Raw genomic sequence first — 279155 nt, forward strand, 5'->3', positions numbered from 1 at the left:
ATATATACATATATAAAAGTTTTCGACTTCTCTTTGCCCCCCTCTCCATTGCTTTAAATATATTTAAATTCTGAGGGGGGCGCTCAGAAATATTTCTCAGAGCTGAGGCACTAAGATGGCCGCCTTGAAATTATTTTTAAAACAACCCCCCCTTCAGCAACGCCACCCCCTCCATAAGAAAGGGGGAAAATCCCCTTTTAAAACAAAATGGCTGGCTTAATATTTCATTTTTCACCCCCTCATTCTCTTCCCTGTTACACCCCATCAACAAGCCTCTACCCAGAAACCCACAAATTTCTCCCTTTTTTCATAACTGATTAGTGTACAGATTAATAGAGATATTTTCCTTGTGTACTGAAGTGTGTGTGTGTGTGTGTGTGTGTGTGTGTGAGTATGTGTGTGTGTGTTGGGGGGGGATGAAGGATTTCTGCATAAAACAAAAATGGCTGCTGTGACTAACTCCCCCCCCTTATAAAAAATATCTGGGGGGGTATTAATCAGTACTCATGCTCAGTCTGACATCAGCATAAATTGTTAAAGGTTAACTAGTTAGATACTAGTCCAACTAGATTGGATTTTTTTTTCTTTTCTTTACTAGTCTCTTCCTCCCCCCTCCCTCCTCTAAAGAAAAGCTTTTTTTTTTTTTTCTGAATACTTCAGAAGGGAGTGGTTTGATGTGAAGGGTTTTTTTTTTTTTCCCCTTCAGGCATTGAAAAGAAAAAAGATGAAATATATGTTTATATATAACTGTGTTTCTACATATCTCATTGAAGTCAAAATGCATTTAATTGTGTACATATCTTTTAAATGAGAAGTGTACAAGGTTTTTTTTTTCTTTCTTTTAAAAAAGTGACAAATGCTACTGACTTTGGGGGGAAAGATATGAATAGATATGATGATTGAGGGTTTTTTTTTTTCCAAAGGAGTCCATGTTTGATTCTCCCCTTTGCCCAGCCTCCTCAGTGATTTATAATTGTACATTTTATTTTCATTCTTTTTGGCTTCCTCTCCCTCCCCTCCCCCCAATTGCTTGCATGTAAAATGTATCAGACATGAGAAATTAATTTGGAGGTAAACAGAACAAATTTTTAGGATATTTTCTCTTTTCTCCTGTTTCAGTGTTTTTCCCTTCTTCCATGATCTTCAACACTGGGAAAGTAGAAGAAACTACAGTAACCGGAAAGAGAAAAGTTAACTGGAACTGAGAAAAGGAAAGAGGTAGGGATTACACTCAGGTGTTTTTATCTAACTGGCTGGCCCATGGTTTCCATCTGTAGTCCAGTGTTTATCTTAACGTGGTACCCGGGATCAGATGAACAGTTGAAAAGGAGTCTCTAAGTATCTTTCTCATGCAGAGACTTGATCAGAGAGATCTACACATAAAATAAAACTTGCCAAGAGAGCAAAGAAAAGGAGGGTGAATAGCTCAGTTCTACCCTTTTTTGCACCTCACCCTTTTCTTATTCTAGTTTCCTCCCATTCTTTTGATCTCTCTTTGCCCTTTCCTTTGCTTCAAAGTATGTGGAGCCATCTCTCTCTTGGGCCATTTCTTTCTTAACTGCTGGCCTTCCTGCTTCTACAGTGCTCAGGATCACCCTAACAGGGAGAGGCCGGTAGGCTGCAGCCAGAAAGTATTAGTGATAAAGGAACACTATACAAATTTTTGTTTATAAAGCCATAACATGCTTTATTGAGGCTCTCCCCCTCAAGCACACACAAATGCACAGTATCCACATGGTTTCCTTGTGTATATGCATGTGTGGGAACATGCATTGATACTGGGGCTTGAACTCAGAGCCTGCGCTCTCACTTAGCTTTTTCTCTCAAGGCTTGTGCTCTTATCAGTTAAATCACACCTCCACTTCTGGCTTTTTTCTGGTTAATTAGAGATACCGTAGTCTTCAGATCTCAGCCTCCAGAGTAGATAGGATTATAGACCTAAACTGCCTGTATCCGTTTTTTTTTGTTTTTGTTTTTTAAACGTGGCTTCTAGAGTTCTCTTTGCCTCTCCCTATCATTCCTATACTGAGTTGAACTTCCTCTCCCATTAAATGTAGTTCCTGCCCTCTCAATCTCGGCTGTAGACTGTCTTTTTTCTGTATTTGGCGCTTTCTTTCTTTCTGTGTTTTTCACGGATTCAGTCTTACTCATCTCTTTTGACTCTCAGGTCCCATCACATCCAAGTTCCATCACTGTTTCTGTTTACTTCTAGTCTGTGAGTGTAACTTTCTCATGTGTGTCTGACTTCCCCTCTTCCTGGCCCTGAGTGAGTGAGTGAGTGAGTGAGTGTGTGTGTGTGTGTGTGTGTGTGTGTGTGTGTGTGTGTGTGTGTGTGTGTGTGTGTGTGTGCCTGGCCCTGAGTGAGTGAGTGTGTGTGTGTGTGTGTGTGTGTGTGTGTGTGTGTATCTTACTGAGTCTGGGAAGAGTATCTCCACATATGTGAAGGCCACACTGCACATCATATGCATGATGTCTCTGCCTTGTGCCTTCTCCCTCTGCGTCACTGAGCACTTCTGCTTGCCTGCCTGCCTGCCTGCCTGCCTGCCACATGTGTCATGATCTGCAGGTGTGGGTTGCTAAAGGTAACCCTGTGCAGACTCATTATCCTCTCCCTCTCTCAAGTGCATTTGACATATGGATTTGTTAATTTTCCTGATTCTGTCCTGTCCATCTCCCCCTCTGCTTGTCTGCACTCGCTCCTACCCTGATTTTTCCTTACTGACCTCTTGATTTGTCTTCTATCCTTGTTTCTGCTTGCCTCTGTACCTGCTTGCTCCTGTTATGGTGTCTGCCTGCCTGCATGTCTACTCCCTAACTGGCTGGCAGCCTCTTTTTCTCTGGTTGTCTGTCTGCTTCTCTGGCTGTTTGCCCACCACTTTCTCTAGCCATCTGTCTCCCCGCCTGCCTGTCTCTATCACTTTTTTAGCTTGCATCTCTTGGTTTGTCTACCTTCCAGGCCCTGCCATAGATCCCATAATTGTTCGCCTGTTATCTTGCCCTTCTCCTTGTTCTTCCTACTTGCCTTGGTTAAGTTCATCAGTTTTCCTTGTCTCCCTTTGGGTCTGCCCATCATTGCTTAATGTTTCAAGCCACTATCCCTACTCTTCCTATGAATCAACTTTCTCTTTTTTGGCTTCCTTTCCATCAACATCCATCAATGGTCTCTCTCCCTAGAGCTGTCAGTAACCCCTTGTCTTAAAGTCTCATTTGCCTTCATAGCATGTCCCCTACCCTGCCTTCTCTTACATTTATCTCCATTTCAGTTCTTCCTGTTATCCTGCTTCCTTAGTCTGCCTTCCCCCAGTCTTTTTGCCATCTTCCCAGTCTCTCACTGTTTTCCTGCCTTTTTGCTGTCTGCTTGGCAGTGTCTTGCTGTCCACATCTCTGCTTGTTTTTCTTCCTTCTTGTTTTGTTTTAGCTTTTTTACCAGTCAACTTTGGAGTAGACATATACATAGTATACATTTTTTATGTGTAAAACCTATATTCTGTGAAAAGTAAGCCTCCCACCTATCCTTCTCCCTCAAGTCTAGGAAATTCCTCTCCCTAGAGACAGCCACTATTTCATATTTCTTGGATACTTCTCCAGAGAATAATACACATACACACACACACACACACACACGTGTGTGTGTGTGTGTGTGTGTGTGTGTGTGTGTGTGTGTGTTTGCTGTACTCCTTAATACTTCTCTCTCAGGTTTGTTAGACATTCCTTCTGCCATCTGTCAAGTTTTCCCTCCTAATGTTGCTAGGCTTGCCACCTCTTACCTCTGGTCTTTCTGATTCTACTTTTTTTTTGGTGCCAGTTCTAAGTAACTCAAGACCTGGGTACTGCCCTGAACATTTTTTTCCTGAAGACTATTGCTCTACCGTTTGAGCCACACCTTCAGCCATTACTTCCAGCTTTTTAGTAGTTAATTGGAGATAAGAGTCTTATAGTCATTTCTGCCCAGGCTAGCTCTCAGCCTTCTCAATACAGGATTACAGTTGTGAGCCCCCATTGCCCAGCCTGCATTCGTGTTTTTTTGTTGTTGCTGTTGTTACTGGTCATGGGGCTTGAACTCGGCCTGGGCACTGTCCCTGAGTTTTTTTGCACAAGGCTAGCACTTTACTACTTTGAACCACAGCACCACTTCCAGTTTTCTGGTGGTTAATTAGAGATAAGAGTCTCACAGACTTTCATGCCTGGGCTGGCTTTGAACAGTGATCCTCAGATCTCAGCCTCCTGAGTAGCTAGGATTACAGGTGTGAGTCACCAACACTGGGCTTGCACTTCTCTTTTCTGATTGACTGATTAGTGGTTACATGTTTTTACTATCAGTACTAAAAGAATACTAAAGCAGGGCTTGTACTTCTCTTACTCTACATGGCAAGTTATCCTGATGATGGCAGAATCTTATTGTTCTCTTCATCAGTGAAATATGTGAATTGAGAAAAGACATGAAAGCATTGGAAGTACTGAAAATTACCATATAGATGGAGACATATAGTCAATAAGTATACATAGTACTTAATAAATACATAGGCATATAAGCAGATTCGCATGAAAACTGTGTTTACATGCACAGGGAATAGTACACAGGCTTCTCTGCCTTTACACTTAGTCTGTGTAATTTTTTTTTTTAAACAGTATTACTATGTAGCCCAGGCTGGCCTCAAATCCACAATCCTCCTGTCACAATCTCCCAAGTGCTAGGATTAGAAACATGAGCCCTGGAGCTTGGCTCTACATAAATTCTATAAAGGCATGTGAATCCAGATCCTTTTAGGTTTTTGACTTAGACCTGTCCAAAAAATTTGGCTGCCTCCTAATCTAAAAAGCTTTGTTCCTTATTAAAACTTTTCCCTTTCATCCTTTTCGTTCTTCTATGCCATCTTAGAGACATAATGCTTTGGGGGAGACAAAGACTCAGCCTCCGATCAGGTCTCTTTGAGAAAGATGATAAAACTCTTCCACACACTGCATTGTTCTTTTATTTCTGTTTTATACTGCTTGTCTTCCTGAGCCTCTGTCTCTGTGTTTCTCCCCTTTGCCTCTCTCACTTCTTTTTTCTTGATTCTGTCTTTCCTCTTATCTGTCTTGGTCTACATTCTAGCCTCTCTTTCTGATTGGCCACCTCCTCTTTCTTCTGTCTGATTGGCCTGTATCTCTTCATCACCCCATCTGTCTGCTGGATTCTCCCTGTTTGCCTGCAATAATGTATGTGATAGCACTTTACATATTATAAGGCACTAGTTATATAAAACATTATTATCATTTTGTCTTCTTTACCTTATTGTTTCTTCCTTTATCTGCCTTCTCTCTTCTATCTTCTCCTGTCTGTTTACTCCTCTGCATGTTTCTTGATTATCCTGCCAGCCTGTCAGTTATTCTTTTTCTCTCTGCCAGTCTTTCTATTTTTCTGACATCCTTTTTTTCTGTCTGCTCAGTTCTTGTGTCTTTTCATTTGTGTTTCCAGGTTTCTGTATATCTTTTGCCTGTCTATTCTGTCTGTCCTTGGGACTTTTATCGGTGTCTGTGTGTCTCACTGTCTCTAGCTCCCTGTCTTCCTGCCTGTTAGTTTCAGTGTAGCAGCACTCTACTTTTTGCTTTCCTTCCTTCCTTCCTTCCTTCCTTCCTTCCTTCCTTCCTTCCTTCCTTCCTTCCTTCCTTCCTTCCTTCTTTCCTTCCTTCCTTCCTTCCTTCCTTCCTTCCTTCCTTCCTTCCTTCCTTCCTTCCTTCCTTCTTTCCTTCCTTCCTTCCTTCCTTCCTTCCCCTCTCTCTCTCTCTCTTTTTCTTTCTTTCGTAAGTCGTGGGGCCTGAACTCTGGGCCTGGGTGCTGTCCCTCAGCGTTTCAGCTCAAGGCTAGTGCTCTACCACTTGAGCCACAGTGCTACTTCCGGCTTTTTCTACTCATGTGGTACTGAGGAATCGAACCCAGGGCCTCATGCATACAAGGCAAGCACTCTACCACTGAGCCTCCTTTCAGCTTCTTTTCTTTCTGTACTTCCAAAAATAAAAAAAAGATAAAAAAATCTCCTATAAAAACTAGTTGGCAGGGCCATGAGTTCAGGCTCTAGTACTGGCATTAAATAAATAAATAAATAAATAAATGCTGATAAACAAATCCAGGCATTAACATACATATAACACACATTAGGCATACCAACCCCCCCCCCAAAATTAATTGACACAGCAGAGTATTTTAATTATAAGACTGCTAAAGTGAAAACAAGGAAACTCATGTATGTAGTTATCAAATGCAAATCAGATATTAGACACACATACACACACAAAAGAAAAATCTAGGAGGGGCTGGGAAGGTGGCTCAGTGGTAGAGCGCTTGCCTTACATGCATAAGGCCCTGGGTTCAATTCCTCAGCACCACATAAGCAAAAAGAAAAAAGCTGGGAGTAGTGCTGTGGCTCAAGTGGTAGAGTGCTAGCCTTGAGCTGAAGAGCTGAGGGACAGCGCCCAGGCCCAGAGTTCAGGCCCCACGATGGGACCCAAAAAAAAAAAGAAAAAGAAAAAGAAAAATCTAGGGAAAGCATTGTAAGGACTTACAAACTAATAATGAGATTATTGATTAAAGCAAAGTTAAGAAATTTGTCTTAACTATCTTTTTGTTACTGTTGTTATTAGTCCTGGTGCTTGAACTCAGGGCCTGGGCACTGTTTCCAAGCCCTTTTGCTTAAGGCTAGTGCTCTACCACTTTCAGCCATAGTACTACTTCCAGTTTTCTAGTAGTTAATTGGAGATGAGCATCATGTATTTTCCTGCCAAGCTGGCTTTGAATTGCAATCCTCAGATCTCAGCCTCCTGAGTAGCTAGAATTACAGGTGTGGCCACAAGTGCCCCACTTTAACTATCTTTTAACCATTTTGTATTATGGAAAGTTATAAACCCTTTCCCAGGGAAAAAACAGCATATACATAAATTATCATGTTTATGTTTATGATATTAAGATTATTTCAAGTCTGTGTTCTAAAGAATAAGTCGCTGTTATAGGGAACAAGTGAAAGAGAGTATAGATATATGCTCATGTAACATGTAGATTCTATCTGACTTTTCACCTAAGGTATATTAAGGACATTTCTAAGTATTTTTTGAAACATGTAAGAGATAGTAATGAAAGGTATATGTGCAGGTGCTCAGGATACTCTAGACTTTCCCATGAAATCTTAGTAATGAGAGGTCATCTAAATCATAGGTTCCCACATGGCTAATAAAAGTTACTATTCGCCTTTTCCTGGAAAGGTTATATATTTCTTATGTATGTTTTATATAGGATAAACATATATACTATATTATAAGTAATAAATACATGTATACATGCTATATTGTTATGTAGTATACATTACATGGATACTGTTAAATATACAAACATGCATATTTATAGATATATATTTATATTAAAATATAACACCTTTATATTAAAAATATATATTACCGTTGGCTCACACCTATAATCTTAGCTACTTGGGAGGCTGAGCTCTGTAGTTCAAAGCTGGCCTGCACAGGGAAGTCTGTGAGACTCTTATCCTTTTTTTTAGCCACTAAAAAGCTGGAAGTAGAACTGTTGCTCAAGTGTTAAGAGTACCAGCCTTGATCAAGAAAGCTCAGAGACAGCATCCAGGCCCTGAGTTTAAGCCTCAGAACAGGCCTCCTACCCCACCCCCACCCTCACCCCTACACCACCCATTCTTTGTAAAAGTGAGTTAGATTTGTATGGAAGAATGTCCATGAATAGATTTTATACAGAAAGAGTGAGACAATTACATATTATCCTTACTGTATAATCTGATGTATTTTCAAACTACATATATTTATTTATTTGTTTATGCCAGTCCTGGGGCTTGAACTCATGGCTTCGGCACTGTCCCTGAGCTTCTTTTGCTCAAGACAAGCACTCTACCACTTGAGCCACAGCACAACTTCCAACTTTTTCTGTTTATGTGGTATTGAGGAATTGAACCCAGGGCTTCAAGCATGTTAGGCAGTCTACCACTAAGCCACATTCTCAGCCCCACATATATAATTCTAAAATATTTTTAGCATCTCTTTTTTATTTCCTTTTGTGCTTTACCTGGGGTTTGAACTCAGGGCTTAGGCACTATCTCTGAGCTTTTTTCTTAAGACTAGTACTCTGCCACTTTAGCCACATCTCTACTTCCAGTTTGCTGGTGGTTAACTGGAGTCCCATAGACTTCCTCTGGGCTGGCTTCAAACCAGGATCCTCAGATCTCAGCTTCCTGAGTAGCTAGGAGTACAGGCATGATCCACCAGCACCTGGCTTTTAGTATCTTTTTATGAAATAATAGTAATGATTTTATTGTTGTCTATTGCCCTTGTTGTTTTTGCTGGTACTAGAATTTTTTATTTTATTTATTTATTTATTTTTGTCGGTCATGAGTCTTGAACTCTGGGCCTGGGGACTGTCCCTCAGCTCTTCAGCTCAAGGCTAGCACTCTACCACTTGAGCTACAGCGCTACTTCCTGTTTTCTAGTGGTTTATTAGAGATAGGAGTCTCAAGGACATTCTTGCCTCGGCTGGCTTTGAACCTTGATCCTCAGATCTCAGCCTCCTGAGTAGCTAGGGTTACAGGCATGAGCCACTGGAGCCCGGCTGGTACTGGAATTTGAAGTTAGAGTCTTACTTCATATTTGCTTGGCTGACACCCTTCTCACTTGAGCAATGCCTCTAGCTCTGCTTTTTCCTGATTATTTTGGAGATGGAGTCTCACAGACTTTTCTGAACTGGCTAGCTGTGAACCCTCATCATCAGACCTCATCCTCCTGAGCAGCTAGGATTATAGGTTTGAGCCAGCCACTGGCACCTTGCTTGGCTTTTTCATTCACAGTTGGGGCTCTACCACTTCAGCCATGCCCCCAGCTCTAACTTTTTGCTGATTAGTTGGAGATAAGAGTTTCTCAGGTTTGCCTGCCCAGCTGGTTTTGATCCACAATCCTCAGATCTCAGCTCCGAGAGGCTAGTTTTATAGGCGTGAGCCATCAGCACCCTTCTTTCTCTTTACTATTTTACTGGTGATTGAATTTAAAATTCTAGTTTATACCATTTTTAGTTTCATTTTGCTTTGTTTTTGTGCTAGTACTGGAGCTTGAACCTCATGTTCTCATTTGTCTTTTTTGCTCATGGCTGGCTCTCTGAGCCATGCCACCAATCTAGCTTTTTTCTGGTTAATCGGATATAGACTGTATCTCTGAGCTTTTTTCTTTTTAATCTCTGTGAGCCCAGAACTGGCTTTGATCTTCAATCTTTAGATCTCAGCTTCCTAGGTAGCTAAGATTGTAAGTGTGAGTCACTAGCACCCAGCATAAATGAATTTTTTTTTTTGGGGGGGTCAGTCATGGGGCTTGAACTCTGAGCCTGGGCCCTGTCCCTCAGCTCCTCCTCAGCTCAAAGCGAACACTCTTCCATTTGAGCCAAAGTGCCACTTCCAGTTTTCTGGCCATTTATTGGAGATAAGGGTCTCACAGACTTTACTGCCTGGGCTGGCTTTGAACTATGATCCTCAGATCTCAGCTTCCTCAATAGCTAAGATTACAGACATGAGCCACTAGTGCCTGGCATGAATGTTCTTTAAAAGTAAATTTTAGCTGGGTGCTGGTGGCTCATGCCTATAATCCTAGCTATTGAGGAGACTGACATTTGAGGATCACAGTTCAAAGCCAGCCGGGGCAGGAAAGTCCATGAGACTCTTATCTCCAATTAACCACCAGAAAACTGAAGTGGCTCTGTGGCTCAACTGATAGAGTGCTTGTCTTGAGCTGAAAGAGCTGAGGGACAGTGCCCAGGCCCAGAGTTCAAGCTCCATGACAGACAAAAAAAAACCCCTCTGGGCCTGGGCATTGTCCTTCAGCTCTTCAGTTCAAGGCTAGTGCTCTACCACTTGAGCCACAGAGCTATTTCTGGTTTTCTGAGTGGTTTATTGGAGATAAGAGCCTCAGGGACTTTCCTGTCTGGGCTGGCTTTGAAGCAAGATCCTTAGATCTTAGCCTCCTGAGTAGCTAGTATTACAGGCATGAGCCACTGGCACCCAGCTAAGCAATATTTTTTTTGGTCAGTCATGGGGCTTGAACTCTGGGCCTGAGCACTGTCCCTCAGTTCTTCAGCTCAAGGCTAGTGCTCTACTACTTGTGCTACAGGGCCACTCCGGATCTTCTGGTGGTTTATTGGAGATAAGAATTTCATGGATTTTCTGCCCGAGCTGGCTTTGAACCTTCATCCTCAGATATCTGCCTTCTGAGCAGCTAGGATTACAGACGTGAGTCACCGGCACCTGGCTAAACAATACATTTTTACACACACATTTATTTTATATAATTGCCTTGTAAAATTCTGGAGATACGCTACCAAAGATTTTTCACTTCCTTATTCTGATTTCTTTTTTGTGCCAATCCAGGGGCTTTAATTCAGAGCCTGGACACTGTTCCTGGGCTTTTTTGCTCAAAACTAGTGCTCTAGCTTGAGCCACAACTCCATTACTAGCTTTTTTGTTGGTTATCAGGAGATAACAGTCTCATGGCCTTTTCTTGCCTGGGCTGGCTTTGAAACTTGATCCTCAGATTTCAGTCTCCTGAGTAGCTAGGATTACAGGTATAAGCCATCAGTATCTGCTTATTATTCTGAATTTTTATGAGAAAGTATTTTCAAGTTGGATGATGACATTTCAAACTAGTGTCCCTGCTCAGAAAGCCCTTTTTGCATTCATCTACTTTTGTGAGCCAAGGTTCTCTACAGTATCTTTTTCAAATCTCCCTCAAATTCCTCAAACCTTCCTTTTCCCTAAATTCAAATAAGGTTTGCTGGGCGCTGGTGACTCACACCTGTAATCCTAGCTACTCAGGAGGCTGAGATCTGAGAATCAAGGTTCAAAGTCTGAGGAAAGAAAGTCCATAGACTCATATCCAATTAACCATCTAAAAACCAGAAGTAAAGCTGTGCCTCAGAGTGAGCCACAAAAAGTGAACAAAAAAGCTCATGGACAGCACCTAGCCCCTGAGTTCAAGCCCTGTGACTAAGAAAAAAAAAATGTTTTGTTGTTATTGTTGAGGTGGTTTTTTGTTTTTGTTTTTTGTTTTGTTTTGTTTTATTCCAGAAGATAGGAAGCAGGAATGAGAGCAAGATCCCAAGTGAAGGGCTTAACTTCTGAGGACAGGAAGGAAGAAGGAAAGTATACACACTGACAATTAAATGTGTAGGTTTAAACTGACCTTTTCTACTTTTACTTTATGTCTAGGAACTATCCTAAATAAGTACTCACTTAACTCATTCCTTTTACTAATTTCATAAAGTAGTAGCCGTCATAACCTTCATTTTATAGATAATGAAGCAGAGTTAAAAGGAGGTTACATATCTTAGCTAAGGACAACAAAGAGAGCTTTTCTAGTTTATACAAGGTCCTGGATTTCATCCCCAATACCTCAAAAAAAAAAATAGTCTCCAAGGTCAGAGCTATGGGGAAATAAAGCAAGGATATATATTCAAGCTCATGGACTTGAAGGAAAGAAGAAAAACCGATGATATGGTAACTGTAAAATTAAGGTGCCATGTGCTGGGGGCATGGTTCAAGTGGTAGAGTTCTAGCTGAGTAAGCAAGTCAAGTGAAAATATAAAGCCCTAAGTTTAAGCCCCAGTACCATAAAACAAGAAGACACAATTTATTTTTAAATGTGCTTAGTTAGATACAATGGTGTGACATCTTTTTAGAAATACTTTGATTTCTAACCTAATGAAGAAATTTCTCTGCACTTGCATTATCCTCCTCCTTTCACCTCCTGAGTGGCTGGGATTACATAGTTTTACACTATCATGCCTGGCTGGTTCCCCTCCCCCCCCCCCCCCCCCACTCCACCTGGTTTTTGTCTTGTTTTGTTTTCATTTCTAGATCTGCATTGATTGACTAGTGTGATAGAAACTCAGTAGCCCTCCACAAAATGACAAATCCAGTTCTCACTTTTTTTTTTTTTTTGGGGGGGGGTCCAGTTGTGGGTCTGAACTCTGGGCCTGGGCACTCCCTCAGCTTTTCACCTCAAGGCTAGAGCTGTACCACTTGAGCCACAGCGCCACTTCTGGCTTTTTCTTTTTCCCTGCTTATGTGGTGCTGAGGAATCGAACCTAGGGCCTCATGCATGCAAGGCAAGCACTCTACCACTGAGCCACCTTCCCAGCCCTCCAGTTCTCACTTCTGCCAGTGGCTTATACCTGTAATTCTAGCTACTCAGGAGGTTGAGATCTGAGGACTCAGCCCTCAGTACTGGCACGCACAAAAAATGTTTTCCTCTTCTAGCATTGCCTTTTAACAATTTAATACAAGCTGTATGCTAGTCATTCACACCTGTAATCCTAACTGTGTAGGAGGCTGAGATTCAAGGTTCTTGGTTCAAAGCCAACTCAGGCAGACAAATCCTAAAGACTTTTTTTTTTTTTTCCTACCAGTCCTGGAGCTTGAACTCAGGGCCTGGGCACTGTCCCTGAGCTTCTTTGCTCAAGGCTAGCACTCTACCACCTGAGCCACAGCACCACTTCTCGCTTTTTCTATTTATGTGGTACTGAGGAATTGAATCCAGGGCTTCATGCATGCCAGGCAAGCACTCTACCAGTAAGCCACATTCCCAGCCCTCCTAACGACTTTTCTCTACAACTAATCAGTGAAAAGCTGGAAGTAGGCATATGGCTCAAGTAAAGTACCAGCCTTGAGTAGAAAAAGCCAAGCAAGAGCACAAGCCCCTGAGTTCAAGCACCAGTACTGCCCCCTCCCAAAAAAGCAATTAAAACAGATTGAGCATCCCTAATCTGATCATCCAAATTGGCTTTTTGAATCTTGATATGATACCACAAATGGAAATTCTATGACTGACCTCATATGTTACAAGCCACAGCCAAAATGTAGGTACTCTAAAAATGTTGTATAAAATTACCTTCAGACTATGTATAAAGCATATATATGAAACATAAATTTCATATTTAGACTCTGATCATGTTATATGCAGATATGCCAAAAATCCAAAAACATCTAAAATTTCAAATACTTGTCCCAAACATTTAAAACAGTTTTCTGTTTTTTGGTTAGCTAGAAATGCCTTGCTTCACATCCTTGGAGGCCCTAAAGAATTGCCCTGACATCTTTCCCAGTGATCGGCTATGCTTCCTGTTACAGATGTGTCACAGTAAGTGCTAGCCCCAGCTGACTTTCTCCTGTTCCTCCACATGTTTATGCACAGGAGAATTGTTTATTTCATTTGAAGTCAGATGCAATTTGTATTTTCAATTTAACTAATTTTAAAGATTTCATATTCCAAAACTATGTAACTTTCTAAATGTATCCCAGAGCTAATAATCAAATTACCTACTCTGTACATTAACAGAAGAGTTGGAGTTTGCTTTCTTTTCTCTTTTCTTTTCTTTCCATATTTTATGCTTTACTTACTTTGTTTTAGTCAGGGTCTTGCTGGATAGCCAGAAGTTGAGCCTTAGAGTCAGAAAGGTAGCCAAGCTTTACCAGTTACTAACTTTGAAGTGGGCAAGCTGCTTCTATCTCATGTTCAGTTCCCTCATCCATAAACCAGCCTATCTGATGGGGCTGTAGCAAGGATTAAATGAACTCACTTACAAAAAGCACTGGCTATAATAAGACATTGGATAATTGCTAGCAGCAAAATTTCTATTTAGCCATGTCTTACTTCAAAGAGATTCACTTAAGATGATAGGAAACTAAGGATTCATGACCTGGGTTCTGAATAGCACTTTAAACTGAAGGAGCAGGGGGCTAACTTCAGTTATTCTTCTTTCTAATAGTTCTCCTTTGGCTCCATTTCTTTTTTTCTATTTCTTTCTTTCTTTTTTCTCTTTTTAAAATGTTTGTGCTAGTTCTGGGACTTGAACTCTGAGCCTGGGCACTGTCCCAGAGCTTCTTTTGCTCAAGGGTAGTGGTCTACCACTTGAACCACAGCAGCACTCCCAGCTTTTTCTGAGTAGTTTATTGGTTACGAGAGTTTCATGGACTTTCCTGCCTAGGCTGGCTTCAAACCGTGATCCTCAGATCTCAGCCTCCTGCCTGAGCAGCTAGGATTACAGGTATGAGCCTCCTGCACTGAGCTCTGAGCTGCTTTTGCTGAAGACTGGTATTCTACCACAAGCTACAGCTCCACTTCAGCTTTTTTTGGTGATTATTTGGAGATAAGTCTCACAGACTTTCCTGCCTGGGCTGGCTTCGAACCATAATCCTCAAATCTCAGCCTCCTGAGTAGCTAGCCAACAGCACCCAGGTAGCTCCATTGCTTGCTTTCCCTCTGAGCATAACTCTGTCATGACAAGAAACAAACTGCATTTCACTCAGTTATTCTTGAGAAGGCACAGGTAATAACTGGCCAGAAACCAAATGTTAGTCTCAGATATTTTCTACTAATTTTCTAGTCATGACAGAGTAAGCTAGATGCCAAATATCACCAAATTTCAGGAATTTCTAAGGGAACCTTCTTTTTTTTGCGGGGGGGGGGGGGGGCGGGTCTGGTCATGGGGCCTGAATTCTGGGCCTGGGCGCTGTCCCTCAGCTCTTCAGCTCAAGGCTAGCACTCTACCACTTGAGCCACAGCGCCACTACCAGCTTTTTTCTTTTTGCTTATGTGGGGCTGAGTAATCGAACCCAGGGCCTCAGGCATGCAAGGCAAGCGCTCTACCACTGAGCCAACTTCCCAGTCCAAGGGAACCTTCTTTTTATATGTGTACAGGCACTGGGGTTTGAACTCAGGGGCTTGTACTTACTACATAGACTGCTATTCCACCAAGCTGATCCAAGTGAAACATTTATTAGTAAAGAGTGACTAGCAGCTGGGCACTGGTGGCTCACGCCTGTAATCCTAGATACTCAGGAGACTGAGATTTGAAGATCACAGTTCAAAGCCAGCCCAGTCAAGAAAGTCTGTGAGACTCTTCTCTCCAATAAACTACTCAGAAAAAGCTAGAAGTGGCACTGGGGCGCAAGTGGTAGAATGCTAGCCTTGAGCACAAAGAGGCTGAGGGACAGTGCCCAGGCCCTGAGTTTAAGCCCCAAGTCTGGTTGAGAGAGAGAGAGAGAGAGAGAGAGAGAGAGAGAGAGAGAAAGAGAGAGAAAGAGAGGGAGAGAGAGAGACTAGCTCTAAGAAATGGGAAGGAAAACTAAAATTTTTGATTGCCTTTTTGAAGGACCCTTTATAATGCTGGGCATTTTTTAAAATATAATCTTATTTAATCTTCCCAACAACATTATAAGAAATTTCTAGTTAGGGTGACCATGTCCTAGGTTATGCCCATTGTCTTCACTATTCTATTATCCCTAATTTATGGCTGGAGGATCAAAAGGAAGATAAATTCTATATATTGGGTTTTTTTTATTTTAATTTTTATTTATTTATTTTTTTTTGGGTCCGGACGTGGGGCCTGAACTCTGGGCCTGGGCACTGTCCCTCAGCTCTTCAGCTCAAGGCTAGCGCCACTCCGGCTTTTTTCTTTTTGCTTATGTGGTCTTCCCAGCCCCTCTATATATTGTTATAAAGCCAGAACACTACTCTCTTCTGGATTTTTCCCCCTAGCATCCCATGCATCCCTTATCTGGATTCTCTAACAGAGCCATCAATGACAAGTTGTTTGCTAAATCTACTGATACTCATATTCCTTTAGTAATTGGTCTCTGTACAACATTTCACACTACTACTCCTTTTTCTCAAGGACTTTCTCGTTGGTGTCCATGGCACCATTTTCCTCTCCTCTAGCCTTTCCTGGTGAGTCTCCTTTTCTTCTTCCCCTCAGTTATTATTCCTCTTCACTTTGACAACATTTACTGTCTGCCAGTAATCCTCACAGATCAAACTTGAATCCAGAGCTCTCTAATTCCATACACCAAATAAGATCTATACATGCATACCTGAAGGCTCCAAATTATCTCACACAGCTAACTAAAAATTACCTTTCTACCGGGCACCGGTGGCTCATGCCTGTAATCCTAGCTACTTAGGAGGCTGAGATCTGAGGATCACGGTTCAAAGCCAGCCCAGGCAGGAAACTCCATGAGATTCTTTTCCTCTCCATTTTTTTGTCGGTCGTGGGGCTTGAACTCTGGGCCTGAGCGCTGTCCCTCAGCTCTTCAGCTCAAGGCGAGTGCTCTACCACTTGAGCTACAGCGCCACTTCCGGTTTTCTGGTGGTTTATTGGAGATAGGAGTCTCACGGTCTCTCCTGCCCGGGCTGGCTTTGAACCGCGATCCTCAGATCTCAGCCTCCTGAGTAGCTAGGATTACAGGCGTGAGCCACCAGCGCCCGGCTCCATGAGATTCTTATCTCCAATAAACCACTAGAAAACCAGAAGTGGTGCTATGGCTCAAGCTGTAGAGGGCTTGCCTTGAGCTGAAGAGCTCAGGGAAAGTGCCCAGGTCCAGAGTTCAAGCCCCAGGACGGACAAAAAAATATTACCTTTCTTTTCCAGCATTCCACTTTTCTCTCACTAAACATACCATATTTCTAGCCACAAAAGCAGACACTTGAGTGTCATCCTGGTACTACCCTCCCCTCTAACTTCTGCCCAGTAAATTATTGTGTCATTATTTCACTTTCTGTGATCCCACTACTACCCTTGTCCCAGTTACCTTTGTTTGTTTCTTTTTTTGTTTTTTTTGTCGGTTGTGGGGCTTGAACTCTGGGCTTGGGTGCTGTCCCTCAGCTCTTCAGCTCAAGGTGAGCACTCTACCACTTGAGCCACAGAGCCACTTCCAGTTTTCTGGTGGTTAATTTGAGATAAAAGTCTCACAGACTTTCCTGCCCAGCTGGCTTTGAACCATGATCCTCAGATCTCAGCCTCCTGAATATCTAGGATTACAGGCGTGAGCCACCAGCCCGGCACCTTTGTTTCTTTATTGCTGTGCCATCAGACTCCCTTCCTTCCATTCTTTCTTAACACTGTAATCATCTTTTAAAAATGCAGATTTTTTTTTTTTTTTAGTCGGTCGTGGCGCCTAAACTGTAGGCCTGGGCACTTTCCCCAAGCTCTTCAGCTCAAGGCTAGTGCTCTACCACTTGAGCCACAGCACCACTTCTGGCCTTTTCTGCTTATGTGATCCTGAGGAATTGAACCCAGGGCCTCATACATGCAAGGCAAGCACTCTACCACTGAGCCACCTTCCCAGACCTAAAAATGCAGATTTGACCAGGCCCTTCCCCCCATAAAACCACTAACCCTGAATTTGCAGTTTAAAATTGTGATTTTATATGTGAATATATCAATTTAAAATAACAGCAGGAAGCAGAGTTAGGAGAATTGGGGTTCGAGACCCCAATGATCACTTTATCTCAAAAAACAAGCTGGATATGGTGGTTAATACCAGTAGCCCTAGCTGTGAGGGAGACAGAGGTAAGAGGATTGGGTCTGAAGCCAGCCCTTGGTATAAAGCAAGAGACTGTCTGACTCTGGAAGCCTAGCTCTAGGCTCTGAGTTCAATCCCCAGTACCATCATCTCCATTAAAAAATATTTTTTAAAAAGCAAAATAGAAACAACCTGGGGCTGGGAATGTGGCTGAGTGATAGAGTGCTTGCCTAGCATGCATGAAGCTCTGGGTTCAATTCCTCAGTACCACATAAACAGAAAAGGCTGGAAGTGGTGCTGTGGCTCAAGTGGTAGAGTAGCTTTTAGCTTGAGCAAGAGAAGCTCAGAGGGTTTGGGAAGTTGGCTCAGTAGTAGAGTGCTTGCCCCTCATGCATGAGGCCCTGGGTTCGATTCCTCAGCACTGCATAAGCAGAAAAAAGCTGGAAGTGACACTGTGGCTCAAGTGGTAGAACACTAGCCTTGAGCTGAAGAGCTCAGGGACAGCAGCCAGGCCCTGAGTTCAACCCCCAGACTGGCAGAAAAAAAATAAAAGACCTCCCATATTGTACTTCCTTCTGCTTTTGTATTCCTGACATTCTTCTTAATGTGTGTGCATACATGTGTGTGTGGTGTGTGCTGTTTGTTCTATACAGGAAGCATTCTCTCTTCCACCAGTTCCTTACCCTCTCCCACATTTTTTTTTCCTGCCAGTCCTGGGGCTTGAGCTGGGCCTGGGCACTGTCCCTGAGCTTCTTTTGCTCAAGGAAGCCTTCCTGATCCTCCCCTCCCAGGGAAGGTGGGGTGCTCCTGCTGTGTGTTCCTGAGTCATTTCATAGTTGGCTCTTTTGTAGCACTTAATACTTATTTGCTCATTTTGTGGGTATTTATTGACTAGCTCTGGCTTAGGTGCTATTTAGTGGCAAGTAAGAGATAAGATCTCCACTCTCAGGATCTAAGTAGAGAGGAAGATGGACTTTAAACTTTTACTCTAAATAATTATAGTTACGATGTGCCAGATCATCCTGAAAGGGGGTGACAAAAGACTTGATAAAATCAGAGGGATCAGGGAAGACTTTGAGAAAGTGTCATATAGTTAAGTAACTTTAACAGGAGCTGGATAGGTGAAGAAGGTAGAGAATTTCCCCTCAGAGGAATAGCATGTGAAGAAGCCTCTGACAGGAAGGAGCTTGGAGGAGTTTCAGAAACTGAGAGGCCCGTGTGGAGACAAAGCAGAGCCTAGAGAGACAAATCATGCCATGGACTACTTAATCTTGAGAGAAATAGGAAGCCTTTAAAGCCTTTAAACAGAGAATCTGGAAAACTACCCTTGGAAATGGAAGTAGGATGACAAATTAAGAGGCTTTCCCAACTTCTCTGAATCCCTTATAAAACTCTTAGGCTCCTTGAGGGCAGAATTTATATCTTATTTATTGTATCCACAAAGTCTGACTGTGCCTGATGGAGCAGAGTATCATTTTTTTTTCTTTGGGTCCGGTTGTGGGGCCTGAATTCTGGGCCTGGGCGCTGTCCCTCAGCTCTTCAGCTCAAGGCTAGCGCTCTACCACTTGAGCCACAGTGCCACTTCCGGCTTTTTTCTTTTTGCTTATGTGGTGCTGAGGAATCGAACCCAGGGCCTCAGGCATGCAAGGCAAGCACTCTACCACTGAGCCACCTTCCCAGCCCCAGAGTATCATTTTAGTGAGCTTAGGATGAATAAATGAACCATGGGACAAAGATTCCAGTTAGGTTTTCAAGAAAGGCCTAGCATAAATATCAAAACCTTAACTCCTCTAAAAGACCTTCAAACCCACCCTTCCATCCTTTCCTAGATGGGGTTAGATAGTCCTCCTCTATTAACTTCTAATGCATCTGTAATTATTGTAGTTTTCCAAAAATTGGCCATACTTGTTTTTTACAGTATAACTTTGACACTTTCCTCACTAAGTGAGGTCTTGTCCCTTGCCTTTGAAATTGAGGCTAGGTAATAGGATTTATCTTTCTACTGGTTGTTTTTATTTTTTTACTTTTCTACTGGTCATTTTTAGATGCCCTCTTTAGGAACCGAGTTATCCTGTAGTGAGGAAGTTCAAGTTGTCCTGTGGAGAGGCCCACATGAGAACTGATAGCCAGCATCAAGTTTCTAGCCTTATGACTGCACCATCTAGAGAGTGGATCCTTTGTGGGAGGAATTATAGCTCAGTGATACAGCACTCACCTGTCATGCACAGGCCCTCAGTTCAATTCCCCAGCACTCCCTCCCCCCGCCAAAAAAAAAGTGGACTCCCCAGGTCTTAGCAATCCATTCAGCCCAGCTCACAATTTTCAGAACAGAAATTAGCTTTCCCCATTGAACCCTGCCCAGATTTCAGATTAGCAAAATATGTGATAGTGGTTGTTATCTCAAGCCACTTAAGTTTCTGAGTTTGGGTTTCTGAGCACACATGCACACACACACATGCACACACACACATGCACACACACACATGCACATGGGTCTTGGGACTTGAACTCAGAGGCCTAGGTGCCATCTTTGAGCTTCTTTTTGCTCAAGGCTGTGTTCTACCACTGAACCACAGTTCCACTTTCAGCTTTTTTTGAGTTTATTAGAAATTAAGTGTTTCATGGACTTTCCTGCCTGGGCTGGCTTTGAATCAGGATCCTCAGATCTCAGCCTCCTATGTAGCAAGATTACAGGCAAGAGCCATTTTGAAATGGTTTGTTAAGCTGCAGTATTATCTGGAATAGTATGCCATGTTTGCCATCAAGTGAGATGGTGGGGTCATGGCTATGACTGCCTTGATTCAGAGCCCAGCTGTGCTACTTAGAAATATGACTATGCCAGTTAACATTTCTACAGTTCAGTGTTCTTCTGTTAGCATAAATAAAAATTGTACATACTTTTTACTTTCATTGAGGATTAATTTAAGAAAAGTGAATATTAATATGTGTATGCATTTAGTGTATAAAATACATATGAAGGCTGGGTACTAGTGGTTCACGCCTGTAATCCTAGCTTCTCAGGAGGCTGAGATCTGAGGATCTCGGTTCAAAGTGAGCCTGGGCAGAAAAATCCGTGAGACTCTGATCTCCAATATGACCACCAGAAAACCGGAGGTGGTGCTGTGGCTCAAGTGGTAGAGCGCTTGCCTTGAGCTGAAAGAGCTGAGGGACAGCATCCGGGCCTAGAGTTCAAGCCCCATGACGGACAAAAAAAAAAACCCTAAACCAAAAACATATGAAGTATGATTTTAGTCAGATCTCAATATCTATTTTATTGTATCATATCAGAGTATAAGCTACAATAAAACAGGAACCCTTAGCCAGATGCCGGTGGCTCATACCTGTAATCCTGGCTACTCAGGAGGCTGAGATCTGAGGATCACAATTCAAAGTGAGCCCAGGCAGGAAAGTCCATGAGACTCATCTCCAATAAACCACTAGAAAACTGAAGTGGCCCTGTGGCTCAAATAGTAGAGTGTTTGCATTGAGCTGAAGAGTGCAGGGACAGCGCCCAAGCTCAGAGTTCAAGCACCACGACTGACTGGAAAAAAACAAACAAACAAACAAGCAAAAAACCAGTCCTGACACAAAGTGCATACTAACTTTTTTTTTTTTTTTTTGGTCGGTCATAGGTCTTGAATTCTGGGCTTGGGCTCTATCCCTGCACTCTTCAGCCCAAGGCAAGTGCTCTACCACTTGAGCCACAGCGCCGCTTCCAGTTTTCTGGTGGTTTATTGGACATAAAAGCCTCACGGACTTTCCTGCACAGGCTCCTGAATAGCTAGGATTTTTTTTTTTTTAATCCAAGTATAGCACTTTGACACTAATTGTGGAAGATGTTACTGACTCTTTACCCAGTATCCATTCTCTTTCCTGATCAATAGTCCCTGCCTTTGTTTGGGGTGTCATATAAAATACTCATTATTCCAGACCCCTTTGTAGTGAGGGAGTATCACATAATTAATTTCCTATTAATGAGACTAAGTCAGAGATCTGCTAGTTATGTCTGGGAAATAGTCTTGCTGGATATTACAGTCCAGATCTTTTCAAATAGGAGCAGCAGTCAGGTAGCAAGGGACATTATATTTTCCGAATCTCTGACTCTTGAGTTCTAGAGACTTTATAATGAAAATTTATGTGTCCCATCCATTCTTGAAACAAGCATTTATTGATTGCCACTCTATGCCAGGCACTATATAGGAATGATGTAGTCAGATGATTGATACTGGGTAGTTGAGTCCTCACTAAATAAGTTCCCAAAAAGCAATAGCAGCTGGGTCCTGGTGGCTCACGCCTATAATCCTGGCTATTCAGGAGGCTGAGATCTAAGGATCAAGGTTCAAAGCCAGCCCAGGCAAGAAAGTCTTTGACTCTTTCCTCCAATGAATCACTAGAAAGCTGGAAGTAGAGCTGTGCTCAAAATGGTAGAGCACTAGCCTTGAGTGAAAAAGCTCAGGCCCCTGAGTTCAAGCCCTATAACAACAACAACAGGCAGTAGCAGAGCTATTCCCAGTAAACTTAAATCCAAGTCTTTATCACTTTGTTCCTCATCTCTTTCTTCTTCACTCCCATCCCAACTTTAATGTTCTCACTGCATTTATCCAAGCATCAGCTTTTTTTTTTTTTTTTTTTTTTGTCGGTCATGGGGCTTGAACTCTGGGCCTGGGCACTGTCCCTCAGCTCTTCAGCTCAAGGCTAGCACTCTACCACTTGAGCCACAACACCACTTCTGGCTTTTTCTGCTTATGTGGTGCTGAGGAATTAAACCCAAGGCCTTATGCATGCGTGGCAAGCACTGTACCACTGAGCCACCTACCCAGCCCCAAGCATCAGCTTTTCTAAGTGTTTCTCATGTGCCTAGAATACCCTGTACTTTGGCTGCATATTTGTTTGTATTTTGTAAATATAATTTTTTACTTATTAAGGTTTCAAACTGTTTTTTTACAATTAAACCATGTGATGTTACTGATGTATCATAAACTGTTCTCCAGTATCAACTCATCATGTGCTCGCTCCAAAATCAGCTGTCATTGAGTGTTATAACTAGATGGGTGGTCTATAGTCCCAAGCTTAAACGAGCCAGGCATTTCCTGACTTAGCCCCAAGGCACAACAGACAGATAAAAATTGAGACAGTAGTAAAACACTTCAGACTCATTAATTTAGTCCCAAGGATTAAAGCTTTAGGATTTTCTGCCATGAGAACCCAGCAGGCTGGACAGTGGTTGAAGAGACCATTGAGTTAGGTATTGGGCATCCTAGGATTGTCACTTTTCTTTTGAAATTTTTGAATTATTGTTATTTGTATATAAGTGTGAGTACTATTATAAAGGAAGGTGTTTGGGCTATTTTGAGAATCTGATGAAAACTAGTATTTTCCTCCAAAATAATATACACAACTGGGTGCTGGTGGCTCACATCTGTAACCCTAGCAAGAGGCTGAGATCTGCCAGCCCAGGCAGGAAAGTCCTCGAGACTCATCTCTATGAACCACCAGAAAACCTGAAGTGGCTCTGTGGCTCAAGTAGTAGAACGCTTGCCTTGAGCTGAAGAGCTCAGGGACAGAGCCCAGGCCCAGAGTTCAAGCCCCATGACCAACAAAAAAACAAACACACATTAGAGAGAATACAGAGAAACTTTCAGGATGTCCAAGTGACTTACCCTGATGTTGAAAGCTTTTTCTGTCCTATAATTTGGTCCTTTATTATGCCATTTTCATTTTCTTTCATGTGTGTATGTTCTGTCCCAATGAATGGACAGGCTTCTCACAAGGAACATATACTTCTGTATTACCCCCCAGTGATACATACATACATACATACATACATACATACATACATACATACATACGTGTGTGTGTGTGTGTGTGTGTGTGTGTGTGTGTGTGTGTGTGTAGGAACCACAGCTTATAGGAAACATTTGCCATTTGAGTCCTTTGAAGCTGCTGTGGCTTGCTGAGGACAGGCAGTTTTCAGCACTCCATCCTCTATCCTACCTCCTTCCAATACAAAAGAGATCAGTCACCACAAAAATAAATAACTTGGATCCTACATTCATGGTCTATTTTCTTTCTTAACATACAGCTGCAAATATCCACTTCTGGATATTTCGGAAACAAGGCAGTGACTAAACGAAAGCTTTCTACCAAAAAAAAAAGCATTAACAAATAAATGCACTCTATTATCTTAAGATTTTATGATGTAGTCAGCCCTTCAGCACTGTACTTCACCCCCATACACACCTATTCATTTAGTTTATTATTATTATTATTATTTAAAGTGCTGGGGATTTAAGCACTCTATCAACTGAACCATATCACATCCCCAGCTCTACGTGGCAGCTGTAATCAGGACCCCTATCGAACCTATGTTTAGTTACTTTTCAAACTGCAAGCACAGGGAATTTAAAAGATGAATAAATCTAATACTAAGGGCCAGCCACTTTGGATCCTAACTTCTTCGAACTTGCAGGCTGTTCCTCCTCCAGTCCCTATCTCTTGACTATAGGCCATTACAGCCATCTTGTGGCCATACAGGGAAAGGACGGATGGATTGTCTCCAGCCTTCTCTGGTGAGAGGAAGAATTTAATTTATTGGTTGGATCTATGGGAAACAGGAGAAAGCTGTGGGTAAAGATTATGGCACAGGAGCCATATATCCTATCTCTTGACTCCACTTTACCTTCCTGTACACAACAACAACCCACCCACTAATTAGTACAGACAGATGAAATCGTTGATATCTGAGTTCATTCAATCAAATTTTATTGAGCTGCAACTATGTGCCAAGCAGAGGGAATATAGCAGTGAACAAGGTATCTATCTTCACAAGCTTACAATCTAGCATCCATCTGGACAATAAAATCTGTAAGTTTACAATGGTAATTAGAATACTGAAAAATTCATAGTGCTGAGATGTAACAAAGTCTTGGCCTATACTAAGAAATCAGAAAAGGTGGGCAGGGATGTAGCTCAGTGGCAAAGCGCTTGCCTAGCAAAGTGCAACGTCCTGGGTTCGATCCCCAGTACCAAAAAAGAAAAGACAAAAAAAATACAGTTAAAAAAAAAAAGATCAGAAAAGGTCTGAGGAACAAAGAAACATCTAGGATCAGGAAGGTGGAAAGTGGGAGGAAGAATATGGTGATCAGAGAGTATTTGTGAAGATTCTGAGGAGAGAAAAGAACTCATGATTTGAAAGCCAGCCAGAGTGACTAGGGCAGAAGAAAAGAGAAATATTATAGAATGACATATGCAAGGTCTTTGAATTTAGAGTTTTATTCCAAAAACAAATAGAAGCTACTGAAGGATTTGAAACAGAAAAGGAAGAGTTTTATATTTGTTTCCTAGAAGTCATGCTGATAATAGTGTTTGGAGGAAGAAGCAGAAATGGGAGGCCAAGATAGAGTTTCCTTTGCAGTCTAGACAAGTGATAGTTACTTGAAGAAAACAGAACCTACTTGTAAGCGTCTGGGTATGAAAGGAAATAGATATGATTTTGGCAAGAGGTTCTAAAGTAGAAGATTCTGGAAAAGGGACAAGTTTGGACAGATAGGCACAATGAGCACAACCCAAAGGTACAGGCTCTAAGGCTGGTGGGAGAAGAACAATATAGTTTTGTGGATTTCTTTTTTTTTTGTCAGTTCTGGGGCTTGAACTCAGGGCCCAGACACTGTCCCTGAGCTTCTTTTGCTCAAGGCTAGCACTCTACCACCTGAGCCATAGCGCCACTTCCAGCCTTTTCTGTTTATGTGGTACTGAGGAATCAAACCCAGGGCTTCAAACATGCTAGGCATGCACTCTACCACTAAGCCACATTCCCAGCCCAAACAATTTAGTTTTGGTTCTCAAATTGTACAGGGTTTAGTTGGACAAACTAGGTACACAGAAAAGTGCAGAGCTTACTAAATATCACATTGTTTCATCCATATAATTAATGAATCCCTGAATTCCATGAGACAAGATAGAAAGCCACAGTGAATTCAGAAACTGCTAAAGCCAATAGGGATATCCCCACCCTTGTCCATACTTCCAATAGTTAAGCCCTCAGAAAACTCCTATGCAGGGCTGGGAAGGTAGCTCAGTGGTAGAGCGCTTGCCTTGCATGCATGAGGCCCTGGGTTCAATTCCTCAGCACCACATAAGCAGAAAAAAAAAGCTGGAAGTAGTACTATGGCTCAAGTGGTAGTGTGCTAGCCTTGAGCTGAAGAGCTGAGGGCCCAGAGTTCAGCCCCCATGACAGACAAAAAGGAAAAAAAAAGGTACATGCTAAATCACAGGCCTTTTTTCCCATTCTAGTTTTTCTTCGAGTCAGTAAATATTCAATTCTGTCTCAAAAAAGTCAGCAGAGAAATCTTGCTATGGGATTACCAAGCTTGGCTGCTATTCAGCCTTTCCTTGCTTCCACTTTGACCCTGAAGTACACTGTTAATTAACTCTTTTCTAACACAATAACTATTGACTACACAATGAGTCTACCGTTTCTCATCTTGCAACAAGCCTATGACAAACCTGCATTCCAAATATTTAGTTTGAGAACAACAGTTAGGCAGGCTAAAATGCCTCACATTAGATCCAGTCTGTTTACACTGAAATGAACATGGCCTTTGGCATTAGAAGGACTTGGATTTTCATCCTGGTTCCTATGATTACTAACTGACGTGCCTTTGTCCTACTGTACCAAGGTTTCAAAAGACCCGAGAAATACTGTTGGTAGTATTTGCCTTAAGGAGTAGTTGTAATAGAGAGTACGTAAAACTCCCAGCATATTTAGCCTGAATTATCTGATAACTATTCACTTCCTTTCTTTCCCCTGAACCTTAGCTGCTAAATTCTCTGCAAGAAGGAAGATAACCATTTTTTTTTTTTTTTGTGGGTCGTGGGGGCTTGAACTCTGGGCCTGGGCGCTGTCCCTCAGCTCTTCAGCTCAAGGCGAGCGCTCTACCACTTGAGCTACAGTGCCACTTCCAGTTTTCTGGTGGTTTATTGGAGATAGGAGTCTCACGGTCTCTCCTGCCCTGGCTGGCTTTGAACCGCGATCCTCAGATCTCAGCCTCCTGAGTAGCTAGGATTACAGGCGTGAGCCACCAGCGCCCGGCAGATAACCATTTTGTATGGCCAATAACAATCATTTCCTACTTCTGTCTTTTGAAATCCTACACTCCTACAGCCATCCCATTTCCTACATTGCCAAAGATGTTCTTCTAGTCCCCATCCTTGTGTATCTCTTTGTTTTTCCATCAAAAATATTTTGCCTGAACTCCTTCTAACTCCTCCTCCACATATCCCCAATCCAAGATGCTGTCTTCTCATATCATTCCTAAATATGAACTACTTCACTTCTAGGTTCTCCCTAATTTTCACAGAGTGAATCATAAAGGAGCTAGAAAGTACAATCCTTAACACTTCAGAAGGATATGGGGAACCAAAAGCCAGTTCCCAGAGGAGAATGGAGGTCTAGGTCCAGGCACCATACCCCCCCCACCCCCACTTCTTTTCCTCCCAGGCATAAAAAAACGCAAACTCAAAATACATCTTGAGTCTACATGAGCATACATCTGCTTTCCTATAGCTGTGTGAGATCGTCATTGAAGTAGAGCAGTATTGCAGGTGTATGGAGTGTACCATCCATATTAAGGAGATCAAATTCTTCCTCCTCATCCTGGATCCCATTCTCTTCCAGGGTCTGGTCCATGATCAGGGGCTTTCCTTCATATTTCCACGTATAGCTGGCAGCATGTGCATTGTAGGGGAGATAGCGGTGTAGTATTTCCCACAGTGACTCCAGAGCCCCCACCTGAAGAACACAGAAGTACCTCACCTCTAGATGGAACACACACACACACACACACACACACACACACACACACACACACACACACACACACACACACACACACACACACACACCAGTAGCTTAAGACATGAGAGCTGGGACCAGAGTGTTTCCTTCTACCTATATAGCAGCTTCACACACTCTACAGTCACTGAGGTATTGAAGGGTACAATGAAGACAGCCAGGAGCTGTCTCCTCACTTCAGTCTTGTAATGACTTAAGGAGTCCAACTGCTCTCCAAAACAGCACGTAGAAGCTCCCAAGGATCTGACCTGGGTTTATGAAGGGCTCTCTGGCTCTACTAGAATTTCCAACCCTAAGGACCTGGAGTCACTGCTTTCCTCAGTCACTTCACTGTAAAATGGGAGAAAATACAGCTCCCAGTTGTAGAGAAAAGTTTGTTGATTTGCTGTGATTTCAAGTTTCCCCCGTCTAACCCTGCTCCACAGGCACTAGATCTCACCTCCAGTGTGTGCTCCTGCGACGTGAGCGTGTTAATGATGCGGATGTTTCGGGTCTTAGGGGACAGCTGTCCCACCCGGTAATCAATCCTCTTCCACCAGGGTTTCCCGAAATCATTGGCCCAGTCGGAACGAGGCAACTGCGGCGGGATGTGCAGGAAGCGGCCCCGTGGGGTGCGGTACTTCAGGCAACCCGTCATCGGATCTATGTGCTTTCGGATCTTTAAGGCAGGGTTTGGGAGAAGGGTGTCGGAGCAGTCACAGAGGAAACGCGTTCTGGCTACTGCCCGCATTTCCTACCCATATTTGCTCTCCGGCGCCCCTTCCCCTAGCCCCGGGTCTAACCAACTTACGTCTTTGGTCTTTGGATCAAACCAGTGGCTGATGTCCTGGCCTGCAACTTCCACGATGGGCTTCAGCAGCAGGTTCCCTGGCAAGGAGCAGCAGCGATCAGTGCCAAGCACCCCCAAACCAGGACACACATAAACACCAGCCGGGGCCCTTACCCTTGTACAGCTCTGCCAGCGGCGTTAGGTTGTACACATAACCCAGGTAAGATACCCAAAGGTCTTCGCACTGGTTATGTTCGGCTACCTCCGCCGGCGTGAAAAAACGACGTTGGAAAGATTCAAAGTTCGGTCCAGCCACTAGGCCCCGGCGCCACATGGCTCCTCCCGTGCCGATCCTGGCTGCCGCCTCGCTTCCCGACACTCGGCACACTCATTACTACATACTCCCTGCTTGCCAGGACCTGAGCGTTTGCCCGGTGACATGGAAACGATTGTCCCTCTCCGGCCACCGTCCACTCAGATTAAATTTGCCCAGGAGAGGCGGGGCCTGGGCTGCGTGTAATAACGGGAAATGTAGTCCGATTCCGACCTGGGGCGCCTAAGTATCGAGTGATGGCGTTCATTCTGGGGGAAAGCGAACACGCTCCGATATAACTCAGGGGCCCAGGCTACGCCGGGTATTTAAAGGCAACTTAACTCCCAAGGCAGAAAAAGTGAGGAAGAGAGTTCCGCTGAGTATGTAGGTTCCTAAAAGGCGAGTAAGCAATTTTAGGTAAACTCGCGATAACTTAAGACATCCGGCGTAATAGGCCTCGGCCGCAACGCTGAAGTAGGAGCTCGCGAGATCTCTGCAGTTGCCGAGGCCACTCGGAGGAGGAGTGATCTCGCGAAAGGAAAGAGAGAGCGCTCGCGAGAACTCAGGCCGCCGGTCCCGAAAGGTTCTTAGTAAGTTTAAGGGCCTCGAGGAGCCCCGAGGGGCCCATGGCTGGAGCTGGCCCGACCATGCTGCTACGAGAGGAGAACGGCTGCTGCAGTCGGCGTCAGAGCAACTCCAGCGCTGGGGTTAGCGCGGGCTGGGGTTCCGGGATCCGGGGGAAGTCGGGCAGCAAGATGGGAGGGCGCAAGGGGCAACTGCAGCTCCCGGCAGCCCTTGGGCTTCGCGTGAGCGCCCCGCGGGCTGTCGGGAGCTGTGGTTCCGCGGGAGGGCGGCCGCCGGTCCGAAGCAACCTGAGAACGTGTCCCGCCCCCCGGCAGGATTCGGACGGGGAGCGTGAGGACTCGCCGGCCGCGCGTGCCCGGCAGCAACTCGAGGCGCTGCTCAACAAGACTATGCGCATTCGCATGACGGATGGGCGGACACTGGTCGGCTGCTTCCTCTGCACGGACCGCGACTGCAATGTCATCCTGGGCTCTGCACAAGAGTTCCTCAAGCCGTCGGGTCAGTGCCCGAGGAATGCACACCCATCTGGGAATGTGCACGCAAGGCATTTACCCTTCTGGGCCTGACTGCACTGCACCCCGGTGCTGCACCCCGGTGTTTTCTGGGGCTTGTTTTGGTGGGTCAGAAAGGGAGGGGACCGACGCTGACCTGTCTCCCTCATGCTCTGACCCTTCTTTCCAGATTCATTCTCTGCGGGGGAACCCCGTGTGCTAGGCCTGGCCATGGTCCCAGGACACCACATCGTTTCTATTGAGGTGCAAAGGGAAAGCCTGGCGGGGCCTCCATATCTGTGACCCTGATCGTGCATGTCTTTCAGATTTCATTAAATATGTAACTGAAGCAGCCTATCTCTGTGTAGATCTCATGCCAGGGCACGGACAACATCTACATCCAAAGCGAAGACTCTCAACCCTCTTCCCCCGGATAGTGCCCAGAAGTGCCAAAGGTGGGGAATGGGGAACAGACTGAGTTCTAGACTGGTTTGCCCTAGGGTGGACCCCTGCATCTTCCCTCCCACGCAGCAGCCAGCAGCTCCTTCAGAGTTGTGGCGGGAGGGGGTGTCATCCTGCTCAGGAAGGCCCATTGTTTCCCACCCCGGCCTGGCAATGCCGAGTTCCTCTAGGTTGAGGTCAGAGAACGGACTTCTGTCCCCTAGGGGAGCTGGGGTGAGCCGAAAAGATTCCTTCCCCGCTATTGATGGGGAGGTGACTTAAGGGTCAGGGGCAGAACTCGGGTCCGACCAGGAAGAACAGACTAATGCGATAAGGGAAGGCCTGGAGGCTGCAGGATGCTCTGGTCTGTGCATTTGCAGTCTTCGGAACTCATTTCCTGCTCCTACACCGGTGGGGGTGATGGTATTTGTGCCATCCTTCTGTTCACAGAATGCATTCAGCTTATAAATTCTTTATTAATGTGTGATCTGTCTGCTCAGCCCCGTAAATACTAGAGCTGCACCAGAAAAGGAGGACACAGGTTCAGTTGTATTCACATTAAGAGAGGAGGAGGAGGAAGGGTGTGCAGGGGCCAGCCCAGATGGTCCAGATTCACTGAGACAAAAGTAGGTTTTTCTGAGGTGTGGGATTTTTCACCAGTACTGGGTCCACAGATGCTGTTGCTTGCCAAAGGGATTCTGAGGACCTGGCTTGGGCAAGGGCGGTGGCAAAAGCAGAACATCTCTGGGTTTCAAGTCCTCAGGCCAACCAGGACCCAGCCGACGGTTCATCCCTCCTCAGACCCAGACCTTTCCTGGTATGGGAAGGACCTGGGACCCTGGTAAGGCCCGGCTCTGCCGCGGCTGTGGGGCGCGCCGGCGCCTATAGAGGGCTCGGCTGTAGGGTACAAGGCAGTCGGCCAGGCGGAGGCGCAGGCAGAGGCGGCGGTAGCTGGCCAAGGCAAGCACGAGGAGCGGCACGAGGAGCAGGAATCCAGTGACCAGCAGGGCCGTGAAGCCCGGGTCTCGGAGGTGCGCGGTGCAAGGGGGTGCCTGGGAGCGCAGGAACTGTGGGAGAAGAGACATCAGGCTCAGACCCAGCGGGACCACACAGCAGAGGGCATGGGAACAGCCCAGATGGGGAGCAGTTGTGGCCCACAGATCCTATAGCCCCGCGCGCGTATCTTGGGGCGCATGCTCACCTGAGAGTGGCAGAGGAAGCCGAAGCCCAGCATGGTGACAGCGGGTAGCAAGATGGTCCCCAGCACTATTACCAGCAGGAGAAGATTGAAGGCAGCCACAAGCAGGTTCTGAGCTGTTACTAGGACGGCGCAAGCCCAGCAGTCTAGGGGATCTCGTGGCTCTGGGCCACCCCCGAGACCAGGTCTCTGCGTTGAGGCGGCGTCCGCCATGGCCCGGCTGACTGTGGGCCGCCCGGGCCACAGCCCTTATAGCCCTCTTTCCTGCCCCTCCCCCCGGCCCAGCCTCTCCTCCCACCCCCCCTACCCCCCTTATCCTGGAATGCAGCTCCAGGATTAGGCACCCCCACCCTAAGGAACAGCTAGGAGCCCGGTGCATTCCACAGGCGCCTCCCCGAGGGGCTCTGGTTGGGGTCTGTGTGTAGTCCGTCCCCGTCAGTCCCGCCCAGAGGCCCTCCCCCCGGTACTCGGCCCTGCCATCACCAGCACGTTATCAAAACAGGATTTTTCTTTTATTTTTTAATATTAATATTCTCACACAAAAAAATCACCGGAAATTGGGGTAGGGTTGGGAAGACCCCCCTGCCCCTGGGGCAGAGAGACAGTGCAGCGCGAAGGGGCGGGACCGCAAACCCGCACCCCTCCGCAACCCCAGCGGGGAGAAAACAAACGAAGAAAATGAACAGAAAGCCCCCGAGAAACTCGCCCCGGGGTTCCCTGCCCCAGGGAGGCCGAGGCCCGGGGATGGTTTTACGTTTTGGATATTTTTTTTTCCCCTTAGAGCCGGGCAGGAGCCGGGGGAGGGAGGAAATGGGAATGAAAGTCCAAGTTTTTAATATTGGCCGGGGCTGGGGAGGAGGGGGTTTCTTTTTCCTCATAGTTCTTTGTTTTAAACTTTTAATTTTTTAATTTTATTTATTTTGTACAAAATACCATTTCAGTTCCCACTTCTTCCCCTACAGTACAGGAGTCGCTCACCCTCAGGAGGGGTCGGGTCGGGTCGGGAGTCGGGGGACTGGTCTGAGAAAAGTGCAGGACGTGTGGGAGGGGAGCAGGTTTGAGCACCATGAGAGCCTGGCAGGAGCCGCAGGCCGGGGGCGGAGGGGGGGCAGGCGGAGACTGACGGATGGGGGCAGAGCCCAGACACATTGGGGCACTCGAGTCCCCGAGGGGCGGGCGGGATGGCTTGGGAGCGGGAGGTCAGGTTTTCCCAAAAAAAAAAAAAAAAAAAGAATAAATAGAGGTGAGTGGGACTGTTATAAATTAAAAACCAAAAACAAAAAAGGAACAAAAAATACAAATCATAACCAAGTGAATAAACAGACATGTACAGGGATCACAGCTAGCATTGGAAATTAAAAAAAAAAAAGGAGGTTCTGGGGAGGGGTAAAGCCCATAGAAAGAATCTCATTAAAAACCTCGGCTGCCAGTAAGTCTATGTACACGCGAGCGGGCGGGGGGCGCGGGGGGCAGGCGAGGGAACCCGTATCGACCCCGCGCCGCCGGAGCCTGGTCCTTGTGTCTCTTGCTAGAAAGGCCAAAGTCGGTGAGGGGAGGCGCTGGTGGGCGAGGGGCTGCCAGCCCCCTCCCCCGTCTCCCTTTTTTTTTTCTTTTTTTTTTTCCTCATATTTGTTTAAAAAAATTCTTAATAAATTAAGTGAGGGGAGCTGCCAATAAGGTAGAAGGGCCGGGCCCGACCCCCTTCCCTTCCCAGCCAGAGGCGGGACCCAGGTCCAGCCTAGGCGTGTGCTGGTGGCCCCGCGGCGCCCTGTGGGCCGGGCGGGCGGGGCGTCCGGTCTCATCGCGACGTGCTGGCCGGGGCCTGCGGGAGAAAGCGGGCTAGGGTCAGTGGCCCCTGGCAAAGGCCCGACGTCTCAGGCAGTGCCACTCCTCTCCCTCCAACCCCCCACCCCCCACCCCCCACCCCCCAGCGGGGCCCTCACCAACGTGAAGGCGTCATAAGCCTGGGCCAGCTCCTCGGTCCGGTACTGCTCCAGCACGACCACGCCCTGCAGGCCCGCGCTGCGCCGCCGCGCGCAGCCCTCGCAGTGCACCAGGTACGTGTTGCGGCTGCCATTCTCACTGGTCACAAACAGGATGTTGAACACCTCCACCTGGTGGGAAGGGAGATGAGGTCACTGAAAGGCTGCGTCGCAGTGGGCACCTCTGGGCAGGGGAGACAGAGCTGGAACTAGAGAACACTCACGTCGCACTCGTTGCAGTAGTAGGCAGGCTCATCCTTGACCCGGCCCTGGTAAGCGATTTTCTTCCCTGCCCGAACGAGGCTCTCTCGCTGCACCTGGCAATGCTTCATGGATTGCAGGAGACAGAACCTGGGAGGGAGGACAGCGTTTTGAGAAAAGCTACCAGCAGGGGCTGGGTGGCAGTGGGGCAGAACCTCTTTTCCAGGTAACATTCCCTGTGTCGACCCCCTTCAATCCCCCCATCGCTCCCTTTTCTTGCTTGGGTTACATTTCCTGTCCTGGGTATCTGTTAGGTTGACATTTCAAGTGTTTTGTTTTTCTCCTATTTAGATCACTGGAAAATAAAAGGCCCCGAGAGAACAAGGATAGTCAGGAAGGACAAGCTAGCGAACACATTAGAGAAGGTGGGCTTCCACCAAACAGAGTCCTCACTTGATCATCTTGAACAAGTCAGGGTCACTGATTTTGACTGTGCGAGCCACGTTCCAGGACACGTGAATCATGGGCACGATGGATTTGACGTTCTTCACCTCGTTCCACTCGTATCGTTCCAGGGCCAGCTGGTACTGATAGGCTGCAGGCCAGAAGGAGTCACTAGAGGAACCTCAAACAGCCCCGGCCCTTTTCCTCATACCTTACTATTCTCCCAACCCACCTCATCCCTGCCCCTAGGGATCAACCCCACCACTCACTGCACAGGGACCTAGCCCCACCCTCTCACCGGTGAGAGGCCCGACGTTCCAAGCAATGTTGTTGCACCAGCCAGTGGCCTGCACCCAATGTACAGTCCCCGCATTAATCCACACCAGATCTCCAGGGCGCTGCACAAAGCGGTACACAGGAATATTGGAAGCATAGAGGTCATCCAGTATTGGCCACCAGGAACCAGTCAAGTAGTCCACGCCATGCCTGTAGGGGGGGGGGCAGTCATAGTAGGGTCAGGTAGGAACCTTGGGAACCAGGAACATGACACAGTGAGGTGGCTAGTGAGAGGGCTATGTGTACCGATCGCAGAAGGCGCTGATGGTCTCCCAATAGTGCTCGTGCACAGCAAACCATTCGCAGTCACCAGGACCAATATTGATGTTGACAGAGCAGAAGTTGTTGTTCTCTTGGTGGCCTGCAGAGGGAGACAGATAACCTCATGGCAGGCCTGATAGGAATTTTTGCTCTATGACAACGCTGTCCTTTGCCCCTCCTCTCACACCCACCCATCCCCACAGGGTGTGCAGGCTCAAGAGCATACCTGGTGTTCTGCTGCCAGGGACCTTCATGTACAGCTGGACAGTGTTCATGCCCAGAATAGTGTGGCCCACATGGCTGAGCATGTTGCCAGTGGACGTTACCCGCATGAAGGCAGGCAGTTTTAGCAGCTCCTGTAGTTGGGGCTTCCATCTGGAGAACAGACAACCGAAGTTAGAGGTTACCCTGACTGAATGTCCAGCTAAGTTCCTGTCCTCACTCTGTTGACCCAGCCCCACTGACCGCTTGGCATCAGACAGGTCGATGTTGGTGCCAAACTTGATGATGTGATGATTCTTTGGGTCTGGCGCACTGCTGCTAAAGTAAAAGCGGACAGGTGGGTAGAGCGCACAGGGAAGAAAGGAGCAAGAAGGGATACAATTGTATTGTACAGTACCTAGGAGGAGTTCCTGTGGTGCTGTCTGGCTCCTCTGACTCCTCATCTTCACTCTCCTTCTCCTCCTGCTCAGAGGGGTTAGGCAGGCCTAAGTCAGTGACTTCCAGGAGCCTTTCCTGCAACTGGATCCTAACAACCACCTCCACCCACAGTTGCCCCTCACCTGCAGTGACTCCTGGAAGGATGAAGCCTGGTACTGTGCATACTTGGCAATGGTGGTATGGGAACGGGAGCTCTCACAGGGCCAGATCTGTCGTGTGCCAGTCAAGTCCCAGTTCTCATCCGAGGGCTGTTGCACCTGGGTGCGCACCTCCACAGTGTGCTCCCCACTCGCCTCCACCAGCGTCTTGGTGGAGAAGAGGCCCAGGTCTGCAATGGAGGACCAGAAAGAGGGTTGGGGAAAAGGCCAGGGATGTGGAGCCAAACTGACCATTTCCCTTGGCTTGGCAGAACTCCTCCCAGGCAAATGGGCAAGAACCACAGCCCCATGTGAGGAGGGAGGGCAGATGCTCTCTAGGTTCTCCCCAGCCCCATTCCTCCCCAGCCACTCTAGGCCCCAGCCCTTCCATCAGGCCTCAGGGGTGTATATGGCCATAGACACACAGCAGGAGGAACTCAGTGAATATTGACACCTTTAAATTACCGTTGGATCCAATTAAAGATACAGTCAAACCAAGACTGGAATGTGCTTCAAGTCACTCGGGAAAGAAGGAAGCATAGATGGGTATAAAGGGAACAAGACTGATTTTCATATTTTTACATAGTTTCCTACAGATTTGGACTGTTTGAAGTTTTACAAAATGCAAGGTTGAAAAAGAGAAAGGCCCAACCTGTGGGCCTTGGAGACGATCCACAAATTGTATTATTTTCATCCTTAATCACCAAACAAGAAATGACTCTAGGGCTGGGAAGGTGGTTTAGTGGTAGAGTGCTTGCCTTGCATGCATGAGGTGCTGGGTTCGATTCCTCAGCACCACATAAACAGAAAAAGCTAGAAGTGGTGCTGTGGCTCAAGTGGTAGAGTTCTAGCCTTGAGCTGAAGAGCTGAGGGACAGTGCCCAGGCCCAGAGTTCAAGCTCCACAACCGACCAAAAAAAAAGAAAGAAAAGAAATGACTCAGCTGGGCACCGGTGGCTCACGCCTGTAATCCTAGCTACTCAGGAGGCTGAGATCTGAGGATCGAGGTTCAAAGCCAACCCCGGCAGGAAAGTCCATGAAACTTTTTTTTTTTTGGGTCCAGTCGTGGGGCCTGAACTCTGGGCCTGAGCGCTGTCCCTCAGCTCTTCAGCTCAAGGCTAACGCTCTACCACTTGAGCCACAGCGCCACTTCCGGCTTTTTTCTTTTTGCTTATGTGGTACTGAGGAATCGAACCCAGGGCCTCTGGCATGCAAGGCAAGCGCTCTACCACTGAGCCAACTTCCCAGCCCGAAAGTCCATGAAACTTTTATCTCCAATAAACCACTAGAAAAACCAGAAGTGGCTATAGCTCAAATGGTAGAGCACTCGCCTTGAGCTGAAGAGCTGAGGGACAGTGCTCAGGCCCAGAGTTCAAACCCCATAACCAAAAAAAAAAAAAAAAGACTCTAACCAGGCCCTGAAATACATCTCTTTCCCATTTGCCCACTGCCAGGGACAGACAGACAAGATAGATGAGAGAAAAGCCCTAGGCCAGGAATGTTCCAACACTTGGAACATTCCTCAAACATGGTCTACACGTGACCATGTGAGCCTGTTATAGCCACCATCCCAGGTCTTCAAGTGCAGGGTTTCTCAGAGGGTCCCCTACCCCAGATCTTTAAAGACCTCCCATACTTTCTGCCCTCAATACTCACTGAGCCGCAGGGAGCCGGCCAGGCCCCGGATGACGGTGATAGGATTTCGAGGGTCTGTGCAGAACTGCAGCAGCACTGGCGAGAAGGCATCTCGCTTACTCTCCAGCTGAGAGATGACCAGCAGAGGCTGTGATCAGAGCCTGGTTCTAGGCATGACCACCCCAACCACCCCAATACTGTCCAAGACCCTCTTGGAGGGGTAGTTTTTGAGGATATAAGGCACACATACATAGATGCTGGGTGTTGGAGGGTTGAGTTTCTCCCGGGGCAGCTTCTCCTCAGTGTTGATCTTCGGTTTCACAGACTGAGCAGGGGAAAGGTAGGACTCTCGAAACTTTCCTTTCACCTTGGCATTCCTGTGGGAGGGCAGTGGGATGAGAACAAACCCTGAAGTCCTGGGGGAGGAGCCTACGCTTGGGCCAAGTAGGATAGCCTTGGGTGTGACGGCCCCCACTCACTTGCTGGCGCGCACGACATCGGCGGCGCAGTGGCTAATGGTGAGGTCTGCCATGCGCAGCCGCCGCTCCTCCACCTCAGAGGCGATGAAGGTCTCCTTGTCACCACTCTCTACCTTAATGAGGCGTATCTTCAGCTCCTTCGGGGGCCCCTCACTCAGTGAGCGCAGCTTCAGCATGTCGGCCCGGCTGACGCCTGGGGGGCCTGGAGCCTCTTCTCGAGCCTTCTTCCCGGGAACAGGGACTGATGGGGGAATGGGCTGGGCAGAAGGTACAGGAGCTGATGTGGGGGCTGGGGCTGTGGGTTGCTTGACTTTGGAGGTCCCACCTAGATCAGGCCGGGCCTTCTCCCGCCCCTGGATCTCCTCACTCTGCAGGTCTAAGTTCCCCAGCACGCGGCGGCTCTTTTCTTTGGGGGCCTTGGTCTTGGTCTTGGCCCGCCCCTCGCGGGGCCTGCGGCCCACACTGTCTTTGCAGGCGCGCCTGTGCCTCCGATGTTCCTTGTGTTCCTTCTGTTGTTCCTTCTGCCGCCGCTTGCTGCTGCCCGGCCCTGCTGCCACCCCGCCACTCTCCTCCTTGGCCAGTACAGGGGGTAGCAGGCGTTCAGTCCCACTGTCCACCGGGTCGGCTGGATCCACTGGGTCGACTGGATCCATGGTACTGCGGCCCACCCGCTCTACAAGGGTCTCACAAGCCCGACTGATCTCTTCTAGCACCTCAGACTCAGAGCGAGCAGGGGGTGGTGGCAGGGGTGGGGACAGCTGGGCGGGGGTAGAGGGGCCTGGGGCTGGCTCTTCACCGGCCCTGAGCTGCTGGGCCCAGGGCCCGCCTGAGGTAGAGAACTGAGATGACGAGGAAGCAGAGGGCTGTGGGGAGCCCTGGGCGCTAGGGGCAACTGAAGTGAGTGGTGGGGTGGTAGCACCTGATGGGGGACCAGGGGAATACTGAGTGGTGGGCAAGGGCCCAGGGCGGGTGGAAACGGCTGCTCCAGTCCCCCGGTAACAGTACTTTTGTCCCTCCAGCACGGAGGCCAAGGATTTGAGCAGGCTGGCCGAACTGGCTGGTGGTGGAGGTGGGGGTGGGGGTGGCTGTGGCTGCAGGGGAGGGGGGAACTTGGCTAGAGGCGGTGGTGGCGGCAGGGCTGGTGGTGGCTTCTTCTCCTCTTCCTGGGTGGTGGTGGTGATCGTGGTGGTGGTCGTGGCAGCAGCAGCGGCGGTGGTGGTGGTGGTGGTGGGTGGGGTGGTGTCACTGGGGAATGGAGGCTGCAGAGATGCAAAGGGCTCCTTCAGCGGGGGTGGGGGTGGGGGCGGGGGGACCACGCTGGCCTCCTGTTGCTGCTGCTCCTCCTCCTTTCGAATGGACTCATCCAGCATCTTCATGATGTTTGCCAGCCCATCAGGTAGGATCTTAAACTCGGCTGGCTCCTCAAACTGGTCCTCCAGTGGGGTTGGGGGAAAATCAAAGAGTCGAGAGCCTCGGGCAGGCAGCTCCCCAACCCCAGGCGGCACAGGTTGGGGGGCTTTACTCAGGGAGCCTGGGGGTGGCCCTGGCCCCACCTCGGGGGTCTTTGGGAAGGAGACCCTGGGCTGGGGGCTCTCCGAGCGCCTGAAACTTCCTGAGGTATTTTGGTGGCAAGAGGAGGGAGGTGCTGGAGGAAGGGCAAGAGTCAGAGGTGGGAGAGGTGGGTCCTGGGGGCTCAGTGTGGGGCTAGGTGGCCGGGGAAGGGGGTCCATACTTCTGGCTAGATAGGGAGGTGGGGGGAAGGGCACAGGCCCAGTGGGACTACTGCTGTGGCTGCCATTGTTGCCGCTGCTGCTGCTGCTGCTGCTGGTGGCTGGGGGAGTGGGAGGGGTGTGCGAATCCTGAGTGCCCACAGAAAAGCGGGGAGCCGGAGGCCCCAAGAAGCCCTCACGGTGGGGGAGCGGTGGGGGGGGAGGAGGTGGAGGAAGCGGAGGAGGAGGGGGCGGAGGGGGGGGACGGGAGGGTCCTTCAGCCCCAAAGAAGAGCTCCTCTAAGATCTCTCCATCCTCTCGTGCTGCTGCCCGGCAGGCCGGGCCCTTCAACCAGGAAGGGGGTGGGGGAGGGCGTAAGAGGCGAGGACAGGGGGGTGGGGGAGATGATGGGGGCCCAGGTGGTAGGGACAGATGGGGAGTGGCAGCAGGAGCCCCCAAGAATGGTTTCCGACTGCTGTGTGCCAAGGACCCCAGGCGGCCCTGGTGAGGAGAGACCTCCAGTGCAGGAGTTTGGTAATGGTCGGCGCCAGGCTGCAAGATAGAATAGAGTAGTAAGATTGCGGCTCTGGGTGCTTCAGACAAGCTCCAAGTGATAGGACCACTCCAGTCCCCCCTCAAGGTTGTCACTTACAATGCCTGGGCTCGGCTCCATGCCCCGGAGACCGGAGCTGCTGCTGCTGCTGCTGCTGCTGCTACTGCTGCTGGTGGTGGTGGTGGTGGTGCCGGGGAGGCCAGGGGGCCGGGAAGGGGCATAAGGCACGCAGGTGGTAGTTGCTGCTGGTGAAACACTGGAGTCCATCCGCGACCTCTGAACTCTGCTCTCTCTAAGGTCACTTCCGGGGGGACGGGTGGTAGGCAGGCAGCCATGGCTCTCTGCTCCTGGGGGGCGGGGGCCCAGGCCTGGGGGAGTGGCTGGGACCAGCCGGTGGCTGGGGGCATGCGCGGTGTAGGCTGGAGCTGGGTATGGATACGGGTGAGGCAGCGGGTGCCGATGTTCCTATGGGAAGTAAACGAGGACACAAGAACAGTAGGCACAGAGCTCGGAGTTAAAAACCACACATTGTGGTGCATATCTGTAATCCCAATTCAGGAGCCTGGGGCAGGAGTTCAAGAGCTTAAAGCCAGTTCAGGCACTGAGTTTGGTTAGTGAAAGCCTATCTCAAAACAGTAAAAGGTTCTGGGGTACAGTGGCTCTAGTCTGTAATCTAAGCTACCTAGAAGATTAAGATCAGAAAAAAAAAAAAGAAGATTAAGATCAGGCTCAAAGCCAGTCTTGGCTCATGTCTGTAATCCTAGCTACTCAGGAGGCTGAGATTTGACAATTGGGATTCAAAAACCAGACTGGGCAGGAAAGTCTGTGAGACTCTTATCTCCAATAAATCACCAGAAAGGGGTTGGGAAGGTGGCTTAGCGGTAGACTGTTTGCCTTGCATGTATGAGGCCCTGGGTTTGATTCCTCAGCACCAAATAAGCAAAAAGAAAAAAGCTGGAAGTGGCGCTTTGGCTCAAGTGGTAGAGCGCTAGCCTTGAGCTAAAAAGCTGAGGGACACTGTCCAGGCCCAGAGTTCAGGCCCTACAACCGAACCCCCCCCCCAAAAAAAACATAAATCACCAGAAAACCAGAAGTGGTGCTGTGGCTCAAGTGGTAGAGCACTTGCCTTGAGCTGAAGAGCTGAGGGATAGTGCCCAGGCCCAGAGTTCAAGCCCCACGACCGACCAAAAAAAAAAGTTTCAAGACTCCATCTCAACCCATGAATGGTTGGGCATGCATCATGGTAGCATGTACCAATCATCTATAGGGGAAACACAAATAGAAGTCCAGGCCAACACAAACATATAAAGTAAGATCCTATCTTGGAAACAGCTGACATAAAAAGGGGCTGACAGGGAAGTGGCGCTGTGGCTCAAGTGGTAGAGCACTCACCTTGAGCTGAAGAGCTGAGGGACAGTGCCCAAACCCAGAGTTCAAGGCCCATGACCGACAAAATAAAAAAGAATTGATGATTTCAGGCTGGGAAGATGGCTCAGTGGTAGAGTACTTGCCTTGCATGCATGAGTCCCTGGGTTTGATTCCTCAGCACCACATAAGCAGAAAAAGCCAGCAGTGGGGCTGACGCTCAAGTGGTAGAGTGCTAGCCTTGAGCTGAAGAGCTGAGGGACAGTGCCTAGGCCCAGAGTTCAGGCCCCACGACTGACCCCCCCCCCCAAAAAAAGGCGGGGGGGGGGAGGGGCTGACAGGTGCTCAAGTAGTGAGGCACCTGCTTATTAGTCAATATGAGGACCTAAGTTCAAACTCCATTACTGCCAAAATAAGCAAATAAAAAATTAAAGGCAGTTCTAGGCACCAGTGGCTCACTCCTGAAATCTGAGATCTCAGGCATTTTGAAGCTAGGCTGGACAGGAAAATCCATTAGACTCTCATCTTCATGTAATCACCAGAAAGACACAATTAGAGCTGTAGTTCAAGTGGCAGAGCACCAGCATTGAGCAAAAGAAAGCTAAGGGATAGCACCCAGGCCCTGAGTTCAAACCCATTAGCAACAACAACAACAACAAAAGGCAAGGTACAGTAGATAGCTAGTGGCTCACCTGGCGCTCTGGGGGTGCTGAACCCTTGCGCTCGGGGCCCCAGGCATCTCCATGCAGGCTATTCCACAGTCCTGGCTTGGTCAACTGAAATGGGGGACTGGTAGCCAAGCCAGGCAGAGGTGGTGGTGGCGGTGGCGGTGGGGGTGGTGGTGGTAATGGTGGTGGAGGGAGTGGCAGCCCTGGGGGAAGGCCAGTCTAGAAGAGAAGAGGTTGTGAATATCTCATTCCTTGCCCCAGACTTGCATCCTCTCTCTACCTCCTGCCCCGCTTCTAGTCATACCTGTTCAGAGCTGCAGCCTCTCCTGCGCTTGCCTCCAGGACTAAGGCCCTCCTCCCCTGAGGGGCCTGAGAGTGCTGCAGGGGGCATAGGTTGTACCACTGGGGGTTCAGCAGCTCGCTTCACTGGGGGACCCCCTCGCTTAGCCCCATAGTTTCGCTTGTGCTGAGGACAAAGAAGGAGAGAAGAGCATGGGCACAGGTCTAGCCCAGCTCTCTTCCCTACTTCAGTTGGCCCCCTCCTCACCTCAAGGTGTAGCAAGTTCCACACTTGCTCCAGTGGGGGCAGAATCTTGGCTCGGTGCTGGCAGGAGCCAGCATGAAAGTTCCAGAGCTGGGCCTGGAGATCAAAAGGTAGATGAAGACATAAGGTTGGGAGCACTGAGCCAGAAAGCACAATCCGAGACCTCCCCCCCCCCTCTATCTTGCCTTATCCTACCTGCTGCAGTCGGCCAATGCGGGGCCCAAGTTCAGCAAAGCTTCCTCCATATCGAAGGGCACTGTGATAGCAACGTATGGCCTCCTCGCTGTCATGCTCTGACTCGTACAGCTGCCCAAGCTGTTCCCACAACCCTGGCTGGGCTGGCTCCCGGAGCAGTGCCTGCACACAACCATGCAGAGATTCCAGCTTCCCATGGAGGGGTCTTGGGGTGGGCGTCCTACAGAGTAGAGGGGTTGGAATGGTCAGGTTTGGGGGAACTCTCTCGAGATCCCAGTTTTACATATTACCCTCCCAAGTCTGCAAATTCCCCACTTACCCTGGAGTATAATATGGTTTGCTGGGGTGCCCAGAGCTACTGCCATGTGAAGGGGGTAAAGGGGCAGGGAGCGGGTGCTGCCCAATGCTGGCTGAACATCTGGAGAGAGAAGGACTCTGTTACATACAACAAGAAGGAAAAGCCCTGCCCCCTAGGAAGAAGGAAACTAAAGGAATAATAAAAGCAGGTGAAGATGTTCCTGAAGTCTATGGAATGGCCAAAACCTATGAAGAATGATAAGAGATAAAGGAGGACAGAAGATGGGAAGGTAAGTGCCTGGCCCAATTTCTCACCTGCTTCCAGGCAGCCATGCGCTACGAGGAGGATGGGGTGGGCAGGAGCTCCAAGCCCCAGCACAGCTCAAGCCCCCAAGGGCAAAGGCTTCCCGTGCAGCGCGGGCCCCTGGAGGGTCCACTGCCCGATGCATCCAGCCTAAGTCAGGGATAAGAAATTATGCTCTTACTGGTGCCCATGTATACTCAGCCAACCCAGCCTCAGTCTTCCCCTTACCAGGTCAGCAGTGGCCCCAGGAGCCCTGGAGATCGGGCACAGCCCCCTGCCCCAGCTCTCTGGGATGATGGTCCCACTCCAGCTGCTCTAACAAGTGTGTGCCCACTGTCCCCAGATGGCAGCCCCTAGTCTTTCAAAGCCAATTCTACAGAGAGAAGAAAAAGGAGTGCAATGAGTCGCCAGCAGAGACAGGGCCCAGAGGCTCAGCTGAGGTTACAATGGCTCCCACAGGTCTGTCATTTGTGCTAAAAAGTCTGAGGGGAGGCCCACTGGCCTGTATAAGGAGCCCCTAGAGGTCCAGAAGAGTAGCGTGGCAGAAAGCTGGTACAGAACAGGAGGCTGTACTGTGAGCACCACTGGTGGCTGTATGACATTTTCCTAGTCTGGAGCCCTGGGCGCAGACCCATAAGGCCCTGGCAGCGCTTACCCGGCCTCCGTGGGAGCGTCCCCTCGCTGCGTCAGCGAGCTCCAGAGATCTGGCCAATCACAGGACTTCCTCTCTCCCCAGAAAGCCAATCATCACCCGTGTCTCCGCCTCAGTAACAGCCTGGCCGGAACCAATAAGAACAAGGTTAGCCCAGCAGGCAGCAGCCTTGGGAGGAGGGGCAGCGGAGCCGGTCAGACTAGCTCTCGCCTGGGGGTGACCCCGACGTGACCCCGCAGCTCCCACTTAGGGTCCCCATCTCGGATCTGTCTTGCCGGCCGGACAGGAGCGGCAAGCAAGGTCTGCCGACCAAGACCTGTGAGGATAATGAATCGCACACTTGGCTGGCTGGCTGGCCTACAGGCAAGCCTCACGCGCCCACAGAACCGCCAGTGGTGCTGGCCAGCCCGCTCAAGTGGTACCCCTTGCCAGAACAACGCTGGACTGACCGAGGGCAGATAGATGCAGAACAGACATAGCTCTCTTCCTCATTTCACCTCAGCTAGTGACCGACTTCTCCCGCCCTGAGCCCCTTTAAAAATTGCCTAGGTCTACCCAACCACAGCAACTCCTGCCACCAAACCTGCACCCAAACCAGGTGGGTGGCCGCTATGTGCTCCACCCCCAAAGCTTGACCCCCGTACCAAACCACGGTCACGTCCCCATCCTCAAACCCGGCTCTTCCACTTCCCCAGGCTCTCTGATCTTCAATACCCACCGACCCTCTAAACCAGCCCTTCTTCCCCCGTAGTCCTCCAACTTCTAAGAAGTTGTGTGCCGTGGTCCCGAGTGGCCCCTCTCGTGTGGCTCCCGTATCCTCTATGCCCTTTTCCTGCCGGGGCCACGCGGTTCCCCACGGCCCACGTGGCCCCCGCCCCCCAAGGGAGGGGGGGATTTCGGGGGTTGCCCGTGACGTGGCTACTTGCGCAGCGGAAGCGGTGTGTAAGTGTGTCTATGTGTGTGTGTGGGGGGGGTCCTTTGGGAGGGAAGGCGGGGCCCGATAGGCAGTGACATCACCCTTGTCCCACTCTCGCCGCCTACTCCCTTAAAGAACCCAGAACCCGTTTCACTTCCTCCTTCGCGCCTCCCCCCACCCCACTCAACCCCACGCTTTTTCCCAACCCGTGCTGGCTCTACCCAAGGTGGACACAACAATCCCCTCTTCTGGGAACCCTCCCTTTAGCCCCAGCTCTTCCCTCTTCTCGCTCACCTTCCTAATCGGGACGTCCCCACACCTAGTACTCCCTCCTCCCCCTCATCCCCCCCCACACCGCAGGTACGGCTCTCCCGAAGGTAGGGCTCGAATCCCGCAGTCCATTTAGAGGCTACAGTACAAAGAGCAGTGAGAAGCGAGTCAGAGTACAAAGCCGCGGGGGCGGGGCCAATGCTCCAGCTGGAGCGTGTGCCAGGCAGGAAGCCGGGGGAGAGCGTGCGGCGTGGGGCTGGGGGCGGCAGGAAAGTTCGCCTTCGCTAAAATGTCTGCCTTACGGGGAAATTTCCACCCAGCCCACAAGGGCAGAAGAGGAGTTTCTGGTGAAAACAAGCCCACCCTCCTGCAGGAAACCGGCGTCAATTTGTATGAAAGCGCTGGGGCCCCACAGGTCCCGGCATGCCACTCCCCCCGAGGTCAGGTGGGCTCCAGCACCGACCCCTCCTCAGTTCACGTGGGGAACTGTCAGAACTCTCCACACTTGTTTAACAGTAACCAGGCTCCGGGGCAAGTGCAACCCTTAGTTGCAGTCAAGTAGAGCTCAGGCTGGCTGCCACAGCGCCAAAGCCTAGGGGATCCAGAGACCAGAGAGGCGCAAAGAGGATCCTAGGGCACCAGATGTAAGAAAGGTAGAACCCGGCTAGGGAAGTGTGTCCTGGGCGCTGCCAGTTACCAGGAAATGCAACTTCCCCTTCTGCTATGATGACACTTCCCTTCTGCCATTTCCCCTTTCCCACGGGGAACTGACTCAGCTTTCCCTAAACTAGAGAGTTCCGAGTTCCGTTCGTCCAGCCCTCAGATCTTCAACCTTTATCTCACCCCCCCCCCCACCGCACCCAGGAATACTGAGTGCTCGAGGACGAAACTTCCTGTATACTAAACATTCATTCTCGCCAACCACCTCGAATCCTCATCCCCACCAGGGAGCAAGCGCTTGACTCCTCAACTCGCCCCACGAACAAAGCCTCCTCAGGGTCTGATTCAGGCTTGGGAGGTGGGGGTGAATGAGTCACCCAGAAAACCTTCTCTTGTTCCCACTGACTCAGCCCCCGCCTCCCTCGACTCTCACAGACAGAGTCAGTGGCAGACACAACTCCTCAGCCCACACACGGCTCACCGCCGTCCCGCGGAATTTCCCCTCTCGTCTCCCCAGCACGGCCCTCCCCTGCCCGGGGCGGCCCCGCCGCGGTCACACCTGCGCCGCCACCGCCCGCCGGCGGTCCACTCTCACCTCCACTCTCGCTAGGGGCAGGAATACCCGCCCCGACTCCCGGTATCCATACTAACCAAGGGGAGGGGACCACCACGGACGGGCACAAAGACAGACACCCACAGACGCCTCGAGGACACACTGGAGGTAGACGCACGCGGCTAGAGGCAGGCTGTGAGGGCGACCCATTTCTGGGGCAGCTATCCCCAGCCTCTCCGAACCCGACCCACAATCCTGAGACCCAACCGCTCTGAAGGGGTTAATTCCGCTCCCGCCGAGGCCACGCCCTCCCCATCCGGGCACTCCCGGCAAAGCCCGGCTCCGCCCCCTCCATCCGGGCTCTAGACCCGGGGACTTCGGCCGTCGCCGGCGCTAGGTCCCCTCCCTCCGTGGCCCCCCTTCCGCCTTCCCCTTGAGCCACAAGAAAGAGCCCCCCCTCCATCAATCACACCTACTTAGCTCTCTCTGGGCTTCAGGCCGAGGAGGCCTGTGCCCAGCACCCTCGCCGCGCCGGCGCGTGGTAAGAGGCCTACTGTGCGCACGCACACGAGACAGCCAAAGCCTGGACCCTGCCGCTAGGGGTTGGGTTGCGCCGAGCAGGCGGTTAGAACGCACGCCGCGCAGGCCGGGGGCTGGGGCCGACTCGGCGCTCCCAGCTGGTCCCCGTCCTGCCGGGTAAAAGCGAGGAGTCACAGGCTCGCTTCTCACCTGGGAGAAGGGGAGGCGGAGGGAGGGCCCCCGGCTGAGACTGGGCTGTGACTCAGCCACCCGGGCAGGCCGCCCGCCCGGGATTCCCTTCCCCAGCCCTCCCTCTCCCCTCCCCCCCTTCGTCGCCCCCCCCACCGAGGAGTGACAGTGCTGGCCTCGGCCCGCTATGTGTCACTGTGGGCCTTGTGTCTGCTTCTGACTGGGTCCTGTGTTCACCAGTCTGTCTGACAAGGTCGGCTGTGTGTGGATCCTGGTGTCTCGCTCCACACCGTGTGCACCTGCATATCGGCTAATCTTGTCTCCCTCAGAGCCTGTGTCTGCGGCGTTCCTGTCATTATCCCTGTCTACATAATTCTGCGGGACTGTCTGTCTGTGTGTCTGCCTGGCTCTTGTCTTGGTCTTTTGTCTGGATCTGCCTCTGCATCACTGGGGTGATCACGTGTGTCTCTCTCTGCACATGCCCTTCTGTGTTTGCCTTCGTTTCTTGAACAAAGTCAGAAACACTGGAGCCAGCTGACCCCACTGACTCCTCTCCTCATTTCCTCAATCCTGATGTTTTGTTGGAGCAGTGATTCTTCAGTTTGGCCAGTTTGAGGGTCTGTCTGCCTGCAAAGCAAGTTCTGTCCCATTCCTCAACACCTTTGCTTATCTTCACAGTTCCCAGAAGCTCCCATTATAACAATTGCTAGCATTTAGTGAGTATTTATCAGATACTAGGTACTTTGTAAAGCATGTTACATGGGGATTTTCTTTTCCACTCTTACTTAAAAACTAATATAGGAAGTACTTTGATTACCTCATTTTGCAGATGAGGAAATTGAGGCTCAGGAAGGTTAGGTAACCCACCAAGGACATTTTCTGCAAGTAAGGGAAACAGCAGGGCTTATTTCCAGAGTCATATTTCCATTCTTTTATATTACCTCTGTCCAATTCTCCCTTAGTTTTAGCCTTGAAGCCTTCCTATCTCCTAAGCAACCTTCCACCCTGCTCTACCTTCTGTTACCACATGAATTGTCTCATGTCTAGAGTGGGGGTAGGGAGCTGTGCAGCAGAACCCATAGGTTTCTTGGCAGTGAAGCTCATTTAGTTAACACTCATTCAACACAAATCCACAGAGGCACCCCAATGTGCAAACCATCATACCAAACAGTGAGAAATACATAGAAAATAGTCCCAATCAAGAAACTCAGTAATGGAAACACACACACACACACACACACCCTTGGAGAACATAAGTCCCTACCTTAGAGATGATACCTTTCTTTCCTCTATACTGAAAGTATGGTAAAAAGGGGAATGTAGTGGGGCCTCAGGTAGAAAACTAGTATAAGGATGGAGGGATGCAGAATAGGAATAAGACTTGGGATGTGTAGAACAAAAGCTATAGTACATAAGGAGAGAATAGGTCAAAAAGGAATCTAGGAGGAAAGGTGAGATGCTGAGATTGCCATGGCAACAGCGGGCTGCTGTGGTAATGATCTCTACTATCTCCCTATATTAATTTCCAAACACCCTTCATAAGCCAAACTATTCAACATTCTTAAAGAAGCAAAGCGCTCCCCCCTCCCAAGAAGAAATTCCTCCAGGGAATCTTACATCTACTTTCAGTTTATAAACCCTATAGCTTTCTTCAGTCAGCAATTGAGTTATAACACTAAGAGTGTGGGATAATGATTTGTGTGTGTGATCATAGAGAAACTGGTGAAGTACAGGGCTCAACCATTTATTAGAGATGGGGGAGGGGGACTCCATAATCCAAGAGGGAGTGTTGAACCACTCAACTACTTCATCATGATGGAGGAAACTCAAGAGGGCTGGATCATTTTGAAGAAAGCCACAATTCATCTCATTCCAAGCATTTTCAAACATGAGGTACAGAATTAGGTTTTGTAGGAAGGGAACATTTGAGAACTACACTTACCAAATGGAGTTTGGTGTGCCCAGTCTCATCGGAACCAGCGCCCCAACGGTGGGGTGCAGCAGACCACTGTGAAGTAGGTAGTGCTATAGGGCTGCCATGATGTCTAGGGGGAACCTGAAAGAATAAAAGAGAATTAGAGGTGGGGGTCTCCCAGGCTGGAGGATTTCCCTGTGTTCCTTCCCTTTCCCCTTCTGGAAGAGAAACCTAGTGGTCAAATGAGATAGAATCTGTTTCTATAGCAACCAGAACAAGCCATTCTCAAAGTGGTCCTCCAAGCTTCCCCTCAGAAGACAGCCTGAACCAGGTGGTAAAGGGTATGCTATGGCATCCAAGTTTACTTGGAGACCAACCCATGGTCCCTGTTCTGACTAGATCCTCCAGCTAAAACTCCCATGTACCAGAATAGCTCTAGCACCCCTCAGCCCTCCCCCCATTCATACCTCAGCTAGCCTCAGTCCTGGCCCCAGGGTATTCAAGCCTTGGGTATTCAGGCCTTAGGCCTTCAGCTTGGCTTCCTCAAACCCAAAGGTTCCACACCAACCTTATCAAGACACCAGACAGTCAACCCCACCCCTTGGACTCTGCCCCCTCCCCTTCCCCTAGGCGGATGCAGGCAGGTCCTGGCTAGCAGCACAGGTGGCCAGACTAGATGAACGGGCCCAACAGGGAGGAGCCTTCCTCCACTACAAGAACTGTGACTCTGGGCCTAAGCCTGGAAGTGGCCTCGGCTGCAAGCCCCTCTCCATTCCACCCCCAATGCTGCATCCTGTTTCCCCATCACCTCCTTCCTCTGGGTGGCCAAAGGAGGTGACAGAGGCCCATTCCCTTCCCTCCTAACACTCAGAGACAAAGAGCTGTGTATTTTTAACATGTCTATGGTCAAGAATCAAGTGTCCATCCAGAGGTCAGGCCTCAGTCAACCCTGACCTCAAACTCATTCCTTAGGGACCTATGTTTTCCTCTTCCAGAACTGGAACCCTGGTCTCAGACTACAGACTCAAGACACCTGGGCTCCTAGACTAATCTCTCCATTCCCTGGCCTCCTATCCTCCATCTTTGCCCCAGCCCCAGAGATTCAGGCCTTTGGCCCCCAGCCTCCATGATGCAATGTGTTGCAAGCTTCTGTAGTTGCTGATGACATTGCCCCCAGGGAGGTGTTATTTCTGACCCAAGCAAGGCCCCTCACCTGACCAGGGTAGTGGTCAGCTGCAGGCTGAAAAAACCAGCAAGTAAGTCCCTTAAGCTGAGAAAGGTGCTTGAGGCTGAACCCTCCAGGACAGAGAAGCTCAGAATGAAGGACAAGGGAGCATAAGCTACAGTTGATAGCATTTGTGTGATATATGTGTGTGTGTGTGAGTGTGTGTGTGTGTGTGTGTGTGAGTGCTGGAGAGGGTCTAGCCTAGGGAGAGCGGAAAGGAAAGGGCTGGCCTTAGACTCAATCAAGAGGAGGTGTGTGGGGCAGGGAAGGGATCAGAGGGGTAAGTGAGGGGTGTCTGGCCTGGAGTGGGGGAGGGGCCAACAGCCATTTAAAGGGCCAACCCGTAGCTTTAATCCCTCACCAGCCCTGGCCCCAAGCAGAAGGCTGTAATTCATCTGTCCAACAGCTGGTGTGGTGTGTGTGTGTGTGTGTGTGTGTGTGTGTGTGTGTGTGTGTGTACGCACATGCATGCACGCGTGTGTAAGGGGGGAAGGGGGGCATGTGGTCGGGGAGGGGGGGCTGGGAGGGGAGGGGAGGAGCTGGGGCTTTCGTGTGCACAGACCCAAACAACAAAAGGGGAAGCTGAAGGGCCAGCTCCAAAATGCCCATGTCAGACTGATGACCTGCAGAGCTGCTGGTGGCCCCCACCTGGTGGCCAACAGACTCCATAGTTTGGACTCAAGGATTGTTGGCAAGAAGTCAAAGGACCCAAGGGTGGAGGCCTGGAGAAAGCCCAGTCTGCGTGGCCCCCAGGAAGGCTGTCACTCCTCCCGGAGCCTTCCCTGCCGCAGCACTGTACCAGACCTGCATGCCTGGCAACAGACTCAGCTTCAGCCTCAAATGCCCTATTCACTAGCCAAGCCTTCCCAGACATGGCCTGCCGGCTCCCCCTCCTGCCTCCACAGGGTGGCAGCGGCCACACGGAGGCTGTCCCTTTAAATCATGACCACCCCGATGGTGTGGACAAACTAAGGGCCCAGCCCCCCAAGCAGCCGGCTGGCCTCTCTCCACGAGTCCCCCAAATGTGAGGGCCATTTAAAGGGACAACAGAGAGGCAGCAGGTCTCTAACCTACCCCACTCCCTCTCCCCACCCATACTCATAGCCCCTTTCCCCAGCAACAAACAGCTCTCTGCCCCTCCAGAGGGCCCCCCAAATTCCGGTTCTCTCCCCACCCCTACAGACGGCTAGGAGAAGGGGGGGCCAGGTGTTGGGGGGTTCTGGGTGAACATGAAAAGGAGAGGGACTCCCACCTCCCTCAAAACCCCAGGGGACAGGTCAGAAGGGAAAGAAGATCCCGGAGAAAGAGCAAGACGGCACTCGGAAAGGTGCCTTGGGCAGACCTAGGGCACCCAGGCTGTAGGGCTAGGGAGAAGGAGTCTGGCTGCAGGAGGCGGCGGGTGGCACAGCCAGCGGGCGACAAGCCTAACTGGGGGAGATGGAACAAGGAAGGACTAGGGAGAAAGGCAAGGCCGGGAAATAGGGGGAGACGGAAAAGCGGAAAGGGGTCATCCGGGAGGGTATGGAGGAAATTCGGGGGGGGGGAGGCAAGCCAGGCTGGGGTTACCTGCTGGGTGTCTGTCCCCCGGCGGTGCCCCCAGAGTCCGGGTAGGGAGGGGGGAAAGCAGCAGGGGGGGGAGTGGGGGCTGGGGGGGCGGGGGAGACAGTCCCTCCTCTGCCTCCTGGGCCTGCCCCGGCGCTAGCAGCCTCTGCCTCCCTCCCTCCTCCTCCCCGTCCCTGAGTCCCGGAGTCAAACAAAGAACTGTAGCAGGCTCTCCCCAACCCCCTCCCTCCTCCTCCTCCTCCTCCTCCACCTCCTCCTCCTCCCCTCTCTCCCTCCCCACCAGCAGGCTCCCTCCTCCTCCCTTCCGGTCTCTTCCTTTAACTACCCTCTCCTCCAGCCCCCTTCTCTCTCCACCCACCCACCCCAATCTTTTACACACCCCTTATCCTTGCCGGCTCCCCGCCTGGGAAACTATTCAGCCCGGTCGCAAAATGAAAGGCTCGGGAGAACAACATGGGAGGGGACTGGGGTCTTGATTCAAAATCACGAATCTCAACACGATTATTTTCACAGCCAAAGGGATAGTCCGTAGCTATTTCATCTCCGAGAGGGGGGAAAAATAATAAGAAAGCAATACAAATCTGACGAAAGTCCTCATCAAATAAAGTACACAAAGCAATCCAAGCTAATCCTCCCCCCCTCCCGTGCCCCCAAATTAACACAAACTCTCCACTCCTCCCTAACCAACTCCTAAGGTCATGGCTCATTTGGAGCAGGCCTACTGACTATAGTAAAAAAAAACAAAAACAAAAACATAATATCATTTAGCAAGGAGTATTTAATAGCATGCATTCATTCAAATGTTCATTCTGTACCAGGCACTGTACTAAGGGCTTTACATAAATTATCTTACTTTTCCCATCCCATCTACCTTAAAGGTAGGTATGAATATTAAAATTTCTCAGAATAAGAGTATGAAGCTCTAAGAGGCTTTGACCTTTCAAAATCCCTGACAAACTGGGATTAGAATCCAGGTCTGGCCTGACAGCCTAAACTCGGAGGCACATAAAAATGCATCGCACCGTAAGCTCCAACTCCAAGACTTAACTCACTGAGGACAGCCATAGCTATCCCTGAATCTTTCTCCCCCAAGTGAGCAAAGCCAGAAATTGATCCACCTACCTACACAGAATTAAAACCTTGACTTTTCAGCTTAATACAGTTTCTTGACCCTTGTCTTCAGTTTGGGGAGGGGAGTAAGTCACAGGGGCTAAAAGGACAGGAGCTGCTGTGTATCCACACACACACAACTCTTCGGGGCAGCTGTCTGCTTGCAACCACTCCCACTTCAACTCAAGATGGAGAAGGGGCAATATGACACTAGGCTAGGCAGCAGGTGAGAAAGTAAAAAGATTTGTAGAAGGTTCGTCCAAGGAGGAGGGGGAGGGTGGAGGGGAAGCTCTTCGGTGCCAATCTAGGGAAAAGTGACCCAGGGTTCTCCCAGCCCAGCCAAGGGGCAAAGTCTTTCAGCCACACTACACCCGTGCCCCTCCCCCTCACAAACTCCAGTCCGGGGTTTCCCACCTGCAGGATGCGAAGACCAAGGGAAGGGAGACAGGAAAGAGACGGCACGGGACTGGAACTGGACTCGGGGCAGGGGTGGGAGGGAATGTAAGGGGGGGGGGATAGGCCTCATTGCCTGGCAACCATCCCGGGGCACGTGCACGGGTGACATCATCCCAGGCCACCTTTAACACAAACCTTTGACTCGGCAAGGGCCAAAGGGGCCGCTGGCTAAGCTTCCTGAGGAGTAGCCTTAGGAATTCTGGGAACTCAAAAAGACTTTTAAACCCAGGCGTCCTGCTTTTTTTTTTTTTCCCCTCTTAGCCCCAACAGGACTCCAATCCCAGGGACTCAAGCTTCTCGTCTGTCACTTCCTGCCTCTAGCCCTGACCTCCCAACCCACTTTTCTGTCGGGACTCCCGACACGCCCTTCAGAGATACTTTGCCTTCTTTCCTGGGCGAGATCTCTGATGGGGAGTGGGGAGGGGGGGACGGGGTACAAGGTCCCACGGGGATCCGTCTATCGCCGGGGTCTCCCGTGCCCCAGCTGGCCGCCAGCCGGAATCTGTCTGGGTCCCCAACTCTCCCGCCCCTCCCGCGCCGTTCCAGGGCGGAGTCTGTGGAGTTGAAATCAGGACACGCCGTGAAGGAAGAGTTATATAACTCGGAGAAAGAAAAGGACGAGTGGAGACGGGGACAGATAGCCCGAAAGCAGCCAGGGAGGTGCGAGGAACGTCAGAGCGCTTGAGGGGGAGACTTGAGGGCTGGGAGGGTCTGAGGACTCGGCGTAGAGCGGGGTTCGGGCGAAGGGGTGTGATTACGCCGGGGCAGTCACCTGGGTCACCCAGGGCTGCCCAGCTACTCCTTTCCCCGCCATCGACTGCGGGGCTGGGCCCTGGCGGGCGGAGGCTGCACCCGTCTCTTTGTCTAGGGGAAGAGACCTAAACCGGGAGCCGGGAGGGCAGCCGCGGAGCTCACGAGACCGGAAGGCACGGCTCCGCCCAGCTCACCTGGGAGCTTTGAGAGGGCGCCAGTCGAGAGGGCGGCGGGAACAGGTAGCCGGCCCTCCCACTTGAGGCTCGGCCTTAATCGACTGCTGGCAATAAAGAGCGGAGACAGATCCTTACGTTTGGGCCCTCGGGGGATGAGGAACGCGGCCGTGAACTACGCTAGTTCTCAGATTCCAGCGTCGGGGGACGGAACGCGCCCGCCGACGCGAACGCGCAGGCGCAAGGGGCGCGTGCGGAGGTGGGAGGGGGCGCAAGCGAGCGTGTGGGAGTGCACGTGCGGGTCCCGGGCAGCCACCGCCTCCCTCCCTCCGCCTCCCGCCCCCCTCTTCCCGTCACCCTAAAATTCCCTCTTCCTATTGGTTGCCATGGCTCTGACGTCGGTAACGTCCGTTGCAGCAGATTGGGCCAGGGGAGTTCGGGAATCTAGCTCCCGACTCTCGCTCGGCTGTTACTCTGGCAACTGAGCAAGCAACCCGCGGGAGGTGCGACGGGCGAAGTGGAGAGGCGCCCGGGGTTCGGCCTCCCCGCAGACAACCTGAGTCCAGTTCTGTGGTGCATCATCAGTTCGCGCTACCTCCCTGCCTTCCTCTAAAGGGTCTTGTGTCCCGGAACGAGGCGTTCTGTTCTCAACTTTCCCCGCAGTCTCCAGCTTCTCATTCCCTCCACCCACCCACCCCCACCTCAGACTCAGCCACAAGCCACAGCTGACAGGAAGCCGATCTGCGTTGCTTAGTAACCCACCCGCCTATGCCCCCCCCCCTCCGGCTCCCCCAGGAGGGAGAAACAGCCTGAGACCCTAGTCACCTCCCCACGCTTTGCCTTTCGCCCTCCAACCCACAGGTTCCTGTGAGTGGGTCAAGATGACAGGAAGCCAAATGGGGGCATCAGGCCACCTTTCCCCTCAGACCGGGGCGGGGGGGGTCTTAACTGTGGTCACCGCCACGTTCCCCACCCGCGCGCCCCTCGACTCCGGGCATGCTCGCGTCTCAGCCTCGCCATCTCGTGGCTACGCTGGAAAGGTTCAGCACCAGTGAGGGCCCCAACCCGAGCGAAGGCTAGGAGACCGGTGACGGGAAGAGTGGGAGCAGAACCGGGGGGGGGGGGGGGGACAAGAGCAGAGCGAGGTCGCGTGACAGGTGGAATAGCGTGGGATGAGGGGGAAAGCTACTGCTGGGGCTCACGGGGCTCCTTAGGGGAAGACTGAGGCTACACCCTTCACTGTTAACGAAGAACTGGCGTGAGACTAAGTGGCTGGAGGAGTGGAGGCGCACCCCGGTCCGGCTACGTCTGACCCTGGTAGACCACGGCATTGACCTGTCTGCAAACTGCCCTTTTATTTAGTTCTGCCCTTCAATTAGGATCGCTGCGCCCCGCCCTACTGTCGGGAGGGAAATGTCAGCACAAGGGTAGACTGGGAGTCCTTTCAGGCCCCTCTAGACCTCTGGAAACCTCTGGAACCTCTAGCTGCAAGCCAGATCTTCTTCCACTCCTCTGCTCTCTTTGGGGGTATACGGATGCTCCACGCCCCAGTTTTCCTAGTGCCTTTCCCAAGACCCCAGCGGCTATCCCCAGCCCATCCCGAGTCCCTCCGGCCACTCTGACGTCCCTTCCCCCTGCGCAGGGCTGGTTTCCCTCTTCTCAAACGCCCTTGCGGCGGCCCGTTACCTGGTTCTGGGGGGTCCCAGGTATTCAGGCTCCCCAGGGTCTCCTGGGGGTCGAGCGGGCCCCCCCTCTCCCAGGCTAGGGCTGGGGGGGCCGCTCCGCCCCGTGGCGCAGTTGGATTTTCCAACACAAACACTGGCACCCCTGCTGCTCCCCAGCCCCGCCCCCTCCCCGAGGTTCCGCCCCTCCTTGAGCTGGAGTCCCTCTCCCAGGCTCCGCCCCGCCCGCGTCAGGCGCCGCGCGCCCGGCTCGGTGCCGGGTGGGACACAGGGTGCGAGGCTCGGGGTGCCATGTGTGGGGTCCGTCCCCGATCTTCGCCTGACAAACTCCTATTCTATTTGGATCCCGCGCTCTTCCAAGGTAAGCCCCGCCCCCCTAGGCCCTGCCCTGAGATTTAGCCACACCTTTAGGTCCCACAGACCTAGCCCTTTAGTTCAAGGCCACGCCTCCTTTTCTCTTGAGGCCGCTGAACTTTCTCTCCTCTCTTCTTCCTCCTCTCTCCTCTGTCTTTCTGTCTGTCAGTGTCTCTGTCTCTCTTTCTCTCTCTCCCCTTTCTTCTTCTTTCTCTCTAGCTTCTCTGGCGATGGTAGCTCACAAGTAGTTCTAGTCTCAGAAAGGTGCAGGCTTCCTCTCCCACGTAATCCCTACCATTCCATTGAAGAGACTTAAGAGTTTGGGGTCGCAGATACTTTACTGCACTGAGCTCCAGTACAACCTTTATACCTTTTGCCTTAAGTTTGTTTTTCAGATTCAGCCAAGGTCAAAGCCCGATTAAGGTCCAGCCTTAATAGGAATTTCATTATCCCCAACACTCTCAAAAACAGGAGAGAAGAAGAAGCCTCCTCAGCTGTCCAGGCTCATGAGTAGAGCAGTGCCCCTCTTGATCCAGTGATCAGATGTCATAGCCCCAGATCGAAGGTCTATGCCGATGACAAAGGAGGCTCGATCTGAGGTGCCTGCTCGGTTGGGATAGTAATAGCAGGGACAAGAGTACATGCCTGGGAAAAGTAGAGAAAAAGAAATTAGATCCCTGGAGACTCTGGGAGAACCATTTGGGAGCAACTGAGGATTAGAACCAAAGATGAGTTGGGATCCAAAATAAGATGGGTCAGGCAGGGCTGGAGCAGCTGTCCTACCCTTGGCACTCTTCTTGCGGCTCTCTGCAGGTCGGAAGTGGATTGTGGGCATGAGGCAGACCAGCTGCATGGGCTCTGCCTCCACCAAGCACGAGTTCTTCCAGTCCCAGCCAGCACCCTCCAAATATAGGCCTCGAACCCACACACCATCCTGGGGAGAGATAAGTGCAGTTTGGTGACCTTAAGTACTCAGCCCTCCTGACTAACCCTTCTTTCCTCCCCCAATTACTTCCCACTTTGGCTCCCAACACCCTCCTCCGCCAGACCATCTTTTAACAAAGCCCAAACTCATGTGCCCCCACCTTGGGTGGATACACTAAGTTGCTGTCATCCACAGTGGAAACGATAAACTCCCAGGAGAGGCAGTCCACTGAAATCTAGGAGTCAAAGGTGACAATAAAGGAGATGCCTAGAGAGGAGAGGAAATGTGCGTTCATAGTATGCCTTCCCTTCTCCTCCCTTAATGGTACTCACATTATTTTGGCGAGCCGACGACTGCAGCACAGCAGTGAGGAAACCAGTGGGAAAGGTAAAGCCAGACAGCCAGAAAAGCACAGGAGGCCGTGCACGACTAGCCCATAGTTCAAACTGCTCCACGCGCAGAGCCAAGTCCCGAGTCCATGAAGCCAACGGCTTTTGTGAGGGATATGCCTGGGGGAGGAGGCAGGGCATGTGTCCATTCATTCCACTCTGAACCTTATCTTAAACACTTGAAACAGCTGTGAGAAGCGGTGTTATTATGTAACTGTATCCCCTCTGTATATCACCTTTGTAATAATCATTAATTTTTTTTAAAAAGTAGTGTGAGCTCCTTTCCAACTATGGTTGGACAAAGCTCTCAAGAAGCCAGCTCCCAGGAAAGATGCATAAAATGGCAACTATTTAGTAATGATATCAGTACAGGGAAGTATCCTTTACTTTCACATTCCAAATTCAGAATTTCTTAGATTTTGGACTATTCACCTACCCTTTTCACATACACTTAGTTGAAGATCCATAACCCAAAAATCCGAAATCTGAAGCTTTTTGAGGATCACGTTGCACTCAAAAAGTTTCAAGCCATTAATCAGTACACATTGTGTTCATGAAATCCTCCTTGTGCAACTAATCTGTAACATAAACTTTCAGCTCTGTGCCTATAGCTCATCCTGTACTACTACTCAGGAGGCTGAGAGCTGGAGAATTAATATTCCAAGCCATCCTGGGCAGAAAAAGTCTTAGAGACTCCATCTCCAATTAACTAGTAAAATGCTGGACTGGAAGTGTGACTCAAGTGGTAGAGCAATGAGCAAGAAAGTTGAGGTTGAGGTCCCAAGTATAAGTTCTAGTATTGGAACACACAAAAAATGTTTCAAGCCAGGCATGATTGTTGACTGCTATAATCTAAGCTATTAAGGTTTGATGCCAGACTGAGCAAAGTTAGTGGGATTCTTATCTGAAAAACAAACAGAGCAAAAGGGGGCATGGTTCAAGTGGTAGAGTATCTAGGAAACGTGAGGCTCTGAATTGAAAAAATCAGAACAGAAAAAAGTAAGTAAATCAGACAAGCGCATTTAACATTTTTGAATTAGCCATCATTAATGAAGCACCTACTGTGCAAGTACAGTACTGGACATTTTTTTTTTGGGTCCGGTCGTGGGGCCTGAACTCTGGGCCTGGGCGCTGTCCCTCAGCTCTTCAGCTCAAGGCTAGTGCTCTACCACTTGAGCCACAGCGCCACTTCCGGCTTTTTTTCTTTTTGCCTATGTGGTGCTGGGGAATCGAACCCAGGGCCTTGAGCATGCAAGGCAAGCGCTCTACCACTGAGCCACCTTCCCAGCCCCAGTACTGGACATTTTTGAAACATCCTTGGAAAGGTTTGTAACTTGCCCTGAATACAACTGTAAGATAATAATTTGTGCAGAGTGGACAGGTAAATGGAAGAGCCAGATTTCAACCTTGAATCTGTCTGGCTTCAACGTGCAGATCTTGCCAGGTGAGAGGGGTTCACATCTGTGATCCTAGTTATTCAGGAGGCTGTAATCTGAGGATTTAGGTTTGATGCCAGCCCTGGCAGGAAATTCTGGCCAGCAAGCCCATGAGGATCTTATCTCCAATGAACCACCAAAAAGCTGCAAGTGGAGCTGTGGCTCAAATGGTAGACTTCCAGCCTTGAGTGAAAAAGCTAACAAACACAAACACCACCTAGGTCATGATTTCAAGCCCAGACCTTCTGCACTTTCCTATATGCCTCCTGAGAACCAGAAGATGAAGATGCCCCACAGGTGAGAGAAGAAAGCTCTGTATTCAACCCTGGAAGAATAGACTAATGTAATCTTGCCTTTCCCCAGAGTGGAGGAACATGAGCATCAAAGATGCAATTGAAAATCTCTTCAAGGCTTGTCGACATGACAATGAGACCCTGGATGCCTTTCTCCAGATCTGTCAGTGAGGTCCTGAATAGAATGAGATGGGTAGAGTGTTAGACATGGCACTGACCAAGGGTAAAGGTCCTTCCTCTGTCCCCTGCCACTTTCTGCAGTGCCCACACCATCTTACAGGATGGTATCCATCAGCTTGTTATATCTCTGGATCTCCTGCAGGAGGACCACATTGAGTGGCGACGGGTCCAGAGCGAGCACCTTTTGGGTCCCTTCATAGTCAATCATCTCCGGAATCTTCTGCTTTACATCAGCAGCTAACTCCAGGACCTGAGGGGGCCAGAGCTCTGAGTGCAGTCGCCCTTCCTCAGCACTTTCCCTCCCTCAGGGAATCCAGCTGCTCCTACCTTCTCTTCCCTGCTCTGGCTGCCAGCCCTGGTGGGTGTGATCTGGGGTTGCAGGGAAAGCAGAGTCTCGAAGAGGGTTCTTGCCTCAGTAATCTGGGAGGCCACGTCAGCATTGGGGTGCTGGCCAAAGGCTTCAGGGGGATCCATGCCAGGCAATAGACTGATGTATTCCTTGTAAGAGGCCAGGCTCCCATCTTTGGGAATGAAATAAGTCTCCAAAACAGACAACCTGAGTGAGTAAGTATCACCACATTACAGCACTTGGGCCTCAATGATCCCAGTCCCTATGCCTGTCCCATTTGCCCTTCCCTCCATCCCCATCTGTCTTCTCCTAAACTCCCATTCTAGCCTCAGTCACTTCCCAAACCCTGATCCTGCCACCTCGACTGTTTGGGTCCTTGTGGCCCTACTCAGTGTCAACAGCCCTTACCGGTAGGAAGTTGTTGACAGAGCCTGGTCGCAGAAATAGTCATTGATGTAGGTGGTGAGCAGACGCCGGTCCCAGTCATCTGTTACATGGCCACCATAGTTGACGCCAGCAATGAGGTACTTGAGTGCGTCCCAGGGCGTATCCTCATAATCATCCAGGTAGAGTCTCAGCAGGCTTTCTGATACCTGTGCATGGTCCAAACCCAAGCCCCCCCCAGTCCCATACAGTTACAGGGAAGGCATCTCTCAAGGGAGATTTTACCACAGGCTTCCTATAAGTTGCTGTTCCCAGGGAACAGCAGAGAAGGATGGAGGGAAGGCTAGCATGAGGGATCAGAGATTAGTACAAACCTCAAAGTCAGAATCATTGAAGTCATAGACAATGTTCCAGCCAAGCTGCAGAAACTTTTTGCGTTCGAGTAACACTGAGTGGAAAAAGCAGAGTGCAAACAGCAGCTTCTTATATTTGGCAGGTCTGATGCAGCGGGTGAACTGTGGTTCTGTCATCAGTTGGTAAAGACGTGTCATGTTGGCCTTTAAGCCCTGGGGACAATGAAAGAAATAGCTGAGATGATACAAATCATGTTCAGCCCTGCTACTCGCACCCCTGTACAGTTGTGGAGGTTGTTGGCAAAGGCACTGAATGAAGGATGGAATGAAGGCTGAAATCTAGCCCCTTCAGCTGCAAGCTAAAATGGGCACTCATTTATAAGGCTGCATGCCTTAAAAAAAATTTTAATTCACAAGCCGGGCACTGGCAGCTCACTCCTGTAATTCTACTAAGGAGGCTGAGATCTAAGGATCATGCTTCAAAGCCAGCCCAGGCAGAAATGTTCGTGAGACTCTTAGACCCAGTAAATCAGAAAGAGCTGGATATGGCGCTGTGGATCAAAGTAGTAAAGCACTAGCCTTGAACAGAAAAGCTCAAGGACAGGCTTAGTCCCTGAGTTCAAACCTCAGGACTACCCCCTCCCCCCAAATTAATTTACATAGAGGATATTGGTAGCCCTATCTTCCTGTCTCCCAGCCCTTTGATCTCTCACCTATGATGGAATTAACAGTAATTATGACAATTTGAAAGTGCCAGAAATGTGAACAAGGGCAAAAATACAGACAGGGGACTGGGTTTCTTGTTGTTTTGTTTCAGTCCTGAGGATCAAACCCAAGGCCTTGAACATAAGAAAAGTACTTTATCACCATTAATTAACAATAAAAAAACAAGTACAGATTACCAGGCATGTTAGTACATGTCTGTAATCCCAGCATTGAGGAGTCTGAAGCAAAAGGACTATGAGTTGAGCCTTGGACTACATAGCAAAACCTTATTAAAAAAAAAAAAAGTCAGGTGCTGATGGCTCATACTTGTAATCCTAGCTATTCAGGAGGCAGAGATCTGAGGATCTCAGTTGGAAGCCAGCACAGTCAGTGAAGTCTGTGAGACTCTTTTCTCCAATAAAATCACAGAAAAAAAGCCAGAGTGTCTCTGTGGCTCAAGTAGTAGAATGCTAGTCTTGAGCAAAAGGAGCTCAGTGACAGTGCCCAGATCCAGAGTTCAAGCCTTAGGATCAGCCAGAAAAGAAAAACAACAACAACAAAAAAAAAACCCACAAAAAGTAGATTCAGAAAGCCATTAGTATATCCATCAATAAAAAACATTTTTTTTTTTTTGTCAGTTATGGCACCTGAACTCTGGGCCTGGGCCCTGTCCCTCAGCTCTTCAGCTCAAGGCTAGCACTCTACCACTTGAGCCACAGCACCACTTCCGGCCTTTTCTGCTTATGTGGTGCTGAGGAATTGAACCCAGGGCCTCATGTATGTAAGGCAAACACTATCTTGGAGCCACCTTCCCAGCCCCATCTTGTGATTGGCTTTATTAGGCTTCCTGGGATTTGGAGGATATGACTAGAAAGGAGGATCTTGGTTTCCTGGAGAAGGAATAGAATAAGAGTACAGAAGAGAAAGTGAGAGAGATCTGGAAGAAGTACCCTGCACCATGCACTAAGAGGAATGGTAGACTGAGTCAGTGGAACTTGATTTGCCAGGTGTCATGGAGCCACACTCTGTCTTGTGTAGCTCAGTTGATAGGTTAAAACAATGGGGGAGGGATTGCTCTGTTGTGTGTGTGTGTTTGAGTGATTTTGGTGTTTCAGATTGCACTTGGAGCCTCTTGCATGCTAAGCACATAATCTACCATTGAGCTATATCCCCAGCTCTTCCTGAAACAGTTTTTTTTTTTTTTTATGACTAGCAGGATGAAGCAATGAGAAAAGCTTGAAGTAAGGCTGACTAGAGGCTCATATTTGTAATCAATCTTAGCTACTCAGGAGACTGAGATCTGAGGATCACAGTTTGAAACTGAGGGAGGAAAGTCAATGAGAATCTTTTCAATTAATCAAACAAGAGCTGGAAATGGAGCTGTGGTTCAGGTGGTAGAGCACTAGCTTTAAGCAAAAAAGCCCAGGGACAACATGCAGGCCCTCAGTTCAAGCCATATGATCAGCATAAAAATACAAAGAAAAAAAGAAACTTAAAGAATACTGGGTATGGTGGATGCTGATGGCTCATAGCTACTCAGGAAGCTGAAATCTGAGAATTGATGTCCAAGCTAGCCCAGACAGAAAAGTCCATGTGACTCTTATCTTTAATTAACCAGAAAAAAAAACCCCATAAGTGGAAGAGGTGTGGCTAAAGTGGTAGATAGAGCACTAGCCTTGAGAGAATAAGCCAAATGAGTGTGTGAAGCCCTGAGTTCAAGTCCCAATACTGGCACACACACACACACACACATACAAAAGAATATTGAACATAGCTACAAAAAAATGTATTTTTAAAAAATACCACTTGTTGGGGCTGGGAAGGTGGCTCAGTGGTAGAGCGCTTGCCTTGCATGCATGAGGCCCTGGGTTCGATTCCCCAGCACCACATAAGCAAAAAGAAAAAAGCCAGAAGTGGCGCTGTGGCTCAAGTGGTAGAGCGCTAGCCTTGAGCTGAAGAGCTGAGGGACAGTGCCTAGGCCCAGAGTTCAGGCCCCACGACTGGACCCCCCCCCCAAAAAAAAATACCACTTGTAATATTGTCAAAGTATGCAAGATAACTAGTAATAAATGAATTAAAATGTGCAAATACACGTGGAGAAAATGACAAAATGTTCCTGAATTAAGAAAGGCTGGAAAATATACAATATTCATGGATTGAGAGATTTATTGTCAACTTTCCTTCCAAGTTGATCAATAGAATTCGTTTTATGGAAATTGGCAAACTAATTGTAGAATTTATATTGGAAAATAAAAGACTAAGGATAGCTCAAGAATAAGGTAAGAGGATTTGCCTTACCAGCTATTAAGTAATTAAGATTATGAACATCTTGATAAATGAACAGAATAAAGGGGCCAGAAACCTATGGATATATAGAACTATGATTAAAGGCTGAGCAGGCTCCTCCTCCTCATCATCATCATTGTCTTCATCTTCTTCCTCCTCCTCTCCTTCTCCCTCTCCCTCTCCCTCTCCTTCTCCCCCTTCCCCTCCCCCTCCCTTTCTCTCTCCCCCTCCTCCTCCTCCTTTTTGTTGTTGTTCTTCATTTTCAATTCAGGGTTTTTTATACTAGCTACCATCCGAGCCACACCCTTCTCATCCCTTTTTACTTGGTCTTTTTTTCCTGGGTACCAGAGCTTGAACCCAAGGCCTTTCATTCACTCAGCTCTTTTGCTCACAGCTGGTTGGTCTAGCACTTGAGCCATACCTCCAATCCAGCTTTTTTTTCTGGTTAATTGGAGATAAAGAGTTCTCAGAATTTTCTGCCTGGCCTTCAAATGGAGATTCTCAGATCCCAGCCTCCTGAGTAGCTAGGAAGGCATGAGCCACCAGTGCCTAGCTTACTCTGCAATGTATTTATTTGCTTGTTTGTTTGTTTGTTTTTGCTGGTCCTGGGGCTTGAACTCAGGGCCTGGGCTCTGTCCCTTAGCTTCTCTGTACCCAAGGCTAGTGCTCTACCACTTGAGCCACAGTGCCACTTCTGGCTTTTTCTGAGTAGTTTATTGGAGATAAGACTCTCATGGACTTTCCTGCCTGGACTAGCTTCGAACCATGATCCTCAGATTTCAGCCTCCTGAGTAACTAGGATTGCAGGCTCTGCTTAGTTTTGAGATAGGGTCTCACTCTGTCTAGGCTGGCTTGGCCACAATTCTATTTATGCTTCCTTTATAGGTGCCAATGACAGGCATGTGCCAACATGCCCAGCCTTTCCGATTGAGATAGAATCTCAAGAACTTTTTTTTGCCTCATTTGCCTTACAGCCACGATTCTCTAAATTGTGTAGCTAGGATGAGAGATGCACAGCACTGTGCCAAATTATTTATTTATTTTGTTGGTCGTGTGGCTTGTGATCAAGGTTCAAAGCCAGCCTAGGCAGACAAAAAGATGGATGTGAAGGTATGGCTCCAGTGATAGAGTGCCTACCTTAAGTAAAAAGTCAAGTGAGGGTTGGGAATGTGGCTTAGTGGTAGAGTGCTTGCCTAGTATTCATGAAGTCCTCGATTCAATTTCTCAGTACCACATAAACAGCAAAAGCCAGAAATGGTGCTGTGGCTCAAGTGGTAGAGTGCTGGCCTTAAGCAAAAGAAGTTTAAGGACAGTGCCTAGGTCCTGAGTTCAAGACCCAGGACTGGAAATAAAAAAGAGAGAAGGAGAATGGGGGAGGAGGGGCAAGGAAGCCAGGAAAAAGGACAGTCAGCTGTGTCTGCTACCCCAGGGTGGTCAAGAAGACTTAGGGTGATGAAAGCCATGCTTTCAAAAAGGACTCACTTGTTAAATGCATACTAGTCTCTATGCCTATCCTATTCACCTGTGCAAAAAGGATTTTGATTTCAACAAAGAATAAGAATAAAAAGCAAGCTAAGTGCTAGTGGCTCTTGCCTGTAATTCTAGCTACTCAGGAGGCTGAGATCTGAGGATTGTAGTTCAAAGCCAGCCCAGGCAGGAAAGTCCATGAGACACTTATCTCCAATTAACCACCAGAAAACTGGAAGTGGCGTTGTAGCTCAAGCGGTAGAGTGCTTACTTTAAGCTGAAGAGCTCAGGGACAGCACCCAGGCCCAGAGTTCAAGTCCCACAACTGACAAAAAAAAATGGAGTAAGTTCTTACCTTATGTGTGTATATAAATGAATTAATAAATATAAAGAACTTAGAATAGTGTTTGGCACATAATAATCACTAAAGAAATGTTAGATTAATAATCACTAAAACAAACTTTCTAAGAGTCTGACACAAAGGAAAAAGGATGTGGAATTTTTCTTTCAAAGGAAAAAAACTCTTGTTTCCATTTCCTAGAGTTCACTTTGATAAATATTATTTTATATGATCAGAAGGATGTGGAATTTTTTTTAAAGCGAACAACAAAATTGAACCAAGTGGTGGTATTCAGGTTAGGACCTCTCTGATGCCAGCCAGGGGAAAGGTAGACCAGATGGCCCCATTGATGCCAGATCTCTCAGCCATCTGTACCTTTGGTGGTTCTGTGGTCATCTTGATGCTCACTTGCAAGATGGAGATAGGGAAATCTGGATGGGGGCTAGAGCTGAGCCAGAGACGGAATGAAGGGTGAGGGTCCTCTACTTGCAGCTGTTCTACCAGCTTGTCCAGATTAGGCATCCAAGACAGTGACAGGTGGCAGTTTGCCAGGAACACCCAATGTCCTGTGAGGAGATGGGGTGATCATGTAGAATCACTCACTACACCTCATCCCTGCCCACATATTCCACCTGGTGGCTGTTTGGATGGTGTCCCTCACTCATGTCTGCCATTCTTGGGAGCTGCAGTCACAGCAGTGTGATTGAGGTTGGAGGTTCTGGGCAGGAGGACCAGGGCTGAGGATGGAAAGGTAAGAACAGATGGACACTGACCATGTTGCACACCATCTCGGAGAAGCCGAGCAGCAATGGGAGCCTGGCCCTGGCCCAGGGAGAGGGCGTGGAAGCGCTGGGCCATCCCCGTGTTCTCTGCCAGCTGGAGCAGGGCACTGGTGGGGTCCACGCCCGGAGACAAGATGAACACAAGGGGAGACCGTGGGGTGGAATCCTCCATCACCTGCAAGTACAAGGAGGGCCTCAGCCTCAGAAAGCCACAGAGCCTAAGCAGGAGGGAAGGAGACTGAGGAAGAACAAAGGGTGTGGGAGGCCGGGAGACCAGGGGTGGATAGGCAAGGAGCAAAACCACTGACCAATTTCATGTTCAACACAGGAGGCTCGATGAAGCGGGAGCCAAGGTTGGAGACAATGAAAGAAGTGACACAGAATGCCACCCGGTCCTGGCGCAGGGAGCGGACGATCAGCATGCGCTGCATTTCATTGCAGGCATTTTCCCATTCACCTGGGGAGGAGGGAAATGATGACAGGCAAAGGGAGTCTTGGAAGAACTGGGAATCTAAACAAAGAGGCACTGCAGGGAAGGCAGCCAGCAGCATAGAGGTCCAAAGAGAGATGAAGAGTAAAGAGAAGGGCAAACACAGGCTGAACGAAGGGAAGGAGGGAGGGAGAAGCCCCTGGCCTGGGTATACCTGGCAGCATAGCTTTCTCAGGGGCAGAGTTAGTATACCACAGGAGCCAGTCCCGAGGATACTGCTCGAAGGAGTTCATGAGTCCATGGAAGTTGGTCAGTTTGTCCAGCTCTGTGATATTATCCCAATAGGCATCTGCGAGCCAACTAGTACATGGGTTATCCATTTGGCCCTCCCGATCCAGGACCTTGTATGTAGGAGAGAGGAGAAAGGGGTGATTGGAACTCCTCAAACGAAGAGTGATTTTGAATGTTCCCAGCATAAAGTAATGACAAATATTTGAGTTGAAAGCTATACTAATTACCCTGATCTGATCATTATACACTGTACATGTTGTGTGTTGGAAGATCACACCAAACCTCATTCACAAATACTATTTTTTAATTACAAATCTTACATGTACTTTTAAAGTTATTTTTCCCTTTTTCCCTCAACCTTCTTTCCTTTGTGTTCTTGTTGTCTCTGTGTGTGTGCGTGCACGGGTGTGTTTGTTTCTCTATCTCTCTCCCTCTCACTCTTTATTTCTAGTAAGAAAGCCAGCATTGGCTTTGCATGAAATAGAATGAATGAAAAGATGAATACAGGAATCTAAGATGGATGGAAATCTACCTTTAACTGAATCATAAATTGGATGCACACTGCTGAGCTATTACAGTTGAAGTTTAGGAAACTGGCTCCCTCTGGTGGTTTTGTGGCAGTAATGTCTCCAAACTTACTGACTTGAAATGGTTGTCTCATTCTTTTTTTTTTTTTTTTTTTGTCGGTCGTGGGGATTGAACTCTGGGCCTGGGCGCTGTCCCTCAGCTCTTCAGCTCAAGGAGAGCGCTCTACCACTTGAGCTACACCGCCACTTCCGGTTTTCTGGTGGTTTATTGGAGATAGGAGTCTCACGGTCTCTCCTGCCCGGGCTGGCTTTGAACCGCGATCCTCAGATCTCAGCCTCCTGAGTAGCTAGGATTACAGGCATGAGCCACCAGCGCCCGGCGGTTGTCTCATTCTTTAGAGGGAACATAAGCGGCTCAATGTGTCCATGTGTGTGTCTCACACACACACACACACACACACAGGGCTTATACAGTGGCTTGAACTCAGGATCTGGGCTCTGTCTCTTTGTTTTTTTTTTTTTTCACTCTGTCCCTGGACTTTTTTGTTGTTAATTGGAGATAAGAGTCTCACCAACTTTCCTGCTGGGCTTCAAACTGTGATCCTCAGCTTTCAGCACAGGCTTGAGGCACTGGCACCCGGCTTCATATTTATTCTTTTTAATTTTTTTGACCAGTCCTGACACTTGAACTCAGGGCCTGGGCTCTGTCTCTGATCCTCTCTGTGCTCAAAGATAGCACTCTACCACTTGAGCCACAGTGCCACTTCTGGCTTTTTGTTTATGTGGTACTGAGAAATTAAACCCAGGGCTTATGCATCCTAGGCAAGTATTCTACCACTAAGCCATATTCCCAGCCCCCATATTTACTCTTCAAAGTAACTTTTCCCCAGTTTTGGGGGGTTTGAACTCAGGGCCCCAAACTGTTTCTTGGCTTTTTCCATTCATGGCTAGCACTCTATCACTTGAGCCACACCTCCATGTCTGTCTCTTTGCTAATTTGAGATGAAAGTCTCTCAGATTTGTCTGCCCGCCCTGACTTCCAACAGTCATCTTCAGATTTCAACCTCTTTTTTTTTTTTTTTTTTTTTTTTTTTTTGGTCGGTCGTGGCAGATTTCAACCTCTTGAGTAGCCAGAATTACAAGCAGGAGCCACTGATGCCCAGGATTTGTCTTTTTTTTTTTTTTTTGAGAGAGAGTTTTGTTATACTACCCAGCTTGGCCTCAAACTCCTGGGTTCAATTAATTTTTCTGCCTCTGCATCCCAAGAAGCATGAACTACAAACAGTACTGTGCCTGGCTTTTTAACACGTGTGTGTGTGTGTGTGTGTGTGTGTGTGTGTGTGTGTGTGTGTGCGCCCCAATACTAGGGCTTGAACTCATGAGCCTTTCTCCCTGGCTTGGTTTTCCTGCTGAAGACTAACACTCTACTACTTAAGCTACACTTCCACTTCTGTATTTTTACTGGTTAATTTGAAATCAAAGTCCTATGGACTTTTCTGTCCAGGCTGGCTTCAAATTGTGATTCTCAGATTTCAGCCTGCCGAGTAGCTGGGATTACAGGTCTGAGCCACCAGTTCTTGGCTTTCGTGGGTATGTATCACTGAACAAATCGGACAAACCCTGGAGAATTTTATTTCCCAATGTGGGAATTCTGAAACCGTGGGCAGATTAGAGACTATTAAAAGCAAAACAAATAGGTAAATTATCCAGTAGGTTAAACATGGCAGTGCCATAGAATAGAATGAACTGAGGAGAGTGAGGAAGACTGGAAGTTCTGGGGGAATTATGAAATATTAAATAAGATGAAGGGCTGGAGACTAGTTTGGCAGTAGAGTACTTTGCTAATGTGGGCAAGGCCTGACTTTCATCCTCAGGACTGTTCCAAAAAGAAAAAAAGAAAATCAAAGAGTCCTCGTTGAAGTGAGGTTTGAAGGAAATGAGAGAAGGCTAAGTGTGTCATTTCCTGGACGGGGCACATCTGGTTGCCCTGGCCCTCTGGTAAGATATGCCAGGGCGTTTGAGGAATACAGTCAGGTCTTGGGCAGTGGAGGTGACATCAGCCATGGAGAATCCTGTCCAAATGGCATCCATGTTAAAAAAAAAAAAAAAAAAAAGCCGTCTGTTGCTGGACTGAGGGCTGGGGGGAGGGGAGGAGGCACTGGAATGCTAAAATCCAGATGAGAAGCCAGGTGCCGGTGGCTCATGCCTGTAATTCTAGCTACTCAAAAGGCTGAAATCTGAGGATGGCAGTTTGAAAGCCAGCCTGGGCAGGAAAACCATGAGACTCTTATCTCCAATCAAGCACACACACACACACACACACACACACACACACACACACACACACACACACACACACACACACACACACACACACACACACACACACACACACACACACACACACACACACACACACACACACACACACACACACACACACACAGAGCTGTTGCTTAGTGGTAGAGAGTACTAGCTTGGGGAGGAAAAATAAAAGTCAGGGACAGTGCCCAGGCTTGCGCTTACACATGCACATACACATGTACACACACACACACACACACACACACACACACACAGAGACAAATCTAGATAGATGATGAAGGGAGAAAAGGAAGTACTCAGGAGGAAAGAGACTGTGCCATAGCTGTTCAGCAGCTTTAAGAGCCCACTTGAGGCTCCTAGCCTTAGGCCCTCCATTTAAAGAGAGTCCAGTCAGCCGGGATGTGTTTGTCTCTACTCCTGTTCAGCTGCATGGGCAACCCAGGGTCAGAAGGGAAGAAAAGCTGGGTTCAGTGAAGTGGTGGTTTTGCCCAATAAATCCAAGGGAGGGAGGAAAGAATAGAGGTGCGTGCTGGGGAGAGGCTGTGGTGGTGACTGTGGAATTCAGGTAGGCACAGCAGTGGCAAGGTCACTGCCCATCAGTGGGTCACACGAGTGTGTGGGGAGCATGACAAGTCACCCCCAATCCCAGCCGCAGTGAACCTGTACACCTGCTCCTGGCTTGTCACTCGCTGAAGTCTCAGCTTGACATTCTGAGCTGGGAGTCCTGGTCACACTTCACCTCACCCTCAATCTCCACCACCCGTGCTGGGACCTGTCCTCTGTCCAACTCACCACACCCCCACGAAGAAAGAAGTTGTACTCATCCATGTTGAGCTTGCCAGAAGTCTCCAGGATTTTGGCACACATGTGAAAGCTGAATAGCAGCTTGTGGCGCTCAAAGAGCGTACGGCAGGTGTACCTGGTGGGGGGTGGAGGAAGAATGCCCAGCATGAGGGCTCAGACCACTCTACAATCTCAGTCTTACACCAAAGGACCTTAGCACCTAACCCAAACCTCCAGAAAACAGCCAAGGTCCCAGGCCTTGTGAGTTTCCTGGTTCACTCCTAATTAGCATTCATTCCATTCTCTTAAGAAGTGAAACATGGGCAGGGCACTGGTGGCTCACATCTGTAATCTTAGCTACTCAAGAGGCTAAGATGTGAGGATCACAGTTCAAAGCCAGCCCAGGCAGGAAAATCCATGATACTCTTATCTCCAACTAATCAGCAAAAAAGCTGAAAGTATCTAGGCATTCACATACAGTGAGACCAAAGGAGGATGCTCTTAGTGGAGGAACACAAAGGTGCAATGCCTATGTGCATTCGATCATATAAAAACATATTTATCAAAATGAACTCCAGGAAGTAGAAATAAGAGGCTTTTCCTTTGTTGTTTTCTTTTTGTCTTGCTTGCTCATTTATTTGTCTTTGGGAGGGTAAGGGGGCACAGAAATGGAGGGACAAAAGGTGAACAAACACAGCAGATACTAGACACTCTGTGGACAATGAACTACACAACTTGTGGGTAGGGATGGGAGGGAAAAACTGGGAGAGAGCAAGAGAAGGGGTGACATAGTCCTAAAATAAATGTACTCGTCTGACTTATGTAACTGTAGCCCCTCTGTACATCACCTTTAGAATAATAATAAAAACAAGTAAAAATAATCAAATAAATCCCAAATGGTTGTTTAAAAAAAGCTGGAAGTAGAGATCCAGCCTTGAGTGAAAAAGCTAAGCAAGAGTGCTAGTCTTTGAGTTCAAGCCCTAGTGCCAACACGCGCGTACACACACACACACACACACACACATACACACACACACACACACACACACGCACGCGGTCCAGCCAAGCACTCAAGTTCCTAAAGACACTGAGATGAGTAATTGTATCTGTCTTTGAGGAAGGCATGAGAGAACAGGAGGCCTGCCAGAGGCCCAGAGACAAATGAGAATGATAAGCTGTGAGTCCTATTCAGGGGTGGCAGGGGCACCCAGCCTTGCCTTGTGGGTTCAGGGGAAGTTTCTGAGATGTAGCAGGTTGATCTAGTGGCATGGGAGAGGCAAAGAAGTGAGTGTGGCCAGGGAGTGCTCACAGCAAAAGCCAAGGAATGGGAAAGTGTGGGGCTGCCCGGGCTGTGCAGGCCGCTGCTGGGAGCTGGGGAGGCAGGAGGATGAGTGGGTGGAGGCAGGTCACAAAGCCCGGGCTTCAGAGGCCATCAGAAACATGGCAACACTGAAGAGTTTAACGTGGGAGTGACAGGGTCAGTTGTTTCAAGGCTGATGTTGATTGGCAGCTGTGGGAGGACAGGTGGAGAGGAGCAAACCTGTTAGGGGCTGATGTGGTGGTCAGTGGCTGGGGAAGGGGGGGGAGGGAAGGAAGGAGTGGGGTTTTTTGTTGTTGTTTATTTCTTTGGGCTTTTATTGGCTTTTTTTGGGGAGGGGTGGTTAATTGGAGATAAGAGTCTCATAGACTTTCCTGCTCAGGGTGGCTTTGAACTGTAATCCTCAGATCTCAGCCTCCTGAGTAGCAGGATTACAGCTATGAGCCACCAGCACCTGGCTTTTGATCTATATTTTAACCAGAATCCCAATACTTCATGTGGGCATTAGCATTAGAACAAGTAGAAATGGAGACAGAGGTGCATGTCCAATGTGCAAACACTCAGAGCTAGCTAAAGACAGGGAAGTAAGAATACTCCCGCTGACAGGTGGTGGTTACAGTTTAATCGTGGGTGAGCTTCCTGGTAGGTGTAAGGAACAAGGGAGGGCAGTGGGGCAGGAAGATGGCTGCGAGCATGTGGTGCCCAAAAGTAGCTAGGAGATAAGAACCAGGAGCCCCTGGGATGGACCATCAGACCTGTATACCGCATAGGTGTGGTAGTCATTCAGATAGTCAATGCGGTCCTTCAGCTTGGTGCTGCGATGGCTCTTGTCTATACTGAGGATGAAGAGGCTGATGTAGGCATCCAATGAGAACTGATACATGGGGTCGATGCGGCCCATGTCATTGAGCACAAAGAACAGCACTGAGGCCCTCTGGGCGCATGGGCGGTAAGCCTGTGGAGACATGTGTGTGGCTCTGTGTGAGGACCACAGAGGAGCAGGGGACCAGGGCAGGAAGGGGATCCCAAGCCAGTACACTCAAGAGTTGCTTCTTGAGGCCAGCCAGGGGCAGGGCTGGAGGGTGCGGCTCACCTCTCGGGCCATGTCAATGTTGATCTCCGTGGTCTCGCTGGTCTCCAGTTGCTCCGTCACCTCACTGGCAGTGATCTTGGATGTCTGCAGCGTGTTCACCAGCTGCACATCGTCTAGGAGAGAGCCTGTGGCCTCATTTAGCAAGCTAGGGGGAAGTCAAGGGGCGCATGGATTAATGGGTTGGGTGTAGCCAGGTGACGGTGGCTCATGCCTGTAATCCTAGCTACTCAGGAGGCTGAGATCTAAGGATCATGGTTTGAAGCCAGCCTTGGCAGAAAAGTTCCCATGAGACTCTTTATCTCCAATAAACCACCAGAAAACTGGAAGTGGTATTGTGGCTCAAGGGTAGAGCCTTAAGCACAAGGAGGATCAAGGATAGCACCCAGGCCCTGAGTTCAAGCCCTGCAACTAACTAATCAAAAAAAAAAAAAAAAAGAGGGGGGAGGGCTTGGAGTAGAGGACTCAAAGCTTTACTTGCAGGGTGCTGGGTGCTACGTGGGAGAAGAGCAATAGAAGATGAGTGGAGGTCTCCCAAGCTCACCGGAGAATCTCATCCTCCAGTTCTTTGAGCTTCCTTTTTCCAGCAGCAATATTGATGACCAGTGAGTCTTTCTGCTCCTCCAGCTCAGGTCTTTCCTTTCGAACCACAATGCCCAGCAGTTGGGCCTCTAGGCCCTGTATCAAGATTCAGGGTGAGACTCTCATTCCTGCAACTACCAACCCGGCCAACTCTCTAGACATCCTGACACAGTTGCCATAACTCAAGCTTAGTCTTTTTTTTTTTTTTTTTTTTTTGGTGCTGGTCCCTGGGTGCTGTCTCTGAGCTTTTTTTGCTCAAGACTAGCACTCTACCACTTGAGTCACAGCTCCACTTCCAGCTTTATTGCTGGTTAATTGGAGATGACAATCTATACCTGCCTAGGTGGGCTTTGAACCATGATCCTCAGATCTCAGTCTCCTGAGCAGCTGGGATTATACACATGAGCCACTGGTCACTGACTTAAGCATAGGCTTCTTCTTCTTTTTTTTTTTTTTGCCAGTCGTGGGGCCTGAACTCTGGGTCTGGGCACTGTCCTTCAGCTCTTCAGCTCAAGGCCAGTGCTCTACCACTGGAGCCACAGCACCACTTCCAGCTTTTTCTGTTTATGTGGTGCTGAGGACTCGAATCCAGGGCCTCATGCTTGCAAGGCATGCACTCTACTGCTGAGCTACCTTCCCAGCCCCAGGCTTCTTCTTTTTTTTTTTCTGAGGCTCTCCCCGCCCCCCCCCCCAATTCTAGCCCTTCCTGCTTCACCTTAGCTCAGGGCATCAACCTTTTATCCACCTGCTCTTTAACGGCAAAGTTGACAATGGTGGTCTTGGCTGAGGTCTCTGGGCTGTAGTGTGGATTGGAGAGCTTGGTGGTGATATAGAAACGGAAATTGGGGTTGTATTCCACTTCCTTGTCCCCAATGCGCATGAGCAGCCGACCACCTGCATCCACAAAACTTAATTAAATGCAATTATGGCCCCAGTGGGTTCCTTATGACCCATGTTCCAGGGGCATTGGGGCGTCTGTCCAGCCTCCCTTAAAGGCCTAGCCAAGGCTTAACTGCATGAAGGGACAGGCAGGGACAGGACACCGCCAAAGGGCCACCCTCTCCACCCCTGTCCCACTCCAGCTGGTCTCATAGGATTTGTCCCATAATCGAGCTCCACAACAAGCCCAGGCCCTGACCTATTCGAGACACAGATTTGTTGAGCACGGGGTTTAGTGTGGGGTCCAGATATTCTTGCACATTCTGGAGAAGCACTGGATACCCGAACTGGATGGCCTTTTCTAGGACTCGAAGGTAATCTATCATCTGCAAGTCAATGATCAGCAAGCCCTAGACAGCAAGGGGAAAGATGGGAGAAACCCTGACAAACACCCCAGGGCTGCCAAGATCAAGGGTATTGTCTCTTCTGCAGAAGAGATTAACTTCATAGGAGATTCTATTGGGGGTAACCCCACCAGTTGACCAGCCTTCTACCTGGCCTCCTTCCATGTTCTTAATCCATTTTAGGGCCTGGGCCTGAGGATCAATCATGAGAGCCCACCTGGAGGAGGAGGCGTCAGTCAGAAGAGATACATTCCACTCCTCCCTCTGCTTCTCACTACCTGCAGCCTCCTCACCTGTTGCCCCGGGTCACAATGACGCCATTTTCAGTGGAGAAAGCATCTGAGGGCAAGCCCTGGATGTTCCAGTCTCGAACTTTGGTAGGATTGGTCAGAAAGGTTTCAATAGCAAAGCGGGGTGAGCAAGGAACTTGAAGCTCCCAGATCTAAGGAAAAAACCCAGATATTAGTGTGAGGAGTCTAGCAGCCCCTACCCTCTTCCCAGTAACAGTAACTCTGTGTGTGTGTGTGTGTGTGTGTGTGTGTGTGTGTGTGTGTGTGTGTACTGGAGTTTGAACTCAGGTCCTTGAGTACTCACTTTTTTTTTTTTTTTTTTTTTGCTCAAGGCTAGTGCTCTGGCTTTTTGATAGTAATTTGAAGATAAGAATCTTGTGGATTTGTCTACCCCGGCTAGCTTTGAACCATGATTCTCAGATCTCAGCCTCCTGGGTTGTTAAAATTATAAGCATGAGCCACTGGCACTTGGTTTCCCAGTATCTTTTTTTTTTTTTGTCAGTCATGGGGATTGAACTCAGGACTTGGGCATTGCCCTTAAGTTTTTTTGCTCATGGCTAGCCCTCTACCACTTTGAGCCACAGCTCTATTTCTGGCTTTTGAGTGGTTAATTGGAGATAAGAGTCTCACAGATACTTTTTTTTGCTCTGGCTGTCTTCAGAGTGTGATCCTCAGATCTCAGCCTCCTGAGTATCTTTTAATATTCAGTCTTTCTTATATCTCAGCCTCCTCCATTATCTTCTTCTCTCCCCACCCCCAGCCAATCCTGGGGCTTGAACTCAGCACCTGGGCATTGTCCCTGAGCTTCTTTTGCTCAAGACTAGCACTCTACCACTGAACCACAGTGCCACTTCTGGCTTTTTTTGTTTATGTGGTACTGAGGAATTGAACCCAGGGCTTCATGCATGCTAGGCAAGCACTCTACCACTGAGCCACCTTCCCAGCCCTTGTCCAGTATCTTTTAATGCTCCCTAAAGTTCTACCCCTGGAGCCCACTTACTAGAGGAAGGCTCCCGCTCACCTTTCTGATCCAGATTTGGTTGACAATCTCATCCCGGTAGTTGGTAAGGAAGGGTCCCATGTAGGACAGGAAGGCTGCTGCCAGGAGACAGTCGCCTACCAGGTAGCCCAGATCCTCCTCCAGGCCCTGCCGACAGAAAGGAGATAAACTGCCAGGGCTCTCACCCTTCGGGGAGCATTTGGAATACTTTTGAAGATACTCTCCTCTGGATACTGGTCTAAATCAAAGAGATTCTTTCTCGAAAACCCTTGTGCTCTGAGCATTTCGACCTGGTTCTAATTATGTTAGTGTTTTCCCTCCCTGACAGCAATGTTTACACCATGGTGATAAGGCTTTGCTCTATCATGGAACTCAGTAAGATTGAGACAAATGGTGCGTGTCTGTCATCTATCAGGCAGATAGGCAGTATCAAGAGTCCTGGCATACTTTCCAGATCCCCTGCCCCCCTTCCCCCCTGCCAATTCCCCCACCTTTCAGTGGACAAAATGCCTTTCCTTCCTCATTCTCACCCAATGTGAGGAGAAGGAGGGAAGGACATCCATCTGCCATCTTGGATTTCCTATAGCAAGGTGTCCCTGTTTTCCCTAATCACTTCTCAATGGAAAGAGGATGGACATCTTGGACCAGGTGTGCTAAACAAAAGGGAAGCCCCAGCTCCAAACCCAGCTCACCTGCACGGTCTCCTCCCATCGGGCCTTCTCACCAGCCAGCCCGGACACCAGCATACCAGCTCGCTCCAGTTTCAGCTCCATCTCTTCAGACTTCTTACGCAGCTCCTCTTTCTGGGCCAGCTTCTCATCATACTGTTTCTTTAGCATTTCCAGTTTTTCTGCTACCTGGGAGAGATCAGAGCATGGAGCACGGAAAGTTGAAGGTAGACTTGTTCTGGTACAAATCATCATACTGCTACTTTGTAACTGCTTGACCTATAGTATATTAATTTCTTTGAGCCTCAGTTGACCTCACGTGCAAAATAAGAATAACACCTACCTACCTTATAGTATTGTCATGAGGAATAAATGGGATAAAATATGTGAAATACATTTCCTTCCACTTCTTTCCACTGCCCTCTCCCAGAGCCCACAAACTACTTGGCTATGAAATCAAGGCCAGGTAGAAAACAGAGAAATCTTGAAGAAGAAAAAAAAAAGCCAGGCATGGGTTGCTCATGCCTATAACCTTAGCTACTCAGGAGGCTGACATCTGAGGATTGCAGTTCAAAGCCAGCCAAGGCAGAAAAGTCCACGAGAATGTTATCTCCAATTACCCAGCAAAAATGCTACAAATGGAGCTGTGGCACAAGTGGTAGAGTGCTAGCCTTGAGCAAAAAGACCTCGAGGATCACACTCAGGCACTGAGTTCAAGCTCTAGGATTGGCACACACACAAAAAAACCCAAAACATATTACATGTTTGGTATATAGTTCAATGGTATGGGATGCGGTTCAATGGTAGAGATTGCCGAGTATGTACGAGGCTCTGGTTTTATCCCCAGCACTGAAAAAACAAAAACAACAAAATTGCATAATGGATGTTGGCAGGAGAGTCTCATTCAACACACAAACAACTGCTATCCTATGCCAGGGATCATACCAAGGCAGAACCTGAAAGAGGGGAAGAAAAACCTAGAAATGAGCTCCAGTTACAAGACTGAGAAAGAGGTAATCTATTCAAGGAAAAGAATTTAGCTGGGCATAGTAGCACACACCTGTAATCTCAGTAGGAGGACCATGAACTTGAGGCTAGCTTGGTTCATATAAGGAGGCACTGGAGAGATGGGGGAGGGAGAGAGGAAAAGAGTATGAGAGAGATGAGAACGAAGAGGAGAGAAAGGAGAGGAAAGAGAAGGGAGAGAGAGAGAGGGAAGAAGGGGAAAAGGAGAGGAGAGAGGAAAAGAAAAAAAAGGAAAAGGGCCAAGTCCCAGGTCTCAAACCAGAAATGGATACGTAGGAAGTGATGTGCATGCTAAATTAGTTGGTTTCAACTCATCACTGCCCTAAGGGTTGGATAGATTGGGAAAATCTCAGACAGAAGATTGATCCAGCCTTGTCCAAAACCCTGGGTGTATGCCTAATTGACCAACACTCACTGGGCCCGGGTAGACTGTGCACTCATCATCAGGGGGCTGGGCTAAACCAGCATGCACATTATAAGCATTAATTCCCTTCCTTGTTACCACCCCACCCTCTCCCCCCACCCCATGCACACATACCGTACACACATAGGAGGAGGCCGACTGCAGTCCTGGAAATAGCTCCACTACTCTAAAGGGAAATAGCTCTGCCTTATAAGTGATCCTGGCTAAGTCTTAACCTTTCCATAGTTTTGCCTGGAGGGCTGCATGTGAGGATGAATGCTTGTTGTTGCACAATGCCTAGCAGGAAATAAGCAGAAGATATTCTCTACGACAAAGTAGCAATTCCAAATGTCACCTTCCAAAGTCAGGAGGACTTGGTGACAATGTAGAAGACATTTACATTTTTCTAGAGTAGAGCTCCAGTAGTAGCACTCTGGCCTAGCAAGTGTGAGGCTGAGTTCAAACCCAGAATGGAAAACAAACAAAGAAGCCACTAACATCTCAAGAAAGAAAGTGTCACTGAGAAGGGACAAGGTCAGCTGGAAACTTCAGAGGTCAGGGTGAATTGAAGCCCTAGAACAGGAGTGCTCTTGTTTTGGGCAGGCCATTTGGCCCACCTGATAGTTTGATATTTTGTTACTTATTTTGTGTATAATGTTTCTGTCTTTGTTGTTGTTGTTTTGTTCTGGCCAGTCATGAGGCTGAATTTGGGGCCTGAGCACTGTCCCTGAGTTCTTTCTTGCTCAAGGTTAGTGCTCTACTACAGCTAATTGGCTAATTGGCTAATTGGAGATAAGAGTCTTACAGGGCCTTTTCTGCTCTGGTTGGCTTGGAACCTCAATTCTCAGATCTCAGCTTCTTGAGTAGCTAGGATTACAGGTGTGAGGCATTGGTGCCTGGCGTGCGAGCGTGTGTGCTCCTGTGTGTGTGTGTGTGTGTGTGTGTGTGTGTGTGTGTGTGTGTGTGTGTGTGTGTCCCTTGAATTTAGGGCCTGGGTTGCTGTCCCTGAGCTGTTTTGCATAAGGATAGCGCTCTACCACTTGAGCCACAGCACCACTTCTGGTTTTCTGGTGCTTAACTAAAGAGTCTCACGAACTTTCCTGCCCCGGCTGTCTTTAAACTGCAATCCTCAGAGCTCAGCCTCCAGAATAGCTAGGATTACAGGAGTGAGCCACCAGCACCCAGCTTCATTATCTTTAACTAATTATACAAAAAAAAAGTTTCAATTTAACATGTCAGTATACAAAATAGAGTGCATCTTGGTCAATGTCAATCCTCCCAATGCTCTCTGCCATCTCTCCCAGCCCCACCCATCCCTTCTAATTACCTGTGAACCTTAGTGTATACAACAAATCTCCTATGCATAGACATTGTGTTTTTCAACTTTATTATTCATCATGCTATAATGAAGATCCATGGACATAAGAAACATCTTCACATTGCTATGCCTTTTTTCCTTCAATTTTGTTTACTTTCTGAATAGGAATTTAAAAATTTAAAAGGCACAAGGGCATAACTCCTGGAAAGTCTTCCTTTTAACTCTGTTCCAACTTTCACTTGCCTAATTCCCTTCTCTAGAGACACTTAACTGTTTCTTGAGTTCCTGCTTCAATTTTCTAGAAGTATTCTGTTCATATCCAAGTATATTCTATTATTTGCTTTCGAGGTGTGTGTGTGTGTGTGTGTGTGTGTGTGTGTGTGTGTGTGTGTGTGAGTGTGTGTGTGTGAGTGTGTATGTGTGTGGGCTGTACTGGGAATTGAATTGAATTTGCACTCGTGCTTGGCTATTTTGCTCAAGGCTGGTGTTTTACCAATTGAGCCACACTTCCACTTCCAGCTTTTCCATGATTAATTGAAGATAAATGCCTCACACTTTCATCTGCCTGGGTTGACTTGATCTTCACATCTCAGAATCCTAAATAGCTAAGATTATAGGCATGAGCTACCAGCTCCTGGATGCTGTTGTTTTACTTTTGCCAGTTCTGGGGCTTGAACTCAGGGCCTAAGCACTGTCCCTGAGCTTCTTTTTTTCACTCTACCACTTGAGCCACAGTGCCACTTCCAGCTTTTTCTATGTATATGGTACTGAGGAATAGAACCCAAGGCTTCATGCATACTAGGCAATCACTCTACCACCGAGGAGCCACATTCCCAGCCCTGTTATTTTCTTGTGTGATGATTTTAGATTTTTTTTTTTTGTCAGTTAGGAGTGGGGGGTGCTTGAACTCTGGGCTTGGGCACACTGTCCCTCAGCTCTTCAGCTCAAGGAGCATACTCCCCCACTTGAGCCACAGTGCCATTTCCAGTTTTCTGATGGTTAATTGGAGATAAGAGTCTCTTGGACTTTCCTGCCTGGGCTGGTTTTGAATTGCGATCCTCAGCTCTCAGTCTCTTGAGTAGCTAGGATTACAGGGGTTAGCCACCAGCACCCAGTTTAGATTTTTTTTTTTTTTCCGGTTGTGGGGCTTGAACTCTGGGCTTGGGCGTTGTTCCTGTGCTCTTCAGCTCAAGGTGAGCACTCTACCATTTGAGCCACAGCACCACTTCCGGTTTTCTAGTGGTTTATTGGAGATAAGAGTCTCATGAACTTTCCTGCTCAGACTGCCTTTGAACCGTGATCTTCAGATTTCAGCTTCCAGAGTAGCTAGGATTACAGGCGTGAGCCACAGGCACCTGGCCTTAGATTATTTTTATTGACTTTGTGCTATACCATATGAGGATTTTAACTCCCTTATACTTTCACACCACAACCTCTTCTATTAATATTTCTTCTTGTTGCTTTATCACTATATTAAAACCTTAGGTTTACCTAGGAGCTAAAGGAAGATCAATAGTTCAAGGCCAGCCTGTCTCACAAAGAAAGAAAGAAAGAAAGAAAGAAAGAAAGAAAGAAAGAAAGAAAGAAAGAAAGAAAGAAAGAAAGAAAGAAAGAAAGAAAGAAAGAAAGAAAGAAGGAAAGAAAGAAAGAAAGAAAGAAAAAGGAAGAAAGAGGGCTGGGAAGGTGGCTCAGTGGTAGAGCACTTGCCTTGCATGCCTGAGGCCCTGGGTTCAATTCCTCAGCACCACATAAGCAAAAAGAAAAAAAAATCTGGAAGTGGCGCTGTGGCTCAAGTGGTAGAGCGCTAGCCTTGAGCTAAAGAGCTGAGGGACAGCGCCCAGGCCCAGAGTTTAGGCCCCATGACTGGCCCCCCCCCCCAAAAAAAAAGACAAAAGAAAGACAGAAAGAAAAACAGAAGGAAAGAAAGGAAGAAAGAAAGCAAGAAAGGAAGAAAGAAAGAAAGAAAGAAAGAAAGAAAAAGAAAGAAAGAAAGAAAGAAAGAAAGAAAGGAAAGAAAGAAAGGAAAGAAAGGAAAGAAAGGAAAGAAAGAAAGAAAGAAAACAAGCCAGTGCCAACTACACCTAATCCTAGCCACACAGGAGGCTGAGTTCTGACAATCTCGGATTGAAGCCAGCTGGGGCAGAAACCAGAAGTGGCTCAAAGTACTAGCCTTGAGCAAAAGAGCTCAGAGACAGTGACCAGGCCCCTGAGTTCAAGCCCCATGAAGAACATGAAAAAAAGGGAAGGAAAGGGGAAGGGGAAGGGAAATAGAGCTGTGGCTCAAAGTGGTAGAGTGCTAGCCTTGAGTGAAAACACTCAGGGACTAGCCCTACAACTGACAAAAAAAAAAAGAAAAGAAAGAAAGAAAGAGAAAGAAAGAGAGGAGGGAGGGAAGGAAGGAAGGAAGAAAGGGAGAGAGAGAAAAAAAAAAGCATACGTGAAGTCCTGAGTTCAATCCCCAGAACCACACAAAAGTAAAAACTAAAAATAAAACACCTAAAACAAAAACCTTCGTTTCCAGGGAATAAGGACATGTGTCTGTAATCCCAGCTACTCAGGAGGTGGAGGTAGAAGGATTCATGGTCTAAGGCCTATCTGAAAAACAAACATGCCACAGACTGGGGCATGACAAGTCGTAAAGCCCTTCCTCAGCAAGTCTAAGACCCTGTGTTCAGTTCCCAGTACCACATGAAAAAAAAAATTACCCCTGTCTTTTCCTCACAAGTCCTCCACCCACCACACAACCTTTTCAACTACACTTTCAGTTTCCCCTTGTCAAGAAAGCTGATAACCTTTACAAGCAGAAGCCACAATTAGGCCTAGAGGCTTTGTCTTGAGGCTGGCTATAAAGGTCAAATTTCACAAGCAGTGTTGATAATATCATGCCTGAAGAAGATGTATAGATGTTTAACACCAAGAAGCCTGACCCAGATTCTTCTGACTCAAGCTCATTCCAATAGGCTACCTACAGGCTGAACTAGTTAATGTTGTTATTGTTTTTTTTTTTTTTTCCTGGTCTTAGGGTTTGAAGTCAGGGCCTAGGAGTGCTCTAAGCTTATCTGCTCAAGGCTGTACTCTATCACTTGAGCCACAGCTCCACTTCTGGCTTGTTGATGGTTAAATGGAGATAACAGTCTCATAGATTTTTCTGCCTGAGCTGGAAATACAACTGGGCTCTGGGTTCTGACTTGCTTTCCTGCTCCTAGTTGGCTATACCAGGGCAGATTTTTGTTTTTTGTTTTTGTTTTTGTCTGTTGTGGGGCCTGAACTCTGGGCCTGGGCGCTGTCCCTCAGCTCTTCAGCTCAAGGCTAGCACTCTACCACTTGAGCCACAGTGCCACGTCCAGGCCTTTTCTGCTTATGTGGTGCTGAGGAATCAAACCCAGGGCCTCATGCATGCAAGGTGAGCACTCTACCACTGAGCCACCTTCCCAGCAGGGCAGTTCTTTAAATGCTGATTCTCAGATTTTTCCAGGGATTCTGACATCATGGCCTGTAATGATGTCACTAGCATTAATACAGTTCTAGTACAGTTCTGAGGTTTTGTTACAAGATGCATTTGGAGCCTGGTGCTGATGGCTCATGCCTGTAATCCTAGCTACTCAGGAGGCTTAGATCTAAGGATCTCAGTTTGAAGCTAGCCACAGCGCCACTTCTGGCTTTTTCTGTTTATGTGGTATTGAGGAATGGAACCCAGGGCTTCATGCATGCAAGGCAAGCACTCTACCACTAAGCCACATTCCCAGACCCATACGACTTTTATCTCCAGTTAACCACCAAAAAAGCTGGAAGTGGAGCTGTGGCTCAAGTTGTAGGATGCTAACCTTGAGCCCTGAGTTTAAGTCCCATGACCAACACCAAACAAGAAAAAAAATGCAGTTGGCCTTTATCAGTAACAAGGGGGAGATGCTGGTTCCCTGGATGATTAATCTTTTTGTTTTGTTTTTGAGACTAGGTCTCCCTGTTGTCCAAGCTGGCATTTAACCTTTGGGATCATATGATCCTCTGCCTCAATATCCCAAGTAGCTATAGGTTTAAGCCTTAACATTTGACTCTCTTATCTGCTTATTTCTTTTTTTTTTTTTAATGCCAGTCCTAGGCACTGTCCGTGAACTTTTTGCTCAAGGCTAGTACTCTGCCACTTGAGCCATACACAGCTCCACTTCTGGCTTTTTGCTAGTTAATTAGAGATAATATCATTGACTCTCCTGCATGGGGCTGGCTCCAAACTGCAATCCTCAGTTCTCAGCCTCCAGAGTAGCTAAGATTACTCTTACTTACTCTTACTAGCTTACTCTTCATCAGTTTTATCAGTTAAGGGGTCTCAAATTCAATGGGCATTCCACCAAGAAAAATCTAAGAATGCTTGCTCTGTAAGTGTTCAAAGAATGAATCATGGGCAGTGAGTGAACTCCCACAGCCTAATTTTTCACATATAAAGGGATCAGTTCTTAATTCCTGCCACAGGATATGATTCATCGGCATGAGAAACTGTTCCAAATGATTGCTTCACTGGTGACTACTCCCTCTTTGAAAAGTGAGTAAAAAAGCAAAGATTTTGCCAGCTGTGGTGGCTCACATCTGTAATCCTAGCTACCTGGGAAGCTGAGGTCTGAAGACGGGTGGTTCAAAGCCAGCCAGGGAAGACAAATTCTCGAGACTCTGTCTCCAATGAACCAGCAAAAAGCTGGTTAGATCACCAGCCTTGAGCAAATAAAGCAAGGCAAGAGTGTGAGTTCAAGCCCCCATCCCATCATTTTTTTTTTTTTTTTGGTCCGGTTGTGGGGCCTGAACTCTGGGCCTGGGCGCTGTCCCTCAGCCCTTCAGCTCAAGGCTAGCGCTCTACCACTTGAGCCACAGTGCCGCTTCCGGCTTTTTTCTTTTTGCTTATATGGTGCTGGGGAATCGAACCCAGGGCCTCATGCATGCAAGGCAAGCGCTCTACCACTGAGCCACCTTCCCAGCCCCCATCGTTTTTTTTTAAGTGAAGGTTTTATGGTTGGCTGGGAGGTGGCACCAACCTTGAGAATGGCAGAATGATGAAAGAAGCGTGTGTGGACAGAATCCAGCTCCCAGGTTTGCATTTCTGCAAAGGCAGGTCCAGAAGAGGCATCAAAAGTGGCAGCAAGGGCTGGGAAGGTGGCTCAGTGGTAGAGTGCTTGCCTTGCATGCCTGAGGCCCTGGGTTCGATTCCTCAGCACCACATAAGCAAAAAGAAAAAAGCCGGAAGTGGCGCTGTGGCTCAAGTGGTAGAGCGCTAGCCTTGAGCTGAAGAGCTGAGGGACAGCGCCCAGGCCCAGAGTTCAGGCCCCACGACCGGACCAAAAAACAAAACAAACAAAAAAAGTGGCAGCAAAAGTGGCTACAGTGGAAAAAGACAGGAGTGGACTGTGGCCAATGTGGCCTAGAGTCAGCAACTCTGTCAGCAACTAGCCAGTGACCTTTGCCTTCACTCAATCTCACCCAGTCACAGGCTCCTATTCCAATTTAACTTGGACCTGCGTGGTTTCCATTGTTGGAGTCAAAGAAAACATTTCAAAATTGTATAGCCAACTTCAATGCTACAATAATTTTAGCTGGCAATGGTGGCTAATGCCTGTAATCCCAGCTACTTGGGAAGTGGAGACCAGGAGGACTGGTTAGAGACCAGAATGAGGGAAAAGCCAAAAGGTTACCAAGCCCCCATCTCAATGGATAATCCAGGAGTGGTGTGTATGACTGTGCTCCTAGCTAGTAGGAGGGTCATGATTTGAGACCAGTCCTGGGGGTGGGGGAATGTGAGATCCTGCCTGAAAAACAACTAAAACAAAAAAGGTCCAGTAGTATGACTCGAGTCAAAGTACCTGCCTAGTAAGTTTAAGCCTTAAATCCAAACTCTAGTACTTCCAATAATAGTAATAATAATAACAACAGTTATTTTAAATGTCCATCTAAAGACAGCATCAACAAAATTAGAGGACAAGGCAGTTCAACTGACTGGAAATAAGAAGTATATCCAGCCGGCCACCAGTGACCCATACCTATAATCCTATCTACTCAGGAAGCAGAGATCTAAGGATTGGGATTCTAAGCCAGCCCAAGCATGAAAGTTCATGAGACTCTTAACTCCAATGAACCACTAAAAAGCTGGAAGTGGAGATGTGCCTCAAGTAGTAGAGCCTTGAGGGAGAAAACCCCAAAACTCAGGTACAGTGTCCAGGCCCCTGAGTTCAAGCCCTAGGACAAGGAAGGAAGGAAGGAAGGAAGGAAGGAAGGAAGGAAGGAAGGAAGGAAGGAAGGAAGGAAGGAAGGAAGGAAGGAAGGAAGGAAGGATGTGTCTTGACTCAGTTCTGTCTTGGCTGTGAGGGGTCAGCCCTTCTGGCTACTAGGACAGCCCCCCCCCTCCGCCCCTTTAAGTTCCATCCAGCCCACAGCATCCTTACCATCTTGGCAAAGACTTATTTGACACACAGATTTCAGCAATTAACATCCAAAAGCCCATCTCCAAAGACAGGTACAGAGCTGTCTAACTCTCAGTCAGGGAGTCTGGGGCTCCTGGGTACGAGTGTCTTCTGAGCCTTTCTAACCTTTCACCATTACCTAAGCTTTCTGGGCCAGAGGCAGCCTGATCTAGACAGGCACAGAGTAGCAGGGAGATGGGACTGGAAGAATGAAGGGCCGGAGAGAGGTGACTGGAATTTGATGACATAAATAGGTAGTGCTGAAGTGTCCCCCTAAACCAGAGAGAGAGGGCGCTCTACAGAAGAGATGGGAGTCAGCTCACCTCCCGCAGCTTCTCCTGGGCCTCGGCGAGGGCCGCTTGCTTCTCCTGAAGCTGGGCCAGGGCAACATTCATTCGGATCCTTTTGGGCTCCACAACCCTGTACAGCCGTCCATACAGCTAAAGGAACACAAGATAGGCCATGGGGCTGCCTACTAACCACCAACTTACCCACCCCAGGAGCCCACCTTCCCATTGCAGTCATTTCCAGGCCTGCCTTCATTTACCCCATCCACCTCTGCCAGCACCTACCTCCATGGCCCGCACCCACATGCACAGGGACTTGGCAGCCAGGGAGACTCGGCCAATGATGTCAGGCTGGAAGTCAGGCTGGGCACAGTAGGCTCCGATCTTCTTCAGGACCTTATCTGAGATGTTGTCTTTATCAAAGTAGATCAGAGACTTGATGAAATTCTGTTCCCCTGTGGGGTGACATTTGGGAGCCGCAGCTAGAGGACTAAGGCCTTCGCCTCTTCATCTAGGCTTCCCTGATAGTGCTTAAAATCATGGACTTTCCTTGGTTGTTTCCATAGCCAAGCCATCTGCCCTCAGACGTAGTACCCCTCCCCCACCCCCCGACCTTGCTCCCATCTCTAGAATCTTCTCAGTCCCTGAGATCTCTACAGCTTCCCTCGTCTCAACTCCCATGATTTACCCTTACACACTCAGCCAAACTACCCTACACATGATTTTTTTTTTTTTGGCCAGTCCTGGGGCTTGAACTCAGGGACTGGGCACTGTCCCTGAGCGTCTTTTGCTCAAGGCTAGCATTCTACCACTCGAGCTACAGTGTCACTTCTGGCTTTTTCTGTTGATGTGGAACCGAGGAATGGAACCCAGGGCTTCATGCATGCTAGGCAAGCACTCTACCACTAAGCCACATTCCCAGCCCCACACCATCCTTTCCATGGGCCCTTCACTCTTCTAGGACAGAAGCCACCAAACTTCAGCTGGCAGGCTATATTCTACCATGGGAATCCAAAGCAGAGAAAACCACAGAATGAAAAGAATCTTGTTTCCTATTTTCTGATTGGGGTGGGTGGGTGGGGGAGAGCTGAAGACATTCTTGTCATTCCTACAATATTCCTACATTTTATGGCAATTTTCATTTTTTTGCTTATCATAAGATGAACAAAACCAGGTGTCAGTGGCTCATGCCTGTAATTCTAGCTACTCAGGCGGCTGAGATCTGAGGATTGCAGTTCAAAGCCAACCTGGACAGGAAAGTCTGTGAGACTCTTCCAATACACCACTCAGAAAACTGGAAGTGGCTCTTGTGGCTCAAGTGGTAGAGCGCTCGTCTTGAGCTGAAGAGCTGAGGGACAGCGCCCAGGCCCAGTGTTCAAGCCCCACAACTGGCAGAAAAAAAAAAAAACACTCAGAAAAAGCCAGGCGTGGTGCTCTGGCTCAAATGTTAGAGTGCTAGCCTTGAACACAAAGAGGCTCAGGGACAACACCCGGACTCTGAATGCAAGCCTCAAGACTGGCACAAAAAAAAAAAAAAAAAGGATGAGCAAACAACCAGGTATGGTAGTGTACACCTTCAATCCCAGCACTCACAAGGTCAAAGCAAGAGGATTGTTAGTTTGAGGTCAGCTTGGGCTACATAGTAAGATTGTCTCGAGAAAGATGAAAGAAAGGAATGGAAGGAAGAAAAGAAGGAAGGAAAGAAAGGAAGAAAAGAAAGAAAAAAGAAAGGAAGAAAGAAAGAAAGGAAGGAAGGAAGGAAGGAGTGAAGGAAGAAAAGAAAGAGAGAGAGAAAGAGAAAGAGAAAAAGAGAGAGAAAGCAAGCTGGGTGCTGGTAGTTTACACCTATAGTCCTAGCTACTCAAGAGGCTGAGATCTGAGGATCCTGACTCAAAGCCAGTCCTTGCAAGAAAGTCTGTAAGACTCTAATTAACCAGTAAAAATCCAGAAGTGGAACTGTGACTCAAGCGGTTGAGCACTAGCCTTGAGCAAAAAATCTAAGGGACAGCATCCAGGCCCTGTCTTCAAGCTCCAGTACCAGCACAGAAAAGAAAAAAATAAAACAAAACACCAAACCTTTTCTATTATTTACAACCAAAGAATCCTGATATTTACATCTCCTCTTCCCTCCTAGGCTCTGTGAAGTCAAGGGTCAATGTAGTGCCTCATTCACCCTGTCTGATACACTATGGTCATCAATAAACACCGGCTGAGTGGTACTTGTACACCTCATGGTTCTCAGCTTACCTAGCTGTCGCTTGGCCTCTGCCCATGTGGGTTCATTGCCCCGAAGAATCATGACTGCTTGCATCACTATCTCCACTTGAGCTGGGGGCCGACCATAGGACTTGATCTCACCTATATCTTTCTTGTTCAGAGACTCCAAGGCCTGCGAAAGGAAATTAACTCTGCGGGGCTAGACCAGGGCCAACTCAGGTGATCAGATGGGCTCTAGATGGGGAATCATCTTTCCTTCACACCCTCCCAGAGACTTTGAGGACCAAGGAAGCCACCCGTCTTCCTACTCCTGGTACCCAGTGTCCTTGATACCCGCATGGCCTCTTCCAGGGCAGGCAAGGCTTCTTCTAGATCCTTCTGGGCATTGTCTGCCAATTGTTGACACTTGACTTCCTCAATGGCGATCTTTTCACTGTGAGCTGTTACTGCCTAAGGATAAAGAGAGCAAAGGTTTTTGTCTTTGCCTTGGGCAAGTTGGTGGAAGGATGAAAGAGAAAGCTAAGGAAAATTTGAGGAGTGGAGCCATCATCCCTAAAGCAGTCACTGAGGAGGCCTGGGAGGCCCCCTGTCCCTGGGGGATGCAGGAGGTAGGGTGGAAGGGATGGGCCAGGTGACCTTCTGCTGCTCATCCGCTTCCCGCTTCTGCTGAACTATGATGACCAGGTACTCCTCGCACTGCTTCTGGAACTCAGCCACCTTCTTCTTGGCCTCCTCCAGCTCCAGTGACATCACTTCCACTTTCTCCCTAGTCTCATCAATCTTAAACAACCCCGTCCGCAGCTTATTGGCTTGGTCCAGCAGCTCCTGCCGTTTTTCTGCTAGCAGCCTGGGGGAGAGAGTGGGAGAAAGGAATGACGGGCGGGGGAGTCCCACGAAGTGGGTGTCCTACTTGCTCTTCCTTCTCCATCTGTCACTGTCCCCGTCTCCAGTTCTGTTGCTATCCCTCCTGTATGAGCATACACGTGTGCACATGCGCATACGTGCACACGTACCTTCCCTACCACCCCCTTCTCCCAGCCCTGGTCAGGTTTTTAAATAATTTTCTGCCTGGATTATTGCCAACAGCTCCCCAACTGGTCTCTTTGTCCCTTTGATTCAGGCTACACACGAATGTTAAAATCTGCATGTTAAATACTGCTTCTCTCCTGCCACTGCCTCAGACCCTTCCCCAGCTCCCCTGTGTGGCAGGTAGGTGGGGTGCAGTGACCCAGAAAACAAGAACTCACTGAAACAGGAGGTCACCTTCCTCCAGCCTAGATTTTTCTAGGGCTCTCAGTTTGTTGTTGTTGTTGGTGGTGGTGGTGTATCTGTATGTGTGTATGTGTGTGTGCATGTGTGTGTTGGTACTGGGACTCGAATTCAGAGCCTGGGTGTTCTCCCTCAGTGTTTTCACATAATCCTGGAACTCTCCCACTTGAGTCATACCTCCACTTCTGGCTTTTTGCTGGTTAATTGGAGATAAAAGTTTCATGGAGGGGGCTGGAAAGGTGGCTCAGTGGTAGAGTGCTTGCCTTGCATGCATGAGGCCCTGGGTTTGGTTCCTCAGCACCACATAAGCAGAAAAAAAAGCCGGAAGTGGCGCTGTGGCTCAAGTGGTAGAGCGCTAGCCTTGAGCTGAAGAGCTGAGGGACAGCACCCAAGCCCAGAGTTGAGGCCCCATGACCAGACCCCCCCCCCCCAAAAAAAAAAGTTTCATGGACTGGGGCCAGGAATATGGCTTGGTGGTAGAATGCTTGCTTAGCATGCATGAAACCCTAGGTTCGAGTCCTCAGTACCACATAAACAGAAAAAGCCAGAAGTGGTGCTGGGGCTCAAGTGGTAGAGTGCTAGCCTTGAGCAAAAGAAGCTAAGGGACAGTGCCCAGATGCTGAGTTCAAGCCCCAGAACTGGCAACAAAAAATTGTAAGCCAGGCACCAGTGGCTCATGCCTGTAATTCTAGCTACTCAGGAGGCTGAGATCTGAGGATTGTGGTTCAAAGCCAGCCCAGGCAGGAAAGTCCGGGAGACTCTTTTCTCCAATTAACCACCAGAAAACCAGAAGTGGTACTGTGGCTCAAGTGGTAGAGTGCTAGCCTTGAGCTGAAGAGCTCAAGTGCCCAGACCCAGAGTTCAAGCCCCATGACTGACAAAAAAATTTTCATGGACTTTTCTGCCTACACAGGTTTTGAACAGCCATTCTCAAGTCTCAGCCTCCTGAGTAGCTAGGATTACACATGTGAGCCACCAGTGCCCAGCCAGAAGCACTAATTAATGCACAAGAGCACATCTGCAGGCGGGGAGGAGGTGGGACAAGTTCAGGAAGACAGATGCTCCTCAGAGTCTGAAACTTTTTAGGAACTTAACTCTATGTCTGTCTGTATTCTTTAAAATCTCCTTTGTGGCACCAATGATTCACATCTGTAATCTCAGCTACTCAGAAGGCTGAGATCTGGGGATCAAGGTTCAAAGTTAGCAAGGGCAAGAAAGTCTGTGAGACTCTTATCTCTAATTAACCTCCAAATAGACAGAAATCGGGGCTGGGGATGTGGCTTAGTGGTAGAGTGCTTGCCTAGCATGCATGAAGCCCTGGGTTTGATCCCTCAGCACCACATAAATAGAAACAGCTGGAAGTGGCACTGTGGTTCAAGTGGTAGAGTACTAGCCTTGAGCAAAAAAGAAGCACAGGGATGGTGCTCAGGCCCTGAGTTCAAACCCCAGGAATGGCCAAAACAAAAACAAAAACAAAAACAAACAGAAATAGAGCTGTGGCTGAAGTGGTAGTGCACCAGCCTTAAGCAAAAAAGCTAAGAACAGCAGGCCCTGGGTTAAAGCTCCAGAATCAGCATGATAGATTGATAGACAGACAGACAGAGAGAGAGAGAGAGAGAGAGAGAGAGAGAGAGAGAGAGAGAGAGAGAGAGAGAGAGAGAGAGAGAGAGAGAGAGAGAGAGAGAGAGAGAGTGTTCTGTGAGCTGCTTAAGAAACCAAACCAGGGAGATGGCACAAGACTTATAACTGGCTGGCCAGAACACAGGTAAAACAATCTGAGATTTGGGCCTGGCATCCAAAGTGGAGCCATCTGTATATGACCTTAACCTGTGATATCAGACTCTAACTAGGTAGACCCTATCAAGACTGAGCTACATTGTAGGACTCATACTCAATGTCTGCTGAAGAATGTATGGGAAAAATCCCTATACATCTGGTGTCTAGGGTGAAGTACTGGGTTGATGTTAGAGAAGAGACACACATTGTCTTTTTGCTTGTATTTCACGTGAGTGGTAAGTTTGGAAACACTTAAGGCAAAAAGGAAAAAAAAAAACTAGATATATTTTGGTACCATCCCAGTTGAATTAAGATCTGAAAAAGACAGACACAGCTTTCCAGAAAATAAAGATGGAGAGGGTTTGGAAAGTGCTGGAGCCTAGCAACATGACCAGAGGGCTCTAGACATAGTCCCTCCCACGGGAAGCCCCATCCCACTCTCATGAACCTCCAGAGCAGAACCAAGACTCGTTTACATCTCTGCCGTCCCATCTTAGTACCCACATCCTAGGCCCATTCCTTTGGGTAGCTCCTGCATGTGTCCTAGGACATCCTTTCACCAAATGCCACCCTCAAAAAAGAGACAGCTCCCTGGCCCTGTATGCCCCCTGCCCTGCATCATACTTCTTATATCCAGACACCAGCTCTAGGTAGTTTGTGGGTGTGACGTAGTTATGTCTTCGAAGTTCTAGCAGCATCTTCTGAGAATACTGGGCCACCGACCAGTGCATGGTGACGAAGATCTGGGCCACCTTCCTGTGGATCTAAGGCCGACAACGCGGGATGGAAAACAAACGAGATGAAGAAGAAAGCGGGTTGTGAGGGCAGGTGTGTGTGAGGGGTGGAGAGGAGGGGACTCACATTCTCTTGCGTCCCCAGGTCCACTCCCACGAGGTACTTCTCAGCCACCTCTAGCAAGGCTTCTCTGGGCCACTCTGAGAACCAGTTGATGGTTGTGCAGTTCACCAAGGCTGGGTACTGGCGGATCCAGTTCCTGAGGAGGCATTTTGAGAGGGAGTAAAGCATTGTCAGATATTTCTGCCTTCATCACATACGTACACTTGCTTTCTAGAAAGCTAAAGACTTCCTCCTCCTTTTCCTATTGCTCCATCCAGAGTAAGGCCCCCAGAGGTAGCTCAGCACAGTATTTGGAAACAGTTTAGCTTCTCAGGAAGTTGAGATCTAAGGATTGTGGTTCAAAGCCAACCCAAGCAGAAGAGTCAGAGGATCTCTTACCTCCAATTAACTAGCAAGAAGTTGGAGCCATAGTCCAAGTGGTAGAGTGCTAGCTTTGAGTGAAAAAGCTTTATGGAACCAGAAAGGAAAACAACTCCAAGATCTGACTTGGGAATACCTGACCCTGAGTTCAAGCCCAGTGCTGATACAAAGAGAAGAAAGAAAGAAAGGAAGGAAGGAAGGAAGGAAGGAAGAGAGAGAGAGAGAAAGAAAGAAAGAAAAAAGAAAGGAAGAAAGAAGGAAAGAAAGAAAGAAAGAAAGAAAGAAGGAAAGAAAGAAAGAGAGAGGACGGAGGGAAGGAAGGGAAGGAAGGAAGGAAGAAAGGGAGAGAGAAAGAGAGAAGAAAGAAAAGAGAGAAAGAAAGAGGGAGGAAGGAAGGGAGGGAAGAAGGGAGGGAAAGAGAGAAAGAGAGAAAGACAGGAAGGAAGGAAAAGAAAAGAAAAATAAAAACAATCTGGGTGCTGTTGGCTCATGATTATAATCCTAGCTATTCAGGAGACTGAGCTCTGAGGGTCTCGGTTCAATGCCAGCCTGGGCAGAAAAGTCTGTGAGACTTTTGTCTCCAATTAACCACCAGAAAATCAAGTAGACCTGTGGCTCAAAGCGGTAGAACACTAGCCTTGTGCAAAAGAGCTCAGGGACAGCACCCAGGCCCTGAGTTCAAGCCCCATGACTGACAAAAAAAAGAAAGGGTGGGGGAGGAAGAGAGGGAGTTTAGGATCAAAAAGATCTGAATCCTCACCTTCAAGATGTGACTCTTAGGCAACCTTTTCAAATACCAATTTCTTCATTTCTAGAATTATTGAGGATTTGTTGAGAAAATGCATGGACAATGCTGGCATATGGTAAATAGACTATATGCCATAACATTAAAAGCAAAACCAAGTTGAACATGGTAGATTGGAGGAATATGGGAGCAATGGAAGAGGTGATTAGAAAATCCCATGTCAATCGATAAGGTAGGCATGCTGGGGCATGTCTGTATTCTATACCAGGGAGAATACAGGTAGGAGGTTTGTGATCTGAGGGCAAAACCACCAGGCCCTACCTAAAAAGTAATTAAAGCAAAAGAGGGATGGGGGCATAATTCAAGTGGCAGAGCATCTGTCTAAGAAGCTCCAATACCCGAGGTTCAAACCCCAGTACTGTCAAAATAAACAAACAAATAAATAAATAACAGAAAAAAAAAGTTCTCAACCAACGCTATGTAGTTGCTCTTCCCTTCTTCTAGTTTTGGTACTTTGAAAAATCTAGGCAAGCCAAGCACTAGTGTTCATGCCTACAATCCTAGCTACTCAGGAGGCTGAGATCTGAGGACCATGGTTCAAAGCCAGCCCAGGCAAGAAAGTCCATGAGACTCTAATCTCTAATAAACCACTAGAAAACCAGAAGTGGTGCTGTGGCTCAAGCGGTAGAATGCTCGCCTTGAGCTGAATAGCACAGGGACAGCGCCCAGGCCCAGAGTTCAAGCCCCACTACCAACAAAAAAAAAAAGAAAAAGAAAAAAAGGCAGGCTAGAAATGTAGCTCAAATGGTAGAGTACCTGCCTAGCAAATTCAAGGCTCTAAGTTAAAACCCTAGTACCACAAAAGAGAGAAAGAGAAGGAAGGAAGAAAGGAAGGAAGGTAGGTCATAAAAAATGACCACAAAGGGCTGGGAAGGTGGCTCAGTGGTAGAATGCTTGCCTTGCATGCATGAAGCCTTGGGTTCAATTCCTCAGCACCACATAAGCAGAAAAAGCCAGAAGTGGTGCTATGGCTCGAGTGGTCGAGCACTAGCCTTGAGCTGAAGAGGTGAGGGACAGCGCCCAGGCCCAGAGTTCAGGCCCCATGACTGGCCAAAACAAAAAACAAAAACAAAAACAAAAAAAAAATGACCACAAAGTCAGTCAGCTATAGGGATTTCCTGAAGGAAGATAATCTATGCAAAAGGAACGAGACAGCTAACGAGATAGAAGAGCCTTCTTCCAGAAGGCATGGAAGGCCACAAAAAGACAAGGTCCCAAGGGAGAAAAAGGATAAAGAAGGATCACCTGAAGGGGTCCCCCACTGGACTGAGGCAGAGCACAATGTGCAGGTTGTTGCGCACGCGCTCAATCAGGTAGGCGAAGATGCTGTCAGAGGACTCAGGCACCTGTTCTTGCCGGGCCTGATCTATAATCTGTGTCTGGATCTGGAGAGAAGCCACACAAGGTCAGAGGGCTGAAGTTCCCACAGTAGCCTCAGTGGGGAGAGGACTGCTGAAATAGGGTTTAAAGTAGCCCAGCCCAGAGGGGTGGGTGGGGAGTGGTGGGGGCTGGAAGGAAGAGGGTTCAAAAAGAACAGCCCTTTCAATTAGATGATTGGGTGCTGCACAAGCATATTTGGGATCTGTGGTTCCTTAGGGGTCCCTAATAAAGGCCTAAGATATGACATAGTGAGCCGGTGTGGAAAGAACCATACCTCCTCAAATTCCTCGCTTTTGTAGAGATTGGGGACCTCGCCAGAGCTAAGGATGTTGTTAATATCCTCTAAGAAGGATTCATCAGCAATTTGGGTGTCCACAAAAAGGAAAGATGTGGTCCGGAGGTCTACCCCAGCCTGGCGATAGAGACGTTTAATATCTGTCCAGATATTAGAAGGGGAATAGCACAGATTTACTGTCGATTCTCTTGCCCTTCACTCCTCTTCATAGCTTCAAACACCTCCTTCTCCCCCTAAAACAAACCCCATCATCATCCTGTACCCATCCCCACAGGCCAGGGGATCTCCCTACCCACGTCCCTCTCTCCTCTTTTGGCATGGCAGGAACTCATCTTTCATTCTGAGCCCCTATTCTGGATCTCCTGTTCAGAAATCCAGCCATGGGCTAGGAATGTGGCTTAGTGGTAGAGCGCTTGCCTAGCATGCATGAAGCCCTGGGTTCCATTCCTCAGTACCCCACAAGCAGAAAAAGCCAGAAGTGGTGCTGTGGCTCAAGTGGTAGAGTGCTAGCTTTGAGCAAAAGAAGTTCAGGGACAGTGCCTAGGTCCAGAGTTCAAGCCCCAGAACTGGCAGGAAAAAAAAAAAAAGCCATACCGTCTCGGAACTCCTGCTTCCGATAGTGTTTGGTGACTTCAATCTGAAAGGTTTCATAGTCACAAATGGATGATGCCAAACGGGCCAGGCTCTGGCGTCCACTGCCCCCGATGCCCACCAAGAGCATGTTGCCCCGAGGCTGTCCAATCACCCGCACGATCCGTGTGACTAGGAACCGAGAGGTATAGGAAGAAGCAGGTGGCTAAAGTCCAGATGGCAATTCAGTGTTTAAACTTCACCCATCAATCACCATTGGGGTTTGTGGGAATACCTGGGAAGGGAAACCTGGGATGGAGGCGATGGGGAAAGGGCTGGGAGGGAACAAGCACGCACTGTGTTCAATGGCCTCCCGGAAGAGCACCAGCTGCATTGGCACCACAGAAGGGGAGATGTTGTACTCATTTAAGGCTGTCTCCATGACTGTCTTCAGTAATGTCAGATCTGTCAGGTCTTCATACACCTTGGGCTCCTTCAGAAAGTCCCCTGGATCATGGGAGGAAGGCTCTCAGAATCTCCAATGTCTGGTCTTTCCCTCCTAAGACCACTTAGAGTGCTCAGTATCATTCTCTGACTCTCCTTCTAAGTCTATCCTCCTAAAAGTCTCAAGCCTACAGCACCCATAGCTCCCAACTCACCAAAAATAGGAGGACGTTTGCTGGGACAGAGATTATGAAATGTGAGGTCAAAGAAGGTGCCAAGTTTGTCACTTATGATGCCCATAAAGGCTTCCATGTCCGCCGAATCAACCAGTCGGTCAGAGAAGACTCTGTTGGGAAACAGTTGTGTTGAGATTTGGGACCAAAGAGAAAAATGGTTCTGGAAAGAAGAGTTGGGCTAGGGAAGAAAGCAGGGATTGGGGAAAAAGGCAGAAGAAGGTTGACTCTGGCCAGGGTACAAACATATCACCTGAAGCACTCATGAATCCAGAGTCGTGTGATGCTGGATTTGGTGTCATGGAAGTTCTTGTTGGCTCTAAGCATCCCCTGGAACACCTGGGAAGAAGGAAGACTAGGATATAGAGAGAAAATAGGTTCTCTGCAGGAGTTTTACAGGTAAAGGCAAAGTACATGGCAGGTAACATTGGGAGTGTGGTTTGCTATGGAATTTGCTATGGAGAGAGAGAGATAGAGAGAGAGAGAGTGTGTGTGTGGGGTGTGTGTGTGTGTGTGTGTGTGTGTGTGTGTGTGTGTGTGTGTGTGTGTGTGTGTGTGTGTGTGTGTGTTCTGGGGCTTGAATTTAGGGGCTGTTTGTCCTTGAGCTTCTTTTGCTCAAGGCTAGCTCTCTACCACTTGAGATAGAGCTCAACTTCTGGCTTTTTAGTGGTTAGTCAGAGATACGAGTCCCACACTGTCTGTACTGGCTTCAAACCATGATTCTCAAATCTCAACTAGGATTACAGGCTCATGCCACTGATGCCTGACTTAAGGCTTTTTTTTTTTTTTTTTTTTTTGGCAGTTGTGTGTCTTGAACTCAGGGCCTGGGCACTTTCCCTGAGCCTTTTTGTGTTCAAGGCTAGCACTCTACCACTTTGAGTCATAGTTCCACTTTTGGTTTTCATTAACTAGAGTAAGAGTCTCACAGGAACTTTTCATCTTGGGCTAGCTATGAACTATATACTCAGATATCAGCCTCCCGAGTAGCTAGGATGGCAGGTGTGAGCCAACAGCACCCAGGAAGGTTTATTTTGATGAAAAGAAAAATGCCTTCAAGAAGGCTAGGCCAGGCCAAAGGGTGAGGTGAAAGCAATGTTCACCTTGGAGATGTCTCGAAGGTTGAAGAGGTAATGGATCTTGGCAGGTGTGGGCAGGAAGCGCTGCACCACTGTATTATACACGTCCAGGGTGGCCTCCGTCACTATGTTCCCAATAGGCTTCACTTCTTCCTCGAAGTCCTGAAGCTTCTGGTTGATCATAGTGCCAAATATTCGGATGATCTGGGACTCCTAGAACAAGGTTAAGACTCAGTTTTCTAGGTCCCTGGCCTTGTAGCCATGGGGGACAGAGCTTGCCTCACATGCAGAATTTAAGGGGGTGCCAAAAAAAATCCCAGAGATCCTTCTATCCCTTGAGCCACAACTCCAGCCCTTAAAATAATTTTGTGTGTGTGCCTATACTGGGGCTTTTACTTAGCTTTTCCCTTCAAGACTGGCGTTCTACCACTTGAGCCACATCTCCACTTCTGGCTTTTTTGATGACTAATGAGACAAGAGTCTCACAGACTTTCCTGCCTGGGCTGGCTTTGAACCAGAGTCCACAGATTTCAGTGTTCTGAGTAGCTAAGATTATAAGTCTGAGCCACCAGTACCCAGAAAAAGGAATTTTTTTATGTTTATTTATTTTTTGGTCACGGGGCTTGAACTTTGGGCCTGGGTGCTGTCCCTCAGCTCTTCAGCTCAAGGCTAGCACTCCACCACTTGAGCCACAGCATCACTTCCAGCTTTTTGTGCTTATGTGGTGCTGAGAAATCGAACCCAAGACCTCATGCATGCAAGGCAAGCACTCTACCACTGAGCCACCTTCCTAGACCTGAGGAATAATATTTTAATACAATAATTTTAAATAAAAATTTACACACAAAATATCTATGATGAATAAATACAAACATTGTAAATAAAAACTGAGCCAGAAATATGCATTTATCCCTTTGCTTTACTATGACTCAGTATAGCATGCTACCGATCTTTAAAATTCTATTCATTATGAATGCTTGACATTTATTATAATTATTATTATTACTTTGTTAATCATGGGGTTTAAATTCAGGACATAGCGACTGTCCCTGAGTGTTTTTTGCTTTTGCTCAAGGGTAGCACTTTATCACTTAGAGCCACAGCTCCACTTCCAGTTTTCTGATGGTTAAATGGAGATAAGAGTCACATGGACTTTCCTGCCTAGGCTGGGTTTGAACCATGATCCTCAGATCTCAGCCTCATGAGTAGCTAAGATTACAGATATGAGGCACAAGTGCCCAGCTTTTGCCTGTGTTTTTTTTTTTTAATATTGCATTGAGAACAAAACATAGTGGTGCTCACTTATAATCCCAGTATTCAGAAGGCTAGGGCAGCTGGATTATGAATTTGAAAAGACGTGTGTGTGTGGGGGGGGGCGGTTGTTGTTGTTTGGTCGGTCCTGGGGCTTGAACTCTAGGCCTGGGCGCTGTCCCTGAGCTCTTCAGCTCAAGGCCAGCCCTCTACCTCTTGAACCACAGTGCCACTTTTGGCCTTTTCTGTTTATGTGGTACTGAGGAATCGAACCCAGGGCTTCATGCATGCAAGGCAAGCACTCTACCGCTGAGCTACCTTCCCAGCCCATGTTTCTTTTATAAATTATAATTATATATAATTTATGAGTTTGAAAAGATATAGTTTTATAAATTATATATTACATGTGAGATGTAGAAATACATATTAAATATAATATGTGAGTATAATATTACATATGACTATATTCACGTATATAATATATAAATATCCAAATATGTTACATATATAATTTATAATATATATATATACTTATATCACATATGTATATAAATGTCTATATGTATATACCCATACACATACATCATATGGAACAGAATATTAAACATTGTTCTTCCTGAGAATGGTTTTTGGTTGGTTTTTTGTTTTTTGAGTCTCACAGATTTGTGTGCTCACTTTTTTTTTTTTTTTTCAGTCATGGGGCCTAAACACTGTCCCTCAAGTTTTCAGCTCAAGGCTAGCGCTCTACCACTTGAGCCACTGTACCACTTCCAGTTTTCTGAGTGGTTTATTGGAAATAGGATTCTTACGGACTTTCCTGCCCTGGCTGGCTTTGAACTGTGATCCTCAGATCTCAGCCTCCTGAGTAGCTAGGATTACAGGCATGAGCCACTGGTGCCTGGCTTGTCTGCTCACTTCTAATCAAGATCTTTAGCTGTCAACCTCCTGAACAGCTAGGAATCTAGGCATCAGCCACCAGGACCCAGCTGGGTGTTTTTGTTTTTGTTTTTGTTTAAATTCTGCACTGAGGTTACTGTCTCCTCGCCCTAACCCTAGCACTGGGGGCTCCTGGCTCAGTAGGATCTATCTTCCTGAGTCTGTCTAGGCCTCACAGCACTGGCACCCACTGGGCCCATTAGGCTTCACATTCCAGAGCCAGCAGGCTACCCTTCCATTTTGAAGCGCTCCTGATTCACAGCTAGCAAGGCTTCTACAGATGACCCCAACCTCATGTCATCATTCTAAGTGTAACTCTTCCCAGAGGCCCTTAACCCCTTCCTTGCTCTACTCTCTCATTTTCTGGAACAAATATGGTTTTGCCAGTCCCCACCCCATAGCCCTCACGATAGCCTCACTGTGGGAAAGGTCATGTTGACAATGTTGAAGCGACTCTGTAGCCTTGGGGAGATGGCAGTCCGTCCACCTCCAAGAGGGCCCATGGCAGCCATCAGGAACATGTCCTAGAGAGCAAAGACGAGAAGAGACAGCAGCAAGTACGATGATGCACAGAAATAGGGAGAATAGCGGCTCATGCCAGTAATAGTTTTGATTTTTGTTTTTGAGACTGGGCCTTGCCACTACCTTTGCCTGTGCTGACCCCGAACTCAGAATCCTCCTGCTTCCATGTCCTGGAATTATATACATGCACGCCAGGTTCAGCATAGGAATTTGTGTGTGTGTGCATGCTAGTACCAGGCTCCAGCACGCTCACTCATCTTTCTTGCCCATGGCTGGAACTCTACCACTTTGAATCATGCTTCCAGTCCAGAATTGTGCTGCTTAATTGGAGTCTTGTAGACTTTTTCTACCTGGGCTAGCTTTGAACTGTAATCCTCCAGGTTTCAGCCTATTAAGTAGCTATGATGACAGGCATAAGCCCCTGGTGAGGCGAGTTGATAACTTGGGAACCAGAAGTCTAGGTCGTGGGAAGAAGTAGGAATTTCTGTATGGAAGGCATCTAGGATTATAGGACTAGAGCCCAAGTTCCATGGCATAGGGATTGATTCTATTTATCACCACAGGGCCCCAGGGCCTGAGAACAAAGTCTCAGGTTGCTTACTCGGATGTACTTGATGGTCTGCTTCAAACGATCATACCAAAAGCCATAGTCAATCCAAAGGCGGATCAGCTCCAGGGGCGGTTGGGACCCAAATGTATCCTTAGCTGGCATGTTGAGGTCATCCATAAAGGTGATCATGCTTTTGCCCCCGAATGGCACATACACACCTTTGGTTCGCTTCTCCACTCTGCTCTCAATGATACTCTGCACATTGTTGGATGTGGTCTGGGGGAAGAGGCACAATGGATACATGCCAGGAGAAATATAGGGTCAGAGAAGAGTGTCAATTTGGCACTGAGATTCTGAAGGAGAGCAGAAATCAGGGAACATTTGGGGAGCTGGTTCCCTGGCCCTGAGCCCTGCCCCACACACCTGTGCAGACATGTTGACAATAAGCACCGACCACTGGCTGGAGGGCAAGGACTGCAGAACACTCTGGGCTATGGAGGTCTTTCCGGTCCCCACGGGACCCACCAACAGGACAGGATTCTGGTTAGCCACCAAAGTGCTCACCAGGTAGTTATAGCGAACAGTGTCGATGGTGGGCACCATAATCTTATAGAAGGGAGCACTAGGGAAGGAAAAGGACCGTGTATCAAAGATCATGGGCCAACTTCTTTCTAAATCCTGCTTTACTCTCCCTCCTAGATTTATCTTCCATCAGCTCTGACTCCTGTGGGGACTGGAGATGGAGGTGTTCTCCTTAAGGGCCCTGCCCTGATATCTCACTTCCCATATCAAGAGTCATCTCTTGGGGCTGGGAATGTGGCTTAGTGGTAGAGTGCTTGCCTAGCATGCATGAAGCCTTGGGTTCAATTCCTCAGTACCACATAGCCAGAAAAAGCCAGAAGTGACACTGTGGTTCAAGTGGTAGAGCACCAGCCTTGAGCAAAAAAAAAAAAAGCTCAGGGATGGTTGGCTCAGGCCCTGAGTTCAAACCCCAGGACTGGCAAAAAAAAAAAAAGTCATTTCTCCTTTGGGATCCATCATTCTTGACACATCTACCAATTTTAGACCCGGAACCTGCTCTCACTTTGGAGGGTAACGCCAGCTCTTAGGAAGCTTCTCTTCAAATGATGTCCAAGTCCGTATCTTGGGGTTCACATAATATTCATACACTGTGTCCTAAGGAGAGTGTAGAGTTAGGTTACCAAAGCCTCCCTCCAACTCTTCTCAGCCAGACAAAGGGCTCAAAGAGCAGCACGAAGAAGGAAGAGAGCTGAATTGCAAGGCAGAAACTCAGGAAGAGTCTGAGGATCAGGCATGCCTTGTATATGCTGGAAAGGATGGCAAATGGGACAACAAAGTTTGAATGCTCTGACCTTATTGGGAAAGGAACCCTCGATTTCTCGGAGGTAACTATCAATCTTCTTGCGTCCATCCTCATCCACAGAGCCACACACAGACCAGATCATGCTGAACACAAATGTCAACTCTACCATAGAGCTATAGTTATCACTATCTGCGGGGTTCACCTGGGGAGAAAAAGAGAAGAAATGCCTATAAGCAATGGAGAGAGGGCTGGGAATGTGGCTTAGTGGTAGAGTGCTTGCCTAGCATGCATGAAGCCTTGGGTTTGATTCCTCAGTACCACATAAACAGAAAAGGCTGGAAGTGGTGCTCTGGCTCAAGAGTGCTAGCCTTGAGCAAAAGAAGCTACAGGACAATGCCCAGGCCCTGAGTTCAAGCCCCTGAGTTCAAGAGAGAGAGAGAGAGAGATTAAGTTGGGTATTGGAGTTAAGCTCACTCCTGGAATCCTAGCTACTCAGGAGGCTAAGATCTGGCTGAGATCTAAGAGTAACAGTGTGAAGGCTGGGGCAGAAAAATCCTTGACATTTTTTTTTGGTCGGTTGTGTGACTTGAACTCTGGGCCTGGGCGATATCCCTGAGCTCTTCAGCTCATGGTGAGTGCTCTACCACTTGAGCCACAGCACCACTTCCAGTTTTCTGGTGGTTTATTGGAGATAAGAGTCTCATGGACTTTCCTGCCTGGGTTGGCTTTGAACCATGATCCTCAGATCTCAGCCTCCTGAGAAGCTAGGATTACAGGTGTGAGCCACCTGCGCCCAGCTTCCTTGACATTCTTATATACAACAAACCAGCAAAAAGCCAAAAGTGGTGCTGTGGCTCAAAGTGGGCTAGCAAAACAGGCTAGCCTTGAGCAAAACAGTTCAGGAATAGCACTCAGGCCTTGAGTTCAAGCCCCACAACCAATAAAATAAAAATGAAAAAATGAAAATACAATATAATACACTATACCAACTCAATAATGGAGACAGCATATTGCGAGCTCATACTCTCAACTCCCCCACTCAGAGGGGCACATAACAGATGCTGTTCAGGAAGATGGCCAAAACCCAGAGGGCTGCCAGGCTCCAGGGGCATCGCTGAAGACAACAGTTCACCAGGCACCCTCCTGTCATCCCTGGCCTACCACAGGAAATGCCCATGGGCTCAAGTATGGGAAGTGCTCGACATAGGTTCTGCATGAAGATGCTCAGAACTTCAGATAATATGACATACAGACTATGCTGAAATTGTTCTCTGAAGAATCTTCAAATGTACAAAATATAGGTGGGAAAGTATGCTGAGAACCTATGGTGTGCCATATATAATCCAGAAGTTGTGTGTGTGAATGTGTGTGTGTGTGTGTGTATGTGTGTCTGTCTGTTTCTGTGTTTGTGTGCCAGTAGTAAGGTGTGAACTCAGAGCCTTACTTAGCTTAGTTTTTTTTTTTTTTTTCTCTTACTTAGGAAAATATAAGAGGAAAAAGCTCTTGCTTATTTTAACTTTTTCCATCAAGGCTAGTGCTCTATCATGATGGGCCACAGCTCCACTTTCAGCTTTTTGCTGATAAAAGTCTCTCAGATTTGTATATCAGGGCTGGCTTCAAACCAAGATCCTCAGATCTCAGATTCCTGAGTATTTAGGATCACAGGTTATGAGCCACCAGTGCCTGGCCAGATTTTTTTTTTTTTTTTGTCGGTCGTGGGGCTTGAACTCTGGGCTTGGGCACTGTCCCTGAGCTCTTCAGCTCAAGGTGAGTGCTCTACCACTTAGGCCACAGCACCACTTCCGGTTTTCAAGTGGTTTATTGGAGATAAGAGTCTCTCAGGCTTTCCTGCCTGGGCTGGCTTTTTTTTTTGGGGGGGGGGGGCGGGGGTCTGGTCGTGGGGCCTGAACTCTGGGCCTGGGCGCTATCCCTCAGCTCTTCAGCTCAAGGCTAGTGCGCTACCACTTGAGCCATAGCACCACTTCCGGCTTTTTTTTCCTGCTTATGTGGTATTGAGGAATCGAACCCAGGGCCTCATGCATGCAAGGCAAGCGCTCTATCACTGAGCCACCTTCCCAGCCCCCCTAGGCTGGCTTTGAACCAGGATCCTCAGATCTCAGCCTCCTGAGTAGCTAGGATTACAATTGTGAGCATTAGTGCCCGGCTTTTTTTTTTTTTTTTTTTCTTGCCAGTCCTAGGGCTTATCCTCAGGACCTAGGTGCTGTCCCTGAGCCTCTTTGTACTCAAGGTTAGCACTCTACCACTTGAGCCACAGTGCTACTTCCAGCTTTTTCTGTGTAGTTTATTGGAGATAAAAGTCTCCCAGATTTTACTGCCTGGACTAGCTTTGAACCACAATCTTCAGATCTCAGCTCTCTGAGTAGCTGGGATTATAGGGATTATAGCCATTGGCACCCAGTGAAGCCATAATTCTTATTGTGTCCTTCCAGCTCACCTCCAGCACAAAACGCTATCATCACGGCCAAGGCTTCTCCTCAGGGTCTTTGCTGCTCCACTGCCCTGCCACCCCTACCATGCCCACCTGCCAGTTTCAAACATCAGCATCTTGCCTACTCATTCTGGGTATCTCATGTATGTCTATATTTTCCCAAAGGCTATTCACCCTCTCTGCTCCCAGAAAGCCTCCATCTCCAGCTTAACTAGACAGTCCTTTTTCCCACACATCACCTTGAAAATCCATTATTAACTGCATAATGTACACCTTAGATTTTTTTTTGTTGATTCTGGGATTTGCACGTAGGGTTTTAAGCTTTCAATCAGCTTTCTTTCTCAAGTCTGGTATTCTACCATTTGAGCCACGCCTCTAGCCTGGCTATTTTCTGGTTAACTAGAGATGAGGTCTCTTGAACTTTTCTGCCAGGGCTAGCTCCAAACTGTGAGCCTTCAGATCTTTCCTGAGAAGGTAAGATTATTGGCAGGAGCCACACTGGTACCAAATCTGTTATAGATCTTACCTAGTGTCTATAATATATTAATAGTCATCTGGTGACATCTTTAAAAATAATAGAAATCATTTCTAAGCAGTAATTTTATCTCCACAGAAAATATCAAATTTTGGTTCTTCCTCCAAAATCCTAAACTGAACAAAAGCTTCCTTAAATATCAACTCATCTGGGACTGGGAAGGTGGCTCAGTGGTAGAGTGCTTGCCTTGCATGCATGAGGCCCTGGGTTCGATTCCTCAGTACCACATAAGAAAAAAAAAAAGCAGGAAGTGACGCTGTGGCTCAAGTGGTAGAGCGCTAGCCTTGAGCTGAAGAGCTGAGGGACAGCGCCCAGGCCCAGAGTTCAAGCCCCAAGACTGGACCCTCCCCCCCAAAAAAAATATATATCAACTCATCTGAAATTTTCTAGAAACCTTCATCCAAATCAGCTGACAGCTCCTTCCAACAGAAATAGTTTCCAAGGGTCACACATAAATCGAATAATAATAGTTGCATTTTTGAAAGAATAGAAAAATAAGGAGCTGAATGGATTATCCTCAGCTCCCAGAATATGGGTGGGAATTTATAGCAATGAGACTCAACTACGGTCTGTCTGTCTGTCTGTCTATCTATCTAATCTATCATTTGTTGGGAATCTACCAGTGTTCTACCACTGAGCTACATCCTAGCCCTTGGTATATTCAATACAGAGTCTCTAAAATCTCTAGTCCCATCTTTTAGTTCAGCAAGTGTGACACAAGTATACACACACACACACACACACACACACACACACACACACACACACACACACACACACACACACACACACACACACACACACACAACCTCCCTGTATTCGCAATCATCCATTGTAGTTCTGCTCCATTCAAATTTGGTACTAAAATTAAAGTTGTCCCCAGGAGGTCCTGGTCTCTTAGTTTCTGCTCCCACCCTGGGCTAAGGCTGCCCCTTACCCCATTCTCAGGTGTGGCCAGGACCGAGTACAGCTTACAGAGGGAGATGATGCCACTGTACTCAGGGATGGGCACCAGCTCGATGCAGTTTTCCTTCTTAAAGGTCAGAAGCCTGTTGATGAACTTATCAAACATGCGTTGCAGGGGTTCTACCTCAGCCTGGAAGTGAACAAGAAGAGACTATTTGATCTTAATCATCTATGGGCCACTCTGATCATTCTCTCTTACTTCCCCCTTCATACCTTTGGCCTCTTATCTAGCCACGACTGAACGTAGGGCTTCCAGCCTAGGTCCACATAGTCAGTGTAGACCATGCCACAGCGGGAGACAGTAGCTGGAGAGGCCACTGCCAAGTTCTCCACTTCGAATAAAAGTGACACCTAAGGATACATATATTTTTTAAATCAAAATTTAGTTTTCCTCTGTTTTCCCACCAATCCACAGTAATAAAAATACCCCAGAACTCATGCCCCAAGCTATGTCTCTATCAAGTAAATTACAGCAAGAATAAAGATCTGATGTATCCAAATGGTACACTTTTTGAAAAGAAAATTATTTAAGGTTATCCTTAGGAAAAAATAACCAATCTTACTTCCATAGTACCATATACTTCCATTTACTGAGACACAATAAAGACCAGGCCACACAGGCCAGTGGAAACAAGGCTGAAGAAGGACTAAATCTACGCCATGCTTTCTCGACACATTTTTTTTCTCAGCAACTAGCAGGCAAAGATTCCTTTCTTCCTTCCTTCCTTCCTTCCTTCCTTCCTTCCTGCCTCCTTCCCTCCCTCCCTCCCTCCCTCCCTTTCTGCCTTCCTTCCTTCCTTCCTCCTTCCCTCCCTCCCTGGCCTCCTTCCTTCCCTCCTTTCCTCTCTCCCTTCTTCCTTCTTTCCAGATGGAACCCAGGGCCTTGCACATGGTAGGTAAATACTCTATCATAGCTCCAGCCCCAGCCTAGACAAAGTATTTTGCTTCAGCCATAACTTTCCCTGAGTCTAGGCATTTTCCTCCCCAGCTCTCTCCTACAGAACACTCTTCTCTTCAGATTCTGATCTCCCTCCCAGCCCCTCATCATCTCCTTGCAATCTCTGCAATGTCCTAGGATACTGGCTGGCAATTGGCCGGCCCCTACCTGCTCAGGCATTGCGATGCGTTCTCCATTAATCAGCGTCAACACCTTGTTGTCATCCATGACGGAGTTCATACTCTCAATCCACAGCGTGTCCACAGGACCATCAAAAAGGATCCATTTCTCATCTGGTTTCTCATCTTAATAGCAGGTGGGTAGGAAGGCAGGAGATTCCCTCCTCAATCAAGCTCCTCAGCCCATGCTTCCTTGTATTTCTGTCTCCCCCCCCTCATTTCTCTCCTGTCCCCAGATTCTTTGTTCTTTTAAGAGATTCAAGATTCTATTCTCCCATAGCTCCATGATCCTCTAAATACCTGCACATGCCACCCGCATGACGCTGGACAAGATGCCATCTGTCCATTCATTACTGTTCAGATCATATTCTCCATAGAGTTCTCCTAAGGACAATGCCTTAGGGTTCAAGGGGTACTCCTGAAAAAATGACACAAGGAAGAATTTGTACGTGTGTGTGTGTGTGTGTGTGTGTGTGTGTGTATGCACATACAGGTGTCCTAAGGCTTGAATTTAGGGCCTGGACATCCTTAAACTTTTGTGTTCAAGGCTGATGCCCTTCCACTTGAGCCATACCTCCACTCCTACCAAGCTTTTTTTCTTTTGTTGGTTGTGGAGCCTGAACTCTGGGTCTGGCCCTGGGAGCTGTCCCTCAGCCCTTTAGCTCAAAACTAGTGATCTACCACTTGAACCACAGTGCTACTTCCAGCTTTTTCTGCTTATGTGGTGCTGAGCAATCAAACCCAGGGCTTCATGCATGCAAGGCAAGCACTCTACCACTGAGCCTCCTTCCCAGTCCCTGCACTACCAAACTCTAAGACCCCACTTTCAATCGAGCCCTGTTTCTTTTTTTTTTTTTTTTTTTTGTCGGTCATGGGGCTTGAACTCTGGGCCTGGGCGCTGTCCCTCAGCTCTTCAGCTCAAGGCGAGCGTTCTACCACTTTGAGCCACAGCACCACTGATTTAAACCAAGATCCTTAGATCTCAGCCTCCTGAGTAGCTAGGATTACAGGCGTGAGCCACCAGCGCCCGCCCGGCGCGAGCCCTGTTTCTTAGGCTCGTATATGTGCACCCCATCTCTCCCAGCTCTCCCTTGGATCAGGACCTGGCCACTGTTGACACCCAACCTCCACTACTCCTGCCTCTTGTTTCTGCCACTGACTCCAGTGTCCCAACTGCATACTTTAACAATGTTGAAGTTGGGCTCTCCAGCGCGACACAGCGAGGACAGGGAAGCCTGCAGGATTTTCCAGGAGGTAGTCTTGCTGCTGCCTGTGCAGCCCACAATCATGGTGGAGTGGCGGGAGTTCTTAGTTTCGTACAACTGGATGACCTTGGTGAGGGTGAACGGTGTGATCTGTAGGCCCATATTGAGAATCTCCTGCTCAATGGTCTCCCGTAGCTGAGGGAAGGCAAATGCAGAACGTGGGATAGAAAAGATGAGGCCTCCAGGACTTTCAACGTCCCTATAATACCTGGATGATTTGTTCAAACCCACTGAAAATAGCATGAGAGCTCTTTGGCCTTGAAACTGTTTATTGACTGGAAAGCAAGCCAGTTGCAGAGTTACTCGGTGCTGGAGTCAACCAGCCTGGTTTTCAGCTTTCAGTTAAGTGATCTTCACTAAGTCACTTCTCTTGAGCTTTAGTAGCTTTGTATGTACAATGTCTGACATATAGTGTTACACATTTTTCCTATTACTAGCAATAAATATTTATGAATCCCTCACAGTATGAAGTCAGTACTAGGCTAGGGATACAGTTGGGAACAAAATACATTTTTTTCCTACTGCAGAGCTTACAATCTGGTGAGAGAGCCAGAGCCAACTTGTGTGTGTGTGTGTGTGTGTGTGTGTGTGTGTGTGCGCGCGCGCGCGCGCGCGCGCGCGCACACTGGCATGCATACATGTGCTTATGCATCCTTGGGATCAAACCCAGGAGCTCTCACATGCTAGACAAGTGTGCTACTCACCTCCAGTCCTAATTGAAAAATCATTGTCCAAGTTTTAAAGTACAGGAAAGCTTATAGAACCATGACCCCTATGGTTCAATCCCAAAATAGTGTGACACTTTTTTCCTCCAGGTTTTTAAAAAGCTCTCTCTCTCTCTCTCTCTCTCTCTCTCTCTCTCTCTCTCTCTCTCTCTCTCTCTCTCTCTCTCTCTCCCTCCTTCCCTCACCTCCCTCTCCTTCTCCCCCTCCCTCTCCCTCTTCCTCTCCCCCCCACTCTCTTCAGTACTAGGGTTTGAACTATTTCCACTTTTGCTCCACCACTTGAGATATGCCCCTAAGTCCTTTCATTTTAAGTTTGTTTTTCAGATAAGGCCTCACACTAACTGCCCAAGCTAGCCTCAAACCATAATCCTCCTACCTCTACCTCCCAAGTAGCTGGGAATAGTGGCATGAGCTACCATGTTCAGCTAACAGCAATTATGTTTAAGTTAATATGTTCATTATGGAGGGGGGCAGGAAGAAATAAAGAACAAAGTTATTCACAGCCACGAGCAGTTCAGTTGGACATGTCCTTTTAGGTTCATTGTGGACATACAATGATCCATTTTTAGGTTAAGTAAGATCATACAGAATGGTAAGTCCTCTATACAACACCTTAATAATCACAATAAAATTCTATTTTAAAATATATCATACACAGGCTGGGAATGTGGCTTAGTGGTAGAGTGCTTGCCTACCATATACAAAGCCCTGGGTTCAATTCCTCAGTATACCACATAAACAGAAAATGCCTGAAGTGGCACTGTGGTTCAAGTGGCAGAATGTTAGCTTTGAATAAAAAGAAGGTCAAGGACAGTGACTAGGCCCTGAGTTCAAGCCCCAGGACTGGCAGAAAAAAATCCTAATGCTACATGAATATTTTAATTTTATTTTTGTTTTATTTCTACTTATTTTATTTTATTTTTTGTTGGTCATGGGGCTTGAACTCTGGGTCTGGATACTGCCCCTGAGCTCTTCAGCTCAAGGCAGGTGCTCTGTCACTTAAGCCATAGTACCACTTCCGGTTTTCTGGTGGTTAATCGAAGATAAGAGTCTTACAGACTTTCCTGCCCAGGCTGGCTTTGAACCACGATCCTCAGATCTCAGCCTCCTGAGTAGCTAGGATTACAGGCATGAGCTACCAGCACTCAGCCAAATGAACATTTTGATAACCAAGAATGCACTCTACCATCTCAATCTGTTACAGAAAGTATGTCACTTTAAAAAACTGTGTGTGTGTGTGTGTGTGTGTGTGTGTGTGTGTGTGTGTGTGCTGACACTGGGCTTGAATTTAGGGCCCCATACTCTTCTTTAGCTTTTTCAATCAAGACTGGTGATCTGCCACTTGAGCCACAACTTTATCTAGATTTTTGGTGGTTAATTGGAAAGAAAAGCTCTCAGAGATTTTTATGCTTGAATTGGCTTCAAACATTGATCTCAGCTTTCTGAGTAGGTAGATACAGGCATGAGCCACCAGCACCCAGCTTGTTTTGTGATTCTTCACATGAGTTGTTTATTTTCTGCTGTAGCAATTCTCATAGGCATAAGTAGATGTTTCATTGCTCCAGAAATAGTTTGCTTTGCTTCTTCCAGTCACCTGGGGGCACTAACAACCTAGAACTCTTCAAAATTAAAATCTAAACTTAAAAATTACACAGCAGTGCCTGGTACTGGTCTCTCATGCCTGTAATCCTAGTTTCTCAGGAGGCTGAGATCTGAGGATCATGGATTTAAGCCAGCCCAAGCAGGAAAGCTCACAAAGGTCTTATCTTCAATTAACCACCAAAAAAGCTGAAGGTGAAGCTGTGGCTCAAGTGGTAGAGTGCTAGCCTTGAGCAAAAATAGCTCAGGGACAGTGCCTAGGCCCTGAGTTCAAGCCTCAAGACTGGCATGAGAGAGAGAGACAGAGACAGAGAGACAGACAGGCAGAGACAGAGAGACAGAGAAGGACACAGAGAGAATTATTGCATGGAGGTCCTTGAGCAGGTTCATCTTGGGGGTTGAGAACTGTGGTCAGAGAGTAGACTGTTTCAGCATAATATGATATATTTATTCTTTTTTGGGGGGGGTCCAGTCGTAGGGGCTGTATTCTGGGCCTGGGCGCTGTCCCTCAGCTCTTCAGCTCAAGACTAGTGCTCTACCACTTGAGCCACAGCGCCACTTCTGGCTTTTTTCTTTTTGCTTATGTGGTGCTGAGGAATCGAACCCAGGGCCTCAGGCATGCAAGGCAAGCACTCTACCACTGAGCCACCTTCCCAGCCCCATAATATGATATATTATAGATAAGGCAGTTAGAAGAGAAGTCAACTGTCTCACTCAAAGACATAGCTAGTTGATGGCAGAACAAGGCCTGGGTGCCCCACTTCCCATTTCTAGATGCACACATAAGGTCAGGGAGGGTAACAGCACAATTACCTTGCCATAGTCTATGACGGGCAGTTCAATATTGGGGAAAAGGTCTTGCACAATGGCATTGAACAGCGGCACATCAACAGACGTTAGCTTGGCAATATTCATATCTCTCATTGAGAGCAGCAGAACCTAGATGGGGAGAATAGAAGCTTGAAGAACCAGGGCCTTAGCACTTACCGGTCCTCTTCTTCCCCTCAGAGCTCAGGGTTAGGAGCCAAGAGTTAGTCATAAGCAATAGGATAGGAGGTGCTTGGACAACACAGGACACAAGGCATGAAGGGGGAGCCAAAGCCTGTAAAAGAGCTTGGAAAGCTTTAGTGAAGATACATAAGAACAGAGACAATGGAGGCTATAGTGCGAGGACTGTGAACTTGGTCTACCTCTTCATCAGCCAGATCCGGCTGCAGGCGGCGCTTCTTGCCAGCATAGCGAAGGAGGGAGGTGAGGGCACGGAGGCCAAAGTCATAATGGTCCTGTCTGGAGAGCTGCTGCACAGCAAGTGAGTAGAGCGTGTAGACTTTCTTAGCCAGGATCTGAAAACCAAGCAGAGGGGAAACGATCCCATTCTCTACTAATACGTGTGTGTGTGTGTGTGTGTGTGTGTGTGTGTGTGTGTGTGTGTGTGTGTTTTACTGGTTCTAGGGGACCTTGTACTCTTGCTTAGTTTTTGTGCTCACAGCTGGTGCTCTACCACTTGAGCCATAGCTCCATTTTCAGCTTTTTGGTTGTTCACTGGAGATAAGAGTCCCATAGAGGTCTGGGAAGGTGGCTCAGTGGTAGAGTGCTTGCCTTGCATGCCTGAGGCCCTGGGTTTGATTCCTCAGCACCACATAAGCAAAACGAAAAAAAGCCGGAAGTGGCGCTGTGGCTCAAGTGGTAGAGCACTAGCCTTGAGCTGAAGAGCTGAGGGACAGCGCCCAGGCCCAGAGTTAAGCCCCCACAACTGGACCCCCCCCCCCCAAAAAAAAGAGTCCCATAGACTTTTTCTGCCATGGCTGGCTTCAAATGGTGATCTCAGATCTCAGCGACTGAGTAGCTAGGATTACAGGTGTGAATTTCCAGTGTCCTCAATCAGGGACTTGTGATGAGAATTGGGAATGAAAAAGCCTTGTGACATTGTAGAGGGAAGGCCTCCCCTCTATGAACTCTTCTGCTTCCACTCCTACCAACCATAGCCTAAGCTCCTTGTAGGACAGCTGGTTGTGAGGCCTTCAGGGAGTTTCTGTCCAGGGAATGATTATAGAAGAGAAACAAAGTAATCGTAAGAAAAGGATTCTTGGAGCTAGGCACCAGTGGCCCAAGCCTATAATCCTAACTACTCACGAGGCTGAGATCTGAGGATCTTGGTTTAAAGTGAACCCAGGCAGGAATGTCTGTGAAACTTTTACCACCACCTGAAAACTGGAAGTGGAGCTGTGACTCAAAGTGGTAGAGTTTTCACCTTGAGCTGAAGAGTTAAGGGACAGCACTCAGGCCCAGAATTCAAGCCCCATGACCAACAAAAGGAAGAAAGAAAGGAAGAAAGGAAGAAAGAAAGAAAGAAAGGAAGGAAGAAAGGAAGAAAGAAAGGAAGGAAGAAAGAAAGAAAGAAAGGAAGGAAAGAAGGAAGGAAGGAAGAGAGAGAGAAAGGAAGGAAGGAAGGAAGGAGACAGAAAGAAAAAGAAAAGAAAAAAGAGAAAAAAGAAAAGAAAGAAAAAAGAAAAGAAAAAGAAAAGGATTCTTGGAATACCTTGCAGTTGCCAAAGCCCTCCCCAAACAGAATGATTTCTGCAATAAGGACAGAATCAGGCACCACCATGGCAATTGGACGGAACATGGATTTAAGATTTTCAGGAAGCTCTGTGCGGCCAGCGTAGCCTGGAAAAGAATAATGCCTTTTATTTAGCATCTCTTTATTTTCTTCTCTTGACTTGCTTCCCTAAACCCACTTCCCAATCAATCTCATTTTGCCCAACTCTCCCTCTATCCTTAATTTTCTCCTCAACTCCAACTGCAAGATTGCATCCTTCCTCTTCTAAGCCCTTTGCTCCCCATTCTACTTTGGTCTTCTTTGCTCTCTAGTACTTTCCTCATTTTCTGCATGGGCTTTTTCAAACGGAAATCACAGAGCTGCTGATTTCCCATCTCTCTCAGTTCTATATATAGCTTACATCAGTCCTAATAGAAATCACAGCTGTTTCCTGATTTTTTTTTTCAGGACCAAAATCTTTCCCATGTTTGTTCTCTCCTAGACCCTTCCCCAGAGCTGCTCCTAAGGTACAGTAATGAGCAATCTTGAGCCTTGAATTTTAAGGTGATTCTCTGCAAAAGTATGGAAGGTAGCCAGGTGCTAGTGGCTCATGCCTGTAATCCTAGCTATATCTGAGGTTTGTAATTCAAAGCCAGCTCATCAGGAAAGTATGTGAGACCCTTATTTCCAATTAGCCACCAAAAAGCTAGAAGTGGAGTTGTCATTCAAGTGGTTGACTGTTAGCCTTGAATGGAAAAAGCTAAGGAACAGTGTCCAGGAACTCAGTTCAGGCCCCAATATCAACATGCAAATGTGAAAAAAAAAAAAGTATGACAGGTAGACCAGAACTCGGAGTTGGCGCAATAGGACAAGATAGCTCAGCCTTTCAACTAGGGCTACAAATAGATACAAAGTAGTAATTGACTCCTTTGGAGAGAACAGTAAGATTGCCTCCCCTTCTAGGCACTGGTGGCTCAAGCCTGTAATCCTAGCTACTCAAAAGGCTGAGATCTGAGGGTTGTTTTGAAGCCAGCACAGGCAGGAAAGGCTATGAGACTCTTACCTCTAACAAGAAGCCAGAAATGGAGATGGAGCTCAAGTGGCAGAGTTCCAGTCAATTGAGAGCCTGAGGCCTTGAGTTTTAACCCCAATACCAATGTGTGTGTGTGTGTGTGTGTGTGTGTGTGTGTGTGTGTGTGTGTGTGTGTGTGTGTGTGTATCCTTTCTTCTCCTCTCAGAAAGTTATCTTTCTCTCAATTTTTATTGTCATAGTTTGGGTCCAAAATGATCCTCCAAGGTTAATATATTGAAGGTTTTGTTCTCAGAGGTGGGGCCTTTGGGAAGTGATTGGGTCATGAGCGCTCTAACTTTATCAATGGATTAATCCATTGATGGATTCCTAACTTAATGGGCTATTGGAGGCCTGGATATTTTAGGAGGTGGGGCTTAGTCACTGGATACAGGGGATGTGCCCCCTGCAGGCTAAATTTGTTCCTTGCATGCCTCTTTTCCTTCTCTTGTTAGCCTTCTCCCTCCTCCTCCACTGCCTTCTTCTCTCCTCTTCCTGGATATCATAAAGTGAGCTCTGCTCTATCTCCATGCTCCCCTCTATGATGCTCTTCCTTCCACAAGCTCCCAAAACAAGGGAGCCAGGTGATTGTGAGCTACAACTTCTGAAAACATGAGCCAAAATAAATCCTCACTCCTTCAAGTTAATTTTTGCAGGTATTTTTTCACAGCAACAGAAAGCTGACTAATGCAAGTGTCTTTAGCCAGCTCTTACTTGGCTTAAACAGTGGCTTGTTTTGAATAACCAGCTCTCCAACCTTCCAGACGCTTCATCAACTACTAGCCACCTACCAGGATTCATGGTAATGAAGATGCCACAGGACCACACCAGATTTATTTCAAAGCCTTCAAAATGGAAACGGAGAAGACCAGCAGCCAAGGCAGACAGGATGGACAGGATCTGCTGGGCCACCACTGACAGTACCTCAATGTTGATGCGGTTAAACTCATCAAAGCAGCCCCAGGCTCCAGTCTGTGTGGAGAGGAATGGAGGGAGAGTCACTGGGGGCAAGAGAGATTTCCCCCCCAAGATGCCAGAACATGTGATTCACATATTTTTGGTAGGCAAGATGGCCCCCGAAATATGATACCAGATTAGTTCTGCTGTATACTCCTCCTCCTCCCTCCTCCTCCCTCCTCCTCCTCCTCTTCCTCCTCCTCCCTCCTCCTCCTCCTTTTTCCTCCTCCTCCTCCTCCTCCTCCTTTTTCCTCCTCCTCCTCCTCCTCCTTTTTCCTCCTCCTCCTCCTCCTCCTCCTCCTCCTCCTCCTCCTTCTTCTTCCCATTCTTGGGCCTTGAACTCAGGGCCTAGGCACTATCCCTGAGCTTCTTTTGCTCAAGGCAGCATTCTTCCACTTGAGTCACTGCACCACTTTTGGCTTTTTCTGAGCAGTTTACTGGAGATGAGTCTCACTAACTTTTTTGCCCAGGATGGTTTCAAATTGCAATCCTCAGACCTCAGCCTCCAGAGTAATTAGGCTTACAAGCATGAACTACCAGCACCTAGCCCTGTTGTAACTTCTTTTTTTTGTTTTGTTGGTTGTGGAGCCTCGGTGCTGTTCCTGAGCTTTATTGTTCAAGACTAGTGCTCTGCCACTTTGAGCCACAGCTCTAATTCTGGTTTTTCAGTGGTTAATTAGAGATGAGTCTCATGGCCTTTCCTGCCTGGGCTGGTTTTGAACCAAGATCCCTAGATCTCAGCCTCCTGAGCACCTAGGATTACAGGCATGAGCCACCGGTACCGGATCTGTTGTAACTTCTTACTAGAGCAGTCCATCAGACAGGACAGCCTGAGGTCATACTAGAAAAGGTATGAGTTGGAAAGAGAAGACAGGAAATTCGTGTGCATGGAATAATTACTGTGTGCTTGGCACTTTTACATGATCTTTATTTAATCCTTATCTAATCTTCTGACTTTGCAAGCAAGCAATGAGAAGCTCAGGGATTTCCCAACTGTAAGCATTATCTGAGACAATGCTGTGGGATAAGCTCTAAGACGGAGCGAGATTTGGGTGTTCAGTTGCCTTTCTAGAAGTCATAGGTATGAAAGGGACCCCTGGGTCAAGGTAGCAGGACACTAACCTGGGCCAGGCCTGAGTACATTCGACCCATGGATTTATAGTCCAGGCCCTCAGAGCAGTTGACCACGATGACATATATACCCAGGCCCTTGCCCAGGTCCTTAACAGTCTCTGTCTTTCCAGTGCCTGCTGGACCTTTGGGGGAGCCCCCTCGATGCAGGTGCAGTGCGGTGGTCAGTGTCATGTAACACCTGTAAATTGAGCACAAGACGTGGGTCAGATTCCTACAAGCCTCTATTGGCTCTGCGGCCATCACCCCAACCACTCTTATTCATCCTCAAAGGTCAGACCTGTCTGTCAGCGGGGTGATGACCAGCCTGCCGGAGTTGCCCAAGTACTCATAACCATACTGGAATTGTGTATTGGTCTGACGGATTATGCAGTCATCAAAATCCTGGGGAAACAATTCAGAATGAGATTGGGGTAGTCTGGGATGAGGAGGAGGACTCAAAGGGGGCAGAGGATTGTAGGCAGATGAGGAAATCCATTTGTGAGTTAGAAGGAAGGAATGGCTTGTGGCCAAGATGGAAATAGGGTTCATGCTGCATGTGTACTCTGAGCTGCAGCAACAACTCTTATTAAGTCGCTGTCGAGAGTTGCCCATAGGAAGCACTACCTGGAATAATTTAAGTTTTCATTTCTGAATTAGAAGGTGAGACAGAGTTAAGAATTGGAGTAGGATACTGTAATAAGACTATGAGTCATACCAGAGTATTATTGCATTTAGAAAAATATGAATTTAAAGCCTGATGCTGGTGGCTCATGCCTGTAATCCTAACTACTCAGGAGGCTGAGCTCTAAGGATCATAGCTCAAAGCCAACTTGAGCAGACAAATCTATGAGACTTTTTTTTTTTTTTGGTCCGGTCATGAGGCCTGAACTCTGGGCTTGGTTACTGTCCCTCAGCTCTTCAGCTCAAGGCTAGTGCTCTACCACTTGAGCCACAGCGCCACTTCCGGCTTTTTTCTTTTTGCTTATGTGGTGCTGAGGAATCGAACCCAGGGCCTCATGCATGCAAGGCAAGCGCTCTACCACTGAGCCACCTTCCCAGCCCTCTATGAGAATCTTTTTTTTTTTTGGGGGGGGGGTCCGGTCATGGGGCCTGAACTCTGGGCCTGGGCACTGTCCCTCAGCTTTTCAGCTCAAGGCTAGCACTCTACCACTTGAGCCACAGCGCCACTTCCGGCTTTGTTCTTTTTGCTTATGTGGTGCTGAGGAATCAAACCCAGGGCCTCAGGCATGCAAGGCAAGCACTCTACCACTGAGCCACCTTCCCAGCCCCTATAAGACTCTTATTTCCAGCAAAACACTGGAAGTGGAGCTGCGGCTCAAGTGGTAGAATATCAATCTTGAGCAATAGAGCTAAGGGAGAGTGCCCTGGTTCTTAGTTCAAATCTCCAGTACCAGCAGAGAAAGAATGAAAGGAAGATGGGAAGAAAGAAAGAGAGAGAGAGAGGAAGGAAGGGAAGGAGGGAGGGAGGGAGGAAGGGAAGAGGGAGGGAAGGAGGGAGGAAGTTAGGGAAGGAGGGAAAGAAAATGAAAAGGGAAAGGAAAAAAAGGAATGAACAATGAAAGCATTAAAGTTGGTTTGGAGCAAGAGTAGAGAGCTGCCCCCTTAGCACCTTCTCCCAGTAGAACCGAAGTTGGCAGAGCCAGTCAAAGGAATTGACATCCATTAGGCCACTCTTATAAAGCCTCTCCAATACATCCCGGGCATGAATTTCTATTGTCACCAGAGCCACAATTTTAAGCCGCATAATCTTGGTCAAGTTCCCCCTGATGGCTTCTGAATATTTGTTTAGTATGGACACCTGTGGAATGAAGTGAGAAAGAAGGACAAAGCAACTAAGGCAATGTCACCAAAGCCAAATCTCATCTCAACCCAGCCTAACCCCATGCTGATCCCACCCATCATTCCTCCACCCAATAGAAGCACAGGAAAACCTCACTGGCCTCACACCCTCATTTGGACCCTTTGCTACCACCAACTCCTTGCTAACTCTGACTCCAATGCTCATCTTCCTCTGGCCAATGTCAACCCCGGCCTGATGAGTTCCCCACCTGTTTTTTCTTCATGACCTTGAGGATTTTCTTGTCTGCCCGCTCCTTAGCTGTCATCAGGCACTTGGTCACATCAGCTGTCCACTGGATCTGACTAGCCGTGATTACCACCTAAGGCAGGTACACAAGCTGGTCCCCAGCCCTGCTCTCGGCCACCCACACAGCCCCAAAGAGGAGACAAGAAACTTCCATTTTGTGGAATTCTAAGGTCTTTCTTTCTTTTGTTGTTGTTGTTGGCTATGGGGCTTGAACTCTGGACTTGGGCACTGTCCCTCAGCTCTTCAGCTTAAGGCTAGCACTCTACCACTTGAGCCACAGTGCCACTTCTGGTTTTCTGAGTGGTTTTATTTGGAGATAAGAGTCTCATGGGCTTTTCCTGCTCCGGCTGTGATCCTCAGATCTCAGCCTTCTGAGTAGCTAGGATTACAGGTGTGAGTCACCAGTGCCCGGTGCATTCTCTCTCTCTCTCTCTCTCTCTCTCTCTCTCTCTCTCTGTCTCTGTCTCTCTCTCTCTCTGTCTCTCTCTCTCTCTGTGTTTCTTTCCTTACTTTGTGTGTATGTATGTATGTGCCAGTACTAGGGCTTGAACTCAGGGACTGGGTGGCATCCTTTAGCTTTTTCACTCAAGGATGGTACTCTACCACTTGAGCCACAGTCCCACTTCTAGCTTTTTGGTGCTTAATTGTGAAATGAGAGTCTCACAGACTTTCCTGGCCGGGCTGGCTTTGAACCATGATCCTCAGATCTCAGCCTCCTGAGTAGTGAGGATTACAGGCGTGAGCCACTAGTGCCTGGCTGCTGCAGAGTTTACTCTCCTTGCTATTCACTTAGCTGCCTCTTGTTCCTCATCTGCGTGGGCCCCAGCTCACCTGACCAGCCCATTCCTTCACCCATTTGTCCCTCTTGTTGAGGAACTTCTTAAGAGCCACGCGGCAGTTCCGGAGAAGTTCCCGCAGCGTTATCCTCATGGTCCTTTCCACTTCACCCAGCCAATTCTGGAGAAAGGTGAAGAATATGATAACCCAAGGTCAGATCCCAGGTTCTCCCAGGAGAAAGTACTTGGGAAACGGGACTTCAAGACTTAGGACCCAGGAGAAGAACAAGAGGTAGGCAACAGGCTGGCTTAACTCCCCAAAAGAAATGGAGGCAGAAGACAGAGGTTTCTAACAGTCAGGAACAGCAGGTGGGTGTGTAAAAAGCAACTGAAAACACAATTCATATCCCTTTATGGCGATGTTCTGCCTTCATAGAGTCAAGCTGGCTTTCTAACAGAAGAAAACTCAGCTTGGTTCTTATGTGCTCAGCACAACTTACCTCCACAGGCCCTTCTAAAAGTACTGAGTGGAGGAAATCAATATATTCGCCATCACCTGAGAACATTCCCACAGCTTCCAATTTGCTGCTGGAACCCCCAACCTGGAACAAGAAGAAGCTATTAATGCACTTACCTGCTTGCTTTTTATATTCACCTAAAGTACTTGGATCTTTGAAGGGTGATTTCTTCCTCTCCTCTCCCCTCCATACTCCTCCTTCCCCTCCCCTCTCTCCCTTCTCTTCCCCTTCCCCTCTCTCGTCTCCTCTCCTCTTCATAGTACCATTTCTGAAAAGTTCTATCCTGTGATGATCTACAAATACTTTTGCACCAGGCGTTGGTACTCCTGCCTGTAATCCTGGCTACCCAGGAGGCTGAGGATCACAGTTCAAAGCCAGCCCGGGCAGGAAAATCCATGAGACTCTTATCTCCAATTAACCACCAGAAAACTGGAAGTGGTGCTGTGGCTCAAAGCGGCAGAGCGCTATCCTTGAGCAAAAAAGCTCAGGGATAGTACCTAGGCCCTGAGTTCAAGCCCCACAACCAACAACAACAACAAGAAAATTGTGTGTGCGGGCACTGGTGCTCGAACTCCAGCTTCATATTCTCACTTGGCTCTTTTCACTCAAGTCAGGCATTCTACCACTTGAGACACCCTCCACTTCTGGCCTTTTGCTGATTAATTGGAGATAGGAGTCCATCTGATTTGTTTGCCTAGGCTGACTTCAACTGAGATCCCCAGATCTCAGCATCCTGAGTAGCTAGGATTACAAGGCATGAGCTACCAGCGCCCATCAGGATCTAGAATTACTAATTTTTGTCACCCTCATGTTGGGAGGGCTTGGTTCCCTCCAAGGCCTTGAATATTTTCATTTAGTCTGTGCCTCCATTCCCTGCCCTCCATTCTATCACAGCAACTTCTATTGACCTTCTGGATCCTCAGTAATTTGATGTTGTCAAAGCATTTTTTGAGGTGTGGCTGCACAGCTTCGGGGTTCCGGGACTGGCCCAGAATCTCCAGCAGATCATCATTGGACAAGAAGTAGAAGCGGGGGAAAATATGGCGCTTGGTCTCCAAATACATATCCAGAGACTTCTGAATATCCTCCAGGATTGTATTCATTTCTATCAGTGTGTCCAGGAGGCCTGGAAAGATGAGCATTAAATGTGATTTGATGGCCTCTTTCATACTGCCTTGAGTAGACTTGGAGTTCCAAGATCTAGTTTACCTAGTTTGTTGTTGTTGTTGGTGGTGGTGGTGGTGGTGCATGCATGCGTGTGTGCGTACGTGCATGCGTGTGTGTGTGTATGTGTGTGTGTGTGTGTGTGAGAGAGAGAGAGAGAGAGAGAGAGAGAGAGAGTATTGGGGCTTTTGAACTCAAGCCTCATGCTCTCCTTTGGCTTTATCACTCTTTATCACTCAGAGCTGGCACTCTACCACTGAGCCACACCTCTACTTCTGGCTTTTTGCTCGTTAATTGGAGATAAGAGTCTCATAGACTTTTCTGCCAGGCTGGGGAAATGAGGGGTGAGACCTTATCTCAATCAGTAAGCCAGGAGTAGTAGTCACATCTAAAATCTCCATTACACAGGAAGCATAGGTGGGAGGATCACAGTCTGAGCCCTAGGCAACAATGTGAGACCCTCCTTGAAAAAAAGAACTAAAGTGGAAAAAAAAATCATTGAATGTGTGCTTCAAGTGGTAGAGTTTCTGTGTAGCAAGCTCAAGGCCCTAAATTCAAGCCCTAACACTCCTAAAGGGGATAGAGAGCTTATTACGCACTGGCAGCTCACACCTGAATTCCAGCTCCTAAGTTACTGAGGGGATCGAAATCTGAGGATCTCTGTTCAAAGCCAGCCTGAGTAGACAAATTGGAGAGACTCTTATTTCCAGTTAATCAGCAAGAAGCTAGAAGTGAAAGAGTAGTTCAAGTGGTAAAGTACCAGCCTTGAGCAAAATAAGCCAAACAAGAGCTTAAGGCCCTGAGTTCAAGCCCTAGGACTAGTGTGCAGGAGCAGAGCACAGGTGTGCGCGCGCGTGCACACGCACACACACACACACACACACACACACACACACACACACTTAAAAAAGGCAATGTCTTCTGGGTGTTAGGATTACAGGTGTAATCCTAGCTACTCAGGAGGCTGAGATTTCAGGATTGTAATTCAAAATCAATCTGGGCAGGGAAGTACTCAACCACCAAATAAAGCCAAAAGTAGAATTAGTCGCTTAAGCAGTAGAGTGCTAGCCTTGAGCCAAAAAGCTCAGGGATAGATAGCACCTAGGCCCTGAGCAAGCCCAGGACCACGGGGGGGGGGGGGGGGTGGGTGGGAAGAAGGCTGTGGAGCTCTGACCTGGATAATGGGTGCTCCTGAGAGCATTGTTGTCCTTGCTCATCCGGTCCAGGATGCTTTTCCAGTTACTGTTGACCTGGTCAAATAGGGCTGATTCATTGGGCAGCTGCTTGCGGATATCCTCTCCCATGAAGATATTCTGAGGGGTCACAGAACTGGGGTGAAAGACTTTCTTACATACTCTCTACATTCTGTTCCCTGTTCCCATACCAAGGAAGACAACTGAGTAGAAAATTAGAGCACTAGAAACCATCAGGCAGAATACCCAAGTTCTAGGAGGAAGGGGTGCAGTTAGAAAGTCATCATTGTACTCAAGAAAAAAAAATAGAGGGCTGGGAAGGTGGCTCAGTGGTAGAGCACTTGCCTTGCATGCCTGAGGCCCTGGGTTCGATTCCTCAGCACCACATAAGCAAATAGAAAAAAGCCGGAAATGGTGCTGTGGCTCAAGTGGTAGAGCGCTAGCCTTGAGCTGAAGAGCTGAGGAACAGCACCCAGGCCCAGAGTTCAGGCTCCATGACCAGACCCCAAAAAAAAAAAAAAATAGAATGAGAATCTAGGAAGAGCAAAGGATTATTAAAAAGGTAATTCAATGTGAGAGATGATGATTAAGCTAAACACTGCTGGTAGCTCATACCTGTAATCCTAGCTACTCAGAGGCTGAGAGCTGAGGATCATGGTTCAAAAACCAGCCCAGGCAGACAAATCTGAAAGACTCTTGTGCCCAATTAACCAGTAAAAACCCAAACTGTGGAGCTGTGGCCTAACTAGTAGAGCACTAGTCTTAAATGAAAAAGCTAAACAAGAGCACAAGGCCCTTTGTTCAAGCCCCAATACCATACATGTACATACATATCTATACACACACACACTCACTCACACAAACAACTTGACTGTAATGAATGGGGAAAATGAGGTTGGCAACAGAATCAATAATGTGTCCTAAATACACAAAGGAGTAGAAGGAGGAGGTACGGAGGGGCCAGCACCTCTAGGTACATCCACTGGCGCTGCACTGTGAGAACCATCTCAATAACTTCCAATATGAGGGAGAGGCAACGTTCCCAGTGGTCCACCTCCTTCTCGAAGGCCTTGACAAAACGTGACGCCTTCATGGTGGACAGAGCTACCTGATTATCTTCCAGGGCCTGGAATACTTCTTCTGTACCTCTGGGAATAGGAGATCAAATTTACAGCCCATCCTCAACTGCCAAACTTTGGTCCCTGCCCTGAAACCCAGATCCCATGATCTCCCCTCTCCTGGAACCCCATCTCTACCTGAGCCGGTGATGGCCCTTATCCTTGTAGGGTACTATGTCTAGCTGAGTCACCTCCCAAGTCTTGGCAATGTTTTGTAATCCCTGTGAAGAGAAATTGGGAGATGGCACAATGAGAACTCGAGTCCCCAAGGGGAAGAAGAGCAGGAAGTGTGTGTTCCAGGAAGCTTAGGAAGTGGGAAAGATGGATGGGGGCGGTGTCATACCAACTCAATGGCCAATTCTTTCGTTGCCGAGGCAGAGATCTCCCCAATTTTCTCCACATGCTGATCCATCCCAAGTTCCACAATCTGCTCCAAAGTAAAGCTTTCTGACTCCTGGTCAAAGTCCCGTTGGATCTCATCTCTGACCTGGTCCCAGTGCCTACAGGCAGGAATAGGATGTGTGAGCAGGGGGCCAGGAGCCTACTGAAATGGGTCAACATCATTCCCTGGAATGGGAGGTGCAGCTCAGGTGGTAGAAAATTGGCATAGAGTGTGTGAAACCATTAGTTTCACCCTAGAACAGTGCCCTCCCCCCCCCCCCACAAAAATCAGCCAGGTACTAGTTGCTCATGCCTGTATTCCTAAGTCTTCAGGAGGCTGAGATCTGAAGATCCAGGTTCAAAGTCAGCTCAGGTAAAAAAAAAAAAAGTCTGAAAAACTCTTATCTCCAATTATCCAGCAAAAAACTAGAAGTGGATGTGTGGCTCAAGTGGTAGAGTGTCATCCTTGAGTAAAAAAGCTAAGCAACAGCACAAGGCCTTGAGTTCAAGCCCCAATACTGGCATACATGCACACACACACACACACACACACACACACATCACTCCCTGTGCATCTTCCCACTGGGACATTATGATTCTGGGTATTTATTATCATGATCTAACAGATTTGACTAAATAGGCTCTAAGGTGCAATCTTAGGCACTGTGGGGAATACAAAGATTGACGTGTCACCCTGCAGGAGTTGATTCTCTGGAGAGGGAGTTAGGCAGGTGTGCACATAAAACACTTAGTATTGCAGGTTCACTGTGGAACATGGGCTGCGCTAAGTACAGGAAATACTGCATTGAATTCTCACAACCACTTCCTAAAAGATTATTATTCCAAATTTAGATGAGGAAACTGAAGTTTAGAGAGGCTAAATAACTTAAGTAGATAAAGGTGTTTGGTTAGACTTTACCACATCACACTTGGGGAGGAAGCTCCACCCAAAGCATTACACTAGAGCCAATGGGAGAGAGGTAAAATTATTTTCTCCTTAATGGCTAGATCAAGATTGAAACACTATTGACAAAATAATTTATTCTGCCCTTAGTGGCTCAGACTACCTCCTCTACCATATAACAAATTCCAGAGGTAAACTTGAAAATCACACAATATTTTTAGAAGAAAGACTGAATAGAATTCATTTTATTTTATTTATTTTATTTTATTTTATTTTATTTTATTTTTTGCTGGTCCCGGTTTGAACTCTGGGCCTGGGCACTGTCTCTGAGCTCCATGTTGCTCGAGACTAGTGCTCTACCACTTGAGCCACAACACTACTTGCAGCTTTCTTTTTTTTTTTCTTAATTCAAGATCAGAATCTCACCAATTTTCCTGCTCAGGGTGGCTTTGAACCCCAGTCCTCAGATCTCAGCTTTCTGAGTACAGATTTTTTTTTAAACTTTAAAATAGAGAAGGTCTTCTGTGTGTGTGTGTGTGTGTGTGTGTGTGTGTGTGTGTGTGTGTGTGTGTGTGTGTGTGTGTGTGTGTGTGTTAGTACTAGGTCTTAAACACAGGACCTATGTGATATCTCTTAGCTTTTTTCACTCAAAGCTGGCACTCTACAACTTGAGCCACAGCTCATCTTTAGCCTTTTGCTGGTTAATTGGAGATAGAGTTTGCTGTTTGGCTTAGCATCAAACCTGATCCTCACAGCTCAGTCTCCTGAGTAGATAGGATTACAGGCATGAGCCAACAGCACCTAACTAGGAAGGTTTTAAATGAGGCAGAAAAGCAAAAACATTTGGACGATATCAAAGCAAAACATATCATATGACAAAAGACACAGGCTTAACCACAGTAGGTAGCACAAAGCAGGCCTGTGCCACACCACTTGGAACATACAAGCATGATCTTGTTGATTTCCTGAGTTAAGCAGGGTCTAGGCACAGCTTGGCATAAGCACAAAAAACTTATTCCAAAAATAACTGTAGCAGCCAGATGCCAGTGGCTCAAGCTTGTAATTCTAGCTACTTCGAAGGCAGAGATTGAGAAAGTTGCTATTCCGGGCCAGCCCACGAGGAATAGTTCCCAAGACTCCACTTCAACAGAAGGAAACTGGGCATCGTGGCACACACCTGCCATCTCAGCTACTAAGAAAGCCTAAAATAGATGAATCACAGTCCAGGCATACTCAAGGCAGGAAGGGAGAACCTAGCTCAAAAATAGCTAGAGAGACATGGCTTGGTGATCAAGCCCTTGCCTAACAAGGGCAAGATACTGAGGGCAACCCCAGAATTACCAAAACTGTAAAATAACTAAAGCAAAAATGCTTGAGTAGCTGGAGGCATAACTCAAGAGGTGAAGCACCAGCCATGAGCAAAAATTCCAAGTAAGAGTATGAGGCCCTGGAATGGCTCTCTCCTGCAATCCTATCTTCTCAGGAGGCTGAGCTCTGAGGATTATATTGTGAAGCCAATCTGGGCAGAAAGGAAAAGTTCTTCAGGTCCCATCTCCAATTAACCAATAAAATGTCAGTCTAGGGCTGGGAAGGTGGCTCAGTGGTAGAGTGCTTGCCTTGCATGCATGAGGCCCTGGGTTTGATTCCTCAGCACCACATAAGCAGGGGAAAAAAAAAGCCGGAAGTGGCGCTGTGGCTCAAGTGGTAGAGCGCTAGCCTTGAGCTGAAGAGCTGAGGGACAGCGCCCAGGCCCAGCGTTCAGGCCCACGACCGGACCCCCCCACCACCAAAAAAAAAGTCAGTCTAAAGGCATGGATTAAGCAGTAGAGGTCTGGCCAGCTGTTAGCAAGCTCTGTTGCCAGCAAAACCTAAAAAGGACTACCACTAAAGTAGTAGACACCTGCCTATCTGGAAATTGTCAGCCTCTGAATCTAACCCCTAGTAGCACCAAAAATAAAATAATACATGGGGATCTAGCACTTACCTGACATATACAATGTTCAATGTCCAGTACTGAAATAAATATCCTGATTTCTTTGCCAGTCCTGGGGCTTGAACTCAGGGCCTGGGCACTGTCTCTGAGCTGCTTCTGCTGCTGCTTCTTCCTCCTCCTCCTCCACCTCCTCCTCCACCTCCTCCTCCTCCTCCGCCTCCTCCACCTCCTCCACCTCCTCCTCCTCCTCCACCTCCTCCTCCTCCTCCTCCTCCTCCTCCTCCGTCTTCCTCCTCCTCCTCCTCTTCCTCCTCCTCCTCCTCCTCCTCTTCCTTCTCCTCTTTTTCTTTTTTTCTTTTTTGCCAGTCCTGGGCTTGAACTCAGGGCCTGGGCACTATCCCTAAAGCTTCCTTTGCTCAAGGCTAGTGTTCTACCACTAGAGCTACAGCACCACTTCCAGCTTTTTCTGTCAATGAGCTACTTGAACCCAGGGCTTCATGTATGCTAGGCAAGCACTTGACCATTAAGCCATATTCCCAGCTTCTGAGCTTCTTTTGCTCAAGGCTAGCACTCTACCACTTGAGCCACAGTGCCACATCCAGCTTTTTCTGCTTATATGGTACGGAGGAATTGAATTTAGGGCTGCATGTGTGCTAGGCGAGCACTCTACCACTAAGCCACATTCCCAGCCCACAAATATTCTAATTTTTTTAAAAAATAAAATGAGAATAATAAAGCAGGCATGCATGAACATGGCAGGAAGAGAACCCTCTGGATACTGCAAGAGGGAACGGGGGAGCCAGGTGGGATCACAGGCCTAGGGGACAGAGCAGGTGGACCCCGGCAGAGGCGCTGGCTCACCTATCTCGGAGGGCAGGGTTCCGCAGGTCTGAGATGAGCGGCATGGTCCTCTTGAACTGCTCGATTTTGGAGCGAGTGGTTTCAATAATTTCCCAGTTTCGGTCCTGAGCAAAGATGGGAGCCATTCTAAGACCAGAATGCCACATCCCTGTTGTCCTGCTTTCTCTGTGGGGCCTCTCCAGCCCCCTTGTCCTGTCTCCACATACCTTATACTCTTTGGCAAGCCTTGTGAGGCGACGAAACAGCCCATGGGCCATGGTTTCCATGGCCTCCGTCTGCAGGGTCAGGAACCGGCCCGTCTTCCATTGGTTCCAGCTCTCCTCCCAGTCCCGAGTGATCTCCCACACTTGCTGAAGGGCATCAAGCTCCTGTGGGCGACCAAGAGCAGAAAGACACCTGGTATAATGTGGCGCTGCTCGCTTTCTCCCTCGGGATGGCTGACCTCACTCTGGTCCTTTCTTCTGTTTCTTGTGACCCTCCAAATAATGGCACCACCACCTCCCACCTCCAAGCATAGATTTCCCTCCTCTCTCTCACTGTAAGGCTCATCAAGTGATAAGTTCATGAAAAGATGCTCAACATCATTAGTCATTAGGCAAATGCAAATTCGAATCTCAGAGAGAGATCGCTTCACACCCACTAGAATGGCTAGAACTAAAAAAAAATTTTTTTTTTCAAAAAGGAAATAAAATGTTGGCACAGATACAGAGAGAAAATCGAAACTCTTGTACATTGCTTGTGGGGATATAAAAATGGGGCAGCTGCTGTGGAAAAGAGCTTGGCAGTGTCTCAAAACCTTAATATAGACTTACCATATGACCCAGCAGTTCTATTGCTAGGCTTACATTCATGAGAATTGGAAACAGGTGTGCAAACAAGGAACGAGAACATGCATGTTCGTAGCAGCACAACTCACTACAGCCCAAAGGCAGAAACAACCCAGTCATCCATCCATGGATAAATGGATGACCAAAATGTGATCAGTACAAACAATGGAATATTATTCAGCCATAAAAAGGAATGGAATACCAATCTGTGCTCATTGGACAAACTTGGAAGATACTATGCTGGCTGGGAGAAACCAAGAAACAAAAGATGCCAGATGTCAGTGGCTCCTGCTGAGGTCTGAAGATCACGGTTCAAAGATAGCCCAGGCAAGGGAGTCAATGAGATTCATCTCCAATTAACCACCAAAAGCCACAAGTGGAGGTGTGACCCAAAGGGTAGAGTGCCAGCCTTGAGAGTATAAAAGCAAAAAGGCCCAGGGACAGTGCCCTGAGTTCAAGCCCCAGTATTGGCCTGAAGAGACAGGCAGAGAATGGAGGGGGAGAGAATACCTTATATTATACAGTTCCATTATACATGGTTCTATTTATAAAGTATTTCCAAGATAGATAAATTCATAAACATAGGAAATAGTCATTGATAGGAGCTGAGGGAAGGAATGAGGAGTGGATTATTGAAGGGTACATGGTCTCCTTTTAGAATCATGAAAATGTTTTGGAAGTGGACAGGAATGGTGGCCATATAACATTGAGAATGATCTAAACACCACTGAGGCTGGGCGCCGGTGGCTCAATCCTGTAATCCTAGATACTCTGTTGGCTGAGATCTGAGAATCATGGTTCAAAGCCAGCCCAGGTAGGAAAGTCTATGAGACTCTTACCTCCAATGAACCACCAGAAAACCGGAAGTGGTGCTGTGGCTCAAAGTGTTAGAGTGACTGCCATGAGCAAAAAAGCTCAGGTTCAGCACTCAGACCCTGAGTTCAAGCCCCACACTGACCAAAAAAAGGTTAGTCTTACTATGTGAATTTTACGTCGATAGAAAAAACAAATCCACAAAGCTTCTGGTGACCTCATCTACCTGGTCCCAGCTTTGCGTGCAGAGAACACCTTCTCGGCACCTGCCCTTATCCCTTGCTCCCACAGGGCTAGCTTAGCACGTCACCTTCTCCAGGTTCTGAAGGTCCTTGGAGGCCGGCTGCTCGATCTTGAAGATGCCCAGGTTGGATCGGAGATTGTTCTCCTCCTCTCGCATGCTGTTCAGCATAGCCCGTACCTGGGCAATCTGCTCCAGGGCAGCAGCAGCACCCACGCTGCTGGTGAAGGGCCCTGGGGGCAGTTCAGGGTACAGTTCAGCTCCCTGCTCCCATCCACCATCCCTTGAAAAGACGCATTCATGGCTTTCCTATCTCTGGGGGTGAATTTCACTTCTCTCCTCACAAAAGTGAGAAGGCGGGACGCAGGGGAGAGAAGGAAAGGGCAGGAAGAAGAAATGCATGGAGAAATAGGAGGTCATCTTTCTAAAAAAAAAAACCAAAAAACAAAAAACTGCTACATGTAGCCAGCACCAGTGGCTCATGTCTGTAATCCCAGCTACTCAGGAGGCTGAGGATTGAGATTCAAAGCCAGTTCAGGTGGGAAAAGTCCCTTTGTTTCTTATCTCCAGTTATCCAGCAAAAATCCAGAAGTGGAAATGTGCTTCAAATGATAGAACACTAGCCTTGAGCAAAAAAAAAAACATGAGTCCCTGAGTTCAAGGCCCAGTACCAGCATCAAAATGATTTTTAAAAAAAGAAAGAAAAGCAACCAATATACAAGGACACGTGCACCTCCATGTTTATTGCAGCACTGTTCACAATAGCTAGGATATGGAAACAACCCAGATGCTCCACCACAGATGAATGGATCCAAAAATTGTGGTATCTATACACAATGGAATATTATGCAGCCATTAGAAATGACAAAATAATGGCATTTGCAGGGAAATGGATGGAGCTAGAAGGAATCATGTTGAGCGAGGTAAGCCAAGAGCAAAGAGACAAACGGTACATGGTCTCCCTGATAAGTGGATGCTAAATCCAAAATGTTAGGTGATATGACAAAATTAACAGGACTTAAGAAACAAAGAACTCCCACTCATCTGGTCGAATCACTACTAAATATCCCCATGCTGCTGATCACATGTATGGTGTATATGTGTACACCGTTATATGTTATAGACTGTGATAGACAATTTGCTCCAGGAAAGTTAGAATGAACTTGTGACTTTAAATGAGCATCATTATTCCACAATACTGTGAAATTTGGGAAATTATGTAATCACTTAATCACAATTAAAAAAAAAAGAACCTCGGGGAAGGAAGGGAGGGAAGGGATGGTAGGGGGAAAACAATGGAGGGGGTAACAATGCTCAATAGGAAGTGTACTCATTGCCTTACTCATATAACTGTAACCCTCTGCATAGTATCTTTACAATAAAAAATTAAAATTAAAAAAACAACTAAAGCAAAAAAAAAGAAAGAAAAACTTACCAAACAAAACAACAACAATAAACACTGCAAAATGTGGCTGAAGAGCCAGATACAGGTGGAAGAAAAGCAGTCTGAATGAGAAAACAGTGGAAATAGGAGCTGAGCTGCATCTTCTGACTAGAAATCTGAGACAGCGAGTCCGTGCGCCTGGCCACTAACAGAGCCTAAGGAGGCCCAGCTCTTTCCCTCCCCAGCACCACCCTCCCTCCTCTCATCTGTTCTCGAATTTTCTGGACAGAGAAACTCTGGATCACAAAACAAAGATTAAACAAGGGGCAACAATGGAGCAAGGAGAAAGTACCTTTTAGGTCAAAGTCTTCAAGAAGGGTGTGTGCCTTCTTCTTGAAGTCATCGGCAGAATGAATAAGGCCTGTCTTGAATTTCTCCTTGTGTTTCTTCAGCATTTGTTCACTGTCCGTGAGAGTTTGTTGGAAGGTGAGCCATTCCCCATTCAGATTATCCAGCATCTCCAGGACCTGGGGACATCCAAGAGGAAGGGAGGACCAGTGAACAGGCCTGTCCTTCTCACTCACAAGCACGCATGCGCGTGTACCCATACTGGGGCTTGAACTCGGAGTCTGGACACTATTTCTTCACTTTTTCCTCAAAGCTGGCCCTTTACCACTTCTGGTTTTTTCATGGTTAATGGGAGGTAAGAGCCTCACAAAGGTTGGAGGCTTGGGTCAATTGGTAAAGTCTTAGCCAGTGAGTGAGAGTATCAGGTACTTTTTTTTTTGTTGGTCGTGGGGCTTGAACTCTGGGCCTGGGCGCTGTCCCTCAGCTCTTCAGCTCAAGGCAAGCCCTCTACCACTTGAGCTACAGTGCCACTTCCGGTTTTCTGCTGGTTTATTGGAGATAGGAGTCTCACGGTCTCTCCTGCCCGGGCTGGCTTTGAACCGCGATCCTCAGATCTCAGCCTCCAGAGTAGCTAGGATTACAGGTGTGAGCCACCAGCGCCCGGCTTGAGAGTATCAGGTACTAAGTTCAAGTCCCAGTTTCAGGTTTAAAAAAAAAAGCCTCATGGCTTCAATCCACAACCCTTACATCTCAGCCTCCTAAGTAACTAGGATTACACATGAGCCACCAGCACCTGGCATTCACCAATGCTTTTTTTGCCTTTTTGCTTTTCCAGGGATGGGTATTGAATACAAGGCTTCGCACATGCTAAACAAGCACTCTACCACTGAGCTACATCCCCAGTCCTCCACCCAGGACTCTTTTCTGGTCCTGTAGATGAGAGTCCATGGAGAAGCCTGGTGTGTTTGATAATTGCCAGTCTTAAAAGGCATCGCTTTGGTTCTCAGAGGCTTCAATTTTTTTTTCCTTCCTATTCCTGGGGCTTGAACTTAGGGCCTGGGAGCTGTCTTTGAGGGGTTTTTTCCCCTCAAGGTTAGTGCTCTATCACTTGAGCATAGCTTCCCTTCCTTCCCTCCCCTCCCCTCCCCTCCCCTCCTCCCTCCCCCCTCCCCTTTTCTCCCCTCCCCTCCCCTCCCCTCTCCTTTCCTTTCCTTTCCTTCTTTTTGGCAGTACTAGGTTATGAATTCAGGACTTAAGCATTTGCTGACAGGTGCTCTACCCCTTAACCTATTCCCCAAGTGTTTAGTTATTTTTCATTTTTTTGTCCAGGTCTGACCCATGTCACACTGTGATGCTCCTACCTATAGTCTCTAACATAGCTGGGATTTATGGGAGTGTCACACTATGCCTGCTTATTAACTGAGATGAAAGTCTTTTAGCCCAGGCTGTCCTCGATTATTGATCCTCCTATCTCTTCCTCCTGAGCAACTAGGCTTACAAACATGAACCGCCATGCTTGGCCTCTGACTCTTGAGTTTTCTCCCCCTCACTTCTTACTGTCCACAGATGGTATCAAAGTCCTCCACTACCTGTTACCCTTGGTATAGGCCCAAGTGGAGTGGCTCAAACACCACAGGAACTCACACTTTCTGAAACAGACACTTCATACTTTTCCAGAATGGCAAATTGCTCATGGATGGGAGGTATCTGGGTTTCCAGGTTGGGCAAATCATGCTGCAGGGTTTCCATGAGTTGTAAACTGCCCCCCAATTCCTCCAGCGTCTGAGGAGGATGGCTGATTCTGAAGGCAAGCAAACAGAGTGTTGTAGGTGAAACACACACACACACACACACACACTTGCGCACGCACACATGCACATGCAAGCATGCACACATATACACACGTATCCAACCGCCCCCAAATGAGTCTTACTTCTCTGCATTCTCCTTCAGGTAGGTGTGCAACTCCAGCAGGTGCTTAGCTGCCATCTCCTTGAGCAGAGTCGTGAACTTGTTCTGCCACTCATTGCAGTGTTGCACCAAAGAGAACTTGAGGTTTGAACAGTCCAGCAGCACAAACTGGATGTTAAGGACCGTCTCTTCCTTCTGCACATTGTTTGCCACCTCTGTGTAGCTGCAAGGGCCCCAGATCCCTGCTAAGATGGTTTAGCCTTCAGAGACTTAGTCCCCACCTAATGCACATTCATGTTCTCATTTCCTTCCTCCCAGACTTGTGCAGCAACTCTAGCACCTTCTATTCCCAGGTGTCTCCTGAACCAACCCAGCCCTGGCAGCTAGGTGAGGCCACATCCATGCCACAACTGCTGGCTACAAGACACGGTCGCAGTTATGTTTTCTGGCTCCTGAGGCCTCACAGTTGCACAATTTGGGACTGAGTTCATACCATGCTGTTCCTTACCTCTGTGGCTGCAGGCAGTTGCTTTTTTGTTTGTTTGTTTTTGTTTTTGTCAATCATGGGGCCTGAACTCTGGGCCTGGGTGCTGTCCCTCGGCTCCTCAGCTCAAGGCTAGCGCTCTACCACTTGAGCCTCAGCTCCACTTCCAGCTTTTTCTGCTTATGTGATGCTGAGGAATCAAACCCAGGGTCTCATGCATGCAAGGCAAGCACTCTACCACTTTGTTTTAAGAGAAGGGATCTCACTATGCTGCCCAGGCTGTCCTCAAATTCCTATGCTCAAATGATCCTCCTGTCTCAACCTCCTGATGAGCTGGGACTACAGGTGTGGACAACTACAACTATAGTCAGCTCAAGTTGTTCTTTTTTTTTTTTTTTTTGGGGTCCGGTCGTGGGGCCTGAACTCTGGGCCTGGGTGCTGTCCCTCAGCTCTTCAGCTTAAGGCTAGCACTCTACCACTTGAGCCACAGCGCCACTTCCGGCTTTTTTCTTTTTGCTTATGTGGTGCTGGGGAATCGAACCCAGGGCCTCATGCATTGCAAGGCAAGCGCTCTACCACTGAGCCACCTTCCCAGCCCTCAAGTTGTTCTTTTAACTGTGTTAAGTCTGAGTTTCCTCATCTGTTACACAGTGATGATAATAGACTCTCCCTCACCAGGTTGCTGACAGGTTGCTCAGCCTATCTCTGCCTGCTGAAAACCTTCTTGTTCTAGAAATTGTAGCTTCAAGGGCATTTTCTTTTCCTATTTTTTTGGGGGGGTCTGGTCGTGGGGTCTGAACTGTGGGCCTGGGCGCTGTCCCTCAGCTCTTCAGCTCAAGGCTAGCGCTCTACCACTTGAGCCACAGCATCACTTCCAGCTTTTTTCTTTTTGCTTATGTGGTGCTGAGGAATCGAACCCAGGGCCTCATGCATGCAAGGCAAGCACTCTACCACTGAGCCACCTTCCCAGCCCCTTCTTTTCCTATTTTTATGCTTTACTTTTGAATTAGCAGACATTGCCAAAAAAACACTTTCTTCATGAAGCTTTTCCTGATGCCCCTGGCTAGAAGCTTTCTCTCTGCTCTCCTTTGGCTTTTAAATGTCCTACAAAAGCGCACACACTAAAGACCCCAGTCCTCAGCTTGGCACTACTAGGAGGCTTTAAGAGTTAAGGCCTAGTAGGATCTTGTGAAGCTGGCATTGCAGGGAATTGTGGGATCCCGCCCCCTCCTCTCTCTCACTCCAAGCAATGAGGTTCACAGCTTTGCTTCCACTGTAATTGCTGCCAACACTCAGAGCAATGCTGCCAACTAGCCATAGACAAAAACCTCCAAAACAATGCTTTTATCTTTATAAATTGATTGTCTCAGGTATTTGTTATAGTAACAGAATACTGACTAACACACCTTCTAATGAACTAATTCTCCTGGTACCTTGTTCAATACATTGAAGCATATATGATCATGAAAACATAACAGTTCTTCACAGTTTACAAAGCTCTCTTGTGTATATTTAATAACTCTATAGTGTTCTAAGATAGGTTGTATAAAATACTTTACCAGAAAGAGTAACCTAAGAATATAAGAAACCGTCTAAGACTGCACAGCTAGTCAATAGTAGGAGCCTTCCCAAGGCGCCATAACCACTGGTTTTTTCACTACACTTTTCTTTCTCACTAGTGCTGCTCAAAGGAAGAAAGAACTTTTTCTTTCTTTCTTTGCTTCTTTCTTTCTTCCTTTCTCTTTCTCTTTCTTTCCTTCCTTCCTTCCTTCCTTCCCTTCCTCCCTCTTTCTCTTTCTTTGCTTCTTTCTCTCCTTCCTTCCTTCTCTTTTCTTTCTTTCCTTTCTTCTCTCTTTCTTTCTTTCTCTCTTTCTTTCTTTCTCTCTCTCTCTCTTTCTTTCTTTCTTTCTTTCTTTCTTTCTTTCTTTCTTTCTTTCTTTCTTTCTTTCTTTCTTTCTTTCTTTCTTTCTTTCTTTCATTTTGTGCCAGTCCTAGGGCTTGAACTCAGGACTTGGACACTGTCCCTGAGCTTTTTTGCTCAAAGTTAGTGCTCTACCACTTTGAGCCATAGCTCTACTTCCAGCTTGGTGCTTCATTGGAGATTCTGCCTGGGCTGGCTTCAATCCTTAATTCTCAGATCTCAGCCTCTCTAAGTAGCTAGGTGTGAGTCACCAAAACCTGGCATCTCTCTCTGTTTTTAAAATTCTACATGGACTATAGGACATGGTGCTGAATGAATGAATAAATGACCAAATGACAAGGGGACCTTGGCAGTTAAGGTTACAATTTAGGGGTTGGAGATTTAGCTCAATGGAAGAGTACTTGCCTGGCAAGTGCAAGGCCCTGAATTTGGTCCTCAGGTATGGAAAAAAAAAGCGCTCAGGGATAGTACCCAGACCCTGAGTTCAAGTCTTAGGACCAGCACGCGCGCGCGTACACACACACACACACACACACACACACACACACACACACACACAGATTGTAAATTAGAGCCAGGAGCTGGTGGCTCATGGCTGTAATCCTAGCTACTCAGGAGGCTGAGATATAAAGATTGCAGTTCAAAGCCAGCCAAACAAGAAAGCTTGTGAGACTCTTATCTCCAATTAATCTCCAGAAAACTGGTAGTAGAGCTGTAGCTCAAAGTGGTAGAGCACTAGCCTTGAGTGAAAAAGCTCAGAGACAGCACTCAAGCCCTAAGTTGAAGCCCCATGGCCAACAAAAACAAAATTTAAAATTTTTACAATTTAAGAAGCTTCTGCCAGGCATTGGTGGCCACACCTGTAATGGAGCTACTCAGGAGGCTGAGATCTGAAGATTGAGGTTGTAAACCAGCCTGGGCAGACAACTCCAGTGCATTCCTATTTATCTCCAATTAACCAGCAAAAAAGCCAGAAATGGAGGCATTGTTTCAGTGACAGAGTGTTGGTCTTAATCAAAAAAGCTAAGTGAGAGCACAAGGCCTTACGTTCAAGCCCCAAGACCTCACAAGGAAAACACAACTTCTTCAATTCCAACCTGCCTTCTTAGAATGAGGTGTACCTTCTTTCCATCTTTCCAATTGCTGTGCTTCCTCTTTCCCTATCCTAAGGCCCTTCCCCCAAACAACTATAGCTCTTGAAATCTTGCCCAACTCTTCCTGGATCTCTACACTGGAGAAACAAAAGTCCAAGCCAGGCCCCCATGACTCATATCTGTGATCCTAGCTACTCAGAAGACTGAGATCTGAGGATCAAGGTTTGAAGACAGTCCAGGTAGGAAAGTGCCCATGAGTCTCTTATCTCCAAGAAATTACTCAAAAAAAAGCTGGAAGTGGGCTGGGAAGGTGGCTCAGTGGCAGAGCGCTTGCCTTGCATGCCTGAGGCCCTGGGTTCGATTCCTCAGCACCACATAAGCAAAAAGAAAAATACCGGAAGTGGCGCTGTGGCTCAAGTGGTAGAGCGCTAGCCTTGAGCTGAAGAGCTGAGGGATAGCGCCCAGGCCCAGAGTTCAGGCCCCACTACCGGACCAAAAAAAAAAAAAAAAAGCTGGAAGTAATGCTGTGGCTCAAGTGGTAGAGTGCTAGCCTTGAGCACAAGAAGTCCAGGGACAGCGCCCAGGCCCTGAGTTCAAGCCCCAGAACCTACCAAAAAAAAAAAAAGTTCAATGCCCTCCCTTTCCTGTGGCTAAAAACACACAATGATTGCATCAGCTCCAACCCACCTTCTTTCCCAAGTCTCTGGCCCCAGCCTAGTCCTTCTCTTCCCCATATACTTCATCTTTTTTTCTTTTCTTTTTTTTAATTACTTTTTTGTTGTTGTTTTAGAGGAGAGATACAGCAGGGTTACCTTTGCATATGTCAGGTAATAAGTACCTTTCCTTCCTTTTGCATAGTATCATCTGTTCCCTCATTCTCTCTCCCATTCCCTCCCTCCCACCTCTATCCATGAGTTGTGTGGTTCACTTTCATCAATGTCCAGTGTAGCCAGGGGGCCCCACCACTGCATATTTTACCCATTTTCCACTGATTCTGTGCCCTCCCCCCACTTTCCCTCAGATGTACATATGTATACACTGTATATGAGGTAAAGAATATAGAGTCATCTGAAAACAAAAACAAATTAAGAAAAGGTCCTTTGTTTCCTTATCTGTAGGGTTTGTTTCAGTATGTATATTCTTTTATATACATATGAAGAGGTGCTTGGGCATTACAACTTGGTGCTTTTCTCTTAAGACTATCCTCTTTTGGTCTCATAGTGTATGGGTGTACAGCTTCCTGTATACTTGGTCGTATCCTGTTGTATTTTAAAGTTAACTTCTGCATATCAGGGAGAACATGTGCCATTTTTCTCTCTGATCTTGGCTTACCTCACTCAACATGATTTTTTCTAGTTCCATCCATTTCCCTGCAAATGCCATTATTTTATCCTTTCTAATGGCTGTGTAAAATTCCATTGTATATAGATACCACTTTTTTTGGATCCATTCATCTACTGTGGGGCATCTGGGTTGTTTCGTATCTTGGCTATCAGGAATAGTGCAGCAGTGAATGTGGATATGCAGGTGTCCTTGTCATATCCTTACACCTCACCTTTTCTCTACTCACCGGGCAATATCAGCATCAAAAGAAGAGACAGGAGGGTTGAGGCGCTGGTAGCGACGGATGAAGGAGTCTTTGTTGATCTCCCAGATTTCCCGATACATATCCCAGGTCTTGAGGTAGTTCTGCAGCAGGGCTGCATTGTTAGCCATGCCGCTGCTGATCTGTGCCTGGATCTTCTTTATATCTTCATCTCTCTCTTCAAAAGACCCAGAAAGGTAACTTCTTGCTGATACCTACCCCATCCCAAACTCTAGCCTGGCCCCTGGGCACTGCCTGGAACTTCTACTCCAACACCAGTCTCCTGAAGAAACACTGCTCAATCACAAGCATTGGAAAACAGAGGAAGTAGCTGGGCATGATGGTTCATGCTCATGCCTAGCTACACAGGAGGCTGAGATCAAGAGAATCACAGAGGAAGATCAACCCAAGTAAAATATTTGCAAGATCTCATCTTAATTAAAAAGTTGGGCATGAGCCGGGTATTGGTGGTTCATGCCTGTAATCCTAGCTACTCAGGATGCTGAGACCTGAGACTCACAGTTCAAAGCCAGCCTAGGCAGTAAAGTCCATGAAACTTTTTTTTTTTTTGGTAGGTTGTGGGGCCTGAACTCTCGGCCTGGGCGCTGTCCCTCAGCTCTTCAGCTCAAAGGCTAGCACTCTACCACTTGAGCCACAGCACCACTTCCAGCTTTTTTTTTTCTGCTGAGGAATCGAACCCAGGGTCTCAAGCATGCAAGGCAAGTGCTCTACCACTGAGCCACCTTCCTAGCCCGTCCATGAAACTCTTTATTTCCAGTTAACCACAAGAAAACTAGAAGTGGTGATGTGGCTCAAAGTGATAGAGTGCTAGCTAGTCTTAAGCAAAAGAGCTCAGGGACAACACCGAGGCCCTGAGATCAAGCCCCACAACTGAAGGGGGTGGGGGCTGGACGTGGTGGCTCATGACTGTCATCTCAGTCATAAAAGAAGCATAAATAGGATTATAGCCTAGTCTAGCATGGGCATTAATGTTTGACCCTGAGTTCAAACCCAATACTGGAGGGATGGGTAGGGAGGAGAAAAGTTAGAAGGGAAGGGAAGGGAAAGAAGGAAAAGGGAAGGAAAGGGAAGGGAAGAGAGGGGACAGAAAGTAAAGTTTGACCCTTCGTGTCACTTCCAACTGGGTCACTTGTCTCTCCTGTGAGGATCGAGACCACTTATGGCCCAGCTCTAGTCTCAAACTTGTCTTTGCTAATCTCCTACCCCAATTCCAAATTCCATGAGCATCCATCCCCCAACATCAACTGCCATCCCATTCTCTGTTCCCATCCCCAGCCCAGTCCCTTGACGTTGTTTCCCTCCAGCCAAGGAGTTGACTGGCCCAGTGTGTCTGGAAATAGTCCTTGTCTCTCCTCCTCCTTCTTCCGAGAGCCCTACCCAGGGTGCCCTACCACTGCCCACGTACCCACAGTGGCACAGATGGGTTCCCGATGCAACTTGCGCTTCATGAGGATATCGGGGAGATGGCGGAAGACAGAGATGGAGTGAAAGAGCTGGTTGCCAATGTCATTGACCACATTTGCCAAAGTCTGCAGACTGGGTGAGAATTCCACCTGTGGGAAGCACAGTGGAGAGGGCTTTAGCTCAGCCCACGGAGAAGATGAGCCTCAGAACTGGCAAGGCCGAACACCTGAGAACCAGAGCTGAAGGCCGTAAGAGAAAGTTAGTACCAAAGACAAAGTCTGGGGAAAACTAGTGACTAAAGTGAGATAGTCTTAGAGTATCAAAGGCACAGCGTGGTCCCCACCTGAGCCACACCGCCCTGTGTATCATTCTGCAAAATGACAAGGACTCGGAAGAGTGGGTTTGGCATGGTCTTCCCATCCCCGTTGATGGCCTTGGACAGTTCTAGCAGTGACCACTTTATGTTCAGGCGAAGGGCCTCCTCCATCATGCGGTCCAATCGAATCATGTACAGCATCCACTGCTGCTGAATCTGGTGGGGAAAAGATGGAGAGAGCAAAAGGGCCCTTCAGGAATCTAGGCATAAGTATCAGGGAAATGAATGCCAGAAGACAGAAAAGGGTATGAGCCAGTTAAGCAGAAAAGCAGGAGATCGGGGGGCTGAAGTAAGGTGTTTGAAAGGTTGAAGATTGGTGGAATCTAGATCTAGAGCAGGATGTATGAGAAACAGACTTTGATTTAAAAAGAGGGTGAGGGGGATGGGAAGGTGGCTTAGTGGTAGAGTGCTTGCCTCACATGCATGAAGCCCTAGGTCCCATTCCTCAGTACCACATACACAGAAAAAAGCCAGAAGTGGTGCTGTGGCTCAAGTGGTAGAGTGCTAGCTTTGAGTAAAAGAAGTTCAGGGACAGTGCCCGGGCCCTGAGTTCAAGGACTGGTGAAAAAATTAAAAGAAAATAAAACAATAAAAAGAAGGTGAGGAGCTGGGCACTAGTGGCTCATGCCTATAATCCTAGCTACTCAGGAAGCTGAGATGCAAGGATCACTATTTGAAGACATCCTAGGCAGAAAAGTCCATACGATTTCTATCCAATGAACCACTAAAAAGCTGGAAGTAGAGGTGTGGCTCAAGTAATAGAGTGCAAGCCTTGAAGGGAGCAGGGAAAGCGAGGGGACACTGCTCAGGCCCTGTATTTAAACCTCAGTACTGGTAAAAACAAACAAACAAAAAAGCATTAGGGAATGACCTTATGGAAGTGAGGCTTTCTCCAACCACAAACTCCTTTCACCCCCTACCTCGAGTCCATCGTTCTTAAACACTTCGTAGGAGTTGGTCATGATGTTCACCACATCCTCATGCAGGTCCATCAGTTTCTGTTGAACTACTGCCCGATGTTCCCTTTGGGCTTCCTCAAATTCCAGATCTCTGTACACCCGTTTACCAGTAATATGTACCAGCAGTGTCTCTGATATCTCTTGGGCCCGCCAGCCAATGGTTAGAGTTGAAGCCTTGAAATCATTCACGATCATCTGCACCTGTAGTCAGCCCCACATGAGCAGTTTGTGGCCACCAGCTTGGGAAGGGACCCTCTGGACCTCATTCTACCTTCCCACTTATCATCCTGCTAGAATTGCTCACGTCTGTGAAAAGTGCTTCCTCTAAGAAGTAGAGCACTTCTCTACCATGCCCAATGCCCTGGGTTGGATCCCAAGCACACTTTGATTTTTTTTAGATTACTCTCCACTCTCTCCTCCATCACCCAACTTAGGTGTTGATTCCCCATGTGCCAGCCTTTCTGCCAGCCTTGCAGACCTGCAGGGTCTCATGACCCACCTTGCTGGCATGTACACGGCACTCCGTGATGAAGTAGACGCTGGCCCCCTTCAGGGCCCAGTGCAGCTTCTTGAGTCCGGGGTGGATCTTCTTATCTAGGAACCGGATACGCTCTTTGAACAGGGCCTGTTCATCTGTGGACAGTGTGGCGATAATCCTGAGAGTAAAAAAGGATTGGCAGTTGGTAGGATGCTCAATGAAGACCTCCCCTTCACAGCAAGAAAGTTGACAGAGCCAGGTACCAGCGGCTCACGCCTGTAATCCTAGCTACTCAGGAGGCTGAGATCTGAGGATCACAGTTCAAAACCAGCCTGGGCACAAAAGTCTGTGAGACGCTTACCTCCAATCAACCACTCAGAAAACTGGAAGTGACACTGTGGCTCAAGTGGTAGAGCACTAGCCTTGAGCTGAAGAGCTGAGGCACAGCACCCAGGCCCAGAGTTCAAGCCCCACAACTGACCAAAAAAAGGAAGGAAGGAAGGATGGAGGGAGGGAGGGAAGGAGAGAGAAAGAAGGGGAGAGAGGGAGGGAGAGAAGGAAGGCAGGAAGGAGGGAAAAATGAGGAAGGAAGAAAGGAGGGAGGGACAGAGGAAGGAAGGGAGAGAAGGAGAGAGGGAGGGAGGGAGAGAAAGAGGGAAGGAGGGAGGGAGGAAGGAAGGAAGGAAAGAAGGAAGGAAGGAAGGGAGGGAGGGAGGGAGGAAGGGAGGGAGGAAGGAAGGGAGAGAAGGAGAGAGGGAAGGAAGGAAAAATGAGGAAGGAAGGAGGAAGGAAGGAAGGGAGGGAGGGAGGGAGGGAGGGAAGGAGGGAGGGAGGGAGGGAAGGAGGGAAAAATGAGGGAGGAAGGAGGGAGGAAGGAAGGAAAGGAGAGAAGGAGAGAGTAAGGGAGGGAGAGAAAGAGAGTGGAAGGGAGATAAGGAGAGAGGGAAGGAAGGAAAAATGAGGAAGGAAGGAAGAAGGAAGGAAGGTCTTTTATAAGCAGAAAATGGGCCCTCACCCATCACTGAATCTGCCTGAGTCTTAATCCTGGACTTCCCAGCTTCCAGAACTATGAGCAATAAGGTTCCTGTTGTTTATAAGCTACCCAGGCTGTGCTATTTTGTTATAATAGCCTGAATGAACATGGTACCTAACCCAAAACAAAGGCTCACTCTAGAGCTAAGGACCAGGAGTTCAGAGAACAAGGTGATGGGGCCAGGATAGGGGCAGAAAGGCCTCACTCAGTTTAATGAATCTGATATCATTCTGTGCCCCAAATTCTACCACCACACAGTTTTATTCCTAAAGAAGTGTCCTGTGGAGTGAGAGAGGACTGATTGCTTTTGCTCTCTCTCCTACAGCTACAAGAAACAAAAGTAATTTTAGGGTCACAAGAGGAGGGCAGCCAGGCACTGGTGGCTCATGCCTGTAATCCTAGCTATTCAGGAGGCTGAGACATAAGGATCACAATTTGAAGCCAGACAAGGAAGAAAAGTCCCCATGAGACTCTATCTCTAATTAACCGCTCAAAAACTGGAAGTGGAGCTATGGTTCAAAGTGGTAGAGCACTAGCCTTGAGCAAAAGAACTCAGGGACAGTGCCTAGGCCTGAGTTCAAGCCCTATGACTGACAAAAAAGTAAGCTGGGTGCTGGTGGCTCACCCCTGTAATCCTAGCTACTCAGGAGGCTGAGATCTGAGGATCGTGGTTCAAAGCCAGCCTGGGCAGGAAAGTACATGAGACTCTTACCTCCAATAATCCACTAGAAAACCAGAAGTGGTGCTGTGGCTCAAGCAGTAGCACACTTGCCTTGAGCTGAAGAGCACAAGAACAGCACCTAAGCCCAGAGTTTAAGCCCCACGACCGACCAAAAAAAAAATTTTTTTTTAATTAAAAAAGGGCTAGGAATGTGGCTTAGTGGTAGAGTGCTTGCCTAGCATGCATGAAGCCCTGGGTTTGATTCCTCAGGACCACTTAAACAGAAAAATCCAGAAGTGGCACTGTGGCTCAAGTGATAGAGCACTAGCCTTGAGCTCAGGGACAGTGCCCAGGCCCTGAATTCATGCTCCAGGACTGGCAAAAAAAATTTTTTTAAATTAAAAATAAATTTTAAAAGGAGCCTGGGAAAGACATGTGTGTATGTGCTTGTGCACGCGTGCGTGTGTGTGCGTGTGTGTGTGTGTGTGTGTGTGTGTGTGTGTATGCACATGCACGTGTGCGCATGCACTGGTACTGGGGCTCAAAATCAAGGCCTAGAGGCTGTCAGCTTTTTCCACTCAAGGCTGGCACTCTACCACTTGAGCCATACCTCCAGTTCTGGCTTCTTAGTGATTAATTGAAGATATGAGTCTCACGGCCTTTCTTGGCCAGGCTGGCTTTGAACCAGGACCCTCAGATCTCAGCCTCCTGAGTAGCTAGGATTACAGGCATGTTCCTTTGAAATGAACAAAATGGAAACTGTCAGAAATGTAGAATACCATCAGGCAGGTAAGACAAGGGGAAGAGAGGAAGTGGCATTGGAGGGTGTGCACTGAGGGTTGGAGCCCACCTATTGTAGTCTCGAGCTACAAGAAGCAGATTCTCCCGAAGTATGCGCAGGTCCTCAGCTCGCTCAGCTACATTCACCACATAATGCGGCGTCTCAAACAGCAGCCTTTCCCAGTAGTCGATCTCCCTAAAGAGGCACAGCAGTGACCTGCCAGAGAAAGCAAAAATCAAGGGAAACTGCTTAGGTGGACAATCTCAGCCAACAATGGAACAAGAGCCTTGGGGCTAGAAAGAACAAAGGAATTTGGAGATAAGAAAGGAGGTAGAAGTCTAGGTCTTGGCTCTCCCCTGTAATCCTAGCTACTCAGGAGGCTGAGATCTGAGGATCATAGTTCAAAGCCAGCCCAGGCAGGAAAGTCCATGAGACTGTTAATCTCCAATTATCCACTAAAAAACTGAAAGTGGTGCTGTGACAGCTCAAAGGGGTAGAGTGCTAGCCTTGAGCAGAAAAGCTCAGGGACAGAACCCAGGCCCTGAGCTCAAGCTCCACAACCAACACGAAAGAAAGAAGGAAAGAAGGAAGGAAGGAAAAAGCCAGGTGCTGGTGGCTCACACCTATAATCCTAGCTACTCAGGAAGCTGAGGACCATGGTTTGAAGCCAGACCAGCAGGAAAGTCCTTGAGGCTCTTATCTCCAATTAACCACAAAAAAGCTGGAAGGGAGCTGTGGCTCAAGTGGTAGAGTGCCAGCCTTGAGCAAAAAAAAGCTAAAGGACAGCATTCTGAGTTCAAGTCCCAGAACCAGCACAAAAAAAATTTTTTTTAAAAAAAGGAAAAAGAGGGCTGGGAAGGTGGCTCAGTGGTAGAGTGCTTGCCTTGCATGCATGAGGCCCTGGGTTCGATTCCTCAGCACCACGTAAGCAGAAAAAGCCAGAAGTGGCGCTATGGCTCAAGTGGTAGAGCGCTAGCCTTCAGCTGAAGAGCTGAGGGACAGCGCCCAGACCTAGAGTTCAAGCCCAGGACTGGCAAAAAAAAAAAAAGGAAAAAGAAGCAGGTCCTCTTTTGCACCTTCCCTAACTCAGTGCAGTTGAGCAAGGAGCCTTCCCTTATCTCAGCAGAGCATGGAAAGTTTGCCACCTGACAAAGGTGATACACCGGCACACAAAAGAGCCTTTCAACTGGGACCCCCAAGCAGTGTAACACAACCATCCCCATATAGAACATTAAGACCCCAACTCCTCGTTCCCACCTGAAATCTACACCCTATTAGTGGGACTAATACCCCCGGAATGATATCTAAGAGGTTCTTTTCTGTGGTTTCAGACCAACATTTTAGAAGAAAAGTCTATAAGGATGATAACCTTGGGCCGGGCGCTGGTGGCTCACACCTGTAATCCTAGCTACTCAGGAGGCTGAGATCTGAGGATCGCGGTTCAAAGCCAGCCCGGGCAGGAGAGACGGTGAGACTCCTATCTCCAATAAACCACCAGAAAACAGGAAGTAGTGCTGTAGCTCAAGTGGTAGAGCACTCGCCTTGATCTGAAGAGCTGAGGGACAGCGCCCAGGCCCAGAGTTCAAGCCCCACGACCGACAAAAAAAAAAAAAAAAAAGGATGATAACCTTGGGAGTCTCCCTCCCCCCCCTCAAAAAAAATAGCTGACCATATAACTGAGGTCAAGTTCACAGTTGGCAATATCCCCCTCCCCCTCCACACACACTACAGGTTCCAATCAACTTCCAGTTCCCTTACTTAAATATAAGCACAACACCACGACATTAGGCCCTGCCTTTTCCCGCACCAAGGATACAAACAGACACAAACAACTAGAAGGAAGCAAATAGAACTGCTCAACCCAAATAAGAAAAACCAACCAAACTGTCACTTAAAATCCTCAGATGAAAAGGACATTAACATGACAAGAACAGACTGCTGCAAAAAGGAGCACTCAGAGAGCTCTTGGAAGTTGTAACTGAGAGCAGAAACATTTGAAAATCAAAAGAAGGCAATAAGATAAAGTTGACAGAAATCCCTTAGAAGGCAGAGAAAAAGATGTAGAAAGCAGAGAGGAGTTTATGTGGGAAAAGAATAGGAACTATTTTATGACTTATTATATTGGTTATGTGCTGGAATAATAATATCTTGGGGCATGCTGGGTTGAATGTTAAAAAGGAATCTCACTTGTTTCTGTTTCCTTTAGTAAATGGCATACTAGAACATTCTAAACTGCATGTGCAGCCCTAGTCCTAAGTGTCCTCTGCTTCTGTACATCCCATGGCTTTTTCCTCCTTCCCATGCCAGGTGCCACTCTCCTGTCTCTCTCCAGAATTATTCACAGCTCTTCATATCTGAAATAACCATTCACACGTGGCCGCCCTACCCCAGCTTTGTGCCCACAGCTCTAGCACTTGGCTTAAGTTCTCCCAACCCACCTGTTTCTCTAACCTTAAGGGAACTTTCAGATCACTGAGCTCTGATCTTTCTCTCTGTCTCTCAATCCATTCCTGTCCCCATGTCCTCCTCCACAGAACCTGTTATCTTTCAGGGCTGGGAAGGTGGTTCCGTGGTAGAGTGCTTACCTTGCATGTATGAAGCTCTGGGTTCAATTTCTTAGCAACATATAAGCAAAAAAAAAAAAAAAGCTGGAAGTGGTACTGTGGCTCAAGTGGTAGAGCACTGACCTTGAGCTGAAGAGCTGAGGGACAGTGTCCAGGCCCAGAGTTCAGGCCCCACTACCGACCAAAAAAAGAAAAAGAAGAAAGAAAGAACAAGAAAAAGAACCTGTTATCTTTCTTGACTGGTGAATGCCAGGGATGGAAATCCAGAATCTCACACAAGCTCATAAGTACAGGCATCCTCCATTGAGCTACCCTGCCACCACTGCCTTTAATGCCTTTCAACACTCCTCACTCTTGTCTCTTTGCTTAGTTGAACCCTTCTAACACAAATGCCAGCTCCAGCCCTCCTGAGTTCCCCAGGCTGCACCTGTGTCTCCCCCCACTCTGCTCTCCCTCCTGTCCCCTTAAGGAATGCTTGCAAATCCTTTTTTTTTTTTTTATTTGTCCTAAGAGAGCCTGGGTGCTGTCCCTGGGCTTTTTTGCTCAAAGCTAGCCCTCTACCACTTTGAGCCACAACACACTTCTGGTTTTCTGGCAATTAATTAAAGATAAGAGTCTCATGGACTTTCCTGCCTGGGCTGGCTTCCAACCACAATCCTCAGCTCTCAGCCTCCTGAGTAGCTAGGATAACAGGTGTCGTCCACCAGCACCTGGCTCTGCAAATTCCTCAACCCTACAGAAAACCTCACTTCCTAGTCACAAAAATAAAAAAGCTATCCGGTGAAGGCGCCATCTGCTTTTGCTGTAAAACTTGTAAACGTTTATGTCTTCACATCTAGACTCCCATTTATGATAGGTGAATCCTTCCTTCCACTTGAAGATAAACAGCTCTTCCTGGACTCTATCACGTCACCCTGTCATCCTTTCTCCAATGCCACTTTGTTCATTTCTCCTACACCTACTAGTTCTCTCCTATCATTAGACTATAGTTGAACTGTCCAAGCTATGTGGAAATTGAAAACATGAGAATCTTGGTTCCAGGCATGCCCAGACATAAAAGTCAGTGAGACTCCCTGTCAATGGAGGGAAATTGGATGGGGTGGCCCACTCCTGTCAACCCAACAATTACAGGAAGTCTAAAGTAGGTGGATCACAACTCAGGCACATACCTGGGTGAGAAGTGAGCACCTATCCTAAAAATAGTCAGTGTAAAACAAGGCTGGAAGCATGGCTGAGTAGCACAGCACCAGCCTAGGGAGCACCAGGCCTTGAATTCCAACCTCAGTTCTGCCAAAAAGAAATGATTTAAAAATAAATAAAAACTGTTTCTAACATATTTATAAGATTATTTCTTTGTTGCTTTGTATGTCCCTCCCCCACGGTATAACCCCTGCTTTCACTGTATATGATGTTGGTATAATTTGTGGAGGGGAAGGGAAAAAACAAATCGTTAAAACAATGAGATGCAACAATGAGATGTACAAGTCGTTATGTGGAAAAACGAACTTTACAACTTTGGTGGGGGAGGGAGGAGGAAGATTGGGTGGGGTGGTGGGGGGGAGGATGGGAAACAATGGGAAGGGGAAACAAAGGAGGAGGCTACAATGCTTGATAAGAAATGTGCTCCATTATCTTGCCCATGTAATTGTAACCCCTCTGTACAGTATTCTCACAATAAAAAATAAATAAATAAATAAAATCATTCCTCCTTTAACTCCTATCCTGCCACAGCTACCCTCTGCCCTGCAGTTTGCAACCTGTCTTCTTTCTGAATTATCCTCTAAGATTCCCTGTACGCCCTTCTCATTCACCCTCATCCGAAGAGAGCAGGCTCCCTACCTCCACTCATATGTGTAAAACTTCTCTCATCATTTGTGTGTGTGTGTGTGTGTGTGTGTGTGTGTGTGTGTGTGTGTGTGTGTGTGTGTGTGTGTGTAGGTCTATGTGTCTGTGTGTATCTGTTACTGTGTGTGTGCTGGTGCTGGCGCTGGTACTGGGGCTTGAACTCAGGGCCTAAGTACTATCCCTTAGCTTCTTCCTCTCAAGGCTGGTGCTCTATCACTTGAGCCATACCAATACTTCCAACTTTGTGGTGATTAGTTGGAGATAAAAATCTTATAGTCTTTCTTGTCCAGGCTGGCTTCAAACCATGATCTTCCGATCTCAGCCTTTTCAGCAGCTAGGATTACAGGTGTATGCCACCAATGCTCAGCACCAAGGATTCTTCTAGCTAAGCCCTGGACTGTTTCTCAGCCTTGCTTTCTTTCCTCTCTGCATAGTTAGCATCCTAGTGGAATATTCCACTTTGCTCAAACATGCTCTTATTACAGTGCTCCTGTTCTTTACATGCTCTTATTAGTGCTCCTATTCTTTGCTTTTTTCTATTATAGAAACTCCCTTCTGTCTCCAGTGTCCCTGGAATCATTCTGTCAGGGCCTGCAGCACAGTAGAGACAGTAGAGTATTCACTTCCTCTGCTGCTCTCTGAGAGGATCCTCGACTTCTTTTTTTTTTGCCAGTCCTGGGGCTTGAACTCAGGACCTGGGCACTGTCACTGAGCTTTCCTTTGTTCAAGGCTAGCACTCTACCACTTGAGCCACAGTGCCATTTCTGGCTTTCTGTTTATGTGGTACTGAGGAATCAAACCCAGGGCTTCATGCATGCTAGGCAAGCACTCTACCACTAAGCTACATTCCCAGCTCAATCTTCAGCTTCTTTATATCCAATAACTCTCCTGGAATGACATCAACTACTCCTGTGACTTTCACTATCTGTATGCTGAATACTCCTTAACCTACACGACTGAGTTCTAGATTCATACGTCTCATCATCTACTAGCTCTCTCCCTTGCTTGTCCAGCAGGCACTGGGACTCAAGTGTGTCCACAAACACCTGAATCTTCTTGTCTGAAAGCCAAGAGCTCATGTCATTATCGAGGCTGCCAAGAAAGAAGCACAACCCCAGAAAGAGCAGCTCCCCGGGCAAAGCCTCCAGCTCCTTTGTTTTCTTTTCATGCATTCATTTTGTTTCCTTTTTTTTTGTTCCTGGAGACAGGATGTCCTTCTGAAGCCCAGATTGGCCTTGAATTATGTATTCTCCTGCTCATCCTCCTGAGTGCTGGGATTGCAGGCATGAGCCACCAAGCCTGACTCCTTTTCTATTACATTCTAAACCAATGCTCACTGAACTTGACCTAAAGCAGAGCTATCTGAAAAAGGGTCTTGACCCCAGGCCTCTAGGCAACTGTCCCCACATGAGAATATGGGTGAAGTGTGACCACATTTTCACATTTTTCAAGAGTCTAGAAGTACATTTTTACATGAAATCACTTCAGTTGTAGGTTTTTTGGTTGTATTTTTTTTTTTTTCAGTCATGGGGCTTAAATTCTGGGCTGGGCAATATTCCTCAGCTCTTCAGCTCAAGGCGAGCACACTATCACTTGAGCCACAGTGCCACAGGAAAGTCTTGTGGCCTTTCTGCCCAGGCTGTCTTTGAACCATGATCCTCAGCTCTCAGCCTTCTGAGTAGCTAGGATTACAGGCGTGAGCCACACTGGTACCCGGCTCACTTCAGTTTTGACCAACACTCAGTCACCAACTCAATTAACAACTCAACTCTTAATAATTATCAGTGGGTGACTTCTGAGCTGCTAAAAATGCTGTCAATTGGCTTAGATGACAGTTCCAAGGACATATGCTTTATAAAACCATTTGTTAAACTGAGCATACATGTTTTAAGATATCCCTTGTGTCTAATAGTTCATAAGAAAAATATGAAAAATAAAACGATTAACTTTGTGTGTGTGTACATGTGCGTGCGCGTGGGTACATGTACACATACATCCCTGCTCATGACTAGCACTCTATCACTTGAGCCAAAGCTCTACTTCCGACTTTTCTGATTAGTTGATTGAGGATAAGAATCTCATGGACTCCCCTCTGTACAGTATGTTCACAAATAAAATAAAATAAAATAAAATTAAAAAAAATAATTTGGGGAGGGAAAGGGAACAAACAAATTGTTTAAATAGGGATACAGATTGACCCGTTATAACAATGAGATGTACAAGATGCTATGTAGAAATATGAACTTTATAATTTAGGAAGGGAGGGGGTAGAGTGGGTTGTAGCTGTGGAGATGGGAGGGAAGGGATGGGAGGGGGAAAACAAAGGAAGAGGCAACAATGCTTGATAAGAAATGTACTCATTACTTTGCTTATGTGATTGTAACACCTCTGAACAGTATTTTCACAATAAAAACTTATTTAAAAAAATAAGAAAGATCAAAAAAAAAAAAAAGAATCTCATGGGACTTGCCTGCCCAGGCTGGCTTTGAACTGTGATCCTCAGATCTCAACCCCCTGAGTAGCTAAAATTAGAGGCATGAGCCACTAGCACCTAGTAGATAAACTGTTTTGGGGGGGGTGGTACTATGCTTAAACTCAGGGCCTTGCACTTGCTAGGCAGGTGCTCTACCACCTGAGCCATGTCTCCAGCCTCCTAATTTTAAACCCATAAACAAAATGGCTTGGTACTAGATTGAGGACATGTTCAGGACTGTAGCACCAGAACAAAGACTTTCTCAGGAGAGACTGTCTTTTTTCAAACTGAGATATAATTTACCCCATGGAACCCTTCAAGTCAGACACCAATACCTCATGCCTGTAATCCTAGTCAACTTGGGAGGCTGAGATTGTTAGGGTTATGGATGGAGGCCAGCCTGGGCAGGAAAACGTTTGTGAGAACCCTTCTTCACCAAGAGCTGGAAACAGTGGTACCTGTTTTGCTAGTGACTGAAAGCCTAGTTGAACCTTGCCCAGACAGGGAAGAAAGTGAGACTCTATCTCAAATAATGATGAGCAGAACATCTAACATACCATGATACAGCTTCTTGGTGCAATTAATGCACACTATTAAAAAAAATGGAGGGCTGGGAAGGTAGTTCAGTGCTAGAGCACTTGTCTTGCATGCATGAGGCCCTGGGTTCGATTCCTCAGTACCACATAAGCAGAAAAAAAAAGCCGGAAGTGGTGGTATGGCTCAAGTGGTAGCACACTAGCCTTGAATTGAAGAGCTAAGGGACAGCGCCCAGGCCCAGAGTTCAAGACCCACGACTGGACCCCCTCTCCCCCCCCAAAAAAAGGAAAAATAATGCATGACAGTGAGACACATTCTGTTAAGAGAAGTAGGTATCAGCAGGTGTAGAGAGCTGCGAGAGGCCGCACCTGGAAGATGGCGCCGGCTTCCGCCCTCCACCTTCCCAATGGCGAGTGCTCTCGTGGTAAACAACTCCTTATATGGCTAAGGCAAAGAATCTGGCTTGCTTTCGAGCACCTGAACCTATTGGCGGTTCCCACGTGGCGTATCAGGGTTGGCTACCCAGCGGGTACTTAAGGCTGTGGGGAATTCTCCCCGGGGTTGGGGTCAGAAGATTACTCAAAGGTCCTGAATAAACTGCAGAGAGAAGAGTTCGGTGTCGCGTCTTCCTTGCTGGTCGAGGCGGTAGCGACAAGCAGGAGGGAGAAAGCTATCAAGAAAGGTGAATAGGGATAAATATGGCCAAAGCAATTTGTTTGCATGTATGAAAATAGAACAATAATTTAAAGCTGGGCGCCAGTGACTCACCCCTGTCATCCTAACTACTCAGGAGGCTGAGATCTGAGGATCACGGTTCAAAGCCAACCCCGGGCAGGAACGTCCATGAGATTCTTATCTCCAATAAACCACTAGAAAACCGGAAGTGGTGCTGTGGTAGAGTGCTCACCTTGAGCTGAAGAGCACAGGGACAGCGCCCAAGCCCAGAGTTCAAGCCCCATGACTGACCAAAAAAAAAAAAAAAAAAAAGCAAAAAGCAAAAAAAGAACAATTTATTTTGGTGCCAGTCAAACTCAGAGCCTGGGTACTGTCCTTGAGCTTTTTTGCTCAAAGCTAGTGCTCTACCACTTGAGCCATAGTTATACAAAAAAAAAAAAATAGTAAGAGTTCCAGGTGAGCATGAACTATATAGAGAGTCTCTGTCTCAAAAGTAAATAAAACAAGCAAGAATATTATAGTTAAATTCAACTCGACTGCTACTAAGAAATATTGTACATGTACTATATCTTTACTTTACTTTGAATTATCCTTTAGATTTTTTTTTCTTGGCCAGTTCTGAAGCTTGAACTCTGGGCCTAACTAGCATTCTATCACTTTAGCCACAGAGCCATTTCTGGCTTTTTTCTATGATTTATTGGAGACAAAAGTCTCACGGACTTTCCTGCTCAGGCTGGCTTTGAACCACAATCCTCAGATTTAGCTTCCTAAGTAGCTGGGATTAGAGGTGTGAGCCACCCATGCCCAGCCATTTGGAATTATTTATATACCTTTGTATTATCTTTTTTTTTTTTTTTTGGTCAGTCGTGGGGCTTGAACTCTGGGCTTGGGCGCTGTCCCTGTGCTCTTCAGCTCAAGGCTTGCGCTCTACCACTTGAGCCACAGCACCACTTCCAGTTTTCTAGTAGTTTATTGGAGATAAGAGTCTCACAGACTTTCCTGCCCAGGCTGGCTTTGAACCGTGACCCTCAGATCTCAGCCTCCTTAGTAGCTAGGATTACAGGCATGAACCACCAGCGCCCGACTTTGTATTATCATTTTTTTAATATTGAGCAGAAATCAGGGCTGAATCATAAGAGCACCAATCTAACAAGTTAGAGACTGAAGTTAGAATCCCATTACCGCCCAATAGATAAATAAATTAATAAATCCCTTCCAATCCCAGTGCCTTTGGGAGTGTTTTGAGGGGGAGGGGTGAGTAGTGGTTTGGTTTGTTTTTTGTATCAGGGTTTGAATTCAAAACTCTCTCAAACTGCTTCTTTGCTCTTGGCTGGCACTCTATTACTTGAACTAGTCTAGCATTTTGCTAGTTAATTGGAGACAGAGTCTTGTGGATTTCACCTTCCATCCTCCAATTCTCAGCTTCCCGAATAGCTAGGACCATGGCCTAAGCTTTCAGTGTCCAGCAATGCTGACTTCAAGACAATACCTTTGAGTTATGGTTATTAAATTCTAGACCAGCAGACTCATTCATAAAGGAGAAATGAAATTTGGTGTTGGCTTCATTAATTTTGTTGGAAAATTGTTTTTTAATTTAAAAAATAGTATACATTTATCTTCAGTTATCTGATTCCTTTACCTCCTAATTAAGGAAAGGCTCTAATTAGTGGAGATGTATTATTAGAATTTTATTCAAGGTATATGGCTTACTAAAATAATATTAACTATTAGGTAATTCATATCATCCATTTAAATTTTGAAAAAAGTTAAAGCTTTTAACATGATAACGTTAGATATTTTCATATGGTAAGAGACCAATAAAAATAAAATATCAGCAGTTCTTTCTTTTTTTTTGGGGGGGGGGGGTCCAGTCATGGGGCCTGAACTCTGGGCCTGGGTGCTGTCCCTCAGCTCTTCATTAGCACTCTACCACTTGAGCCACAGCGCCACTTCCGGCTTTTTTCTTTTTTGCTTATGTGGTGCTAAGGAATTAAACCCAGGGCCTCATGCATGCAGGGCAAGCACTCTACCACTGAGCCACCTTCCCAGCCCCTCAGCAGTTATTTCTTTTTTTTTTTTGGTCCTGTTGTGGGGCCTGAACTCTGGGCCTGGACCCTGTCCCTCAGCTCTTCAGCTCAAGGCTAGTGCTCTACCACTTGAGCCACAGCACCACGTCCGGCTTTTTTCTTTTTGCTTATGTGGTGCTGAGGAATCGAACCTAGGGCCTCATGCATGCAAGGCAAGCGCTCTACCACTGAGCCACCTTCCCAGCCCAGCAGTTATTTCTATATGAAAAAATTACTTCTATGTCAAAAACAAGATTTAAATTGCAAGAGAAAGTGCTATTTTTGGAGAGACACAAAACCAAAAAGATGTGAATTTCTCTAAAGTCAACCTACAAACTTCACCCAATGTCTATTCCTATAAAACGAGGAGCAAGACAATTTTTGAAATGAAACAAATTGGCACAAAAATTCTCATGGGAAATAAATATTATAAATAGCCAAGGAAATTTAAAAAAGGAGAATAATGAGGACAATAATTAAAACAGTTTGATTTCTGCACATGAATAGATCAGATACTAGACAAGAATAGTGAATCCCAAAATAGCCAGAAATACTTGGGGATTTGTTACTATAAAGATAGCAATCCACTAAATGAAATTAAGTGACTTGGGATAGCTTAGTGACAGCAAGCATAAGGCCCCACGTTAGATCCAAAGCACTGAGCAAAAAAGTAAATAAATTATATTAAGTGGACTAGCAATCAGGAAAGAAAAAACATACATACGAAACTAAAGTTGATTTTGTACTTCTTTCTCTAGACCAAGATAAATTTCATATGGATCAAAGATCTAAATAGAAAGAATAAAATCGTAAAATACGAGTTGAAAATAGGGGTTATTTTTCAAAATGAGAAGTATTGAATAATCCCAGCTACTTAGAAGCTGAGATCTGAGGATCATGATTCCAAGTGGGCAAGGAAGGAAAGTCTGTGAGACTCTTGATCTCAAGTTAACCAGTAAAAAACCACCTGTGGCTCAGGTGGTTGAGCTCCAGCCTTGGGTGAAAAGCTTAGGCAGTGCCCAAGCCCTGAGTTCAAGCCTCAGTACCAGAACATACAAACAAAAAACTACTCTGCTCTTCAGTAACCAATAATAACAGAATCATAATATCAACATAGCTACCTGGAAGCTAGAGGGCTTGAATATATACAGGGGCATTTCTAAAGGCATAACCATATTCTGTTTGAACAGGAGGCTTTGAATTTTCTCTGCTAGTAAACACCAGGGCAAACCTGTCTATACAAGTATACTAGCCACCAATGCATCAATATATTTTGATTTTTCCAGATTTTGAATTTTTTTTCGATCTTGATAAATTTTAAAAATCACTTTAAGTTCATACATTTTGTCAGTGAACTAACTGAATTGGACAATACCTTCCTGAGGTTAACCTAAAAAACTCCTATAAGAGCCGGGTGCCAGTGGCTCACGCCTGTAATCCTAGCTACTAAGGAGGTTGAGATCTGAGGATCCCAGTTCAAAGGCAGCCCAGGCAGGAAACTCCGTGAGACTCCTATCTCCAATAAACAACTAGAAAACCGGAAGTAGTGCTGTGGCTCAAGTGGTAGTGTGGTAGCCTTGAGCTGAAGAGCTGAGGGACAGCGCTCAGGCCCAGAGTTCAAGCCCCACGACCACAACAACAAAAATCCTATAAGGAACCATTTTCACAATGGTTTTTTTCATCATTTGTTGACAGAATTTAGTCAATAAAATGTCCAGAACACAAAATTTTTATTATTTTGACAAATATAACTTCTTTTTTAAAAACCCACTTGAAGAATTGCTTTTGTAAAATATTCCATAGTGCATTTCCAAACATGTAATTAGGGAATGCAGGAGGGAATAGGAGACCAGCTGGACTCATTGTTGGTAGCCCACAATGAGCAACCCTGGTAGGGAAGGCTCCATGAGGCTGGGGGGTGAAGGAGAAGAGGGAGTTCCAGGAACCCCTTCTCTTGTTCTGGGGGAATTCCACTCTGGTGATAACACAACTCTTTCAATCCCATAGAGATGGCATCTGGAACATGTTTGTGTTAAGTGCAATCTGGAAAGCTGGTGTAGCCATAAAATGTGGTAAAAGCCAAGTTGGACTTTCAGAGTTCAAATATTTGGGATATAAGGTGGGATAACCAAACCCCCTGAGGGATAAAATAAATACTATTAGGGAACTGGAAGGCTCCCAGAACTAAGGAGTCAGGTAATTCTGAAGCCCATCAGGACATTTCAAAAGTATGCTTATGTCAAGCTCTTAACCAGACCTTAAGCAGGAAGACTAAACTGATAATGTTATCTGCACTCCTGCGGAGGGTTAAGTTTTAAAAGCTGAGAGTATCTTGGATTTCTTTATAGGTTTAGTGAACCCAGACTTTTTAAAATCCTTCACGAAGATCATGTTCCTTCTTAGCCATGATTTACTCAATTGAGAATTGAGCTAGTTTTATCTTAAAACCATAAAACGTAAGGCATCTTATAATATCTCTCTCTGGGAAAACAATTATCAAAGGACAACAGGTACCTTTTCTACTTAGAAGAAGCATTGGATTTCAGATAAACCCATGCCATAAATATGTGGCCCAAAGAAGCCTTGACTTTTTGTTTGTTTGGATTGGTTTTGAGGATGTTTGTTTGTGGGGGCTGGTTATAGGGTTTGGAGATGTTTTCTGTTTTTACAGGAATGGGGCTTTAACTCTGGCTTTTGTACTTGCTGGGCAGGCACTCTACCAATTAAGTAATACCTCTAACATATTTTTAGAGATGCTTCATTAAGCCCTACTATAAAGATTATGCACAAAGGGTTCCACAAAGATGGTTATTGTCCTAACTAGATGGACAGTGCTCTTTACACTGGCAAGTATGGGTGTCAGACTTTGTGTTGCTGAAACTAACACCTGACATAAACAACTTATGAGAGGTACAGAGGAAAAATTCATTTTGCTCATGGCTCTTGCCCTTTTTCCCTTTTTATTCCATCTAGGTTCCCAGCCTCTGTGTGTGTGTGTGTGTGTGTGTGCGCACGCAGTGCCCAAATAGGGCTAGCATTCTCTTCAGAATTTTGTCATTGATTTGTAAACACATAAAACATATTCTAGCTGGGTATGGGTGGCTCATGCCTGTAATTGTAGATACTCAGAAGGCTGAGATCTAAGTATTGTGGTTCAAAGCCAGCCTGGGCAAGACCATGAGACTCTTAGCTCCAATTAACCCCCCAAACCAAAAGTGGTGCTGTTGCTCAAAGTGGTAGAGCACTAGCGTTGAGTGCAAAAGCTCAGGGACAGCACCCAGGCCTTAGTTCAAGCCCCATGACCAAAAGAAAAAGAACAAACATATTCTACATGTTCTTCTTGTCCTTATCTCAAGCCATGGGTTACAAAACCATGACCCTCACCAGAGCTGGTCTCTAATACTCCTCAATGGCCAAAGTCTTATCCTGGGGCTGGGAATATGGCCTAGTGGTGGAGTGCTTGCCTTGCATGCATGCAGCCCTGGGTTTGATGCCTCAGTACCATATCAACAGAAAAGGCAGGAAGTGGCATTGTGGCTCAAGTGGTAGAGTGCTAGCCTTGAGCAAAAGAAGCTCAGGGACAGTGCCAGGCCCTGAGTTCAAGCCCCAGGACTGGTGAAAACAAAAACAAAAAAAAAAAAACAAAGCTTTACCCTCAACTTTTTACCTCCTCCTTCATCCCACTGTACTCTTAACCACTTTCTCCTGTGTGTGGATTCTGGTGTCCCTGTCCTTACTAATGACTCTGCCACAGCCCTCTTGACACTCTGCACCATCTTGGTTCTTTCTCTTCCTTTCTTGAGTGTAGTATGTCATCTCCCCTAGTTGGCCACCTTCAGCTGCAACCTCATCTGCCCCTGGTTCTCCAGTACCACACACCCCTCTGTCAAAGACTTGCTCTGCTCTGCTTGACAAATACAGATCCTTTATGAGCTAAAGACAATGCTGGAAAAAACAGCCTTAGAGTGTGGGAAGCAATTCTCACAACAGGGCATTTAGCTAATGACATGAGAGAGCCAAAAGCAATCAAGTAGAAAGTTATTGCCTGCTGATTAGGAGAGAGAGAAAAAAAACACAACTGTCTTCAGAAGATTCCTAATCTCTGCAGACAGATGCCTTACATTGTTCCTTCTTCATTTTTCTTTTCGGCATCTGATGTGGATAGGAAGTTCTGCTCTGAGCCCAGAATTGTTGATTTCTAGGATGACAGCCTAGCCTCCTTGAGGGCAATGTCTACCTCAGTTCCTAACAGCTTGCGTGCGTGCGTGCATGCGTGCGTGCGTTCTCTCTCTCTCTCTCTCTCTCTCTCTCTCTCTCTCTCTCTCTCTCTCTCTCTCTCTCTCTCTCTCTCTCTCTCTCTCTCTCTCTCTCTCTCTCTGCCTCCCTTCCTCCCTCCCTACTTTTCCACAGTACTAGGATTTGACCTCAGGGTCTCACATTGCCTGTTCTCTACTGACTAGGTTTACCAACTGGGACCTACCTCTTGAGCTATGTCCCCAGCCCTTTTTGCTTTAAGTTTTATTTTTTTAATTGGGTCTCATGGTTCTGCCCAGGCAGACTAGACCACAATCCTCCTATTTCTACATTCTGTATAGCTGGGATGACAGGCATGTGCCACCACAGATGGCTTATCACGGTCTATTTTATACTAATCAATTAACTGTTGCATCTTTTAAATTTATAGTATAAAGACATAATTCTAAAGCTGTAAGAGAGGACATGGTTTTGACACCATCTATCAATCTGAAATCAAACCTATAGCTCAGGGTTTGCTGACTTAGCTGAACCATCATGGCCATCTAGTGGCAGAACATCTACATCGCCTGTTTAATAGATTGGTGGGTTGGTTTCAATTGGGGTGTGTGTGTGTGTGTGTGTGTGTGTGTGTGTGTGTGTGTGTGTGTGTGTGTGTGTGTGTGTGTGTGTGTGTGTGTGTGTGTGTGTGTGTGTGTGTGTGTGTGTGTGTGTGTGTGTGTGTGTGTGTGTGTGTGTGTGCGCGCACCAACCTTGGGGGATTGAACTCAGCCTTGGGATTGTCCCTGAGCTCTTTTGCTCAAAGCTAGTGCTCTACCACTCTGAGCCATAGCTCTACTTTTCGATTTTTATTGATTTTTGTTCATTTTGGAGATGAGTCTCAAGGACTTTCCTGTCCAAGCTGGCTTTGAACCTTGTTCCTCATATCTCAGCTTCCTGTGTAGCTAGGATGATAGGAGTGAGAAACCAGCATCTAACTCTTACCTCAAATTAATCAACAAGGAAACAGATGTGGTTCAAATGGAAGACCACTAGCCTTAAGCAAAAAAAAAGGCTCAAGGGACAACACACACAGATCCTGAGTTTAAGCCCCAGAACCAGCACAAAGGAAAAAAAACTAACTAAAAGTTATAAATGACAGCAACTGGGAATCTTAGTGCATACCTGTAATCCCAGCACTCAAGAGGAAAATATGAGTTAAGACCAGCTTGAATTATATAGCAAGATTCTGTGTCAAGGAGAGACAGACAGACAGACAGAATGGGTAGAGAAACCTAAAAGATGGGAGTTCAACTCCTGAGAGAATTGGAGGAGCCTGACACCAAGGACAGAGAGAAGAAATCAGGGTGAGTTCAGTACTTGTCAAAGTTAACGTCCAGCATTCCCGGCTTCTCCTGGCTGATTCGTAATAGTGGTATGTCTAGCCGCCGAATGGAGTCCTTATCCAGCGTTGCTGTCCACTCTTGGAAGGTTTTTCGAACCAGTTCATCAATGGCTTGAACCATCTGCTGGTAAGTATGCACACTCTCCTCTCCAGTCCCAATGTGGGGCAGGAAATGGGCACCAGAAAGGCACTGAAAGGGAACAGATGGGGAGCCTCTTTGCACATTCCTCTGAGAGAAACCAGATCCCAAGACCCTCCAACATGTGCACTCTCGTGTGCACACACACGTGCACACATACTCACACATAACACATGTGGGCTCGCTATAGAAACTGACCGATTTTGACAGCTCTTCAAAGGAAGGTTGACTCAGAAAAAATGAAGGAAAACACCAAGGCACAATGAGAAAAGGAGTCAAAGTGAGGAGAGAAAAGCAGAGTCAGTGCAAGAAAAAAGTTGGGAGGAAAGAAAATGAAAATCCTTCACTGAGATACAAAGTTGAATACTTTGGAGCCCTTTGGCGCCCTGACTTAGTCCAGACATCTGAAGCCACTTTAGTCTCTCCCAGAACCAATTACACAATAGGTCAGTATTTCAAGTAACTTTTACTCTATTTTCCCGAACATGTTTCTTCTTCTTCTTTTTTTTTTTCAGGATTTGAGCTCAAAGTACTGCTTGCTCAGCTAGAACTTTACAACTTGAGCCATCCCTCCAGCCCAGCTTTTTGCTGGTTGTTTTGGAAATGGGAGTTTCACAGGTTGCACCAGCCCAGGCTACCTTTAAACTGGGATCCTCTAGATCTCAGCCTTCTGAGTATCTAGGACTACAGGCATGAGCCACCAGCAGCTGGCTCCTTAATTCTTTGTACTTGTCCTTCCAAAGAAACCAATGTCTCACCTATGTGGGTCTCTGGATCACCAAACATACCACTTTGCATTGGTCTAACTCCCTCCTCTCTACCTTGATAGGAAATTCCTACCAGCCACTTGGTAGGAATCACCAGTTTGGATGAACTGAATCTGTCCCTCATCCAACTTAATTTCCAGTCAGGAAAACTCTCTGCCCCCACCCCCTCCAGCTGCACACAGCTATCTCCTGCCATCTCTCTGAGTTTTCCAGAGGCCAGGCACCTACATTCATGACTCTGTCGATGCGGCGCCGGAGGATGAGCACCCAGTGTGCCAGGCCAGAATACTGAGCCATGTAAGGTTCCAGGTATGGAAGTTTCTTATTCAGTTCACGGTTCACAAGGGCCAGTTCACTATTGAACAACATGTAGAGATCCACTGTCTTCTTCTCATATGTGCGCTTGATGGCCTAAGGTACAAGAGGACAAGGTGGATGATGTCTCCTAGAGGTAGGTACACACACACACACACACACACACACACACACACACACACACACACACACACACACACACACACACACACACACACACACAGAGTGGGAGCCACACTCCTCAGAATTATAGAAGGTCAGGGGAACAGAGGGAAAGATTCTGGCAATCCTGCATGCAGCAAAGGGCACTCATGCAGACAGGATGGCATCAAAAAGACTCAGAGGAACTAAAGGAAAGCAGAGAGACCACTCCCCCTCCTCCCCAAAGGCAGGGTAGGTGGCAGCACCTCACGGTTTGCAAGCCGGTGGAAGGTGTCTAGCAGGAGCACCCCATGCTCCACATCCCGAACAAACTCAAAGGCCGAAGTGATCAAGTTCTGGGTCATCACCTCCAGGTCCTTGATTGAAGCCCGGAATCTGTACCATCAAAGAAGTATGTAAACTGGGTGCCGGCAGCTCACGCCTGTAATCCTAGCTACTCAGGAGGCTAAGATCTGAGGATCACAGTTCAAAGTCAGCCCAAGCAGGAAAGGCCATGAGACTCTTATCCCCAATTAACCACCAGAAAACCGGAAGTGGCGCTGTGGCTCAAGCAGTAGAGTACTTGTCTTGAGCTGAAGAGCTGAGGGACAGCGCCCAGGCCCAGAGTACAAGCCCCACGACCAATAACAAAAAAAAGAAGTGTGTGGAAATGTAGGTGCCCTCAGTGGATCCTCAGTACATCCCCTGAGTTCTGTGCACTGAGACTTCCAGCATGCCAGGCCTGTGACTAAGTGTTTTATATCCATGAGTCTATTTCATCCTCTAAGCAATGCTAGGAGATGGATTCTGGTGTTGTCATTAATATTGATGAACTAATTAACATAAAAGAAGAACAATAGCATCATTTGCCCAGTATCCTGGAAGTTGAACAGCCCTGAAAGGTAAAATCTGGAACCCTGAGCCTGACCTCTCTCTCTCTCTCTCTCTCTCTCTCTGGTTTTCTCTCTTGTTTTCCCAGCCTTTCTAGCATCTCTGGAAAACTCTCCCTCTTGTCCTCCTGGATCTCCCTTCTCTGCCTGTCCTGGCACCAACCGATGAGTGATCCACTCACTTATTGTAGTCTTCATGCCAAAATGTATTCTTGACATCCAGGATGTCCCCACGAACAGCTCGCAGCATGCTCAGGCTTCTGTGAAAGATATCCTCAATTTCCAACAAATTTCGTGTGATCTGTGGCCCCTGGGCACCAAAGAAGCAAGGAAGGGGTCCTTGCTTGCCATCTTCCCAACGGGCAAAATGATATTGACAGTCACAGACCTGAAAAAGAAACCATCTTGAGGACTCCTCCTTTTCTTTCTGCACTTTTTGAATCGTCAACTCTTTGATTTCACTTCAAATGTCTAGGAACTAAGGAGGACCAACCAGATGTAGACGAGATGCTGGAATGAATTGGGGCTGTACACGGACATATGAGATGCTAGGACAGCAATAATGGACAAGAAGAAAGGGATGCTGGGAGGGCACACAATTATGTAGCAAGAGCCAAGCTTCTTAATCAGACCCTCGGCTCCATTTGCTTGGCTGGTAGAGAGACTCTGAAGGGTCTGCTGTTGTTTTCATTTTCCCTCCTCAACCATCTTCTCACCTCAATAAGGTCCTTGCAGCGCTGTACAAAGGCATCAACTTGAGCAAATATGCTTGTCTGGTCGAGGACCCAGCCCCGACTGGAATACCTGTGTTAGAAGAAAGATGGGCTAGATCAGAAAGTGGGAACATGAGGGCTCAGTCTGCTCATGCACAAATAGATGAACCTACATTGGAAAACAAGATTCAGCCAGGCACCTGTTGCTCACACCTGTAATCCCAGCTACTCAAGAGGCTGAGATTTGAGGACTGTGGTTCAATGCCAGCCTGGGCAGGAAAGTCTTTCATGCTCTTATCTCTAAGGAACCACCAAAAATCCAGAAGTGGAGCTGTGACTCAAGTGGTAGAAGGATAGCCTTGAGCACATAAGTTCAGAGACAGTGCCCAGGCCCAGAGGTCTAGCCCCAGTATCAGTGCGCATGAGCTCACACACAGGTGCACAAGAAAGGAATTAGAACTCTCCCTTTGCAGGAATGACAAGAACAAAGTATGTGGGGGTAGGGGAGAGCCATCATACTGGGTATGCATCTGCACAGCTTCCAGGTAGTGATCTTTCCAAGCCTGACAGCAGGAAATGCAGCCTTGAAGGTCCTCCTTGCTGGAATAGACATATCCCTCAAAGACCCGGTCCAAGGAGATAGCATGGCAGCACAAGCGGATGATCTCATTGCTCATCTGCAGAAAAGAGCCCAGCAGCCTCAATGCCCAGCCTTCTTTCCACCTGCCCCTCTCTGATTCCCCGAGTCATGCCTCAGGTCTTGGCCATTTGCTCTTTGATTTGTCCCTTGAGACCTATCTTACCCCTACCTCCTCACTCCAGGTTCCAGATACATTTCCTTTTACCAAAAAAAAAAAAAACACTATTATTAAGTAGTTGTACAGAGAGGTTACAATTCCATAAGTCCCGTTATGAGTACAATGCTTCTTTGTCAATGTCATTATCCCTTCCTTCATTCTTGTCCATTTGCTCTTTCTCATCCTTACACACTCTTTATTTTTATTTGTGTCAGTCTTGGGGCTTGAACTCAGGGTCTGGCACTGTCCCTGAGCTTTTTCACTCAAGGTTAGCACTCTACCACTTTGAGCCACAGCACCACTTTGGTTTTCTGGTGGTTAATTGGAGAGAAGAGTCCCATGGACATTCCTGCCTGGGCTGGCTTTGAACCTCAATCCTCAGCTCTCAGCCTCCTGAGTAGCTAGGATTACAGACGTGAGCCACCAGCACCCAGCACACACTCTTTCTTTCTCTGCCTCAGCCCAGCCCTGTGGTTACCCTAATCCCGCAAGCTCAGCTAGGTGTCCTCTCTCCCACTCTTTGGTGCATCCCTTTGGTTCCCCATGGTCCATCATCCTTCCTCGACCAACTTCTCTCCACTGCAGAAAGTTAGCCTGGGAGTCTTGACCTTCCTGCCTCCTGATTGTAAACAGCTCATCCTCTTAATTCCCTTATCCCTGCCTGAACTAGTTCCATTGAAAAAAGAAGTCCCACCCAGGGCCATTAAAACTGATGGTGCACGCGGAAGGCTTTGGTGATCTAGGCAACCTGATGGCAAGTCCTCAATGCCTTCCCACCACACATCTGCCAGGGAATTTGAGGTCTGTCAACTTGGCCACCGTCCTGCTTGCCCTCAACATCCATCTACACACCTTTCGAAAGAGAGAGGTCAGTCTCTCCCGCGTGTTGTAATGGGGAGAGTTGACCCAGATGATGCGGATGAGGCTGATCAGCTTCGGCAGCTTGCTGGAGATATCCTTGGGCCGCATGAAAGCCAGTTCCTGATAGGGCTCCTTCAGTATGGACAGGAAGGTCAGGTTTGACTGTGCTTGGCGAGAGCCATCCTGGCGGTAAAGAAAAACCAGGAGTCCATTTACCCACTGGAAAGAATTGAGAGCACGCCCTGTGTGTGCACATGTGCCTGTCCTGGGCTTGAACTCAGTGCCTGCGCTCTCACTTGGCTTTTTCCCTTGGAGCTGGCGCTGTACCACTTGTTCCACTCCTCAACATTGGAAATAAGAATCTCTCAGATTTGTTTGCCCAGGGTTGGCTTGGAACCTCCATCCTCAGATATCAGCCTCTTGAGTAGCTAGTTATTGGCACCAGACTAGAGCGCTATTCATCTCAAACCCTGGCCTGCCTCATCTTTACTAGGAAACCATTTCAATGAACCATACCCAGGAGCAAAGCTTTCAGGATCAATTTGCACATGTCAACTTGTCCTCATCTTCTACTGTCTATGAAAGCCTTCTAGACAGGAATATCAGTGTCCATCCCTCTATTGTCACCAGCTGAATTCAGCACTCGGTACAAAGTAGATACTGCATAGCTGTTGCTCCACTGCCTGGACATCACTCTTATTCCATCCCCCAAGTGCCACTCAGTGCCACTCAGCCCTCTGCACCGCCCTTGCTCTCAATGACTGCTTTAGAACTCTCCAGTTATAGCTCAATGCTCTTACACTTGGTGGGAAATTTCACCTGGGAAAAAAAGGTCTTCCATCCCTGTATCATCCCCTAAAGGACTCAGCACTAATGTAATCAGCTTATCCTGATTTTGTTTTAACTCTCACAACTGAATCACACAGGTTCATCTGTGGATCTCATGCCATCTTTTAATCCTCTTTTACATAAATCCTATTTTCTCAGCTGGATTGGAGACATTGGTCACCAGAGGGCAATCAATGACTCTTTGTTGATTAACTAGATATCTCTCTCTACCTAAGCTACAAGCTCCCAAGGGCCCGTTCCATTACTCTTCCTGTCTCCCCACAAGTACCAGTCCAAACACAGTGGATCAGTCTACATGTTGGTGATTCGGTTAGCCTCCCTCTTCCAGTCCTCCAGAGCATCCCAACCATGGCCCCCTTTTTGCTAAGCGCCCAGGTGCTGATCCAACTCACAAACCTGGATCTGCTGCGCCATTTTTACAAAGGGAGCCAAGTAGGATGACTTGGCGAGGTTCAGGATGGACTCGATATGCTTCACCCCCTCCTTCACCAGCTGCTTGCTGATGCCAGACAGGTCCATGCATCGGTTGTGCCAGAACTCAATCTCTTCCAAAGGACCCAAACTTTCTCCTGTCTCCACAGACTCCTGTGCACTGAGCACCTCCTTGATCTGCCGGGTCCAGTGGATCATGGAGGCTGCAAGGGAGAGTGTGAAACCTCTCGCGTTTGGTCACTATGCTCCCTCCTCCTGCCACACATCTGGACAGCCTCTTCCCCCTCTGCAATCCCTACCAGACGCCATAGTGCCAGTCACTCACTCTCCAGCCGCTGCACCAGTTCTTTGTCCTTGACCACCACTTCCGGCTTCATGTTCATGGCCTCTGCAGGGATGTAGAGGACGGTGTGTCCTTCCAGTTTGTACCGGGTATCTAAGGAGAGGATCAAGGAAGTGCAAAGAGGCTGATGTTTGCTGCCCCAGTGTCAATTGTAGTTGATGGTTGGTGGGGGCCCAGAATTATAGTCAGAACTGCACAGTGTCTATGAGTTGCACATCCATAGATGTTTAAAATCTGTATCTCACTGGGACTCTGGGGATTCTGGTTCAAAGCCAGTCTGGGCCCCCCAAAAAGTGAGACTCACCAATTAAGCAGCAAAAGGCTGGAAATGGAGGTGTGGTTCAAGTGGTAGAGTGCTGGCCTTGAGCAAAAAAGCCAAGTTCCTGAGTTTAAGCCATTATACAGGCATAAAATAAAGAAAACCTGCATCTGTACTGAACATGGAAACAGTTTTTGTTCTCTTTCTGCCCTGAATAATACAGTATAACACTTATTTCCACAGCATTTACATTATATTCAGTATGTATTAGAATGTAAGAAGGCATTGTAGTACATGCCTATAATCGAAGTATTCAGGAAGATGGGGAAGAAGGATCTTAAGATCAAGGCCAGTTAGGGCTACATACAAGACCCTATATGAAAAAAAAAGGAAAATAAGGATATTGGGAAGATGTGTGTCCCCATTTTATATAAAAGATTTGAGCATCTGAAGATTTGGGTATCTGAGAGGAACTAGAGCCAATGACCCCCAGATACTAAGAAATGACATAAATATTTCAGGAAAGGAGTCAGAACTATGGCTCATACATCTTTGATATCAAGAAGAGAAATCAAAACTAGGTATAGTGATTCATGCCTGTAAACCCAACCTCACCAGGCCAAAACAGCAAGGCTGGGAGTTCAAGGCCAGCCTGAGTTACATAGCAAGACCATGTCCCCCACGCTCAACACCCCAAAAAGAGGAGATATGACAGAAAACAAGAGGGAGATTGTATGGATGTATAACAAGAAATTATCATAAAATGATTTCAAAGATCTGTACTATTCTCTCCACTTTTCACAGTATGTGCAAATCTCTAACTACTCCACTATCTACATTTCTCTTTATGCCATGTGGACTCTCAGAAATTTCCAATTCTATGTTTGAGCAGATCTGGCCAACCAATTCTATAAGAGCAAGCTGAATCTGGATTAGAAGTGTGTGCGTGTGCGTGTGTGTGTGTGTGTGTGTGTGTGTGTGTGTGTGTGTGTGTGTGTGTGTGTGTGTGCCTATACCAAGGCTTAAATTCAGAGCCTCATGCACAAATACCTTTCTTGTTAAGAGCTGGTATTCTAACACTTGAGCCATGCCTACAGACCAGTTAATGAGATGGAATCTCAAAGACTTTTGTATCCAGGCTGGCTTTGAACTTTGATCTCAACCACATGAGTAGCTGGGATTATAGGCATGAGCCACATCAGATTCAATTTTCTGGGTTTTTTTTTAAATCATTATAATCTATCAGAAACTGATTGCTTTTGGTAGTGCTGGGGATCAAACTTAGGACCTTGGCCGTGCTAAGATAGCGCTGTACCCTGACCTAATGGTACAGCCTGAGACTGACTTATTATCCAATAATATCCTTACTTTTTGGTCTTTCTGGGGAGGGGAGGGTTGTCATTTGTTTTTGTAGTTGTTTGTTATGAGAGTCTCCCTATGTAGCCCAGTTTGTTCTAAAATACTTAATCTTCCTATCTCAGTCTCCTTGAGTACTGGGATTATAGGAATGTGCTACTATGCCCAGTATCCTTTTTTTTTTTTTTTTTTTTTTTTGCCAGTCCTGGGGCTTGAACTCAGAGAGTGGGCACTGTCCCTGAGCTTCTTTTACTCAAGGCTAGCACTCTACCACTTGAACTACAGTGCTACTGCCAACTTTTTCTGTTGATATGGTACTAAGGAATTGAACCCAGGGCTTCATTCATGCTAGGCAAACATTCTGCCACTAAGCCACATTCCCAGCAAATCCCCATTCCCCCCACCCCAGTATCCTTTACTCATCAATTTATCATACTTTGCCAATTTTTTGAGGGAGGGGGTTGGTCGTGGGGCTTGAACTCTGGGCCTGGGTGCTATCCTTGAGTTCTTCAGCTCAAGGCGAGCGCTCCACTGCTTGAGCCACAGTGGCACTTCTGGTTTTCTGGTGGTTAAGTGGAGATAAGAGTCTTACGGACTTTCCTGCCTAGACTGGTTTGAACCTCACAACTCAACCTCCTGAGTGGCTAGGATTACAGGCTTGAGCCACTGGCGCCCAGCATCCTTTGCAATTTTGATTAAGGACACTTAGACTACATGGGAGCAAAATGCTTGTGTTTGGATGTATTTAAATGCTTGAGTACTACACACATTTCATTGGTTATACACAATGAGATTCCACTTAAAAGATTCTTTTAAAAACTGGGGATGTATTTTTGTCTTGTTTGTTTATCTGTCTTAGGGAGGCAGGAGGCCACAGAACTGCAAGGACAAATGGTGAACAAATGCAATAGTGGTATTCAACAGCTACTGTTGAAAATGACCTATATAATCGTGGGATGAGAGGGGAAAACAAGAAGAGAGCAGAGGAAAGGGAGACATTGCCCAAGAAGAAAGGTACTCATTATCTGACTTATGAAACAGTAACCCTTAAACCAGGATGTAGTCCAGTGGTAGAGCGCTAACTAGTCTAGTATTCCATGGGTTTAGTAACTAGCACCAGAAGGCAAAAGAAAAAATTCTTTTAGATATTTGTTCTGAGTATTAACAAGGGTAGTGGCAAGACTCAGTGGCGAAGCATGGCCTCATGAGTGAAGCCTGGTGTGCAACATGCAGAAAAAAAACAAAACAAAGTAGGTCCACTCACTTGGGGCATTCCACTTTTCTTTTTTGCCAGTCCTGGGGTTCGAACTCAGGACCGGGGCACTGTCCCTGAGCCTCTTTGTGCTCAAGGCTACCACTCTAACCACTTGATCCACAGCACCATTTCCACCTTTTTCTGAGAAGTTTATTGGAGATAGGAGTCTCACAGACTTTTCTGTCCATGCTGGCTTTGAACCTCAATCTTCAATCTCAGCCTTCTGAGTAGCTAGGATTACAGGTGTGAGTAGGGCATTCCACTTTTACTGACCAGTATGCACTGCCCACCAGCCTTCCCACTCACCTGTCAAGCAGGCCAAGAACCTGTGCAGATGTGAAGCAAAATGATTTCGAATGCTCTCAGGCCAGGTTGTATTTGCGAAGATCTGAGGGATATAGACACCACTGAGCAGCCGGAGCAGGGCAGGGATGTAGGGACCCCGCACCATCCCAAACTGCACTATTGACTGGAAGTTCTCATGAGTGATGGGCTCTGGTACTTGGCGAATGAAGTAGACAAGCTGATTCTGGGTCTGTGTGAATGACAGCAGATCAGAGTTCAGCGCCCAGGTTCCACGATAATGCTCCCCAAATCAGGTTCCCATCATGATAAATTTTTGTCACCACCCCTTAGTGTATCCTGTTCCTTTTCTAAATAAGTCATGAGGGCCAGGGCTGGGAAGGTGGCTCAGTGGTAGAGCGCATGCCTTGCATGCCAGAGGCACTGGGTTTGATTCCTCAGCACCACATAAGCAAAAAGAAAAAAGCCAGAAGTGGCACTGTGGCTCAAGTGGTAGAGCGCTAGCCTTGAGCTGAAGAGCTGAGGGACAGCGCCCAGGCCCAGAGTTCAGGCCCCACGACCGGACCCAAAAAACAAACAAACAAAAAAAAAAAGTCATGAGGGCCAATGCCAGTGGCTCACATCTGTAATTCCAGCTACAGAAGAAACTGTGATCTAAAGATCCAGGTTCAAAGCCAGCTTGCGCAGGAAAGACCATGAGATCCTTATATCCAATTAACTAGCAAAAAAGCTGGAAGTGGAGCTGTGGCTTCAGTGGTAGAGCCCCAGCCTTGAGCAGAAAAAGGTCAGGGTCAGTGTCCATCAAGCCCTAGTACCAGCAAAATCAGGATATGTTCTCTCTGTTTTGTCCAACTTGGCTTGAGACTAATACAGTGGTGGGAACATATGAGATCCTCAGGAAATGACGGATGAATAGATAAAATGCCAGAAAAAGGATAAAACATGTTAGCTATGGGAAAAGTAGAAATAAGGAAGATTAGAGCCAGGCACTTATGGTTCCTGCCTCTAATCCTAGCTACTAGGAGGCTGAGATCTGAGCATTGTGGTTCCAACCCTGCCAGGGCAGAAAAGTCTGTAAAACTCCTATTTCCAATTAGCCACCAAAAAGCCAGATGTGGGGCTGTAGCTCAAGTGGTAGAGCACTAACCTGAGGTGAAAAAGCTAAGTGCCCTGAGTTCAAGCCCCAAGACCAGCACCAAAAAAAAAAAAAAAAAAAAGTTCAAGAATAGCACCTAGGCCCTCAGTCCTGAATTCAAGCCCCAGGACCAGCCCCCCCCCCCCCCCCCGCAAAAAAAGGAGGAAAAGGAGGAGGACTGGAAGTAAGAGATGATTGAATTGCCGCAAATATTTAATTTCAAATGCATATGCTTTTTCCAATTTTCTTTTCTTTAACTAATATTTTTATTGTAAAGGTGATGTATAGAAAGGTTACAGCTACATAAGTCAGGCAATGATGACATTTCTTTTTGGACAATGTCACCCCTTCCCTCACTGTCTTCCATCCAATTTTCATTTATCTTTTGATTTTGCTTCTGGAGAGTTTCTTTTGTTGCTACACTTAGAAATGTGTCACTTTCATTAGTTTCCTCTAAAACATTTCAGATGTGAAGGTAGGACTGCTACATACTTAGAACGGTTATTCCCACCCTAAGATCAGTTCACTGGCTAGTGTTGTTTTAGTGTTTTATTTTGTGTGAGTTTTTGGGTTGTTATGTGGTGCTGGAGGTGAAATCTAGGGTTTCACCAAGGTTATAAAAACATTCTTCCATTGAACTACATCCATCCCCAGTCTTTGAAATGTATTTGCTAATGTCATTGCTCTTTATAATTTTTTTTTTGGCCAGTCCTGGGACTTGACCACAGGGCCTGGGCACTGTCCCTGAGCTGCTTTTGCTCAAGGCTAGCACTCTACCACTTGAGCCACAGTGCCATTTCTGGCTTTTTCAGTTTATGTGGTACCAGAGCATCAAATCCAGGGTTTCACGCATGCTAGGCAAGCACTCTACCACTAAGCAATATTCACAGCCAGGGCTTGAACTCAGGGACTGAGTGCTATCCCTGAGCTTCTTTGTGCTCAAGGCTAATGCTCTACCACCTAAGCCATAGCACCACTTCCAGCTTTTTCTGAATAATTTATTGGACATAAGCGTCTCATGGACTTTCCTGCCTAGGTTGGCTTTGAACCACAATCCTCATATCTCAGCCACCTGAGTAGCTAGGATTATAGGATGAGCCATTGGTGCAACACTAATTTATTTCATTTTGAAAACTGAAAGTAAGACAAAAAGAAGATATTAGTAAGTATCCATCTTCCTATTAGCCAGAAGTAATTCTTAGCATTTTATATCCATTTTTTCACCGTTGTTTTTTTTTTTTTAATGTCAGTGAAAGGCTGTAAGGTGGTACTGAGGTTTGAACTCAAGTTCTTCTGATTACTAGGTAGGCTGTCTACCCTGTGAGCCAGTCCTCTAGCCCTTGTATATCCATATTTTAAAGCACTTAACAATTACTAATTTTGTTAAAATTATATACATTAATTATAAATAATTAAAATAATATTGAAGGACTGAGGGTATAACTCAGTGCTACAGCACTTGCCTAGCATGCACAGGCTCTGGGTTTTATCCCTGCACACATAAATAAAAGTAAGCCTGCAGGGTTATGCATTATGGCATACACTTGCAATCCAGCTGCTTGAGAGGCAGAGGGAAAAGAATTTCAGTCTGAGGCCAGCTAGAGCAAAAGCGTAAGCTCCTATCTAAAAAACAAGCAAAAATACTTGGAGCATGGCTCAAGAGCTAGAATGCAAAGCTCTAATTTCAATCCTCAGAACAACTTTTGTTTAAAAAAATCTAATATTCTGGCATCCAGAAATTAAATATTAGCACTAGCAAAAATATTATTTCAGGCATCATCCTATAGACATATTGTTATGGCTTGGATTTGAAGTATCCCCCCAAAAGGCTTATCTGCCAAGTGTCCATGGCTCACACCTATAATCCTATCTACTCCAGAGGCTGAGATCTGAGGATCCTGGTTCAAAGCCAATCTAGGCAGGAAAGTCCAATAAACTAAATAGAAGAAGCCAGAAGTGGCTCTGTGGCTCAAGTGGTAGAACATTAGCCTTGAGCAAAAGAAGCTCAGACACAGCATTTACACCCTGAGTTCAAGCCCCAGGCTGGCACAAAACAACAACAACAAAAAGTGTGGCTCAGGTGCTATAGGCTAGCAAGTGAGAGACCTTGAATTCAAATCCAAGGACCATAAATCATTCTGCTTTTAGTTATAAGTATTACATTTAATTTTATTTGAATTTAATAGAATAAAAAATAAAATAGATATAAAAAATTAAAACAGATATAAAATAGATATATGGGTGGCTCATGCCTGTAATGCCTAGCTATTCATGAGGCTGAGATCTGAGGATTGCGGTTTGAAGCCAGCCTGGCGGGAAAGTCTATGAGACTTTTATCTCCAATAAACTACTCAGCCAAAGGTGGAAGTGGTGCTGTGGCTCAAGTGGTAGAGCGCTAGCCTTGAGCACAAAGAGGCCCAGGGTCAGTGCCCAGGCCCTAAGTTCAAGCTCCAGTGTTAGAACCAGGTTAAATTAAACAAATAGAGTATTAATTAGACCAAGGAAAAATAAAATTCAACTGGGACAAACAAGTCCCAGGTTACCTGAGAAACATAAATACAGACCCTAGGAATGGGACAAACTGAGGCCTGAATTTACTGTAATTTGCAAAGTAAGAATAAGGCCAGACTTAAAAGGCAGAGTCTCCTTGTAGAAACTCCAAGTTAGTCATTAAAGGAAAAATTCCAGAGATAAAGGTTTGAAGTAAATTAGTGAGTTAAACACCAGGTTACTGGGAATTCGATAGATAACAGTGAAACTCAGAAAGAGCCAGAAAACCTGGAAGGTGGTTTGATTTTGGGATGTGATAAGTAAGAAATTTGTAATGTGGTTTTTGCTTTGAGGACTTATTACTTTGTGTATAGAGACTGTAATTGCTATTTCACTAAATTGCTTCTTTGATGGGAAGATCTGGGATAAGGACTTTGCCTTGTGACTTATGGCCTTGGTTATTGGAATGACTGGAATTGTAATCACCATTGTGTAATCACTAACTGCTAGACTGCTAGCTCTGCTTCTGTAACTTGCTTCTTTGCCAATCACAAAACTACCACGGGCTACCTTGGAGTGGCACCTTCCTCCCCTATGGATCTTGTCTTTAAATACCCTGAGCTATTTGACTTTATTGCTAGTCTCCACTCATTTGGTATAGTGGAGGTCGGACACCATGGCTATTAAATGATTCCTAGCCCTATTGACTGAGTGTTGGTGACTCCTTTCACCAATTCTGGGTTAGAGTACTACCGGCCCCAGGAAGCTGGGATATTTCACCAGGACTGACAAGAAAGAAAATAAGAAGAGAAAGGAAAAGAAAGAAAGAAGAAAGGAAGAAGGAAAGAAGGAACAAAGGAAGGAAGGAAGGGAAACAGATATAAGGAATTGTTAAGCATCCAATTGTTAGTCCTGAGCCTGGCTCTGGTGGTTCACGCCTATAATTCTAGCTACTCAGGAGGCTGAGAGCTGTGGATCCAGGTTCAAAGCCAGCCTGAGCAGGAAAGTTCATGAGACTCCAATTAACCACCAGAAAACCAGAAGTGGTGCTGTGGCTCAAAGTGCTAGAGCCCTAGCCTTGAGCACAAAAGCTCAGGGACAGCACCCCCAGAACCTGAGCTCAAGCCCTGCAATCAACAACAAAAATTGTTAGTCTTCTTCCTCTGAAAAAATAATTTTTTAGTGGCACTAGGGATCAAATCCAGGGGCTCATATAGGCAAAGCACATGCTCTCTTATTGAGTTCTATTCCTGGCCCAATTTTCCCAATTTTTCATTCTGAAAAGAAATTCCACCTCACAGAAAACAGAGATAAAAGCACGATGAACAAATACACTAATTACCAGCACTTTGCTATATTTGCTTCCTCTCCTTTCTAGCTGAGCTGTTAAGAGTGAGCTACAGGTGTTCAGAGACCACACCTTTAAATACTTCACATATATCTATTAAATCCAGGATAATCTCTGACATAACTCAACACTGTAATTATCATATTCAGAAAAGATTCAATATAAATACAATTTAACTTTTCCCAGAGCTCTAAATAATGTAACTGATAGCTGGTTTGTTTCCCACCCACAGTCAGATCCAGGACCATCAATGGCCATATCTCTTTAGTCTCCTATCATTTCAAACAATTCTCTGTCCTTTTGTTACTGGTGATGGTGGTCTAGAGGCTTGGGGCTGGAACTCAGGGCCTGGGCACTGTCTCTGAGCTCTTTTGCTCAAGGCTAGCATTCTACACAGCTCCACTCTGGCTTTTTTGGTATTTAGGGGAGATAAGAGTCTCAGACTTTCCGGCCTGGGCTGGCTTTGAACTGCAATCCTCAGATCTCAGCCTCCTGAGTAGCTAAGATTACCAGCATGAGCCAGGGGCGCCTGGCTAACTTTGATGTTCCTGACAACCCAATCCAGTTCTCAAAAATAGTCATCAATTTGGATCCATGGAAGTGGAAGTGTGGCTCAAGTGAGTGTGTCAGTCTTGAATGAAAAAGTCAATTGAGGGGCTGGGAAGGTGGCTCAGTGGTAGAGCACTTGCCTTGCATGCATGAGGCCCTGGGTTCGATTCCTCAGCACCACATAAGCAAAAAGAAAAAAGCCGGAAGTGGCGCTGTGGCTCAAGTGCTAGCCTTGAGCTGAAGAGCTGAGGGACAGCCCAGGCCCAGAGTTCAGGCCCCATGACCAGCAAAAAAATAAAAGTCAATTGAGACCTCAAGGTCCTGAGTTCAAACCCCGCTACTTGCTAAAACCAAACAAAATACCAGTGGATTTATCTGATTGCTTCCTCATTATTAGATTATGGTTCAATATTCTTGGTAGAATATTGCATAGATGATGTTCCCAAAGAATTAATATCCTCAAAGAGGGAAGGGTAAATGAAGAGGGTGAATATGGCAGCAATATGTTATATATCTATAAAAAAAGAACAATGAAACCAGCTGAAATTGTACATATCATCAAATTTTAGTGGCATAACTAAGATGAATAATGAAATTAAAACAATTTTGTGAAATGCAATATGTCCTTTTATTTCCAGTTTCTTTTGTATTTCAGGGAAATTCTTTGGAGTTTATCTTTAAATTTATATTCTGTATCACTTGTTGGCATTCTATATTCCACTAGATCATCTATTCCTGGCTTTCAGGTTTTTTAGCTTCTAATTGCATTAATGTCTTCGGCCTTTTCCTTGACATGTGCTGTGATTAGCTCCGGCTCTTCCATGGCTGAAGGCTTTTCAGCCATAGCTATTCCATTCCTGACCATTTCTCACCCTCTAGTTGTGTAACCTGCTGCTTTCTTCATTTTGTAAATTCTGCACTCTCCCTTTGATCTCATGCTCACCTTTTATCATTTCATCTCTGCTTTTTTTTCAAACTTGAATTTCTGTTTGGAGTGAGTTGTAACTATACAACAGGGAGCTGTTTTGAGGAATTTCCTTCTCTTCGTTCAGTGATGCCCTCTGCCTTTATGTGCTTTGTTCCTTTTTTTTTTTTTTGTCCCTGATATAATATGCTTGCGGTTGCCATGCAATTTTTCCTCATTTTGTTCAGGCTTGGGCAGCTCCATGAATTCATTCTTTTTTGACTTTAACATACTGTGGGTGACTTGTTGATGTCCCACTGTGAGAGACCATTTATTTTGCTTCTTGAAGTTCAAGTGAAAAGATTGGGAATTTTATATTTTATTCTCTTCTCTCTAAACTAAAATGCATGTGTGCAGGAAGGGGCAGGTGGCTAAGGCTAATTTAAGACAGTATCAAATCTTTGTTAAAACGCTCAGGCATGCACACTCTCTTTCCTCCCTCCCTCCTTCCCCCTCACTCCTTCTCCTCCCCCCCGGCCCTTCTCAATTTTGTGAATGTTCCAAGTGCCCTTTCATCTAATTAGTGTTGTACCCTTCCAGTGGACATTTTGGGTACCTAGACTTGGTACTTAAGCTTTCACACATTTATTTTGTTTTTGTTTTTTTTTATGATGTGTGTACTTGGATTTTTTCACTCAAAGCTGGTGTGCTACCACTTGAGCCCTAGCTCCACTTCCAGCAACCGTTTATTTTACTTCATGTATTCTAAAAAAATTGATTAGAATTGACTATGGTTCTTTCTTTGCTTGTTTATTGTTTCATTTTTGCTGGTTTTATTTATTTATTTACTTATTTATTGCTCATTTTGTCAGGTGTTCAAGAGATTTTTCATTTTTGCTTTTTTGATGCTGGGTATCAAATCTCATGCCTGCCAGGCAATCATTCTGTACACCTTCGGCTCTGAGAATAATAATTTTTTTAAAGAAAGTTCCAATTGGCCATCTTAACCAGAATAATACAAGTAAATCTACATTCTATTTGGAATAAATTTCGGCAAGCTAAATGAATTCTCTTTAATTGAAAAACTTCATGTTCCATATGTTTCCCAATTTTATTCATTGACTAATCCATCCTTCCCCAAAGATTTTTAAATACTGTTTTTACAGAAAATGCCTACATATCTTTCTCTGTATTTTCTATTTTCTGTATTTTCTGTTTCTGTACTATTGCTGATAATGTCTATTTTTGTACTTTCTACGTTTCTTTACTGTTATTTTTATGTATATTCATGAACTAGTATAACTGCTTTAATTTCTATAGTTTACAAAAGATTTTTTCCATTCACAAATCTCCATTATTTTCCTTCTACATTATTATCTTCATTTTTTTCACATTTTTCTGGATGCATTTTAAAATCCTTCACACAAAGAATATGGGGAATGTGGCATTTGGACACTATATAGCAGCTGCATTAAAATGATACTCAGCTACTCAGGAAGGAGGGTCACTTAAGCCCACAGGTTCAATGCCAGCCTGAGCAATATAGCAAAACACTATCTCAAACCAAACAAACAAAAAAGATCCTTTTTTTTTTTTTCCTTTTTTGTATTTCCAAGACTCAGACTTAAACTAGGTACCTGCAGTTTTCATTCATTAGCTAACACTCTATCAACTGAGCCACGCCTCTAACCCCAAAGATTCTTTTGATGAAATATCTTTATACTATTAAGATTTCCAAGCAAGATGTCAGTGGCTCATGCCTGTAATCCTAGTTACTCAGGAGGCTGAGTTCTCAAGATTGTACTTCTACGTGAACCGGGGCCAGAAAGTCCCTGAGACTCTTGTCTCTAATTAACCACCAAAAAGCTCGAAGTGGAGCTGTGGCTCAAATGATATAGTGCTAGCCTTGAGGGGGAAAAAAAAAAAGCTCAGGGACAGTACCCAGGCTCTGAGTTCAAGCTACAGGACTGGCAGATACACACACACACACACACACACACACACACACACACACACACACACACACACACAGAGTCAGGCTCTGAGTTCAAGCTACAGGACTGGCAGATACACACACACACACACACACACACACACACACACACACACAGAGTCATGGCCTGTTTTGTCCTTGTTTAATCTGTAATGCTTCCCAAAAATTGTGTCATAGTTACACAGGGTCATGCAGAACTTCATAATCATTTCCATTTTTGTTTGTATGATGCCAAGTAAAGCAGCAATGACCTTTCTCCAATATTTACTTTGTTTAATTTCAAGCATACAGAGAAGTTGAAAAAATTTTATGAGTCACAGTACACCCACCATACAGTTCATACCACTAACATTTTACAACACATCTTTCTTTCACTGACTCCCTACTTGAGGTCTACCCTTCTCTCACATATCTTCACATTGCTGACATAGTTATCTACCCAGACCAAATGAAGCCTTCAATAGTTCTGGCTGGGATACAAGTCAAATTCCTTAGCATAGCACACAAGTCGACACCAGTTCACCTTCTACGGATAATTTCCTGCTACTCTTTTTCTTTTCCTTGAACATAAAGTGTTATCTATGTGTTGTCAGGGTGAGAGGGTCAAGTGGAGGAGGAGTGGATGGATGGAGACAGCAAGGGTAGATGAGTACAGTCATTATATTCAATGTACAAATGTGAAAACACAAGTTATGAGTGGACTTGGGGGAGAATGATGGATGACATTGATCAAGATGTAGTGCACTTAAAAATTGAACTGTGGAACTAAAACCCTCTTTCTTTGTGTGCACCAGTACAGATGCTTGAGCTCAAGGCCTGAGTGCTATCTCTTAACTTTTTCACTCAAGGCTGGTGTTCTGCCACTTGAGCCAGAGTTCTATTTCTCATTTTCTGGTGGTTAAATAGGGGATAAGAGTCTCCTAGACTTTCCTGCTCAGGCGGGCTCCTCAGATCTCAACCTCCACATTAGCTTGGATTATAGACAAGAGCCACTGGTGCCCAGCTAAAACTCCTTTGTACAGATAATAAATTATCCAGATACTACTGGCTCATCTGTAATCCTAGCTAAGGTCTGAGGAGCATGGTTCAAAACCAGTTCAGGCAGGAAAGTCATCAGACTCTCCTCTCCAATGAATCAGCAAAAATAATCTAGAAGTAGAGTTATGGCTCAGATGGCAAAATGCTGTCTAGCACTGAGCAAAAAAAAAGAAAAAGAAGAAAAGCTAATGGACTGTACCCAGACCCTAAGTCTAAGTCCCAGGACTGGCACAAATAAATGAAATTCTCTATTATTATTCATCTAATCTTAATAAAATCGTTGTTATCAACTTCATCCGTAACTCAAACATCTCCTCCACAATCAAGCTTTCCAGAATTCTACTGGCTCTATTAGTTGCTCCCCTAAATCTCCTATAAAGCTTTGCCTATCCATCAAGGTATACTGTAGGGCTAGGCGTGTTGCTCAGCAGTATAGCACATATTCAGCCTGAATGAGGTGCTGGGTCAATCCCCAACATACCACCAACAAAAGTATACACAGGGCTGGGAACGTGGCTTAGTGGTAGAGTGCTTGCCTAGAATGCATAAAGCCCTGGGTTTGGTTCCTCTGTGCACACAAACAGAAAAAGCCAGAAGTGGCGCTGTGGCTCAAGTGGTAGAGCACAGAGAGGCTTAAGGATAATGCCCAAGCCCTGAGTTCAAGCCCCAGGACTGGCAAAAAAAAAAAAAGTATACACATATGCACATACACATGCATACACACACATATGTGTATATATAATATAGATACATAATAAAATATAATAATGAAATCGTGTGCAAAATATAGTAAATATATATATATGCTAAATACTTGTTTATATGTCTCGCTTCCCCACTAACTCACAGGATTATCCAATGTAAAATGCTAGCTGCAAGGCTGGGAAGGTGGCTCGGTGGTAGAGCGCTTGCCTTGCAAGCCTGAGGCCCTGGGTTCGATTCCTCAGCACCATATAAGAAAAAAGAAAAAAGCCGGAAGTGGCGCTGTGGCTCAAGTGGTAGAGTGCTAGCCTTGGGCTGAAGAGCTGAGGGAAGCGCCCAGGCCCAGAGTTCAGGCCCCACGACCGGACCCCAAAAAAAAAAAATGCTAGCTGCATGCCAGTGGTTCACCCATATATCCTATCTACTCAGGAGACTGAAACTCGGACAGAAAAATCTACAAGACTCTATTTCTAATTAACCAGCAAAAAGCCAGGCTGGAGGGGTGGCTCCAGTGGTAGAGCACCAGTTGTGAACAAGACAACTGAACCAGAACTTGAGGCCCTCAATTCAAGCCTCCATATTGGCTTGAATTAAACATTAAATTAAGCCGGGCGCCGGTGGCTCACGCCTGTAATCCTAGCTACTCAGGAAGCTGAGATCTGAGGATCACAGTTCAAAGCCAGCCCAGGCAGGAAAGTCCAGGAGACTCTTTTCTCCAATAAACCACCAGAAAACTGGAAGCGGCCTTATGGCTCAAGAGGTAGAGCACTAGCCTTGAGCTGAAGAGCTGAGGGACAGCGCCCAGGCCCAGAGTTCAAACCCCATAACTGACCAAAAAAAAAATAAATTAAATTAAATTCTATCTCGTCCTTCTCTGAACCTCAGCCTCCAGGTAAAGTACCCAACATACAGGGGACTCTGGGGGACTTGGGTAGAGAAGAAAGTAAGACTCAAATGTGACAGAGACAGACAATCCCTAGAAGAAAGTTCACCCACCTGCACAGGCATGCTCATTTCCACCTTTAACCCAAAATAGGGGTCAATGTAGACGGTGAGGATGGGTTCTGTGGGATCCTCCGCAAAACGTTCCAGGACAGCATCATGCTCCTTTGTCCACGTGAATCTGGACAGTCCTGTCAGCGTTATTTGAGACCGAAAGAGAAACTTCTACAGGGGAGCAGACAGAGGCAAAAAAGGAGTGCTGTTAAGATGAGCTATTTTCTCATCCACCATCACATGCCAGACGTGGGAGAGGAGAGGAAAAGCCACACACGTTCAGCATGGGAAAGAGAAAGCTGAGAATGACTGAATGATAGGTTTCAAGCTTTTGAAGAGCCGAGACAATAGATTCTCCTGCCTCTGGGAGTGGAAACATAATGTGTCATAGAGGAAAACAATAGGCTGCTATCTTCCCAAAATATTGCACTTATACCATGGCTGTAAAAATACATTTCCAAACAATCTGCACCCAAAGGGAAAAGTGAATTAAGGGAATGTGTAGGATCTTCACCTGGGTAAAGCAATTAAGAGCAAGGAGATAACGAGCTGGAAAGGGGGTAGGAGTACAAGAGCAATTTCCTTATGAAGCAGCCCTCTTGGGATGCTGACGCAAAGATAAGACTTTGCTTAGAAGTCTACTGAAAGCTGGTTCATGCCTATAATCCTAGCTACTCAAGAGGCTGAGATACAAGAATCAAGGTTTAAAGCCAGCCTGTGCAGGAAAGTCCATGAGACTCTAATCTCCAATTAATCACTTGAAAAACTTGAAAACAAAAACAAAACCTGGAGCAGTGGCTCAAAGTGGTAGAGCAGGGACAGTGCCCAGGTCCTGAGTTCAAGCCCCATGACTGACAAGAAGAAAAAAGTCTAGGTGAAGCCAAGGACAGAGGCTCGTACCTGTAATCCTAGCTATTCAGGAAGCTGAGATTTGAGGATTGCAGTTCGAAGCCAGTATAGGCAGGAAAGTCTGTGAGACTTTTATTTCCAATTACTTACCAAAAAGCTGAATGGTTCAAGTGGTAGAGCACTAGTATTTAGTGAAAAAGCTCAAGGACAGTACCTAGGCCCTGAGTTCAAGCCTCAGTACCAGCACAAATACACACCAAAAAAAAAAAAAAAATCAATTGACAAAGCAGTGAGGAAGAAGAAAGGGAGTGGGGCTGAAAGATTTAAAAAACACAAAGAATGAAAATGAAAAATAAGGGGTTGGGAAGGTGGCTCAGTGGTAAAGTCTTGCCTTGCATGCATGAGGCCCTGGGTTCAATTCTTCAGCACCACATAAGCAGAAAAAGCCAGAAATGGCTCTGTGGCTCAAATGCTAGCCTTGTGCTGAAGAGCTGAGGGACAGTGCCCAGGCCCAGAGTTCAAGCCCCATGGCCGACAAAAAAAAAAAAAGAGAGAGAGAAAATGCAAATATAGGAATGTTCTGCTTGTGCTTCAATCAAGGAGTATTCAAACATCAGTATTACCAAAAAGAACAAAACTGGGGAGCTGAGGCAGAAAGATCACAAGTTTGAGGCTAACTTGGGCTAGTCTCCAATTAAACAGCAAAAAGCCCAACTGGAGATGTAGGCTCAAGTGGCAGAGTATCAGTTATGACCAAGGAAGCTGAGTGAGAGCCTGAGGGCCTGAATTTAAGACCTAGTACTGGGCTGGGAAAGTGTCTCAGTGGTAGAGCGCTTGCCTTGCAATGCATGAAGCCCTGGGTTCGATTCCTCAGCACCACATAAGCAGAAAAAGCCGGAAGTGGCCCTGTGACTCAAGTGGTAGAGCGCTTGCCTTGAGCTAAAGAGCTGAGGGACAGTGCCAAGGCCCAGAGTTCAGGCCCCACAACCGGCAAAAAAAAAAAAAAAAAAAAGACCTAGTACTGGCATGAAATTAGTAATGAAAAATTAAGTGTGTTCAATTTGTTCAGATGCCCATCCATAAGAAAGATCCAGGTTGGGGAATACAAGGAAATCAAATAAGAGACCAGTTACTTCCTTACTGGAGGAAGGGAGTACACATCAATTTTTCCTTCACTCATGAACTGAATTTGTGATGAACAGGTTACCAGTGGAGAAGAAAAAGGAGAAGAGCAAGATTCCTCGTACCCCTTCCCACCACTCATCCTTTGATTCATTAGTAGAAGGAATAGGAGCCTCCGAGCTTACCACATCCACCTGAGACTCAAACTCTTCTTGGAATTTGAGGTCCTCCAACAATGGCTCTGGAAGAATAAAAGTGCAAGAAAAAAAAAAAAAGATACTGCTTAGAAAGTTAAACATAGCCACCATAATTGCCCAGCAATTATGCCGCTTCTAGGTATGTACCCAAAAGACTTGACAGCAGAACACAAGGAGATATTAGTAATATGCACAGCAGCATTGATCACAATAGGCAAAAGTAGAAACAGGCTGGGATATAGCTTAGTGGTAAAATGCTTGCCTCGCATGGATGGGACCCTGGGTTCAGTCTCAGCATTGGAAAGAAAGGAAGGAAGGGAAGGAGAGGGGAGGGAGGGAGGGAGAAACAGCCTAAGTTTATTAATGCTAGTTTATATTAACACTATATATAAAGGATAAACAAAATGTGACATAGATACAATGGAATATTATTCATCATAAAAAGGAATAAGGATGTGGTCCATGCTACAACATGGATCAAACTAGAAAACATGATAGGCCAAAGCAGACAGTTACATCAGACAGCATCATTATATGACTCCACTTATAAGAAATATCCAGCCAGGCAGCAGTGGCTCACACCTGTAATCCTAAGTATACAGGAGGCTGAGACCTGAGGATCGCCTAGATGGGAAAATCCTTGAGGGGAGAGGGGAGGAGAGGGGAGAAGAGAGAAAGAAAGGGAAGAGAAGGGAAGGGAAGAAAAGGAAAGGGAAGGGAAATCCATAAAGAAAAAAAAATTCCTTGGAGTCTCGTGGAAAGCTGCTAAAAACAAGGTTCTAAGTTGGGGTTGTGGCTCAATGGTAAAGCATTTGCCAAATGTACAAGGTTCTACCTTCCATTGCTAACACACACACACACACACACACACACACACACACACACACACACACACACACACACACACACACACACACACACACACACACACACACACACAAGCTGGGCACTAGCTATTCAGAAGGCTTTGACCTGAAGATCTCAATTCAAAGCCAATTCCCAGAAGAAAAAGTCTATGAGACTCTTATCTCTAATTAACCAACAAAAAGCTGAAAGTGGAGATGTGACAAGTGGTAGAGCACCAGCCTTGAGCAAAAAATGGAATATGAGACCTTGAATTCAAGCCCCAAGACTGGCACCAAAAAAAAAAAATCGTTAATTCATTAATTTAAAAAAGAAGAACACAGGTTGGGAAGGTGGCTCAGTGGTAGAGCACTTGCCTTGCAGGCATGAGGCCCTGGGTTCGATTCCCCAGCACCACATAAGCAGAAAAAAAAAAAGGAGAAGAAGAACACACCAAGGTTCTAATACAACTAAGAAGTTATCTATGTCAATTTGTCAAGGTGCTTGAGGTAGCTTTCTTTTGTGGGGAAATGAAATATTCTAAAATAAGATAGTATTGATGGTTGTACAACTTTGTGACGATATCAAAAACTGGTGAATTGTTTGCTTTAAAGGTAAATTTTTTTTAGTAAGTGAATTCTCTCTCAACTTAATAATTAAAAAGAAAATTGAAACTCCCTTTGTAAAACAGCTTTAAAATTTTTAACTAAAAAAAAAAAAATAGACTATAGCTTTAGTAGCTCATGTTTATAACCCTAAATACTCAGGAGGCTGTGATCTGAGGATCCAGTTCAAAGCCAGCCCCGGCAGTAAAGTCCATGAGACTCATCTCCAATTACCACTGAATAACCAGAAGTGGAACTATGGCTCAAAGTAGTAGAACACTAGCCTTGAGCAAAAAGAGAAAAAAAAAAAAAAAAGGAAGAAAGAAAAAGCTCAGGGCCAGTGCCCAAGCCCTGAGTTCAAACCCCATGACTTTTTAATTTAAAAAAATAGACAATATGGTAATGGTAATGGAATGGTAAGCCTCAAAGTGGGCCAGACCTCTCTGTAAAGAAGAAGAGCGCCAGAAGAAGACAAAATGGCATTCATTTGTTGCTATCATGATTTTAAATATTAAGGATTTTTTCCTATGCTTTTTCTTTTTTTTCTTTTTTTTTTTTTTTTTTTGGTCGGTTATGGGCTTGAACTTGGGCACTGTCCCTGTGCTCTTCAGCTCAAGGCGAGCGCTCTACCGCTTGAGCCACAGTGCCACTTCCAGTTTTCTAGTGCTTTATTGGAGATAAGAGTCTCATGGGCTTTCCTGCCTGGGCTGGCTTTGAACCGTAATCCTCAGATCTCATCCTCCTGAGTAGCTAGGATTACAGGCGTAAGTCACCGGTGCCCGGCTCCTATGCTTTTTCTATTCTCCCTAAAATATAGTGTGCAGTCTCTCATGCAAGATTCTTTTTTTTTTTTTTTTTTTTTTTTTTTTGCCAGTCCTGGGGCTTGAACTCAGGGCCTGGACACTCTCCCTGAGCTTCTTTTTGCTCAAGGCTAGTATTCTACCACTTGAGTCACAGCACTCTGCTTTTTTTGTTTATGTGGTACTGAGGAATTGAACCCAGGGCTTCATGCATGCTAGGCAAGCACTCTACCACTAAGCCACCTTCCCAGCCTTCTCATCCAAGACTCTTGATGTCAGGAATATTTCAAAATTTTGTACTGTAGGTGGTTCAGAGTATAGTTAAGTGAAAAAGCATATTTAACATGACTAAGGTCTTGAGTTCAATCCCCATCACAGAATAGAAAAGAAGGGGGAGAAGGGGAGGAAGAAGAAGGGAAAGAGAACTGGGCACTGGTGGCTCACGCTTATAATCCTAGCTACTCAGGAGGCTGAAATCTGAGGATCTCGGCTCAAAGCCAGCCTGGGCAAGAAAGTCCATGAGACTCTTATATCCAATAAAGCACTAGAAAACAGGAAGTGATGCTGTGGATCGCCTTGAGCTGAAGAGCTGAGGGACAGCACCAAACCCAGAGTTCAAGCCACAGGACTGACAAAAGAAGAAGAAGGAGGAGGAAGAGGAGGAGGAGGAAGAGGAGGAGGAGGAGGAGGAGGAGGAGGAGGAGGGGGGGGGAACGAGAGGAGGAGAGAATTGTAGTATAATATGTAATACAGTGTGGTATGTAATCCCTCAGCCCCTACCAGGGCAGGCTCTAGAATAATACTTAATAACCTAACTTTTACTATTATAAGTATTTCTGTAGTAAAAGATATGAATATTTATCCTAAGTGGGTTAAACAGACCATAAATACCTTCATGTCAGTTTAGGTTAGATTTCACCACCAAATAAGTATACATGCCAAACCCTGTGGGGGGAAATAGTTGAAGTTGTTAGAGCTTTGGAGAATTACAGAGAAGGGATTGTGAAGCTGATTAGGATTCTTCTTTTAATGGGAATTGAAGGGCACTGAAGGAAGTAAAGGATATCAATACAGAACTCAAAAGGCTATCAAGGCTGGGGGTATCACACAGTGTGGTAGGATGTGTGCATTGCATGCTCATGGCCCCAGGTTTGAAAAAAGCAGAAAAGGAGGAGGGGGAGGAAAAGGAGGAAGAGGAGGAGGAGGAGGGAGGAGGAGGGGGAGGGGAGGAGGAGGAAAGGGTTTCTATTCTCACACACCCAACTTTCACCAAAAATGTGTCATAGGCCCCCCAGTTTCCAATGGATAGGCCTCAGAACCTTCCAATTATATTTCAGTGATTTATCATAAATGCAGGACAGTTTGGGAACCTCAAGATCTCTCTGTACGAGGGTTACTGGGGCAGTTGAAAAGTTCCAGATCAAACAATAAGAAGGTGAGAGGTGGGGGAGGCATGGTTCCTTGGTGTTTGAAGGCCAATGTGTTCATTTTGAAGGGCTTTCCCTTTGCTTCCAGAGAATTCTCCAAACTAAACCAAACCTCCCTCTGCCGTTCTCCCTTCTCCCCTACTCCCTTATGCACCCAGACTCTAGGAGTCAATCAATTTTAAATTGCTTTCAACTCAGCACTTAAGAATTCAGAGGAGGCTGGGAGATCTCAAGAGGCTGAGATTTGCAGATCCCAGCGTGAAGCCGGCCTGAGCAGACAAACTGGATAGACTTTTGTCTCCAATGAACCAGCAAAAAGCTGAGAGTGGAGCTGTGGCTCCACAGATGCCAGCCTTGAGTGAAAAAGCTAAGAAAACTCTGACCCTGAGTTCAAACTCCATTACTGGCACCAAAAAGAAAAAGAAAATTGGGGGAGGGGAAGGAACTTAGAAGAAATAGTGTTGCACATTTCTCTCTCTCTCTCTCTCTCTCTCTCTCTCTCTCTCTCTCTCTCTCTCTCTCTCTCTCTCTCTCTCTCTCTCTCTCTCTCTCTCTCTCTCTCTCTCTCTCTCTCTCTGTCTCTCTCTCTCTCTTTGTTGGTCATGGGGCTTGAAGGACAGACCCAGGGTTCAGGTCCCACAACGGACCAAAAAAAAAGCATCTGACTAGTAAGCTCAAAGACAAGTTCAAACCTTAGGGCTAACCAAAAAAAAAAAAAAAGAAAGAAAGAAAGAAAAAGAAAAAGAAAAGGTGGGGCTCCAGTGGCTCACGCCTATATTCCTAGCTACTCAGGAGGCTGAGATCTTTCCAGGCAAAAAAGTCTGCGAGACTCTTATCTCCACCGGAAGTGGCACTTTGGCTCAAGTGGTAGAGCACTTGCCTTGAGCTGAAGAGCTGAGGGTCAAAGCCAAGGCTCAGAGTTCAAGCCCAACAACAACAACAAAAAAAGTCAAGAAAAGTAAACACCTGGAAGCCAGCCTATGCTACACAGCAAGACCCATCTCATATATATTAAAGGGGGTTCTAGAGGTGTATGAGGCCCCATGGTAGAACACTTGCTTATAGTGTACTCAGACCCTGGGTCTCAATTTCCAAAATACAGGGGATAATACATCCAGGGAAATAAATACAGGGCAAGCCCAGGATGTAGCTCAAGAGCACTTGCCCTGGATTCAATCTTCAACATTGAAAGAAAAAAGGGATGGGCTGGGAAGGTGGCTCAGTGGTAGAGCGCTTGCCTTGCATGCATGAGGCCCTGGGTTCAATTCCTCAGCACCACATAAGCAAAAAGAAAAAAGCCGAAAGTGGAGCTGTGGCTCAAGTGCTCGAGTGCTAGCCTTGAGCTGAAGAGATGAGGGACAGCGCCCAGGCCCAGAGTTCAAGTCCCACAACCGGACCCAAAAAAAAAAAAAAAAAGAAAGAAAAAAGGGAGGAGTTGGGTGTAGGACACTTTTCTAGCATAAAGCATTCAGTTCAAACCCTACTACAGGACCAAAAAAAAAAATTATAGATATATATGAAGATTCTAGTTCTCTCTATCCTTGACAGGACATTAGTAGTGTCAAGGAAGCCCCTATCAAAGGTCAGGTTTACACGCTGCCCCGCAGTTCTGTCCACACTGGCCACTGAACTAAAGGAAAGCACCTGACAGCAATGACTAAATAAATACCAAATAAAACCTTCCAACCCTGCTGGCTCCAGGATCAAAAACCACAAGAGGCAGCCTCTTTAAATTCTTTGCTCCCTCTTTCTAGATTTCTATTCCTGTCACCCTGAACCTGAACCTCCACAGTCTACCAAGTCCCTGCCAAAATGAGGGCGGAGATACAGGAGCCTTCAACAGATGGTAGAAAGCATCAGCCGGGCTTAGGATTCAAAGGGTGGCAAAGCAGGCTGAGTCTCCATGGTGATGAGCTTAATGGGAGAAAAACATTATTTGTTTTGCCACCCAGGGTGAAAATGGAAAAAAGGAAGAGATCAAACCCTCTGCAGTGGGGTGGGAACAACCAGAACACTTGAAATAAGGAGGAAGAGGCTAGAGAAAGGATCGGTGCCTTGGTGGGAAATTCTAAGACAGAATAAATATGAGGCTAGCCAGGAGGAAGACACAAAGAGCAGTAGGGCTGAGGTTCTGCTGACCCCTCATGGCTGGGGTGTCATGTAGTCCCTACCTTTTGTCCCTAAAACAAGAGAACCAGTTTTCCTGCCCTAAGACCATTCTAAAATACATTCTGCCTCCAAGCCCTCCATTCCCCCACCTTCCTGTGTGTGTGTGTGTGTGTGTGTGTGTGTGTGTGTGTGTGTGTGTGTGTGTGTGTGTGTGTGTGTGTGTGTGTGTGTGTGTGTGTGTGTGTGTGTGTGTGTGTGTGTGTGTGTGTACGAGTCCTGGGGCTTGAACTCAGAGCCTGGGCACTGTCCCTGAGCTTTATTTGCTCAAAGCTAGTGCTTTACCACTTGAGCCAGTGCCACTTCTGTCTTTTTCTGTTTATGTGGTACTGAGGAATTGAACCCAGGGTTTCATGTGCTAGGCAAGCACTCTACCACCAAGCCACATTCCCAGCCCTACCTACCTTCCATTTCCAAAGTCTCTTCTACCCCATGGAGTACTCACCAGGCTCCTCCTTGATGGTCTCAGGCTCTTCCTCTACCTCAACGACTGGCTGGACATTCTCAATAGGCCTAGCCTGTGGGGGCTGAACAACTTGCCCCACACGGCCACCCCGGGCACCTCCCCGGCGGCTCCCTGGTTTCCGCTTCTTGTCAGGTTTGTTGGACATTGTGTAGGCAAAACCTGCAGGTACATAGGAGTACACAGGAGTCCATTACCCAATTTTGCCCCTAATCCAGAATCCCTTTTAGATTCAAGAATTGAGGGAGACTTCCAATATAATTGTGTGTGTGTGTGTGTGTGTGTGTGTGTGTGTGTGTATAGTAGTGGGGCTTGAACTCAGTGCTGTCCTTAAGCTCTTCAGCTCAAAGTAAGCGCTCTACCACGTGAGCCACAGTACTACTTCTGGTTTTCTGGTGGTTAATTGGATATACAAGTCTCATGGACTTTCCTGCCTGGGCTGGCTTTGAACCATGATCCTCAGATCTCACCTCCTGAGTAGCTAGGATGACAGTCGTGAGCCACAAGTACCCGGCCAATATAATTATCTTTGAGGGGAGAGGGAGGGTACCTATTTCTTGCTCAGTACTAGGGGCCTGTACTCATTAGGGCCTTTGCATGCTGGGGGTGTAGTTCAGTGGTAGAACACTTGCTTAGCAGATACAATACTCTGAGTTAGATTCCTAGTACTACAAAAGAAAGGAAGGAAGGAAGGAAGGAAGGAAGGAAGGAAGGAAGGAAGGAAGGAAGGAAGGGAGGGAGGGAGGGAGGGAGGGAGGGAGGGAGGGAGGGAGGGAGGGAGGGAGGAAAAGAAAAAGAAAGGTTAGCCAGATGCAAGAGGCTGAGATCTGCGGATTGTATTTTGAAGCCAGAGGAAAGTCTGTGAGATTCTCATCTCCAATTAACCAGCAAAAAGCCAGAAGTGGCTTTTTGTGGCTCAAAAGCAAGAACACTAACCTTGAAAGAAAAATCTAAGGGACAGAGCCCAGGCTCTAAGTTCAAGCCCTAGTATCAGCACAAAAATAAATACTGGGGCTGGGAAGGTGGCTCAGTGGTAGAGTGCTTGCCTTGTATGCATGAGGCCCTGGGTTCAATTCCTCAGCACCACATAAACAGAAAAAGTCGGAAATGGTGCTGTGGCTCGAATGGTAGAGTACTAGCCTTGAGCTGAAGAGCTGAGGGACAGCGCCCAGGCTCAGAGTTCAAGCCCACGACTGACAAAAATAAATAAAATTAAAATTAAAATTAAAAACACATATATACATACACACATACAATACACACATACACACATACATACATACATACATACATACATACATACATACATACATACATACATACATACATACTAAAAGAAAAATGGGAGCTGGGCATTGGTGGCTCCCACCTGTAATCTAAGCTATACTCAGACGGCTGAGGTCTGAGGACCTTGGTTCAAAGCAAACCCAAGCAAAAAGTCTGAGACTCTTACCTCCAATAAAACAGCAAAAGCCAGAAGTGGAAATGTGGCTCAAGTGGTAGAGGGCCAGCACCAATTGAAAAAGCCAAGTGAAAGCACAGGCCCTGAGTTTAAGCCCTAGTATAGAAAGGAAGAAAGGAAAAAAGGAAGAAAGGAAGCAAGGAAGGAAGAAAGAAAGAAAGAAAGAAAGAAAGAAAGAAAGAAAGAAAGAAAGAAAGAAAGAAAGAAAGAAAGAAAGAAAGAAAGAGAGAAAGAAAGAGAAAGGAAGGAAGGAAGGATGGAAGGAAGGAAGAAAGAACAAAAGAGGGGTCTTGGAATCCTCATTTTTTTCACTAGGGTGTCCCACTTTCTTCAAAGTTGGATGCTGGTGGCTCATGCCTGTAATCCTAGCAGTTCAAAGCCAGCCAGGGAAGAGAAGTCCATGAGACTCTTATGTCCAATTAACCACCAGAAAACTGGAAGTGACACTGTGGCCCAAGGGGTAGAGCGCTAGCCTTGAGCTGAAGACCTGAGGGACAGCGCCCAGGCCCAGAAAAAGAACTCTACTTCAGGTTTTGGGGTGTGGCTCACGTAGTAGAGGTTCCCTTTAGCATGCACAAAGTCCTGTGTTCAAACCCCAGTGCTCCAAGAAGATGAAGAAAAAGGAAGAGGAGCAGGAGCAGAAGCAGAAGCAGGAGACAAAAAGTGGCTTGGAAAATTTAAGATGATCAGGGGGGAAAAAAATCTTCCAAGCTGAAGTATAGACAGTCAAACCTTTAGCCACTCTATCTTACAGGGCCCTAGGTAAGAGAAGGTCCACAGAAGGTGACTTTCTTATATACCTCATTTCCTTCCAGTTTAATGAAAAAAACCCTTCACTTACCCAGCTCAGAGTGTAAGTACCCCCAGAAAAGCATCAAACTGGGGCTAGGAAGGTGGCTCAGTGGCAGAGCGCTTGCCTTGCATGCATGAGGCCCTGGGTTGATTCCTCAGCACCACATAAGCAAAATTAAAAAAGCCGGAAGTGGAGCTGTGGCTTAAGTGGTAGAGCGCTAGCCTTGAGCTGAAGAGCTGAGGGACAGTGTCCAGGCCCAGCGTTCAGGCTCCAGGACCAGACCCCCCCACCACCAAAAAAAAAAAGAAAGAAAAAAAAAAAAGCATCAAACTGGGGGGAGGCCCCACTCAATGTGTGAATTCAAAAGTGACTACGTTTATCAGGGCACCAAGTAAGGGTTGCACTAAAATCTGAACAGCAGAATGGAAGAGTGGAGCTGTGGCTTAAGTAGCAGAGTGCTTGCAAAGCCAGCATGAGAACCTGAGTTTAAATCTCAGCAACACCAAAAAAGAAATGAAGGGACAGGACTCTGGTTTTGTGTGTTACAAGGGTTTCTTATCAGTTAGCTGAGTCTGGGTTAACTGATCAGAAAGATTAAGAACATTTGATTTCAAATGCTTTGAGAATAGACTGGGAAGCCTGAAGGACATTAGTCCTCTGTTAATAAACTTCACAAGGAAATAAGGGCATGAGGAAGGCCCAATGGTGCCTCTCAGAAAAGTAGGATGGCTGAAAGTTGGCAGGTGTTGAGAATCCCCAAGGGCCATGTTGGACTGCCGGGCATTCCTTCTTTCTTCAGCTATAAACTTGACAGCCACCTGTAGCTTTCCTTCCTCATCCCTACAGGCTGCTACAGGCATTGATCATAGGTTATGAAATTTCAGACTTGAAGGATTTGTACTTTGCTCCAAGGAAAAACGTTCTGTTAGGTCAACAAATCAATAAAACCAACTACAGCGACGCGGCTTCTTCCATCAACCTCCAGGGAAGCAGCAGGCTGCGCTGCGGCTCAGAGTGGAGCCTGGGGAGCCTTAGCCATGGGACTGACTTCCAACCGTGATCCCACACCCCGGGCCGCCGGCCTGGCGCTCACTGTCACCGGGCAGGACCTCGGGGTTACCCGTGGGCCAGTTTCCCCCTTATAGTTGCTTTCTCCACACCACTGGCCCCTCTTCTTCACCGTACCCCTAAATGCTCCTTCTCCTTCCTCTTCCCTCAAAGCTGCCTCTTCTCCCCCCCCTCCTCTCTCTTCCACTAAATGCCCCGGACCCCCCAAATTACCCTTTCTCCCTGGCTCTTCCCAACCCCACGTCCTGCACACCCAGCTGCCCTCTCTCCCCAACCACCATCCCTTCCTAGGCTGCCACGACTGCCACTAGTGCCCAGCGTGACTTCCTTCCTTCCCTGTACCCCGACACACACCTCACAGCCACGCCGACCCTGTCCTCCCGTGGGCGACCGTTGAGCCACACCAACTAAGAAGTTGCCCTGCGTGGCCTTCCGCCCCACCCCCACCCGCACGCGTCGCTATGGCAACCCCGGGCAGGGCCGGGTGAGTGGCAGGTCCGTGGAGCCCGCCGCCACTGCGCAGGCGCGTGGACGAACTCCTGCACGGCTTTCCCATCCCTCGCGTGTTCTCCCCCGCGTGGACCCGGGACGAGAGGGGTGGTGGGGACCTAAGCAGAAAGTGACGGCGGGAGGTGCGGGGAGGGGGAGGTATGGATGTGCGGGACCACGCTGGAAGGGCTGGCACGGGAAAGAGTTGGCCACAGTCCCGAAGGGCATTGAGAACACACGGGTGCCCCCACGCCCGACCCCCGGGCTCCAGCCCGAACTGCACCAGGAGATGGCGCCCGGCGTCCCGCGGGGGAGACTGGCTCGCCTTCTGGAAGGTGCTCCAGGATTTCCAAGCAGCCGTGGCTGCAGCTGGGTCCGGGAGAAAAACCGGGGCTGGAGCACCCCTGCCCTTCGGCTCGAGTCCCCCTTCTGGGTCCGGACTGGGGTCTCGGATTGCGGGGCCGCGGGGCAGGGAGGGAGGGAAGTCTGGAACTGGAGTTTTGGGGATCTGAGGATTGGCTTTGAAAAGCCTGGCTGGTTGGGGGGGGGGGGAGGGAGGGGAGGGAAAGGGAGGGGGGGAGGGCGGGCGAGCGGGAGGCGGAGACTCCCTGGGGAAGGTGACCGGGCCGGGGAGGGGCTTCGCTCTCCATAGGAACAAAGGCTGCGTCCGGTGGACGCGAGGGGCGAGGGACGTGGAGATCGGGTAGACTTTGGGGGGCGCTGCGGGCCGGGGCGCCGGGAGGCGCCTGCAAGACTGAGCTGTACCTGTGGTCGGGAGAGGCTTTGGGGAGACGTGGGAAATACCGGGAGGAAGCAGAATGGGGCGGGGGGAGTAAGGAGGCGCCCTCCCCTCTTCCATCAATAGTGCCTAATTAAGACAAAGCCAGCAGCGAGCCCTCTGATTGCATTTCCATGAGGAGCTAAATTGATGACATTTTCTTTGCTGGATGAAGGGAGGAGAAGCTGGCAACTCCGTTCCCCCCTTTTTTTTCCGGTCGGTTATCACACACCTGACAGGTCTCCAAAATGCCAGTCTAGCACTATCAGGCATGGCAATCTCTGGTACTACGGATGGGTGGGTGAATTAAAAGCACACCCCGAGCCAACCCTGACCTCACCAATCCCACCTACACCATTTTTATTTCTAAAATTGACAGACCCCTGCCTTGCCCTCACCACCTCCGCGGTGATTATCCTTCAGGTGAGTTTCTAGACTGATTTGTGGCCTCCTGCTCAGCCCAGATTCCTGTTGCTGAGAGCAGGAATTGAAGGAAAGAGAGGTCAGGCCAAACGAGCTGCATAACACACAGGCCTACGATGGGCCTTGTGGATGATCCTCTAATCAGGTGGCAGAGAGGTGATGTGACTAATTGATCAGGACCCCCCCCCCCCAGCAGAAATCCAGAAGGAATAAAAATCTGAGGAGAGGCTTGGGAAGGGGAGCCTCAAAGGCAGGTTGGAGAATCCCTCAGGGAAAGGAACTTTGTATAGACCCCATTTTCTTTTCTGACTTCTCCCTCAACCATGGCTGTGCCTAGGGAGCCCAGCCCCCCACATTATGCTAAATAGGTAATCAAACATCTCGCTTTGCTAATTACTGCTCAATCCGATTAAACGATGCTGAAGCTCATCAACAGAGGTGGAGGTAGGGGGAAAGGAATAGAAGGTAGGAGGGGGGGGACAGCAACAGCTGTGATGGGGTGGGGGCTTGTCCCCAGGGACTCTAGGGGACAGCTGAGAAACAAGGGTAGCAAGACTGAGCACATCCCAATGGTAAGGGGCACAACGCTTGTGTCATGGAGACCCTTAGCCTTGAACATCCTCCTGGCCACAGGTTCGTCTCTCCTCCCCAAATGTTCATCGCTCTCAGAACCCAGGCATCAGGCCATTCCCACAGCTCCCTACACACACCCCTGTCCCAGATTTAATAAGTTCTGTTCTCTCACTGTCAATATTTGATTTCTCAGAGCCATCTCCACGGAGAAGGGGTTGGGGGGGCTCTCCCCTCTTGCCCCCTACCTTGGTCTTCTTTGGCCCACCCCTGGTCTCTTTGTGTCCCCAAACTTCTCTTAACTTACTGACTTAATGAAATGATATTAAAGTCTTAAGCAACTCCAAAAAAGAATGGTTGTTATGGTGAAGGGAGTGGGCAGGACGCCTGGGTCCCTGAGGGGAGCAAGAGCTGTGGAGGGGGGAGAAGGAGTCAGAGGCTGGGGTCTAGAGGCTCCAATCCCCAATGGTGAGGAGCAAATTTGGGGGAAAGTTGGGGTGCTAGACTTCTACTTCATGGTAGGAAGCAGGAACTGAGGATTGGGTGCTAGGAGGAGGAGGAGGAGGCAGAAAGGATATTTAGGGGGTGAGGTCTTGGTTTGTTGTCCAGAGGATCCATCCTAATGGAGAGGCAGTCTGGGGGGGTGGGCAGGGCCTCTGTGCCAGCAACCTCCCTGGCTAACTGTGCCTCCGGCTGGTCCCGTGAGAACCAGAGTGGATTCCTCCACAGCCCTGACTCATTCCTCTTCTCTTCTCCCCCGCCCCTCAGCAGCCCCCCACAGGTGATTTGTAGCTGATGTCTCCACAATGACAGTAATTCCATGACATGAACAACTGAAGGCTTCCAGAGAGTAGAGAACAGAGGCCAAGGATAAGAAGCCAAGTACCACCCCCAGCTCCCTGACCCATCCTCATCTCACTCCCCTGGGGACCCTGGCCCAGCCCCAGTCCCCTTGGGGTGGTGAGAATGAAGGGACATTTGGCTGGGCCTGATTGATGAGGGAGGAGGCAGCCCCTGGGCACTGTGGCTGCTGTTTGCTGAGCACACAGATTCCTCCCCACTTACCAGCTGCTGCCCCCTGAGGCTGCTTGGACCCCCCACACACACATACACACACACACACACACACACACACACACACACACTCCATCAGCCACTGCGATTGGGGGAGAACTTCTGCTGTAGTCTCAGGAAGAAGGAGAATCAGGAAATTGATCTCTTTGATTACGTATAAGAATGGGGGGTCCAACAACAAATCCTCAAAGAAACCAACAAATATGTGGGCTAAAGACTTAAAGAGAGACTTCTCTGAAGAGGAAAGAAGGATGGCCAATGGACACATGAAGAAATGCTCAACCTCTGTAGCCATAAAAGAAATGCAAATCAAAACAACATTGAGATACCACCTCACCCCAGTTAGAATGGCTATAATCAAAAACTCTAATAACAACAGATGCTGGAGGAGATGTGGCCAAAAGGGAACCCTACTACATTGTTGATGGGAGTGTCAACTTGTTCAACCGCTTTGGAAAGCAGTATGGAGGTTCCTCAAAAGACTTCACATAGAGCTCTCCTATGACCCAGCAATCCACAAATGATCACAAACAAGACCATACTAAAGCTACCAGCACAACTATGTTTATTGCAGCATTATTTACCATAGCTAAGATATGGAATCAACCCAGATGCCCGTCAGTAGATGAATAGATCAAGAAAATGTGGTATATATACACAATGGAATTCTATGCCTCCATCAGAAAGAATGGCATTGTCCTATTTGTTAGGAAATGGAAAGACTTGGAAAAATTATATTAAGTGAAGTAAGCCAGGCCCAAAGAAACATAGGTTCCCATGGTTTCCCTTATTTGCAATAACTAGTATATGTCTGAGACAAGCAGAATCGGTCAGATAAGTTGATGTTAGGCAAAATAAACCCCAAGATAAGGACTCAAATGTTTTTTCTGTCTTGCTATTGTTTCTAACATATTTATAAGATATTTCTTTATTGCTTTGTATGTCCCTCCCCCACGGTATAACCCCTGTTTTCACTGTATTTGATGTTGGTATAATTTGTGGAGGGGAAGGGAAAAAACAAATTGTTTAAATAGGGATACAGGTGGACCCATTGCAGCAATGAGATGTACAAGTCATTATGTCGAAAAACGAACTTTACAACTTTGGCGTGGGTGGGGGGAAGATGGGAAGGGATGGGAAGGGGAAACAAAGGAGGAGGCAACAATGCTTGATAAGAACTGTACTCATGGGGTCTGGGAAGGTGGCTCAGTGGTAGAGTGCTTGCCTTGCATGCCTGAGGCCCTGGGTTCAATTCCTCAGCACCACATAAACAAAAAGAAAAAAGCCGGAAGTGGCGCTGTGGCTCAAGTGGTAGAGTGCTAGCCTTGAGCTGAAGAGCTGAGGGACAGCGCCCAGGCCCAGAGTTCAGGCCCCACGACTGGACCACCCAAAAAAAAAAAAAAGAAAAGAAATGTACTCATGGGCTGGGAAGGTGGCTCAGAGGTAGAGTGCTTGCCTTGCATGCATGAGGCCCTGGGTTCGATTCCTCAGCACCACATAAGCAAAAAGAAAAAAAACTGGAAGTGGCACTGTAGCCCACCCCCCCCCAAAAAAAGAAATGTACTCATTACCTTGCCCATGTAATTGTAACCCCTCTGTACGGTATTTTTACAATTAAAAAAAAAGAATGGGGGGTCTATGGCCATACCACCCTGAATGTGCCCGATCTCGTCTGAAGAATGGGGGTACCTGAGGTCTAGTCCCCCTGAGAACTTCCTCCTGGACTCTAATTGCCCTGCCACCAAGCACACATCATTGACACTGTCCAGTTTTTATCATTGCCATTTACCCTGAGTCCTTTTTGTAGCCCCTATCTACCACTCTAGCCCACCAGCCAATCCCTGCTTCCAAACCACCCTGCAAACTCCCCCCGCCCCCCCCCCCCCCCCCCCCGCTGCCTTCAGGCCTTGAACCTCTCCTCCATGAATACCCACATAGCACTTTAAGAAGCTTCATGGTTTTTTGGTTTTGTTTTGCTTTTTCATTTTAATGGAATTTCTAGATTTGATTTGATACCAACCATTCCCTATCAGAAATTCCTGCTGCAAACTCTCACCCCATTCTTCTATCCTTAAACCCCCAATACATCCAGGTGTCTGTGGCTCATGCCTATAATCCTAACTACTCAAGAGTCTGAGATCTGAGGATCATTATTCAAAGCCAACCCCCGGGAGGAAAGTCCAGGAAAGTTTACTATCTAATTAACCATCATAAAGCCAGAAGTACAGGTATGGCTCAAGTTGCCAGCCTTGAATGAAAAAAACTAAGGGACAGTGTCTAGTACCAACACACACACACATACACACACACACACACACACACACACACACACACACACACACACACACACACACACACCATTTGTATTCCTCAGTTGCTTTTATTTGAAAGGATGACAAAGTCTACACACTTTTGTTGGCAGCTCAGGCTCCAGGTATCTTTTTCCATGTGGTGGAAGGGCAGCATTACATTCATATGGCCCAAACCTTTCAGTTCCACTCTTCTTGCCTGTGCTAGACTTTTGTGTCATAACCCCCAAAACCTAGGGCATCATCTTTGTCCTCTCAGAATTTAAACATAATTGAGATAAGCAAGGAATGTACATGTACCCGAGAATTAAAGGGAGAAAAATGGAAGTCTGTGTAAGATTAGCCTCTTCAAAGTGAATTGTAGAACCTAAGTGATGTACTCCCCCATAGGCTGGGACTAGGGAAGGACAGACACAGCTGGATTATATGTATGGCTTGAGGTCCTTCTTGCTATTTTCTATTCTGCTTCCTACTATACCTTTTCCCACAGTTCCTGCTTAGTTCAAAGATACATGTTACTACTCTCCCTCCTCTTGCTCTGTGGTTTTGCTTTGATGGTTTTGGGTGTGTGTGTGTGAGTGTGAGTGTGAGTGTGTGTTTGTGTGTGTACCAGTGGGGTTTGAACTCAGGGCTTCATTCTCTCACTTAGCTTTTTCCGCTCAAGGCTAATGCTCTATCGCTTGAGCCACAACCTCTACTTGCAACTTTATGCTGATTAATTGAAGATAACTCTCACAGACTTTCTTGGCCAGGCATTTTGAACTCAAACCTCAGATCTCAGCCTCCTGAGTAGCTAGGATTATAGGCATGAGCTACAGGCCCCTGGCTTTGGGTTCTGTTTGTTTGTGAGTACTAGGGTTTGAGCTCAAAGCTTTGAGGTTCTTTGGATGGCAATCTACTCTACCACTTAGCCATGCATCTAGCCTGGCTTTTTGCTGGTTATTTTGGAAATAAAGTAGAGGATTTCTTTTTTTCTTCATTTTATTTGTTTACAGTAGTAAACAGGCTGGGAGTGGGAACTTTGAAAGTTATAGATCAATGAGTTACAATACAAGACGCTGTTTCAGAAGGAAAACAAAATAAAAATGGGCCAGTGACTCACTCCTGTAATACTACTTACTCAGAAGGCTGAAATCTAGAGGATTTCAGTTCAAGACCAGCCTGGAAATCTAGAGGATTTCAGCTCAAGACCATCCTGGACAGAAAAGTTCTTAAAATGGGAGGGGGGGGGATGAAACTGATTGGAATATATTGTAAATACGTGTGGAAATGAAACAATGAAATTGCCCTCTGTATAATTACTGTAAACAAATAAAATGAAGAAGAAAAAAATCCTCTACTTTGTTTCCAAAATAACCAGCAAAAGCCAGGCTAGTTGCATGGCTCAAGTGGTAGAGTAGATTGCCAAAGAAACTTATAAGCTCTGAGCTCAAACCCTAGTACTCCCAAACAGAACCCAAAGCCAGGTGCCAGTAGCTCACACTTGTAATCATAGCTAATTAGGAGGCTGAAATATGAGAATCCCACTTCGAAGCCAACCCACCCAGAAAAGCCCACAAGACTATTTTTTTTTTGTCAATAGTGGGGCTTGAACTCTGGGCCTGGGCATTGTCCCTCAGCTCGTCAGCTCAAGGTGAGCACCCTACCACTTGAGTCACAGTGCCACTTCCTATAAGACTCTTATCTCCAATAAACTACTCAGAAAAAGCTGGAAATGGCACTATGGCTCAAATGGAAGAGCACTAGCCTTGAGCAAAATGAAGCTTAGGGTCAGCACCCAAGCCCTGAGTCTGATCCCTAGGACCAGTACACACATACACACATACACTCACACACACACACACACACACACACACACACACACACACACACACACACACACACACATATACACACACACACACTCCTACCCTAGCCACTTCTGTGCTAGGATTCATTTTTTACCACTGCAATTAATTGTGTTATGCTGTTTCCAATTAAAAATGGATTTCAGAGCTGGGTGCCAGTGGCTCACATTTGTAATCCTAGCTACTCCAGAGTCTGAGATCTGAGGATCACAGTTCAAAGCCATCCCAGGCAGGAAAGTCCTTGAAACACTTATCTCTAATAAACTACTCAGAAAAAAGCCAGAGTGGCATTGTGGCTTAAGTGGTAGAGCACTAACCTTGAGCACAAAGAGACTCTGGGACAGCACCCAGGGCCTGAGTTCAATCCCCAGGACTGGCAAAAAAAAAAAAAAAAAAAAAAGACTTCAGGTGTGGGGGTATGGCTCATTGTTAGAACAAGTGCCTGTCATATGCAAAGGTGTAATACCTAGCACTACCAAGAATTGGTGGAGGTTCATAAAAGATTTTCTTCATGAAACCAAGGTTGGTTGTTTTTTTTTTTTCTTTTTAGAGACAGGGTTTTACAATGTGGCTAAGGCTGGCCTTGAACTCAGTGTGTAGCCAGGTTAGCCTCAAACTCAAAATACTCCTAACCTCAGCTTCTCAAGCGCTAGGATTAGTTATGTCCCACCACACCTGCCAGGGACTTTTATACATCAACTTATTCCCAGTACCTGGAACAAAGTAGACATGCTGTTGAGTGACTGAATGAGTGGACAAATGAATATTTTCCATCTATTCTTTGTGTTGTATTTGTTACCCTACTGGTGTGTTTATGTTCTTAGACAAGGTATGTTGTTCTCTGTGAAAGTCGCCAGCATCTTCAAATAGCTGCAAAGACACGCAAGTTGCTGCACATATGAGAAGCTGTAGCTGATGTGCTGTTAATATCAGGTGGCTGGCAGGGAGTCTGTGGATGCCAGCACTCCGAGGGGGTGTGTCCCAGGGCACTGTGCAGTATGTGCTGTTCCTCTTCCCAGCTGTGCATCTGTCCCCAGGTGTCTTCCTGTCTCTCAGCATGATAGGATGTCTTGGCTGCTTTGGGGAGGTGTTTGTCACAGACTATCCCCACTCCTCTTCCTTCTTGTCTACCCACCTGTACCTCTAGCTGTAGATGTCAGGGCCACTCTCCCTCAGTTCCCTTGCCCCCTCACACATACAGCCCTGCCCCATTCTTGGACCCCTCCCTTTCTCAGTGGGCCCTGTTGCTGGGCTCGGTGTTGCCATAGTGACGGTTGCCAAGTCCCTGAGGCTGATAGCCAGCGATGGGGCTGTCGGCTCCATCCACGCGGGAGGCTGAGGGGGGCTTCCCATTGTGTGGAGAAGGGGATGTTGCCAAGACAACCAACCCCCACTAAGGGCCAGGGACCAGCCCTTCCAACCCCCCCTTGAGCCTCCCCACTTGGGGCAGCTCCAGTGTGGGCTTAGAAGGCCGGAGTAAATTTCAGAGAGCCCCCTGTACCTGGCCACCCAGTTTTCACCTCCTCTCCTTCAGTGCCTGTACCTCTTGAGGCAGGGGGAGGAGGCAGGGGTTCCAGTGGACAGAGGAAGGGAAAGGGGACCCCTTGACCTCCAGGCAGATGGGAGACAGCAGGAGGGAACCTAAAGTTAGGGGAGGGGCAGGAAGGGCAGAGGTTGTGACCCCTGCTGACTCGCTCCAGTGATGCTCTTGACGGCTGCTTTTGTGGTTGGAGAAAGGGGTTGAGTCTAGGGAGCTGGGCACCTGGGCTTTTGGTGGGGAGAAGAGGCTGGTTTATGGGTAAAAAAAAAAGGCAGCCAGGAAACAGGCACTTGATGCCTGGGCCCTTCAGTCCTTCTTAAATTCTCCTGATCTATTCAATTCCTTTTCATGTGTCCCCAGTAGCAAAACTCGAGTTAGAGGTGCCTTGAGGAAAGGTGGTAGGGAATAGAACGTTAAATATGACATGTTTTCTTCACTTTGTTTCCTAATTTTGACTTGTTTCCCCTCCCAGGTGTTTTGGTTTCTTATTCTCCCCACACAGCCTTATCTGAGTGTCCTGTCAATCCCTCTTGCCTGCATTCCTCTCCCTCCCATGCAGGTGCTTGCCTTCCTGAGCCTCCTCTCTTACTCCATGATGCCCTTCCCATGCATTGCCCCCCTCCTCGCCATTCCAACCAACCCACTTCATGTGATCCCACCCTCAGTTTGGAAACCACCCTAACCACAGATTCATGCGCAGTCCTTATCCAGCCTTCTCGTCAACATTTTTTAGTTTTTTTTTTTATTTCTTTTTTTTGTTTGTTTTTGTTGTTCAAATTTCCCTTTTACAGTAAAACTATCGAGGTGACGGCCATACCCCGCCACCTCCCCCATGGCAATATCAACTTCCTGTTCCCCGGAAGGAGCTGGGAACTACAGCACCAGAGAGATGATTTGATCTCTGGTAGACAAAGCAACCGTCTTGGCTGGTGATTGAGGTGGCCAACTTGGTGCCCAAGGGCAGCTTTGAGCTAATAAAATTGAGCTGGGAGGAAACTGAGGCAACAGCTGATTGTGCACTAGAGAGCAGGAAGAGGTATAGGCTGGTCACTATAAAAACAGAGGCCCTTGCTAAGTACCACTGTCAGCTAGACCAGTTGGTAGGCCACCATTTTGGTCACTAAAAAGGGAGCTGTTTGAATTTGAAGGGAGAATAGGATGAACAAGACAGCCATGTAGTCACTGGGGGAGAAGAACATGGGCTCTTGGGGGGATAGTCCTGTTGATCAACGGAGATTATACTGGGGTACAGGAAGGGAAGAACAAGACAAACTGGGCCTGCCACCAAAGATGGCAGTCATCTTAGCTGTCCTAAAATCACACAGAGCACAAGGAAAGGGAGATTTCGGGGGTGGGGGGGAAGTGCCACTGAATACTAGGAAAGTTCAGTCCGCCTCTGTCCTCTCACAGTCATTAAGTTCCAGCTTCCTCCTGAAACAGGGAGTTCCCCCTTCTCCACAGGGTAAGAACCATCCACCTCCCACCCCTCCCAAATCCCCAGACTAAGCCACTTGGAGTTCCAGCCAGACACCACTTCCTGTTTCAGAAGTGCTACTTCCTGTCCTGGATGAAGGCACTTCCAGTTCCTGCTGCACTGCTTCTGCCACTCTTCCCAGGCCATTTCTGTCCAGGCCTGGTCACTTCTTGTCTGGAGCAAGTCACTTTCTGTCCCAAGTGGCCCATTCAGCATCAGGCCAAGTCCATCATGTCCCCACTGGTTCATATCTTGCTATCAGCCACTGGATAAAACAGGACACTTCTTCCCATGGTAGCTGTCATGACCCAACCACCCCAAATGGCTGGAGTAAGTATGTAGAGGCCTGGGGCAGGGCAGAGAAGGAGGCCCTGCTGCCCATACCCTGAGCTGGGGTGGAGTGCCACAGTCTTCCCTATAAGGCCCCCATTTTGGGTGGACTAAGGGGAGCAGTTGATATGAAAGGTCAGAAGGAGAGGCCAACAGCTAAGGGAGGGGGGGGGAATGCTTTGATGCCACGCCCAGGAGATAGGAGAGGCACAGGTTAAGAAGCCAAGAGGGCAAAAGGAGATGTAAGGAGGAGGATGCTAGGGAAGAGGAACAGAACAGACCTAGAAGCAGGAGAGAGAGAAAGAGAAAGAAAGAATAAGAGATAGAGACAAGAGAAAACCTGTGAGAGGCAGAAAAGACAGAGGTGTCAACCAAAAGACAGACTGTTCCCATCCCTACTCTGGGTGGTTGAGGGCAACAAGGAGGGCTGGGCCATGGTCAAAGAGGAGGCTGAGCCTGTGCCCCCTCCCCATAGGATAGAGACAGAGGGGTGCCCACGGCCAAACAGGAGAGCAAGAGAAGGTACAGTGGAAGTCTTAAGGGAGCCTACAAGTTGAGACAAGGGCCACAGCCAGGAGGAACAAAGGAATTGATGGGGCAGAGGGGCCAGAGGAGATGCCAGAGGTGTCCTCACACCACGAATTAAACTAGAGGAACACCCCCCAAAGAGGGCTGGATTCAGGAGAGCCAGGTGGGAAGAGCCCTCATACCTTATAGTAAATGTTTGGAGGGCTCTGGGGGGGCCCATCCTGCACAATGTACACAGGGTGCCCATAGTCACCACTCACCTTCTCATAGTGGGGGCAGAAGGGAGGATCTGCTGCCCCACTGCCCCGCAAAGCAATCCCTAGCTCCCCAGGCTCAGCCTCCCGAGCTCCCATCCCCCCACCGCCCCCCAAACCCAAAGACCCTCCCCTCCCAAAGGAGCCAGGACCAGGGTGGCGACTCTCCGAAGGCTTGGCCCGCCGTCTCCGCCAACACATGGCACCCCCAGCCCCTGCCACGCCCAGCAAGAGCAGCGCCAGCCCCCCAGCTGCCCCAGCCACTGCGGGCATGCTGGGAGGGGGCAGGGGGCCTTCAGCACCCCTGGAGGTTGCATTGCTGGTGGGGTCACCTGGCAGGGAAGGGGTGAAGGAGGAAAGAGGGGGAGGGGCTGAAGGAGCAACCTGGACATCTGGACACCCAGCCCTGTGGGGAGGGGGTCCCCACAGTCTTCCCCAGCAGTGCCCGGCCCCTTGGGAACCTCATGTCCCCTCCCAAGCCCAGCTCAGAATCCAGGTGTCCAGCCTGCAGCTCCCTGCCACGTCCTCCCCACTTCTCTGACAGCACTGATTGAAGCACTGACTTGGCTAATTAGTTCTAATTGAGTCTTTTCCTCATTTGGCTCCCATTCCCTTCCCACCCTCCCATCCTCTCTTCTCCTCTTTCCTGTGTCACCGCCCCCAAAACAGGAGAGGGAAAGAAGGGAGCGGGTGAAGGCAGGGCAGCTGGGGTCTGAGAGCAGAGAAGGCAGGGACTGGACCCCTGGTTCCTACCTGGCATGCTCTCCTTCCCAGGGTCCAGGCTGTGGGCTGCCCCTCGGTCTCTCTCCATGGGCACTTCAGACACAGGTTTGCGGGGGAGAGTCCCTCCTCGGGGACCTGGACCCAAGAGAGAGGGGGCTAAGACAACTGCTCCTGACCATATTGGCATTGATCGTGGCCCCTGATCATGATGGCATTGCCTGTGTCTTCCTCAGCCCCACTCACTTTGTCCCACTCGGAGAAGCACCTTCATGCCTCTGGTGAGGCACACACCTCCCTGCAAGCTTTCCAGGCCTTCCCGAGTCCCATCTGAAGTGGCTAGGAGAGAAGAGCAGAGGGAGAAGTGGGCATTGTGAGACCCAGCTCCTCTTCGGTCACCATACCCTAGCAAGAGCACCACTGAGAAGCAGGAGGTCTCCATGTGGACTCAATGGTCCCCATTATGCCTACCCTGCATCCCAGGGACAATGTGCCCTTTCCCCCCAGCCCGGCAATACCAATTATGTAGTAATCATGGTGCGAGCGGAACTCGTGGCCCCAGAGGTTAGGGCTGTACTCCTGGAATTTGATGGTGAAGCGGAGATCCAGGTCCGGCCGGTCACAAGTAAGAAGGAGGTTTGGGGCAGGGGGTGCCTCACAGCGTCGGCCTTGGGCACCCCCTACCAGGTACAGCTTGTAGAACTCATAACTAGGAGAGGAGTGGGGGCCAGGAGGCCGGGCCCGGGGACAAAGCAGGTCTAGCCTGTCTCCAATCTGAGGGTAGAGCACATAACCACCCTCCGCCTGGAACCTATAGGGAAATGGGCAGAGGAAACAAGGAAGAAGAGATGTCAGGGGTGTGGTACCCAGAGCTTTCCCTCCCTCGCCCACAACAATTCTCAGCTCCCGCCCAATGCCTTTGTCTGGGTAGAAAGTCAGTTCTGTGAACACAGGCACCAAGGGCTCTGGGCGCTCACATCAGAAGCCACAGGAGGCCAGGCTCAGAGGTCTCTTGCCCCTTGGTGTGCCCAAATGCACTCTTCAGCCCGCCCTCACCACATGCACACTGCCATCTCCCGCTCCATCAACGGGCGCCGTTGTCATGGCAACAGGATGCCAGTTACCAAGGAGCTGGCCTCTCTGGAACCACATAGCCCACCCCTCCCAGGTGATTTCACTATTTCATGGCAGTCAACCATAGGGGCACAGATTCCCCTCCTCCTACCAAATCTCAGGGATTGGAGGCAAAGGGGACAAGAGGGATGGGAGAAAAGGTGTAGAGGGTATTCAGTGTCCCAAGTTAGCCAGGAGATGAGACAGGAGACAAATTCCTGGCTTGGCAATGACCATCAATGAAGCTAATGGGAACCAAGGTGTAAGGACCAGCTTTCCCAGGTCATTCACCTGTCAGTCCCCCCACCCTGGGGCTCAGACTTCTTGTGGGAAGTGTTCTATTGCTTTGGAGTTTAAAGTAGTTGACTTCTTCTAACCACAACTGACAAAACCAGCATTTCCTTGGCCAGTGGGCCTGAATACTCATGGAGCCAACACAGCCTCAACTTGCTAACCACTGAAATTCTCCCAGTGCATTCATAACTGAGACAGGATCCCAGGGGACTGCTGCCAGGAATCTTCCCAGACTTCCAAAGACCCTCCCTCTCCCTCCCCTTTATCTTATAAAAATGCCCCAGGATACCAACCCTATCAGAATAAGCCTATTTTATATGTGGATGGCATGCACATCAGGCCACACCTGATCTAACTCCAGCAAGGAGTTGACAGGTGGGAGAGCGTGAATACGAAAAAGACACCGAGATTATCCCCCACAGAGATATGGGAGGGAGAAAGGGATGCGGGACAGGGATGTAAGAGAGGCTAAGAAGCAAAATGAACAATAAGCCTGGCTCTCCTGTTGTGAGTGTATAATATGCCCCAACACCTTACCTCTAATCTTCGTTAACACCTGTAAGAACTAAGGATACAAATTCAGAAAGGTTAAGTGAGAAACCCTAGGCCACTCAGCTGAAAGCAACAGAACCTAGAAGTAAGACCAAGGATGGGCTAGTCTCAGAAGTCCACTCGGCTTCCATGGCCTCCACCAGCTTCCTCAGGAAGTGGGAAGAAGGGAGAAAGTTTTCAAAATGCAAGAACTCATTTTTTGCTAATGGGAACAGGAACTGCATGGAGGCCAGGGACCCAGATGACCTCTCAAAGGTCCTGTCCTACCCTGTGAGGCTTGAAGTTTCATTTGACCCCTGGCCTCTTTTCAGAGCAAAGCAAGCATGCCACAGGGCAGAGGCCCTGATGGAAGAGTATGCAGTAAAGAAGGGGGTGGGGGGGGAGAAGGGGGAGTCACAGAGTCCTCAGGACTCCCGAGGCAAGAGGGAAGGAGGGAGGCTTGCAGGGACTCAAGACTTCTTCCAGAAAGAAGTCTCCAAGCCAGGAAGGTAGGAATATGCTCTGGCTGCAAACTTGTTCACCAAGGATTCACCCACCCTCTCTGGTTGGAAACAAATAGTGAAGTCAAGGGAAGTTGTTCCCAGTCCCCGTCTCCCCCCCACAACAGAACCCCTTCCCTCCCATCTCCAACAGCAAGTCCCTCTTGGGAGAGAGGCACCTAGCCTTTCCCCTCCTGGCGTCAGCAGCACCTACTCAGCGGCTCTCTCCTGAGAGCTGACATTAACCAGGCTCCCCTCAAGCCGATGACACAGGTCTCCCACAGATCCAAATAACCACTCAGCTGCCCTCCTACTGCCTGTGAACTTTCCCTATCTGCCCCTTTGGGGTCTCCAAACTCCTGACACATGGCCATCACCACCCACCTCATGCTCTATGTGGGACCCAGGAATCTGGCTCTCAAGATCACACTGCTCCATAGGTAACCCGGCACCCCCACGTCAAGGGCTCCAGCCCCCTCCCTGCAGGCCTCCTTCCCTGCCCAGAGAACCCAGGCCCCACATCCCAAAGCCCTCCACACCCCCTATCCCAGTCGAGTCTGGGGTCTCCCCAACCCCAGGCCGCTCACCTCTTATTCGCCGAGTTCCAGTAGACAGGCTCCAGGCTGAGACCCGACACCAACCCCAAAAACCCCAGCAGCAGCAGGGCCCCGACTTGCACGCCCCCCGGCCCAGAATGGGGGGCCCCCATGACCCCGCCAAGGCCTGGGGGGCGGGGCACCAACTCCCCCAAAGTCGCTCACCCCCCAGGGGTGACTCTCCTTTGGCTGCTTGGCTGTGGAGCCGGATCACCCCAGTGGGTGACTGGTGCCCCCCAACTCCCACGCGGACCCGCTTCCCGCTCTTCCCTGCGCCCGGGTTCCAGTGCGCTCAGAGCCCTTCCAGGGGGCCGTCTGCAGGCGCCCTGCGCGCCCCTGGCCCGCGCGCCAGCACCCCGGGATTTGTGTGCCAGCCTAAGTAGGGGACTGGGGGGGCCGGGGGCCGGACGGGGGCGACATGGGGCGCCGGGATCGGGCGCGAGGAAGGGGGACGCCGAGCCCGAGCCCCAGCCTCGCCGGGATTGAGGGCAGCGGGCTAAGGGAGGAAACCAGTCCCGAGCCCAGGAGGGGGGAGTTAAAGGAGAGGCGGGGAGGGGGAGTGGATGGCGGAGGGAAAAACCGGAGCTGGAGCTGCGCCGGAGCGGGCGGCAGCATCCCGGGCCCACGCCCCCCACATCTCCCTCACCTCGCACACCTCCCGCCCGCGCGCCGCCCCGCCTCGCCGCCTGGCGCGGTCTCTCGCGCCCCCTTTGTCTCTCCGACCGTGTCTCTGGCTGAGCCTGTGCCTGTCCAACCTCCGGCTCTCCGACCGCTGGCCCAAGCGCCTGGAATCTTCCTCTCCCGAATCCAGACAGGCTCTCGCCCTTTCCACCCAGGGGAACCCACCACCACCCCCCTTTCGCTCCTGCAGCCTCCGCCTCCTCCGCCCCCAAACACCGCCGGCGCCCCCGGGAAGGCCAGGCACCCTGACGCAGCCCGCCACGACTACCTGTGCCCAGCGGGAGGGGCAGAGCGACCGAGCCCATTGTAGTGATGGGGAAACCGAGGTTCAGGGAGGACCCGGAGATCTGCCCAAGGTCACTCAGGGAGTCTGGCATAAAGCCACAAGCCATCCCCAGGTTGCTGGACCTCAATTCCTGGGGTCTCTGGTCCACCGTTCCTGGACGCTTTATTTGATAAGCGGGTGTCACCTGAAAGGCAGACCAAGGAGTGAACTTGGGCCTTTCTTAAGTGCTTGTTGCGAGAACAGGGTACCTACAACCCTAAAGCCGCACTCTGCCGGAAGGGCTGTTTCCAATTATCCTAGGGGAAGGGAGGAGTGGCCTTTTTGGGGTCTAAGAACACAGGCTTTCAGCACCTCCCAGCAGGGGCGACATTCCTCTCCTTCCAGCTCAAACCTCCACAGGCTTTTCCCTTCCCTTTGATTGTGAGGTCCCCATCACATCTCCTGCTGACAGCAGCTCTTCAAAGTCCCCCTTCATGGTTCTTGGCAAGGTGTGTGGGGCGAGGGAAAAGCAGACAAATGGAGAAGGAAGACCAGCACCAGCTGTGGAATGAATGAGTAAGCCTCTTGCCCTGGTCCTGCATCTAACAGGAGACAGATCACTCTATTTTTTGGCACCTTTACTCTTTCCTGTGTGTCCTTCACTGTGGCTACTGGGTTGCCTGTCTGGGGCGGGAGGGGAAGGAGAGGAGGGGTTCCAGGGGAGGCAAGGGGAGAGTATCCCACACCCCTTCCCCAGAGCTAAATAATGGTCCCTCTGCTGCTGGATGATGGTAAATAATGTGGAGTAAGCGTTGTCTTGTCTGTCACTGCCTGCACAGTCTCACACTGTCACACCCAACAGTCTGACACAGAGCTCATACCACCCTTGCTCAGCCCTGCTCACCCTGACCCCTGCTGCCCACCTTGGAAGTGAGATTTCAAACAGGTTTCCCCCCCCTTCAGTTTACCTAGTTGCCTAGCAACCAGCTAGTCAATGGCATGAGGCCCCACCCCCACTCACTTGACTTCACACCAATCTGGGCCATCCCATTGGTTCCTGCCTGGTCCCACCTCTCAACCCCTGGTTTCAAGAACAATATGCCAGTCCCCACCACAGCTGGACAAGGGACCCCCACTAGCCTCCTACCCTGCCCCCAACCATCATTTGCCTCCCTAAACAGACAAAAAGACTCAAGTATCACATAAAACCTTTTTATATAAGCTCATCCCCACTGCCTTCTGTCCCTCCTGGTTCCTTCTGGCCCTGGTCATCATCAGGGCAGCTGGGATCTGGCCCTCTCCCACACCACCAGAGCTGCAGCTGACATTCAAGGTGACTATGGCGCAGGGAGAGCAGGGGAAGGTCCGGTTCCTGCTCCCCTTCATCCTCACTGGCGGTAGGCTCAGGAAACACACGTTGACCGGAAGCAGTGGCCAGCAGCGGCAGGCTAGGGTGCAGGCTGGAGGGAGAGACAGGCCAAGTCTATCAGCTAGGATGCTTGCTCCCCAGAATGTGCATCTTCCAGCCCCCACCCCAAGCTCTAGAAGTTAACTGAGGACCTCACTCCGTTGGTACAGTCTTGCTGGGGCACAAAACTCAGCACGGGCTCTGGCTTCCCATTATCACAGGACCCACTGATGTCCCAAACGGAGACGACCCCATTGGTACCGCCGCTCACTAGGAACTGCCCGCTCCTGGGAAAGAGACAACTTGTAGATTGACAGGCATCACCTTGAGGACAGAAATCCCTCATGTCCAGGGGCTGGGACTCTGCAGTGGGCTCTGACATTCTTGGGGGCAGCAGGGTCTTAGGCCAGAAGGGGTAACAGCCACTCACGGGTCCAGATCGAAGTAGATCCGCTGATTGGTGGTTACCTCCCTATTCAAAGACCACAGCGGGTGGCCAGGCTGCCGGAGATCCCAGCAAAGCAGCTCAGCATCCTGAAGACACAAACACAAGGACCTGGAGCGGCTGTGTCTCCCTCCCCCTCTTCCCCCGCCCAAGACCTCAATACCCCTACGACCCCCAAGCCTGGCATTCATATTGCAGACTACATTCCCACTCCTGCCCTACAGTTCACCCATCTGAGTTGGGCTCTCAGCATGTGATCCTCACCTTTCGGGCTCCCGAGAAGAAGCGGTTGCCATCAGGGTGAAAGCAGAGGTGAGTGATGCCTCCTTGGTGCCCTCCGAACAAGGCTAGAGGGGTGCCATCCTCCCGGGCATACAGGCCCAGAGAGCAACTGTAGGAGCCACAGGCATAAAGGGGCTGGGCTGGGCTGAAGGCTATGCAGGAGATGATGCCACTCTGGCCTTGCTTTTTTGCTAAGGAAGGAACAAGGAGCAGATGATGGCCTCTGTTATCTAACTAAAGACCTCTGTCCCCTACCTCAGCACCAACATTCTGGGACTCAACATCCCACCCTGTTTCCACATACATGATGAGATCTTTCATGTTCCTGGACCCTTCAGAGTCCCCAAAGGACCCAAATACCCAACGTCTCCTTCACTCTCAAATTCCAGGTTTTCCTGGTAGGGATAGAGAGCTGAAGACCTATAGAGAATGGACTCAGCTTCATCTCAAATGTTCTAACAGGAGTGGCAGAGTGCAGTGATAAGAGTGCTTGCCTGTTGCATGCTGGTAGCTCATAGTTGTAATCCTAGCTACTCAGGAGGCTGAGATCTGAGGATCGTTGTTTGAAGCCAACCCAGGCAGGAAAGTCTGTGAGATTTTTTTTTTTTGTCAGTCCTGGGGCTTGAGCTCAGGGCCTGGGCACTGTCCCTGAGCCTCTCTGTGCTCAAGGCTAGCACTCTACCACTTGAGCCACAGCTCCACTTCTGGCTTTTTCTGTTGATATGGTACTGAGGAATCCAACCCAGGGCTTCATGCATGCTAGGCGAGCACTCTACCACTAAGCCACATTCCCAGCCCCAGTCTGTAAGACTTTGATCTCCAATTAACCCTCAGAAAACCAGAAGTGGCTCTGTAGCTCAAAGTGGTAGAACGTTAGCCTTGAGTGAAAGAGCTCAGGGACAGCACCCAGGCCCTGAGTTCAAGCTCCACAACCAACAACAACAACAACAAAAAAGGGTGCTTGCCTAACAAAAGATCCTGGTGGGCCAGGCACCGGTGGCTCACACCTGTAATCCTAGCTACTCAGGAGACTGAGATCTGAGGATCACAGTTCAAAGCCAGACTGGGCAGGAAAGTCCATGAAACTCTTATCTCCAATGAACCACCAGAAAACTGGAAGTGGTGCTATGGCTCAAGCAGTAAAGTGCTCACCTTGAGCTCAAGAGCACAGGGACAGCTGACCCTGGGAAAATGTTGTTCCTGCTTTTTTCCCCTCTACAGCTAGGTATAACCTCCCAGGTCTACTGAGGATGAAGCAGAACCTCAGGGTGTCTCCTGGCTCTCAGGAGGTCCCTTGTGGCCGATATTCCAGTTCCTCCTCCCTTGGAGGCACGGATGCTCACCAAACGTGGCCCGCACCTCACAGTCTCGACCAGGCCTGGACGTGGAGAAAATCCGCACGGTTCTGTTGAAGCCACAGAAGAGGTGGGAGCCATCCGGGGAGAAGCAGAGTGAATGGGCTGCTGTCAGCTCATCCTAAGGGCAGGAAAGGCCTGGAAATGGGTCTTGCAAAGCCTCCGCTCTCCTCAAAGGAGGAGGGCAGGTCTAGGAACAGTGCCAGGCTAGATGGGGAGGTGGGTACCAGGTGGTTGTAGGCGCGAAAGGAAGCGCGGAGCTCTCCAGTGAATGCATCCCAGATATGGATTGGGTTCTCCCGACTGCTGCTGGCCACACTGAGAGAAACATGGACACTGAGGTCCTGGTGCTGTCAAAGGAAGGGGAGGAAGCCAACTGACCAGCCCTCTCCCCATCAGAAGGGCACAATGATCCCCTTTCTCCTCCCAATATCCCTGGCAGCCCAAGTCTCAAAAGAAGTCCTATCAAAATTGGGGCAAGAGGCCGGGCGCCAGTGGCCTGTAATCCTAACTACTCAGGAGGCTGAGATCTGAGGATCGTGGTTCAAAGCCAGCCCAGACAGGAAAGTTCTTTTTCTTTTTCTTTTTTTGTCAGTCATGGGGCTTGAACTCTAGGCCTGGGCGCTGTCCCTCAGCTCTTCAGCTCAAGGCTAGTACTCTACCACTTGAGTAACAGCACCACTTCTGGTTTTTTCTGTTTGTGTGGTGCTGAGGAATTGAACCCAGGGCCTCATGCACGTGAGGCAAGCACTCTACCACTAAGCCACCTTCCCAGCCCTTGACAGGAAAGTTCTTATCTCCAATTAACCACCAGAATACTAGAAGTGGCACTAATGGCTTAAAGTGGTAGATGCTAGCCTTAAGCAAAAGAGCTCAGAGTCAGTGCCAGGACCCAAGTTCAAGCCATGACCCACAAAAAAGGCGGGGGGGGGGGGGGAGACTGGGGAAAGAGAGGGTGACAGCAAAGGACATTACTTACTAGGAGGTGTCTGGCTGGGCTGAGGACATCAGAGAATACCAGCAGTAATCATAGATGGTATCTCCCTCCATCATTCGAAGGACAGGGGCCTAGACAAAAGTATGAGAATGTCAGTGTCACTAGCAGAGGAAAAACATCAGAGGCTCATGACCTAGATTTTTGGCAGAGGGGGAAATTGACCAGGTAGGAGAAGGCAGATAGGGTGTATATAAAGAACAGAATGATGACAATGATGATGATGAGTTTCCATTGTCACCTTTCCACATATTTACAATGTATTCTCACTCCCTTTGTCACTGAAATTCCAAGACAATTTCAGCACATTTTCATTGATCAACTTTCATAGTTGCAAATAATCTATTTCTACTTAATTCAACTTTTTTCATTCTTCTAGTTAGCCCAACCCTCCCTTATTAGCACCCACCTCCCCCCCCCAAAAAAAGTCTCATCTTGTATGTTTGCTCAAGGCTGGTGTTCTACCACTTGAGCTATGTTCTCATTCTACTGGTTACTTAGAGGTGGAGTCTCCTGGACTTTTCTGCTCGAGCTAGCTTCAAACCAAGATCTTCCAGACGTCAGATTCCTAAGTAGTTAGGATCATTATCTCAATGTTCCAACATTGACTCAGCCTCTTATGTCAGACTTAGGCCACCAAAAGCTATATATAGATTCATGAACTTTTCTTTTTATAAAAGTAACAAGGAAGAAACAAAGACTACTCCTACTTGGAGGCAAAGAACCAACCAATAATACAAATACTAAAGCTCCTAGTTTTAATATTTTGTAAATCCTTTAGAATAATTATTAGGGCTGGGGCATAGCTCAGTGGTAGAACACGTGTGCTGGGTTCAATCTCCAGCACCACAAGATAGACAATCACAAAAACTCTCTGACCTTTCCATCCAGCTTTAGGAAAAATCTTTTTGCAGGGCTGGAAATGTGGCTTTAGTGGTAGAGTGCTTGCCTAACATGCATGAAGCCCTGGGTTTGATTCCTCAGTACCATATAAGCAGAAAAAGCTGTAAATGGCGTTGTGGCTCAAGTGGTAGAGCGTTAGCCATGAGCAAAAAAAAAGCTTAGGGACAGTGTCCAGGTCCCAAATTCAAGCCACAGGACTGGCAAAAATAAATAAATAAATAAAACCTTTTTGCTGGGGGCCAGTGACTCTTGCCTGTAATCCTAGCTACTAAGGAGGCTGATATCTCAGAATCTCAGCCTCAGGACTAGCACACACATATACACACAAAACTTTTCACAGCTGGGCCGGGCGCTGGTGGCTCATGCCTGTAATCCTAGCTACTCAGGAGGCTGAGATCTGAGGATCGCGGTTCAAAGCCAGCCCTGGCTGGAGAGACCGTGAGACTCCTATCTCCAATAAACCACCAGAAAACCGGAAGTGGCGCTGTAGCTCAAGTGGTAGAGCGCTCGCCTTGAGCTGAAGAGCTGAGGGACAGCGCCCAGGCCCAGAGTTCAAGTCCCACGACCGACAAAAAAAAAAAAACTTTTCACAGCTGGGTGTGGTAGTACATGCCTATAATCCCAGCTACTCAGGAAGTGGAGGCAGGAGAACTGATTGTTCAAGTCCAACCTAGGTGAAGTTAGTAATGAGCCACTCTTGGATAACCAAATATATAACCACAGTACATGTATGGAAATGTCACAATAAATTGCCCTTTTACAACAAATAAATACATGCTAGTACAGATGTGTTTTTATGTGTATACATACCAAAGAACAAAGAGTACACCTCAAGTAATACAGTACTTGTTTAGTATCTAAAGCCCTAGGTTCAATCCCAAGTACTAAAAAAGAACAAAAGAGATAAACACTATCCTGAGTTTATAATTCACATATATTTCTTTAGGAATATATTCAAACAGAACACAACAGAATATAGCCGGGTGCTAGTAGCTCACACCTGCAATCATAGCCACTCAGGAGGCTGAGATCTGAAGGTTAAGGTTCCAAGCCAGCCTTGGCAAGAAAGTCTGTGAGTCTCTTATCTCTAATTAGCCACCCAAAAACCAGCAGTGGAGCTATGCCTCAAAATGGTAGAGCTCCGTAGCCTTGTGCAAAAAAAAAAAAAAAAGAAGAAGCTCATGGGCTGGGAAGGTGGCTCAGTGGTAGAGCACTTGCCTTGCATGCCTGAGGCCCTGGGTTCTATTCCTCAGCACCACATAAACAAAAAAGAAAAAAAAATGAAAGTGGCGCTGTGGCTCAAGTGGTAGAGTGCTAGCCTTGAGCTGAAGAGCTGAGGGACAGCGTCCAGGCCCAGAGTTCAGGCCCCACGACCAAAAAAAAAAAAAAAAGCTCAGGCCCTAAGTTCAAGCCCCATGGCCAACAAAATATATATAGCCTTATATTGCTTGACTTTATGTTTAAAATTAATAGAACCACATTGTATGCATCTCTTTGTGACTGTGGTGAGACTTAATCACACAACATGACACATTTTGCTCTAATTCATGCATTGCATGGCTGCACAGAACTCTGCTCTTGAATATACCTAGGCAGATCTAGCCCTCTCCTGCTGAGTTATCCATCATTTTATTATTATCCAGCTTGTGCACTTTCACATTCTTGATGTCAAATTTGTTTCTAAATTTTACCCAACCAGTGGCAGCAAAAGAAAAAAAAAAGTGCCTGGTGTTCCTTCTCCTCTTGGGTATTGCCAAGACCTTTTTTTTTTTTTTTTTTTTTTTTGCCAGTCCTGGGGCTTCAACTCAGGGCCTGGGCACTGTCCTTGAGCTTCTTTTGCTCAAGGCTAGCACTCTACCACTTGAGCCACAGTGCTACTTCTGGCTTTTTCTATTTATGTGGTACTGAGGCATCGAACCCAGGGCTTTATGCATGCTAGGCAAGCACTCTTCCACTAAGCCACATTCCCAGCCCTGCCAAGACTTTTTGTTGTTCTCTTTTTTCAGTGGATCTTGTGTGCATGCAAAGCAAGTGCTCTACCTCTAAGCTACACTCCCAGCCCACTGCCAGAGTTCAAATCCTTCTCAGTCTGAAGGCTGTAAAACAGTATTTTGTTATGGCATAAATGAGCCATTTCCCTTATACTATCAAGTGAAGGTTTCATGGTTTTCTTTGGATTTACTTGCCATTTACATATACACCTTCCTAATTTTTGCCCATTTTTCTATTAAACTGTCTTATCCTTATTGATTTCTAAAACTTCATCTTCATTGGCTATTTCAGGGTGATGTCACCCAGCCATAACTTCAGTGTCCATCTTGTCACTCAAAATCTGGTAGTTCCTGGGCTGGGAAGGTGGCTCAGTGGTAGAGCGCTTGCCTTGCATGCTCAAGGCCCTGGGTTCGATTCCTCAGCACCACATAAGCAAAAAAAGAAAAAAGCCGGAAGTGGCGCTCTGGCTCAAGTGGTAGAGTGCTAAGCTTGAGCTGAAGAGCTGCGGGACAGCGCTCAGGCCCAGAGTTCAGGCCCCACGACCGGACCAAAAAAAAAAAAAAAATCTGGTAGCTCCACTTACACAACCCTGAGGCACCTCAGACTCAATTTTTTTTTTTTTTAATAACAGATCCAACTTCTGCTGCTCCTCCTGGCCCCACACACATTTCCAAGTTTAGAATGTGTACCCCAAACCTTCACTACCACTACTCTACTCTCTACTCCTGGCCCAACCCAATCCCAATCTGTCAATTCCTCTTCCGGTTTCCTTCGGAGTCTGCCCTCTTTCCATCATTCCCCCTCCTACAAAATCTCACTGCAGGATGGGCGCTGGTGGCTCACGCCTGTAATCCTACCTACTCAGGAGGCTGAGATCTGAGGATAGCGGTTCAAAGCCAACCCGGGCAGGAGAGACCATGAGACTCCTATCTCCAATAACCCACCAGAAAACCGGAAGTGACGCTGTAGCTCAAGTGGTAGAGTGCTCGCCTTGAGCTGAAGAGCTGAGGGACAGCACCCAGGCCCAGAGTTCAAGCCCCACGGCCGACAAAAAAAAAAAAAAAAAAAAGAAATCTCACTACAAGCCATTGCCTTCTTGTGAGCATTTCAACATTGTGTTCTCTGGGCCTCTCTGCACTCCACAATCCAACCAGCTCAGCTCATCCACTCTCCACTTTGCAGCTACGTGAGGAGGTTCAAGATCTTAGTAATCTGGAACTCTGAACCCCAGGCCTTTGCACATACTGGTCTCTAGGTCTGCAATATTCTTTCTTCCTGTCCTTCTTAATTTCTCTGCACTGAATCCTCACCAGTCCAGGCTTTTAGATGCTTCTGTCTCAGGGCCTTGGAATGATAAGCAAGGTGCCCCTGCTCAAAGTTTCCACAGTTCTCCATGCCCATATCCTACAGCATCCCTATATGACAAAGGAGACTCATGTCTCCCGAATATCTACTGCATCAATCAGCAGTCAGTGAATGTTTTCATGAGCAAAGGGAAACAGAAACCCATTTCAGTAACATTAGGTCCAAAATATTGGGACCTTGAATTAAAGCCGTGGAGCAGAAAGAAGTAGGTGGATTAGAAAGATTAAGTAGACTTAATGAGATTTAGTAATTAATTGGATACAGGGGATTAGGAAACAGAAGCTTAAAGAATGAGATTCAAGCTCTGGCATGAAGACCTGAGGCTATATAAATGGTAAGACTAGGGAAACACAGGCTAAGAGGTGCCAACATCCTCGATGAGAGAATTAGATAGCAAAATCCTTGAAGGAAAAGATTTTGCAGCTGGCTTGATAGTGCAAGCCCATAATCCCAGTGCTCAGGAAGTAGAGGCTTGAGGATCTTAAATTTTGAGGCTAACCTTGACTATATAATGAGTGAGAGGCTCACAGCTGTAATCCTAGCTACTTAGAAAGCTGAAATATGAGGATTTCAGTTCGAAGCCAGCCCAGACAGGAAAGTCCATGAGACTCCTATCTCCACACCTGAAGTAGAGCTGTAGTTCAATTGGTAGAGCACCAGCCTTGAGCAAAAAAAAACTAAGGGACAGCATTCTGGTCTTGAGTTGAAGGTCTGGTACGTGTACACACACACACACACACACACACACACACACACGCACATGCACACGCACACACAGGATTGTTCTGTCTGGTCTTGAGTTGAAGGTCTAGTATACACACACACACACACACACAGGATTGTTCAGATTTTGCAGAGATGAAAGACTTCTTGGCTCATACTTGAGATACAATGGGCACAGAGGACATAAATTCTACCCTGGAGGGGGCTAGTGGGCAACAAGAGCCATACAGTAGTGTAAGGATTTAGGGAAGAAGGTGAAGAAGTGTTCCAGAAAGCTCTATGAAAAGACAAAATGGATCTTGGGCTGAAAAGGTGTCTCCAGTGATGGCCTTGCATACACGAGGCCCTGGGTTCGATTCCTCAGTACCACATAAGCAGAAAAAGCCGGAAGTGGCACCTTGGCTCAAGTGGTAGAGCGCTAGCTTTGAGCTGAAGAGCTGAGGGACAGCGCCCAAGCCCAGAGTTCAGGCCCACGACCAATTAAAAAAAAAAATGCATCTGGGGGCCGGTGCATATTATCCTAGGTACTCAGAAGACTGAGATCTGAGGATCAAAGTTTAAAGCCAGCCCAGGCAAGAAAGTCTGTGAGACTCTTAACTCCAATTAACCACCAGAAAACCAGGAGTGGAACCAGCTGTGGTTCAAGTGGTAGAGCAGTAACCTCAAGCAAAAAGATGCTCAAGGACAATGTCTAGACCCTGAGTTCAAGACCCAGAACTGCCCCCTCCCCCAAAAAAAAGAAAGACAAAAGGGAGAAGAGGATTGGGAAAGTATGCTGGTAAGAGGATCTAGGATCTAGTTCACACACAAGTAGTCATCTCAGGGGCTGGGAAGTTGGCTCAGTGGTAGAGCGCTTGCTTTGCATGCCTGAGGCCCTGGGTTCGATTCCTCAGCACCACATAAGCAAAAAGAAAAAAACCGGAAGTGGCACTGTGGCTCAAGTGGTAGAGCGCTAGCCTTGAGCTGAAGAGCTGAGGGACAGTGCCCAGGCCCAGAGTTCAGGCCCCACGACCGGACCCCCCCACCAAAAAAAAATCAAGTAGTCATCTCAATATCAAGGGGTAATGGTTCTAGGATCCCCCACCCTAACCCAGATACCAGAATCCACAGATGCCCAAATTCCTTGAGTAATACCCTTTAAGTCATCTCTAGGTTACTTACAATTCCTAATGCAATGGAAAGCCCAAGCAAACAGTTGTCACACTACATTGTATAGAATTTTTTTCTTTTTCTTTTTCTTTTTTTTTTTTGCTGAACTGGGATTTGAACTCAGAAATCATGCTCTTCCATCATTTGAACCATCCCCCCAGGAGAGTGGGGAGGGAGGGGGAAGGAATGTCTTTCAAAATACATAAAGAAAAAAATACATAAAGAATTTTTTTACTTTTGTTTTGAGATATGATCTTACCAAGTAATTCAGCAAACATCAAACACTTAAACCCCCTGCCTCAGCCTCCCAAGGGCCAGGATTACAGGCATATACCACCATTTCTACTGTCTGAAGAATAATTTATGATATTAACAATCCTGGAAACATTCAAATGTCCAAATGGGAGAAAAGGTTAAAAAAAAAAACTATCAAAAGCACTCAATGTAATATCATGCATCATTAAACACAACAACTACGAAGACTAGACCACCATGAAAAACATTTGGATATAATTGTTCAAAAGAAAAAAAAAAGCAGGAGGCAAATATATCTCCTACAGGATTACAAGCACATAAAAAGCTTTAATACTTGGACAGAGCTTTGGAAAGAAAAAAAATTGTAAGGATTTAGCTCTGGAGTGTGGTGATAGGTAATGATAATTTCCTTTATTAACATTCTAGTTTCTCCAAAATACTTATTACCCTCCTACATCATCAACTTCTATTTTAACCATCCCTATGGAAAATGACCTCTCTGTTCCTGTCCCCTCTCAGTATTGCTGCATCATAGTCCCTGGGCCTGAGATACCACCAACTTCTGTATGGGAGCCAAAGATTCCAATGTGATAAGCCTTCCCACAGATCCACACACATGCAGCCTCCAGTCTAAGAAATGCATGTTAGGTAAGTGTTTAGGACCATACCACTCATAAGAGATACCTTTCTAAAGAGGTCATCAAGATTCAGAATTCAGCCAGGCACCAGTGGCTCATGCTTGTAATCCTAGCTACTGAGGAGGCTGAGACATGGAACATAGTGGTTTGAAGCCAGCTTGGACAAAAAAGTTTGTGAGGAACCATCTCCCTTAACCACACAAAAGCTGAACTGGAGACACAGCTCAAGGTGGTAGAGTGACAGTCATAAGTAAGAAAGCCAATGCTGGGAGCAGGTGGCTCACACCTGTAGTCCTAGCTACTAAGGAGGCTAAGATCTGAGGATAGAGATCTGAAGCCATCCCAGGCAGCAAAGTCCATGAGACTCTCTTATCTTTAATTAACCACTCAAAAACTGGAAGTGGTAGCTGGGTGCTGGTGGCTCACACCTGTAATCCTAGCTACTCAAGAGGCTGAGATCTGAGGATCATGGTTCAGGAAGTGGCGCTGTGGCTCAAGAAGTAGAGCGCTCACCTTGAACTGAGGATCGTGGTTCAAAGCCAGCCCGGGTAGGAAAGTGGGTGAGACTCTTAGCTCCAATAAACCACTAGAAAACCAGAAGTGGTGCTGTGGCTCAAGCAGTAGAGTGCTTGCCTTGAGCTGAAGAGTGCAGGGACAGCGCCCAAGCCCAGAGTTCAAGCCCTAAGACCAACCAAAAAACAAACAAACAAACAAACTGGAAGTGGTGCTGTGGCTCCAAGTGGTAGAGCACCAGCCTCATGCAAAAGAGCTCAGGGACATGCCCAGGCCCTGAGTTCAAGCCCCATGACCAAAAAAAAAAAAAAAAAAAAAGCCAAGTGAGAACATGAGGTCCTGAGTTCAAATTCCAGAACTGGCCAAAACCCAAACCAAACCTCAAAACTCTATCCACCCCCCACCTCAAGATGTCCCCAATTCACCTTGACCTAACCAATCTGCCCTAATCCCTAACTCTTCCTAGCTTCCCAAATCCTTAACTTAGGACCTCTGCCCCCTTCTTCTTAGATGCTCCATTCATACTCGCCTTATTTGGTCCTGGCTATTCCCTGCAACCCACTCAAGTTGAGTGGGTCCTTCCTCAGTATACACTTCAAGGTCAAGAATAGCGATCACCTTGCTCCTCATCATTTCCAAATATTTCACCTCCTCACACCTTAGCCCCCTAGCAGTTCATCGTATCAGCCTAGCTACACCCATAATGTCACCTTCTTCACTCCCTGACAATTTCCTATCTGGTGCCCCATCTTGCTCCCTACAGATTTTCCTGTTATTGATCCTGGTGGTGTACACTTCCACAGGACCTGTGAACCTACTCTCCTTTCTGAGCAGTAGTCTTCTTCCAGGTGTCACTTTGGTTCATTCCCTTATTTCCTTCAGCTATCACCTTAATAGTGAGGTCTTCCTCCACCATCCTTTTTAAAATTAGAACTCACTCTCCCAGTCTTCTTCCTTGAAACACCTGTCAGTCATGGGGCTTGAACTCTGGACCTGGGCACTGTCCTTCAGCTCTTCAGCTCAAGGCTAGCACTCTACCACTTGAGCCACAGTGCTACTTCCAGTTTTCTGGAGGTAAGAGTCTCATGGACTTCCCTGCCTGGAATGGCTTTGAATTGTGATTCTCAGATCTCAGCCTCCTGAGATCTGAGGAAGATTACAGGATCTGAGCTAGGATTACAGAAGTGAGCCAACAGTATATATATATATATATATATATATATATATATATATATATATATATATATATATATATATATATATATATATATATATATATATATATATATACTGCTTTCTCTTCTCTTTCTTTCCTGTCTCTCGCCCTTCCCTCTTTCCTCTCCCTCTCTCTCCCCTCCCTCTTTCTCTCTCTCTCTCTTTTAGGCAATACTAGGGTTTGAACTCGGGGTTCATAATTGCTAGGAAGGTACTCTACCATTTGAGCCACTCTCTCAGACTAGTTAGTGTAGTTGTACATCATTCCTAGCAAGTTCAGTGTCTATAATAGCATTGCTGTGGTAATTAAAGAGAATCAAGTACTTAAAACAATGCATGGCAGATGTTCATGTTCGGTAAACACAGGAGTCTTTGTGTTAGTTGCATACACACATACGAGGATGGTCAAGTTGGGGTTTACAAGAAAAGAAGATGAGTTTCTTTCCTTTTCTTTTTCTTTTTTTTGGCAGGACTGGGATTTGGACTCAGGGCTTCACACTGCTCAGCTGCACTGTACCACCTCTAAACTGCCTTTCTACTCATTGTTTTGGAAATGGAAGTCTAGTGAACTTTTCTGCCTAGACTGGTCTTCAACTAAAATCCTCCAGATCTCAGCCTCTAGTAACTAGGATGACAGCTGTGAGCCCCTAGCACCTGGCTTATAAATGTGCTTTTGATGAAGCTGAATAATTATAGTGGGAGAAGCAATGGAGCAAGTGAACTGGATGGATTGTAGATAGTAACTGGAGGCTAAAATTGAGATGGGCTGTCTTGATGATGACAGCCCAAGGCGAAACTGCATGAGGAGGCAGAGGCAAACAGAAGAAAATGTGATTGCTGAAGAAGTAAATACGTATGATAGGCCCAGGTGCTGAATGGAAGATGGATCTATTTTGTTCTTTGATCATTGCTTGCTTGGTTTTTTTCTTTTTTGGGGGTGGGAGGCAGGGATTGAACTGTGACCATGATACACACTAGGCAACCACTCTACCATTGAACTACTCCGTCAGCTCTGCTTTTTGTACTTGTGATGAGGTGGGGGGTGTTGTCCAGGCTAGCCTCAAACTCCTGGGCTCAAGCAATCCTCAGCTGGAACCTGAAGTATGATGACTGTACCTAGCTGGTTTACTGTTTTTGTTGAGCACATTCAAGGTAACAGAACTTGTTTTAGGTACTGAGGACAAAAGATGGCATAAAAGAAGACAAAATTTCCTGTCCTTGAAAAGCTTATATTCTAGTACAAGAAAGTAAAGCATGTAATCTTAGCTACTTGGAAGACAGAGATCAAAGAATCACAGTTTGATGCCAGCCTGAGCATTAAAAAAGGTCACAAGACTCTCTCTCTCAACTAACAAATGGTACAGTAGCTCACACTTGTTATTTGAGCCACAAACAGAAGAAGTGGCATACACCTTGTTCCAACTATTCAGGAGGACTAGGCCTGTAGGATCACTTGAGCCCAGGCTCAAGGGCAGCTATGTCTTTAAAAAGAAGGGCGGATTTCTATACTTTTTGTCTTGTATGTAAGTTTATCTGATTTGGGGAGGGGAAGGGGAAGCACAGAAATGGTGCGACAAAGGGTGAACAAATGCAGCAGTGATTCTTAGACAGGAGGTTGCAATGAACTACACAACTTGTGGAGGAGGGTTTGGGAAAGAAAAATCCTGGGAGAAAATGAGGGAGGGGGTGACACTATTCAAAAAGAAATGTACTCAGGGCTGGGAAGGTGGCTCAGTGGTAGCGCGCTTGCCTTGCATGCCTGAGGCCCTGGGTTCAATTCCTCAGCACCACATAAGCAAAAAGAAAAAAAGCTGGAAGTGGCACTGTGGCTCAAGTGGTAGAGCGCTAGCCTTGAGCTGAAGAGCTGAGGGACAGCGCCCAGGCCCAGAGTTCAGGCCCCACGACCGGACCCAAAAAAACACAAAAAAACAAAACAAAAAGAAATGTACTCTCTCTCTTTGCTCTTTTCTAGCTCTTTCTCAGCTCTTTCCTTCTCTTCTCTTTCCTAGCTTGCTCTTTCCCACCTGCTCTCTTTTCTAGCTCTTTCCTCTCTTTTCTAGCTCTTTTCTCTCTCTTTCCCAGATCTCCCAGCTCTCTTTCCCAGGCCTTTCCCCACCGCGTGGAGGGCCAACCTGGCCTGGTCCCAGGAGGTCTACTAAATAAACCTACCCCTTACCTGAAAAAAAAAAGAAAGAAAGAAATGTACTAATTAACTGACTTATGTAACTGCAACCCCTCTGTATATCACTTTTACAATTTAAAAAAAGAAGAAGAAGAAGGGCGGGTGGGAGCTAAGAATGTGGCCTACTGGTAGAGTGCTTTCCTAGCATGCATGAAGCCCTGAATTTGATTCCCCAGTACCACATAAACAGGAAAAAAAAAAAAAAAAGCTGGAAGTGGCACTGTGGCTCAAGTGGTAGAGTGCTAACTTTGAGCAAAAGAAGCTCAGGGACAGTGCCCAGGCCCTGAGTTCAAGAGGAAAAAAAAAAAAATAGTCTGGGGTACAACTGAATTCTCGTTGATAAAACCCTTGCCTGGCATGGGAGAAGCCCTAGGTTCAATCCCTAGTACCACCTATTTTATAAGCTGCTTAAAAAAAAAAAAAAAAAAATCCTGCACCAGGCACCAGAGGCTCACACCTATGCCTAGCTACTCAGAAGGCTGAGATCTGAGGATCACAGTTGAAAGCCAGCCCAGGCAGGATAGTCCATGAGACTCTTATTTCCAATGAACCACCAGAAAACCGGAAGTGGTGCTGTACCTCAAGTGGTAGAGTGCTTGCCTTGAGCTGAAGAGCTAAAGGACAGTGCCCAGGCCCAGAGTTCAAGCCCCTCACCCCCTGCCCAAAATCTAGCCGGTACACCTGGCTCACACTTGTAATCCTAGCTACTCAGGAGGCTGAGATCTGAGGATCCCAGTTTGAAGCCAGCCCATGCAGGAGAGTCCATGAGACTCTTTTATCTCCAATTAACTATCAGAAAACCAAAAGTGGCACTGTGGCTCAAAGTGGCAACATGCTAGAGCTTTGAGCAAAAAGAGCTCAACCAACATCTGGTGGGCACTGAGCAAAGAGTAGCGATACAGACTTTTCCTGTTACAACAGTTCAACTTTGTGTCTTGTCTCTGCACCTCCAGAGAACCTCTTCTATCAGATGTCAACCTCCCTTTATATTTCACTGAGAATACAAAGGTCAAGATCAAGACAGGAACATCCAAATCTAGCCATCAAATGCTTCTGTGTTGTAAAGAATGGTTCTGTGCTTATTCTAATATCTCTAATGGACTCTAAATCCTGTCTTCACTGAGCCACTTCAGAACTTTGTTATCCCCTCCTATAGCAGGGTAATGTTTTCAATGTGTTCTCGCTGCCCCCCCTCCAAAAAAAAAAAAGCTCATGTGCTGGGAATGTGGCTTAGTGGTAGAGAGCTTGTCTAACATGCATGAAACCCTGGGTTTGATTCTTCAGTACCACATAAACAGAAAAGGCCAGAGGTGGCACTGTGGCTCAAGTGGTAGAGTGCTAGTAGCTTTGAGCAAACGAAGTTCAGGGACAGTGCCCATGCCCTGAGTTCAAGCCCCAGGACTGGCAAAAAAAAAAAAAAAAAGAAAAAGAAAAGAAAGAAAAGAAAAGAAAAGCAAGCAAGCAAGCAAGCCAGGGTACCAGTGGCTCACACCTGTAATCCTAGCTACTCAGGAGGCTGAGATCTGAGGATCGCAGTTCAAAGCCAACCCAGGCAGGAAAATCGTGACTCTTATCTCTAATAAACCACCAGAAAACTGGAAGTAGTACTATGGCTCAAGTGGTAGAGTGCTAGCTTTGAACTAAAGAGCTGAGGGACAGCACCCAGGCCCAGAGTTCAAGCCCCATGACCGACAAAAAAAAGGAAGAAAGAAAGAAGGAAAGAAAGGAAGGAAGAAAGGAAGGAAGGAAGAAAGGAAGGAAGGAAAGAAAGGAAGAAAGGAGCCAGGCGCCAGTGGCTCACACCTGTAATCCTAGCTACTCAGGAGGCTGAGATCTGAGGATCTCAATTCAAAGCCAGCCCAGGCAGGAAAGAGTATGAGACTCCTATCTCCAATACCACTAAAAAACTGGAAGTGGCACTGTAGCTCAAATGGTAGAGTGCTAGCTTTGAGCTGAAGAGCTGAGGGGCAGCTCCCAGGCCTAGAGTTCAAGCCCCATGACCTACAAAAAAAAGAAAGAAAGAAAGAAAGAAAGGAAGGAAAGAAAGAAAAGAAAGAAAAACTTGGCTAGGAATGTGGCTTAATGGTTGAATGTTGTCTAGCATGCATGAAGCCTTGGGTTCGATTCCTCAGTACCACATAAACAGAAAAAGCCGGAAGTGGCACTGTGGTTCAAATGGTAGAACCTTGAGCACAGAGAGGCTCAGGGAAAGAGCCCAGGCCATGAGTTCAAGCCTCCTGACCAGCAAAAAAAATAAGTTCATGTGTTGAAAACTTAGATTTCAAATTCATATATTGATGGTATTTAAAGATGGGCCTTTTAGAAGGCAAATAAAGGTAAGATTAGGTCATGAGGATGGGACTCTAAGGAGGAGTTACATGCTTCATAAGTAGAGGAAGAAAACTGGGTGCCAATGGCTCACACTTGTAATCTTAGCTCAGGAGGCTGAAATCTGATGATCATGGTTTGAAGCCAAGCAAGGTAGACAAATCCTTGAGACTCTTATCTCCAACTAACAAGCAAGAAGCTAGAATTGAGCCCAGCCCTGGTGGTTCATGCCTGTAATCCTAGCTACTAAATAGGCTGAGATGAGGATCACAGTTCAAAGGCATCATGGACAGGAAAGTCTTTGAGAGTCTTATCTCAAATAAATTACTCAGAAACAGCCAGAAGTGGTGGATCACTAGCCTTGACCCTGAGAAGCTTAGGGAAAACACTGAGGCCCTGAGTTCAAGCCCCAAGACCAGCAAACGAAACAAAAGCTGGAAGTAAAAGTGTGGCTCAGGTAGAAGAGCATCTGCCTTGAGCAAAAATGCTAAGCAAGAACACAAGGCTCTGAGTTCAAACCCCAATACTATCTCACACATATACACACGCGCACACACATGCACACGCACACAAAGGAAGAAAAGGGACCCAGATTGGTGCACTCTTGCCATGTGAGGTCTTCTGTCAGATTAGGTCATATCTCAGTAAAGTACAGCCTTGTATTATATCTTGAACTTTCTAGCCTCTGGAACTGAGAAATAAATACTTTATGAATTATCCAACCTCACATATTCTGTTAGGGGAACACAAAATAGACACACTAAGACAAGATCAATTCTACCCTTTGCTGGGGTATTTCTGACATCATAAAAGCACCTATCAGCCAGGTGCTGGTAGCTCATACCTGTAATCCTAGCTACTCAGGAGGCTGAAATCTGAGGATCATGGTTCAAAGCCAGCCGGGCAGGAAACACCATGAGCCTCTTATCTCCAATAAACCACCAGAAAACCAGAAGTGGTGCTGTGACTCAAGTGGTAGAGTGTTAGCCTTGAGCTGCAGAGCTCAAGGACAGTGCCCAGGCCCAGAGTTCAAGCCCCACAACTGACCAAAAAAAAAAAAAAAAAAAAAAAAATCTACCAACCCTTTGGCCCCAAACTTTCTCTGGTCACATTTCTTAAGTTACTTTCACAGCAGTGAATTCTCCACACTTTTTCTTCTACTCATTCTAATGGCTTCTGCCCCATTATTCCTCTGAAAGTGCTCTTCTCCAGGTCACTAACCCTTTGGGTCATTCTCTAAGTCCCCCTTAGTCCATCTCTTGTCAGCATCTACCTGTTACTTCTCTTGTACCCTAATCCCAGATGCTGGTGAACTCAAGGCTCTGAATGTACCTTCTTTTCCTCCATTTACACTCATTATTGAAGCTGAATCTATTCTCAAAACATGCGATGTCATCTATATCTCTAACACTTTTCATGTTTATTTCCAACCCTAATCTTTCCTCTTAGCTTGACATTTCACATTTAACATCTTTAAAACCTCCTAACTTCTATGCCAATATCCTGTTCATGTTTCTTCCTGTGTATACTCTTCTCCCATCTATTCAGATGCAAACATCTGAACATCACTCTTGATTACTTCTGTCCCTGCACTTCTACATGCAATGGATCTTCAAGTCTTATAAAATATACTTCAAATCCATCTACATTTCTCAGTCTCTCCCCAAATTATCTCATGCAACTCAACATTATCCTTCTTCTGGCCTGTGAATAATGCTTCCTAATATGCCTCCCTGATTTCACTCTTGCTCGACAATCGATGCATTCCTCTTTCCCATGGCTTCTCAAACTCTTCCAAAATACTTTGCCACAGGACTCCACAGGATGTGGCTGCAAGTCACCTGTCCATCTTTACCCCATGTTCTTCCACACTGGTATTCTTGCTGTTCTGCAAATACAGTCGTCCCTCACTAGATTGTGATTCACTTATTGAGGTTGCCTGTTTGATTTTTTTTATATGTAAATAGTGACCCCTCACCTATTGCAGGACTTATATTTAAGAGGACCCTCCCAACCCACACAAGTGAAAACCCACAAAGTAGCAATAAGTAAACCACAATACACTGCTACTTCATGGATTTTTACCTATTGGGGGGAGTCTCTCGTAACTCCCACAACAGGTGAGGGATCACTGTACACAAAGCTCTTTTTCCAGGGCTGGGAATGTGACTCAGTGGTCGACTGCTTGCTAGCATCATTAAGCCCTTGGTTCGATTGCTCAGTATCATATAAACAGAAAAGGCTAGAAGTGGTATTGTGGCTCTAGTGGTACAGCACTAGCCCTGAGCAAAAGAAGCTCAGGGACAGCACCCAGGCCTTTAGTTCAAGCCCCAGGAGTAGGGAAATAAAAACAAACAAAAAAGCAAGCTCTTTTCCTAGATATGGAACTTTGCAACACCATTGCCTCTTCCTAGAAGGCTATTCCCATGACTTTTCATGTGAATGATAATTATTACCCCTTATTAGCTCAAAGATCTCCTTTTCAGAGGGTCCCTCTCTGGCCACTATATTTAAAATGGAATCTTCTAGTTAGTCTCTTGCCACTGTTTATTTTCTCCACAGTATTCTATTTAATTTTTATTTACTTATTGAGAATACTGTTGTTTGGAACATGCTTGCTAGATTCTACCACTGGAGCTATGCCTCCAGCCATCCTTGTTGCTGTTTTGTTTTGTTTTCTGGTTCTAGGGCTTGAAGTCAGTGCCTGCGCACTGTCCCTGAGCTTCTAAGGCTCAATGCTAGGGCTCTACTACTTGAGCCACAGCATCACTTACAGCTTTTTCTGAATATTATTAAACTTTTCTGCCTGAGCTGGCTTTGAACTGTGATCCTCAGATTTCAACCTCCTTAGTAGCTAGGATTACAGGTGTAAGGCACTAGCACTAGCTTGCTGGGCTTTGTTGTTGTTATGTGGTTGTTTTTTGTGGAGTTTTTTTTTTATGGGGGGGGGGTCATTCGTTGGGCTTGATCTCAGGGCCTAAGTGCTGTCCATGAACTTTTTTTTTTTTTTTTTGGTCCGGTCGTGGGGCCTGAACTCTGGGTCTGGGCGCTGTCCCTCAGCTCTTCAGCTCAAGGCTAGCGCTCTACCACTGGAGCCACAGCGCCACTTCCGGCTTTTTCTGTTTATGTGGTGCTGAGGAATCGAACCCAGGGCCTCATGCTTGCAAGGCAAGCGCTCTACCACTGAGCCACCTTCCCAGCCCTCCATGAACTTTCTTTGCTCAAGACTAGAACTCTACTACTTTGAGACATTGTTCCACTTCTGGTTTGGGGTTGTTTTATTAGAAATAAGAGTCTCCAACTATACAGCTTGTGGGTAGGATGAGAGGGAAAAACTGGGAGAGGAAAGGGAAGAGGAAATGTACTCTTTGTCCAAAAGGAAATGTATTCTTTGCCTGACTTATGTAATGGTAACCCTTCTGTTTAATAAGGATTTAAGAAAAAAAAAGAGACTCCTGGACCTTCCTGTCAAGTCTGGTTTCCAATCTGGCAATCCTCAGATCTCAGCCTCCTAAGTAGTCAGGATTATAGGCCTAAGCCACCAGCACCTGGCCTTTGCTGGTTATTTTGAAGATGGAGTCTAGCAACCTTTCTGCCCAGGCTGATCTGAACTGAAATCCCCAGATCTCTGCTTCCTGAGTAGCTAGGCTTACAGGCATAAGTCACAGGTGACCAGCTTGTTCATTTCTTTATCATTCCAGCACCAACCATAGTAACCGTCATGTTGGCAGTCACTCAATGAATACCTATAAACACTGCCATAGGAAACAACAGTTTGTTTCCTACAGAGAGCACATTTCTGACTAAATAGAAGGAATAGACTTTTTTTTTTTAAGTTCAGAATCCAGGGCAGGAAACGTTACATGTAGAAATTCACAGCGAAGAAAAGTACTGTTGGTGAAGAGAAAACCTATGGACTATATTCTTTCCATCTATTCAAAGCACTTAAATGTACAATATGTGACAAAGGGACAGGGTTAGCTCCTACTCTTACCATTTCTGCATATTCCACCTGTTTCCCCTCATGGTACAGCTCCGGTGGTAGGTTGTAAATCCGCAGGATGTTATCCGCACTATTGGTCAAGATGCAGGAACCATCGGGGGCCCTAGAAAAACAGCAAAGAATTTGAAAATATACAGACCTATGGCTTCCAAGTGTAGGCAAGGACTATCTTTGTGGTAGACATGATCCTAAATTCTTTTTTTTTTTTTTTTTGGGGGGGGGGGTCTGGTTGTGGGGCCTGAACTTGGCCTGGGAGCTTGCTCAAGGCTGGTGCTCTACCACTTGAGTCACAGCACCACTTCCAGCTTTTTTCTTTTTGCTTATGTGGTGCTGAGGAATCAAACCCAGGACCTCATGCATGCAAGGAAAGTGCTCTACCACTGAGCCAACTTCCCAGCCCTTGATCCTAATTCTTGAGGGAAGATACAAAGTCTTAATAAAACAAGCTCGTGCCCAGCACAGTGGCGCATGCCTGTAACCCCTTCAACTTGGGAAGCTGGGCAGGAGAATCACAAGATCAAGGCCTGAGCAATTTAGCCAGACCTTGTCTTAGGAAGTGGGCACCAGTGGCTCACACCTGTAATCCTAGCTACTCAGGAGGCTGAGATCTGAGGATCACAGTTCAAAGTCAGCCCTAACAGGAAAGCCCATGAGACTCTTATCTCCGGGGCTGGGAAAGGTGGCTCAGTGGTAGAGTGCTTGCCTTGCATGCCTGAGGCCCTGGGCTTGATTCCTCAGCACCACATAAGCAAAAAGAAAAAAGGCGGAAGTGGTGCTGTGGCTCAAGTGGTAGAGCACTAGCCTTGAGCTGAAGAGCTGAGGGACAGCACCCAGGCCCAGAGTTCAGGCCCCACGACCGGACCCCAAAAAAAAAAAAGAGACTCTTATCTCCAATATGGTTTATTGGAAAACCAGAAGTGGCACTGTGGCTCACGTGGTAGAGCACTAGCCTTGAACTGAAAAGCTGAAGGACAGTGCCCAGGCCCAGAGTTCAAGCCCCATGACCAACAACAGAAAGAAAGAAAGAAAGAAAGAAAGAAAGAAAGAAAGAAAGAGAGAGAGAGAGAGAGAGAGAGAGAGAGAGAGGGGGGGGGGGGAGGGAGGGAGGGAGGGAGGGAGGGAGGAAGGAAGGGAGGAAGGAAGGGAGGAAGGAAGGGAGGAAAGAAAGAAAGATTAAAAAGTAAAAGAGCCGGGAATGTGGCTTTGTGGTAGAGTGCCTGCCTAGCACGCATGAAGCCTTGGGTTTGATTCCTCAGTACCACAGAAACAGAAAAAGCTAGAAGTGGCATTGTGGCTCAAGTGGTAGAGCACTGGCCTTGAGCACAGAGAGGCTCAAGGCCAGAGCCCAGGCTCTGAGTTCAAACCCTAGGACTGGCAAAATAATAATAATAAGGTTGGATGCTGGTGACTTCCACCTGTTATCTTAGTTACTCAAGAGACTGATATCTGAGGATCACAGTTCAAAGCCAGCTCAGGTGGGAAAGATTTTTCAGACTCTTATCTCCAATAAACAATCAAAAAGCCACAAGTGGAGCTATGGCTCAAGAGATAGAACATTAGCCTTGAGCAAAAGAAACTCAGGAACAGTGCCTAAGGCCCTGAATTCAAACCCCAGGACTGGGACCAAAAAAATAAAAAGCTGGACACTGGTGTCTCATGCCTTTAATCCTAGCTACTCAGGAAGTTAAATTCTGAAGATCCCCAGTTAGAAGCCAGCCTGGGCAGACAAATCTGGAGACTCTTCAATTAAACCAGAAAAAGCCTGGAGTGGAAGTGTGGCTCAACTGCAAGAGTGCCAGCCTTGAGTGGAAAAAGCTAAACAAGAACAAGAGGCACGGAGTTCAAGCCTTTTGTGCACGAACACATGCAGGCATGTGCACACACACATACAGGCGTAAACACACACAAAGGCTGAGGCTGCAGGTCAGTGGTATGCCCTTACCTAGCACAGTCAAGACCCAAGTTCCCAATACTGGTGTAAACAAATCCCTTAACCACAGTCTTTACGGAGATTATTCCTTTGTCCACTTCTGATGAATACTTCTCCAGATAAGGGGGATGGAGGTTGTTTTCCTTTTTTGAGAAAGGATCTCATAATGTGACCAAAGTTGGCCCTTGAACTTCTTATCCTCCTGCCTCCGCTTCCTAAGTGCTGGGATTACAGGTATGCCTCACCAATGTTGGCCAGAGGAGTGTGGCAGTTTAAAGTGAAACTCCTAAGGATGGTTATATCCCTGCTCCAGTATCCTTACTTACCATTTACATCCTTTCAAGAAGTTCTCAGGTTGGGCACTGAACTCAGACCAGGAACCACTGAGAAACCGAGGTGGGTGGCAGAAGCTGTAGTTCCAAATGCTGGAAGAAGATGAAGGAACAAGCCTGGGTCTCCAGAGCAAAAGGGAAAAAGGGCCTAGAGAAGTGGGGCTGAGGACTGGTGCATCTGTGTCACACTTCCACTCCCAAATTCGAGTCCACTTGCCACTTACGTGTCTCCCTCCTCGAATGGAGTGGGTTCCTCAGCTACATCTTCCATGGCTTCTTCAGTCTCCACCTCTGGCCGGTCCGTTTCTTCTGCAGGAAGGCTTGCATGTTCAGAAAGTTCCTGCTCCTCGGTTCGAGGGCTCGACTTATCAAGAGTACTAAACTCTGCGACCAGAGGAGCGGGGAGAGAAACTGCGTCCTCCTCCCACAGCTCTGGAGACACGGCTAAGGCAGCCACGGGATCTGGGGACAGCCCAGGCTGTCCATCCCCATCCGGTGGCGGTGGCGTCCGTTCTGGGTCTGTATTTTTACCCGTCGGGGAAGCCTGGGGAGGGAGAGGCGCTGGATCGGGACCCGGGTCTGAAGACAGGCTGTCGGGAACCAACAGCTGCTCCTCTGACGTCTTCATGCTGCAAACATTGGCCTCGGCCCGGCAGCCCTCTTTCCCGACCAGGAAGGTTTCAAAGTTCTCAGGGATCCGGACCGAGAACCAAAGATCCACCTGCGCCTTCTTCCCTCTTCCGGAAGGAGGCAGACGATCCCGGAGAGGAGAGCGGAACCCCGAAAGCACCGCGCTCTTTAGCGCCTTGGGGTATGACGCGTCACTTGCTCTCGCGAGAATTAGGATCGTCTTCCGATTGGACCTCTCCGGCCCGGGCAACCCACCGAGGGACGGCGCAGGGAGAAACGAGTTACGTTGCAGTTCCCCAATGATGATTTCTGGTAGTTGTAGTCTGAACGCTCTGCCTTCGCGAGAAGTGCCCGAGCGCCCCCTACCGTCTCCCGAGGTAACTTTCTTTCTGTACTGAGGATTGAATCCATTTGAGCCACGCCCCCTGCCTTCTGCAGTAATTCTGAAAGCACCTACTCTACCTCGCCTGCAGAGGGTGCTGGATTTTTACAGATTTCACACCTCTAATGCATCTTTTTTTTTTTTTTAATTGTGAAAATACCGTACAGAGGGGTTACAATTACATGGGCAAGGTAATGAGCACATTTCTTATCAAGCATTGTTGCCTCCTCCTTTGTTTCCCCTTCTCATCCTTTCCCATCTCCCCCCCCCATGCATCTTTATTCGCCACATTCCTCAGACTTTTTTTCTTGATTCATTGAATAAACATTTTCTTTCGAGCTCTTATTTCCTACTAAGCCTTGTGGAGGCATTGAGGAATATGACAATGAATAAACATAGTTTACAAGTTCCTACACGCATAAGGTTCCTGCAGTGCACTGAAAGCAATGAACAAATAAATCTTTTCAGACAGTGATAAAGACTATGCAGGTAGGAAGTGGCGCTGTGGTTCAAGTGGTAGAGCGCTCGCCTTGAGCTCTTGAGCTTAGGGACAGCGCCCAGGCCCAGAGTTCAAGCCCCACGACGAAGAAGAAAGGAGAAGGAGGAGGAGGAAAGGAGATAGATAGAGGGCTGCCTAAGGGAACAAGTTAGGCTTTAGGAAAGCCTTCCTAAAAAGTGACATTTTCACAGGGCGCTAGTGGCTCACTCAAGAGACTGTGATCTAAGGTTTAAAGCCAGCCCGGGCAGGAAAGTCCTATTTCTAATTAACCACTAGAAAACCGGAAGTGGAGCTGCGGCTCAAGGTGGTAAAGCACTAGCCTTGAGCAGAGCAGAAAAGGCCAGGTACAGCACCCAAGCCTAACTTCCAGTCCGGTGACCGACAACAAAAACAAGGTGACATCTTCACTGATGAAAAACTAGGGGTTAGAAGCAGAGCGCTAGCCAACGAGAGAAAGCATCAGATGCCAAGTTCAAGTCCGGGTCTCGGATCTAAATAATAAATAAAATGAAACTCTGCAACTATATCTGAAAAGAGGAATATTCCAAGGTGAATCAACAACAAAAGCTGCAGTTTCCTTTCTTCCATCCTTCATACAGACTTCCAAAATGGTTCCCACCAATTCTGCCCTCAGGGCCCAGGCTCCTAGTGCTTCCACACCCCATAACAATAAACCTAACTCCTCCCCCAACTCCATTCCTTTCGCCTCCGCCCAGCCTGAATGACTTGCCCTTACTTGTCATGGCGACTGTCAGCTTTGTGCCAGGAGCCTCGCGGGGGTTGCTGGGATTGGGGATTTCCCCTCCCATGTGCTCAGACTGGCGCTAAAAGTTTTGAGCTCCTCCAAAGTCCGTAGGCACCATTGTGGGTGCAAGGTGGCTTCTGGGCTCTGGACGCCCCTGGCATCCAGGTTCGGAGCATGCTTCCTAGGAAAGCGACACGCTCCCCTGAGGACCAGGTAAGCTCCTGACTATGCCTGATGGGTCCTGTCTGAGTCACGGACTCTGGATTTGCAGCTCGGGAGAATTTTGGGGTTTGGGGGGTGGAGCAGTCGAGACGTAGCGAGTTTCGATGGGGGTGTGTGGAGGGGGGAATGGAAGCTTGGCTGGCGGGATAAACACAAGAATGAAATGTTAGGAGGCTTGGGTATAGATGGTAGGGCTGTTAGGCACAGATTAAGAGCTGAGCGCCCGGCCAAGGCATTGGGACTTCTGGGAACCTGCGCCCGGCCTAAGAGATATCACACACACACACACACACACACACGATCTGTCTAGTGTTGGGTGGTGGAAGTCCCTGTAATAACATGCACAAAGCCCTGGAGTCTGAGACTTGTGGAATTCCTCCTGCGGCGAGATTTTAGAGCCACGGGATCCCAGTGAAACCACGAGCTCCATTATGAAATTATTTGGGGGCGATCTGAAAAACCCTTGCTACAAAGGGGCCCACAACTTCCGGACCTTTGTCCTGTCCGGAGTGATCTTTCCAACCGGTTCCCAGCTCCGCTAGATGGGAGAAAATCCAATTCACGACTCTCCCCCTTGTGAGTGGGAAGTGCTCCACTAGGGGTTTGCCTGCGAGACCCCGCGGTCCCGCCGGGGTCCGAGAGCCCCGGCAGCCCCTGTTATTGTTTGGCGGCTGCACGTTTGCATTTCTGCCGCTTGCAGCGCATTTCCGGTTTCTTTTTGTTGGAGCAGCTCAACGTCCACCCGAGTGAAGGGGAGGACGAAAAGACAGAAAAGCAATTTTCAGCTGGTTCCTCTTGCTGGCGTACCGGGGGCTCTTCTCCTCCACTCCGCTTCCTCTTCTGGACTTTTTGATGTGTTGCTTGTGCCCAGGAAGGGATGTTTGTTTGGACACAAACCTCGATCCCTCCCCCCTCTGAGTGGTGTGCTCCACCCCTCGCTCTCCCGGCTCCTTTGCAGACGCTACCATTGCGCGGGGCGAGGTGGGGGAGCGTGCCCCCCCGGGAAGCTTGGGTGGTTTTGAACCTGGACTCTTTTCGCGACTCAAACTGAAAATCACGAGTACAACGCTGAGTGTTGGTGTCTGGAAAACAACCTTGTATCCGGTTGAGGGGCTAAACCATTCCAATTCTGGACGCTGACTGAACGTCCTGCCAGCGGAAGAGGCGGGCCTTAGCGTCGGGCGCCCCGAGGTCCTAGCTGCAACCCCTCCAGTCCAGACCAGTTCTTTCCAGTGGGAGGCGGCTGAGCCCCGCCAAGTACCTGCCTCCGCTGCTGCTTCATCCTCATTTCTTTCCGGTTGTCGCACCCCACACTGAATGCATCCTGGTTTTATTTGTGTTGTCTGTAAACAATTGTTTTTATCCATACACACAGCACTGTAGGGAAGTTTCAAGGCTCCTCTTAGCCCTCTGCAGGTTTCATCGTTTCCATCCACGAAATAAATAGATCAACGCGGTGGGGGGGTAATGCCTTTTATTATACAGCTGCATGGAATTTTGTTGTTACATACTCACACCTGAACGGTATAAAACTTAAAGGCGAGCTAAATCAAGTTCCGTTTGGAGCTAAAGAGCTTGGAAGGCTGAGGTCCGGAGGTGCACAGTGAGCAAAGTGGTCCTGTGATGCACCTAAATTTTCCTAGGTAACTGGCACTTGTTTTCCTCTTGTCTGGATTCAAATATCAAAATCTCAGTCCCTTCCGGATGTGAAAGGACCTTCCAAGATAAAAAGAACAAAAATGCCTTTGCTTCTGCTGTTCACACAGTATAGATTTATGTTTAAGAAAGAGAAATTGAAAAAAGAAATTAAAAAAAAAAGAAAGAGAAATTGGCCGGGCACCGATGGCTTACGCCTGTAATCCTAGCTGCTCAGGAGACTGAGATCTGAGAATCACGGTTCAAAGCCAGCCCGGGCAGGAAAGTCTGTGAGACTCTTTATCTCCAATAAAGCACCAGAAAACCGTAGGTAGTGGCACTGTGGTGCGAGGGGTAGAGCCCTAGCCTTGATTGAAGAGCTGAGGGGCAGCGCCCAGGCCCATAGTTCAAGCCCCAGGATCAACCAAAAAAGAAAAAAAAATTGTAGCCAGACAGTGGTGGTTTACACCTGTAATCTTACCTATTTAGGAGGCTGAGATCTGAAGATCAATGTTTGAAGTCAGCCAGGGAAGAAAAGTCCATGAGACTCTTATCTCCAGTAATTTACTCAGAGAAAGCCAGAAGTGACACTGGCTCAAGGAGCTAGAGAGCTAGCCTTGATCAAACACAAAGAGGCTTAGGGAGAGCACCCAGTCCCTGAGTTCAAGTCCCAGGACTGGCAAAAAGAAAAAGAAAATTGTATGTGTCGGTCCTAGAATTTGAACTTTTATGCTCAGGGCTAATGCTCTATCACTTAAGCCACAGTTCCACTTAAGGCTTTTTGGTGGTTAATTGGAGATACGACTCAGAGTTTCCTGCCCAAACAGAAAATTAACTTTAATTATTACCTCACATAATATAACAATTAGCTGAAAATGGACAGTAGACCTAAACACAATGTAAGACATCTATCTTTATTTTTTTGTTTCTTCTTTGCTGGAAGGATCAGCCAGGTATCTTTGTCTTAGTAATCCACCCAGGATGAGTTTCAGGACTGCTTCAAAATGTATGAGATTTGTACTTTCAACATATATAAATTTGCCTCCAGAACTTTTTGGTGTAGCCTCACTCTTGCTCCATACTTACTTACTTGCTTACTCATACTTCAGCCTGGTATGTGTATGTGTGTGCATGTGCGCACACACTTACACACGCATATGAACACACAGAAACTTTCATAGGTTCAGACTTTCCTGCCCAGGCTGGCTTTAAACCACAATCCTCAGATTTCTGCCTCCTGAATAGCTAGAGCTACCAACAACTCAGCCAGCCTGGCTTTTACTTGATTTAGTTGAAGATGGAAATCTCAGGAACTTGTGTGCCTAGGCTGATTTCAAACCACCATCCTCTGGATATCACCCTCTTAAATAGCTAGGTTTACAAGGGTTAGCCACTATCAGCAAGCTTGCAAATTGAGTTTTTCACCCAATATTTCTTCTAAACACTGTTTGAAGATGTGTTGACCAATGGATTTTAATGTGATTCTTCCTCAGGAGCAACGTTGACATAAACCCTTGTTGTGCACGCCTCCTGCTGCTCCACACATCAAATGCTTTCCTAGGAAGTTGACCTAGAAGTGGTTTTGCTGAGGAGTTAAGATGTGTGTTTTTATGTTTTACCAGACACTGCTCTGTTACATTCTAGAATCAGAAATTTTCCTTTGATTAAATAGCCTTCATCCCAAAGATTTGGTGGTGATAGTGGTTAAATCCAGGACCTATTAAAAGAAAAAAAAATCCAGGACCTCCCACATGCTGGTCCAGCTGGTCCAGCACGGGCACTGAGCTTCATTCCCAATCCCAAAAGATTTTCCTCATCTGGGATTTAGTGAGGCCATAAGAGAATATATTTAGTATGTGAGTGTAGTTGTTGTTGATGTTATTGTTGCTTGGTGGTGGTGTCCCCCCTACACACACTGCTGGGATTTGAACTCAGAGCCTCCGCTAGAGCTATGCCCTCAGTTGAGAGTAGCTTTGGTCAGCCCAGTTCACCTCCAGGAAATTTCAAGAGCTTGGGTAAATGACTAAAATTCTTTTAACTTTCCATTTCTGGGCTGCTAATACTATACTTACCTTCCTGAGCTTGCTTAGAGGATTAAATGAAATAAGCCACCAATAGCAGTGGGCTTGGAGGGTCTCCTATTGCAGCCATGTTATGTTTCTTCTAGGAGTCCCACCTAAGTGTATGCCTCCCACACACATTTTCTTAAAAGTTTATTCAGCTTGGCACGTTTGTATCTTTGCTTTCTGGTGTTGTATGCACTTCTGGGAAGTGCCTGTTGTGGATTTTTATTATCGTTGTCCTTTGTTTTTTGTTTGTTTTTTATTTTTTTAATTGTGAAAATACTGTACAGAGGGGTTACAATTACATGGGCAAGATAATGAGTGCATTTCTTATCAAGCATTGTAGCCTCCTCCTTTGTTTCCCCTTCCCATCCCCCCCCACCCAATCCTCCCTCCCCTGTCATGTTTTTTTTTTGGGGGGGGTGGTCCGGTCATGGGGCCTGAAACTCTGGGCCTGGGCGCTGTCCCTCAGCTCTTCAGCTCAAGGCTAGCGCTCTACCACTTGAACCACAGCACCACTTCTGGCTTTTTTCTTTTTGCTTATGTGGTGCTGAGGAATAGAACCCAGGGCCTCATGCATGCAAGGCAACTCTACCACTGAGCCACCTTCCCAGCCCTGTCGTTTGTTTTTGAGTTTTTAGTGCTCAAGGCTAGTGTTCTACCACTTGAGCCATGGCTTCACTTCCAGCTTTTTTGGTGATTAATTGGAGATAAGAGGCTCTTTTTGGGGGCTGGGAAGGTGGCTCAGTGGTAGTGTGCTTGCCTTGCATGCATGAGGCCCTGGGTTCAATTCCTCAGCACCACATAAATAGAAAAGGCCAGAAATGGCACTGTGGCTCAAGTGGTAGAGTGCCAGCCTTGAGCTGAAGAGCTGAGGGACAGTGTCCAGGCCCAGAGTTAAGGCCCCACAACCAACAACAACAACAAAAGGTTTTTTTTTTTCTTTTTGCCAGTTCTGGGGCTTGAACTCAGGGCCTGGGCACTATCCCTGAGCTGCTTTTTGCTCAAGGCTAACACTCTACCACTTGTGCCCTGAGCCACAGTGCTACGTATAGCTTTTTCTGTTTATGTGGTACTGAGGAATTAAACCAAGGGCTTCATGCATACTAGGCAAATCTACCACTAAGCCACATTCCCATCCCAGAGATAAAGCGTCTCATGGACTTTCTGCCCAGGCTGGCTTCAAACTTCAGTCCTCAGATCTCAGACTAAGTGTCTAAGGTTATAGGCATGAGCCACTGGTACCCAGCTTTGTTTTTTTGTTTGTTTTATAGGATTGGGGGAAGAGGGAGGATTGTTAAGACTAGGCTTGAACTCAAGGCCTAGGTACTATCCCATAGCTTTTTCTGCTTAAGGCTGATGCTCTACCACTTGAACCAGAGTTTCACTTCCATGTGAAGTGTCTGCTTTGAAAAAAGGTTGTTAAAGGTGCGTGTGTGCGTGCATGCGGGTGCATGTGCACACTTACCGGTCCTGGAGCTTGGACTCAGGGCCTGGGCACTGTCCCTGAGATTTTTTTCCTCAAGGCCAGCAGTCTACCACGTGAGCCACAGCTCTGCTTCCTGTGTTTTGCTGAGCAATTGGAGATAAGAGTCTCATGGATTTTCCTGACCAGGCTGGCTTCAAACTAAGATCCTCAGATCTCAGCCTCTTAAGTAGGTAGGATTACAGGTATGAGCCACCAGTGCCCTGCTTTGTTCTTTTTAAGGAAACATTGAAAAACAGTTGCTACTATAGACTTGAGTAATGGAGTGATAAAACAGGGAGACCTCTAGCTGTGAGGCTGTCTCCCTCCAAGTAGTGTTGATATCTTAGGCCACCATCTCTGGACAAACCCCCATATACAGTCAGTCCACTGAACAGTGTTCCCTAGGAAGTGAATTTGCACCAATGGGGTAGAAGACAGTATCACAAAATCTGTACTAGCTCACATTCATAACGTACTCTTTAAATTAACAACAAAAGGAACTGGGAATGTGGCTTAGTGAAAGAGTGCTTGAAGCCCTGGGTTCGATTCCCCAGTACCACATAAACAGAAAAGGCTGGAAGTAGCCCTGTGGCTCAAATGGTAGAGTGCTAGTCTTGAGCAAAAGAAGTTTAGGGATAGTGCCCAGACCCTAAGTTCAAGCCCTAGGACTGGCAACAACAATAAAAAGAAATAGGACAGATTGGCCCATGGCTCAGGCCTGTAATCCTAGCTACTCAGGAGGCTGAGATCTGACTATTGCAGTTTGAAGCCAGCCCAGGAAGGAAAATAGGGGAGGCATTTATCTCTAGTTAACCACCAAAAAGCCAGAACTGAGGGCTGGGAAGGTGGCTCAGTGGTAGAATGCTTGCCTTACATGCATGAGGCCCTGGGTTCGATTCCTAAGTACCACATAAGCAGAAAAAGCCAGAAGTGGCACTGTGGCTCAAGTGGGAGAGTGCTAGCCTTGAGCAAAAGCAGCTCAGAGACAGCGCCCAGGCCCAGAGTTCAGGCCTCATGACCGACCAAAAAAAAAAAGGCCAGAAATGAGGGTGTGGGTCAAGTAGTAGAGTGCAAGTCTTAAGTGGAAAAAGCCAGGCAAGAGCTCAAGGCCCTCAGTTCAAGTACAGGCACGTGCACGCATGCATGTGCATGCACGCTTGCGCGCACACACATTTGACAATGAAAGAAAGGAATGGGCCATGAATTAGTTGGGAAGTAATAGAGGGAGCGGGTTGAAAATTACTGCATCCTTTTTAACTGGAAGGAGGGCAGAAATAGGGGACAAATTTTAGAGGGCCTGTAGATTTTGTGGTGGGAGTTTAGAAATTCTTCTCTGCTTATCTTTTTCTCACTGAAGTATGTGGCTGGAAAGTCTAGTAAGGGCTACTTTCTTGAAGGCGGAAGAACTGTTTTGTTTCTTTCTTGCTCCCCAGAAACGGCTGTGTCATGGTGTGTCCCCCCCACCCCAATCTGTCTCAGGTCCTCAGGTTGGGTCCTAAGCTTACTGATCCAGGGTCCAATGTGTTTCACCCAGCCCTCTTTTTTTCTCGTCAGAGCTGCCAGACTGCCTTCTTGGGTACTGTCATGGAAGAGCTGCCGTCAGATCTTAACATCGATCTCCCTCTGAGTCATGAGTCATTTTCAGATTTCTGGAAACTGTAAGTTTCATGGCAAGGGCCCCCGTCACTTAGTAACACTGGGGCTGGGAAGGTGGCTCAGTGGTAGAGCGCTTGCTTTGCATGCATGAGGCCCTGGGTTCGATTCCTCAGCACCACATGAGCAAAAAGATAAAAAACGGAAGTGGGGCTGTGGCTCAAGTGGTAGAGCGCTACCTTGAGCTGAAGAGCTGAGGGACAGCGCCCGGGCCCAGAGGTCAAGCCCCACAACCAGACCAAAAAAAAAAACTTACTAACACTGACTGTATGCTCTTCTTTTTCAGTCTTCCTGATGACAGCTTTCTGGTAAGAATTGGGCAGGAAGGGACCAGGGGACATGGTAGCCTGGTAGGCTGGGAATCCAGCCTTGAAATATTCTTTTGTTTCTTCCCTTCCACAGTCCACCTCGCTTTCCTCTCCCATGAATGAGTTCTCAGGAGACTATGTTGAAAAGTGGTTAGAAAATCCGCAGGAAGCTGTACAAACATCTACAGATGCTGTCCCCGAGGCCTCGGCCCCAGTGGCCCCTGCACCTGCAGCCCCTGCACCAGCCACCCCATGGCCCCTGTCATCCTCTGTCCCTTCCCAAAACACCTACCGTGGCAACTATGGCTTCCGCTTGGGCTTCCTGCAATCAGGGACAGCCAAATCTGTCACATGCACGGTTAGTAGCCCTGAGGAGCTGGCTTTCGTGTGACCTTTTCTTACCTGGCCATATTCCCCTGGGTCTTTCTGTACAGCACTTGGGGATTCCTCGCCAACCTTTGGCTTCTTGTCCTTTTATTTACATTTTACCCATTTGGTTTGTGCACTTTGACCTCTGTCTCAAAGCTGAATTTTCTCTCAAACTTCGAACACAGGCATTCATCCTTCTTCTACTTTGAGCTAGCACTCTACCACATGAGCCACTCCTCTATCTGTGGCTATTTGCTGGTTAATTGAAGAGTCCCATGGATTTTTCTGCTGGCTTTGAACCATGATGCTTAGATCTCAGCCTCCTCAGTAGCTAAGATTGCAGGCCTGAGTTGCCAGTGCCTGGCTCATAATTTGTTTCTTGGCTTTTGAAAATAAGTAAAAACAGGCTGGGAAGGTGGCTCAGTGGTAGAGCGCTTGCCTTGCATGCATGAGGCCCTGGGTTCGATTCCTTAGCACCACATAAGCAAAAAGAAAAAAGCCGGAAGTGGTGCTGTGGCTCAAGTGGTAGAGTGCTAGCCTTGAGCTGAAGAGCTGAGGGACAGCGCCCAGGCCCAGAGTTCAGGCCCCACAACCAGACCCCCCCCCAAAAAAATGAAAATAAGTAAAAACAAGTACAGTGGCGCATATTTATATTCCAGAGACTGAGTCAGGAGGACTACTTGAGTCTTGGAGTTTCTGGACAGCCTGGACAACATAGTAGGACCTCATCTCAAAAACAAACAAACAAAAAAAAGCAAGCTAGATGCTGGTGGGTCACACCTGTAATCCTAGCTATTCAGGAGGCTGAGATCTGAGGATCACAGTTCAAAGCCACCCAGGCATCAAAGTCCATGAGACTCTTATCTTTAATAAACCACCAGAAAACCAGAAGTGGCACTGTGGCTCAAGGTGTAGAGTGCTAGCCTTGAGCTGAAGAGCTGAGGAACAGCATCCAGGCCCAGAGTTCAAGCCCACGACTGACCAAAAAAAGAAAAAATAGCCTACTATGGTGGTAATGCCAGTGTTTGAGAGGAAGAGGCAAGAGGACTTGAGTTAGAGCCCACCCTTGATTACATAGTGAGTTGGAAGCCAGCCTGGGCTACATAGTGAGACCCTGTCTCAAAAAATAAACACAGGCTGGGAATGTGGCTTCGTGGTAGAATGCTTGTCTAACATGCATGAAGCCCTGGGTTCAATTCCTCAGTACCACATAAACAGAAAAAGCCGGAAGTGGCTTTGTGGTTCAAGTGCTACAGTGCTAGTCTTGAGCAAAAGGAAGCTCAGGGACAGTGCCCAGGCCCTGAGTTCAAGCCCCAGGACTGGGGAGAAGAAAAAAAAAAAAAAAACAGAAAAAGAAAGCTTCTGACATGTACACCCCAATCCCCTTACCTACCCTCTCCCGCCTGGCATCCTGTAGGTGCTGACAGCAATTTTGTTCACTGGGAAACTTCCCCACATTTTTTGGTTTATTTTGTGCCAGTCCTGGGGCTTGAACTCGGTCTGGGCGCTATCTCTGAGCTTTTTGCTCGAGACTAGTGCTCTACCACTTGCCACAGCTCCACTTCCAGCCTTTTGGTAGTTCATTGGAGATAACAGAGAACCTCATGGACTGGCTTCATTCAAACCATGATCCTCAGATCTCCACCTCCTAGCTAGGATGATAGACTGGAGCCATTGACACTTGACTTTCCCCTCCCCTTTTCTTTCCCTGGCTTCATTTGTTGGCTGCTTTCCTGACTTTCAATTCTCTCTCCTTCCTCCACCCACAGTACTCCCCGACCCTCAACAAGCTTTTCTGTCAGCTGGCAAAGACCTGCCCAGTGCAGCTGTGGGTGGATTCAACCCCTCCACCTGGCACACGAGTCCGCGCCATGGCCATCTACAAGAAGTCCCAGCACATGACAGAAGTTGTGAGGCGCTGCCCACATCATGAGCGCTGTTCTGATAATGATGGTAAGTATTTGGAGCTGGAGGCAGGACAAAGCTAGCTGCTCAGGGTCTCCAAGCCTCTTAACTTGTCACTGATGCTTATAGGTCCAGCACCTCCTGAACATCTTATCCGAGTGGAAGGGAATTTGCATGCAGAGTATCTGAGTGACCGCCACACTTACCGACACAGCGTAGTGGTGCCTTATGAGCCACCTGAGGTCTGATTGCATACCTGGGTTTCTGGGCGGAGAGGGCCAAAGTGGGGCTGTCAGTGACCATCCAAGTGGGAGGGGAAGTGCTTGGTCCCACGCACATGTGTGTTTGTGTGCGCATGTGTACAAGCATACTGGTGATGGAACCCAGGACCCAGGACCTTGGGAATACTAGGCCAGTGATGTACTACTGAGCTGCATCCCTGGGGCCCACCTATGTCTTCCTCATCATCCCACAATCTGTGGAGTATGCAGGGCACATGATGGATTAGCTCTACTCCATAGTTAAAGAAAGAAAAGCTGCCAGGTGCCAGTGCCTTGCGCCTATAATCCTATCTACTCAGGAGACTGATATCTGAGGCTCAGCTAGCTTGGGCAGGAAAGTCTGAGACTCTTATCTCCAATTAACCACCAGGAAATGGGAAGTTGCACTGTGGCTCAAAGTGCTAGAACACTAACAGAGTGAAAAGGTTCAGGGACAGCACCCAGGCCCTGAGTTCAAGTCCCGTGACCAACCTTCTCCCCCTCCCTCCAAAAAAGGAAAGAAACTAAAGCCTACAGAGGCTTCACCTGGGGCCTATGTCTTCCCCCAGGTTGGCTCTGACTGTACCACCATCCACTACAACTACATGTGTAACAGCTCCTGCATGGGGGGCATGAACCGGCGGCCCATCCTCACCATTATCACACTGGAAGATTCCAGGTAGGGAGCTAAGTGCCACCCTTTACACTGTCATGCTCTTCATTAGCCTCTGGCCCTTTTCTCCCGAGTCCTACCCCTAACCACAGCACCACCCCTCTTTAGCTCTCACATGGTTCCTCTAAGTGGAATCTCCTCTATTTCCTTTCTGTCTTTAGACTTCTCTTACCTGTAGCTTCTCTTCTGTCTCTGGAGCTGGGATTTAGACCCCAAACAGAACTGAGGCTGTGGGGAGCATGTAGACTCGGGTTATAGAACAGGGCAGGTAGGGCCCACTTCCTCATCGACTCCATTTTCTCTCCTTATCTGGGGTAGTGGCAAACTGCTGGGACGCAACAGCTTTGAGGTACGTGTCTGTGCCTGTCCTGGGAGAGATCGGCGCACAGAGGAGGAAAATTTCCGCAGAAAAGAGGAGCCTTGTTCTGATCCTCCGCCTCTACCAGGGAGCACTAAGCGAGGTAAACTGGTGGATGGAGAGGAAGAGGGGGGGAAAGGAGGTACCCTTCAGCCCCAAGCTCATCCCGCTTGCTTTTCCTTGTCTCTTCCCCAGTACTGCCTACCAACACTAGCTCCTCCTCTCCTCAACCAAAGAAGAAACCACTGGATGGTGAATATTTCACCCTTAAGGTACCAAACTTGGGACAGACTCATGCGGTCTTTTGCATATACTAAGTAAGATGGGAAAGGGGGTAAAAAGGATATATCCATTTGTTTCCTCAGTTCATGTCCTTAATTGTTAGAAAGTTCATCATACCAGGTTGAAAGTTTAAGTCTAACATCCAAATGCTATGTCCTTTTTGGTTGCTTTGGCTAACATTTTGGACATTAGCCATCAGGAGGCCTTGATGCCCCAATAAACAATGGCTCATGGTTTTACCTAACTTAAGAACATCCGTCTGTATCAGAATACAAGTATTCCACCACTTAAGATACTCACATCTCAGTGAAAATCCTAATTTGAAAATGTAAGTTGAAAGTATATTTAGGGCCAAGTGCTGGTGGCTTATATCTGTAATCTTTTTTTTTTTTTTTTTTGGGTCGGTCGTGGGGCCTGAACTCTGGGCCTGGGCGCTGTCCCTCAGCTCTTCAGCTCAAGGCAAGCACTCTACCACTTGAGCTACAGCACCACTTCCGGTTTTCTGGTGGTTTATTGGAGATAGGAGTCTCAGGGTCTCTCCTGCCCAGGCTGGCTTTGAACCACGATCCTCAGATCTCAGCCTCCTTAGTAGCTAGGATTACAGGTGTGAGCCACCAGCGCCCGGCTTATATCTGTAATCTTAACTACTGCTAAGGAGGCTGAGATCTGAGGGTTCCAGTTCAAAGTCAGCCCAGACAGACAAATCCAGGTGAGCATAAAAGCTGGAAGTGGAAATGTGGCTGAAATGATAAGAGTGCCAGCCTTGAATGAAAGAGCTAAAGAAGAGATTGAGGTCCAGAGTTCAAGCCCCAGTACAGCATTTAAAAAAATAAAGTGTAACTGGGCACTGGTGGCTCACACCTGTGATCCTAACTATTTGGGAGGCTGAGATCTAAGGATCATGGTTCCAGCCTGGCACATGTCTCAAATGGTAGAGCATTAGCCTTCAGCCAAAAAAAAAAGCTCGGGACAAGTGCCCATGCCCTGAGTTCAAGCCCTTCCCCGCCTGCCTCCAAAATAAGTTTTTTTATTAAAGGGGTGTAACTCAGTGTTAGAGTGGCTTGCCTAGCATGCACCAAGCCCTGATTTTGATTCCAAGCATCACAACAAAATACATTTGATCCTTGGGGCTGGGAAGGTGGCTCAGTGGTAGAGCGCTTGCCTTGCATGCATGAGGCCTTGGGTTTGATTCCTCAGCACCACATAAGCATAAGCAAAAAAAGCCAGAAGTGGTGCTGCTGTAGCTCAAGTGGTAGAACACTAGCCTTGAGCTGAAGAGCTGAGGGACAGTGCCCAAGCCCAGAGTTCAGACCTCATGCCTAGACACAAACAAACAAACAAACAAAATACATTTGATCCATCTAACCTACTGAACTCAGCTAGCTTAGCAGCATGGTACCCTATAGGATGTCATTTGTTCCCCTTATGGTTGTGTGGCTGCAGCTCACTGCTGCCGCCCAGCATCAAGAGTGTCACCACATATCACTAGCTGGAAAAGATCCAAATTTGATGTATGCTTTTCTACTGAATGCCTGTCACCTTCACACCATTGTAAAGTCAAAAACGATCGGGTAAGTCAATCAATTGAGAACATCATCCATCTACTTAAAGGACCGTTTTTCCGAGAAGAAAATTGTTAAAGAGAGCATGAAAGTGGCTTTGTGACTTTGCCCAATGCTTCTGTCCCCTGTACGCTTGCTGTAGATCCGTGGGCGTGAGCGCTATGAGATGCTCCGAGTGATAAATGAGGCCTTTGAATTCAAAGATGCTCAGACTGAAAAGGAACCAGAGGAGAGCAAGCCTCACTCTAGGTGAGTGACGTGGGCCCGCTTCCAGCCTTGCCTCTGCCTTCCTGGGATGGAAACTCCTTAGTACTCCCTTCTAATCTTTCCTTCCATGATGTTGGGTGCTGGCCCTACTCAGTGTTCTTAGTATTCTGCCGGTCATATCTCACAGCCACTTCCATGCCTCGGGGTCCCCAAACCTGGAGATGAGTAGATACTTTGGAATTTGAGGTTACTCAGTCCTGCCAGGTATCGACAGGTCTTGTGTAACCTTATTACTCCTGAAGCTCAAGTTTCCTCATTTTATAAAAAGGAGTAAGAAAGAATCAGGCTTCTGGTAGCTCACACTTGTAATCCTAGCTACTCAGGAGGCTGGGGATTGCCATTCAAAGCCAACCAGCCCAGGCAGGAAAATTCATGAGACTCTTATCTCCAATTAACCACCAGAAAACCAGAAGTGGGGCTGTGGCTCAAGCGGTAGAGTACTTGCCTTCAGCTAAAGAGCTGAGGGATAGCACCCAGGCCCAGAGTTCAAGCCCCATGACCAACCAAAGGGGGGAAAAAAAAAAAAAACAGAAGTGGTTCAAAGTGGGAGAGTGCTAGCCTTGAGCAAAAGAGCTTAGGGACAGCGCCCAGGCCCCAAGTTCAAGCCCCACGACTGACCAAAAAAAAAAAAAAAAGTAAGGGGCTGGGAAGGTGGCTCAGTGGTAGAGCGCTTGCCTTGCATGCATGAGGCCCTGGGTTCAATTCCTCAGTACCACATAAGCAGAAGGGAAAAAAAGCCGGAAGTGGTGGTATGGCTCAAGTGGTAATGCACTAGCCTTGAGTTGAAGAGCTGAGGGACAGAGTTCAGGCCCCACGACTGGACCCCCCCCAAAAAAAGAATCAGGACTCTCCGGTGGCTCACATTTGTAATCCTAGTTTCTCAGGAAGCTGAGATGTGAGGGTTACAGTTCAAACCCACCCAGGCACAAAAGTCCGTGAGTCTCCGAGTTCCAATTAACCAGCACAAACCCAGGAGTGGTAGAGCACTGGCCTTGAGCGAAAAAGCCAAGTTAGAGCTCAAGAGCCTGAGTTCAGGCCCCAGTACCAGCACAACAACTACAACAAAATAAATAAATTACAAAGATCAAGTGGTGCACACAGATACTTCAGGTGTTCCTTGAATACCATCTGCAGGTGGTGGTTACCACCTTAGCTTACATGCTCGTTGTTCCAGCTTTAGAACCTTCCAGGCCTTAATCAAGAAGGACTCAGACAATCTCACTCCTAACATATCATGTCTTCTTCCTTGTGTCTCCCCTACAGCTACCCGAAATCCAAGAAGGGGCAGCCTACCTCCCGTCATAAAAAACTGATCTGCAAGAGAGAGGGACCTGACTCAGATTGACCTCCTCTGCCTCCTCTCCCCCAGACACAGCCCCCTACCCCTGTCCTCCTTCCCTGGGACTCAGGTGCTTGCCTCCCTGCTTGGCATTGGTGTGCTTCGGAAATACCCAGAACCAAGAACTCTTCCATTCACCATGACTTGGGGCCCCCACTGCACTAGTGTTTTGGGGGTGGCAGTGGGAGCTAGGACACACCAGCTTAGCTTTTAAGGTTTTAGCTGTGAGGAATATTTGGAAGAGAAGAACATGTCTTCGTGTAAGGGTTAGGGTACTGGTAGCCCAGTTCTCCAACAAAACTAACCAAGGAGCTAACTCAAGTTGGAACGTCTATGAAAAACTGATCATGGTGCCTACCTCACAGGGTTTTATTGTAAGAATTAATAAAATGTGTGATTGGCCTTGAACCAGTTACCATTTGGTAACTGGGGCTTGGCCCCCTCGGAGGTGCTAGTTCAAGGATAGGCTGATAATTTCCAAGACTGGGCAACTACTTGAGAGGAAGACGTTGCCAAGATTCCATTGGCCCAGCCAAATGCTGCTCAGTCTTCTGTTGAACTTTGGCAACAGCAAATGTCACCCCATTTCACATGCTGGAGAATTCCATCTTGGGCTCATGTAAGGGTCTGCTGGATCCACCAAGACCCAATTTACTTCACCCACCCACCCACCCACATGCTCAGGGTTGATTTCTTTTGCATCCTGCAAGGCACATCAGCATTGGTCACTCCTACCCCCTTCTCCCTTTTTATATTCCCTTTTTTATATATTGGTTTTCTTTTACAATAAAACTTGGTTACCACCTGTGTATTTGAGGGATGGATGCTGTCCAGGCTTGCTGAGTTCCCAGGTGCAGCGATGAGTAAGGAGGTGAAGTTGGGAGACAGCCCCCTCAATCTATAAGCGGTGTTATGGGGGAGGGGGGCAGCTCCCTGGGTTCCAGAAGAATAATAGGCTTTGGGGACTGGGTCAGTGTGTGGCCTGCATGACAACAAGGGAGAGGGGTGACTCCATTCATAACTAGGGAACCAACTGTCCCTCCTCCCTCCTGCCAGGGCTGGCACGCAGTTCTTGCCTGCCCTTGTTCTAGGGTTGGGCTGCTGTCCCCTGGGCAGCCTCTCTCCAAGGATTATGAGATTTAAATGTCTGATTTAGCAAGCCTGAGCCTCTCTGGGTGGCCATCTGCTCCACAGGCAAGGGGGCTAGGTACCTAGGTCCCAAGGGGAAGGGGGTGGTTGCTACTACTGGATGAAGGGGTCCCAGGAAACTGGGGGCAGCTAAGGTAAGGGTTGGGGCCTTACCAGCATCCGTACATCCTAGGCCTCATGCCAGGTTGAATGAATTGAAGCTTACGTTGCCAGGAAGGGGGGTGGGGGGGAACTTTGAAAGGGCTTCTTGGGATAGGAAGACAGGGCTGGAGAGCCCAGCATCCCCTGCCTACCCTGTTACTCAGTGCTGCCAGCTCCCAGGGAGGGGGGCTGGAGCCAGGCTCTCCCCACTGCCTGCTGTCGCCTGAGCCAGTGCCAGGAGGGAAAGCCAATCACTGGGCATGTGGCGTAGCCTTGTCTCCCTTATAGTGGAGACAGGGGTGTACTAAGATCCAGAGGGACCTCAATCTTCATTCTGTCAACTAGGCATAAAAGTGGCAGTAAGAGGTGACATCCTTACCTTGTCCCCCAAATCCCAGCAAATCAGGAAGGGCCCACCCCCACACCTACCGTCAGAACCACATTTTTCTTGCCCATTAGGAATAACCAAATGCTATACTAAGAGACTTCTCTCCACCTTCTTCAAAACCTTAATTTTTGCTTTCTTGTTTATATGATAATGGGGATCAAACCTAGGGATGTAAACATACTAGGCATATCTCCAGCTCTGCAAGAAACCCTTAATTTAGTCATCTCCTAGCCACCATAAGAAGACAAAACTTGTAACTCAATCCATCTGTTCAAGTATAATTGACCGCAAAGAATCCTATTGAAGGGCTACAAATTTGAAACCAGCCTGGACAACATAAGACCTGTGAGTAGGTTTTGTTTGTTTTTGTCCCAATCCTAGGGCTTGAACTCTGGGCCTGGGAGATGTCCCTGAGTTTTTTTAGCTCAAGGCTAGTGCTCTACCACTTGAATCATAGCTCCACTTTGGCTTTTTCTGTACTTAATTGGAGATAAGAATTTCTTGGACTGCCTAGCACCAGTGGCTTAATTAAGCCTGTAATCCTAAATATTCTGGAGGCTGAGATCTTATCTCAAATTAACCACCAGAAGAACGGAAGTGGCACTGTGGCTCAAGAGGTAGAGCACTTACTTTAAGCTCAAGAGCTCAGAGACATTGCCCAAGCCCATAGTTCAAGCACCATGAGGGAGAAAAAAAAAAAAAAAAAAACTTCATGGACTTTCCTCCCTGGGCTGGCTTTGAACCATGATCTTCAGATCTCAGCACAGAAAAGCTGGATTTTGTGTGTGTGTGTGTGTGTGTGTGTGTGTGTGTGTGTGTGTGCATGCGTACCAGTCCTCAGGCTTAAACTCAGGGTGTGTGTGTGTGTGTGTGTGTGTGTGTGTGTGTGTGTGTGTGTGTGTGTGTGCATGCGTACCAGTCCTCAGGCTTAAACTCGGTGTGTGTGTGTGTGTGTGTGTGTGTGTGTGTGTGTGTGTGTGTGCGCGCGCGCGCGCGCGCGCGCGCGCGCGCGCGCGCATGCGCACCAGTCCTCAGGCTTAAACTCAGGGCCTGGGTACTACCCCTGATTTTTTAGATCAAGACTAATGCACTTGAGCTACCACTTGAGCTGCAGCTTACAGATAAGAATCTCATGGACTTTGCTGACTGATCTGGCTTTGAACTATGATCCTCAGATCTCAGCCTCCTGAATAGCTAGTAGTACAGGAGTCAGGCACCTATACCTTTTGTGTATGCTAGTTTGGGGGCTTGAACTCAGAGCCTTGTGCCCTCCCTTGGCTTTTTCACTCAAGACTGGTGCTCTTAACACTTGAATCACAACTCCACTTCTAGAAAAGCTATTTTTGACTCAAACTTCCTATCTCAGCTTCTCAAATGCAGGAGTTGCAAGCATACACCATAATGCCTACATGCAAATGTGCTTTGTTTTTTATTTTTTTTTGGGGGGGGGGGTCCAGTCATGGGGCCTGAACTCTGGGCCTGGGCACTGTCCCTCAGCTCTTCAGCTCAAGGCTAGCGCTCTACCACTTGAGCCACAGCACCACTTCTGGCTTTTTTCTTTTTGCTTATGTGGTGCTGAGGAATCGAACCCAGGGCCTCAGGCATGCAAGGCAAGCGCTCTACCACTGAGCCACCTTCCCAGCCCTGCAAATGTGCTTTGTGAACTACCATCCAGCACCCCTTGCCGTCACCATTTCCCTAGATTATGTCCTTAGCTGTTTTACTGGTGTACTCCAGAAAACAGATCCATTCTGATGTTGTTAATCCCTTTGTGAGTTGATAGGTCACTGGACTGAGAATATCAAGGCTTGGGTTTGAGAGCTGTGTGACCTTCCATGAATTGCTAACCTCTCAGGTTCCACATACTGGCTTCTTTCTCTCTGATTGTGTTTAGTCAAGTTCACCCATCTAGTCAGCTGAATTCACAGGTGTTTTACCAGGCAGTAGTAATCTATGGCAGATATGACCTCTGTTCAATCTTATCCCACTATGGGCTAGAATCTGATTTCCCAAATTTCTTCTTGGCTCTAATCCAGGCTTGCAATTTACAACTTTTCATGTCAAATAAATGAAATAATAAAATCATACTGAGAGCTGAGGAAGGATAGCTCAGCGGTGAAGTTCAGACATAAATAATAAGACTTTGAGTTCTATCCTCCATGCCAAAAAAAAAAGAAAAAAAGAAAACTATGCTGGCTTCATTAATATTAAATCCTTGTAAAGATATATACATTTTTTTTAAATCTAGAAACTCTCAGGGATAGATTCTAGTGGTGTAACTCCTCTGAACAACCAACTTACCATCTAACAAAATAACACTAGGAAGCTGGAACTTGTGAAGTGGGGTAAGGGGAGGGGGAGAAGATGAGTGGAGAGAGGAAGGGAAGGCAAATATGGTCATTATATATGCGAGAATGGAATCACATTACTTGAGGGTATGGATGGGTTTGGGAGAGAAGGGAAGGTGGAAGAGATGATGTAAACAAGGTGTATTGTACTTATAAATCAGTTTGTTGAATTGAAACTCTTGTATAACTACTTAAGGACAATATTTTAAATCCAGAAATTAATTTTTAAATAGAGATCTAAAAATCTTTAGAACATCAGAATACACTGCTGAATTTAAAAAAAAAATTATGCTAATCAAATAGAGTTTCTTCCAGGAGCACAGAGTTGGTTTAACAGCAGAATCTATCAACATAATTCATTATATTAAAAATTAAAGAGAAAATCATGATCATATCAACAAATAGTGAAAGGAATGATTAAATTTCAGCAGCCATTCCTTTAAGAAAAAAAAAAAGGAATGAACTTTAATTAAAACAGGAACTACTCTAGTAGTAGAATACCAATAAGTCAATATTATCCTAGTTAAACACTCAATTAAAATAAAAAACTATACAGGATGGAGACTAATATCGGTTTTAGTGAATTCAAGAGGACCAAAAGAGAAATCACCGATTTAGAAATAAATAAATAAATAAGGGCTGGGAATGTGGCTTAGTAGTAAAGTGCTTGTCTAGAATGCATGAAGCCCTGGGTTAATTCCTCAGTACCACATAAACAGAAAAGGCCAGAAGTGGTGCTGTGGCTCAAGTGGTAGAGTGCAAGCCTTGAGCAAAAGATGCCAGGGACAGTGCCCAGGCCCTGAGTTCAAGCCCTAGGACTGGCAAGGAAAAAAAAAAAAAAGCCTAGATTCCAGTGGTTCACTACTACTCAGGAAGCTGAGGTCTGAGGATCAGTCCAAGCAGAAAAGTCCCTGAGACTGTCATCTCCAACTCACAATCTAGAAATGGAAATGTGGTTCAAGTGGTAGGATTTTTTTTTTTTTTGGTCGGTCGTGGGGCTTGAACTCTGGGCCTGGGTGCTGTCCCTCCACTCTTCAGCTCAAGACAAGTGCTCTACTGCTTGAGCCACAGCACCACTTTGGGTTTTCGAGTGGTTTATTGGAGAGAAGAGTCTCATGGACTTTCCTGCCTGGGCTGGCTTTGAACTGTGATCCTCAGATCTCAGCCTCAATTCTCAGATCTCAGGGTCCTGAGTAGCTAGGATTACAGGCATTAGCCACTGGCGCCCAGCTAAGTGGTAGAATCTTGAGTGGAAAAGCCAAGCAAGAACAATCAGGCTGAAGCTCAAGCCCCAGTACTAGCACAATTTTTTTTTTTTACCCTTGAAGAGGTGGGGAGGAGTGCTGGAGATTGAACCCATGGCTTCACAAATGCTAAGGACGTACTTTACCACTGAGCTATACTCCTAGCCAAAGTTACAGCTAATAAATGCCCAAGAATAGCTACTTCTTGTTTTTTGTTTCGTCTTGTCATTGTTTTAAAGAATGGAGGCTAAAGCTGGGTGCTGGTGGCTCACACCTATAGTCCTAGCTACTCAGGACGCTGAGATCTGAGAATTGAGGTTCAAAGCCAGCCCAAGCAGGAAAGTCCATGAGACTCTTATCTCCAATTAACCACCAAAAAAGCTATTAGTGTAGCTGCAGGTCATGTAGTAGAGTGCTAGCCTTAAGCAAAAGAAACTCAGAGATAGCACCTAGGCTGTGAGTTCAAATCCCAAGACTGGCACCAAAAAAGAAAAAGAAAGGGGTCTGGGCACATAATTCAGTAGTTCTATTCATCAAGCATGCACAGAGCCCTGGGTTCCATCCTAAGTTGTGTTTTTTGTTGTTGTTGTTGTTCATTTGTTTTTGTCAGTCAGATTTGAACTCTGTGCCTGGGCACTGTCCCTCAGCTCTTCAGCTCAAGGCTAGCGCTCTACCACTTGAGCCACAGCACCACTTCCAGCTTTTTCTGTTTATGTGGTGCTGAGGAATCAAACCCAGGGCCTCATGCATGTAAGGCAAGCACTCTACCACTGACCCATCTTCCTAGCCCCCATCCTAAGTTTTAAAAAAGGAAATGGATAGGCTTCTATTTGCTTGCCAGATATTAAACATCAGAAACTCCTGGACCAGATCATTATGACCTGGAATAGACAAGTCAGAAGCAAGAAACAAATCTAGAAGTAGCCATGGATATATGGGAACATCATAATTTGGCCAACGTTGGCATTTTGAGTCAATCCGAATAAATCACAGGGTTTTTGTTTATTTTGTGACAGTCTTAGGGCTTGAACTCAGTAAATCAGCATTATCCCTTAGGTTTTTTTTTATTCAAGGCTAGTGCTCTGCAGCTCCATTTCTGGCTTTTTGGTGGTTAACCGAAGGTAAGAAGCTTCAAATTTCACACTTCTGAATAGTTTTAGGATTATAGGCACGAGGCTTTAAAACTGTTGTTTTTTGTTTTTTTAATTAATGAATCTTGCACAACTGCAAAAAAAAAAAAAAAAACAAAGAGCAAAAAGCTGTAAGTGAACTAAGCACTGCTGGCTCACTCTTATAATGCTAGCTATTCAGGAGGCTGAGATCTGAGGATCACAGTTTGAAGCCAGCCAGGGAAAGTAAGTCTGTGAGACTCTTCAATTATCCACCAAAAACCAGAAATGGCTGTGGCTCAAAGTGGTAGGGGACTAGCCTTGGGCAAATAAGCTAAGGACAGCACCCAGGCCCTGAGTTAAAGCCCCAAGATTGACAAAATAAGAAAAACAAAGAAAAAAGAAAATCACAAATGTTGCCAAGCATGTATGAGGACCTAGATTAAATTCTCAGCTCTATGCCAGGCTCTGGTGGTTCACTCCTGTAATCCTAGCTACTCAGGAGCATAATTTTAGGATTGTGATTCAAAGCCAGCCCTGGCAGGAAAGTCCATGAGACTCTTTTCTCCAATTAACCACCAGAAAACCAGAAGTGGCGCTGTGGCTCAAGTGGCAGAGTGCTAGCTTTGAGCTGAAGAGCTGAGGGACAGTGCCCAGGCCCAGAATTCAAGCCCCATGACAGACAAATTCTCAGCTCTACAGAAAGGAAAAACTGCTATCATGGTATATATTTGTAATTCCAATACTAGGTAGGTAGAAACAAGTAGACTCAGAGTTCAGGGCAAGCCTAAGTTACACAGAGACCTTGTCTTCCTAAACAAGGAAGAAAGGAAGAGAAAGAGGGAGGAAAGAAATCTATTTAGTGGCCAAAGTCAAGAAGGAAACAATGGCTGCTGAAATTGTCAAGCGTTCCAAATTCACAGCGGCACCAAGACCTTGTGAAAGTAGGAAAACAAAACAGTATACCATGATTAAAAATGAATTAGGGGGCTGGGAAGTTGGCTCAGTGGTACAGTACTTGCCTCGCGTGCACAAGGCCCTGGGTTCAATTCCTCAGCACCATATAAGCAGAAAAAAGCCGGAAGTGGCTCTGTGGCTCAAGTGGCAGGGTGCTAGCCTTGAGCTGAAGAGCTGAGGGACAGCGCCCAGATCAGCCCCATGACCAACAACAAAAAAGAATTAGCAACCGGGCACTGGTGGCTCACGCCTGTAATCCTAGCTACTCAGGAGGCTGAGATCTGAGGATCACAGTTCAAAGCCAGCCCAGGCAGGAAAATCCATGAGACTCTCATCTCTAATAAACCACCAGGAAAAAAAAAAAATGGCACTGGGCACTGTGGCTCAAGTGGAGAGTACTAGCCTTGAGCTGAAGAGCTGAAGCACAGCAATATGCCCAGAGTACAAGCCCCACGACCAACACCGCCCCCTCCCACACAAAATGAATTAGCAAGCTGGGCACCAGTGGCTTGCGCCTATAATCCTAACTACTCAGGAGGCTGAGATCTGAGCACCACAGTTTGAAGTCAGCCCCAGCAGGAAAGTCCTTGAGACTCTTATCTCCAATTAATCACCAGAAAACCGGAAATAGAGCTGTAGCTCAAAGTGGAGGAGTACTAGCCTTCAACAGAAGCTAAAGGACAGCATGTAGGCCCTGAGTTCAAGCCTCAGTACTGGCACAAAAGAGAGAGAGAGAGAAGAAAACAAAAAGAATTAGCTTTCTGCCAGGTAAAACAGACCCATGGAATTTATTCTGAGTGGAAAAAAAGATGCACAAACGTGCAGTATGATCCAATTTTGGTGTAACATCCACCAAGCCAGGAATCTTTCCTTATTTGTAAGATGTTGTATATGGACATGTGCCTATTATGAACTTATTATAAAGTTGTATATATAGGGGGAGGGGGGAGGCTGGGAAGGGATGTGAAGGGTAAACCAAAGGAGGAGGCTGCAATGCTTGGTAAGAAATGTAGGCATTATCTTGCCCATGTAATTGTAACCCCTCTGTACAGTATGTTCACAAATAAAATAAAATTAAATTAAAAAAAACAGTTGTATATACATATGTAAGTTATTTTTCAAAGCACATACTAAGACTACCTCATTGTAGAAACAGAAAGCAAAAATTAACTCCCAAAAATAAAATCAAAATTAGCCATCAACACATTTCTCCCATATGCCACAATAAACATATATACCCACCCATCCTTTGTTTTCTATCTTTATGTTTCATAAAATTAGGATCCTACAGTTTCCTTGTTTTGAAATCTGATGTTTTTCTTTTTAGTCAGAGCTTCATCTTGTATCCAGCCTGGCCTTGAACATAGATTCTCCTGCCTCAGCAGTGTCTTGAGTCTTGGAATTACAGGAATATACTAGCATGCCCAGTTTTTTGAAATGTTTCTTTTTTTCTTTTCTTTTTCTTCTTAACAGGTCATGGGGCCTGAAGTCTGGGCTTGGGCACTGTCCCTCAGCTCTTCAGCTCAAGGCTAGCACTCTACCACTTGAGCCACAGCGCCACTTCCAGCTTTTTTTTTGCTTATGTGGTGCTGAGGAATCAAACCCAAGGCCTCATGCATGCAAGGCAAGCACTCTATCACTGAGCCACTTTCCCAGTCCCTCTTTTGAATAACTTTTCTAACCTGTCTGTAAGCATTTGATGATGTTCCCTCCCAAACCATCCTTTTGTCCTTTAAAACTCAATTCTGAAGTTGCCCTATACACAGCTTTTTGTGGGCTTTTGTTTTGTTTTGGTTGCTGGTCTTGGGGCTTGAACTAAGGGCCTGGGCACTGTCCCTGTGCTTTTTTGCTCAAAGCTAGTGCTCTATCACTTAAGCTACAGCTCCACTTGCAGCTTTCTGGTGATTCATTGGAAATGAGAGCCTCACAAACTTTCCTTCCTGATCTGGCTTCCTCCTGAGTAGCTAGGATTGCAGGCATCGACCACCAGAGCCTGACTTTCTTTCTCTGAAGCCTCTTATAGAAAGTATAGGTCATTCTGAACTTTGGCATCACCAGCCTCCCCTTCCTTGAAGCACATCCCAGTCTACCTTTATGCATTTCCCCTGTGTTCTTCATCGTATTAAAAGTGGGGAGCTCCAGCAGGAACTCTGCCTCTTTCATAAGTGTCCTCATGGTGCCTAGAATGCTAGAATGCACATAAGCACTCTGTAAGTCATCCTATGCAAAGGAATATAGGCTTCTTGCTTCCTTCTTACTCTCTCTTTTGTGCCAGTACTGAGGATTGAACTCAAGGTCTAAGAGCTGTCCCTTAGCTTTTTCACTCAAACTAGCACTTTACCAATTGAGCCACTGCTTCACTTCTTACTTTTTGCTAGTTCATTGGAGATAAGAATCTTACAGACTTTCCTGACTTGGTGGGCTTCGAACCTGGATCCTGAGAACACAGTCTCCTGAGCAGCTAGAGTTACAGGGATAAGCCAACAGTGTCCAGTGGCTTCTTGCTTCTTGCTTCTAGATCACTCCTTGAATGATCTCAAGATAGAGTATATTCAGTTAGTTGAGGTGAACAGGATGGATGCTGGAAGGAAGAGGTTGGTACTGAGGAATAGGCGCCCCCCCCAAAAAAAACCTGGGTAACCCAGGATTCACCCAAATCCACACTCACTTCCCAGGGTTCTTCCAAATCCTCAGAAAGGAACAACTAGCACACAGAGCTCTGTGTATGATATATATTTATATATATAATTGCTCTCATTTTATTGTACTTTATCTTCTTTTTACAGTAGATCTGACACAGGCATTAAATAACTGTAGAGAAAGAGATCACTGGAGAGAAGAGGGTATAGGAATAGGAAAACCTGGGGGCCCAAAGGGAAAAGATACAGATCCAGTGAGAGGAAAAAGGGAAGGGCCCATTGTGGGTGGAGTGTGGAGGCTGCAGCATTGAAAAGGGGGGTGGTGGTTAGACAGGTCAAGGAAGAGGATCCGAGGAGAAAGAGTTAAAAATGCCTCTATAACTAAATATACTCGCAGCAGGGGGCCCCTCAGTTGACATTCTATGGGCATTATTTTATTTATTGTTAAAGGCAAAAGGGGGCTGAAGGAGGTGGAGTAAAGAAATTCAGAGGCTAGACTGAGGAGGGGATCTGAAATATTCAGGCTGGCATGCAGAGGAAAGAGAAGGAGTTAGTGATCAGTTGGTAACTTGCTAGAAGCCAGAGAAGTGGTGGGGGCAGATGTGGGCTCAGGAGAAGGAGGTGGACTCATCCCCCCAGCCAGCTGACGTTTCCAAGGTGGCTACTGGGGATGGAGCCAAGATGGCTGCCCCTCCCCCAGAGCTCCCTGGGAAGTGGAACTTGAAGGATATTCTCGGAAGGCCAGTGGGGGGAAGGGAGTCATTGGAAAAACAAAGTGCATATTCAGCCTAAAGTCAAGCCCACCTCTCTGAGTAGTGACTATTCAGATGACAGAAGGAACGGGGAAGGAATTGGAATGTGGGGCACAAGAGAATTCTCTAGAAGGATCAACACTTCTCTTCTAGTCCTTCATTTTTGACCCAGTTGATGGAGTCACCATAGGGGGAGAAGCAGGATGTGCCAGGAAAGAGGGAAAAGACCACACAGCCAACTTGTACTCAGTAACAAATGGCTGCCTTTCAAAAGAGAGAATAAGGATGGGCAAGAAGAGGGAACATTCCTGATGGTGGACCCAGAAAAGCCCAAACCACCAAGATAGTGAACTGTAGAGATGGAAAAAGGAGAAAGGATAACAAAGATACAGTGGCTGGAGCAGGGGATGGGAGCTGGGAATCAAATCTGGTGTGTGTGTGTGTGTGTGTGTGTGTGTGTGTGTGTGTGTGTGTGTGTGTGTGTGTGTGTGTGTGTGTGTGTGTGTGTGTGTGTTTCTCTATAGAAGATAAGCAGAAGTGCAGGGAGGAGTATTTGTGTGTGTGTGTGTGTGTGTGTGTGTGTGTGTGTGTGTGTGTGTGTGTGCATTTCTCTATAGAAGATAAGCAGAAGTGCAGGGAGGAGTTATAAAACCAACCCCCTCACAGCTAAACCAGAACTATAAAGACTCTTAACTCCTTTGTGGCCATCTTGGTTGCCCATTTCTGTCTCTGGCTGGGAGAAAATGGTAGAAAATGGGTGCAGTCAGGAATCACAGTGCACATCAGGCGGGGTTGAGAAGTCAAAGAAGAGGGTGTGAGGCAAACAAGTCATAGCTCTGTTATAAAAAAATACCTTTAGGGCAGGTAGGGAGGGATCAGGCAGGGTCAGGGACATTCCAGAAGCATCCACAGGAGAGTGGTGGGGATTGGGAGGAAGGGGCCTCAGGTTTTGTTGATTCGGAGTTTGAAGGCCACACGGCCGGCAAACTTGTCTCGCTCGTCGTCTGTGGCAATGTTGGCAGCATTTATGCGGCATTCCACGTTCACCTCCACGTTGGGGGTCACATTCAGGAACTTCACAGCCACCAGGGGCTGTGTGTAGTTCACCTGGGCCAGATGAGGGCAAAGGAAAGATCTAGGCCAAGGGCAGCCTCAACCTCCTCCCCAAGAAACCCCACTGTGTTCCCCAGGAAGCCATCATCCCAGCCCTCCCATGAGACTTACGTGGAACTTTTTGCCGTAGTAAGGAAAGTACATGAGATCAATGTTGCCATTAGGAGGGAACATGACAAAGTGGCCAAGATTCTCAGCATCTTCATCTCGCTGTGGAGGGGTGCAGGAAGGTAGAGAAGTGAGCGTGTTAGACAAGCCAGGTACTCAGGAGCTCACCAGACTTCCCTTTGTGCTTCTTTCACACCCCGCCCCCAATCATTCCAATCTCAAATGTGATAGGAATCTCTTCAGCTGTAGTGTGCACGTGTGTGAGTGTTCACATTGTCTTTATGTGTGTGCGTTCACATGTCTTCTGTAAGATGGGGAGTTCTGAAGGATGCTAGTATCACAGTACAATCCTCCTACTCCACTAGCTCCCCAAGTTCTTACCCTGTCCTTGGGAATCGGTCTCTGGAGCAGAGCCAAGAGAGAATAGATAAACAGTAAGAGCTCCGTAGTAAGGAGGAAGAGGGTGAGTGGGAAGGGACAGCACATTTCTAGAGATCGGAGTTGGAAGCAAGGTTTTGCAGACAACTTGGTGGTAGATGGTGCTAACCCAACAGCAGCTAACCAGAACTCTAAAGGGGACTGAGGAGTACTAGAGGGATATGGGAGGGGAAGCAGGCGACATGGACACTGAAGGGACACAGGACGGGTAGAAGGCACAAGGGGAGAAACCAGGGCTTTGGGTGGTCTATTCCCCAGCAGAGCAGGCTTCTGTATCCTAGAGAAAAGCAAGGGCTGGAAACCCTGTGGAATTCAAGCCACATTAGAGCCTACTCTTACCCCCTTGTCCCTATAGTGTTGGGGCCTCTAGGAGCAAAAAAGAGAAGGAGAGATGGATAAATCACATGGGAACCATGAAAGACAAACAGGTGGGCAGGTGGGCAAGATCCCTAAACTCACCTTCCCAACACAGGTAACATTCATGCTCTGGTTTGCTCCTGCATAGAAGTTGATGACCTGGAGTGAGGAAAGAGGGTTGTGAGAGATGGGGGAAGAAATCCTATCATGGGCATCTAGTCTTTCAACTACAGAGCTGACCTTCCCACAAGCCTATCTCTTTGATTCATGCAGCTTCTCAAAGGAAAAAAAAGCAAAAGCAAAAACAAAAAACCTCTAATGCCCATTAACCCCAGTGAAAGGACACATAATTAACAGAGGGTAGTGTTCCCAGCTCCCTCCTCCATTTTCCCTAGGGACCAAGGTCATGGGTACCCGGTTCATCTTGATGAAGACACAGGGCTGCCCAGTGCTGTAACCATAGTGAGTGGGGTCCCCGATGCCAGAGCAGTTGCCCAGCTGGGTCCGGTTGAATTGGCAGGCACGTTTCGGATAGTTGAGGACCCCGTTATCTGGCTGTTCATAATAACGCCCAGGGCGGCAGACATCATTCTTTTGGGCTTGGATGGAATCGTTGTAAGCTAAGGAGGTGGGAGGGAGAGTCATGGACCTGATGTTCCACTTCCAGTGGTCTCAGGCCACACTTCCCAAGGTCCTGGGCTAACATACAGCCATCCCCAACACTCACGCTCCAAAAACTTGTTGAGCTTCTGAACATGCTGATCCCAGCTTTCTGTGTCACTGACGTTAACAATGACATCAAGGTTCTCCGTCTTAGGGCGAATCATCAAACCTATAGTCGACATGGGCAGGAGTGGGAAGGGCATAAGTAAATAAAATTATTAAGACAAAGGACCAGGCATGGGGGGGGGAGTGGTTATGGGAACACCAAGGTAAGGGATAGGGTGAAAATCTGAGATTATCTTTATAGAAGTGCTCTCCTTCCTATCTGCCATTTTCTTAGATCACATAGCTCTCAGGACATGAGAAGAAAGACAGAGCTAAGAATTTCCTAGCACGTAGTGACTGGATCATCAATGCCAGACTGAAAAGAATAGAATCCCTTTTGAAAAGCTGGGGGACATGAAGGTAGGTACAGTAGCAAGGAAGGGGAAACCTCATCACTTACCTGGGGTGGCCAGTCTGTCCTGGTACTTGGGAGTATGGTCAGAGACGGTCTGCAACATCACCCACATGGTGAGCGTAAACATGGCTGTGAGGAAGCCATAGAAGATGAGGTAGAAGAGGAGGATGAAGGCTATGGAGGAGGAAACACAGTCAGCAAGTACTCCGTCTCCTGTCATGAGCTCACCTTCTTTCCCTCTCGAAAGTTCTGCACGGGGTAAGGCCACACAGCTACAGGATGTCTCAGCACCTTCCCTTGGGAGCCAAAGGAAACAAGCTACAAACAGACAGTGTCCAGCGTCTAGCCCTGCCTCCCAAGCCTCCTCCTACTCCTAGGGCACAGTGAAGCCCGACCTTGCAAAAGCCACAAGAGACCTAAACTCTTGTTGCTGGGACAACCCCAAGAATAGGCCACTGTCATTGTGCCTCTAATTACATTTCCAACTTCTCAACCGTGCATGGTCCTGAAAGGCCACAACATCTGTGAGCCTTGCATCCGTACTCATGCTTAAAGCCATCCTAGCCACCAGTCACAGATAAACACTTACCACCCTGCAGTCTGGACCCCCATACTGCAGTCTGGACTCTCTGGTGCCCTACCAGAAGCCAAACCTTGAAAGTAACTCCTAGAATGAGGGGCCCAACACTATGGCCTAGCTGTAAAGTCTCAGAGACAGATGTCTGAACGTCAAGAGTCGCCATGTTCTCAACTCATATAAAGGCCTGGAGCAAAGGTGGATTTCCCCAGAGCCTTTTCCTGACACCATCTCACCATTCATCCTCTCAGCTTCTTGTGAAGACCTGCCCTTCCCATCACCCTGACCTGTCAGTCTTCCACCTCAGAAGATACTTTTCTTGCCAGGCACCAGTGGCTCATACTTGTAATCCTAGCTACTTAAAAGGCTGAGATCTGAAGATCACAGTTCAAGTCAGCCCAGACAGGAAAGTTCATGAGACTCTAATCTCCAACTAACCACTAAAAATCCAGAAGTAAGCTGTGGTTCCAGTGGTAGAGCATCAGCCTTGAGCAAAAAAGCAAAAAAGGAAGAACCCCAGGGGCCATGAGTTCAAGCCTGAGTACTAGCAGACACAGGCCACTTTTCCATGAAGCCTCAGACTGTTACTGTTCCAAGCATTCACACCCCTCACATGGCAGAGGATAGGCCTCTAGGACCCTGAGGACAATGACTGCGTTAGACCCCCTTCATGGGTCCCTAGACTGATGGGACAGTGTCCAGTCAGTGCAGATAACTTGTAAATTGTATCACAGTGTCATTAGTGCTTCATCTCCCCAGGTGGACAATCTTATTTGGAAGAAATCTACCCCTCATCTCACCTGCACCCAGTCACCAGATCCCAGCCACATACAGGTCCCTCTGCACCCGCCATGATAAGGGTGGGAAGGTTTCCCAAGCCATCAGAGTCCCAAGACACACCCGGCCTGACATCACCACAGTGACCACTCCTCCCTCCTCGATGACATCTGATCAGAACATCCAGCCTAGAAACCACAATGCCGCCCCTCCCCAGCAGCCCCCACCCACAAGGCAGCCACAGGAGGCTCCAAACCCCCCAAATGGTAGAATATAGACAAACAACTTCCTCTGTGAGGGCCCCCTCCCGCCCCAGTCCCCCCTCTCAGACCCGCCCCCTCATGAATGTTCCCAGGGTCCAGGGGGTGGGCGCGAACTAAAAATAGACGGGGCCTGGCTAGCTAGAGGGAGGGGGAGGGAGAGAGGGGGCACTCTCCAGAGGTGGAGGGGGTGGTCATGTGGAGTGGACAGGCCCCGAGGCGGAGCGGGAGCTCCTTGGCGCGGACACGCGCGGAGCCCGCGACCCCCCGCCCGAGGGGGCTCCGCGGGGGGCGGGAAGGCGGCAGTGACCTACTTTCTCCGCCTCCGCAGCGGCCAGCCTGGAGATTAGACCTGTGATTCGGCCCCCTCCCAGCCCAAAGCCCGACAGGGGAGGGGCCCGGACGCCAGGGACCCAGCAGGAGAGCTGGGGCCCTGCCAACCGGACCCTGCGCCCCCAGGCATCGCCAAGCAGCCTCCCCATCGCCTTTCCCGCGCCAGCCCCGCGTACCCCAGCTGGTCCCGGTGCGGCCCATGAACTGGTGCGTCCTCGGGTTCCACACGAACTCCTTCCACTCCTCAACCACCTGCCCGCAGCTCTTCTTCTCTTTCTGGATGACCATCTTGGTGGCGCGGGCCGAATCCCCCGGGTGAGGCGGGGGGCTGCGGAGAAGCAGGGGCGCTGCGCTCTGAAGCCCTCCGCGTACCCGAACGCGCGGAGAGGGAAGGCAGCCGGAGCTAGAGGGACCCCGCTCAGTATGCAATTTCCAGGGTGCACGGCCACGCGCTGCGGGGTGTTGGCGGTGCCACTGGAGGTGCGTGCGCCAATACTAGGCCCCCCCCCCGAGAGCGATAAAAAGGGGGAGGTGGTCAGAGCAGGGGGAAAGGGGGAAGGAGGGCGGACGCAGCTTCACCCCACAAACCGACGAGAAGCAAAACAGCAAGGGGCGCAAAAACAGACGGCTGCAAAACCCGAGCGGAACGCAGAAAAAAAGCGGGGTGCAAAGCAGCTGGGAAAGGCGGGGAGAGGGAAGGAGCAGCCCCGAATCCGAGATGCAGGAAGGCTGTGGACCGCGGCAGGTGGCCGCTCAAAGCTCCTCCGCCCAGCAGAGACCACCAGACCACCGGCAGCCCAGCCGTGGGGGCTGGGGCGGGGACGCGCAGCTGAGGGACAGCTAGGAACAGGGGTCCCCCCAGGCGGAGGCTCCGCTCCCTCGGCAGTGCAGGGCCCGCGGTCGCCGCGCGCGCGGTCTTTATACTCCGAGACTCTCAGGGTGCCCGCCCCGTTCCCACCCCCAGAGGCCCCGCCTCCTCGGCGCTGGCCCAGGCGACCTTATGCATATGCAAATATGGATGTCTGGATTAGCCCCGCCCCCCGCCACCGCCTCTAGGGAACTAGGCGGTCTCTTCCCTACCCCCACCCCAGGTACTGGACTGCAAATAGGGTGGGAGGAGGGGACTGAGGGCGTATCTGGGTGGAGGAAAAGACAAGATTAACCCCCTCACAGAGTCAGAGACTAAAAGGGAAGATGATGATATACACTGAAAGGTGGTGAGGACCCCGGCAGGAGGTTAGCAAGAGAGTAAAACAGAGATGCTGAGAAAACCTGTCGGGTACAGCAGGGCAGAATATGAGAACAGAAAGAGCCAGAGACAAAAAAAAAAAAAAAAAAAAAAGAGCCCAAAGATGCTGTTCTCAAACATATCTCCCTGAAAACTCTCCCAATGCCACACTCCCAGCCTCCAGCATGATCCTGAGACTCCAGCTCTACAATCAGGTCCTGCTTAGGAGTTCTTCCTTCCTGGAACCCCCAGCCCCTCTGTGTTTCCCCTTCCTTCCCTCCCTTAGGTCTTGAACTCATAGTGCCTCCTCTGAGCTATTCATTGATGTGTTTGTTTATTATTTCTAAAAGCTAGTGCTCTACCGCTTGAACCACAGCTCCACTTCCAACTTTTTTTGGTAGTTAATTGGAAATAAGAGTCTCGCAGACTTTCCTGCCTGGGCTGGCTTCAAACCATGATCCTCAAATGTTAGCCTCCTAAGTAGCTAGGATTACAGGCATGAGTCATCCATACCTGGCAAACCCGTCCTCTCATCATTCATCCATTTGAGTTAGCAAACATTTATTGGGCACCTACTAGTGACACTGTACTGCCGTAGCCCTGGAAAGACCAAGATTGGCTAGGCTGAAATTGCTACTTTTAAAGGGCTGGAGAGAGCTATAGTCCAGTAAGAAAGACCTCTAAAATACCATACTAAGAATTATATCATGGGATTCAAAGCCAGCCCAAGCAGGAACATCTGTGAGACTCTTATCTCCAATTAGCCACCAGAAAACCTGAAGTGGTGTTGTGGTTCAAGTAGTACAGTACTCACCTTGAACTGAAGAGCTCAGGAACAGCGCCCAGGCCCAGAGTTCAAGCTTCAAGCCCCACGATGGAGAGAGAGAGAGAGAGAGAGAGAGAGAGAGAGAGAGAGAGAGAGAGAGAGAGAGAGAGGAAAAAAGAATTATATCAGCTGAGGGCTGGGAACAAGTCTTAGTAGTAGAGTACTTGCCTAGCATGCAAGAATCCCTGTTTTTTATTTCTCAGTACTACATAACAGAAAAAGCCAGAAGTGGTGCTGTGGCTCAAATGATAGAGTGCTAGCCTTGAGCAAAAGAAGCTCAGGAACGGTGCTCAGGCCCTGAGTTCAAGCCTTGGGACTAGCAAAAAAAGAAAAATCACCAACCAAATTTGGTTGGTATATGCCTGTAATCCCTGTATTTAGGAGGCTGAAGCAGTATTATGAGTTTGAGACCAACCAGGGTTACATGTAACAAGACTCTGCCACATTACATACAACTCAAAAAAGAGGTAGAAAGAATCACTGTCTCCTCAAGTTTCTTTATCAATTTTCCTTGAAGAGATTTTATTTTTCCCAGTCCTGGGGCTTGAACCCAGGGCCTGCCTGGCACTGAACCTGAGCTTCTTTTGTTCAAGGCTAGCACTCTACCACCTGAGCCACAGCACCACTTCTGGCTTTTTCTATTTATGTGGAACTGAGGAGTAGAATTTAGGGCTTCATGCATACTAGGCAAGCACTCTACCACTAAGCCACATTCCCAGCCCCATCTAAAGTAATTTCCACATATCTTGTTGTTCTGTTTTCATGCTTGCATGTAAATTAAATTACATCAACCATATTCATATTCATTCAACCCTCCTGCATAGTCTGTCTGTCTTTTCAGTCATTCTTTCTTTCTCCCATTTTTTAGTCATTAATTGTACCAAAGGGGTTCACCATGGTAAATCACATGCACACCTATTTCAAGTTAGTCAGATTAATCCCACTTATTGCTTGTTTCCCTTTCTCCTTACTCTCTATTCAATGACTTTCAGTAAGTTTCCTTAGGTCATCTTCATACATAGGCATACAGGGGGGAGGTAGGGAACTGGGAAGGTTTAGTGGTAGAGTGCTTGCCTAGCATGCACGAAGCCCTGGATTCAATTTCTCAGCACCACATAAACAGAAAAAGTCAGAAAGAGCTGAGGCTCAAGTGGTAGAGTGCTAGCCTTGAGCAAAAAGAAGCTCAGGGTCAGTGCCCAGGCCCTGAGTTCAAGCCCCAGGACTGGAAAAAACAAAAACAAAAAACCACAGGCACCATACATTTCAATATTATTCATCCTCCATTATTCTATTTCCCTCCCCTGCCTCTTGGAAAATGTTAGTTCTTAAATCTAGGGGCATGACAAAGGATAGAGCACTTGGGTTCAATCCTCAGTAACGAAAACAACAACAACAATCTAAACATCAAATAGCAAAGAAAAAAATCCTGAGTTTGGGAGAACTGAGGGGAGAAAGGAAAACATTTTGTTTTCACTGTCTCTAATGATACTGTCTTTCTATGAGCAAGAAGCTACAAATTTTCATTTCCTAGGCAGTGCATGTTACACATCTGGGCCTGCTTCTTTCTATTCTACAGCACACTCTGGATTAATTTTCTCAAAATATATCTCTAATTAGGCCATGCCTCAGCTCAAGGCCAGGCCTTGAACTTTCTCTGTTATTTAGTAGAATAGAATCCTGATTTTTTAGTATATCCTATATGACACGCCATAATCTATACTCAACCAACAAGTTGTTTGTGTCCTCAACCAACAAGTTCTGTGCTAGCGCTGAGCTGACCATGCCTGAGACACACAATGCATATCCCTGACCTCACACTTTTTTTTCCCACCAGTCCTGGAGCTTGAACTTAGGGCCTGGGCACTGTCTCTAAGCTTCTTTTGCTCAAAGCTAGCACTCTAGCACTTGAGCCACAGTTCTACTTCTGGCTTTTTCTGTGTATGTGGTACTAGGGAAACACTCTACATGTTAGGCAAACACTCTACCACTAAGACACATTCCCAGTCCACCCTGACCTCACACTTTCTTCATTTCTTTCCATCATCCCAGACGATTGACCACCCTTCAGCTTCAACCTCCATCCACCTATTAATGCATATCTAATGAACATTTGCCTAGAACAGGCATAATTCTGGTCCCTGTGCTCTTGGGGGTCCCATTCCAGCAGAGAACAAAAATAAACAAGTAATATAAGTTATTTTATGTATTATAATAATATGAGGTGACATTCTAGAGAATGTCTGGTTAATCAGAGATGACCTTGCTAAGGAGGTAACTTGTAATACATTAAATTCAAGGTCTCAGGCATGTACTCAGGAATTTGCCTTCTTCACACAGCTGGCATTCTACCACTTGAGCCATACCACCAGTTCCAGCTTTCTGCTGGTTAATTGGAGATGAGAGTCTCTTGCTTTTGTCTGTCTAGACTAGCTTCAAACTGGGATCCTTAGATTCCATCCTCTTCAGAAGCTAGTATTACAGGCATAAACTGCTGATGCCTACACACACACACACACACACACACACACACACACACACACGTGTATGGGGAAGATAGGGAGAGGAAGGGAGAGAGAGAGAGAGAGAGAGAGAGAGAGAGAGAGAGAGAGAGAGAGAGAGGTGGGGGAGGGAGACTGTCTCCATAATTGTTCATCCTCCTACCTCAGCCTCCCAAGTGCTGGTATTATAGTTGTACATCACCATATCTGGTGAGGAGGTAATTTAATTTTGGTTCTGGGGATTGAATCCAGGCCTCTTACTAGCACTTTACCACTAAACTACATTCCCCCTAAATTTGTTGTTTTTTTTTTTTTATGATTGTGGGTCTTGAACTCTGGGCCTGGGTGAGCTCTCCCTGTGCTCTTCAGTTCAAGCTAGCACTCTACCACTTGAGCCACAGCACCATTCCTGCTTTTTCTATTTATGTGGTGCTGAAGAATTGAACCCAGGGCCTCATGCATTCGAGGCAAGCAAATCTACCACTGAGTCACCTTCCCAGCCTGGTTGTTATTATTTTTTTAACAGCACTGAGAGTTTGAACTCAGGGCCTTGTGCTTGCTAGGCAAGCACACTCTACCATTTGAGCTATCCCCAAGAAAGTAATTTTAGAAATTTTAGAAATTTTTGGTTTTGTTTCTGGGTCGTGTGTGTGTGTGTGTGTGTGTGTGTGTGTGTGTGTGTGTGTGTGTGTGTGTGTGTGTGTGTGTGTGTGTGTGTGTGTGTGTGTGTGTGTGTGTGTGTGTACAGGCATCAGTGATTACGCCTGTAATCCTAGCTTCTGAAGAGGATGAAATCCACGTACTCGCATGCACCAGTACTAGGGCTTGAACTCAGACATCACACTTCCACTTGGCTTTATTATTATTATTATTATTTTGGTCAGTCATGGCACTTGAACTCTGGGGCTGGGTGCTGCCTTCAGCTCTTCAGTTCAAGGTTAGTGCTCTACCACTTGAGCCACAGCGCCACTTGTGGTTTTTTGGTGATTATTGGCGATAAGAGTCTCAAGGAGGTCGCACCGGTGGCTCACAGCTGTAAATCCTAGTTACTCAGGAGGCTGAGACATGAGGATCGTGGTTCAAAGCCATCCCGGGAGAAAAGTCCCTGAGAGTCTTTTTTTTTTTTTTTTTGGTGAAAATACTGTACAGAGGGGTTACAATTACATGGGCAAGATAGCTGAGAGGCTTATCTCCAATAAACCACCAGAAAAACGGAAGTGGCGCTGTGGCGCAAATGGAAGAGTGCTCACCTTGAGATGAGGAGCTGAGGGACAGCACCCAGGCCCAGAGTTCAAGCCCCACGACTGACAAACAAAAAGAAAAAACAAAACAAAACAAAACAAACCTACTTTAAAAAGAGTGAATGGCTAGATAGGAGTCAAACTCTATAGTTTCTTTCAGACCAAAAGAAGAAGTCTGAATTTTTCATTTCTTTTTCTTTTGTTCTTTCTTTGATTCCTTCTTTCTCTCTTTCTCTTTTCTTTCTTTCTTTCTTTCTCTCTTTCTTTCTTTCTTTCTTTCTTTCTTTCTTTCTTTCTTTCTTTCTTTCTTTCTTTCTTTCTCTCTCTCTTTCTTTCTTTCTTTCTTTCTCTCTTTTGTCAGTCCTTGGGCTTAAACTCAGGGACTGCCTGGGCACTGTCCCTGAGTTTTTTTGTTTTTGTTTTTGTTTTCGTTCATGGGGCTTGAACTCTAGGCCTGAGCACTGTCCCTGAGTTCTTCAACTCAAGACTAGCACTCTACCACTTTAGCCACACTGCCACTTCTGGCTTTTTCTGTGCATGTGGTGCTGAGGAATCAAACCCAGGGGCTCATGCATGTAAGCAAAGCACTCTACCACTGGCCACCTCCCAGCCCAAAACAGGGTCTTAAACATGGCTTAAGCTGGAATCAAAACTTGCAATCCTATGACTTCCATATCCCCAGTGCTGGTACTACAGGTCTGTGCCATCATATCCAGCTGAATGTTAAATTTTAATCTAAATACAACAGAAGTAATTCTGTGGTTTTAGGCTGATGACATGACTACATTTAATGGAAGTAATCAGGCATGGTGACATGTACCTGATCCATTGGAGGTTAGGCCAAAGGATCACTTGAGCCCAGAAGTTTGATCAGCCTGGGCAAAATAGCATGACCCTAACTAAGAAAGAAAGAAAAAAAAAAGGAAGGAAGGAAAGAAAAGTAGAAAGGAAAGAAAGAAAGAAAAGAAGAGGGAGTGCAATTGTGTGTGACTACAATCTCAGCACTTGGCACTTGGGAGGCTGAAGCAGGAAGATTACAAACTCAAGGCCAAAGGGCTGGGAAGGTGGCTCAGTGGTAGAGTGCTTGCCTTGCATGCATGAGGCCCTGGGTTTGATTCCTCAGTACCACATAAGCAGAAAAAGCCAGAAGTGGCACTGTGGCTCAAGTGCTAGCCTTGAGCTGAAGAGCTGAGGGACAGAGCCCAGGCCCAGAGTTCAGGCCCCATGACCAACATAAAACAAAACAAAAACAAAACAAAACAAAAAACTTCAAGGCCAGCCTGGGCTCAAAAATAAAACCAATATTGGGGCTGGGAAGGTGGCTCAGTGGTAGAGCGCTTGCCTTGCAAGCCTGAGGCCCTGGGTTCGATTCCTCAGCACCATATAAGCAAAAAGAAAAAAGCCGGAAGTGGTGCTGTGGCTCAAGTGGTAGAGTGCTAGCCTTGAGCTGAAGAGCTGAGGGACAGCACCCAGGCCCAGAGTTCAGGCCCCATAACCGGACCCAAAAAAAATAAATAAATAAAACCAATATCTTGGTGAGGTGATATACTTCTATTAACCTAACTACTCAGGAAGCTGAGGTCAAGAGGATCAAAGTTCCAGGCATATCAGCACAAAAACACATTCATGATATCCCTATCTCAACAGTAAGGCTTGGTAACAGGCACTAGTCATCACAGTTATAGTAGGAAGTAAAGTGGGGACCATTTAGGAAGGCTTTGCAACAAGAAGTCCAAAAATCTGGCTTGCTTGACCGGGGTAGCAGAGTAACAGGAGGAGACAAGAGTAGAATCAGGATCTATTTCAGGAGAAGGGAGTAAAAAATAGGCTGGGCACTGGTGGCTCACGTCTGTAATCCTAGCTACTCAGGAGGCTGAGATCTGAGGATCGCGGTTCAAAGCCAGCCCGAGCAGGAGAGACCGTGAGACTCCTATCTCCAATAAACCACCAGAAAACCAGAAGTGGCACTGTAGTTCAAGTGGTAGAGTGCTCGCCTTGAGCTGAAGAGCTGAAGTACAGCGCCCAGGCCCAGAGTTCAAGCACCACGACCGACAAAAAAAAAAACAAAAAAACAAAAATAGGATTAAGACAAAGAGAGGAATATAGACTGTCACTAAAATTTTTTCTCTTGAGCAACTGGATTAGAAATTTATTGTGAGCCAGATAATTGTGAGCCAGTTCCTAGATATTTGGGTCATAGTTTGAGACCAGCCTTGTACATAAGATCCTTTCTCAATTAATAGTTGGGTGTGGGGTACATGCCCATTATTCAAGCTAGGATGGGTAAGCCTAAAATAAGAGGATTAAGGTTCAGACATGCACATGAATAGAAAGCCAAAACCTATCTCAAAAATATTCAGTACAGCCTGGCACCAATGGCTCATGCCTGTAATTCTAGCTACTAAGGAGGCTGAGATCTGAGGATCATGGTTCAAAGCCAGCCTAGGCAGGAAAAGCCCTTGAGACTCTTATCTCCAATAGACCACCAGAAAACTGGAAGTGGCACTATGGCTTAAGTGGTACAGCACTCAGCTTGAGCTGAAGAGTTGAGGGACAGTGCCCAGGCACAGAGTTCAAGCCCCATGACAGACCAAAAAAAAAAAAAAAAAAAATCAGTTCATGGGCTGGGAATGTGGCTTAGTGGTAGAGTACTTACCTAGCATGCATGAAGCCCTGGGTTCAATTCCTCAGTACTACATACACAGAAAAAGCTGGAAGTACATCCTGTGGATCAAGAGGTAGAGTACAGGCAGGGAAGGTGGCTCAGTGGTAGAGTGCTTGCCTTGCACGCATGAGGCCCTGGGGTTGATTCCTCAGTACCACATAAGCAGAAAAAGCCAGAAGTAGCACTGTGGCTCAAGTGGTAGAACGCTAGCCTTGAGCTGAAGAGCTGAAGGACAGTGCCTAGGCCCAGAGTTCAGGCCCCACGACCACCACCAACAACAACAACAAAAAAAGGTAGAGCGCTAGCTTTGAGCAAAGGGACAGTGCCCAGGCCCTGAGTTCAAGCCCCAGGACTGGAAAAAAAAATCAGTACAAAAAAGGACTGAAGCCAGATGCTGGTGACTCAGCCAGGCACTGGTGGCTCATGCCTGTAATCCTTGCTACTCAGGTTGGCTGAGATCTAAGGATCTCTGTTTGAATCCAACCTAGTCCATGTGACAATTATCTCCAATAAACTACAAAAAAGCCAGAAATGGAGCAGTGGTTCAAGTGGTAGAGTGCTAGCCTTGAGCAAAAAAAGCTCAGGGACAGAGCCTAGGCTCTGAGTTTAACCCCAGGACCAGCACCAAAATAAGGCTAAGGCATGGCTCAGTAGTAGAGCAACTGCCTAGTAAGCATGAGGCCCTCAGGATAAACTTCAGCACTACCAAATAAAAAAACAAAAATGAAAGAAAGAAAAAGGGGCCAACAGCCAGTGGCTCACCCCTGTACTCCTGGCTATTCAGATGGCTGAAATCGGAGGACTGCAGTTCAAAGCCAGCTGAGACAGGATCTCCAGTTAACCACCAAAAAGCTGAAAGTGGAGCTATGGCTAAAGTAGTAGTAGAATGTCAGCCTGGAGTGCAAAAGCTAAGAGAGAGTGCCTAGATCCTGAGTTCATGCCCCAGTACGTGCACATACACACACACACAAATTGTTTTATATGGTTTATCTTTTCAATTGTCATCTAAGCGTTTTTTTTCCCCAGGGATGAAGATCAAATCTAAGGCCTTGCTTATGTGACCCAAGTGCTTTCCCTCTAGGCAACATCCCCAGTCCTGGACTCTAAGCTTCTTATAAGCATGCCTTTGTCTTCCAACTTGTACAGCCTCCATAGCTGTACATAGAGAGTTATCCTAAGTTGGTTGCTGAATTCCACTTTAACAGGGGCTAGCTCCTTCTGCGAAACCCCAGGGAAGCAGTTTATTTGGCAGCAGCAGGAGAGAAGCCCTGAAATGGTCCAACCTCGATCTGGAGCCATGAGACCCTCTCACACCCAGCTGGGTAAACACCACCTAGGGGTAACCTCCAGCTTCTTGGCTCAGCCTCTGCCCTGTACCCCGGGCTCATTTGGAAAGGAAAGTGTGAACGTCTTTGGTGCACACTGTGGAGGGATTATGGACTAAGGGTACAATATCTGTCACTCCTTTCCTTGTGTTTTTTGTAGATTAGGAGGGGATGGATGGGTAGGAAGAAATCTTGAACCAAAGGGCTCATCCAAGTATAGGGAGAAATAAGTTAAGAAAGGGGAGACCCACAAGGGCCTATGCATTGCAAAAGAGAGAGAGAGAGAGAGAAAGAAGAAGAAGAAGAAGAAGAAGAAGAAGAAGAAGAAGAAGAAGAAGAAGAAGAAGAAGAAGAAGAAGAAGAAGAAGAAGAAGAAGGATGGAATGGGGAAGAGGAGAAGGAGAAGGAAGAGGAGGAGGAGGAAGAGGAGTCGAGTCTTTGGACTGCTTGGTAAAAGTCTTTGTGTGTCCTGCTGGCTGTTTGGACTCCATTAGTGCTGGAACATTTGTTTTTCTTTCTTTTTTTTTCTTTCTGGTGCTGACAATCAAATCTCAGGCCTCCTGCATGCTGAGCTATAAAATGCAGGCAACATAAAAACATCTTCACTATTATTAAGTTCAGTGGCAGAAGTAGAAGTGTGGGTCAAGTGGTAGAACACCAGCCTTGAGTGAAAATACAAGCAAGAGCACAATGCCCTGAAACTTAAGCTCTAGTACTGGTACAAAAATAAAATTACCCATGTAATTGTAACCCCTCTGTACAGTATTTGCACAATAAAAAAATTTAAAAAAAAATTAAAGCCGGGTGCCGGTGGCTCACGTCTGTAATCCTAGCTACTCAGGAGGCTGAGATCTGAGGATCTCAGTTCAAAGCCAGCCCGGGGAGGAAAGTCCATGAGACTCTTATCTCCAATAAACCACTAGAAAACAGGAAGTGGCGCTGTAGCTCAAGTGGTAGAGCCTTGAGCTGAAGAGCACAGGGACAGCGGCCAGGCCCAGAATTCAAACCCCATGACTGACCAAATAAATAAATAAATAAATAAATAAGTTGTTGGTGTTTCTGCATCTTAAGGCAGGGCAAAGGGAGGGCACAGAAAGGGAGGGAGAATGGGTGAACAAATGCAATCATGGAATTCAATGTACACTATGTGCAAAATGAACTATGTAACTTGTGGGCAGGGATGGAAGGGAAACGGGAAAAGTGAAGGAAGGGGTGACATTATCCAAAAGAGAAATGTATACATTATCTGAACTGTGAAATGGTAATCCCTCTGTACAACAATTTAATAACAACAATAATATTATATTTTAAAAGTAAGTAAAACAGAGGCCAGGAATGTGGCTTAGTGTTAGAGTGCCTGCCTAGCATGCATAAAGCCCTGGGTTTGATTCCTCAGCACCACATACACAGAAAAAGCCAGAAGTGGTGCTGTGGCTCATGTGGTAAAGCACTAGCCTTGAGCAAAAGAAGCTCAGGGACAGTTCCCAGGCCCTGAGTTCAAGCCCCAGGACCGGAAAAAAATAAATAAAATAAGTAAAACAAAGTTGGGAGCCAGTGGCTCAGGCCTGTAATCCTGGCTACTCAAGAGGCTAAAAGCTGAGGCTAACAGTTCAAAGCCAGCCTGACCAGGAAATCCCATGACATTCCTATCTCAATTTAGCCACCAAAAGTGGAGTTATGGCTCAAGTGGTAGAGCTTCAGCCTTAAGCAAAAAAGTTAAGAGACTGTTTCCAGGTCCTGAGCTCAAGCTCCAATACCAACACAAAAAATAAAGCTCCAGGTCATCATGGAACTATTCATGTTATACAATCACCATCACCATCCATTACCACACTTTTTATTTTACCTTTTTGCTGGTACTGGGCTTGAACTCAGAGCATCAGGCTTGCTTTGCTCTCTTGCTCAGCTGGCTCTATCACTTGAACCATATCTCCAACCTGCCTTTTTCCTGGTTATTTTGGAGATGAAGTGTCCCGTTACATCTTCCCAGCAACCCTATGAGAGAGTAATGCCCCCATTTTGTAGCTGGTAAAAGTGAGTGTTAAAGGGATTTGTTCAAATTGACACATGTAATAAATCATCTCTGCTGATTCTTAGCAGAACAACGAAGTCCTTAGTGTTTCATAGCTATCCCTATGAAAGCCTTTCTTTTCCTTTATTTCTTTTTTTAGGTCAGAAACCTAGACTCAAACTCCATATCTGATGCTTTTACTCATTTTCTACCACTGTATACCAACTGAGCCATGTCTCCAACCCCTAGGAAAGCTTTTATACATATCTGTCTCTCAAGACAACACCCCTCCCTCCCATTTTCCAGCACTAATACCAAGTCTCATTCACTCTCAGAGTCTCTGTGCTAGTACAGTGCTTGGCATACTGTCAGCACCCAATAAATGTTAGTTGAAAGAGAGTAAGGACAGGGGCATGAGGAATTGAGGGAAGGATGGAGGCAGGGGGCAGGAGAGGCCCAGGAGGCTGCAGGGTGTGCTGCCAAGCTCTGTAAAGTTTTTGTGGGGGCTGTGGGGGAAGCCGGGGACGTTGGACAGGCATTGGAGGTGCCCTTGGTAGGGGACTGGCAAAGTCCGTTCCAGAGACAAGTCAGTCTTAATGAAAGAGTGTAGACAGCTCTGGATGGTAATCAGGAATTGTGGAATCTAGGGCAGGCTGGAGAAAGAAAGGTTGGGGCACAATGTCCTAGAGATGGCAGAGTGGAGAGAAGAGAGAGAGAGAGAGAAAAAAAGCCAACCCTTGAGAGATTCTAGGGACACAAAACCAGAAAGCTGCCTCTCAGAACAAGCCCATTGGTGGGAGTACAGGTGTATCCCAGCTCATTAACTTCCTTCTGGCTTGCTCACACAGCATGGCTTCTTTCCATCATTTAGGTATCTCTCAGAGAGGCCTCTCCCCATCACCTGACCTCCAGGCTAATGTCCTTCTCCTCCTCTCTCATCTCCACCCCTCTTCCCCCATACAGGGGCTTCAATTCAGGACCTTGTTGTTTTAGTTGTTTTTGCTCAAGGATGGAGCTCTACCATTTGAGCCACAACCTCCACTTCCAGCTTTTTTTGTTTTGCTTTTGGTTGGTTAATTGGAGATAAGAGTCTCTCAGATTTGGGACTGGGAAGATGGTTCAGTGGTAGAGCACTTGTTCTTGCATGCCTGAGGCCCTGGGTTCAATTCCTCAGCACCACATAAGCAAAAAGAAAAAAGCCGGAAGTGGCGCTGTGGCTCAAGTGGTAGAGCGCTAGCCTTGAGCTGAAGAGCTGGGGGACAGTGCCCAGGCCCAGAGTTCAGGCCCCATGACCGGACCCAAAAAAAAAAAAAAAAAAGAGTCTCTCAGATTTATCTGCCTGGTCTGGCTTCCAACTGGGATCCTCAGATCTCAGCTTCCTGACTAGCTAGGATAACAGGCATGAGCTACCAGCACCTAGCCTCCTCTCTCTCTCTCTCTCTCTCTCTCTCTCTCTCTCTCTCTCTCTCTCTCTCTCTCTCTGTGTCTCTCTCTCTCTCTCTCTTTCTCTCTCTCTCTCTCTCTCTCTCTCCAGTCCTGGGGGTTGAACTCAGGGCTGGGCAGTCCCTGAGTTTCTTTTGTTCAAGATTAGCACTCTACCACTTGAACCATAGCGCCACTTCCACCTTTTTCTGTTTATGTGGTACTGAGGAATTGAGCCCAGGGCTTCATGTATGCTAGGCAAGCACTCTACCATTAGGCCACATTCCCAGCCCCTCCTCCTTCTTTTATAGTAAAAGATTTTATTCCCTTCATAACTCCAACTACTACCTGAAGTCATGGTACTTATTTAGTTTCCTTATGGTGGGCTTCTTCTTCCCCCATATTGTAAGATGTGTAACAGCAGGTGCTGTGCATGTGTCCTGTTCACCAATGCATCCCCAGTGCTCAGAAGTATAGTGCTCTGTAAGTGACTGTTGAATGAACATACCTACATAGCCTAGGTTGGCATCAACAGGGACTAGAGTTGAATTCAGGCTCCTTGGTCTTGCTTGAGGCCGGCTTTCCCACAAATCCTGGTGGCTGGGTGGAGGCAGCTGGAGACCCCAAGATTGTCTACAGGTTCAAGATTGGGAGGTATACAAGACCAGGTGTGGAATTTCTTTCTTTCACCCTAGAGACTCTACAGTAGCCCAATGAATGACACCAATTGTCTGAATAAGTAGTGGGCTGATCCCTATAAAAAGCTGACAGTTAGGCCCCAGTTCATACCTATAATTCTAGCTACTCAAGAGGCTGAGATCTGAGGATTGTGGTTCAAAACCAGCCCTGGCAGCAAAGTCCCTGAGACTCATCTCCAATAAACCACTAGAAAACCGGGAGTGGGTGCTCTAGTGGTATAGTACTCACCTTGAACTGAAGAGCTGAGGGATAGTGCCCAGGCCCAGAGTTCAAACCCCATGACTGACACACACACAAAAAAGCTGACAGTTAAAGCTGGGCACTTGTGGCTCATGCCTATAATCCCAGCTACTCAGGAGACTGAGATCTAAGAATCATGGCTCAAAGCCAACTCAGACAGAAAAGTATGCAAGATTCCATCTCCAATTGACCATCAAAAAGCCAGACTGGAGGTATGGCTCAGATAGTAGAGTGCCAGCTGTGATCAAGAAAGCTAAAGGGAAAGAATCAGGCCCTGAGTTCAACCTTCAGTACTGGCACATGAAAACAAAAACAGGGACTAGGAATATGGCTCAGTGGTAGAGTGTTTGACTAGCATGCATGAAGCCCTGGGTTCAATTCCTCAGTACCACAAAAACAGAAAAGGCCAGAAGTGGTACTGTAGCTCAAGTGGTAGAGTGCTAGCCTTTAGCAAAAGAAGCTCAGGGACAGTGTCCAGGCTCTGAGTTCAAGCTGCAAGAATGACAAAAACAAAACAAAACAAAGTCCAGGACCAGTGGCTCATGCCTGTAATCCTAGCTACTCAGGAGGCTGAGATCTGAGTATCAAGGTTCAAAGCTAGCCTAGGCAGAAAACTGTGACACTTATTTTTTTTTTTTTTTAACTCTGGGCCTGAGCGCTGTCCCTCAGCTCTTCAGCTCAAGGCTAGCACTCTACCACTTGAGTCACAGCATCACTTCCAGCTTTTTCTGCTTATGTGGTGCTAAGGAATGGAACCCAGGGACTCATGCATGCAAGGCAAGCACTCTACCACTGAGCTACCTTCCCAGCCCAAAGTAAACATTTTTCTGCTTTTTTTTTTGCCAATCCTGAGCCTTGACCTCGGGGCCTGGGCACTGTCCCAGAGCTTTGTTTGTTCAAGGCT

General features: G+C 47.3%; 9 protein-coding genes across 23 annotated transcripts; 2 read left to right on the forward strand and 7 right to left on the reverse strand.

Annotated features, from left to right (window-relative positions):
- Positions 1-24078: 24078 nt before the first annotated feature.
- Cyb5d1 (cytochrome b5 domain containing 1) lies at positions 24079-28289 on the reverse strand. Its single transcript, XM_070001468.1, has 4 exons — positions 28130-28289; positions 27977-28053; positions 27626-27844; positions 24079-27123 (listed from the first exon to the last, which is right to left on the reverse strand). The coding sequence occupies exons 1-4, from the start codon at positions 28287-28289 to the stop codon at positions 26893-26895; spliced, it is 687 nt and encodes a 228-aa protein (XP_069857569.1). The 3' UTR covers positions 24079-26892.
- A 196-nt stretch (positions 28290-28485) lies between these two features.
- On the forward strand, positions 28486-30270 carry Naa38 (N-alpha-acetyltransferase 38, NatC auxiliary subunit). Of its 2 annotated transcripts, XM_070001470.1 has the most exons (4): positions 28486-28975; positions 29168-29351; positions 29535-29608; positions 29713-30270. In XM_070001470.1, the coding sequence occupies exons 1-4, from the start codon at positions 28895-28897 to the stop codon at positions 29779-29781; spliced, it is 408 nt and encodes a 135-aa protein (XP_069857571.1). In that variant the 5' UTR covers positions 28486-28894; the 3' UTR covers positions 29782-30270. The 2 variants fall into 2 exon arrangements, with proteins under 2 accessions (XP_069857571.1, XP_069857572.1); XM_070001471.1 differs by lacking the exon at positions 29713-30270 and having other exon boundaries at positions 28495-28975; positions 29535-29701.
- On the reverse strand, positions 30242-31233 carry Tmem88 (transmembrane protein 88). The gene is made up of 2 exons (XM_070001469.1): positions 30987-31233; positions 30242-30852 (listed from the first exon to the last, which is right to left on the reverse strand). The coding sequence occupies exons 1-2, from the start codon at positions 31194-31196 to the stop codon at positions 30583-30585; spliced, it is 480 nt and encodes a 159-aa protein (XP_069857570.1). The 5' UTR covers positions 31197-31233; the 3' UTR covers positions 30242-30582.
- A 955-nt stretch (positions 31234-32188) lies between these two features.
- On the reverse strand, positions 32189-55521 carry Kdm6b (lysine demethylase 6B). 10 transcript variants are annotated; one of them, XM_070001473.1, is made up of 25 exons: positions 55393-55521; positions 48454-48567; positions 47329-47390; positions 43408-43527; positions 42981-43125; positions 42764-42902; positions 42471-42569; positions 42152-42371; positions 41960-42052; positions 41717-41878; positions 41437-41631; positions 39479-39844; positions 37118-39378; positions 36889-37015; positions 36660-36765; positions 34990-35195; positions 34827-34891; positions 34673-34747; positions 34434-34582; positions 34193-34307; positions 33909-34096; positions 33620-33761; positions 33190-33316; positions 32927-33097; positions 32189-32805 (listed from the first exon to the last, which is right to left on the reverse strand). In XM_070001473.1, exons 6-25 carry the CDS (start codon positions 42895-42897, stop codon positions 32782-32784), a joined length of 5025 nt encoding a protein of 1674 aa, XP_069857574.1. In that variant the 5' UTR covers positions 42898-42902; positions 42981-43125; positions 43408-43527; positions 47329-47390; positions 48454-48567; positions 55393-55521; the 3' UTR covers positions 32189-32781. The 10 variants fall into 10 exon arrangements, with proteins under 10 accessions (XP_069857574.1, XP_069857581.1, XP_069857573.1 ...); XM_070001480.1 differs by lacking the exon at positions 47329-47390 and having other exon boundaries at positions 34673-34744; XM_070001472.1 differs by lacking the exon at positions 47329-47390.
- Positions 55522-56073: 552 nt separating this feature from the next.
- Dnah2 (dynein axonemal heavy chain 2) lies at positions 56074-191748 on the reverse strand. Of its 5 annotated transcripts, none has more exons than XM_070001485.1 (88): positions 191690-191748; positions 187995-188174; positions 181697-181752; positions 179541-179711; positions 168389-168617; positions 165195-165305; positions 164834-165072; positions 163580-163771; positions 162450-162607; positions 161934-162021; positions 161400-161605; positions 160594-160723; positions 160100-160282; positions 158941-159155; positions 143237-143383; positions 140714-140870; positions 140176-140415; positions 139223-139411; positions 138881-139028; positions 137440-137632; positions 132393-132593; positions 132104-132260; positions 130464-130638; positions 128797-128960; positions 127053-127214; positions 126847-126950; positions 123111-123267; positions 122906-122988; positions 122617-122797; positions 121631-121769; positions 120201-120418; positions 119275-119376; positions 118830-118955; positions 117961-118071; positions 117522-117710; positions 116190-116293; positions 115901-116090; positions 114613-114793; positions 112753-112880; positions 111404-111556; positions 111027-111152; positions 107806-108024; positions 106925-107042; positions 106614-106750; positions 105722-105859; positions 105480-105638; positions 101608-101760; positions 101319-101410; positions 100658-100856; positions 100286-100510; positions 99582-99686; positions 97000-97188; positions 96153-96238; positions 95882-96012; positions 95580-95729; positions 95247-95414; positions 94632-94792; positions 94223-94362; positions 91816-91948; positions 91579-91718; positions 88546-88756; positions 88243-88359; positions 87940-88081; positions 85978-86105; positions 85729-85845; positions 76243-76407; positions 75572-75697; positions 74554-74702; positions 74411-74477; positions 74116-74266; positions 73723-73871; positions 72940-73073; positions 72399-72543; positions 72061-72260; positions 69997-70123; positions 66276-66462; positions 65940-66088; positions 65623-65806; positions 65225-65415; positions 60073-60264; positions 59723-59907; positions 59293-59521; positions 59064-59215; positions 58846-58960; positions 57000-57176; positions 56828-56902; positions 56526-56676; positions 56074-56387 (listed from the first exon to the last, which is right to left on the reverse strand). In XM_070001485.1, exons 2-88 carry the CDS (start codon positions 188158-188160, stop codon positions 56233-56235), a joined length of 13482 nt encoding a protein of 4493 aa, XP_069857586.1. In that variant the 5' UTR covers positions 188161-188174; positions 191690-191748; the 3' UTR covers positions 56074-56232. The 5 variants fall into 5 exon arrangements, with proteins under 5 accessions (XP_069857586.1, XP_069857585.1, XP_069857584.1 ...); XM_070001484.1 differs by having other exon boundaries at positions 65258-65415; positions 85978-86147; XM_070001483.1 differs by having other exon boundaries at positions 85978-86147.
- A 10618-nt stretch (positions 191749-202366) lies between these two features.
- Positions 202367-207205, reverse strand: Efnb3 (ephrin B3). The gene is made up of 5 exons (XM_070001488.1): positions 206697-207205; positions 204190-204482; positions 203918-204010; positions 203705-203809; positions 202367-203283 (listed from the first exon to the last, which is right to left on the reverse strand). Exons 1-5 carry the CDS (start codon positions 206816-206818, stop codon positions 202874-202876), a joined length of 1023 nt encoding a protein of 340 aa, XP_069857589.1. The 5' UTR covers positions 206819-207205; the 3' UTR covers positions 202367-202873.
- A 1595-nt stretch (positions 207206-208800) lies between these two features.
- Wrap53 (WD repeat containing antisense to TP53) lies at positions 208801-232475 on the reverse strand. Its single transcript, XM_070001490.1, has 10 exons — positions 231888-232475; positions 231658-231756; positions 229393-229504; positions 212121-212209; positions 211369-211459; positions 211130-211262; positions 209769-209977; positions 209490-209593; positions 209212-209346; positions 208801-209111 (listed from the first exon to the last, which is right to left on the reverse strand). Exons 1-10 carry the CDS (start codon positions 232289-232291, stop codon positions 208865-208867), a joined length of 1623 nt encoding a protein of 540 aa, XP_069857591.1. The 5' UTR covers positions 232292-232475; the 3' UTR covers positions 208801-208864.
- A 1518-nt stretch (positions 232476-233993) lies between these two features.
- Positions 233994-249094, forward strand: Tp53 (tumor protein p53). The gene is made up of 11 exons (XM_070001491.1): positions 233994-234132; positions 240862-240965; positions 241247-241268; positions 241363-241626; positions 243407-243590; positions 243672-243784; positions 244372-244481; positions 244794-244936; positions 245029-245105; positions 246820-246926; positions 248208-249094. The coding sequence occupies exons 1-11, from the start codon at positions 234094-234096 to the stop codon at positions 248287-248289; spliced, it is 1245 nt and encodes a 414-aa protein (XP_069857592.1). The 5' UTR covers positions 233994-234093; the 3' UTR covers positions 248290-249094.
- A 9243-nt stretch (positions 249095-258337) lies between these two features.
- Positions 258338-264976, reverse strand: Atp1b2 (ATPase Na+/K+ transporting subunit beta 2). Its single transcript, XM_070001492.1, has 7 exons — positions 264273-264976; positions 262195-262323; positions 261754-261858; positions 261441-261646; positions 261129-261185; positions 260235-260333; positions 258338-260117 (listed from the first exon to the last, which is right to left on the reverse strand). The coding sequence occupies exons 1-7, from the start codon at positions 264382-264384 to the stop codon at positions 259953-259955; spliced, it is 873 nt and encodes a 290-aa protein (XP_069857593.1). The 5' UTR covers positions 264385-264976; the 3' UTR covers positions 258338-259952.
- Between the last annotated feature and the right edge of the window lie 14179 nt (positions 264977-279155).

This window comes from Dipodomys merriami, unplaced genomic scaffold, assembly GCF_024711535.1.
Source record: "Dipodomys merriami isolate MVZ:Mamm:240054 unplaced genomic scaffold, mDipMer1.0.p SCAF_59, whole genome shotgun sequence".
Taxonomy (NCBI): domain Eukaryota; kingdom Metazoa; phylum Chordata; class Mammalia; order Rodentia; family Heteromyidae; genus Dipodomys; species Dipodomys merriami.

Excerpts from the sequence above, each read along its gene's own strand:
- Cyb5d1 (XM_070001468.1), bottom strand. The coding sequence starts at position 28,289 with ATGTGGCGCCGGGGCCTAGTGGCTGGACCGAACTTTGAATCTTTCCAA. Across the intron at positions 28,054-28,129 it reads GCTGGCAGAGCTGTACAAGG|GGAACCTGCTGCTGAAGCCC; the intron begins GTAAGGGCCCCG and ends GCTCCTTGCCAG. Across the intron at positions 27,845-27,976 it reads TTGATCCAAAGACCAAAGAC|ATCCGAAAGCACATAGATCC; the intron begins GTAAGTTGGTTA and ends CCTGCCTTAAAG.
- Naa38 (XM_070001470.1), top strand. The coding sequence starts at position 28,895 with ATGGCTGGAGCTGGCCCGACCATGCTGCTACGAGAGGAGAACGGCTGC. Across the intron at positions 28,976-29,167 it reads AGAGCAACTCCAGCGCTGGG|GATTCGGACGGGGAGCGTGA; the intron begins GTTAGCGCGGGC and ends GCCCCCCGGCAG. Across the intron at positions 29,352-29,534 it reads AGAGTTCCTCAAGCCGTCGG|ATTCATTCTCTGCGGGGGAA; the intron begins GTCAGTGCCCGA and ends CCTTCTTTCCAG.
- Tmem88 (XM_070001469.1), bottom strand. The coding sequence starts at position 31,196 with ATGGCGGACGCCGCCTCAACGCAGAGACCTGGTCTCGGGGGTGGCCCA. Across the intron at positions 30,853-30,986 it reads GCTTCCTCTGCCACTCTCAG|TTCCTGCGCTCCCAGGCACC; the intron begins GTGAGCATGCGC and ends CTTCTCCCACAG.
- Kdm6b (XM_070001478.1), bottom strand. The coding sequence starts at position 42,897 with ATGCATCGGGCAGTGGACCCTCCAGGGGCCCGCGCTGCACGGGAAGCC. Across the intron at positions 42,372-42,470 it reads AAACCATATTATACTCCAGG|GACGCCCACCCCAAGACCCC; the intron begins GTAAGTGGGGAA and ends TCTACTCTGTAG. Across the intron at positions 34,892-34,989 it reads CCTTCCAGGAGTCACTGCAG|GAGGAGAAGGAGAGTGAAGA; the intron begins GTGAGGGGCAAC and ends CCCTCTGAGCAG.
- Dnah2 (XM_070001483.1), bottom strand. The coding sequence starts at position 188,160 with ATGTCCAACAAACCTGACAAGAAGCGGAAACCAGGGAGCCGCCGGGGA. Across the intron at positions 111,557-112,752 it reads AGGGCTTTGGCAACTGCAAG|ATCCTGGCTAAGAAAGTCTA; the intron begins GTATTCCAAGAA and ends CTTGGTTTTCAG. Across the intron at positions 65,807-65,939 it reads CTGTGTTGAACATGAAATTG|GTGATGGAGGATTCCACCCC; the intron begins GTCAGTGGTTTT and ends TTGTACTTGCAG.
- Efnb3 (XM_070001488.1), bottom strand. The coding sequence starts at position 206,818 with ATGGGGGCCCCCCATTCTGGGCCGGGGGGCGTGCAAGTCGGGGCCCTG. Across the intron at positions 204,011-204,189 it reads CCATGATTACTACATAATTG|CCACTTCAGATGGGACTCGG; the intron begins GTATTGCCGGGC and ends CTTCTCTCCTAG. Across the intron at positions 203,284-203,704 it reads TGGGAAGGAGAGCATGCCAG|GTGACCCCACCAGCAATGCA; the intron begins GTAGGAACCAGG and ends CTTCCCTGCCAG.
- Wrap53 (XM_070001490.1), bottom strand. The coding sequence starts at position 232,291 with ATGAAGACGTCAGAGGAGCAGCTGTTGGTTCCCGACAGCCTGTCTTCA. Across the intron at positions 231,757-231,887 it reads CCATTCGAGGAGGGAGACAC|CATTTGGAACTACAGCTTCT; the intron begins GTAAGTGGCAAG and ends ATCTTCTTCCAG. Across the intron at positions 209,594-209,768 it reads TCTTCTCGGGAGCCCGAAAG|GATGCTGAGCTGCTTTGCTG; the intron begins GTGAGGATCACA and ends TTGTGTCTTCAG.
- Tp53 (XM_070001491.1), top strand. The coding sequence starts at position 234,094 with ATGCTTCCTAGGAAAGCGACACGCTCCCCTGAGGACCAG. Across the intron at positions 243,785-244,371 it reads TGCCTTATGAGCCACCTGAG|GTTGGCTCTGACTGTACCAC; the intron begins GTCTGATTGCAT and ends GTCTTCCCCCAG. Across the intron at positions 245,106-246,819 it reads GTGAATATTTCACCCTTAAG|ATCCGTGGGCGTGAGCGCTA; the intron begins GTACCAAACTTG and ends CGCTTGCTGTAG.
- Atp1b2 (XM_070001492.1), bottom strand. The coding sequence starts at position 264,384 with ATGGTCATCCAGAAAGAGAAGAAGAGCTGCGGGCAGGTGGTTGAGGAG. Across the intron at positions 261,859-262,194 it reads GGACAGACTGGCCACCCCAG|GTTTGATGATTCGCCCTAAG; the intron begins GTAAGTGATGAG and ends TGTCGACTATAG. Across the intron at positions 261,186-261,440 it reads TCTTCATCAAGATGAACCGG|GTCATCAACTTCTATGCAGG; the intron begins GTACCCATGACC and ends TCCTCACTCCAG.